The sequence below is a fragment of the Eupeodes corollae genome, chromosome 3, assembly GCF_945859685.1.
Source record: "Eupeodes corollae chromosome 3, idEupCoro1.1, whole genome shotgun sequence".
Taxonomy (NCBI): Eukaryota; Metazoa; Arthropoda; class Insecta; order Diptera; family Syrphidae; genus Eupeodes; species Eupeodes corollae.
In genome coordinates this window covers 98,089,000-98,340,510 of record NC_079149.1, presented here as the reverse complement: position 1 = coordinate 98,340,510, position 251,511 = coordinate 98,089,000, and the positions used below count along the sequence as shown (strand labels likewise).

At 34.2% G+C, this 251,511-nt stretch overlaps 4 protein-coding genes, 1 long non-coding RNA gene and 1 other non-coding gene across 20 annotated transcripts; 1 reads left to right on the top strand and 5 right to left on the bottom strand.

Annotated features, from left to right (window-relative positions):
• Positions 1 to 546: 546 nt before the first annotated feature.
• On the bottom strand, positions 547 to 6,733 carry LOC129952241 (E3 ubiquitin-protein ligase NRDP1). The gene is made up of 5 exons (XM_056064734.1): positions 6,051 to 6,733; positions 5,837 to 5,979; positions 5,328 to 5,772; positions 961 to 1,126; positions 547 to 889 (listed from the first exon to the last, which is right to left on the bottom strand). Exons 1-5 carry the CDS (start codon positions 6,138 to 6,140, stop codon positions 786 to 788), a joined length of 948 nt encoding a protein of 315 aa, XP_055920709.1. The 5' UTR covers positions 6,141 to 6,733; the 3' UTR covers positions 547 to 785.
• Positions 6,734 to 12,895: 6,162 nt separating this feature from the next.
• On the bottom strand, positions 12,896 to 38,022 carry LOC129949873 (peroxisomal acyl-coenzyme A oxidase 3). 9 transcript variants are annotated; one of them, XM_056061569.1, is made up of 7 exons: positions 37,914 to 38,022; positions 37,057 to 37,760; positions 16,154 to 16,295; positions 14,499 to 15,422; positions 14,315 to 14,440; positions 13,830 to 14,172; positions 12,896 to 13,768 (listed from the first exon to the last, which is right to left on the bottom strand). In XM_056061569.1, the coding sequence occupies exons 2-7, from the start codon at positions 37,071 to 37,073 to the stop codon at positions 13,218 to 13,220; spliced, it is 2,103 nt and encodes a 700-aa protein (XP_055917544.1). In that variant the 5' UTR covers positions 37,074 to 37,760; positions 37,914 to 38,022; the 3' UTR covers positions 12,896 to 13,217. The 9 variants fall into 9 exon arrangements, with proteins under 9 accessions (XP_055917544.1, XP_055917549.1, XP_055917543.1 ...); XM_056061574.1 differs by having other exon boundaries at positions 37,661 to 37,760; positions 37,914 to 38,021; XM_056061568.1 differs by having other exon boundaries at positions 37,850 to 38,011.
• Positions 38,023 to 56,200: 18,178 nt separating this feature from the next.
• Positions 56,201 to 195,815, bottom strand: LOC129951993 (paxillin). 6 transcript variants are annotated; one of them, XM_056064400.1, is made up of 10 exons: positions 128,248 to 128,377; positions 116,990 to 117,237; positions 112,695 to 112,834; positions 107,349 to 107,634; positions 107,123 to 107,282; positions 106,951 to 107,054; positions 106,744 to 106,889; positions 63,742 to 64,209; positions 63,450 to 63,680; positions 56,201 to 56,587 (listed from the first exon to the last, which is right to left on the bottom strand). In XM_056064400.1, exons 2-10 carry the CDS (start codon positions 117,066 to 117,068, stop codon positions 56,321 to 56,323), a joined length of 1,881 nt encoding a protein of 626 aa, XP_055920375.1. In that variant the 5' UTR covers positions 117,069 to 117,237; positions 128,248 to 128,377; the 3' UTR covers positions 56,201 to 56,320. The 6 variants fall into 6 exon arrangements, with proteins under 6 accessions (XP_055920375.1, XP_055920377.1, XP_055920374.1 ...); XM_056064402.1 differs by lacking the exons at positions 116,990 to 117,237; positions 128,248 to 128,377 and adding an exon at positions 195,327 to 195,815; XM_056064399.1 differs by lacking the exons at positions 116,990 to 117,237; positions 128,248 to 128,377 and adding an exon at positions 160,352 to 161,168.
• A 3,170-nt stretch (positions 195,816 to 198,985) lies between these two features.
• LOC129952306 (uncharacterized) lies at positions 198,986 to 199,457 on the bottom strand. Its single transcript, XR_008782292.1, has 3 exons — positions 199,334 to 199,457; positions 199,176 to 199,273; positions 198,986 to 199,125 (listed from the first exon to the last, which is right to left on the bottom strand). It is a non-coding gene; the product is annotated as an uncharacterized LOC129952306 (long non-coding RNA).
• A 10,935-nt stretch (positions 199,458 to 210,392) lies between these two features.
• LOC129949506 (CD63 antigen) lies at positions 210,393 to 250,595 on the bottom strand. Of its 2 annotated transcripts, XM_056061014.1 has the most exons (5): positions 250,326 to 250,595; positions 224,173 to 224,359; positions 223,745 to 224,104; positions 214,745 to 214,963; positions 210,393 to 214,673 (listed from the first exon to the last, which is right to left on the bottom strand). In XM_056061014.1, the coding sequence occupies exons 2-5, from the start codon at positions 224,233 to 224,235 to the stop codon at positions 214,608 to 214,610; spliced, it is 708 nt and encodes a 235-aa protein (XP_055916989.1). In that variant the 5' UTR covers positions 224,236 to 224,359; positions 250,326 to 250,595; the 3' UTR covers positions 210,393 to 214,607. The 2 variants fall into 2 exon arrangements, with proteins under 2 accessions (XP_055916989.1, XP_055916990.1); XM_056061015.1 differs by lacking the exon at positions 250,326 to 250,595 and having other exon boundaries at positions 224,173 to 224,455.
• Trnad-guc (transfer RNA aspartic acid (anticodon GUC)) lies at positions 221,305 to 221,376 on the top strand. The gene has a single exon. It is a non-coding gene; the product is annotated as a tRNA-Asp (tRNA).
• Positions 250,596 to 251,511: the final 916 nt, after the last annotated feature.

The window sequence follows — 251,511 nt, the reverse complement described above, 5'->3', positions numbered from 1 at the left end:
CTACATTTATACCAAATGTATTGAAATTATCTGCAACACTTCGGTTTCTGGCAGAGGGTGGATACCAAAGAGGAACCGGACAGGATTTCCTTGTTAGTATGGCACAACCAACTTTATCGGTGCTTGAAGGCACTCGTTCAAATAAAAATACGAATATCGTTTTTTTACGATTCTCGTATCTTGTAATCGCAATTTTACAAATACTCCGTATTAAAAACGATCATCGTTTTTCATAACAATCCCCCTGCTGTACACTTTTACGGACCGCGGCGATCTTCTATTCCTTGAACCTACGGTGTTGGCTGATTGTTTACTGAACCGATTGTCTTAAAATTGGCCACCAAACGTTGAAGAGTCAACTGTGATAACTATCCCGTCTACCGTGAAATGGGTGCAATGTGCGCAACGTTTGCTTTAATAGCTTTTTTTTTAGAGAAAGGTAAGAAGAGACGTGGAAATTGTTCACCACCCCTCCCTCGACCTCTCTGCCTCCTTCCTTCTTCTTCTCTCTCTGTCTTTCTTTTAAGTAAATTTACTTGTAAAAAATAATATTACTGACAATTTTATTAAATAAAACATACAGTTTAATTTTGTAGTTTGTTGTTTAGTTTAAAGGTTCTTGTTTGTTTGTTTGTTTGTTTTTTTTTTTGAGATCGTATACTACAAATAGCATTTAAACTAAAATATTCTTAAAATTTCTTTTTTTTTGTTTGTTTAAGTTTAAAACAGTGAAAATAATAATCAGAGCACATTTTTTTGTTTGTTTAATGATAAATTGATGAATCTTATTCTATTCCATGAGCAAAAATCATAACCAAACCAGGATCAACCATGACATCTTCTGACATGTGAGCATTATCGCAACTAAGTACTAAAACTGCTTGTTTACCTAAAAGAATAAAAATAGAAAAAAATAAAATTATAACTTAAAATAAAATTATAACAAAAAACTGTAAGTACCTGGAATCCTTCGGCAAATATAATTATCATATATTCTTCTATTATTTTGTCTGGTTTCTAAAGAACTAAGTCCTCGAGGCCATCGACGTTCATGACAGTTTTCCATTAAATTATCCAAAATATGTGGAGGGCATCCTGATTCTGATAATGCTCGTTTTATCATCATCTAATGGAATGAAATACAAAAAATAAAATATACAAAATTGTAAACATTTAAGGCGCATTTTGCTTGATATTGATTCTGTAAAATGTAATAAATTAATGAAAAATCGAAAGAAGAGGATTACAGGCAACCATACAGTTGCTGGACTAATTGCACTTACGCCCTTCTTTACAAGTTCATAGAAAATCTGATCAATGTTTAGCTTAAGAAACATTTTGACCGTAGTACTCGCGCCTCAATCAATGCCGATACTCACGACCACATCTTCTACCTTCCTGAGAAGACGAAATTAAGTGTTACCCTGAAATCAAGACGTAACTGGAATTTTATTTAAAAAAAAACTTTGATGCAAATCTTTTTAATGAAAAGAATTGCAGTGTACAGTCTTCAAGCACTAATTCTAGTGAGTGCGTACAAGAATAAGAAACTCAGGCTCTCACCTTCCCGTTGTGAATATCGGGTGACTAGTATCTCAACTGGAGATTAAGTTCCAAACCCAGTGGAAAGTTGTTGGGGTAGCAAACGAGAAAGAGGGAAAGGTGTTTCCACTAAGGCAACTCTGCCTGAAAAACTGCGATATTAACTTAGGCAAGATGTCTTGAGCTGTAGGTGCATCAATGAGCGCCTCAGTACCATACGCATCAAGGCTAAATTCGGCAACATTAGCCTGATATGCGGGCACGCCCTCACAGAAGAGAAGGATGACAACACCAGAGATATGTTCTTCAAGCTCTTAGAAAAAATATATAGCAGTGTCTACCTACGATATTAAAATTGTCCTGGGCTATTTTAATGCTAAGCTAGGAAGCGAAGGCATCTTTGGTGGAATAATCGGGAAAAACAGCCTGCACGACAACGGATTAGAGGTCATAGATTTTGCTGCTGGGTTTCAAGCAGCCACCAACAAGGAACCCCTGGTTTGATGAGGAATGTCGGCAGGCAAACGCTGCCAAGCAATAGGCACGCAAGGCGGCGCTGCATAAACGCACGAGAGCTGCTCATGAGCTCTATTAGCAGAGGAAGCGAGAGGAACACCGACTTCTCAGAAGGAAAGAGAACATGAAAAGCGTGCGGTCAAAGATGTTGAGAGGTTTAAAAGCAAGAATGAAGTTCGAAAGTTTTATGAACAGGTAAACGAAATTCACAAGGACGTAAACATCGAAACAAAGGCTGCAAAGTCGTAAGTGGAAACATCATAGTGGAACCGCAGTCAATGCTGAGGATATGGAAGAACCACTTCTGCAGACTGTATAACGGCGACGACGAACTGAATTCTGCTGTCAGGCAGGATGATCCATTCAACATAGACGACGAAAGCCAACAATCCCGTCCTCCCGACTTAGACGAAGTCGCCATATCTAAGCTGAAGTCTAATAAACCCGCTGGACTGGATAGCTTGAATGCAGAGCTCTTTAAAGCAGCTGGAGATAAGTTGGTTAGGAGCATGCACCAACTTATCTGTAAGATATGGTATTATTTGCCCGATCCTGAAAAAAGGAGACCTTCGAAATTGCACCAATTATAGAGGAATCAGTCTACTTAACATCGCCTATAAAATCTTCTCTGCCGTAATATGTGAACGTCTAAAGCCCATCGTCAATAACCTGATAGGTTCTTATCAGTGTGGTGGACCAGGAAAGTCCACAGTTTATCAAATGTTCACATTACGGAAGAGCCTTGAAAAACCCCAAGAACACCCAATCGATTTCAAGGCCGCATATGACAGTATCTACAGGGACGAGCTGTATAGAGCCATATCTAGTTTTGGCATCCCTGCCAAACTAGTCCGTTTGTGCAGGATGACCATGGAGAATTCACGCTGCTCCATAAAGGTTGGAAACAACTTAACAAAACCTTTCGATGTCAAAAAAGGTTTTAGACAAGGTGATGCTCTGTCATGTGATATTTTTAACCTCGTGCTTGAAAGAATAGTGCAGAGCTCACACGTCAACACCAGAGGCACTATCTTTCAAAAGTCTGTCCAATTACTAGCATACGCTGATGACATTGACATAATCGGAAGAACTCAACGTGATGTCAATGGGGCTTTTGTGAGTATTGATGCAGAGGCGGCAAAAATGGGTTTATCGGTTAATGAGGGCAAAACAAAGTACATGCTGTCGTCAAGAAAGGACATACAACACCGACGTCTTGGTCAAAACGTCACAATCGAAAAACGTAACTTTGAGGTACTCAAGGACTTCGTGTGCCTAGACTCCGCTATAAACTTAGAAAATAACACCAGCACTGGGATCAAACGAAGAATAACTCTTGCTAACCACTGTAACTGTTTCTTTGGGCTAAGAAAGCAATTTAGTGGCAAAGCCCTCTCTCGCATGGACTATGACAAAAGGGGATGAAAGCACCTTGGGTCGTTTCGAGAGAAGTTCTTCACGTTATATACGGTCCCGTATGCAAAGAAGTCGAGTGGAGAAGAATATGGAACAACGAGCTGTACAGCGACGTAGACTTAGCCAGGAGGGTAAAAGTCCACTGAGATGACTGGATCAAGTAGAGGGCATGGAAACCAATGCTCCGGCCCAGAAAGTCTTCGAATCTACACCCACAAGATAGTGCAGTAGGAGAAGACCGCGGATCAGGTGGCACGCACTAGTAGAAAATGCCCTCATCCAACTTGGAGTGAGTCGAAACTGGAGACATTTACCTAGGGACCGAGCAAGATGGAGAAGTTTGTTGGATGAGGCTCTTGTTCACACAGGAGTTTAGAACCACTAACCTTTACCTTTATCTTTAGTTCATGGTACAAAAATTTTTTCTTCCAAGTTGACAAATAACTCTTTTACATAAAACATTTAATAAAGCTGTGCAGTAATATATAAATCATAAAGTAATAAAGTTCAGCGTTAAGTTCAAGGAAGAGACATGATCAACTGACATTTTGACAGAAGTAGACTTGACTTGTAAGTTAGTGGTAATTTTCTTGACTAACTTTCCAGTCAGCTTTTCATAAAGTTAATTATAAGGTAATTTTTTGGCAGCTGGCCAATCAAATACAAGAAACTTAACTAAATTTCAAGTCCCTTATGGCTGAATCACAAACACACTTCAGCTTCGATTTCACCTGACGTTTACGAGTTCAGCCATAGGAATCCAATGCATGCTATCACAATGGAGCTTCGACTTCACGTTTCGTTTGCCAATCGTAAGGAGAAGAACGTACGAGTAATGTGACTCCAAACGGAAGCTCTCGTTCAATTATCTGAACATTTGCTTTGTCTGACAGCTCAACAACTGTAACAAAATGTCAACAAACATAATATTTGCTCTTTAGAGGAAGGAAATAATAGAAATATCATTCAAAGCAACCTCGAAGCAGGCCCACCGTAACGCAGACGAAGCCGAAGCTGAAGCGTGTTTGTGATTCAGGCATTATGTTATCTTAATCTGCCCATTGTCTGGAACTTTTTAAACACCAAAAACAAAAAGTTGAAAAGAGCACGATGACTATTTCAAAGTGCTTACAAAATTTTGATAGATGTCTCTTTTGATAGATGCTTTATTTTTCATATATAAGGCTTTACAAAAATTTGCGTAGTACGAAGCTTGCTCAGGGGTTTGATATTTAAAATATATCTTGCAAAAAAAACGACGAAGAGTTGTGGACTTGTTTTGTTCAGTCACAAAAATTTAACAATTATTAAAAAAAGTATATTTATTCTCTATTTGGAGCGCCCTCTCCTGCTACAAACTAACAAATTTGGCAGTTTAAAGCTGCATTTCAGCTAAAATTGTTAATAATGACAGTTTTGGTCAAGTTGGGAACATCTTTTCAAACAAAACTAAGCATAAATAAAGTGAAAGCTGTTAAAAAGACCAAATCCGAAAAACCACACGTCTAGAAAATCACCCATTACTTCATGCTAAACAACAGATCGACTTAAACCAACTTAATATATTTTTCTTGGCAAATTGCATTATCAGGTATAGGCATCTTAGCTCTAAGTGCCTAAAAGCTGGACACTGCACTTAAACTTTAAGTTTACCTCAAAAACGAAACGAAGATTCCACTTAGTAATTGTTTACTATAACAGTATCCAGATTCTGCCATTTTCTTAAATTATTTTTTTTTTAAGTTCTAAATGATGTTACGAGTTGGGAAGATTTTAAGATCCACTAAAACCCATCAACCCATAAAATCACATCAACAAAAATGATAAAATCAAATTAAAAAGAAAAAACCAACCTGCAAGGCATCGTCAGGTGTGGATATCATTCCACCCCAACGGGTAACTCTGGCTCTAGCCAAAGTGATGCTCCAACGTATGACTTCGTCTCGTTCCATTTGATCGGCAATTGCTCGCATCGCCGGATTAGAAACTCTCATTGCTCGCATAAAGTCCTTGAACAGTTGCAGTTCTCTTTTCAATTCGTTTATAGTCAAATTCTGATCGGTTATGTCGGTCTTGAATTCCGTTAGTTTTTGTTGTTGTGTATGAATTAGAGTGCGCAATTCTCTCACACAATTATGATCCTTCAATTCGTCCTTGGGTATAACAAAGCCACAGCCCTTCTCACACGGCAATGGTCTCTTGGGATTATGTTCACATTCTTCTAGATGCGAATTTAATGCATCCAGCTTAAGAACAAGATTGCAACCATAAGCCGCATTATCACACGTAATGGAAAGTCTAAAGGTACACAAAATTAAATAATTCAAATGCAATGCAACTATAAGGAAATATATCAACATACCGCGATAAGAGATTCCTCAGAATGCGAGGAACAGCCCGAAGATTGGCAGTGGTCAGAGCATTGCGATCCACTGGACAAGATGGCTGTCGTGAGAGCCACTCATTGATGCAAACCCTGCAGAAAGCATGTTCGCACATAGCAGCCTACAATTAAAATTATTAGTCTCTTCGTAAGACTACACTTCTTTTGTGTATATAAATAAACAAAAGCTTACCTGTAGGGGCTCCTCCAAGACCCCCGAGCAAATGGGACATGTTAGCTCTTCGTCGACTTCGCCTTGGAATCTATGTAGGTCATATCCCATTTTTATTGTGTTTGTTTTATGTTATGTTGCTATCTGCTTCTGATGCTGATGCTGAATGCTATCTACATATATTTCGCACACAGTTTCTCGTTTGGCAAGTTAATGGCACAATAAATTAATTAACTTTCCTACTCACATAACTACTTCAAAATTTATTTCATAATTAATTCAAAGTTGCTTTTGGTGAATTAGTTTTGTTTTATTTCTTTTAGTTTATAAATTATTTGTTTAAAAGCAGAGTTTGGTGGGGTTCTTGGGTTTATTGGCAGCTTGATTTTGTGATAAAGGAAAATGCAACAAATAGCGAAAAAATGCAACAAATTTGAGGACTAAGCAGTTCGGAGAGAAGAAGAACCTGGATTCTTTTTATTTGTTGGTTTTACTTCTTCCACGGTTCACAGAGGGTTTGTGGATCGTTTATTCTGGAGTTTAAAAATGATTGGATTGTCTCTTTTGAGTGTTGGGGGTTTACTTGTTGTTTAGTTTTTAATTAAATTCACAAACAAATAAAAAGAAATTATAGATGAAAATCATTGCAAGATTTTTCTTCTGACTACCACAACGAATTACGAATGTCGGATGAAGCGAAGGTGATAAAGTGAAAGAAAAACTTTTTTTGTTGTTGTCAAAATTGACATTTTTGCAAAGAACTGTTTGATTTTGTTAGGAGTGTTTATCGAACGAAAGAAACAAGTGTCTCTTAAGGTAGTGTTCACACGAGGGAAATGGAAATTGATATTATTAAGAGCGTTGCACATGAGAGCGAACAACGAATGAACGAATGGACGAACAAACGTGATTTTACACATTTCAAAAAGTCAATTTCAAACAAAAACACAATTAAATTATAAGAAACCAATTGACACTTATGTTAGGATAATAAAATTTGCATTTTGTTCTCTCAAACAAGACAATTTTGTAAAAACAATTTGTTAGCAACGAATTGCAATGTGGTTGCTACGAACTGTCAAACTCTATTCGCGTTCCACATACAATCCACACTGCAACGAATAAATTGTTTGCACTCAACTTAACCTCAAAATTATATCTCTCTTATTTTGTTTGTTGAAAAGGGTAATTATAAATTGACAGCTCGTCGCTGTCTGCGAATAGAAACAAAGCTCATGTGAAAGAAAAGTCAAAATATGCGAACATCCACAGTTCGCAGTTCGTAGCTCATGTGCAAGACACTTTAGATAGGCCCTATTACAATAATTCGGTCATAAAAATATAAAAGATTACAACGGTTTACTTAAGTTTATTAATAACTTTATATAAATATTGCGAGAAATTGTTTTTAAATGTCTAAAAAATTCATTCGCTAGACACCAAGAAGATTTGCGGAATCGTTTTCCAGACGGTTGTCTAGAACCAATCACTACCTTACAATTCTACTTAGGCTGCTGGGAGAGCTGATTGTCGATATCCGAACTCGAGAGCTTGTGTTCTCAACACAAGATGTCACTGCTAACGTCGCCACAGACATGTAAATCCGGACAGTTTCAATTTAAATACTAAAGCCATCTTAAAAGTGATTCAAACTCTTTAGCTATTCTTAAGCATCTTGCACATGAGCTACGAACTGCGAAAATACCTTGACTTTCACTTGAGCTTCATTTCTATTCGCAGACAGCGACGAATTGTTAGTTTATAATTAACCTTTTCAACAAACAAAACAAAAGTGGTATAATTTTGAGGTTGAGTTGAACGCGAACAATTTATTCGTTGCAATGTGGATGGTATGTGGAACGCGAATGGAGTTTGACAGTTCGTAGCAACCACACTGCAGTTCGTTACTACCAAATTGTTTTTACAAAATTGTCTTGTTTTAGAAAACAACATGCAAATTGTATTATCCTTACATAAGTGTAAATTGGTTTCTTACAATTTAAATGTGTTTTTGTTTGACATTTTTTTTTAAATGTGTAAAATCACGTTTGTTCGTCCATTCGTTGATTTGTTGTTCGCTCTCATGTGCAAGGTCGTTTACTCTGTTGTAGGTTTGGTAGAAAAAAATATAGTTAATTTTAAAACGTCACTTTTTTCAAACAACATGTTTTTATTTTAAAGAAACTAAGGACATCTGTTATAAACCGTATGTTTAAGAATTCCGTATATTGTAAAGTAAGAATTCGCTTAGTAAAAACGATCCCCAATAGTCTGGTTTTATATTTGACAGTTGATTAAATTCAACATTCGTCAGAATAATTTTTTACAAAATTAGATCTTATTTTGAATTAATAAAATATAACATACTTAAAGAAAACATCAAGAAAATTTTATGTTTGATTCGTTTTTCTATTATTTCCATTTTGTAAATAGAAGTTCAATGAAATAAGAACTGAAGGACAGGGGTTCGTTCGTAAACTATGGTCTAATTATGTGTAGATCTTCGAGAGTGCAGCAGATGGTGCTATATCTGTTGACACTAACTTTTTGTAAAATTAAAAATATTAAAGCTTATGTCTATTTCCCTATAATTAAGTTGAGCCAGATTGCAAGGAATTGACTGTATTTTTATTTAGTTTTTCAATTGATTATAAAAAAAACTAGCTGACCTGGTGAACTTCGTATCGTCTTCATTATTTTCTTACAACCTTTGATTTGCGATAACTTGTTGCACTTTCTATTATTTACAAACATTTTAAACATAACTGAATCGTAATTCCAAAAATTCAAAAATGCAGCTGTTCCCCTTGATGATAATTGTTGGTTCAATGACATTATACATGAGCATTTTCACAGCCAATCTTATTTCATTGCATAATCGAGTTTGTTTTATGTTACATAACACCATTCATTGTTGTAAACTGTGAGGTGGTAATTCAGGTAATTGTGGCGAATTAAGACTGATTTAGAGAAAAACTGTAGTTCAGGTATACAATTTTGGATGAACGTCATTGACGTCTCTGTTTTTCGCAAATGACGTTGGAGAATACTTTGGCTAGAGCTAGAATTACTTATGTATGTTGTAACGTATCTTAAAATCTTTATAACTCGTTATATTATTTCGGACTAATACAAAAGAATTTAAGACAGCGCCAGATCTCTTATAGTAAAACATTCCTAAGTGGAGTTTTTGCCTCCTTCTTCTCTTTATCCATGCACCTTCTACAAAAACATTTTGTGAAACTTCAAGTTGAAATGCAGTGTTTAACCATGCTTAATTTAGAGTAAGGAAGCCTTTAACCTAATATGGAATCAGCCGAGCGATATGAGTGAAGTTGGTGTTGTCCACGGTGTTGCTGTTTTTTTAGATGTCTGGTTTTCCGGATTTGAACCTTTTGACAGCTGTAATTTGATTTATGCCTTTTAACAATAGGCATGTTCCTGACCACGACCAAAAGAGCCAACAATTGTAGCTCAAATGCGGTTACACTTCACAAATTTGTTAGTTTGTGGCAGAAGAGATCGCCACGACTGACTAAACATCATCGTGCGTCGTCTCTGTTTTTCGCTACTAATATTGCTCTTTCGCTCAACCAATTATGGTTGTTAAATTTTTGCACTACTTCGGGATAAACACGCTAAAAAATCTTTTAAAGTTTTTTATAGCACCTCTTGCGGGCCGTCTTATATCCGTACATTTGTAAAAGCTGTTTTTAAATATGTTGCAAGGAAGTGCCTCGTTGATTTGCATGTTTAACGGTAATTTCAACGCAGAATATGCGGTTCTTAACCTCCCATATTTCTTTTTGAAATAACTCCTGAACCAAAGCACGTACAACAACGATACAAATTTTATACGAAAATAAAGATTAGACAAATCATTTATGAAATATTACATCCATTAAATGATGCCCGTTTTGGCTTACACAATCATTTACTCTTTTGACAAAATTTTCGAAGAAATTTCTAAACATTTCCGGCGTAGTCTCAGAAATTTCTTGTCAAATGCGCGCTTTTGACGTCGTAGACACGACCTTTCAAATATCCCCAGAGGAAAAAATCAGGAACCGTCATATCGGGAGAACGAGGCGGCCAAGCGAAATCTGTCGATCAAGAGAGTAAACGATTACAGAAACCTTTTTTTAACAGAGCGAGCGTTTCGCTGTTGGAATATTGTTCGACTCAAACGACTTCTACGGCGAAGTTCGCTTAACATGTTTCTGTACCGCTCTCCCTTTACCGTTCTTTCAAAAAAGTAGGGACCGACAATGCCCCACTCCGCTACCGCGCACCAAACCGTCACACGCTGGCTGTGTAACGGCTTTTCGTGTATCCAAACTGGGTTATCATCGGCCCAATACCTGAAGTTTTGCTTGTTTACTGCGCTAGAGAGCTCGAAATAAGCTTCATCGCTCATTAAAAGATTACCCAAAATGATCTTACCATCTGCCAATTTTAGAAGCATTGTCTGAGCGAAGAGTAAACGTTGTCTGTAGTCGGTACCTTTCAATTTATGTGTAATCATGAGCTTGTAGGGGTGAAAATTCAAATCTTTGGCCAAAATTTTACGCACTGATTCCCTTTTTAGGCCCAAAAAAGACGCGTGTCGTCGCACTGCACGCCGCGGACTAACCTGAACCGCCTCACGGACTCTCTCAATGTTTTCAGCCTCTTGGCGGATTCACGAAAATTTTGAACCCATTTGTTGACAGGTTTCCATGAAGGCACGCGTTTATGACGAGGATCTTTGAACTGACACCGGAATGCACGTCGTACTTTTACATACGAATTTTTGGCGAAAATATAACTCGACGCAAAATGCTCGTTCTTTATCGGTATAACCATCCATGACGACTGATAAAAAATGAAAACAAATTTGTCTGACCCGTACTTCAACTGGATCGCGCATTCGACACCATAGCAGTGTTACCACCGGAGCGAGACAAAAAGAAATATGGGCATCTTTGTGTGGTCACCCGTTATTTCGGATGAAGTCGACGCTAGGGCAAAATAATTTTGCGATCAGATCCTCGCCAAAAGCAATGATATCAAAAAAGTGTTTCTAGTTCTTCTGTGAGCTTCTAATTAATAAATTCCTTACAGCTTCGATCAAAGAGTAGTGAAAATAGGAATTTTGCCTGTCACTAGTGGGAATGTCAAGAGTTAAAAAACGCTGTCGAATGCCTTCGAGAGCTTCTATTCACGCTATGTCTATCGGAGGGTTAGAGATTGCTGGAATCGTACGATTTGCAGTGTCCCTGGGGAGGAGGTAACTCTCAAGGATCGCATAACCAACGACTACGGTTGGACATTCGAGTTCACTGCAAAAGAAACATGATGTCTGAACCTGAGGTCGTACAACTACTTGAGATTCCCTGCGGCCGAGCATCTCTGTGCCGAACAGTCTGGGCAGCCTTGCCGAATAGACGGCTCGATGAAATTGAACAACTAGCTTGGAATACACGATATTTCCGACGACGATTGGCCCAAATGGGTGTCATTACCTATGGTCATGAAGATTCTCCTGTTGTACCGATGCTCGTCTACCTTTTCTGCAAAATTGGAGCTGTAGTTCGTATACTTACTTTCCGTAAGGTAGCTGTTGTTGGAGTTGGGTATCCTGCCACTCAAATTATTGAAGCACGTATACGTTTTGCTTATCAGCGGCTCAAACTAAAGAGGAGCTTGATTATGCCTTACAAGTGATTGATGAAATAAGTGATTCAGTTGGCCTTAAGTATTCACGTAAGCCACGAGATCCTAACCCGATTACTTATTAAATTTAAAGGAATAAATAAATAATAATAAATAAAGGAATAAGGTCCTTTTATGGTTCGTTTAAGAAGAATGTCATTTATTTGAGTTATGAGAAGGTATAAGTATAAAGTTAGTTACTGAAGACCTATTATATTTCTATCTAAAAATAAATAAATTGGGTGGCGCAACAGTCCATGAAGAACCAGGGCCTAGTGACTTACAACTCTCAACCATTCCTGTGTGCGAGTAATGTTGTCAGGAATGGAGGGGACCTACATTTTATATGCCGATTCAGAACGGCTTATTTGAGAGAGCACTTTTTCATGACAAGAATTACTCTTGGAGAATCTGTCAATTCCTCGCAAGAGGCAATACCCGTGAAAAGACTTTAGATGGCATATGCAGGGATCGAACCCAAGACCTCTGGCATGACACTCCAACACACTAACCATCATGCCACGGGTACTAAAATTATATATTATACTTCTATCACTATCACTAAAAATAAATAAGTTAAGTAAAATTGAAAGATGTTTTATTTTTACTCAAAAAAGTTAACCACCGGAAGGAAACTAAATAAAGGAAAATTCGATATTCGCTGCTGTAAAAAATCGTTGGTTTTGGAAAGATTAGACAGCTCTCTATGACACCAAAACAATACAAAATGCAACGGTTTTTTTTATAACAATGCTGTCCACAAGGTTTTAATTCTGTCGCATTTTTGTTTTATTTAAGTTTGGTCGAGGTAAAGTATGAAATCTCAAAAAGTGCAGTAAGCAATAAGAGGTATACATTTTATTTCCGAGACTCTACCAAACGTCAAAATTGTATCCGCATTTGGATCCTGTTTCTTATTTTGTTTATTTGTATTTGTAACACGTGTAAACGCACCTATTGATTCTTATAAGAAACATATCAAGCTTTGTTAGATTGATAATCGATCACTTATCGTTAATGGCATACCTTTAACTTATACTTCATATGATGGTTAGGTTTGACAGATGTCAAATGGTAAAGCTATCGACTTGAATCCATAAGATACCCTTTAGTATACAACCATAATTTGAAGCCAGCCTAGATGTGTCTGAATAAAAGACATTTGAAAGCAATTTTTAATTAAATAGATTTAGGTAACATTTTATTAACAACAAAATTTTAAATGTATTTCAATGAATACTCATACATGACATACATAATATTGTATCTAATACGTATCGTTGGTAATTGTTCTGATTGATTTGATAGATTTCTTTTAACATACATTTATGTTTGAAATGACATATAAATGTAGTTACACTAAAACTAATAATACAACATATAAAATAGATGGGACAATTATGTTCATTTGCTTTAAGAAACAAAAATCTTAACAAATTACTATTTCTTTTTATATGAATTGAATACTTAAGAGAAGAAAAAGTTATTCTTGTTTTATAATTTCGATTTGACATTCGGAATTATGACATCTTTCCACCATGATGGCCTCTCAAATGCTCCGGGGTTAGTCATAAATTCACTTTGTAAATTTTCATACAAAAGTCCATCGGATTTTCCAATCACAGAATTTAAGGCAAAGTCTGGCGGTGCCAATGCATCAGCAACTGATACAGCTGAATCTTTTAACTGGCCACATTTAACCAGCAACTGTGTGCGTATAAGATCAGCCAAAGTGGACTTATTGGCAAATCCACCTTGATAAAAGTTCGTTAAATGTTTGTCAAGGCACGAAAGTGAATAGACTGCAAAAAGTAAACGAAGAACTTCCTTAAGGGGTGGTGTTACATCGGGACGTTGGCAGCGTTCATAGAATTTTCGTAGAGCAAAGTACTCAGCATAGGCTTTCCATAGATCTCGAGCCGCATAGACCTGGGAATTATTTCTGGCATCGAATCGATGTTTGCCAGATTTAACCTCATTCTTCATTTGTGTTGATGTTTTGTCCAATAAAAAACACAGAAGCCATTCGTATGAACAAAGAACAACTGAAAGTAATTTTTCTCTATTGAAGTAATAAAACTTGGCTAAGATCTTTTAATTACTCACACTCCATAGAATCAAAACTGTATTTTCTTGAAACGTCTTCAAAACTTTCCGAAAGAATACGTTCACGTTGCGTTATGAAATTTGCTGTTTTTTCGGGGCTTTCAACTTTATCCTCCCATTGACGAAGAAGCCAATTGGATGCCTGTTGACCCAAAACATTGTTGTCTCCCTCATAAGTGCAACTGGGGTCATGATCGTTCCGGAGATCTCCCAGTTTAGCAGCTTTAAGGTAGCCGTGACCTCCACAAGCTTCTCGAGCTTCTTGAATAGCATCTCTTGCAGTCCATGTTATCAGAGCTTTGGATGATGAAATCAATGCATGGATTTCTGACACTTTTTGGGTCTGAAATGATATAATAAAAAAGAATTAATTTAAAATTTCTAAGACATTATTAACATTGAATGATTCGTTTTGACAGATGATTTAAACCTGTCACTTTACTCGCATGGGAATTCCTTTAATACTCCTTAGAACTAAAACTCACCAATAGATCAAATCCATTCGAATCAGCTTGAGACCTCTGAATAACGTCCAAGTATGTGTTTGTAAGCTCAGCTGTTGCAACCTTAAGAACACAAGCTGCCGCCAAGTAAGGAAATATTCTCCATTGCTATCGAAAAATATGTTTGTTTGAATAAATTTCCTTTTTTTGATCCCATCTAACTTACATGTAATTGATATTCTATAATTGGAATTTCTGGGCCATCCTTTTCATATCCAAATTGTTTCCTCAGCGCTGCATATCTCACAGCTATCACAGCGGCATTTGAAAGAGTGTTAACCGATTCCTGCATAATTCCAATTCTGCCCGCAGAAAATGACTCCAATGCAGCTCCCAACACCTTACCAGGTTCACTGAACACACTCTCATAATTTCCCTCGTCTGTTATATCCCCAGTGCGATTCAACAGATTATCCCTCGGAATACGATAGTTAGTGAACATCATAAATCCATTGTCAATTCCGTTAAGGCCAATCTTTTCACCAATATCTCCCACCAGAACTCCCGGATATGCCTGCAGCGTTCTTGGATCTCGGACAGGAATTAAAAATCCATGCAATCCGTGATTGGTGCCATCGTTTGTGTACAAATTAGCAAATGTCATAGCATAGGTTGCTGTCTTTCCCAAATTTCCCACCCAACACTTGGCTGCTTCGAAATCAGGTGTATTTATGACAAATTCCTGTGTCGTTGGATCGTATGTAGCTGTCGTCCTAATACTCTTTGTATTGCTGCCGTGAGCAACTTCTGTAATCGCTAGACATGTCACAATCTCACGATTCCAAGCAGCATCATAATACTTCATGTGTTTTTCAGTGCCCATAGCTCGAATGGCATTGTTGAAGAGGCCCACACCCAGAGCAATCTTTACCGAAAGACTAGGCGAATAAGTGTGTAGGGCCTCGTTAACGCTCATCAGATATTTAGTTCGATCGGAAAAAGTTTGCTTTTCGATTTCCTTTGGTACAATATTCAGATGGGCCATTTTATTCATTTGCATTGCACAAAGACGTTTTTGTTCTTCGGTAGGCAGTGTGTGTGTAGATTTGGCGAAAAGTGGATCATTTTCAAGAATTTTCCACACTTTCAGCTGGAATTAAAAAGAACATTCAGAGTTTTAGAAACTTTTATCTACAACAGTTTAATTTTTCAAATTGTACAGGTTGACAACACTGTTCCTGGTTTTGACATCTATCCGATTTAAGATTTGGTTCACATTTGACTTCTGTCAGGTGACTCATGTTGATGTCACTTTATATTAATTTAACTAAAAAACAAATATAGGAGTAAAGCATCTTGCACATGATCTTCGAACTGCGAACTGTGGATGTTCGCATATTTTGTCTTTTCTTTCACATGATCTTTGTTTCTATTCGCAGTCAACGACGAATTGTCAATATAGTTTTACCCTTTTCAACAAACAAAACAAGAGTGGTATAGTTTTCATGTTAAGTTGAGCGCGAACAATTTATTCGTTGCAGTGTGGATGGTATGTGGAACGCGAATTGAGTTTGACATTTCGTAGGAACCACACTGCAGTTCGTTACTACTAAATAATTTTTACAAAATTGTCTTGTTTTAGAAAACAAAATGCAAATTTTATTATCCTTACATAAGTGTCAATTGATTTCTTTTAATTTAAATGTGTTTTTGTTTGAAATTGACTTTTTGACATGTGTAAATCACGTTTGTTCTTTTATTCGTTGTTTGCTCTCATGTGCAAGGCCCTTAAAGCAGTTCAAATATATTTTTGAAAAATGATTGGGATGCGAATACGGTCAAACAATTTTTTGAACAGAAAAATATAACCTAAAAACTCACCTTTATTCTTAAATTACTTTCAGATTCAAAAATTAACCGCAAACGCTTCCAGTCAAATTTGGAACGTTTTCTGTAAGCGCACAATGGACCTGCTGGCAGGTCTGGAATAAATGATGTGTCAGTATGAATTGCCATTTGAAATCTATAAATACAAACAATTTAATTTTATTTAAAATCCAATTTAAACATTTTTATTTTTAAAAATTATTATGATGAGGAATGTTTTGACAAAAATGTAACAAATTTTTCGAACCAAGTTTGTTCTCTTTTCCAGCAAAAAAGTTAAAACTGGAAGTGGAGAAATTCAAATTTCAGAAAATCCGTTCAAAAACACTACTAAAAAAGATCCGTTTCCGTTTCCATGGGTAAATTCGGAGATCCTTCAAAAATTGATTTTTGTTCGTTGCCCATGGAACAAGGTTAGAAGTGTTGTATTGTTTAAGTGCGGTAGAGCCGTCAAATTCCTAGCTAAACAACTTTTAAACCAAAAATAAATAAATCAATTTGTTTTGCCCCATGGAATGCAAAAACAGGGAAAATATATGGTTTGACACATCTAGGTCAAGAATAAATTGATTTATGTTACCTATGGAAACCACGATTAAATATTTGAGTTTCGTATTAGGAAACGGAATTTTCTCTGTAATGTTTTTGCATGTTTTACTTATGATCTATTTTTGTCCTTAGCGTAAGTTGTCACATAAATTTGAGTGTTGAAGAAAAGTATTTAATTTTCTTTTCTGCAAATGGGATCTTTACGAACATATGAACATGTATTTTTTTATTGAACCATTAGTTTCTAAAAAAATGTAATAGATTAACATAGAGAAAATGTAAAGTTAAAATGTACTATAAATAAAAACTCACTCATTATTTCGCAAATTTTTGTAATGTCAAAACTGACACTTACTGTACCCATGACCAAGAAAAAATTAAAACTATTTTAGGAATGTTAGTGTTTTTTTTTATCTTACTGATAAAATATTGTTTGTTTTTGATCAGTTGACAAAAATAAAAATTATCTGAATTTTTGGTATTTTCAATCATATCTCAGAAATAAAAAAATGGTAGGAAACACATGAGTCACTTAAAATTTTGAGTTTACGTAAACTAAAGTTTTGCTAATCAATACATATAGAAAGTGAAATCTTAATTTGTAATCAGAAATAAAAATGATAATATTAATGAATGAATGACATTTCACTATTTTTATAACTCCAGAATATGTTACGTCTAGGAGTACAAACAGGAGAAATATAATTTTTTGTTGACCAGTTCATATTCCTGAGATTTTTAGGAAATATTAACAAATTTTCGCATACAAACTTCTCGTTATTGCTGAAAGGACTCTGCTGAAAACAAAGCTTTCAGAATCGATGTTTAATAATTTTTTGATGGACAACGGTAAGAGTCCATCAAATTGATGTCACAAGGTATAGCTAATTAACTCTCACAAGAAAGTGTAATAGTCAATGAATATGACGTGTCTGTCATGTGAATAGAGCTACTCATGAAATTCTTGTAGCCGAAAAACCTTATGACTTTACCGACAAAACATGTTGGTACTTTTATTCCGACATATTACTGGTATCACTGTAGAAGCTCTAGAAAAAAACAAACCTTATTTCAATATCAAAAATGTAACAGTCACTTATATACTTAGATTAGACAACTTCACTCAGAATGAATATGACATTTCTGCAAATGATCTTTTAAGAGCAGTGGATGGAATAGTTCAGGCTGCAGTTGAGACTTTCAATTAATAGGTCCGTTTAATTTTGTGTGCTTTGTTTATTAACACTAACTGTCACTATTTAGATATGTTCGGATGCCAATTTTTGTTTAATAAAAGGGAATCAGGAATTTACTAGTTTGCAAAACGAAAAGTAATGTTTAAAATTTTGAAGTCGCTTAGTAAATTGCTAAATATTTAAAAAATCGCTGCATAGCAAACATAAGGTTTTTTAAAATTTTGTACAATTAATTTTCTATTAAGCTTTAATACAATCTAAGACGTGAATTTGTGTGCTTTTGTGCCAAGTTAAATACATAAATGTAAGACGTTAAACTTACAGAACTTGGGACTTAAAATCGCCGAAATCTAAAGAAGAAGAAATAAATTTAGTATACAAATTTTTGATTTGAATATAACTTATTTTTACTGTGTGGATATAATATTTTCTTGACAAATTTTGTATATATTTCACTTTTCATTAGAAATTATGTATTTCTCCTAAAATGTAAGCATATGGCACCACTGTGAATTGGTGATGACTCTTTTATTTCAAGATTGTATCTTATGGATTTCCGCATACGTTTATTTGTTTAACTAACTTATTAGATTTGATTATTATTTAACAAGTGTTTAGTGGTACTTAACTTTTGAGTACCTATTTTATTAGATATATAAACCTTTTCGGCTAGTTAGACATTTGGGATACATGATAAAGGTGTACTTAATGTGCAATAGTAGTTTTATCGATAATAAAAAGGTTGCATTTTATTACCCCATAAAAAAAATATTTGAATTAGAAAAGTACAAAGTTGCATTGGAAAACAATCAAAATATGTATTGTGTGCTCCGCATCGTTTTTACACAATGTTCGGCGGAGTTGGAAAAAAACGTCTACAAACAAATTGAATTACAACAACTTTAAAAATGTTGTTGAACAATTTCAATTACTAATTACATGTAATTGAAGAGCGTCAATTACTTGGAATTTAATTATATACATAAATGTAATTGAAAACAAACGTAATGATCTAAAAATTAGTAACAATTGTTTTTTTAAAGTAATTATTACAAACAAATGTAATTAAATATTATTTTCGTCAATCACGTAAAAGAATTTCTTAAAGTTTTAAATTTTTGTATGGTCGCTCTTTGGAATAAATAAACACATGTCTTATTTGTTATCATCAAGTTTATTAACTTCCCACAGAAAGCTACTGTAATGGGTCCGATTTGTCAAATTGAAAATTTTGACATTTCTCTACGTTTCAAGATCCCTAGAGTCGAAATAAAAGATTTTTAGAAAGATGTCTGTTCGTACGTCCGTACGTTCTCGACGTTTTTTGTCCATAGCTCATGAACCAGAAGAGATATCGATTTCAAATACATTTTTTTACCATAGCATTTTGAAAAAAGGTGAAAATTTTGGTTAACCCTAAATATCTTACAAACCAAAAAACGCTAGAGACTTCAATTAAATTTTATAAAATACATTATAACGTGATATCAAAGAAGTATATTTTTTGAAAAAAATCCATTCAACGGTTATTTTTATAAATCAAAAAAACTAAAAAAAAAATATGTCACCTCCAAAATTTTACAACTTAAATATGATTTCATTTCCAAAACAATTTTGTGCAACCGAGAATAATGTTTTGACATCTGATAAGATTTTGAAAAAAAATCGAATTGACAGTTTTTTTTACAAAAACTAAAAACCTAAACAAAAATTAATAAAAGTTGGTAAAAGTTGATTTTCGGCTTAAATATGTTTTCCAAAATTTGAAATATTGGCTTCAAACTAATTTTGTCTTATAAGAAATATTGTTTTCAACATTCGATAAAATTTTGAGAAAAATCGAATTGACCGTTTATTTAAAAAAAAACTAAAACTCTAAAAAAAAACAATACTAAAACTTGGTAAAAATGTACTTTCGACTCAAATAGCTTTTCAAAAATTAAAAATATTTTCTTCAAATTTATTTTATTTCTCAGAAAACATTGTTTTCGATATTCAGTAATTTTTATATAAAAATCGAACAGTCCATTTTTTCGTAAAAAATAAAATCTTAATTGTTTTAAAAAGATTAATTGTTTTATTAAAATAAATAATGTTTTAATGTATTAAAAGCAAACAATTACATCTACAAGAACTTGAACAAACGAATTTCAACTAAATATAATTAGTCAGTAAATTCTTTCAATTACAATTCCAAGTAATTGAAATGATTAATGATAGTTAAAAATTAATTGTAATTAAAAATAAGGTCAAGAACTTATTACTTATAATCGATTACGAAAATTAATAACTATTTCATAACTCTGATGTCCGCTATCTAATTTACGCCATCTTGTTTTTTGTTTTGGTTTGAATTTAGAATTCATAGGCGATAAGTTCCAATTTACGCCATCTTTATAATTTATAAGCTTTTAAGCTCAGCTTTAATCCACAACCAGGCTTGCCAGATGGAACTATAACTGTCGTAAATTGGACTAGTGAAAACACATTTTTTAATAAACCTTGAATAGTGATGTTAAAGTTTAAACAATTAGCTATTAAAAACTTTCCACCCCAATTTAAATTTTAATGATACTAATTTATGTACCATGTGATTGATATAACCAACATGAGAATGTAATTACTAAAATACCGATAAGAATGACAGGTTCACACGATATAAGAAAACGAAAGTTTTATAGTATCCAATTGGAAAGCTGTCAAAAATTGCTTTCCAATTAACGCAACTTTATTGGAAAGTAAAGTTGAAAGTTAGCCATGTTAGCCAACAAACACAACTTTATTGGAAATTTGACTCAAAATTAAGACACAAAAAATCTGTCAAAATTAAATTGGGTGGCGCGACAGTCCGTTGGGAACTAGGGCCTAGTGACTTACAACTCTCAACCATTCCTGTGTGCGAATACTGTTGTCAGGAATGGAGGGGACCTACTGTTTATATGCCGAATCCGGACGCCTAATTTGAGAAAGCACTTTTTTACGACAAGAATTACTCTTGAAGGATTTGTCAATTCCTCGCAAGAGGCAGTACCCGCGAAGATTAATTTTTTTAAATTAAGGTGACACAGGCAGGGATTGAACCCAAGACCCCTTGCATGATAGTCCAACGCACTTTTTTTTTTTAATTCGTTTTTATTAGTTCATTCTTAAACATATCTTAAAGCTAGACAAAAATTCATAAAACTAGCCTAGTTATCCATAACTTACAACTAACTTAATGGTCCCACACGGACACTCTTAGTTATAGTCCAACGCACTTACCATCATGATACGGGTACTGTCAGCTGATCAATGAATTGAAAGTAGAACTTCAGAACTCTGTGATTTATTTATTTAGTGCACAATTTTATTAAAAGTTTTGTGAAAAAGAGTTCGTCGTCAAAATGGATATGAATACAAACTTTTTTTTTTACATTAAAAATCACAACATTTCAAGGGCTTTTAACCCGTGTTAGGAGTTGTTTTTGTATATAAAAATGTTGTTGATATTTCGAACAATAAATGATAGTTAAAAAAAATTCCAAGTTTGAAATGCATGATATATGAAAGATTAATGGCTGAAACACAAACACACTTCAGCTTCGGCTTCGCCTGACGTTTACGAGTTCAGCCATAGGAATTCAATTCAAACATTTGCATTGTTTGACAGCTAAACAGCTGTAAAAAAATGTCAACAAACAAAATATTTGCTCTTTGGAGGGATGAAATAATAGAAATGTCATTCAAAGCAACCTCAAAGCAAAGCCACGGTAACGCAGACGAAGCCGAAGCTGAAGCGTGTTTGTGATTCAGCCATAAGTGCCTGACTTGGTCTTATTATACATTAAAAAAATGCAGTCGACTATAAATAAAGTCCTTTTTGTTGTCGGAACCTGCCCAACATCACAAAACTACTTTTTTTTTTAATAAAAATAAACTCTGATTGAAGCAAATAAAGTTAATATTTATGCTGCTTTTTCGGCTTCGGTTTCGGGCTATCGAGCTGCTTAACACCTGGTTGATTTTATTAGTCTTAAGCTAAGTATAAACCATTGAAAAATCTTCCACTATTGACCCAACTGTCAAAAGCCTTTCAATAGCATCAAATTAGGAGACAATTGCCAATTTTATATCAAGTGACAATGGTCTGTTTGAACCATTGGTTTATTTTATCCAAATATCAGACAATTTTTTGGTAAAAAATCGGTTGAAATTTGCTGACAAGTTTTTGTCTTCCAATTATTAAAAATTGTCTATTTACACGTTTGGAAGACTTTAGAAATTGAAGTCCGGACATTCGACAAGTGAAAGAATGAAAACAATAAAAGCAAGCAATAACGACCATCTTGTAAAATGTGTTCATACATTTCAATCATGTTCAACTTCCTTTTCGTAATTTTGCCAGTCGGCGCTCGTCTTCTTATTTCTTTGGATTTTCGTAGTCTTCAAGCTCTTTTAAAATCCTGTAAACTTTTATATTTGTTTGCTGTTCAAAAATTGTCTTCTAATTAAAAATTGGATGATGTTATTTGAAAAGAATATCATCCAATATCCTATTAATTATTTAAGAATACAAACAAAATTATGTGTACAAGTTCAAACAATTTTTGACAATTTGCTAACAATATATTTTCTGTCACTTTTGACAGATACATTTTTCTGTTACTTTTGACAGATAAAATTGAGTGTTTATATGGCTAAAAGACATTTTTACATTTTATCGTGTATAATAAGCTTTAGATTAAAAACTTTCAGGATTCAACACATTGTATTAAAAGACATCAACCTACTATATCCATTATAAGTCCTTCCATTTTTGGCAACAAAAAGTTTGTTAGCATTGAACGATAGCGATCGCCATTCACCGTAACGTTGCGTCCAACAGCATCTTTGAAAAAATACGGTCCAATGATTCCACCAGCGTACAAACCACACCAAATAGTGCATTTTTCGGGATGCATGGGCAGTTCTTGAACGGCTTCTGGTTGCTCTTCACTCCAAATGCGGCAATTTTGCTTATTTACGTAGCCATTCAACGAGAAATGAGCCTCATCGCTGAACAAAATTTGTCGATAAAAAAGCGCGAAACACATTTCGAACCAAACACTGATTTTGGTAATAAAATTCAATAATTTGCCAGCGTTGCTCGTTAGTAAGTCTATTCATGATGAAATGTCAAAGCATACTGAGCATCTTTCTCTTTGACACCATGTCTGAAATCCCGCGTGATCTGTCAAATACTAATGCATGAAAATCCTAACCTCAAAAAAATCACCCGATACAATTCCTTAAACAACGTCACGCATAGCTAAATATGTGTAAAACATCAGAACTAGAACTTTAATAGTAAAATGTTCTCGCTCAATAAAAACGAAATTAACTCAGTATTTCACCATAGTTTGTAATACATAGATATGAATTGACATGAAGAGAATCCACCAATCAAATCATCAACATATTCCTTCAATGCCATTCAAGTTTAACCGATGCAGTTAGATATATTAAATTGATATTAATTGGACTTTTAATATGATTATCATCAATATGGAAATGTTATGTTATTGTAAATAGGTAGGTACAGTAGTAAAATTTCGTATTTACAGTGTTAAATTTTGTTGACATTAAAATGAATGGATGACACAATTGTTTGGTAAATTTTCCATTACAAAATATTGTTTAATTAAAGATGACATTAATACAATGAAACTAATATCCAAAATAATGTCTAGCAATATTTCAAAATTAGTTCTGTTAGTTTCCATTTAATATTATCAAATCAAATCAAATGGGGTGGCGCAACAGTCCGTTGTGAACCAGGGCCTAGTGACTTACAACTCTCAACCATTCCTGTGTGCGAGTACTGTTGTCAGGAATGGAAGGGACCTACAATTTAAGGCCGAATCCGAACAGCTAGTTTGAGAAAGCACTTTTTCATGACAAGAATTACTCTTGAAGGAATTGTCAATTCCTCGCAAGAGGCAGTACCCGCGAAAATTATTTTTTTTTTAAATTATAGTGGCACAGGCAGGGATTGAACCCAAGACCTCTTGCATGACAGTCCAACGCACTAACCATCATGCTACGGGTACTACATTTAATATTATAATGGTTCAAATTAAGAACGCAAATAATTCACCAAATCACCAAACAATTTGACATCGCATTGACATTGGGCAGGTTTAGGCAACATAAGGGACTCCATTTGCAGTCAACTTCATTCTTTGAACGTACATTTTAACCAAGGCAACAGTTAGTTTTTCAACTGACATGAATTTCAAATTCAGAACTTTACTTCGCAACCCTCTACTTTAAGTTCATAGTACAAAAGTACCAAACAAATTACTGTCTACAAAACACTCCTCAGGCAAGCTTAAATTCCACCAAGATTTGTATTTTGTATTGTAAAGAAATATAAGTTATTTCTTTTCCAAATTGACAAGGAACCCTTGTACAGAAATCGTTAAATGAAGTTGTGCAGTAAATAAATAAATCATAGAGTAATAAAGTTCAGCTTTCAGTTGAATGAAAAAACATGATCAACTGTCATTATGATAGAAGTAGACTTGACTTAACAATTAAGGAGATTTTTCTTGACTAGTTTTCCAGACAACTTTCCAATAAATTTGCCTTAATTGGAAGGAAATTTTTTGACAACTGACCAGTCAAATACTAGCAACTTGCCTAAATTTCTAGTCGCTTATGTCGTCTGAACCTGCCCATTCCTTATCAGTGCGTTCTGTAAAGAAATGTCAAATATATTTATTCCAACAAATTTTCACGTGTACAAATACAAATTCGATTTGTTCGTTAAATTTAAATTGTTTTTTCTTTGCAACTAAATTGAATATTTTACATCTGACGTAACTTTGGTAACTCATTTTTTGTCCAAATTCGAAAAAAACCTACTGTTAGTTGAAGATAATTTCAATATTCAATGACCCTTTGTCTCAAAAATAGGAATTTTGCTTGTCACAACGTGGCCAAACTATGCGTGCTGATACGTCAAACAGCACGTGGTGAACTTTTTCTGAAAGTCAAGACAACTCTTTTCTCTTTGCTTTTGTGATTTACTGTGACAACACATAATCAGCAAACGAATTTAAAAAAATTCCAGTGTCCTTTTTTAAACAGCAAAATTTATTAATTTTGTGAAGAATTTAAGTTTTTTCGTGAACAAAATGAGCCGCAAAAACTGCAAAATATATTTTTCCGTTTTGACGCTTATCACTCGCGTTCATTTTCAAATCTACAACTTCAATTTGACCATCGTGTTCCATTTTAAACCGCTGACCTTAGTCGGGTTCTATTTTAAAAACAACATATTTTTCTATACAGGGTTTGGTGTTTCCAGGAATTTAATAGTTTAGGTGTAAAAGAACAACTGATTCCAGAAAGCTGGAAAGACCAACTTATTAAAACCAGGGTTGTATTTTAAGGAAGTGAATTCAAATGTTTATGTTTTTTGGAGAAAAATTTGGTTATTTATTAAAATAATTCATTACAATAACTTTTGAACTCGAGATTTCAATATGTATTGGCTTTTTGTGAACAATTGTTTTACTTTTTGACAGCTTCATATATCAATTTATGTTTTCAACTCGTTTAGTGAGATATCTTTAAATTCACTTTTATGCAGGATATAGCCACTGTATTGTTTATTTACAAACGTCAAAATGATTATATTCTACAATTGACATTGACTTATTTTTGTAATTTATTTTTGAATAAAAACGTTATTTTCATTTATAGAATATTCATGTCTGTGGTTCCATACTTGTCAAATTGATTTTAGTTTACATACGTCAATTTTACTGCCTGAAGATGAATGTTCATGTCAATGGCAGGATACAAATCCTGCAAAATTGACAGCTTTCACAAGGAAAGATGTCAGTTTACATAACTCAATTATGTTCCTTGGAGATGAATATTCATTTCTGTAGATAAAAAATTTGTCAAATTGACAGCTGTCACAAAGAAACATTTTAGTTTACATAAGTCAATTTTACTGCCTGAAGATGAATATTCATGTCTGTGGATACAAATCTTGTCAAATTGACAGCTGTCACAAAGAAAGATTTTAGTTTACATATGTTAATTTTACTGCCTGAAGATGAATATTCATGTCAATGGATACAAATCCTGCCAAATTGACAGCTTTCACAAAGAAAGATGTCAGTTTACATAACTCAATTTTGTTCCTTGGAGATGAATATTAATTTCTGTAGATAAAAAACTTGTCAAATTGACAGCTGTCACAAAGAAACATTTTAGTTTACATAAGTCAATTTTACTGCCTGAAGATGAATATTCATGTCTGTTGATACAAATCTTGTCAAATTGACAGCTGTCACAAAGAAAGATTTCAGTTTACATAAGTCACTTTTAATCCTTATTAATTTTCATGTCAATCGATACGAATCTTGCAAACTGACAGCTGTCACAAAGAAAGATGTCAGTTTATATAAGTCAATTTTATTGCCTGGAGATTAATTTTCATGTCTGTGGCTACAAATCTTGCCAAATTGACAGCTGTCACAAACAGATGTCAGTTTACATAAGTCAATTTTATTCCTTGGAGATTAATATTTATGTCTGTGGATACAAATCTTGTTAAATTGACATCTGTCACAAGGAGAGAATTGTCCATTGAATTGACAACATGCTGTTATCTTGTCTTCTTGGTCCAGGTGGTTGCTTTTCAGCAAGTGTACAAAGTGAATCATAACATTCGTCCTAATCACGATCTATAGAATAGAGCCACTTCTACCTGCGTAACGACATAACGCAGTGGCGGTCTGAGAACATCGGTTTTACCAGGTTTAATGTCGAAAACTTGGCAAATGCCATCATCGCCGAGCAAAACGGGACTAATACACTATTAGTCACGAAGATAGAGCTTCAGCACATCTTCGATTCATTAAAGAAAAAGAAGTCAGCAGGTGTCAATGGTTTATCCAACTTTGTACTACGACATTTACCTCAGGAAGCTGTGCACATTTATAGCACTCTGTTAAACAACGTTCTGAATAATGCATATTATCCGGTCCGTTGGAAAACAGCTGTGGTCCATCCTCTCCTGAAAAAAGAAAAGGACAACTCCAATCCGGTGAATCTCCGGTTGATAAGTCTGCTGCCAAGTATCAGTAAGGTATTCGAGAAGGTTATAAATAGAGCTCTGTCCAATTGGGCTGAGAACAACAAAATAATTCCGGATAATCAGTTCGACTTTAAGACAGGACATGACACTATTCTAAGCTTGTTTCTGATATCCAGTGGAACAAATCTGAAAGACAATGTGCTTGTCTGGTTGACTTTGAGAAGGCCTTCGACACCGTATAGTAAGATGGTCTGTGTCTAAAGTTAAACAGACTTGGCATAAGTAAACTACTGTTGTATATGCTTTATGACATGCTTAATGGTAGACGGTTTACTGTCGAAATTGGCAATGTAACATCTACCAAAATCTTTGATATTAAAAATGGTCTTCAACAGGGAGCGTTTAACTCGTCCATCTTACTCAGCATTTACACTAGTGATCTGATAGAAAGTCTGACTCAGGCAATAGCGTACGCCACCGACCTTGTTGTGTACAGAACGGCCACAAAAATTGAGGTTATCAAGACACTTTTGCAGGGCGACTTCGACAAGATTCAGCAATATTGCGATGACTGGAAGTTGAAAAGCAACTTTCAAAAATGCGAAATTATTCTGTTCAGGACTCCGCTATATGGAGCCTCAAGGGATACGAGAAAGATCTGGAAAAATGTAGTGATCGTTGGACCAAATCGACAGCCACTGGCGAATAAAAGTATAGTAAAGTACATTGGCATCTGGTTGGATCAGTACTTGTATTTCCACAGCCATATGAGTGCTGCTCTGGCCAGAGCTAGGGGAGCCTTTGCCCTGACAAAACGGTTGTTTTTTATCAGCCGTCTTGACAGCAGGGTGAAGGTGATTTGCTACATGGCCCTTATCCGGCCGATGATTGCCTATGGGTGCCCGGTATGGTTCAACGTTACCCCATTTAAAATGGAAAAGATTCGAGTGTTTGAAAGACAATGTCTGCGACGTTGCCTTGGACTACATTGAACACCAGGGTCGAAGTACTAACATTACTATTCCAAGCAGGTTCTATACAACAGAGCCAACATAAACAGAATAGATAATTTCTTGCTGAAGCTTGGTAGATCTCACATTACGAGAGCGATGTCGTTGCCTAACAGCCTAATTTTTGGGGGCTTACTACCCCAACAATGAGTACTACGAAAGTGCACGTTTAAGTGGCAACATTCCGTCCGAAGCTTTTCTCTATTTAGACAATGGAGGGCTGATACACGATAGGACAGTAGTTCCGCTAATCTACCACGTCAGTCCTAAAACTGTAGATAGGCGACTCCTTTACAGTCGAGAAGTACTCGCACTGGACGGAGCCGAGTGCTTTCGGTTCAGTAGGACTGTTTCCGATAGGAACCGAAGAGATAGGGTAAGGCAGGAGAACCAGTTTTGGTGGCTTTAAATTGAGAATGTTATTTAAAGTTGTCTAGGGCGTTTGGTCTTGTCTTTTTTAAGCTTTTGAAATTTACGCTAGTTTTTTTTAAGAATTTTTGTCTAGCTTTAAATCAGCTTTAAGATTTTGTTAAAAATAAAAAAATGGTTTTAAGCTACAATATAGAGTTTTAAAAAAAGTATTTGACAGCTGTCACTTTAGAAGATGTCATTATTTGACATTTGGCACTTACAATCTATGTCATTACTTAAAATGGAACGCTCCACGTTTCAACAACACTTTCGTGCGACATAGTCAAGCATTTCATTTTATTAAGGCCATAAAATAAACTCAACAGGATGTCTCGTGCTTGTCATCTATTTAGCCCATATTCTGGTCTTTTGAACTCTCAAAGGGGAAATCATTTTCAGTTTGTTTTTGTTTCGCGTGTTTTTTTTGGGTGGCTATGCTTTTTTTAGACCTTCCCTGTCAACCCTCGGTAACCCATGACCTTGATTAGGTACTTTATTTTTGTATACATATAAAAGGATACAATTTAATAAACCAACTGAAGGCTTCAGTGATTTCATGTGGTCAACTGGCTTTTATTTTCGTTTACATTAATTTGTTGAATAAATTTTATAGAATATTCGAGAACATTTTTTTTTTGTATTCTAATTCAGTTCAGAACATCGCGTGAGAAATTACATAAATCGATAAAAATATTGTAGGAAAGTTGCATTATTTTATTGATTCTTATCTCAAGAATGTATGTATAGTAATTTTTCAGGCATGCGGACGGTTAATTAATTCGTATGAATAAATTCTGGGAAATGATGTACAAACGGGTATGTGCTTAGGTACGTGATTTGGTTGAATTTACTTAAAGCTTTTATATTATGAACAGAAACTTATTGTATGAGCACAAAATGTTCGTAAATACATTAATTTAATTGTAACACTTTTTCTAGTCAATCATGATTGATGAATGATGAGTGATAACTTATTAACATACAAAATTATCGTGGAAACCAGCAAATCATATTATAGTAAATTTGTAGGTTATTTACAGGGGCGATTCCTCATAGTTAGCTGGTTTAGCGGCGCTAAACCAAGAATTTTAGAATAAATATAATTTTCTAATATGTATATTATTTGGTAATTGAATTACTCAACAGCTGAATATATAATGTTAAAAAATTCAGTTGTAGTTACATTATATGAAACTTTTCTACAAATCTTCATTTTATGAAATAAAACTCGCATACAATAATTTATCTCAAAGCATTGGGCTTTGGGCACCGCAAAAATTTGCGCTACCAAATTTCATACATTCCACACACACAGATTTATGCACACATTCGAAAAAAACCCTATAAAAATAAACAGAAGGGTGAGCGCAAATAAAAGCGATAACCCGGCGAAGTATACGACACATTAAAGGCACACAACTGACACAAGAGACAAGTTGCACGAGTCGCAACCATGAGTTTGATGTCTCCTTTCTCTATACATCGTATGGACTATGTGAGGAAAAACAAGACCGACGACAAATCGAACATGATCGTCGAAAATGCATATCATATCATATTCGTTTTTAAAAGAAGAAAATTGAAATTGAAAATTGAACTTGACCCAATACTACGACAGGAATATGTTCGTTGTTTAGCGCTCTTTTTAGAGATAATACTGATTTTTTGGAAGGAGAAAATGGAACACAGGTGGTGTTTGAGTTTAGAAGGCGGATTTTTTAAATGTTAAAGTATAATAAGTATAATAAAAATTGTATGAAGTTTAATTTGCAAATAACTATATTCTATACAAATTTCTATTTCACTTTGGAGCCATGGAATTGTATATCTTTGGCCATTTGAATCAAGTTTATCTTTAAACCTAGGCAACTATATTGAACTACTTAATTTACTGCAAATATATGATCCAATTCTATCTCAACACCTTGAAACATCAACAATTTTTAAAGGAACCTCAATGGCTATCCATAATGATTTAATCAAATCTGTTGCTGACCTTTTACGCGATCAAATTTCCGATAGAGTCAAACAGTCAGAGTTTCTTGCAATTATGCTTGATGAGACTTCTGACATTCAATTAAAGTCCTAATTATCCATTGTTTTCCGATATTACTTAAATACAAAATTCAAGAAACATTTGTTGGATTTATCAATGTAAGATTAGGGCGGACTGCAGAGGATTTATTTAAAATAGTCAAGACTCTTGAAAAAATATGAAATTCAAGATAAACTTGTTGCACAGACTTACGACGGAGCTTCCGTTATGAGTGGTCATTTGAATGGACTTCAAGTGAAGGTGAAGACTATTTGTACGAAAGCTACATTTGTTCATTGTTACGCCCACGTTTTAAATTTAGTTCTGTCTCAAGGATTAAGTAATATAAGAGAGTGTAGGATATTTTTTAGCACTCTGGATGGCATTGCAACGTTTGCATCACATTCAAGCAAAAGAACGTATGCTTTAAAAGAAGTTTTAAACGAAAAAATTCTAAGGTTAGCCACAACAAGATGGAGCTTTAGTTCTCGACTTGTAAATATATTCCACTCCTACAAAGAAAACGTTCAATAATATTTTGAAGGCATCCAAGATAATGTGACGAATATATGGGACAGTAATGATCGAATGGCTGCAACGGGTTATTCTAAATTTTTAAAAACCTTTGATACAGTCTTTCTGTTGAATGTGTTTTCAAAACTTTTTGCACTTTCAGATGTACTGCTTAATACCTTACAAAACCCAAACATAGACATTGTGTTTTGTACGAACCAAATTCAGAAAATGAAACAATTTCTTGAAGTGCAAAGGAACGAAGGGTTAGAAGATAGTTGGCAAGCAACGTTGCTCGCTATCCCATTAGACGATGAAAAAAGAAAATAAAGAAATGATAACATGCTCTCGAGTAAAATAAAATATACAATATTGTTTTTTGGAAATAATAAATAACTTACTTATGCAAATATTAGAAAGATTTTTATCATTGGAAAGTCTGAAGTATTTTGATTTACTTAATTTAAATAAATTAAGTAATTATTCCAACAAAACTAATTTTCCGGAACCATTAATACGCAATTTAATAGAAAACTATCTAATTAACTAATATATCTATAGAGTTCACGGTATTAAATAACGAATTAACTGTGTTTTATGAAAATATTCAATGTGTACAGCCAATGACCACCTCAGCTGGATCATCAAAGATGATAACCCCACTAGATGTCTTGCTCTGGATAGAAGAAAATGTAGCTCACAGTTTTGAGCAAGTTTACAAACTTTCAAAACTGATCTGCACCATACCAGCTTCAACGGCTTCTGTGGAGCGTTCCTTTTCAGCTTTGAAAAGAATAAAAACGTATTTTCGAAATACGCAAGGGCAAGAACGTTTAGTAATTTTAGCACTTATCTCTATTAAGAAAGTCATTTTAAGAGAACTTAAAGAAAACGTTAATTTTTATGATAAAGTCATAGACAATTTTATAAAAGTTGAAAGGATAATTGATTTTATTTACCGCTGAAAATGTTTCCTTTTTTTTAATGTAAGATTTTATATTTCGTACGGAGTTTATTTTTGTGTTATTATCTTTTGTTTGTGTTCCTCGTTATTATTTTTGAATTTATGTAAGGATTTATTGAACTATTATTCTTGAAAAAGTATTTTGATTTTCTAGAAGACCAGTAGCTAACCCTAAAATTATGACCAGGAATCGCCACTGGTTATTTAATCAGCTAGCGAAGTCATAGTTTTGATTAGATTGTCATGTGAGTTGCAAATGCAAACACACCCTAGATTTAAAAAAAGCTATGATCTGAGCTTACACTAAGATTTGTTATCTTTATTCTTTCATTGGTAACAAGACGTTTATTTTTGATTTCATGCTGTCAAATATTAAAAAAAGTCGATTTTTTATTTTTTGTTTTCCATTGGGCAAAACAAAAATTGATTTATTTTTGATTTTAAGTCAAATTTTCAAATCTTAAATTCTTAGAAAGATGTAAAAATACCAATACAGCGATTTCAAAGGAAATTTTTGAGACAACAAGTTAAGCCAATTTTGAATTCAAAATTTGACAGTAGCATAGTGTGACAGATCAAGTGAAAAATTAGGTGGTATGCTTTAAATGTTTAAGAACTAGTTCACATCAAATCTTGTGTGAAAAACTTGAGGCGGCTCAATTTGACAGAAGAAAGGTATGTATAGAAATGGCGATCTCAAGGCAACCTAGCCTGAGATCCAATTAGCGCTGTAGTTCGCCGTTTTGATACCAAAAACTCGTTTGACCTTTGATTGAAAGGGATAGATTGATAGAGAAGCTTCAAAGCGATTATGTAAGAGCCAATTTTGTCGCATTGAGAAAAAAGATTAGGTCTCTAATCTTTGTCTCAGATAGCTCATCAAGTTCTTGAAAGAATGCTTTTCCAAAGTATTTCATTCTAGTGTTTGGCAAAGCAGGACTTTTGCAGAGGAAATGGATTATAGTTTCACTATCTCTTTGCTCACTTCAGCTACGGCAAAAGGTTTTGTAAGAGATACCCAACTTCTCTGCATGAACTCCTATAGGCCAATGTCCGGTACAAACCGCAACAATCCTGGCTTTGTCTTGCCTTGGCCTGCATAGAAGATCGTTTGTACGGGTTTTGTTATAGGTGGGCCATATCTTCCTAGATATAATGCAATTGGGTAAATTGCTCCACCTTCGGCTTGATTCAGTTTGGTAGATAGAAAAGATTTTACTCTTCATAGCACCAAGAGGAATGTTAACCATTTCCGCAAGTGAGCTATGAAGGGCCGATCCTTGCCTGGCTAGCTCGTCAGCCCGTTCATTTCCCACGATACTACTATAGCCCAGAACCCAGATCAGGGTGACACCGAGGTTAATATTCAGGCTTGCAAGCTCATCGCGACATTGCTGGACCAATTTAGATGAGGATATGGCCGAGTTAATGGCTTTGACAGCTGCCTGACTGTCTGTAAAGATAGCCGCATTTCGGTTTTAGTTTGGGCTTTGTTTAAGTATCTTACATGCCTCCCTTATTGCCAGCAGTTCAGCCTGAAAAACGCTAGCAAAGTCAGGAAGCCTAAAGGATTTGGCTACATTTAGGGACTCAGAAAAAATCCCAGAACCAACTCCGCACTTTATCTTTGAGTCGTCAGTAAAGTGTCTACCGAGATAATATCTGAGGGAATCAATTTCGTTGTGTTGCTGTGACCATAAGGTTTTGACAACCAGCTATTTGATTCCTTCAGCCTAATAGCGCTGCAGGAAACTATGTATTTAATAAAAAGGTCAATTGGTAGAAGATCCAAAATAACGTTTAAGGCGTCCGTTGGGCAAGTACGCATGGCCCCTGTGGTGCCCACGCAAGCTGTTCTCTAAACCTTCTTTAGCTTATCAATATTATAGGCTTTGCTAAGAGCAGGCCACCACACAATCGACCCATATGTTAAGATTGGACGTACTACGGCTGTGTACGTCCATAAAATCATCTTCGACTGAAGTCCCCACTTTTTGCCGAAAGTTTGGCTGGAGGCGGAGAAGGCAACACAGGCCTTCTTCACCCGTACTTCAATATTTAGTTTCCAGTTTCGTTTCGGGTCGAGATAACTCCCAAATATTTTGCACTGGAAGACAATGATAGGATATGACCATTGAGTCGAGGTAGCGTGAAGGGCAGTACTTTAGTTTTGGTGGTAAAGAGCAACAGTTCAGTTTCACTTTGGTTAACTCCTAGTCCACAACTTGTGGCCCAACTGCTAACTTTCTTTAAAGCTGACTCAGTGATTTCACTAATCACAGAGGTGCACTTTCCTGACACCAATAGCACCAAATCATCCGCGTAGGCTACCGACTTCACTCCACATCTCTCTAATTTAAAGAGAATTGTATCCATGACCAGAAGCCATAGAAGAGGCGAAAGGACACCACCCTGGGGTGTTCCCCTACTCACGTGTTTTGTTGCGATTGTATTGACAGAAGAAAACTTTCCCTCTCTTTTATTTAACTGTCAAGCGGGAGAGAGATACAAACATATTTGTTAACTTAATGAATTCCTTGGGCTTTTTTAAAAGCAAAATTTAACCACCATTGAAAAATGCAATAAATGTTACATATGCGCCATTTCGGCGCACGTGGTTTTGACTTTTCAGAAGATTTAAAGTTCTTGTTGGAAATACAGAAGCAGCAGACTCTTTTGAAATCGTTCGCTTTTTTTCCTTTTTATTATAAAAAAAAAATTCAAGTGGTTTCAAAACATTTACTTTTTTAAAGTTCTCAAAAAAAAACCAATGTTTAAAAAGAAGTTAATTTATGCTTCAATAATTTTGACACATCAATTTGTGAGGAAACAGATTTAAATTCAAAATTTTCTAATAACAGTTTTGAATAACCAAGTATTTGCAGGGCTGCTGTCACTTTCAAAGTTGTCATCTTTTGACATATGTCAAGTAAGAACTAAGCCACTTAAATTGATAAAATTCACACTAGTTTCAGTTTGTATTTCTAAAATCTCAGAAATCTCCGCATTAATATATAAACACAATAGGTCCGTTCGCATACTTTCTGCACTAAAATTCGTGAAAAGAGGAATTTTAAAGACTGGGGGTAAAATTCTCTCACAAAAAATGCAAAAAAGTAAGCGAACGGGAAAACAACAAAATTTTTCACACAGTATTACTGTCTTGTTGCTGTTCTTTGAAAATTTATTTTTAAATTTTATAACTGAAAGCAAAAGCGAGCAATTTATTTGAATTTATATCAAATTTGACACTTTTCAAAAATCAGCCCAAATAAAATTTTTGGGCTAAAATTCGTAGGTTGGGGGAATATTTTACTCTATCTTAAGCACTCTCTTTTACGAAAAACTATGAAGTTATTGAGTTTGGTTAAATTTCGTAGTTTTTCGTAAAATTGGACTGTTTTAGGAGGGTACGCGAACGGACCTAATATCTCACTTTTGCTGTCAGAAACCTGAGAACAGAATTTTTATGATTTGATATCTCACGAATTCATCATTATACAATTTAAAAAGAATAAAAAGAAATTCGAATCTTATTTAATTGTTAGGTAAGAATAAATAATGAATTGTGTTTGTCATTCTTTGTCAATCCATATGAACAAATTCAAAGAAACTTTTAGAAATACAAGAAAAGTTTCCTGACCGTATTATTTCTCACAATTCGCTAGTACATAATTCTATTGACGTATGAATTCGTGAAGTTATCGATTTCTCTTAAAAACAATTTTTTTTTTAATATCGAAACGTTTGAAAGTATTTTTGACATTTGACAGCATTTGATCCATAACAAATTCTAATTACAGATGTAGTATTTTTGACGTTTGTAAACCTTAAGTTGTATACTTTAAGATATTTTTACATTTGACAGAATTTGATCCATAACAAATTCTAATTATAAAATAAATTGGGTGGCGCAACGTTCCGTTGTGAACCATTGCCTAGTGATTTACAACTCGCAACCATTCCTGTGTGCGAGTACTGTTGTCAGGAATGGAAGGGACCTACAATTTTAGGCCGAATCCGAATGGCTAATTTGAGATAGCACCTTTTCATGACAAGAATTACTCTTGAAGAAATTGTCAATTCCTCGCAAGAGGCAGTACCCGCGGCACAGGCAGGGATTGAACCCAAGACCTCTTGCATGACAGTCCAACGCACTAACCATCATGCCACGGGTACAATTCTAATTACAGATGTAGTATTTTTGACGTTTGTATACCTTCATCTTTCAAAGTTATTTTGACATTTGACAGAATTTGATCTATAACAAATTCTAATTACAGATGTAGTATTTTTGACGTTTGTGTACCTTCATCTAAAATTTCGCAAAAAATTGTAATTGCTTTCTTCTATGTATTTACTCGATTTAATTATTTTCTTTCCTTTGAATTGTAAACAACACCCTCTTTTTTCTTGTCAATACAAGGCTTCTTAAGTTAATTAACTTTAGCATGATCTTTGACAATAAAGATACAAATAAACAAAAAAAGCACTTTATATCCCTTTTTATGTCAAATACCATATCTATACACAATCACATGGGACTGGTCGTCAAAGACTACAAAATAATTTTCACAGCCTTAAATACCTATCCTATACCAAACCATTTTTGTTTTTCTTATCAAAAATCATATGACAGCACCTCCTTTCCCTCCCCCCCCCTTAGATCGTAAGCAATTCAGGAAATGAGACACCTACTTCACAAAAAGGCAACACAATACACACCATCATCGCCCATTTGTGCCCATCAATCTTCCCCTAGAAACCAACTATAAACATGTAACGCACCATCAATGAGTCTTTTATATCTAAGCACTATATAGCTCCTTTCCTTTTTCCCTTTAGCACGTCTTCCCATTATGTCAACTCATCAAAACAACTGTCAATTACATTTTACAATATTACGTCATTTTATGTGATTCTAGTTTTAAAAGTTTTTTAGTCGCTAAGCTAATGTCATTTGACACTTTATGTCAAATTATCCGCTAAGAAAAAAAGGCTGATGAGTAGTTTGCAAAAATAGTGTAAGTGTAACTAGCTTATAGCAGAGTACTCTCACTTATGGTTGGATAAAAATAGTCCCACTTGCTGCTACTAAGAATTTAAAATAAAATAAAAACTGACATTATCTGTTCTATTATACCGTTCGTTTCCCGCCATACGTCACACTCTTGTCAAATTACAATAAATAACGGTGATGATGATAGTTGGTTAGTTGTTGATAGTGTAATGTAATTATGTTGTTATTGTAACCTGTGTTAATTTGCTGCTACTTTACGGTAGTTATTTTTTCAGGATTATTCACAGTGATGATTATTTTTCTCAATAAAAATAAAACAAAAGTCACAATAGCTCAAATGTTGCACCAATTTACTGATTTAAATTTATTTTAAAACTTCTTCTTCTTATTTTTCAAGCCACTGACTGCTAAGAGTTTTGAAAATAAGGAACTCTTTTTACACACTCGACTCGATTAGGGGACAAGGCAAGTCACAATGCGTTACCTCTACCGGCTGAAATGAGGAGCACACTGAAGCTTAATTCATTTAGGGTCTCATTGACAACTTCAACATTTAAAAAAACCTCACCACCGACAGACAATGGAATATCTACTAAATTGAACTAACAAACTCGAGAAACTATCTATTAACCAGAATAGATAAAAAGATACAAATCAATAAAGAGCACTTAACTTTGAATGCCAAACTCGGACACGGTACAATTTAAAGCACAAAGCATTTACTTACTATATTATTAAATTTATAGATATTTTTTTAAGGGAGTTTCAGTAAGGTTCATACAATTAAAAATAATTTGCAACAAGTCTATCACTATCTGGTGCTTTATCTAGAACATTGAATTGAAGTTTGTTATTACAAAAATTATGATGACACAAAGAATTTCGAAAAATACATCGGAAAATTAAATTAAATTACACAAGGGCATCCGCAAAAAAAAATAGAGAAGACAAGATTTAAAATATTGAAAACGAAAACGAACCGAGACGAGACGAAAGGAACCAAATCAAGAATAATATTAAGCCCAAGCCCTCCAGAACCGGCAAAGTTTCTGTATCTACTGACTGCTGGGACTGCTTTACTGAACTAAAACTAACTGTGATGAAGCATGAGTAAGGCTAGCTGGATGGCAAAGGAGGGTAGAGTAGACTATACATAGGTGTAGAATGTAGAGAGTTTGACCGAGTGTCATTTGGCGTTTTGAAAGAGTACTTTCCTACTTTATTATCGTTAGTCATTTTCATAGCCTAGAGCCTATATTGCCTTTTGTCTACCATACAAACTAAACATTTATGTTAACCACATCAGTCACCGCTTTTGTTGTAATATTTACACCCGCCGCCGCACTGGCCGGCCGCCATCGCATTTATGGCTAAAGGTTTTGTATTGGTTCTTTAAAATAGTTCAAAAGAGGTTTTGCAATAAGAAGTTTCATTTTAGACAGTTGTCACTTTTGAAGCTGTCATGTTTTGACATTTGACAAGTAAAAACTACAACATATTCAAATTGATAAAATTTACTACAGAAATGGAATATTACAGCTCATAAAACGAAAGCACTTTTATACCGTCGTAAAGTATATTCTTGGCAGGCAAAAGTTATAACCTTTTCACATCAAAGCCAAAACCGAACATTTACACGTTTTCATTTGACATTTCAATTTATTTAATACCGGCTGTCAAATTTTGTATTGATTAAAAAATTTGTGAGTAAGAAGTTTTGTTCTTCTCAAATTATTTGTGAAAATAAATTAAATTTTAACCGGGTGGAATGGGCTCACGACATGCACCAACAAGAACTACAAGCTCGGAGGATAGCTATCCTCTTTGTTTACTTCAACTGGTCCGAACAATTCACTAAGGAGAAGCTAATTGTCTAGACTCTAGAAAATAAAGGGTGTCCCAAAATTAACGCAAGATTTGAATTAAATAGAAAACGCCGTTTTTAGTCTTTTGATAGTTATATTTTTATTGACTCGTAAAGTACATAGGATAGGGTTATGTATGGAATAACACATCGGACAAATGGCCTCCACGGCTTTGCATGCACATGCGCACTCTTTTGTTGAAAAAGAGTTTAAAGAAAAAGTCGACAATCACATGTGGGTTCTCCGAACCCCAAATAGGGCAATTTTGGCGATTGACAAAGCCATCAAGATGAAAATGTGCTTCATCGCTTAGGATGATTTTGCTCGAAAGATGAGGGTCCATTTGTTGATGTTCAATAATCCATTCAACCAACTCTTTTCACTGTCCATGGTCATTAGGCTTCAATTGTTGTGTTAATTGAATTTTGTAAGCATGAAGACACAGATCTTTGGTGAGTATACGCTGTAGAGAGGTTCTTGAAATTTGCAATTCTTGTCCACGACGTTGAATTGAGGTTCCTGGATTGTCAGCAACACTCTCACGCACTGCTTAAACATTCACATTTGAACGGCTTGTTTTTTGACGACCAGTGTGTTTGGCGTCTCCAACGGATCCAGTCTCCATGATTTTTTCAATTAATCTCTTCCTCGCTTAACGAAGAGCGTTTGAAACTCTGGAGGATCATACAAAAACCTCCAGTGCCGTAAATTAACACCGGGCTTTTATTCTCAACCTTTTTTTGTTGCTACTCAGCTCCTCCATAGTTTCCTTTTCTTTTCTCTTCCATATTCTGTAAATAAAAAAAAATATAAGTCTTATTTTGTAAGGACATTGCATAAATAATATACTTAGGTTAGGTTAGATTAAAGTGGCTATTGGTTGGGAAGTCCAACACACTTAGACCAAAGTATGGTCCGTTGTGATACCACATGGATCAGTTGATCAGCTTAACTCGTCGAACCAATTGGAGCTCCAAATGAAGCGTAGGAGACAACTCCTACAAAAATCATTTGCAGGGGCTCCAAGTCGGATAGCATGACTTCCTATTAAGCAGTGCCCAGTCAGGACACCTATAACATAGCTAATGTGCAATCTACTCAGAGAGATTAATTGTTTTAAGCGCCTGGGGCTGCTTACCACGACCAAATTTATTTTAAAATAAAATATTTGTTTTGACAGCAGCCATCAGCTCTTTTGTTTACATTAATTTGAGCGCTGAATGTTTCGAAAGGTATGTTTGTTTAGTTCAACTTTGAATTGGTACTACATAGTTTTCGAGAGGTTTTATATAAAACTTGTAGTTTACGAAAACTTGTGGTTTACCAAAAATTTATAGGAAAACTTAAGTTTTCGATTTAGGTTTTTGGCCAAAACCGATAATTTCGCTAAAACCGGGTTTTGGACTTGGTGTGAAAAGCCTATTAGATTGATGGACAGATTTAAGATATTGGGACAAGTTGTTGATGTGAAGAATCTTAAAACTAAGAGAATATTGCTGATGTGGCCCGTAAGGTTGATTAAAACTTATGTTTGACTTAAACGATCGTTCTAAAACGATTCTTAAATGATTAGAGATTACCCCAGTCGTTTTTTTTAATACCTAGACTTTAAGGTCTTCAAAGGACAGACGAACTCTAGTCAATCGATCCTAACCGATTAGGTCCTTAAAATTCAAACATTCAAGCCTATCCAACTTTAATATGCCACTATTTGATGCAGCTTTTAGACTGGAGGTGTGGTTGATAAGGCTTGTGAAACTGCCGAGATATGTTTAATGATGTTGTGTGTGACGTGTATTTTTGACAAGATGGTGCTAAGTGCCACTTAGTTTAAGAACAGTTTCCTGATGTGGTTATTTCTTGAAGAAGTGCTTACACCAAAATTTTCTATCGAGATCGTGTGGATTAACACTTTAAGAATTTTTGTTTTGGACCAAGCCGATTCAAGAGCTTGAAGTTGGAATTCGTTTAATGACAAGACTATTTAACTATTCTTCTCTATAACAAGCGGTTTTGTTGTCCAGAATTGACATCACACATTGTAACAAAAAAACATATAACATATATGAAGTTTTTAAAAACCTTGAATTATTCGCTCTCATAGTTTTGAAATATTTTAAAAGTTCCATTTTAGGGCTGATTCCGAACTCCGATTGTAGCCTTCTGCTCACATTTAAAAATACTCGTATTGAACATTATTTTTATAATTTTGTTTATATATTTTATAGCCTTGATGTGATAATCTTGTTTATACAGAGAATTCGTATTTACTATACATTTTTTCTGGTTAAAAATGTTTTAAGTCGAATGTTTTATCGTTTCTTCAAGGTTGTTTGTTTAAATAAAATATTAATGATAGCGATTATAGATGTCAAAAATCAACACGAGTATGTAATGCAAAAAAGAACTACTTTATAATTATCAATTGATTGCCAGACCTTGTCATCCAGTGTTAGTTATTTGAAGTGATTTTTATTTAAGATTTTAAAACATTACTTAATAACAATGCATGACATTGACGTCTGTCAGATTGACAAATGGTTACAAACATTCTAGTTAATTTTGAATCGTACGCAAATGTCAAAATGCATTTCGAACAGATTAAATACAAAACACAAGTCAGCAATCAAACTGCATTTAAATCAAATTAAGTCTAATTCTTTTTTAATTCATATTTCATCAATCATCTTCAAAACCATTCATTGGAATTTTTTGACAGGTTGGTTATGGCTTTGATTGAATTTTTATTTGACACAAATTTCCAGATTTCAGCCAATCATCAAAAGTTAGAGTTCACCATTGAAAGGAAAACTGACAGTCGGAAACGCAAAGAAAATAGAACACTTTTGGTGGAATGATTTTGTTTCGAATTATGAAATCAAAAATCAGCTGTTTATTGAAATCGACTTTAACATCGAAACATTAACTAAAAGAAAACTTTTGGATTGAATAAATTTTTTGTGTTTGTAAATAAATGAATCTATAGCTCATTATCTTTGTTTTGGTAGCAAATAAAAACAACTTTTCTGTTTAATTCTTGTAGCAAAATTTTCAATAAAGAAAATTAAAATGAAACAAAGGGACCATTAGAGAAAAATGTTTAATTGCGCAGCTATTTTTCGCTTAAAAAGCAATTCATGTTTTTATAACAGCTGATTCTCTTATGCCAAAAATTTAAACGAATCGTTGCACTAAAGCAGTATTCACATGAGCGTGACCAACAAACGACGAATAAATTACAAAATGTGAGTTTATATACGTTTGAAGACATATTTCCACACAAGAACGGTGAATTATATGGATGCACATGAAATATTTTTCTTGTTTTGTTTATTAACAATGATACCAATTACTTTTTTTTTAAACAAATAAAGCTTCGACCGCATTTTCTCAATCGTTTGTTTTTAAAACGAAACACAATAATGATAAACACAAAAAAAAGAGGCTGGGATGCGACCCACACTGATAACTTTCCAACCCGTCTGTCGATTTGTCTTGCTTTGTCTAGATTTAATTTTTTATGAAAAAACGGACTGTTGGATTTTTATATAAAAATTACTGAATATCGAAAACAATATTTTCTGTGAAATAAAATAAGTTTGAAGCCAATATTTTTAATTTTTGAAAAGATATTTGAGTCGAAAGTAAATTTTTACCAAGTTTTAGTATTGTTTTTTTTAGAGTTTTATTTTTTGTAAAAAAACTGTCAATTCGATTTTTTTTCAAAATTTTCTGTGAAATAAAATAAGTTTGAAGCCAATATTTCAAAGTTTTGAAAAGATATTTGAGTCGAAAATCAATTTTTAACAACTTTTGTTAATTTTTTTTTTGGTTTTTAATTTTTTGTATAAAAACTGTCAATTCGATTTTTTTCCAAATTTTACTGAATGTTAACAACAATATTTTTTAAAAGATAAAAGTAGTTTAAAGCCAATATCTACAACTTTTGAAAAGATATTTGAGTCGAAAATCAATTTTTACCAATTTTTATTAATTTATTTTTAGGTTTTTATTTTTTGGATAAAATCAATTCGATTTTTCTCAACATTTTTCAGAATGTTGAAAACAATATTTCTTATAAGATAAAATAAGTTTGAAGACTTAATTTCAAGTTTTTAAAAAAATATTTGAATCGATATTCAATTTTTACCAACTTTGAGTAATTTTTTTTTTTTTAATTTTGATTTTTTATAAAAAAAAAACTGTCAATTCGATTTTTCTCAAACGTTTATCAGATGTCAAAAACATTATTCTTCGTTGCACAAAATATATGGATTTTTTTTCAAAAAATATACTTCTTTGAAATCACGTTACAATATATTATATAAAATTGAATTCAAGTCTCTAGCGTCTAGGGTTAACCAAAATTTTCACCTTTTTTTCAAACTACCAGGGTAAAAAACCACCCACGCAATTTTGTTGAGAGCCCTTTCTGCATATTTCTGCCTTATTATCTGTGTAACAAAATGTATTTGAAGTCGATATCTCTTTTGGTATTGGAGCTATGAAAGACAAAAAAAAAACGTCGCGAACGTACGGACCTACGGACGTACGAACGTACGTACACACGCACGCACAGACATCTTTCTAAAAATCTTTTATTTCGACTCTAGGGACCTTGAAACGTCGAGAAATGTCAAAATTTTCATTTTGACAAATCGGAACCATTGCAATAACTTCCTATGAAAAGTTAACAATTGTCAAAGTCAAACTTGATTACGAATTAAAAACTCTCATGTGAAAGAAATGTCAAAATCGACAAATATTCGTTCATTGTGCTTAATTTGTGTTTCAATTTCACACAATTCCAATGACACATATATGCCAGAAAAAATTTACAGAGGAAAAAATTTCGATCAGGAAGTTTTGTTCAATGACCAAAATGTTCAATAATTGCTATAAACAGACTGTCTACATAATTCCAATGATTGGTTTCAATGGTAACTAAAACTTTCCCATAACTTGCACCTTACTTTGAAGTTTATATGATTTACTGAATTCTTCAACTTTAGTTTATGTACATATGTATTTACTTAACTTAAATAAAAATATATGAGCAAGAACTAAAAACCCCGTCGTATGACCTTAACTTTTCGCCAAAAAGTTGGAGAAAAAAAAGTGATGTGAAAGGTATAGAAAAAGATAAACATGGGTACATAAAAGAACTGGACGAGGTAATGTTTTTCGAGGGGGGGGCTAATATAGATAAAGAGGCTATAGGAACAAAAACTGAATTGTGTTACAAAACATTAACAAAACGTGTACAGTGAGTATAGAACTTAAAGAACAAAGTCATATGACTATATTCTCTAAAACAAATAACCGGTGTAAATTTTGCACATGACATCCACATAACAGGTTCTCCTGCACCATGTGCGCGTGAATTTGTTTTTATTTTCTTTTTGTGGTTTTTTGTTTTGATTCCATAGAAAAAAGATGAAAACAAAACAAATAAATTGACACACAATAACTTAATAAAGAAGCGAAAGAGAATTTTAAAATAAAAGTTTTATTGTGAATGAATCTTGATTGAGATTTGTCTAAGAAGATTATAAAATTTTGTCAGTTAAAAAAGTAAACATAAATAAATAAATACAAACAAAACATTTAATGGAATGGAAAGGTATTAAATAATAGAAGTTTTTAGGGAAAGAAAAGAAATTGCTGATGGGATTTTCCATTGGTTAAATAAATCAATTTATTTTTTATTGAAAACTGTCAATAAGTCGAGTTTTGGACAGATTGCGATAGCGATACAGTTAAATAGTTATTATTCCTAATATCTCAGAGGTTTCCGTATTCTCAGAAATATAAACAAATTTTTCTTCGTTTTGCTGTCAAAAATCTGAGAACAGAATTTTTGTGATTTAATTCTCAAAAATTTCTAAAAAGGAGCAAAATAAACTAAAGGCGGGTCGGTTTTAAAATTTGCTTGGAACAAGTTATATGCATTTTTGTTTCTAATAAGCGCACACTCAAAGGGATAATACTACCCTTATTATGTAGGCACAGTGTGAGCACTAGGAAAGGAAGAGAGGGGTTGATAGGAGATGTCGGTGAACATTGGTTTTGAATTCCTGAAAATCGCAACGGCTGGGAAAGACAGAGTTTAGCAAGGCATTCCACATTCGCATAGTACGGCTAAGGAACGAATCTTTGTGCTTGACAGTACGACCGAAGTTGGACTCGAGGGTATATTGATGAGCATATCTAGAAACGCGAGTATTATATCACCAATCAATCTAAATGCTCTACGTTCAATACTGTCCAAGATGCTTTAGTAAGTTGCTGGAGCACCAGCCCAGATATGAGAGCTGTACTCAAGCTTAGGACGTATATAAGTCTTGTAGATAACAGCCAGATCAGAGGGGGAGAAAAACTTCTTGCATCGCCTTAGAAAACCCAAACATCTTGCAGCATTTTTGGAGACATCGCGTATGTGATCGTTCCACAAAACGTGGTTGGTGAAACCCATACCGAGAATATCAATATAATCAGTCTCCTTGATGCAAATGCCATTTATGGATAATGGCAAGGGGGGTTTATTTCCCGTTAACGATACAAGACATCATTTGGTTTTGAAAGCATTAAATTCCACACGGTTTCTTATTCCCCATTGTACAATGCTCTTTAGGTCGGAATTTAATGAGCTTACCATATTTTGTCTTTGCAGTTCTACATCCGAAGAAGAAAGATGTGAATATGAAAACGTATGTTTGTATTGGATAAGATGTTGCAGACAGGAGATCATTAATAAAAATGAGAAAAAGTGTTGGAGATAAAACAGAGCCCTGGGGCACACCAGCATTTATTTTGTGGTTTTCAGACTTTATTCCATCCAATACTACTTGTATTGAACGATCCGAAAGGTAATTACTAATCCAATGACGCAGTAATTCATGAAAACCGAAAGCACGCATTTTCGATAAAAAAAGCCTGATGCCAAACCCTATCAAATGCTTTTGAAATATCAAGTGCAATAATGTTACTTTCTCCAAAACCATGTAAATATTTGTTCCACTGTTCGGTGAGATGATCCATGAGATCATCAATGGACCTATTGCTACGAAAGCCGTATTGTCATTAAGAAGCTTTCGATCTTCGAGATATATCTTGAACTGATAATTAATGAGCGTTTCCATGACTTTGGAAAGAAGGTACGTAAGTGCAATCGGTAGGTAAATAGACTGTGAAGAAGATTCGCCGTTTTTGGGAATAGGCTGTACAAATGCGGTTTTCCATTCGCTCGGAACGAGACCTGAGTCATAACACTCACTGGCAGCTTAGAATTGGCGGCGAACTGCCTAGCAAAGATATTAGCTTTCTCTAAAGAGCTAAAAAAAGGAGTGTCATTGACAACAAGCGTAGGAACTGATGAGGAGGAAGAATTCCTCATGATTTTTACAAATGGCCTAACATTTTTACTGCCTTTGGGACATTCCAGTATTTTTTGCCGTAATTTTTGGTCATGTAAAATTTGGTCCGTCGAATATGGGCGTTGCAGGCCTTCCAGGCTTCCTTGACCTTATTCCGGTTCTTCTCAGTTGGATTGGCTTTAAAATAACGGAAACTTACCTCCTTGACCATGCGTTTTCCTTAGATCTGATGCTTTTAACGCTATTCGGGATAAAAGTTCTCATTCTCAGGAGAATCAAACTTGTGATCATATCAGCGCTGGCGTCAACGTCACTATCGAGGAAGCATAGTGACCAGTTAAAGATCCTAAAATAATTATTGAGACCGTCCCAGTTGGCTTCCTCGTATTGCCAAACGGTTCTCTAAGGAGATCTTTCTTTAACTAGAGAGTTTTTACACGATAAATTCGCTGATATGACACAATGGTCAGATATGCCTAGAGGAGATAGAACACTAATAGTGTACTAACCAGGATCAGAGGTAAGAAACATAAGTCAAGAATGTTTTCGGCTCGACCTACCACGTCCGATATTGGAGTGGGCTCGTTGGCCAGCTGAGTTAGGTGGTTTAACTGAGCAAAGATTTCAGTACACACTCTTTCTGGTGTTGTCTGGCCCGAATGTTGAAGCCATAAAGAATTGTGCACATTGAATTGAATCCGACGAAACAATTCTTTGGATGGAATCAGATAAAGCATCAAATTGACGAGAGGTCGACACTCTGTCTAGATTGGGGCTTCGATAAAGGAAGCAATAGTGAAAGATTTGCTTATTCACGGAAAATTTAAACCACATAAAATTAAAAAAATGGCAAAAACTGATAAGCAACATCATTCCCAATGTATATGGCGAGAAAAGAATAATGGCACCAAGTTATACCCTTAAATAAAGAATTCAGTGGGATCGGAATCCTCTTCCACTTGGGTTTCACTTAGTGCCAATACAGCTGGCCTGTTTAAGGCAGTATGGGAGTACACAGAAAGAAAATTCGCTCTAAGTTCACGAATATTACAAAAATGATATATCAATCATGTTTTATCTTCATTTGAAAGCCCTATCAATGACATTATGTGTGAAATCCTGTACTCAAAAGTAAACGTAACTAAAACGCGTATGAAATATTTTTTTAAGGATATTTCTTTTTATAAAGTTTAAACGATGACATCATGTGTGAAACGCTAAATTATTTGAATAACTACCACGCGAATTGTTGCAAGCATCGATAATTTTGAGGTAATTTTCGAACACTTATTGACACATAATGGGCGGTATCTCAGCCATAATGACGAATGTTGTTTTTAATTGCTCAAGAGTTAAAGGTTCAGGGTTTATCTCATAAACACGGTCTTTTTCGTAGCCCCGCAAAAAAGTCCAGCATGATCTTAGTGGGCATTTGATATCGCTGCGACGAGAAATTGTGTGGCCACATGCCAGCGTCTTGTTGAAAATACATATTCTCCAAGTCGTATTCTTCAATAGAAGGCTTTTATCATATGCCCATAAAGGTCCAAATTGACGATGACAGTCGTTCCATCATTGTTTTCGAAGAAGTAAGGTCCAATCATACTTCCGGACCAAAGAACACCCCAAACAGTGACAGTCGATGTAATGGGCTCTCTTCAATTACTTGAAGATTATCAGACCCAAAATACAACTTTTTTTATTAACAAGTCCACCGAGTGAGAAATGTGGTTCGTCGCTGAAGAAAATTTTGTTCGAAAAGTCGCCGACCACCGCCTGTTGTTTAAGCACCCATTCGACGTATCTACAACGTTGTAAACAGGGGCGTCTTAAGACTTTTGGGGGCCAAAAAAAGTAGGTACAAAATTATTTTAAAATGAATGTGTTTGTTTTTTTTTTTAATATTTATACATTTTAAAAAGAATTAAAAAAAATGTAGGTATATAAAACAGATACATATTTATTTATACTTTTATTGAATTCTTTTAGTACGAGATGTAGACCTTCTACCTCAAGTTCTTCTGCATTGTCATTTCTATGGTATTTTTTTGAAAACTGTTCGCAAGAATTTTGCAACTCCACTCAAGTCAAATATTGTAATCGACAAAGAATGTAAAACAATTGGATCGAAATTGCAAGGTTATAGTGTCAATAATTCGAAAAAATGTCTTCCCAATTAGGTGGACGGATGGTGCAGGACCATCAATATGTAGCACGCGAACTTTGTACTATTTTTCGTTGCATCAAGTCTTTATAATTATCTTGCTGGTTTTATGAATTCTTTCTAATATTGTGCCCCAAATTTCTGTTAAAATGACGAACTCCAGTTTTGACATTTTCTTAGACAGGCTTAGCGCTTCGCATTTTGTGTATGGAGCTTTCTCTGGATCTCTAGAGATAAATGTCAAGGCTTGAGTAATTTGCCAATAACCATGATGGAGAGCGTTTACTCTATTACAAGCTCGTGCAGACTATCTTGTTTTAGAAAGGCTTTTAAGAACTCTATGTGAACATAGACATTTATTCAATTTATTCCACCGATGGGTAGAAGCAGAAAAAATGTTTTATGTATTTTGAACTACTTAAAAGAAACTTATTGCCTCCTGCACACAACCAGCTGCATTAAGGCCTACTAAGTTAAGAGAATGTGCTGCACAAGGTACAAATTTAGCAAATTTGCACTTGTATTTTACCGATATATTAGACTCATTATCATACCTTTGTCCTCTACAATCCTCTATTGAATTATCATGATTTTCCAGAAAGGTCAAGATTGTGTCAGCCAAATATTCAGATTTATGCTCTTGAATAGGTATACATTTTAAGAACCTTACGATGGGAGTACAATTTTTAACATACCGAATAACAAAAGTCAACTGGTCGATCTGAGAAAGGTCGGGTGTACTGTCAACACTTGTGCAGAACTGTACAGTAGGATAAAATAATGTTGAAAGCGTGTTCAATTTTATGATTAAGGATTCATGTTGCCAGAAATTTAGGATGTTGATGAGGAGAATTTCAACGGAACGGAGAGTAAAATGATACTTGTTTTTCTGTTACTGCCTACTAACCTTATTTTGTTTTCTATATAATTCTTGTGTAGATTCATTTTAAATTGGTGGGTTTGGGCCCGAATAGCCCTGGGCCCTGGCCCATCGGGGACTTGCCTAAAGACGCCACTTGTTGTAGATGGTCAGCTGGCTTCAGTTCTTGTGTGAGCTGAATTTTTATGAATGTAGGTGTAGATCCAAATGCAAAATAACACAATAACACAGTCTTAATTCCTGAGAACGGCGAGGAGTCAACGCATTCGGGTCTTCGGCAACACTTGCACTTACAGCAGCAATATTTTCAGTGGTACGAGCGAAACGATGATGCACAGGCCTTACAATATCTTTGACCAATCCATTCTCTTCACAATTTTGTCAAGTTAGACTCTTAAAGCACGATATGTAGCTTTGACACTGTCACTATTTTTGTAGTAGGTTTAAACAATTTCCCTGCGTTGTGCGTTAAGCGATCAATTTTCGTAAATGTTACACTTTCAAATGAAAACAAATTGTTTAACAACTCAGTTTGACAGATGTCGAATTCCAGACCTATACTTTTGAAACCGCAAAATGGATAAACCGCTATTTTTGAAAACCAATTTTTACTAATTTTAGTAGAATTCTTTCAGATTAGATTTTTTTAAGAACACAGAATCTTCATTTATTCACGAGATATTGAACAACAATTTTTACCAATTTATTGCGTACTTTAATGAGACCATCTCTCCGTTTTGAAACCATTTGTAAAAATTATTAAGTAAGTTGATTACCTATAGGTATGCCCGGTTTTAATAATAGTTAACTTATCTGTTTAGTAGTACCCGTGGCATGATGGTTAGTGCGGTCCGTTCTGCTTTTTAGCAAGTGTACAAGGTGAATGTTAGCATTCGCCCCCACCACGACCTGGAAAACAGAGTTCTACTTAATCATTCTTACCTTCGAAATGATATGACACAATGGCGATCTGAGAACCGCGGTTTCAAGCGGTTCGATGACGATTCCTTAGCAAATGCCATAATCGCCGAGCAAACGGGACAAAGTTCCTTGTTAGTAACGAAGGTTGAGCTTCAGCTCATCTTCAACTCAATAAAATACAAAAAGTCAGCTGGTTTCGATGGTATATCTAACGTTGTACTAAGACATTTAACGATGGAGGCAATTGACATTTACACCACACTCTTCAATACACTGAATGGTGCATATATGAAAAAGGGAAAGGACAACTCCAACCCGTCAAATCTTCGGTCGATAAGTCTTCTTCCGAGCATCAGCAAAGTTTTCGAAAAGATCATTAATAGGGCTCTGACTAAGTGGGCTGCGGACAACAAAATAATTCCGGATAAACAGTTCGGGTTCAAGGCGGGTCATGACACAATTCATGCCGCGTCTAAACTCGTTTCTGATATCCAATGGAATAAATCAAAACAACAATGCACAGGTGCCTTTGACACCGTATGGTTAGAGGTCTTAACCTTAAACTAAGCAGGCTTGGCATAAGCAAACCATTGTTGTTTATACTTTATAATATGCTTAACGGTAGAAAGTCTGTTGTCAAAAATGGCAATGTAACTTCTACCACAACATTCTCAATTAAAAATGGTCTTTAACAGGGAGCGGTGAATTCGCCGATTCTCTTCAGCATTTACACCAGCGAACTGATAGGTAGTCTTACAAAGGCAATTGCGTACGCCGACGATCTAATTGCGTACAGAACGGCCCAAAAGGTTGACGTTATTAGAAGTCGGAGACGATTCTGTTCCGGACTCTGTTGGCTAGGGCCACGAGGGATACGTGCAGGAATTGGCGCAAGATGGTCATCGCTGATCTTCATGGGCAGCCATTAGCGAGTAAAAGTGTAGTGAAGTACCTATCTGGTTAGGTCAGTATTTATATTTTGACAGACATATAAATGCTGCTCTGACCCGGGCCAGAGGAGCCTTCGCTATGACGATACGACTTTTAGCAGTCGGCTTGACCCCATAGTGAAGGTAATTAGCTACATGGCCCTCATATCGATGATCGTTTATGGTCGTCCTTATTGGTTCCACGTTGCACCTTGGCAGATAGAGAAGTTTCGGGTGTTCGAGCGGCAGTGTTTTCGACGCTGTACCGGCTTATATCTTCTTACGTGCATTACTATTCCAACGGGGTTCTATAAAACGGATCTCAAATCAACAGAATTGACAATTTCGTGATAAAACTAGTTCGAGGTCACATTGCAAGAGCTATGTCTTCGACCAACAATTTAATTTTCGGGGCGTTCTATCCGAACTTAAGAGGCTTTTTTCCACCAGAGACATTCCTCTTTTTAGATAGATGCAGTCTGATACAGGATAGATTGGCAGTTCCGTTAATCTACCACGTCAGACGAAGAACCGTGGATAGGCGACTCCTGTACAATCGGCGGAGCAGAGCTCCTTCGGTTTAGTAGGACTGTGTCCGAACGGGACCAAACTTATGGGGTGAAGCAGGAGAACCAGTTTTGGTGGCGTCAATCCGCGCTTGATAGTGGGTAGTCGGGATGGGGTTTTAAGCCTTGGCCGGCTTAACATCGCCTATAAAATCTTCTCTGCCGTAATATGTGAACGTCTAAAGCCCATCGTCAACAACCTGAAAGGTCCTTATCAGTGTGGTTTTAGACCAGGAAAGTCCACAGTTGATCAAATATTCACATTACGGCACATCCTGGAAAAAACCCAAGAACATCAAATCGACACCCACCATCTTTTCATCGATTTCAAGGCCGCATATGACAGCATCTACAGGGACGAGCTGTATAGAGCCATGTCTAGTTTTGGCATCCCTGCCAAACTCGTCCGTTTGTGCAGGATGACCAATGACCATGAAGAATTCACGCTGCTCCATAAAGGTTGGAAACAACTTAACAGAACCTTTCGATGTCAAATAAGGTTTTAGACAAGGTGATGCGCTGTCATGCGATTTTTTTAACATCGTGGTATAAATAGTGCAGAGCTCACACGTCAACACTAGATGCACTATCTTTCAAAAGTCTGTCCAATTACTGGCATATGCTGATGACATTGACATAATCGGAAGAACTCAACGTGATGTCAATGGGGCTTTTGTGAGTATTGAAGCAGAGGCGGCAAAAATGGGTTTAACGGTTAACGAGGGCAAAACAAAGTACATGCTGTCGTCTAGAAAGGACATACAACACCGACGTCTTGGTCAAAACGTCACAATCGACAGACGTAACTTTGAGGTAGTCAACGACTTCGTCTACCTAGGCTCCGCTGTAAACGCAGAAAACAACACCAGCGCTGAGATCAAACGCAGAATAACTCTTGCTAACCGCTGTTTCTTTGGACTAAGAAAGCAATTGAGTGGTAAAGTCATCTCTCGAGGGAACAAAGTGTTGCTATATAAGACCCTTATCATCCCTGTCATGCTATACGGTGCAGAAGCATGGACTACGATAAAAGCGGATGAAAGCCGCTTCGAAATAAAAGTTCTTCGTGTGATCTACGGTCCCGTATGCATCGAACGGAAGCGGAGGAGAAGATGCAACGACGAGCTGTACGGGCTTTACAGCGACGTAGACTTAGCCAGAAGGTTAAAAGTCCAACGACTAAGATGGCTGGGTCACGTAGAGCACATGGAAACCAATGCTCCGGCCCGGAAAGTCTTCGAATCCGCACCCACAGGACAGCGCAGTAGAAGAAGACCGCGGATCAGATGGCGCGCACAAGTGGAAGGTGACCTCACCCAACTTGGAGCGCGAAACTGGAGACATCTAGATAGGGACCGAGCTAGATGGAGAAGTTTGTTGGGTGAGGCGCTAGTTCACACAGGACTGTAGCGCCACCTTAAGTAAGTAAGTAAGATAATTTACATATTATCTTCATTTAAAAGTTTCACAATCGTAGCTCCTTCATGTTCCTCAAAGCTGTAGTTTCTTAATAAGGTAGTTTTGATCCCAAAGACACTGCCTCCACTTGCTCGTCCTTTAACATTAACTTTTATTGCAGCTTCCCAAACTAACTTAAATCCACTAACTAATCCCCCACCACGACCTGGAAACAGTGTCCCACTTAATCACTCTTACCTTCGAAATGATATGACACAATGGCTTTCTGAGAACCGCGGTTTCATGCGGTTCGATGACGATTCCTTAGCAAATGCCATAATCGCCGAACAAACGGTACCAAGTCCCTTGTTAGTAACGAAGGCTGAGCTTCAGCACATCTTCAACTCAATAACAAAGAAAAAGTCAACGTTGTACTAAGACATTTACCGATGGAAGCAATTGACATTTACACAACACTCTTCAACAATGCACTGAATAATGCATATTATAATGCATATTGACAATTCATGCTGCGTCTAAACTCGTTTCCGACATCCAATGGAATGAATCAAAACAACAATGCACAGGTGCTGTTCTAGTTGATTTGGAAAAGGCCTTTGACACCGTATGGTTAGAGGGTCTTTACCGTAAACTAAGCAGGCTTGGCATAAGCAAACCATTGTTGCTTATACTTTATGATATGCTTAACGGTAGAAAGTTTGTTGTCAAAAATGGCAATGCAACTTCTACCACAACATTCTCAATTAAAAATGGTCTTCAACAGGGAGCGGTGAATTCGCCGATTTTCTTCAGCATTTACACCAGCGAGCTGATAGGTAGTCTTACAAAGGCAATTGCGTACGCCGACGATATAATTGCGTACAGAACGGCCCGAAAGGTTGAGGTTATTAGAATTCTCTTACAGCGTGATTTCTACAAGATTCAGCGATATTGCGACGACTGGAAACTGAAACTGGCTAGGGCCACGAGGGATACGTGCAGGAATTGGCTTAAGATGGACATCGCTGATCTTCATGGGCAGCCATTAGCGAGCAAAAGTGTAGTGAAGTACCTATCTGGTTAGATCAGTACTCATATTTCGACAGAAATTTAAATGCTGCTCTGACCAGGGCCAGAGGAGCTTTCGCTCTGACGAAACGGCTGTTTTACAGCAGTCGGCTTGACCCCATAGTGAAGGTAATTAGCTACATGTCCCTTATATCGATGATCGTTTATGGTTGTCCTGTGTGGTTCAACGTTGGCCCTTCCTAGATGGAGTAGTTTCGGGTGTTCGAACGGCAGTGTTTACGACGCTGTACCGGCTTATATCGAACAGCCGAATCTTCTTACGTGCATTACTATTCCAACGAGGTCCTATACAACGGGGCTCGAATCAACAGAATTGTCAATGATAAAACTAGTTCGAGGTCACATTGCATGAGCTATGTATGTCTTCGACCAACAATGTTATTTTCGGGGCGTTCTTTTCGAACGACGAGTATTTTGAAAGTGCACGCTTAAGCGGCTTCATTCCACCAGAGGCATTCCTCTTGTTAGATAGATGCGGTCTGATACAGAATAGATTGGCAGTTCCGCTAATCTACCACTTCAGACGAAGAAGCGTGGATAGGCGACTCCTGCACAATCGGCGTAGCAGAGCTCCTTCGGTTTAGTAGGACTGTGTCCAAACGGGACCGAACTTATAGGGTGAAGCAGGAGAACCAGTTTTGGTGGCTTCAATCGGCACTTGATAGTGGCTAGTCGGGATTTGGTTTTAAGCCTTGGCCAGCTTACAAACTTGTTTTATAGTTCCAGGGTTTAGTTTTAAGTAGAAAAGGCATGGTGGCACAAAAAGAAAATAATTGCAACAAAAAATAAAAAAACATGGAATACGAAAAAAAAATATAAAACAAAAATGTTAGATTTGCTGCTGTGGTTGTTCTACTTTTAAGCAGTTTATAGGTAGTTTAAGTTAGTTTAAAGTTCTATGTAAAGACCTAATTTTAAGTAGTTTTAAGTAAAAATAAAGAGATATTGAAATGAATTACAGTAAAATAGATCTTAGGGCCGAAAGGCATTAATATTAAGTTTTACAGTTTAACTTAGAGAGTCCGTATGGGATCAGTAAGGTAGTTGTAAGGTAGTTATGGTTGGACTGTGATGCTAGAGGTCTTGGATTCGATTCCTGCAATGCCATCAAAAGTTTTTTTTTCATGGGTTCTGCTTCTTGTGTGGAATTGAAAAATTCTCCAATAGCAATTCTTGTCATGAGAAGTGCTTTCTTAAATTAACCATTCGAATTCGGCTTAAAACCCTAAAACCCTAGGACCCCTCCATCCCTGCCAACAGTACTCGCACACAGGAATAGTTGAGACTTGAGAGTTGTGAGTCACCAAGCCCTAGTTCTCAACGGACTGTTGTTTAATTTATTTAACTTATCTGTTTAGAATGTTTGTTTTAAATATTTTGGATGCACAAAAGTTAACTACAGATAGTTTTCAAGTTTTGACTTTTCTACAATTTACTTGAAAGAAAAATCGTTATTTTTATTTGTAAAAATATTATTTTTTTATTTTAATTGCAAATATTGATATAAATCATAAAATATTTTCATTTGTTTATCGTAAAAATAAAATCTTTAAATTTTGTTTTATTTAAATTAACAATTACAAAAAAGGAAACATTTTAATGAATAATCGTTGTAAATAAAAAAGCGAACAAACAATTTCCATACAAAATTTATAATTTAGTAAAACATTTTATTAGAAAATTGTATAGAATAAAAGAATCAATATGTATATGTGTATGTATGTATGTGCGTGTGTGTGTGTGTTAAGAACAAATTACATTAAAATGAGTAACAGGCAAAATTATATAAAATTTAATAAATTATTCTATAACACATCCTTCCTTAATTTGATTTATATCATTTTAATTTTACAAATTGCTTAATATTTTTTTTGTTTTTTTAATTTGTTTATAGTCACATCGTCATTAATTATTATTTTTTTATTTTGATTGGCACTAATCGGAAGTTTAGATATTAATTAATGTTTGTTTTATATAATTATTAAGTTCTATATGTTATACAAAAGAATAACTTGATACTTATTTAGTGTTTAAAAATAAAAATTAACAAGTAACATTGACATTTTGTTTATATTGTTCATTGTTGAACTTGAATTTTATATTGTTATAATTTTGTTTTTGTTTTTAATTTTAGTAATCAAGTTTAGTTTTTAATTTTTTACTTTTGTTTTTCAATTTCATTTGAAATTGGTTTGGTTTTCAACCGAATATTTTATCAAAACATGCATGGCAGTAGGGTTTATCGTTCTGTTCCTTAAAGGTTCCTTTGTTGAGTTGCTTCAAACAAAAAGCACACACGAAATGTTCAGGATGGAATTTCTTGAACATTGCTGTAATACAACGTCCAGTAATTGGTTTCGAGCAGCCAGCACATAAGGAACCACGTTTCGCATGGTAATGAGTCTCGCAATAGGGAAGACCTTCATGATCAAAGAATGAACCACCTTGAAAGGGTCGTCGACAATCCTGAAAAGAAAACGTATTTTGAGAATGTTTTTGAGAAAATTTAATTTAATTAAATTATTATAAATGTTTTTTAAATATTTTCTATTTTAAATTCAGATCAAAGTCAAGGAAATCAGAAAAAACAATTCACGTGAATTGAAGGAAATTGTTTTTAATTTCTTTTCTTTCTTTTTTTGACTTCTTGCCAAGTTAATAGAAAATGTTTAGCAAATTGTCATTTCGTTTTTGTCTATTTAGCAATAAACGACAAGAGAAAGTAATATGTATATATTTTGTTCCCAAAACAATTAGGAACATATTATTATATATTATTTTTCTAAATTATATTTTTTGAATAAATATGTAGGGTGGGTACATAGACGTCATTAAGTCTATTGAAATTTATACTTTTTGAAGTGTTTCCAAAATCAATAAGACTTTGAGGGAAACATACAAATACAAAAATTGAAAACATGTCTTTTAAAATAAATAAATTTAATATTTTCATTTCTATTTTGAATTTGTATAAACAAATAATTTACGAGACAAGTTTTTATTATTTCTTTTTAAATTTATTCTTCCGCATTTAAGTACGCTATAAGTTTATTTTAAAATAATTTAAGTTTTTAAGTTTTGTTTTTCTCTTTTTATTTGAATTATGATAAATTGACAGACTGATTTAGTTTGCACCTAATAAATAAACAAAATACATAGAATGTGAGTTGTAAAAAAAGGAACAACTTTTCTGTCTGTTAAAATAATAAATCAACGAACAGTTTCAAGCGACATAAGGGAAGTTTTTAGTATCTGATAGGCCAGCTGTCAAAAAATTACCAAGTCATGTCTGCTTATGTCAAGATGACAGCTAAACATGTTTTTTTTTTTTCATTCAAATGAAATCTGAACTTTATTACTATGCAATTTATTTATTTTCTGCATAATTCTATTTGATGTTTTATGGAAAAGGTAATATTTCTTTAGAGTACACAATACAAGTCGTGGTGGACTTATAGCTTATTTCAGAAGTGTTTTGTAGACAGTAATGTCTTTTGCAATTTTCGCACGATCAACAGAAGGTAGAGTTTAGTGATGGAAAGTTGTGAGTTTGAAATGTATGACACTTGAAAAAGGAACAAGTTGTCTTGTCAAAATGGGCAGGTTCAGGCAACATAAGGGACTTCATTTTCGCGGTCAACTTCATTCTTCGAATGTAAATTTTAACCAAGGCAATAAGTTAGTTTTCCAAGTGTCATGAATTTCAAATTCAGAACTTTACTTCACAAACCTCTACATTGAGTTCATAGTGCAAGACCTACCAAACGCATTATTGTCTACAAACCACTCCCCAGACAAGCTTCAAGTCCATTACGATTTGTCTTATGCATTGTAGAGAAATCTTACTTATTTTTATTTAAATTGACAAGGAGTCCTTTTACAGAGAACATTAAATGGAATTGTGCGGAAAATAAAGCAAAGCTCAGCTTTCACTTGAATGAAAAAACACGATCAGTTGTCATTTTGACATAAGTTGACTTTACTTGATAGTAAGGGAGATTTTTCTTGATTTACTTTCCAGACAACTTTCCAATAAACTTGCCTTAATTGGAAGGCATTTATTTTTTTGGCAGCTGGCCAATCAGATGCTAGAAACTTGCCTTACTTTGAAGTCCCTTATGTCGTCTGAACCTGTCCAATGTATGTACGTTCATAAAAAGCAGTTGACTGCAAATTAAGTCTCTTATGTAGTTTATATTAAGTGCATTAAAATGTCGGGAGAACTCTTTTATTAAACCTAAGACCTTAAGTTACTGTAATCAATAGAAATAGGTCAAACATTTAAGAAATTCGGGAAGTAATAACATTCTTTGCCCATTAACTCTTTTGCCAAAAAATTTTACTTTTGAGGAAACATACAAATGGGAATCACAAAATGAGAGATTTCTCGGTCCCTAGCTAGCTGTCTGCAGTTTCGTACGCCAAGTTGGTTCACCGACCTGAGTGCGCCACCTTAATCGCGGTCTTCCTCTACTGCGCCGTCCCTCGGGATTGGATTTGTAGACCTTCCGGGCTGGAGCGTTGATGTCCATTCGATCTAAATGACCCTGCCATCTAAGCCGTTGGACTTTTATTCAGCTAACTAGGTCAGTGTCGCTGAACAGCCCGTACAGTTTGTCGTTATATCTTCTTCTTCATTCTCCATCTATACGTACGGGACCCAAAATCACCCGAAGAGTTTTTCTCTCGTTTTCATCTTTTTTTGACAGAGACCAGGCCTCAGCGCCACGAAACCCATCTTCTTCGCTTCCGTCGCAATGCTCAAAAACGCTCCACTGACATCACGCTTTGATCTTCCAATTATGTGAATATCATCTGCGTATCCGAGTAATTGGATGGACCTTTGGAAGATTGTGCCTCTAGTGTAGACGGTTGAGTTTTGCACAATTCTTTCCAGAACGATGTTGAAGAAGTCGCATGACAGTGCATCGCCTTGTCTTAAACCTTTTTTGACATCAAATGCATCGGTAAGATCTTTTCCGACCTTGATAGAGCAGTGCATTCTCCATCGCCATTCTGCACAAACGGATAAGTTTGACAAGGATGCCAAAACTAGACATTGCTCGGTAGAGCTCTTCCCTATGGATGATGGGAAAAATAGCAGAAATTATCCCCGGCACCGACAAATGTGTTCGAACAGTTACAGTGTTTAGTAAAAAATAAACACTTTAAACGGCCCATCGCTAAACTGTGTCGAAACTTAAACAACTAGAAACACAAGTCTGACAAGTCAACTAATCAACGAATATAGCTTAGCCATTCTTTTGGCTATTCATACTATTCGAACTGCTGAGCTTGACTACTTATTTTAAAGAAGTGGGACAAGCCAGTTTAATTTCTAGCTCTTGGAAAATGATTTGTTTTTAATAATGAGTAATTATTGGAACCAGTACAAAACGTTCACAAAATTAATTAGCTCAATGGAATTATTTTGTGGATCAACAGATCAAATCAACGTTATGTTACAAGACGTTGATTCAATTCAAAGATCAACTTCTACAAATCAAACTCAACAACGAAATCCTTCTTCATGCTAATGAGAACTCGGCTAGAAGACAAAAACGGTCACCATTTGATTTCATTGGAACGGTGACCAACGAACTTTGGAATACTTGATCAAAGATTCGCTGACAAGTATGAGGAGACAATTGGACCGGTAAACGAAAATGAAAAACAGATAATAGACCTTATAAAAAATCAGACGATGATTATTGAGTCAACTGTTAATATTTTTAAAAAGGAACAATTAGAAAACCAGAGAGAAATCCAGCTATTAAGTACCATTGTTTCTAAACTTTCAAACGAAAAAAAAAGGTACAAAAACTTGAAATTGTTTTCCTCAGCAGTTCTAAATGCCACACTTATAATGATAAATTATAAGTCGACTCAAGACATACTACTCGAGATGTTGCTTTCAACACATACTGGAAAGATGCATCCACTTATCCTTGAAGTGCAACAATTTAAAAATGAACTAACGAAAATAGATGAAAATATCCCCCGGACATTGATGATTCCTGGAGAGGGCATCACGAATCAATCCTACCACTATATAAAACCTTAAGTAGCTATACAACGAAGAATAAGGTGCTCGCATTCCGAGCCTTCAACAATGGAAATTTCACTTGCATCGTTCCATCACCAGACTATTTGCTTGTAAGTTTAGAAAGAAACCACTACTATCCATTTAACAAAGAAGAATTTTCGCGTTGCAAGGTAAGGCCATTTGAAACTTACTGGTGTACTCTCCAACACCCGCTATACACAAGTGGATATTCAGACAGTTCATGTGAAGTGAAAATAATTCAAAACGACCGACAACCAATAGATTCATGTCTGGTAAAAGATATCCCACTAAAGACGTACTGGATTGAGATGCATCAACAGAACACTTGGATTCAAAGTGTTCCAAATTCTACAACAGTTAACATCAATTGCGACTTCGATTCAGTATCTTAAGAGGTAGTGGGATAGTGAAGCTACTATCAAACTGCTTGATACATGACCAGACTACAACAATTATTGGAAGACAAATGATGACAAGCAGATTGAAATCTTCAGTTTTGCCATCATTCAACCTCTCTGAGCAGTTAAGTTCGCTTAGTTTTAAAACGGAGCAACAACAACCGATCTTACGGCAGTCAAATATTTCTTTGGAAATATCAAGCTTGGAGCAGGCAATAGAGCTTCAATGAAGTCAAGAAAATATCTTGAAAGAAATCAGGACCCACCGAATTCATCAGAACTCACTATTTGGATCTACTGGGTTCCTAGTTATAATCTGCCTCATAACGGTGGTTATCAAAGTTCGAAGAAGACCTCAATTACCTAAGCAAACAAAAAGAACTGAAACAGTAGTGAAGGAACCACCAATAGCTGATGCTGCTTTTGAAGATATCGATTTCTCTATGTCTCCAGTCTGAGGGGCCCAGCACGTTGTGACTACAGTTCAAAGAATAAGAAGCGACGAAATCAGAAGAAGAATAACTAATATAACAGACACAATTTAATGAATAAAACAATTAAAATGGAGCTGGGCTGGGCAGGTCACATTTCAAGAACGCCAAATATACCCCTACAAATGAATCAAGGCCGAGATGAAGACCAAATAAAAGATGGATGGACGATGGCAAAAAAAAAATACTCGCTTGTAAGCAAATCATTCATTTTGAAAGTTCAACACTGTCAATGTGGAATGTTATGATGACTATTTGACACTTCATCAATGAGCTTAGAAACAATGTGATCTCGTCCTATTGTTAAAAATTGTAACAATCTTAACGTTTAATAACGACAATATTTAAAGATTGTTAACAATACTTACAAAAATAACAGACCTCTCTTCAACTAATTATAATTTTTTGGTTAACATATTAGTGTCGAAAATCCATTGAAATTAATGTAAGGCATTTTTGTCTTCAATTATGGACATTAGATGGAGTTCTATGCGTTTCATACCTTAGACTATCATACGCTTAAAATTTTTACAAAATTAATAAGAAAAAAGTCAATTTTGAAAATTTAAAAGTTCTACTTCGAATAGTAACCGGAAGTTGAAAATCTTTACGAACGTTAAAAACCGCTTAAATTTGAAATCTTTTTGAAAAACAAGCAACAAAAAAACAAAAACAATAAAAAGCCACTTTTCTAAGACATCTCAAGTTTTGCTTGAGCAGTTATCATAGATTAAAAACTTAAATGTTAATATTTGGCTACACTTGACCACAAACATAAATCAACATTTATTTAAATACTCGTTTATTTCTGGCATTTATCCAGCATCAAAAAATATTTTTTTGTCATAAAAATACTGCAACTGACCTTGACTTTAAACGGTAAATATAAACAAACGAACAAAAACTATGTACACACTTCAAAAACTTGCAAAACAAAAATATCAAGGCCAATGACCCCCCTTAACTAACCTACATTCAAGGTTCTATCCATCTCTCTAACACTGGCCTAAAATTAAAACAACGTGTCTGGCGGAGAAGCGTGTGAAGACGGGTGTGTCAATGTCAACTTCACACGACACCGCTTCAAGACCGTCAATGCCAATGACACCTGTAATTTTGTTTGTGTATTCCTAAGGACAATGTCATGCTGTTTAGACCCCTTTGCCGATGAGAAGATTTTCTATCTTGCGAATTTTAGTATTCGAAAGAAAGAAGAGCACACAACTTCCTCTCAAAACCAAAAATCCACAAGAACAAAAATCTAACCGTCAGATAGGTAGCCTAACAACTGACATTGAACTACCTCAATCTAACCTTTCTTAAGGAAACCTTTGAAGACGGAATCTTGTCAGAGATTCGTCCCAAAATATTCCTAAGCTAAATAAATTGTTTGTGGTTGTGTTTTTTTTTTGTTTTGGTTTTTTTGTTTTTTGTTGTTTGTTTTTTTTTTTATTTTTTTTTTAATTTATTATAAATAAATATATAAATTTACAAGTTAACAATAATAAAACCCTAATAGTTAATAATAATAATAATAATTCTTATAGCCTAACAATAAGTTTTAGTGCATTTTTTTTTAAATTTTTTTAATTTCAATTTTTGTAGTTTTTGGTTTAGTGTCAAATTGATTTTGGATTAAAATTACTAATTAAATAAAAATGATAATTAGATTTTTATCATTTCTTGCTGAAAAAGAAAATAGACAATTTCAAAAGGGGGCATTTAGGACAGAGACCATCATATTTGTTTTTCTTCTTGCCAAGGCACAGATATGCTTTTATTGACTCTTTTGTATTTTTTGTTTTCTTCTCGAGCTCACAAAATCGAGCTAATAGTTACATTCAGTTAGATTGATTCTGTATTCCTTTAGAGGGAGTGATTAAAAATCAAAACCTCACAAGGATACCAGAATTAAAACTGAACAAGAGTTTAAAAGCAATCGGCCAGGCCATGATCATGGTGAGGTTCTAACATTTAGGAACTGCTTGCTGGTAGGTAGTGCCGTAGAGAGAGAGAGAGGAGAGTGAGGAAGAGGAAGAAAATTGATTTCATTAAAATCTCGCGCGATAAGAAAATATATAAAATATATTAAAAATTAAGAAAACCAAATCGTATACAAATAATACGATTCACACCAAAGAGAAAAGAGCTGACTAAGTTTTTGCTTTGTGTTTTTCTAATGAAATTTAATCCTATTCCTCTTCATCTACACCCACACATGATGGGCAAACAGGTTTGCCTTCCATGGCGTAGAAAGACTTGCCTCGGACGGCTTTTTTGCAATCCTAGAAATTATTTTTAGAAAATAAAAAAAAAGATTGAAATTATATATAAATAAAAAAAGAATCCACTTGTGGATGGAAGATACTTACCCTGCAAACAAAGCAATCTGGATGCCATTGTGAGTTCAAGGCTGAGATATAATTCTCCATAATTGCACGATTGCATCCATTGCACTTGGGTGCAAACATTTCATAGTAATCAGTGCGACAATATGGTTTGCCATCACGCTCATGGAAACCATCCTCACCGAATTGCTGTCCACATTGGGCACAGAAGAAATGTTCTGTATGCCAGGTCTTGTCCAATGCTGTGACGCATTTCTAGAAAACAAAAATATAAAATTAATTAATTTTTCTAACATAAATATAGTATTTTTCTTACATCCAAAATAGCACCATTACAATAGGCACAACGTGGGCTAAACAAATTATGATAATCTGGCTCACAGTATGGGAAGCCTTCACGTTCAAAGAAATTGCGTGTACCCAATTCTTGGCTACAATGATTGCATGTAAAATGCTCTGGATGCCATGTTTTACCCAAAGCAGTAATTACTTGACCAACAATTGGTTTTTCACAGGCATTGCAGCAGCCTTTTTGAACAGTATTGACACCTTGACGAGACATATTTGCTTGTAAACTACCAAGCATAGAATCTAATTGATCGCCTCCAATAATATTAGCCGCAGAAGCTAGTGGTGGTGGTGGTAGTGGTGACGGTGGATGATGAATATCTTCTACAATTGTAGAAGTTTTAGTTATTTCAGTTTGAGTTAAATGGGATATGCCTTTGTTGGGTTTGGCGTAATCCGTAACAACAGCTTGATGATGATGGGAACCTGAATTGACCTGCAAGAAACATGATTAAAATTATTAATAAATGTTTTAAAAAATTTATTTTCAATAGAATCAATTAAAAATAGACAGGTTTTGAAGGGATTTTCGAAATTAAAATGAAAGAGAACTGAATTAGGAGAAAACTTTGAGTAGATATGAGAAAATAAAGCGAAAATTTGCTCCAGGAAAGGAATTTCGAAACTTAATATGAGTGGATATATATTTTGTAACCGCTTGGAGATTGTTTTTATGTTGAAAAGGACGTTTTTCTGTGGTCGATCGAAAGGAAAATAGGTCAAAATTACGATCTTTGGAGTTTAAAATTGAAAAAGTCAATTTGACATAAATTTTTATTAATCCGAATGCGAATAGCTCGATTTTTTGTGATCAACTTATGGTTTTAAAGCTGTATCCTTATGAAAGTCCTTTTTCCATTCGATGTTGTTGCTTTTTTCCAAGTTTGATATTCAAAGGTAGGATGTGCCTTGATGATTAGCAAACTCTCAAGCCCGAAAGACTTTCAAATCCTTTCCGAAAAGACCAGGACTGATATGACAAGAGTGAAAAAGCAGATCTTCCTTAAAAATGTCAATATAAGTCAACAATAGGATTAAGATTTTTGTTTGAGCAGTTGAGTTATATCCGAAAGTTTCAGGATTTCGAAAAAAGATCGCGAATTTTCACCGAAAGAATTTTCCAATTAAGTTAATCCAAAGGTAGAATCGTAGGAAAGGATTCCTTAAGGTTTCTTTTAAAAAGTTAGTCCCATTTTAATTGTGGTCGAATATTTTTTTAAAAAAATCTCTAACCGAACCGAAAAATATTGAAACGAACAAAATAATTTTTCTTCCTTCTTCTTACTTGGAATTTATATTTTTATTTTTGAATAAAGATTTAGAAGCACGATCCAAATCGTTTGATCGAAATGTTTAAACTGAAAACACTTTTATGTGCAATCCCAAAACTTTGGGGGCTAATTTTGAAAATGATGATGTTATAGTGTGTATAATGGCTATGGTTATATTCTGTTGCCTATGTGTTGTAGCGTGTGTTTATGTATAAGTGTGTGTGTGTGTGTTACCAAAATATAAAAATATTCATTTTTCGCGTCGACATCATCGGTAGACAGGCGCATACATATAATAACCCCCTTGCGACGTCGTCGTTCGTCCCTGTCCCTTCGAATCGATCTTCAAAAAAAGATTCCACTACCAAAAAAGTGTGATCTATAATTTTTGTGTTTCGCACTCTTTGATATAAACCAAAACCACAACTTTTCGATGTCTGAAAATCAGCCTCCTACACTTAAAAACACATTTTTGAAGCTATAGGGGTTTTGCCGGTCGGTGGTGCCGGGTGATTTTTTTGGATTGGATTGGATTTGATTTAATTTGTTCCGATTATGACACTTTTAAGCAGACATTGGAAGTTTCTAGGATGATCTTGATGGGTGGGGGATTCCAATATGCATTGTAGAACCGATGACATTGAGGGTCTTTTATGGAAATTTGCGTATTAACAAAACTGGGTCGTTTCTGAGTGTATTTTTGAATTTAAAAAAAAATGCACTTGCAGTCTCTACAAAGTCTTGAAGATATGACTGGTGGCGGTAGATGGCGGTGGTTGTGGTGGAACACGTGAAGATCATGGAGACGGAAAGTTTGTGTATCATTTCTTGTGAAAAAAACAAAAATGTATATTTTTGAAAGAAACAAGGTGTTTTGTTTTTGGTTTGAACAAATCATAACGCATGGAAACTACACCCAGGGTGGAGGTGAGGGTGACATACGGGAGGGAAGAGAGTGAGGAAATAGATCAGAGCACAAAAAAGTGTTTAAGTATGTATATTTATTTTTTTCTTTAAATCAAAATAAAAAAAAAACTATTATTAAATTATTAACAACAACAAAAATAAGAAGAATAAGAATTTTTTTTGTTTTGCGTTCATTTACTGAAGAAGCGGGAAAAATATTTAGAAGCCAAATGAGTTGCGGGCCGTGTGCAAATTTTTGTATATTTTACAAATAAACTTTCCCATGTCCATCCCTGTTTCGCTTTTTTGAAATGAAATGTCTCCTTGCGTCTAGAAGCTAAACCAATATAGACTTAGACTTTTAGTACATATTATAGTGTTGGATGAGTAGAAATTAATATTTAAGGTGGTGCTCAAGAGTTGAACTTGTTATTATTGTGGAGGAACAAGGGAAACGAACCAAAGCTTCAGCAATTGCTTTGATTTCGGATCTTATAAGGTATCAACTTGTCACCATTTAAAAAGAAGACATTTTTGGAATATCAGACAAACATAAGAAATACTTAATTATTTTTGTATACAAATGGGAGATGTCAATCAATTACCAGGCGTCGACTTTCTTCAGCTGACGCGACGTCAGGAAAGAAACAATAGCAATGTGATTAAACAAGAGTCATGCCAGTAAATAAATAAAATTAGAAAGAACAAATAATTACTTTGGCAAATTTTACAAACAAAGAATAACAAATAAAAATATTGATTTATAATTTTTTCACGGTCGTAAATTGGGTTTGTATGTTACTAGATAACATCAAAGAGTTTTTGAACATTTTGGTTTTTGGAACAGTTTAAGCAGAAATTACCAAAACAAATATTACAAAAAATAATTAGAACTCAAACGATAATTTTGATGTACAAAAAATAATTGTTTATGAATTTTAATCATCAAGATTTGTCTTAAGTAATAATCTTTTACGAACCATGTTTTACTTATATTTTGAAATATTTTAAGCGATCGTTGGAAATTAAGTGATTTAGAAAAATATTGGAACAAATGACATGAAAAGAAGAAGAGCGTAATTAGGCATTCCACATTCGAGTGGTTCGGTTAAAAACGAAACTCTATACTTTTTTGAAACCGAGTGTTTGCAAACAACAACGTACAGCCGATACTTTCTGAAGCGCCTGAATCTCCGAATCCACACCGCACCTCTTAGGAAAGATGAGATAGTTTTTTTTTTTAAACTTCAGAATTTCAGAAAGTAGTTAGCTTATAGCAAGCGTCAAACTACGATCATAGGATCATCATAAGTGCATGTGTAAGTTGTTAGCAAGATAATAATACAATTAAAGCCTAACACACGCACAAAATACAAAACATAATTAACATTTAACATGAATTAATACAGAACAGCAAAAATAAAATAAAGACGTTTACGATAGTGGAGCACTGGTTCTAAACAATGATTTTAATCCCACCTTATTTAAATCTATCGATGAACAGTTTAAATTATATAAAAAGCTCATTCGACTTAAAGCTTCATTTTTCCCATAGTTAGTTCTATGGAAGTCAATATGTGTACAATCAAAAGAACGTAGGTGATGAGTTCCGGCTCGGTAATTCAACTTTACACAGGATAGCAAATAAGGTGCATCAATTTCACAGTTAATAAGTTGAAGAAGAAATATTAAATCACTATTAACACGCCTTTGATGGAGAGATGGCAATTGAAGAAGCTGAATACGCTGTTCATAGGGGCGCAGATCATAAGGATCTTCCCAAGGAAGACCCTTTAGAGCAAAGGGAATGAAATTGTGTTGAATTGATTCAATTCGTTTTCTATGAATTTCGTAATAGGGAGTCCATTCCTGCGAAGCATATTCAAGATGAGGACGAGCATGTCAATTATACAAAGAAAGAGTAACATAGGGATCATTGAACTCCTTTGCACAGCGTTTTATAAAACCAAGCATAGAACTTGCCTTATTGACAATAAAATTAATGTGATGTGTAAATCTAAGTTGGAACAGAAATAAACACCTAAATCTTTAAATGTGGAGACGCGACAGAGTTTTTGCTGTGATATACAATAATCAAATGCACTGACGAATCGTTTTTTTTAGTAAAGTTATCGTCTGGCATCTTCCCACACTAAAATCAAACTATCAATGTCGGATTGTAAAAGGGTACGATCATTAATCTTAAATACTTTTATGTCATCAGCAAAAATGAGAACTTCACTTGAACGTAGACATGACGATACGTCATTAATAGACAGGATGAACAGAAAAGAGCCAAGATGGCTTCCCTGGGTAACACCAGATTGAGCAACAAAAGGTTCAGAATGACAATTTCTAAATTTTACCTCGTAGGATCTGTTTTCAAGGTATGACTTAATCCAAGCTAAGAAAAATGATGGAAAACCAAGAACCTTTAGTTTAAATAAAATAATTCCGTGGCTAAGTTGGTCAAAAGCTTTAGAAAGGTCAGTGTATACACAGTCAACTTCATAACCTTGTTCTAAAGCGTTTGAACATATGTTTGAGAATGTGAGGAGATTAGTAACGGTTGACCTTTTTTTCACAAAACCATGTTGAGATTTTTACTAAAAAATGCTACACTTTCACAAACAACTTGTTCAAACAATTTAGGAATTCTTTTTTGAAAATTGATGTTCTTCTTCTTCTTCCATATACTGGGAAATTTGCTTGTTTTTAGAGAAAGTTAAAATAAGAACGTAAGGGGTTCAACTAAAGCATTACTACACTTTATTAATACTATCGGGGGAATACCATCGGGACCGGCTAAGCAGTCATCATTCAAAGCAGATAAAAGATCAAGGACCGTACTTTATAGCACAGGGATGTGACAACAGCTAGTTTGCGAAAAGGAGTGAAGATTATGAAAATATACTTCATCAACTTCTTGAAGACTATTAACAAATGACTCACGGAAATTTGTGCGAGAGCGTTACAGATATTAACAGTTTTATCTAACAAAAGGTTCTTGTAAGTGAAGTTAACTGGGAAGCCATTTGATTTTTTCTTTAAGTTTACAAGTTTCCAAAATTTGTTAGGATTCTCTTTCAAAGAGGTGCCCATATCAGTAACATAACAAGCGTATACAAAATTAGAAAGAGACTTAAATTCACTAAAGAATTCAACGTAAACAGAGAAGTTGATTGGAGACAGAGTCTTGAGATTAGTTTTCCATGCCTTATTTCCTTTGTTACGAAGTAAACGCAATTCTTTCGTGTACCAAGGGTGGTTAAAGTTAGTATTTCTTGATTTCTTAAAAGGACGATTTTTTTTTAAACAATTATTAAGGATCTTACAAAAATTTGAAACTGCTTCGTCAATATTAGAAAATTCTCAAGTATCAGCAATTCCAGAAATGGTTAAATCCTTTGTATTACCAACATGACGATCATTTATGTAAACTTCGAACTCTTGGCTGAAAAGTTCTGTGTCGGAAAAGCTTGAATTAAGCCAAGTTTCTGTCAAAACGAATACGTCATTTGGAAATGATTGGGAGTTGAGACAAATCTCAGCAGTCTTACTACGAAGTCCCCTTACGTTTTGGTAGAAGAGGACAAGCCTGTTGAGTTTTTTGGCTTGGTTTTCAAAGACACACCTCTCTAAAGTCTAAAGTCTCTGCGGGACATATATTTCTATTGCAAATTGAATCGAAGAACGTGGGATTCGTTACTAATTTAAAAGAAGAAACAAAGCTATTTGGTTTATTGATCTTAGTACACCTAATCGTTGCCGCAATTAAAGCACTTAAAAACAACAAAGCGGTAGGACTTGATGCAATTCCCGCAGAGCTTCTACAAGCAGCGCCAAGGTCATCAAGCGAACTGCTTCATCTGCACATAAAAGAAAGCTTCCCCCAGGAGTGGAAGAAAGGAATAATTATCGTCAAGCTTCCAAAAAAAAGGAAATCTTACAAAGTTCGAAAACTGGAGAGGTTGCCTAAATAGTATCAAAAATTATACTGGAACGCAACAGAAAACACCTTGATGCCACACTCGATGCCGAACAAGCAGGATTCCGCACTGGATCCTCTTGAATTGATCATATTAACACCCTGCGGATCATTGAACATTGCGTTGAATATCGATCACTACTACACTCCTCTTCATCGACTTCGAGAAGGCCTTTGATAGCGTTAACAGGGAGTATATCTGGTTAGCTTTGCGGAGGAGATAAATCCCAGAAAAACTGATTGATATTATTAAAGCAACATATGATGGATCCAAGTGTCACGTTCTGCACGATGGTAGGTTGTCAGATGACTTTGAAATCCGAAGCGGAGTCAGACAGGGCTGTATTCTGTCGCCAATATTGTTTTTGTTGGTGATAAGCGATGGTAGCGGAGGGATCCAATGGACTTTGACATGTTTGCCTACTCTCTCATAGAATCATGGATCTCCATCAAATGACAACAAGTGTGGAGAGACAAGCAGAAGTTCTGGGACTGAAAATTAATTTCGGCAAAACAAAAACTATCAACCTAGGAACCCGACGTCCTCTCAAATAAATATTTTCTCGCAACCGGTGGAAAAAGTGGAGAGTTTTCAATACCTTCGTTTCTATCGAAGGCGGAACCGAACAAGACGTCATCTGCCGTATCGGCAAAGCAAAAGCGGCTTTCGGTATGCTGTCAAAAATTTGTAGGAGTAACTCTATCAGCTTAAGAACAAAGCTACAAATGTTTCGCACAAATGTCGAATCTGTGCTTCTTTATAGGTGCAGCACTTGGAAGGTTACTTCAGCCATAACAAGAAAGCTACAAACCTTCGTAAATAGATGTCTTCGTAACATCTTAAGGATTTTCTGGCCAAACCGTATTTCAAATGATGTCCTTCATAAGACAGGTCAGGAAACTATGGAATCTATAGTGCGAAGACGTAAGTGGAAATGGATTGGGCATACGCTTCGAAAAGGTAACAACTGCATTGCAGGCCAAGCAATGCAGTGGAATCCGCTCACACAAGAAGGAAGAACAGCTGGATGACCGAGAAGCACATGGTGCAGGGCAGTCGAGTCCTAATCAACGTCACTAGGGAAGAGTGGGAGGGTGCTGAAACACATCTCCGGAAACCGTACACAATGGCGCGTAGGCGTAGCAGAGGCCCTTGTCCCTTAAGGGGTTCCCAATGGATTTAACAGGTCTGAGGACCTAAGTTAGTAAGTATAGTTCTTTGTAGGATTGAAGTTGGAATCAAGGCTAAATTGATGGGCTTTTTTAGATCCGCAAGTATTACGGATAAATTATTTAAGGGGAGGAATGTATAGTCATAATTAACTGTGAGAAAAGGTAAGGCAAGTGACTTTTCGATGATATTCGAGTGACGTATTTAAGTTAATTAAGTTATTTTCAAAAAATCATTTAAAAGCTCTTTTTTAAATACTTTTCAAAGGGTTTAAGCAAGTTTTTGGGGCACTAGCTCAAAGATGGGAGTTATAGTCAAATGTTGATCATATATAGGTGTTCAGTTCAGAAGGAGAGTTCCACATCCGAAGAAGGGGGATGTCACTCGGAAAACAAATATGAAAAGCTAAATGTACTTTCGTCAGCGAAACAATGTATTGCATTAGAAGTTGCAAACAGGAGATCATTCATACAAATGAGAAAGAGTGTTGGAGACAATACAGAGCCCTGCGGCACACCAGCATTTATATTGTGGTTTTCAGACTTAAACCCATCAAATACTACTTGTATTGAAGGATTCGATAGGTAATTCAATTACTAACCTAATGAAGGAGGGATTCATTTAAACCGAAGGCATGAATTTCTGATTAAAGAGCCTTATGCCAGACCCTAGCAAATACCTTTCAAATATTGAGTGCAATAATATTACTTCCTCCAAAACGATGTAAAGATTTTCTCCATTGTTCGGCGAGATGACTCTTAAATCATTTTAGTCTTTGAGATATTTCTTGAGCTGATGAGTATTCAGCATTTCCATGGCCTTGGAAAGAAGGGACCTTAAGTTCAATAGGTCTAAAATGAGAGGGGAAGCAGGATTCGCCTTTTTTATGGACGTTACGAGACCTGAGGATGAGGACAGATGAAAAACCTTACGAAATGTTTTGCCAGCATTGAATTGGATTAGAAGTTACTGACAGGAGATCAATAATATGATCTGGGGCTTACCACAGTACAAATCAACTTGTTTTGAAAGTTGAAAAAAAAGTTGAAGTTAATGCTATCCGTCCTTAATTTCAGGGGAAAAAGAAGATTCACCTTTTTTTGGGATTAGGTGAACAAATGCTGTTTTCCAAGTACTCGAAACGAGTTATAAGGAAAGGGATAGTTGAAAAGTTTACGCAGGGGTTTTGCTATAGTGTGGAGAATACTTCATTATAATAATATCGGGAATAGCATCTGGACTAGTGGGATTATTTATTTTTAGATCTTTTAATAATCTTTTAATAGCTGTCTCAATAGAGCTAACTAAAGGAATGTCAATGTAATTGACAAGAAGCATAGGTAAGAATTTCTCATTTTTTTTTACAAATGACCAAAAATTTTTACTGCCTTTAGGACATTCACGTGTTTTCTGCCGTAACTTTGGGCCATGTACAAATTTGGACTTTTGAATATGACTTAAGTTTTACTGCAATGAAATATTAGACGTAAATATTGTGGGCTAAGAATGGTCAAATAATTTGTTTCAGAAAGCTGAATTTTCAAAATTCATTTTTAATATCCCACTATTCGAGCAGTTTTGCTGTCACTTTTGAAGCAATCTTTTGACATTTGACAAGAAACAAGAACAAGATTCATAAGTTTTATGTTGAGTATTTAAAAAAATCAATGGATTACCTTTTCGAAAAATGACAAAGTCAAAAAACTTGTCTTCCAAAACTACGAAGTGTAACAGTCTTATCATTTTTGAAGTGAATTTTGACAATTTCTATGATTTGTTGAAGCTAGCATCGTGGCGAATGGAATACGATTGGAATTTTTTTTGTCAATGTATTAGTGGGACTTTGTGTACGTTTAAACGAATGCGGTAGAGCTGTCAAATATCTACCTATGCATTTTTTTAAATAGCATTATTATTAGTGTAAGGAGGGGTAAATCTTCCGAGAAATTCAGATATCCATGATTGATCTTAGATCAAAAATAAATGAATTTATTTTGCCCAATGGAAAGCAAAAGCAGGGGTTATTTGTATTTTGACAGATCTAAATCAAGAATAAATTGATTGGCTTACCTATGGAAAATCGCATTTAATACTGTATTCCATATTTTTACAAACATAAATAATAAAGACGACTTGAGGACTTTTACGTTACTGTTATTTTAAGGAATTAGTTTTGACAGCATCAAATAACTAAGGAGCGTTTGTTTTTCTGACCTTTAAGGAAATGGAAACCTACAGTAGACAATTAGCTGCTTGCTTAAATAAAAAGTACTTAAAGTAAAATGCTAATATTGAACAAGCTAATTAAAGTATTGGAAACAAATTTCGGAATGAAAAGGCACTTTTTTTAAATTTTTTTTAGTTGCAGCTGTCAAAAATAAGATGCAATTGTTTTTGCAACTTATTTATTTAAAATAAATTATAAATCAAAACTTTTCATACACCGGAAACTTCAGAAGTTTGCCAATTTCGTATTGATGAATTAAAAAAGTTCTGTTCAAGTCAAATTTTTGATAAATGGAGACATTTGACGCATGTGGTTATTTATTTTAACTTAATTTAACCAATACATTGCTTTAGTATTTTGATGTTCAAAATTTAAGTGACAGCTTTTTTTAAATAGAACACAAATTTAATAAAAAAAACCGTTTGTTTTTGCGACCTAAATCTATAATGTTTTATGCTTTTTTAATGTTTCTGTTTTAATTTTTTTTGTATTGTTAATTTAACCTTCGATAAACACAATTAACCTAAATTTTCATTTTGAGTAGGTTAAAAAATACATATATCTTGGCTTGAACTCAAATTTCAACTATTTCTGGTTAGTTGATAAAATTCAAAAATTATTTGTTTCAACTTAGCTAACTTTTGATATGAAAGACTTAAATCGCTTTATAATTTTTTTTTAACTTATCCACCTTAAAGACAACAAATCTTTTCAGTCATTTTGGTTTTTTGGCGACAATAAAAAGAAACCTCTAAACAATAAATTATCTATGCGAAAAAACAAATAATTTAGACGGAAAGAAAATAATGGTTCCATTATGGCCAGATCCTTAAGTCAAATTTAACATTTATTGTATTTTTGATTTTGTTGTTGTTCTAATATCGGGCTATGTATGTATATATGTACACAATATTGTTTTTAAGAAATAAAACATTTTACAATTTATACAAATTTTATAGATGAAAGGTTGCGCAGTTTTTCTGCTACAGAAATTGCATTAAATCTTATTCTTAGAGGTAGGACGTTTTTCAAACGACGCGGGAAATATGATTGCGTTGGGTGCCAATTTTGCACTCTTGGATTCAGCTAATTTGTATTTCTTAATCTTTTCAGGGTGTTAGTTTTTTTTTTGTTTTAATTGTGATGCTTGACGAAAGCTTTGCACATGTTGTGCATTTGAAGTAATAAATAAAGAGATTCTACTTAATGATGTTTTCGGCAGTGAAACATTGTTGTTGTTTTTTTTTTAATTTTTCAAAATATATAGATATTGAGATTTATAAATATCCAAAAGTTGCTTTGGAAAAAAAGAAAACAAAACACAAAAAGAAATAATTCTCATTTTTATGACTTTTATTTCTTTTTGGATTTTCTCTTTTTTGGATTTTTCATTGGCAGAATAAATCAATTTATTTTTGATTTCAATCTGTCTAAATCAAAAATCCAATTTGACACTTTTTTGTTAATTAACTGAGAATAAATTGATTTACTTCTTATTGTACCCTGAAGGTAGGTAGGTAGAAATGGCGATCTCAAGGCACTTAGCTTGAGATCCAATTAGCGCTGTAGTGCGCCGTTTTGATACCAAAAACTCGTTTGACCTGTGATAGAAAGGGAAAGATTTATAGAGAAGCTTGATAGCGATTGTGTTAGAGCCATTTTGTCGCATTGAGAAAAAAGATTAGGTCTCTAATCTTTGTCTCAGATAGCTCATCGAGTTCTTGAAAGAATGCTTTTCCAAAGCATTTCATTCTGGTGTTTGCCAAAGCAGGACATTTGCAGAGGAAATGGATTATCGTTTCACTTTCTCTTTGGTCACTACATCTACGGCAAAAGGTATTGTAGGAGATACCCAACTTCTCCGTATGAACTCCTATAGGCCAATGTCCGGTACAAACCGCAACAATCCTGGCTATGTCTTGCCTTGGCCTGCATAGAAGATCGTTTGTACTGGTTTTGTTATAGGTGGGCAATATCTTCCTAGATATAATGCAGTTGGGTAAATTGCTCCACCTTCGGTTTATTCAGTTTGGTAGATAGAAAAGATCTTACTCTTCATAGCACCAAGAGGAATGTTAACCATTTCCGCAAGTGAGCAATGAAGGGCCGATCCTTGCCTGGCTAGCTCGTCAGCCCGTTAATTTCCCCCGATACCACTATGGCCCGGAACCCAGATCAGGGTGACACCGAGGGTAATATTCAGGCCCACAAGCTCATCGCGACATTGCTGGACCAATTAAGAATAGGATGTGGACGAATTAATGGCTTTGACAACTGCCTGACTGTCTGTAAAGATAGCCGCATTTCGGTCTTGGTTTGTTCTTTGTTTAAGTATCTTTCATGCCTCACTTATTGCCAGCAGTTCAGTCTGAAAAACGCTAGGAAAGTCAGGAAGCCTAAAGGATTCGGCTACATTTAGGGACTCAGAAAAGATCCCAGAACCAACTCCGCACTCCATCTTTGAGCCGTCAGTAAAGATGGTTGTGTCGAAACCTATCGACACGATGTCATCCTCCCAATTTTCTCTCGATGGAAAATAACCTTAAAACCCTTACTAAGGCTCAAAGTCGGAGTGCAATAGTCAGTGTCCACCGGGATAATATCTGAGGGAATTAATTTCGTAGTGTTGCTGTGACCAACGGTTTTGACAACCAGCTGTTTGATTCCTTCAGCCTAATAGCACTGCAGGAAACTATGTATTTAATAAAAAGGTCGATTGGTAGAAGATCCAAAATAACGTTTAAGGTGTCCGTTGGGCAAGTACGCATGGCCCCTATGGTGCTCACGCAAGCTGTTTTCTGAACCTTCTTTTGCTGCAGGCGTAGAAGGCAATACAGGCCTTCTTAACCCGTACTTCAATATTTAGTTTCCAGTTTAGTTTAGGGTCGAGATAACTCCCAAATACTAACTCCCAGTTGCTAACTTTCTTCAAAGCTGACTCCGTGATTTCACTAATCACAGAGGTGTACTTTCCTGACACCAATAGCACCAAATCATCCGCGTAGACTACCGCCTTCACTCCACATCTCTCTAATTTAACGAGAATTGTATCCATGACCAGAAGCCATAGAAAAGGCGAAAGGACACCACCCTGGGCTGTTCCCCTACTCACGTGTTTTGTTGCGATTGTATTGCCTAGAGTGGCTCGAATCTTCCTACCACTGAGCATGGAAATAATCCATTCTCGAATGAAGTCTTCTACACCGAACTTAACGAGCGATTCTTCTATGGATTCGGTTAGGACGTTGTTAAAAGCACCTTCTATGTCTAGGAAGGTGGCAAGAGTTAATTCTTCATAATGGATTGTTTGTTCTACAGTACGCACTACCTCATGGCGGGCAGTCTCCGTAGATTTGCCCTTAAGATAAGCATGCTGAGAGCTTTCGAGAGGTCGTCCAACTAGGATTTCTCTAATATGGTAATCAAGAATGCGCTCCGAGGTTTTAAGCACAAAAGATGTTAAGCTTTTTGGTCTGAAATCCTTCGCGGATTCGTAACCTCGCCTACCCACTTTCGGGATAAAAACTACTTTGACCTGTCTCCACGACATGGGCACATGTTTGAGAAGGAGACATCTTTTGAAAATTTGTTCCAGCCATGGAGCTGCCACATCATGCAACTTTTGAAGCATAACTGGCAGTATTCCATCCATGCCTGGGGATTTATATGGAGGAAAGGTATTGATGGCCTACAAAATACTTTCTCTGGTTATAACGGAATTGACTTGCTCCACATAAGCTGGTTTCAAGCGATTCGATGTTATCACTCTCGCAACCCGGATAGTGCGTCTTCATCAGTAGCTCAAGAGATTCGGCTGGAGAGGCTGTCCAGGTTCCATCAGGCTTTTTTAGAAATGAAATTGTACCCTGTACTTAACATCATATAATTGCACATGCAAATTCAAGTGACAATATGTCAAAATATGTAAATATTATTTTATAGGTATAATATTATGGCCGCCATCTATTTTTTTTTTCAACTGGTGCTTATTTCGTGAATGGTAACACTTAGCTCATGTCTGATTTGACAGATAATTAGTTTTATTCTTGCCGGACGAAATTGTCAATCTTTTCTTTATACTTTAAGTCGTTGATTGAATTAAATAAAGTTTCTGAATTTATTAAGCATAAAATGATATCAGTTATGAATGGAAATTCAAATTTTAAAAAAGGTAAACCCCTTTTCACACCAACGAATATAGAATTTTAATCTGTCAGTTTGACAGAAATGGTTTATCTTTTGTTGGATTATAAAAGTTATTTTTTTTCTAAACATTTTAGAGTTTAAAGTTAGAAAAGGATTCGTTCGGTTTAAAATGGGCAGGTTCAGGCGACAAAAGGGACTTGAAAGTAAGGCAAGTTTTTGATATCTGATTGGTCTGCTGCCGAAAATTTTTCTTCCAATTAAGTCAAATTTATTGGAAAAATGACTGGAAAGTAAGCCAAGAAAAATTCCAATAACCATCAAGTCAAGTTTAATTCTGTCAAAATGACAGATGATCATGTCTTTTCATAAAACTGAACGCGGATTTGTATCACTTTATGATTTATGTATTCCTGCAAAACTTCATTTAATGTTTTGTTGAAAAGGATTCCTTGACAATGTGGAAAAGAAATAAGTAGTATTTTCTTACAGTACAAAATACAAATCGTGATAGAATTGTAGCTTGAACCTGTTTTTGTTAGTTTTTGCACTATGAACTTAAAGTTAAGGTTTTTGAAGTAAAGTTCTGAATTTGAAACTCATTTCCATTAAAAAAAAACTAACTAGTTACCTTGGCCAAAATTCACGTTCAAAGACTGAAGTTCACTGCAAATGAAGTCCCTTATGTTGTCTGTCTAATAAAAGCACTGGGATTCAGCAACTGTCAAAATCAGTTGTCATTTGAAAGTGTCAGTATATTAGTTAAATTTTTGTCATTTTAGATAATAGATCATTTTTCTATCGAACGAACGGGTAACAATTACGTTTCTACTTTTTGTGTGTTAAGCGATAATTATGGTCACAATAACTGACTGGTTATACAAGTAATTAGTAAAATTTTGAAGTATTTTGAAGATATTCACCAATAGATGAGAAAACTATCCAAAAACATTAAAAACAAACTACCCAAGTTATGACCGAAATACCACCCGAAATTTGCGAAAAAGTGGTTTTAATAGACCTCAAAAGAATCGCAGGATTCGAATCTTTCCGAAGTTGCCATTTAATAAAATTAGGGACCAGTTATACTCATCATTGAAACATTTAGTTTCATTATTTAAAAGCGATTAAAAGAGTAAAATTTGTTATATTTTATGTCATTCCTGATTTCCTACGAAAATACATAGAATTTTTGTTTCAGTTAATTATTATTTTTAATGATGAAATCTTTTTCAATGAACAGCTGATTTGTGATGTCACAATTCGAAACACAATCATTCCATTCTAGGCGTTCCGTTTTCTTTGTATTCACATTTTTCAGTTTCGGTTTTAATGATGAACTCTTTCTTCTTTCAATCAGGAATTTTGTTTCAATGACAGACATTTTCAATGATAGGTACAACCGATCTGTCAAACGAATGAAAATTATTAACACTGAAAAATCAAATCTTAATTAACATTTGAACTCCATAAAAAAATTTTAAAATCAACCACAAAAACAAATTGTTTTTTTTTTAGCAGAATAAAATATTACCAACTTAGACCTCAATTAAACTTTAGTTAAACCATTGAAGACAGCAAATTAAATTACTAAGTTGAGATTAACATGAAATAACATAATTGACAGCTGTTTGAAAGCCTTTGACATTTAATCATTAAAATATAAAACCACTTGTCTTTGGCTTTCAACGTTGTATATTTAAAAAACTTGGTCCTTTTTCATAAGAACAAAATAGTCGATGTTTTCTTTTTTACAATTTCTCTACAAGTTTAATGTATTAGAAAAAAACACAGAATTCTAAATTTAGCAGAAAAGTCGTTAAAACCTCAAATCGCACTAAGAACTCAAAGTGCTTAACAACTATACAAATCAAACAGAACCACAAAATAAACAAACTTATTTTAGTTTTAAACAAACAAAACACTTTTAAATATAGTACATCTCTTTATAGATAAGTCATTTTTTAAATTTAACATTTGACTCATTGTGGCATCAATTAACAGTTGTTTATTCGAGTATATTACACTTTCAAGAAGAATTATTAATTCACGTGCTGGAGCAAAACAAAAAAAAGAAGAGAAACCAACTCGATAAAGTTGTTTCTATTTTTAAAATTAAAATTTTTGTTTTAATTCAATTTTAGATATATCACTCAGTCTACAGAAGTTTTTGAGTTATTTTGTTGCTCCTAGAGTAAATATTAGTGATGAAAATATTGCAATACAGCTTTATTAATCTGTTGTTTAAAATCAAGCAGACACTGATGTATGTATGTTTTAAAAAAATGAAAATATAGTTGATAAATCTCAGATTAATGACAACTCTGGTTAACAAAATATGACATTTCGATAACATCATAAAATGGCTGACAAATCTTTTGTAAGTCTTGCAACATCATTTAAAACATATTGTATGTTTTGTTTCTTATCTACTTTAAAATAAAATGATACATTAACAGAAAATAATATATATCTTTTCTTACTTTTAATTCAACGATGTATCTACATAAAATGCAATTGTTTAAACAAACACATCTTCTAATTCCAAATGTCAAAGGGTCTGTTTACAAATCATTAATGTCATGTCATGCAATTGACGTTGCAAATTCTTTTGTCGTGATGGTAAATTTCATCAATAAATCAAAATTGATAGATGACTCCACCGCCCGTGGTATGAAATCACACCATGAAACTATATTTTGTGGTTAAAGTACTGTTTTTGGATATACCCAAAGAGTTTTGAACATTGCATTATAATGTACATTTTGTTGGTTGACTTAACTCCTTGTTAATCTCTTTATTTTTGTCATCATGACAATTAATGAATGTGTGAACTTTGAAAGTTTAAGGTTGCGTTCATAACGAAAGATAGGAGTTGTCAAATTCCAATTGGAATAGTTATTATTTTGTTCTACAAATAAATAATTTCAAAAGCTAAAGAAATATTTTCAAAAACCGAAACAGAACAATTAACCGCGTGACATTCGAAATTAGAAAACAGATCGACACACACAATGTACTTTCTTGAATGACCAAATTATTTGTCAAATAAAATTAAATTACGACATAAATAATTGTATTATTGTTATTATTGCTTAAGTTGACGTAATTTCTTGCAATTGTTGTAATTTAACAATTGTGCGACTGAAAATTTCTTCTCAAATTAATATATTTCAACCAACCATTCAGTCAGCAGCCAGTAGTAATTAATTTTCGTACATTATTTAAGCGAAAAGATACTAAATAGAAAATGTTCAGATTTTTGAAAATGACGCAAATGAAATTTTGGTTGAAAAGTGTTTTTTTTTTGAAAATAAGAAAGATATAATATAATTATGTTTATTAACACAAATCGAAATTTATTGTCATTGTCAATGAACATTTTTTTTTTAGGGAACTTGCTTAAGACTTAAATATGACAACAACCGAGGGCTGCTCATTTTAATTCAGTTCTTAACATCTGTCAGATAACTTCTGCATTTCATTTACAATCTAAATTAAAACAAAATCAAGAATTGTGGACGGCGGCGAATTATTATTCCTTAAGATTGAGACAATTTGGATTGTTAAAAAACAATTAAAATTTAACACTTTGAAAATAAATTCACTCGTATTTTAAATTTGACGTCAGTAGACTTCTAGAAATTGGTCGCATTCGCAAAGCTAGTGGCTACGTAGCCAAGGGATTCTGATTGGCTAAATCTAACTACAAAAGTAGTTGAAGTCTCTCCTCCGACGCACGTAGTGTAAACAAATTCGGCTACAAAGTTAGTGGAGAATGTTTTTGACGTTTTAGAATCAGCTGTTAGGTAAAAACAAACGAATTCAAAATTAAATAAATCGTTCACTGTTGAAAACAAATGTTAATCATTCAAATTGTGTCTTAAATTCGCTTTTATTGAGTTTAAAAACACAAAAGATAAGTTAAAGTTATCAAATCGAAAATTTTTCTAATTTAATATATTTGCATTTGTCAAAAATATGACAGTTCCAGATTGACTAGCTTTGTGATGTAGTTTTGACTACGTAGCCACTACCTTTGTGAATGCGACCATTGGCTGTATGAAAATCGAAAAATGGCGGATGCAACTGTCATCTCGGAGTCTCTTGAGCAGCCATTTTTAATTTTTGATAATTTGCGTAGTACTTTGATCTATTTGTTTAAAACTTCATACTTTTTTGGAGGAAACACAATTAATTGTTTCGAAAATAAATGAAAAACAGAATGTTTGCTTTTCATGTCATAAACCTATAGGCTATGTTCGAAAATCAGTTTTAGTCTTATTAAACAATCATCGCTTATATGAAATTCATCTATTTATGATTTGTTGTATTGTCTGAAGTCTTAACGACTTAAGCATCTTGCACATGAGCTACGAACTGCGAACTGTGGATGTTCGCATAGATTGAACATGAGCTTTATTTCTATTTGGAGACAGCCACGAATTGTCAATTTATATAATTACCCTTTTCAACAAACAATACAACAAAAGAGTGGTGTAATTTTGAAGTTAAGTTGAGCGCGAACAGTTTATTCGTTGCAGTGTGGATGGTATGTGGAACGCGAATAGAGCTTGACAGTTCGTAGCAACCACATTGCAATTTGTTGCTACCAAATTGTTTTTACAAAACTGTCTTGTTTTATAGAACAAGATGCAAATTTTATTATCCTAACATAAGCGTCAATTAATTTCTTATAATTTAAATGTGTTTTTGTTTATAAACGACTTTTTGAAATGTGTAAAATCACGTATGTTCGTCCATTCGTTGTTCGCTCTCATGTACAATGCCCTTTACTGTTCCAATCCTTTCAACTGTCACAATTCAAATTCATTTTTGTTTTCGATTAAATTTTAAACGTTTTTAGATCCACGTTTGTTGAAAGGGTAAAGAGTGTTAAGAACTCCGCTTATTATTAACGATTTTAAGCATCTTGCTCATGAGCTACGAAATGCGAACTGTGGATGTTCGCATATTTTGACTTTTCTTTCACATGAGCTTTATTTCTTTTCGCAGACAGCGATGAATTGTCAATTTATAACTTAACTTTTCAACAAACAAAACAAGAATGGTATAATTTTGAGGTTAAGTTGAACCCGAACAATTTATTCGTTGCAGTGTGGATGGTATGTGGAACGCGAATAGAGTTTGACAGTTCGTAGCAACCACACTGCAATTCGTTACTACCAAATTGTTTTAGTAAAATTATCTTGTTTAGAGAACAAAATGCAAATTTTAATATCCTAACATTAGTGTCAATTGGTTTCTTATAATTTAAATGTGTCTTTGTTTGAAATTGACTTTTTGAAATGTGTAAAATCTCGTTTGTTCGTCCATTCGTTCATTCGTTGTTCACTCTGTCTAATTTTAAACTATTTATAAAACCTAATTTTTTTTGGAAATTGTATGCAAGAAGTTTGAAATATAGCTTTTAGTTTTTTTATTGTAAAATAAGAGAAAATTTAAGGAAATACATTGTGCGTCGTGGATTGCAATCTGATTGTAACGAACTGTCAAACTCAAATCGCGTTCCACATACAATTTGAACTTCAACGAATAAAATGTTTGCGAGCTTCTTAACCTTAAAATGTCAGTCTAGCCTTAGTTGCGCACCCGTTATAAAAAATACAAAACAATCCTTTTGAAAGATATGTCACAATGGACGAATATTCGTTACTTTGTTGGTCGTTGATCGATCTCATGTGAATAGTCCTTTAAATAGATTTTGGTGGAATTATGCTTAAATGCCCTATTTAAATCGAAAATGTGTTCCATTGAAGTTCTACTGAATTTTGTAAACGTCAAAAAATATGAACTCCCGTTATAATACAACTTTAATAGCTGCAGACAAATTTAGTCAAATATCTAAACAATAACAAATTTTTTAAAAAGTTTCAACAACCATCATAAAAAATCCTTTCTTCACATTAATTTCGATTTCATTATACATATAGATCATATAGATCAAAAACATTCATCCACCATAGCATAATAAACGCCTTGAACGTGAAAATGTATGGTTGAACGAAATTTTTTTATTGAACGTTAAGTAATCATATATGTATGTGGGAAGAAGAGTACAAAAAATAATTTAATGTGATTTTATAAACGAAAATACTCAACATACATCAACTGGATACAAGATTTTGTAAAAATAAGATAAAATAAAATTCTAAATTTAGATCAATTTTGTTTTGGTTTGACCTTGTTGACAGGCCGACAAATTAATTTGATTTTTATTAAGACACGTTTTTTTTGTTTTTAAATAGATGCATCTCACAAGCATAAGCATCATGTAGACATTTCAGTTATTTTTAATTTTGTAATAATAATCTATCTGATGAGGCGCGTGTTAAAATAAGTTCCTATAGATATTAATTTTTAATATAGGCAGATTTGACGGTCATATTTATTTTAAATTAAATAACAGTTTAATCTTGTTACTACTCAAAAAATTAACACGAACCTTTTGACAGCTTATATGTCACTAACTGTCAAACGTCATAGATAGATTGTTTAAGCTATGCACAATTGCAATGCGCTTTACAAGGTACATCACATATATAATAGACATACAATTTTTTTAATGGCGACTTTTGACAACTGACTGAACTATTACTGCTAACGCACCCTTAAACCCATGAACAAACTGTCATTGAAACTTTGTTGGGATTTCATATATAGAACAGTGATACCGGTTTATATATTTTACATTTCATACAATTGCGATTTTTGTAAGAATAATTTAAAACAAAATTGTACAAAATTTTGCAAATTTAAGACCAGAACAATTTCGAAGAGGATATGTTAAGAAAATATCAAGAATATTTTATAATTACATCGTTTTCATACTTTCCATTTTGTAAATTGAATTTGAATCAAATAAGAACTGAAGAAAAGGGATTCGTTCGTAGATTATGGTGTCACTGTTGGTAGATCTCTACGTGCAACAGATGGCGCTATACTTGTTGGCATTAACTTTTTGCAAAATAAAAGACAAATATTACAGCGTACGTATATTTCTGACATAACAACGTTTCATATTATGACACTTAACATAGTAAAAAAAATAGTTGCGAAGCACCAACAAGTCTCGGATACGGACGGATTTACTGTTGACAACCAACGCAAACGGATTAAGGACAACGAACTTTGGATTTTCACGTGGAATGTTAGGTCCCTTAACAGACCATGTGCGGTCGAAGAATTAGCGGAGGCCCTAGACCGCTATAAAGCAGACGTCATCGCCATTCAGGAAATACGTTTGGATGGGCCGGGCAAAAAGTGGATGAAAAACTGCGATATTTACTATGGTGACTGCTACCGAGAAAACCAACAGCGCTTATTTGGATGCTGCTTTTTCATTGGAGCCAGACTTAGGCAACAAATCTTGAGCTATGGGTGCATCAACGAGCGCCTGATGACCATCACATCAAGGCTTTATTCGGCAACGTTAGCCTGATATGCGCGCACACCCCCACAGAAGAGAAGGATGACACCAACAAAGACATGTTCTTCGAGCTCCTAGACAGAGCAGTGTCCTAGCTACGATATTAAAATAGTCCTGGGCGATTTTAATGCCAAGCTAGGAAGGGAAGACATCTTTGGTGAAATAATCGGGAACACTTCTGACAACGGATTCAGGCTCATAGATTTTTCGGCGGGGTGAAACGTCATGGTAGCCAGTACGCGTTTTTCACACCTCAACATCCACAAAGGAACTTGGACTTCTCCAGATCAATCTACCGTAAATCAGATTGACCATATTGCGATCGACGCCAGACACGCTTCCAGCATCATGGATGTACGAACTTTCCGAGGAGCTAACATCGACTTGGACCACTACCTCGTTGTAGCCAAGGTAGCATTTCGGATTTCCAGACCCAAGGCTAAACAGGGAGGTGCTGGGAGAAGGTACAACGTCGAACGGGTACAATCGCCAGATATCGCCAAATCCTTTTCCGACCGAGTTACAAGTAACCTCTCTCGAAGTTCTTTGCCGCCAACACAATGTATCGAAAACCAGTGGCAACATTGCCAAGATGCAATCGGAGAAGCTGCCTCTGATGTGCTGGGTTTCAAGCAGCCACCAACAAGGAACCCCTGGTTTGATGAGGAATGTCGGCACGCAAATGCGACCAAACAACAGGCACGCAAAGCGGCGCTATACAAAAGAACGAGAGCTGCACATGAGCTCTATGAAGAGACTCTATGAAGAGACGAGAGGAACGCCGACTACTCAGAAGGAAAAAGAGAGGGCATGAGAAGCGTGCGGTCGGAGATGTTGAGAGGTTTAAAAGCAGGAATGAAGTTCGAAAGTTTTATGAACAAGTGAAACGAAAGTCACAGGTACATAAACCTAGAACCGAAGGCTGCAAAGACGAATGTGGAAACATCATAGTGGAACCGCAGTCAATGCTGAGGATATGGAAGGACCACTTCTACAGACTGTATAACGGCGACGACGAACCGAATTCCGCTATCAGGCAGGATGATCCATTCAACATAGACGACGAAAGCCAACAATCCCGTCCTCCCGACTTAGATGAAGTAAGATTGCCATATCTAAGCTGCAGTCTAACAAAGCCGCTGGAGCGGGTGGCTTGAATGCCGAGCTCTTTGAAGCAGCTGGAGATAAATTGGTAAGGAACATGCACTAACTTATCTGTACGATATGGTCGAAAGAAAGCATGCCCGATGAATGGAACCTCAGTTTTGTTTGCCCGATCCTGAAAGAAGGAGACCCTCTAAACTGCACCAACTATAGAGGAACCAGCTGCTCCATAAAGGTTGGAAACAACTTAACAGAACCTTTCGATGTCAAAAAAGGTTTTAGAGGTGATGCGCTGTCATGTGATATTTTTAACATCGTGCTTGAAAGAATATTGCAGAGCTCACACTTCAACACTAGAGGCACTATCTTTCAAAAGTCTGTCCAATTACTGGCATATGCTGATGACATTGACATAATCGGAAGAACTCAGCGTGATGTCAATGGGGCTTTTGTGAGTATTGAGGCAAAGGCGGCAAAAATGGGTTTAACGGTTAATGAGGGTAAAACAAAGTACATGATGTCGTCTAGAAAGGACATACAACACCGACGTCTTGGTCAAAACGTCACAATCGACAGACGTAACTTTGAGGTAGTCAAGGACTTCGTCTACCTAGGCTCCGCTGTAAACTCTTGCTAACCGCTGTTTCTTAGGACTAAGAAAGCAATTGATTGGTAAAGTCCTCTCTCGAGGGACCAAAGTGTTGCTATATAAGACCCTTATCATCCCTGTCCTGCTATACGGTGCAGAAGCATGGACTACGATAAAAGCGGATGAAAGCCGCTTCGAAAGAAAAGTTTTTCGTGTGATCTACGGTCCTGTATGCATCGAAAGGAAGTGGAGGAGAAGATGGAACGACGAGCTGTACGGGCTGTACAGCGACGTAGGGAAGTTTGTTGGGTGAGGCCCTAGTTCACACAGGATTTTAGCGCCACCTTAAATAAGTAACTAACATAGTAAAAAATTCAGGCTTTTTTTATAACAATGCTGTTGACAGTTCTTGTTTCATGTTAGTTCTGTCGCAGATAAAACACAGTATTTTATAAAATTCAACAAACAGAAAAAGGCGTAAGCTCTCACTGAAAAATATAAAATGCTTAACACGTAAAACTGCTTATCATACTCTACGAACATGCCTTCCGAATATAATAGGGTTATTAATTGTACCAACATTTATATTCGAGACTCGAGCAAACGTCAAAATTGTATCCCACCCACTTCTACTTTTTGTGCAGTGAAGAGTTTGCATTTGTAATACGTGTTACGTTCGTAAGGATTTTCGTATTTCAAATAAAGAAACATCTGACGTGGAGACTTTTCAATAATGATTATTGGATTTTCTTTCTTCTAGTGACGTTTGTGGACTTCCTAAATTTAAGCATCTTTCAAGCAACTTTCTTTAGTTGTTAAGCAGGGCATACGGTTTTAATTTTTCATATCACAACAATTTCATAAAAGCTCAAAATTATCCACCAATTTGCCGAAAGTCACAATTTTTGTAGTAAATTTTAACAATCCTAATGCTTTGAATAACCGTGTATAGTGCAATTTAAAATAATGGCAAACGTCAAAAGATGACTGCTTCAAAAGTGACAGCTGCTCAAAAAGCTGATTATTCAAGTTTAACCTCTAATTGCGAAACTCTTTAGGTTCAGACGACATCAGGAACTTGAAATAATGCAAATTGTTAGTCACTGTCAAAAAATAGCCTTTCAATAAATTTTATTTGGAAAGTATAGACTGGAAAGGAAATGAAGAAAAACCTCAAATAAACTTATGTCAAAATACCAGCTGATTATTTTTTTTATTCAACTTAAAGCCAAACTTTATTAATGATATTGGGACTCTATATATATAGTCAACTAAAGGTAAATATACATATATTTACAAGGTGAAGTTCTTAGACTGAAATAAATGACATGTGTAAAATTAAACTAGTTGCCTTTGTCTTAATTAATATAAAAGAAATGTTAATGACTTCATTTGAAGTCTTCTATGTTTCTTGAACGTGTTAAACTGCAGCATTTCGAACAGATATCAATGGGAAGGTTCAGAAGACAAAGAACTTGAAAGTGAGACATGTTTTTAGCATCTTCCAATTAAGGCTACTTTTTTGGAATTTTGACTAGAAAGTTAGTGAAGAAAAATTTCCTAACCATCAAATCAATTGCACTTATGTCAAAATGACAGTTCAATTGAAAGCTGAACCTTATTACTCTGTGATTTATTTATTTTCTGCACAATTCCATTTGATGTTTTATGTAAAAGGATTAGTTGTCAAATATGGCAAAGGTATAAGTAATTCAATACAAAATACAAGCCTAGAGGAACTTGTAGCAATAATGTTTTTGATACTTTTGCAAGATTAACTGAAGGTAGAGGTTATTGAAGAATAACTCCGAGTTTGAAGTTTAGTCCCTCATTTAGTCTGAACCTATACATTTAGTTCAAGATTCTTCTTAGAGGAGCTGTCAAAGTAACCGATATAATCTAGCTGTCAAAATATTCAGCAAGTTCAATTCTTTTTCTGTCATTCTAAAAGCTGGTCACTCTGTACCTGACCTTGTATCGCCTAGCACAACGCGTTGGACGACGTAAATTCTTTCTTTTCGATAATATTTTACAGCTACAAAAACATAGCATCATCATGTAATCTGTATCAAAGGCAAATTCCCAATGTCAGTTTATGTCAAATTTTACGAAAACATTCGCTCACCTGTCGACAAGCAGAGAAATGCAATTTTAAAAAGGATGCATATTTCAAAACTTCAGGTGTGCGTGTGTATTTTCTTATAAGAAAATAAATGAAATTGAAAAACAAAAAAATTAAATGTATTTAACGTCAGCAGCTAATTTGGCAGCAAGCTTGTAAAATATTCAAGAATCATATAGAAACAAATATTATTTGAATTTAATTTTTGAAAAATGTCATAACAACTAATTTCAATTGACTTTTAAGTATGAAACCCAAAATCTACGTAGGAATATACAAAATTTGGCAGGAATTTTTATTTTTAATTATCAACACATTAAAGAGGAAATTATTGTGTTTTTGAAAATAAGAAAAACAAAAGAAACAAAGTTTTGAGTAGCATTTCGCGTGCCATATTTTAAATTTCCTCAGAACTTATCCTTATACAAATTTTTGAATGCAGAACTTTTGAAAAGACCTGAGATGCTTTTTGCATACTCGAAACACAAACATTTTCAGCATTTCACTTTCCAGAGGAAAATGAACGCCATACACAACACTTAGATCCACATGATGAAGACGTAAAATGATGAAGGTGGCTAATTTTATATTTTTATTTAAATTTAATTCTTTTATTTATTTTTGTTTTTAGATTTTTATTTGCTTTCTAAGAAAATTTTGAAAATAAAAAGTTTTCCTCTAGGTTTTTAAAAATAGACATTTTTGCACTCGTACAATCGAGGTTAGAGTCTTGAAGTCTTCAGAGACATCCAAATTAGCCTCCTCAGGCAAAAATATAAAATAAAATAAATTTAATTAAAAATTATAAAATATATATAAATATGTATTTTCACATTTGAATATGAGATTTATTTGAGTCTTGAGAAAAACTATCTTATCCTCCATGAAGAAGAAGAACTTCAAACTAGCCAAAGGTTTATGAAAGATAATTTTATTTTTATTTTATTCGAGATGTTTTATTGCCTGTTTTAGATTGGAGGAGGTGATGGCGCGGTGGCGGTGGTGGTATGTCCTTGAAATAAATTTTGGAAGATTGCCATTTAGGCGTTGTTTTATTCGTGTAAAATCATTGATTAATTAATTTTCCTTGCTTTCAATTAACTTTCTTGGAAACATGTTTTTTATACTCAAAGAGCAAAAGGAAAAAGTGTTTTTTAATGGATTGGACGTCGATGTATATAATCAAAATTATGTATTTAAATTATTTTTAAACAAACTTAAAAAGAGAAATTTGTCAGAGGTTTATAAATAAATGAAAATTGAAGAAAATTAGATTTATAATAAATTTGTTTCCAGGTGCTCATGAACGTGGTGAGTTTATAAAGAAGTGACAGTTGAAAGTCATATAATGACTTGAGTTCTGGAATCACCGGAATCATGCTAATGCACGAAAAATACCCCTTTAGCCGGTAATCTATTTTTCTAGATCTGACGTCTTTGTACACAAAATCTGTATTTGTATCCTGGAGCAGTTATTGTTTACGTTCGCGTTGGAAGTTTTGTATAGAAAGGTGAAGTTAAAAAACTGCACGATCTAATGTCTCCGTAGGTACAAGGTGTAACCACTTTATAATAAAGTGATTTTAGTACCATAGATTTTATATACGTGGTCCTGTACTGTTTGATGCCGAGTTTACACATCGAACCAAATTCCCAAATAATAGAGTTATTTTTTTTAAGGTACAGGTAATTAGAGACATAATTGTCAGGGAACGTTTAAATTCTTAATAATAAGGGTGCGTTCACAAATTAAATTTAAATTTACCAGGTCATTGTCATTTAAATACATACAATAGAAAATAGTTGGACTTCTTTTTTGAATTGATTTCTCAAATATGTTCATATTAAATACTTTAAGCCTAAAGCTCGAGCTTTAAGTATTTTGAAACTATGTAGTATTTAAAAAAATACTGTAGGTGTTGTTTTGGAAGTGTGGTTTTCAAGAAGAAGTAAAACGCATATAATAATTTATAGTTTTGCCCAAGAAAATATATAGCTTTATCATAGTTTTAGCTATTATGTTGTAAAAATGATTTATGGCAAGTTGCCCAATTTTCGACTACTTTTTGCAGCAATTTGGGCTGTATGTCAACAATAACGTGCCGAATGTTGTCTTTCAAAAGTTTCTTTCAATCAATTGATTGTTTCGTGCTGACCAAACCATCATTTTAATAAATTTGCACAATTTAAAAATGTTGATTATGTTGACAACCCAAACTGAGCATAAATCAAGTGACAGCTGTCAAATAGATAAAAGTATTGCCAGGTTAGAATCCACCATTAGTATGATTTTTACATAAAAGTTTAGAACTTCTCTTCTTTAATATTAAAAACTTCAATACATTTCAATTAAGAGCTGTCATTGTAATTTAGTAAACTCGAACAATTTAATAATGGTACACGAACCATTGCATATATACAGTGCGGTTCACATGGTTAGTAAATAAATTGTAGTTTTTCTGTTTGTTTTTCTCATGAACTACCAAACAATGCATTTATTTAAAAGGTTATTAAATTCCCTTGGAAAAAAACCTAAATTCAAGAATAGTGAGAGACACCTAACGGTTATTTTGATCTCTTTCTTCCCACAAGTTCAAAAAAAGCTCAAATAAATCGGTTCACTTGGTTAGAGCACCTGTTAAAAGTTTGAAAAAAAAAGAAGTTGATCGATTTATAATTTTTTTTTGCGTTTTTATTATTATTATATTATTTTTACAGTTTATGTACTTTGTACAACCTCCACGACTTGAAATGACATAAAAATTCTACTTTTAAGAGATTCATATAACTTTTTTTAATAATTTAATGAAATCTTAGACCAGGCATCTTTTATCGCGGCTGTAAGCTCCTCACAGCTTTCATACTGTTTGCCTCTTTCATAAATTTGACGGGTCAGCCATCATCAAACGTTTTCTATAATGTTTAGATCAGGTGAGTATGGTGGCCACGGCAACAATTCCACATTTTCACTAGCGAGAAATGCTTTTACTACGTGCTCGTTGTGGATCGGAGCATTGTCTTGTTGTAAAATCCACTGGATTGGTCCAAAAAGCTCTCTTATTGCTGGAAAAGCTGTTTCCAAAAGAGCTTTATAAGAAACTCCTGTCATTTTGTGAGAGACAAAAACCAACTCAAAGGCGCCGTAGTATGAAATGGCCCCCTATACCATTACACCTCTTTTCTTGGAATGATTTCGATTCAAAAAGCATACGTCTTTGCGGATGTCATGGAAATAAAAATTATACCCATCAGGACCATCTAGGTTGAACTTTTTCTAATCAGAAAACACCACATTTCTCCAATTTAGGACGCGCGAATTCTAACCGAAGTTCCTTTCTTGCAACGTTTGGTGGTGGTTTTTTTTTAGCTTTTTGAATTTCTAGTGTGGAGCACTAATTGTCTGATTTTCATTGTGGAGTGTGCTGAATTTGACCAATTCTTATTATTTTTCGCTTCTCGTTCGGCGTTAAAGGCTGTTTCTGTCCTTCCTTTATTATTTTTTCCGTAGCAGGGTAGCAGGGTTTAATAAAAAATTTCGAACTGCTTTTCGTCCTATTTTACTGGCAATTTTTCGCATAGAATACCCTTCTGAGTGGTAGGCCTCATTTTTTGCTTTTTCCGCCACCGTCAACATTTTTTTTTTAACCATTTTCACTTTAAATACTCGGAAAAACTTTTAAAACGTACACTCATTAACCAAATTTAATTTGCATTACCCAGCATTAAGAAAATAACTGAATAAATTCGTGCGTCTAACCAAGGGAACCGATTTATTTGAGCTACAAAAAAAAAAACTACAATTTATTGAGGAAAAAAATAGTGCGACTAACCATGTGAACCGCACTGTATTTGTTATAAAACTTATACTAAACTTCCATTTTAAGACTTTCCTCGAACTTTTCTATATCACATTTATTGTAGAAATAAATGTTCCATATTTCGATGGTTTGGCATTCGGAAACGAGATGCCAATTACGAAAATTTAAATTTCGGAATTGGCAATCCATAAGTATTAGATTTCATTCCGTTTTACAAATAGAGAGAATTAGATGTCGGAAATTTTCACTTTAGGAACGAAATACAGAGAAGGGCCCTTGAGTAGTAAAACACGATAACTTATTGCACACGTAGAAATAAAAAAAATTCTCCCCAACCACGACCTGCAAAACAGATCCCTACTTAATCACTTTTACCTTCGAAATGATATGACACAATGGCGATCTGAGAACCGCGGTTTCATGCGGTTCGATGACGATTTCTTGACAAATGCTATAATCGACGACCAAACGGGACCCTTATTAGTGACGAAAGTTGAGCTTCAGCTCATCTCCAACTCAATAAAAAAACAAAAAGTCAGCTGGTGTCGATGGTATATCCAACGTTGTACTAAGACTTTTAACGATGGAGGCAATTGACATTTACACCACACTCTTCAATAATGCACTGAATGATGCATATTATCCAGTGCATTGGAAGACCGCTGTGTTTCATCCTCTCCCGAAAAGGGGAAAGGACAACTCCAACCCGTCAAATCTTCGGTCGATAAGTCTTCTTCCGAGCATCAGCAAAGTTTTCGAAAAGATCATCAATAGGGCTGGGGACAACAAAATAATTCCAGATAAACAGTTCGGGTTCAAGGTGGGTCATGACACAATTTATGCTGCGTCTAAACTCATTTCTGATATCCAATGGGTTAAATCAAAACAACAATGCACAGGTGCTGTTCTAGTTGATTTGGAAAAGGCCTTTGGTTAGAGGGTCTTTAGCGTAAACTAAGCAGGCTTGGCATAAGCAAACCATTGTTGTTTATACTTTATGATATGCTTAACGGTAGAAAGTTTGTTGTCAAAAATGGCAATGTAACTTCTACCATAACATTTTTAATTAAAAATGGTCTGCAACAGGGAGCGGTGAATTCGCCGATTCCCTTCAGCATTTACACCAGCGATCTGATAAATAGTCTTACAAAGGAAAATGCGTACACTGATGATCTAATTTACAGAACGGCCGAAGGTTAAGGTTATTAGAATTTTCTTGCAGCGTGAGTTCGACAAGATTCAGCGATGTTGCGACAACTGGAAACTGAAAATAAATATGTACAGAAGTCGGAGACCATTCAGTTCACAGAGTAATGGCAATTTGCTACATGGCCCTCATACGGCCGATGATCGTTTATGGTTCTCCTGTGTGGTTCAAAGTTGCCCCTTCCCAGATGGAGAAGTTTCGGGTGTTCGAGCGGCAGTGTTTACGACGCTGTACCGGCTTATATCGAACAGCCGAATCTTCTTATGTGCATTAATATTCCAAAGAGGTCCTATACAACGGGCCCGAATCAACAGAATTGTCAATTTCGTGATGAAACTAGTTCAAGGTCACATTGCAAGAGCTATGTCTTCGACCAACAATTTAATTTTCGGGGCGTTCTATCCGAACGACGAGTATTTTGAAAGTGCGCGCTTGAGCGGCTTCATTCCACCAGAGGCATTCCTCTTTTTAGACAAATGCGGTCTGATACAGGATAGATTGGCAGTTCCGTTAATCTACTACGTCAGACGACGAACAGTGGATAGGCGAATCCTGTACAACCAGGACGTCATGGCAAAAGGCGCAGCAGAGCTCCTTCGGTTCAGTAGGGCTGTGTCTGAACGGGACTGAACTGATAGGGTGAAGCAGGAGAACCAGTTTTGGTGGCTTCAATCGTTACTTGATAGTGGCTAGTCGGGATGGGGTTTTAAGCCTTGGCCAGCTTACAAACTTGTTTTATAGTTTTAGGGTTTAGTTTTAAGTAGAATGCGCATCGTGGCTCAAATAAAAATAATTACGAAAAAAATAATAAAAAAATAAAAAAAGAAAATGGAATAAGGAATAAGGAAAAACAAAAAATGAAAACCAAAACCAAATGTTAGATAGTTAGATTTGTTGCGGTTGTTTTTTTTATTTTCCAATGAATATCAAAATAAATAGAATTGAATTGAAGTTAAATAGATCTTAGGGCCGAAAGGCATTAAAATTAAGTTTTATTATTTAACTTAGAGTGTGCGTATGGGACCAGTAAGTTAGTTGTAAGTTATGGTAAATTAGGCTAGTTTTATGAATTTTTGCCACTGCGAGAAATTGACAAATTCTCCAAGTGTAGGTCCCGTCCCTTCCATTCGTGACAACATTACTCGCATATAGGAATGGTTAAGAGTCACTTGGCCCTAGTTCTCAACGGACTGTTGCGCCACACAATTTTTAAAAATCTATTCTTTGTATTGAAAGTCAAATAAGTTGTCTGGAATGGTATTCGTATTCTAGAAGAAAATTTAACAGACTATGTGGAAATGAAATTTTATTACTACAGGATGGAGAACCTAAGCATACAGCTAAGATCTTGAAAAATTAGTTCGGTAAGCAAACTTCCAAAACGATGCAGTGGCTAGCGCAAATACCATAAATAAACCCTTTAACAAATGTATCGACTGTTTTTGAAAAAAAAGACTGGGACGAGGACTATGATGGCGTATTCAGACTGAGTGGGCCAATATTCCGCACCAATTAAAAAGCACGCCCGCACAAGTAAATATCGTGATCAAAGCCAAGGGACTATTTTTTGTTTCTTAAAAAAAAAGGTTTAAATAGAAAGAAAAATGTGCGATAGTTTTACTTTTGCGAGTTTTACAGCCACTTAAAAAAATAAGTTTTAAGCAACTGACTTGACAGCATTGTATACAACTGAATAGCTGTGCGTTAAGGTGCGTGTCCATTTGAGAGTACTTCTGCTAGTTAAATCTTGAGAGCAACTCTCGGGAGGCTGTCCATTTGAGAGCCAAATTTTAGAAGTTTTGCTATCTGCTAGAAAATTGAAAGTTTTCTTGCTGAGAGTACTCTCATAATAGTGTCCACTTGCTAGATTTCTTCTGCTAGCCTATTATCGGTGGGCTATGTATTCTATCCACACTGATAACTTCCCATCCCGTCTGTCAATTTGCCTTGCCTAATAGGTCTGTAGGTTTTCGTGTTTTGTTAAAAAAGTTGTCAGTTGAATTATTCTAAAAGATTTAAAAAATACCAACAGCATTTTGCATTTGATGACATAGTTTGATATCAAAATCTTTTTTTGTAAACGAGATTTTTAGTCGAAAAACAATTTTTATTTTATTTATTTTTTATTTTATTTCTTAAATAAATAACTACAAATTGGATGAATGAATCTAATTTAAAGTCAAAATCTTATATTGTTCACGATATATCGAGAACCGGACATCAATTTTTACCAAATTTGCGTACTATTTTTATGTAGATTTTATTTTTTTTATGAAAATATGGATTTTTATAAAAATTACTACAGAATATCGAAAACAATATTTTCTGTGAAATAAAAAAAGTTTGAAGACAATATTTTTAATTTTTAAAAAGCTATAAGAGTCGAAAGAAAATTTTTACGAAGTTTTAGTATTGTTTTTTTTTTAGGTTTTTATTTTTTGCAAAAATTCCATTTGTAACAACTTTGAGTAATGTTTTTTTAGGTATTTATTTTTTATAAAAAACTGTCAATACGATTTTTCTCAAAATTTGTTAAAAGAAATATGTTAAAAACGTTATTCTTCGTTGCATACAATTATTTTGGAGATATAATCATTTTTTATTCGTACAATTTTCAAAGTGACAAATTTTTTTATCAGTTTTTTTTTGATTATATATAGTTATGTCTTTAATTACCCGCTAAGGTAAAAAAAACCATTTATACTCCCGTCCACTCGGGAGTTTCAAATAATAAAAAAACACAACACGAAATTTTTTATTTAGTCTTTTAGACTTTTTATTTAAACTTTATAAATTTTTACGCGGAGACAATTATTTCTTAATTACAGTTTTAAAGATTAATTTATTGAAGCTTCTGGTCCCTTACCGTGGGTCGGGGGAAACCATAGGCTTATACGAAGTTATGAATGAAATAGACAACTCATCGACTGTTACAGGCTTATTTATAACCAACCGATCATCCCCATTCTAATATTCTGATATACGATCAATACATGATCTAACGGGAATGATGGTGACACAATCGATAAGATGTGCGAATCAGCACATTTATGTTTACAGCGAGTAATTGTTTATGTTACTCGCTGGGAAGAATTTTTATCTGTTTAAGATTTTTGTCACTGGTCATTGACGGAAGTTATTGTTTATATTGGACGGCGCCGATAGCTCGATGGCTATATCCGTCCATCACGTTAAGTGATATTGTAGGTATGGTGGTGGTGTATGTCTGTGACATAACTCCCCCCTCCTTAAGATTCTCCTCCGGAGAATAAGAGTTTTTAACTTCAATATTTACGTTTTTGTTAATTTTCCTTGTACGAAGGATGAAAATTATTATTAAAATTGCAAATGTTAATACAGCTATTGTGCTGAATGAAATATTTCTAGTAAGAGAATGAGAGTACCTCATTTCTTCAATGATTTGTCTATTTTTTATGTTTTTAAGATGCAACTCTGGCATAGAAATGTTAATTGAGATATTTCCTATGTTAATTTCGTTAAAATTCGGTATTACAAAATTTTCATTGATGGTTACAGTTTCATAACATATTTCATTAATTTTTATTTTACAATTTTCAAAAATTATTAGATTATGTCCCCTTAAATAATTTTCATATTGATTACAATTATGCTTAATTTTAGTTTTTTGTATATTTTTTACAATAATTACATTATTTGTTAATTGCTTTATTTCTTTTTCTTTATTGATTTTATAATTACATTCCGCATTTTCTGTTAGCAGTTTTGATATACAATTTTCTTTTATTCTTTTTAAATTTTTCTTTAACAATGTTATTTTTTCTTCGTATTCAAAGAATGAATTATTACTTAATATTACAGTGTAATATTTTGAATCTAATTCTAAATATTCTTTATTTGGTATTGGCTCAATAAAGGCCTTATAAAATATTTGCTTAGAATAGTTTGGAATTAATACAACAAATACTATTTTATTTTTATATAATAATGCTGAACTTTTAATCGACATTAAATCTTTAATAGTAATATTATCTTCGGCTGAGAAAATGTCTCTGCCTAAAATGTTTAATCTACATAACATCAGATTTTCTTTTACCCTCTTAATCTGCTCTCTTAACAGTTGGATGTCGTATTGAATTTGAAATACGTGTTGAATGTGTTCGATCTCATTTAAGTCTGATTCTACTTGTAGCGATATATTTGAAATTTGATCATTAATTAAGTTTTGTTGTCTATTTATGTGGTCTGTTATCGATTTCATTGCATTAGTTAGTTCGTCATTTATTTTTACCTGATCATTTAGATCTTTTATAGCATTTTTATTATTTGCTTCATTAACTTCTAATTTTTCTTTTATTTCTAACTCGTCGTCCGAGTCCATTGTTCCTGCAATCCATTTAAGTCCTTTCCCTACTATATTCAATAAACCTCTTCTCTTCCTATAATGTGGTATTAAGCTGTGAATTTCTTTTTCTAATGAATTAAAACTGTGTAACATTGTTGGAAAATGATCTGAGTAACTTAAGTTAAAAATGTTCTGTTTGATTATGACCAAATTCTCTTCCCAATTGTTGGTATCAATTATGTGTAATATTTTCCTATAATTTGTAATAACTTGTAATTCCTGGTCTCTAATTAAGATATATCCCTCTCCGTAGTTTAAGTCAATTACTTCTAGTCTTTGTCCAGTTTGTCCATAACTAAGTGTGTCAAGTCCTTGTCCTGATATTGTCCTTAACGTCAAAAAGAGTATAAGTGTTGTTTTAAGCACTTCCATCTTGTTCCTGAAATTTTCGAGGTCTTTTTATTTTACATTTATGGTATTGTTTATTATTAGTGGCGAAAACTGTTACTTTATTATTTCTCTGTGTATAATATTTTTTAAATCTTGGTTGTAGCTTTCTTGAGTACCTTATTTTATGATACAATCTGTCTTTTTCTTTGTATTCATTAGGATCATTTCTGTTTATATTTCGTTTTTCTATTACTTTATTTTTCTTTTCACATGTGTCTAAATAAGCTTTTTCTTCTAATGCTTCTGGTATTCTCCTATAAAATAATTCAAACGGTGTATATTTTGTTGCACTACAAATTGAGTTATTATATGCAAAAATTGCTCTTGGTAACGCTTCATCTGTTGTGATATTATTATGATTTTTTAATATTCTTAAATGTTCTAAAATTGTTGAATGGAATCTTTCTACTGGAGAATTTGAGTTTGAGTTACTTATTGTTGTGAAATGCAAATTTATTCTTTCATTTCTTAAAAATTCCTGAAAATCTATTGAAGTTGCTGCCTTTTCCTGATCTATAACTATTAGTTTTGGTTTGCCGAATGTACTTATGTATTTGAGGATAGCGTCTTTTAAATGTATTGAATTTCTAGATTGTAGTTCGTATGCTTGTGCAAATCTACTATATTTATCAATAATTGTTATTATGGGTTTACCTTTTTGCAAAAAGAAAATATCTACGTGAATGATATCTAAAGGATTTTTTGGTGATTCTGTGCTTTCAAATTTTGGTTTTGAAGGGTTTCTGTCATACTTTTCGACTTGGCATATTTCGCAATTATTTATGTATCTTGTTAGTTTTTCTTTTATATTTGGAAAGAAATATTCGCGTTTAATACGTTCAAAGGATTCTGTTATGCCTCTATGATTGTTTTCCTTATGTAAATTTACAATAATTTCATCTTGCTCTTGCTCATTTTCTACATCTTTTAAAATTCTTGTACACCTTAATATTTTAAATCTTTTTGATCTGTGGAAATGGTTTTTAAACACATTTTGTATTTGAAGGTATAATTGGAGATCTTCCACGTATATAGCATTGGTGCTTTTAGGGTTAAAATGATTTTTTATAATTTGAATGATATCTATTTCTGTAAAATTTTTATACTTTATTGTCTTCCTAATTTTGTTAAAAATATTTTTAGTCCTAATTTGATTAGCTCCACTTCTAAGTTTCTCTATGATAAATTGATTTTTGAATAAATTTAATGGAGATTCTGATATTGGGATGTACCCATGGTCATCTTCACTAGCACTATGAATTGTAGCGTCAGTTGTTATTATTTCATCATGATTTATTTCAAGGGGTATTCTACTTAAAGCATCTGCATTACTGTTTATTTTACCTGGTTTATAGTCTACTTGGTAATCAAATTCTTCCATTTGTAATTTCCACCTTACTAATTTACTGTTTGGCTCTTTTAAATTCATAAGCCATTTCAAAGGTTTATGGTCTGTTTGAATTTTAAATTTTGTACCGTAAAGGTATGGCCTGAAGTATTTTGTCGCCCAAACTATGGCTAATAGTTCTTTTTCTATTGTTGAATAATTTTTCTCGTGATCGTTCAATGTTCGACTTGCGTAACATAAAGGGTGTTCTAATCCTTCTTGAATTTGAGATAACACAGCTCCTATTGCATAATTAGATGCGTCTGTGGTTAACAAGAATTGTTTACTAAAATCTGGGTATGCTAGAATTGGTTCTGATGTTAGCATGTTTGTACAGTCTCTAAAGCATTTTGAATATCTTTCGTTATTTATATCAATTTTTTGACCTTTCTTTAACTTTTCTGTCATTGGTTTTGTTACTTTTGCAAAATCCTTAATAAACTTCCTATAATATCCGAGTAATCCTAAAAATTGTTTAATCTGTTTCTGTGTTTTTGGGATTGGGTAATTTTCAACCGCTTCTATTTTCCGTGGATTTGGCTTAATACCATCTCTAGTCACAACGTGACCAAGGAACTCTACTTCTTCTTTAAGAAATTTGCTTTTTTCTATTTGAATTTTTAAATTAGCATTTCTTAGTGCTTCAAAAACTTTTCGTAGATTTTGAGTATGCTCAATGAAATTTTGGGAGAATATTATAATATCATCCATATAAATAAAACATATGACATTTATTAAGTCCTTTAAAATTGCATCCATTACGCGTTGAAATGTCGCGGGCGCGTTTTTTAACCCAAATGGCATTCTCGTGTATTCGTAATGACCATTATTAACCGTGAAGGCTGTTTTCTTGATATCTCGCTTATCTACCTCAATCTGGTGGAATCCCGATGCTAAATCGAGTGTGGTGAAATGGGAACATTTGCCTAACATTTCCAATATTTCTTGTATGTTTGGTATTGGATACCTATCGTCTATAGTTTTTTCATTAACTTTCCTGAAATCTATGACTAATCGCCATTTCTTATTTCCTGATGAATCATCTTTCTTAGGCACTATCCAAACTGGTGAGGACCATGGTGAACTACTTGGTCTAATTATTCCTGATTCTAACATTTCCTTTATTTGTTTTTGAATTTCCTCCTTGTGAACATAGGGATGTCTATAATTTTTTACATATACAGGTCGTTCGTCCGTAGTTTTAATTTCATGTTTTACCTTATTCGTAAAAGTAAGGTTTTGCCCATCTCTCTTAAATACATCTGCATATTCCGTTAGAATATCTTCCAGTTGCTCTACTTCCTCACTATCTAAGTGATTTAATTCTACTTGTGACATTAGATCATTAATATTTTCTGATTGTGCATCTATTCTGCAATAATTTATTTCTTCCTTATTCTTATTTACTTTTTCATTAAGTATTTCTGTCTTTTCGTTATTTTCGTTATTTTCATAGTTTATTTGCGGCTTTTTGCCTGTCCTTTTGAACTTAGGTTTTTTACCTTTAATATTCTTCTTAGTTTTATCTGTCTGTTTGCCTATCTTTTTTGTTTCATTTTCTCTTTCTTTTCCTTTTACCTCATCATATTTATTTGGTTGCATATTAGGAAACTGGTCAACTGCTAAGTTGACATCTAGAGATTCTTCTGCTGCTAAGCAAATATCTTTCTCTGGACCGTAAAGCCGTTTGGCTTTTAAAGGTTGTCGAACTCTAAAAGTTAGAGGGTGGTTTGTTTTGTTTTTCAACGTTAACTTTGCCAACCATTTCTTAGAACAGTATACGTCGTCTAAGACTTCAACATTACCTAAGTTTCGTTCTAATATTTGTATGTTACCACGTTTTTTATCTACGGGGATTTCAACGCAAATAATCTGCCTTGGTTCTAACTCATATTCATATGTCCTTACTATTGGTTTAAATTCCATTTTTAATTTAAAATGTCCTCTTTTAAGTTCTCCTTTCCCATAATCTACAATTATTTTGTGTTCACTAAGTATATCGTTTCCGATTATCCCGTCGAAATAATCATGAAATTTATGCAAATAAAATGTTACTACTGGGTAATCTAACCCGAATTCTTCGAATAAAGTCATTTCAACTTTTTGATTAATTGTTGTGTTACCACTAAAAGATTTTGCTACTCTAGGTTCTATATCTATAATTTTTCTCTTATTTATACCTTCTGGACTAAGTATGGAACTTGAAGATCCAGTATCTACTAACATTTTTAAATTCTTATTTTCGTTTACTTTTACTTCTACATACGGTAACGTACTTAATCCGAGGCTTCTGGCCGAAAATTTTCCTGACAATAGACCTCATTTGGTCTAAAATTTCTATTATTCTGGTTTCTATTCAAACCCCTTTGAATAGTAGATGGGTTTGGATCAACATCCATTGGTTCGCCCCCGTTAACTGTTCTCTGTTGTCCAGAATTATTATTCCTATACCTAAAAGAATTATTTTCGAAATTGTTTCTATTATTAAAATTATTGTTGAAATTGTTATTTCTATTTGAATTATTATTGTTAAAATTATTATTTCTATTCGTGTTATTATTGTAATTATTGTTTCTGTTCATGTTATTATTGTCGTTGTTTCTATTCCAAAAATCATTATTGTTATTGTTTCGGTTTTGGTAATAATTATTTGAATTTCCATTGTTGTACCTATTTTGATAGTTATTATTATTGTTATTGTTATAATTATTTCTGTTGACCCGTTGTTGGTTATTATTAAAATTTATTGTAGACGATCTACTAGCTTCTGCTAAACTAAGTGTAATTTCGTACGCTTCTTCTAAAGTGTCCGGATCTCTGGACATAACTATTGTTCTAAAAGGATCCCTTAAGCCTTTTACGAAGGTTTCCAAACCTTCTTTAATATTTCTTCGTATCATTCTATTACGTATTTCTAAATTGTCTTCGTTTTGTCTGACTCGTGCGTTAAGCGTTGTGATGATATCTAAAATATCATCGTAAAACTTAGACAAGCTACTAGTTTGTCTTATCAAACTTAATTGATTATAGAGAGTTCTTTCATCCCTGTGATCTTGAAAATGTCTATAAAGTATGTCTTTAATTCCATCCCAGGTATCTGGATTGCCGTAGAGGCGTAATCTATCTGAAGCTTTACCTTTGATCTTGTTTCTAAGAACTTGCAACCACAATTGCAATGGTGCGTTTTCTATTGTGCTCAGTGCATTCCACACCAAATTCGCGGATCTCACGAATTCTTCCAATTCTGTTGGTTTACCAGTAAATTCTGGTAAAGTTTTGAGTAGATCTGGGGTTTTTAAGAAATTCATTTTGTTTTATTTTTTTTTGTAGGTAGGTATTCTTATTATTTATTTATCTTCTTTTCTTTTATACTAGACAAACACTGTGGTAAACTGATATACTTAATACGGATTATTGCATAAAAATAATATTATATAATTTTTTTTTTTTTTTTTTTTTTAATATGAACAAAAATTTGTATTTATCATAATTCTTACTTTACTTATTCATAACTGTCTGCTACTTTAAAGTTGATTGATTTACAGTTGATCTATAGCTGATTTAAAGTTGATTTTAGTTGATTTACAGTTGATTTACAGTTGATTTAAAGTTGATTTAAAGTTGGTCTATAGTTGATTAGATGATTTATAGTTGATTTACAGTTGATTTTTCACGTTACTGTCTTTTTTTTTTATTTTTTTTTTTTTTACTAGGTACTGTCAGTAGTTCTATTATTATTATTTTTTTTTTTTTTTTTATAATCTCTTATTTTTTCTTTCTTTTTTTTTTATTAGTTAGGTATTTATTATCACTAAAATTTTCCTTTCATTTTGTTTTGTCACTAACAATTTTCTTTCTTCTTTTTTTTTTTTCTAATTATTTTCACTGCTTATCGTAAAATTTCCTTTTTTTTTTTTTTTATTTTTACTTCTTTAATTTATTTATTTATTCCTTCAATTTTAATTTTTTTTTTAATGCACTATTATTTTATTAGTATAGTAGTAAAATTTATTTTACATTTTTACTTTTTAATTTTATTTTTCACTTTTCATTATTAATATTTCTTTTTTTTTGTATTTATTTTTATTTATTTTTTTTATTATTATTTCCCACTTTTTATGTTAGTTTTGGTCTATTCACTTTTATTTTCGGTTTATTCACTTTTCGTTTTTCCGTTCGGTTTTAAGGAGCCCGTTTCCGACTGCGCCAGTTATGTCTTTAATTACCCGCTAAGGTAAAAAAAACCATTTATACTCCCGTCCACTCGGGAGTTTCAAATAATAAAAAAACACAACACGAAATTTTTTATTTAGTCTTTTAGACTTTTTATTTAAACTTTATAAATTTTTACGCGGAGACAATTATTTCTTAATTACAGTTTTAAAGATTAATTTATTGAAGCTTCTGGTCCCTTACCGTGGGTCGGGGGAAACCATAGGCTTATACGAAGTTATGAATGAAATAGACAACTCATCGACTGTTACAGGCTTATTTATAACCAACCGATCATCCCCATTCTAATATTCTGATATACGATCAATACATGATCTAACGGGAATGATGGTGACACAATCGATAAGATGTGCGAATCAGCACATTTATGTTTACAGCGAGTAATTGTTTATGTTACTCGCTGGGAAGAATTTTTATCTGTTTAAGATTTTTGTCACTGGTCATTGACGGAAGTTATTGTTTATATTGGACGGCGCCGATAGCTCGATGGCTATATCCGTCCATCACGTTAAGTGATATTGTAGGTATGGTGGTGGTGTATGTCTGTGACATAACTATATACTTGTTTAGTATCACGTTACAATTTATAATATAAAATTTAATTCAAGTCTCAAGCGTTTTTGGTTCGTGAGATATTTAGGGTTAACCAACATGTTCACCTTTTTTTTAAAATGCTATGGTAAAAAAACCACCCACTAAATTTTCTTGAGATCCCTTTCCGCGACTTTCTGTAGACGATATCTTTACTAGTTTTTGAGCTATGGACGATGAAAAAACGTCGGACGTACGAACGAACGTACACACGTACGCACAGGCATCGTTCTTAAAATCTTTTATTTCGACTCTAGGGATCTTAAAACGTCGAGAAATGTCAAAATTTTCAATTTTACAAAACGCACCCATTACAATAACTTCCTTTAGGAAGTTAAAAATGTATATTCAAATTAAATTTATATGCAAAAAAATACAGTTTCCATTGCTTTGACATGTTTACTCTCGACAGCTACTCGCAGAATACGAACTGTGTTGGTATTCCGCGAGCTTATCTCGGATAGTGGTAAACACATGTGTCCACTTGCGAGTGACTTTCAAAAAGATCGAATGTCGAGAGTAGTTTGTCAACTCTCCACGAGCTACTCTCCAGATTATGTCCACTTGCGAGGTCGCTCTCGAGAGCAGCTTGAGAGCGACTCGCAGCACGTTTACTCTCAAATGGACACCCACCTTTAGTCTCGCTTAAACTTAGAAAGGCTTTGAAGGATTTGGATAATTGTTTTTTGTTATTTTCGTTATAGTTGAAGGTTGGTTTCGTTAAAAATAAAAAATTGGAAAAGTTAATAAATTGAAAACTAAAAACTTATCTACAAATAATTGAAGAAATTCCTAAACCTTAATCAAGAGCTGCAAGGGGAACATCAATATGATACCCAAGCACTAGCTGAAGTAGTTTGCACGATATTTCCAAAATTGAATCAACAAGAGAAAATTGCTCACGACTGGCTTGAAATTAAATTTAAACAACGAGACACCCACTTGCAATGTCGATTATTGTCAGCCTGCGGAATAGAAGGAGGAGCTTATTCAGCGTGTTTTTCCTGACGTAGCACACTAATTCACTAATATTGGTTGAGCGAAAGAGCCAAATGACCTCAAAATTCAATTTTATTTTCCCTTTTATACCTGAACCGTTATTTTCCTTTAAGTCAGTCTATACTGTTATTAATCAAGATAACAGGGTTAATTATCCTATGGGATTTCTTAATTCGTCGGAAACACCAGGATTACTACCTCACCATTTACAACTAAAAATTGGTTCCGTTATCATCATTTCGCATAATACTAATCAACATCGATTTACATTAGAAGGAGGTTAACTATGAAAAATCTCATGAATAATGCCATTAGAGCATCAACTATTAAAGGGAAGAACAAAGGAGAAAATGTTTAATTTTCACATATCCCAATGATTCCAACGGACTTGCAGTTTGCTTTAAAGCGACTATTGTTCCCAATACGCTTGGATATCACAAAGACCATACAAAAATCGTATGACCAAACGTTGGAAGTTTGCGGAATGTAGAATATCTGTGTCTTTCGCATGGTCAACTGTATGTGACGTGTTCGTGCCGCCGGCCGTCTCTATTTTTTATGCTCCAAAGAACGAAAATAAAAATATAGTTCACATGTATTGGTCCTATTGAAGACGCGGTATATTTAAAAAAATTGTTTATTCATTTGAAATTTAGTTATGTATGAAAGTTTATAACTAAGTATTTTAAGCATAAAAAGTGCAACCATTCAATACAAATCAAAGGTTATAAGAAAACGATGTAGGTGATACGATTCGTCAGGTCAGTTAGTTTATTTATAAAACTCATTCACTGCTAATTCCGAAAATTCTTATTCACAAAAATATTTGAGTATATATTGTTGTGGAAAGTAGATAACAACGTCAAAAATTAGTAGAAATTAAAAATTTAACGTAGGGCAATGTTAAAAAATGAAACAACTGCCCCCCAAGTTTACAAAAGGAATTAATTTTATAGGAATTTTTGTTTTTGTATTAAAACTAACACTCACCTTAAAGTCAGACAGAGAAGCCATAAGGTCATCCAATTCCTTGGTAGCTGAAGAAGCAAACACATTCGAGGCTGCATTTCCTGATGGTGTCTGAGGTGGTGCATAGGAGTCTTTTTTATGAATAATTTGTTCTTCTAGTGATGCAACTGCAAATAAAAATACAAATTCATAACCAATTACAACAAAAAAAAACAATTGTTAAAATACCTGGTACTCCCTCCGGCCCAGTTAATTTTTCAGTAGTTGTTTCCCTTACAGTAATCGTTACATGACGTCCAGGAGTTGGTGATTTTGCGTCAGCCGAAACAGAGCTAAAATACAAAGTTAATCAATATTAATACAAACAAAAACAATGGTAATTCAATAATTGTTATCTAACCCATTTGGAACTGCATAGATGGAGTTGGTAGATGCATTTGTTAATTCATCCAGCAAACTATCAACAGTTGGCCTTTTGGTTGTACTGTTGAGGGTACTATAATTGCTTCCTGGTTGTTGCTTAACCTGACTGATACCATATGCAACTGGCATAGCAGCTTCTGTAAATATAAACATTCAACTTTGTTAATAAAAATTCATGTGTTTGATGATTTTTTGAACTTTACCTTTTCTCTCCAAAGTGCTGTCATATCTTCCATTGCTCAGATCATGCAATAGATTATCCAGCTCGGATAAATTATTGGCATTAGCTGCTGGAGCAGTAGCACCTCGGTTAGCTGTTCCATAGAGACCATTATTGTGTGGCCTTGGTGTTGCACCTTGATGCTGATGACTTTGATATTGATACGAAGAATGATTTGGTGCAGGAGCTATTCCTCCACCATGGCCATTGAATGCTGGCGAGGTGGATTTTCGTGTTTCTGTCATTGTATAATGTTCCTGATAAATAGGCTATTGGAAGATAATTACAAACGAAAATAAAGAAACGGTTATTATTGCTGAAGAATATAATATTTTTAAATTTAAGTTTCAAACTTATTTTTGTCAAAGATTTAAATATTAATATGCAAAGACAACAATCGAATGTTTTCCAAAGCTTTAACTTTATTGGATATCAATGACGAACCATATGGAATTAGATTATAATTTCTAAGAAAATAAATTATTAGTGCGGATAGTTTTATGAATCAGACACATTTCTGAATGGTTATCAAATATTTAGTTATAAATATAATATTTTCCCAGGCCCGTGTGAGACCATCCAGTTTTGAGATATCGGGTTAATTTTTCATTTACGTTGTTTATGGATTTGATTTATTGAACTTAAGATTTTTGAGTTTTAAGTTTTAAATATCTTTGCAATATTCTCAAGGTTTGATACCTTTTCCTTGCTCATCTGTATTCCCACGCGCATCTTGATGGAACCATTATGATTTCCAGGATATTCGTACAAAAATTAAGGATGTTCTTTTGATCAATCCCAATTTTTGTGTTTCTTTTAATGACAAAAAAGATTTTCAAAATTGTCATAGGTTTCAAGTTGAAAACTTGCTAAACAAATGATTAAGTGCGAAAAGATTCACAATTTTCGTAATTTCATATTTTATATGGTTAGTAGTTGTAATTGTCTAAAATTTAATGGCTGAAACACAAACACGCTTCACCTCCGACTTTGGCTGACGTTTACGAATTCAGCCATAGGAATTCAATGCAGGCTATCACAATGAAGCTTTGACCTCACGTTTCGTTTGACAATCGTAAGGACAAGAACGTAATATCACTTAATGTGACTTCAAACGGAAGCTTTAGCTCAAATTTGCTGAACATTGGCTTTGTCTGACAGCTCAACAGCTGCAAAAAAGTCAGCAAACAAAATACATTTGCTTTTTGAGGGATAACCGTTGGTTATTAGAAAAAATTAAAAAGTAAGTTATTAAAATATACATAGAATAACTATCCAATTTTTTCCTGAAAAGGTTTCATATTTGTAGAACATAAAATGAGTTTCGGAGAACTCCACATAGATTGATCTCTCGGACCTACAGACGTCTCTCAGTCTGCGCTTCCTCTTGCTCCATGAGTTGAACATACCCACGATAGGCTATGTAAGCTATTTCCGCGATAAATTTATTTTTTCGATTTCAAATAGATCAAAACAAACATTTGAGAAAAAATAACAGCTGCTTATGACAGAAGTGTCATTTAAGAAATGTCATTCAAAGCAACCTCGAAGCAGGTTCATCGTAACGCACACAAGCCGAAGCTGAAGCGTGTTTGTGTTTCAGCCATAAAGCCAGCGTTTTATCAAAATATAATTCCTCGTTCTGTCAACTTAAATTGTCAAATTTGTCGTTCTGTCAAAATAAGAACGATTTAAGATTAGGCAAGTTGAAGCGGTAAATGGAAATTTAAAGTAAGGCAAGATTCCAGAATCTGGACGGTCTGCTGTTTTGTGTTTACAATGGACAGCTATCCAACTCGTTCGATGTGCGTCAAGGAGAGAGACAAGGAGATGTCTTGTCAACAATTCTGTTTTTGCTGGCGATTGACGATGTGATAACTGCCACGGTGGGTACAAATTAAAAACACGGTATCTAATGGAGTCTGTTTGACAAGCTTAGCCACATAGATTATGCTGATGATATATGTCTCATGGCAAACAACACGGCAGGCTTAAATCAGATGTGTCATTCGCTGCAATTAAATAGAGAGGTGGCTGACTTAAGGATTAATACAAATAAGACCAAAGTAATAACCACGGGCGAAACAAGAGGCATACAAAACAGGCGGCGCTGCACAAAAGGACTAGAGCTGTTCGCGAGCTCAACGAGCAGAAGAGGAGAGAGGAACACGGAAAAAAAGTGAGCATGAGAAGCGCGCGATCGAGGAGATAGAGGGATATCACAACAGGAATGAGGTTCGTAAATTTTACCAAAAGGTAAAAAAAACTCCCAAGGGTACCAGCCACGAACCGAAGCCTGTAAAGACGATCAGGGGAACATCGTAATAGAACCGCAGTCGATGCTGAGAATATGGAAAGATTACTTCTCCAAATTATATAACGGCGATGACGAACCGAACTCCGCTGTAAGGGAGATAGAACCACTCAGCCTCGGCGACGCAGATCAACAATTCCGCCTACCCGACCTTGTGAAATGAAGATAGCTATATCTAAATTTAAGTCAAACAAAGCTGCTGGAGCTGACGGCATCGCTGCTGAACTATTCAAAGCAGCAGGCGATGACTTGGTATGGAGCATGCACCAACTCATCTGCAAAATATGGTTGGAAGAAAGCATGCCCGATGAGACCTTCTAAACTGCGCCAACTACAGAGGCATCAGTCTCCTCTGTCGTATTATGTGAACGTCTGAAGCCATTCGTCAACAACCTGATTGGTCCATATCAGTGTGGCTTCAGACCAGGAAAGTCCACTATCGACCAAATATTCACACTACGGCAGATCTTGGAAAAAACCCAGGAGCTTCAAATCGATACCCACAATCTCTTTATCGATTTTAAAGCCACGTATGACAGCATCTATAGGGAAGAGCTCTACCGAGAAATGTCTAGTTTTGGCATCCCTGTCAAACTTATCCGTTTGTGCAGAATAACGATGGAGAATACACGCTGCTCTATCAAGGTCGGAAAAGATCTTACCGATGCATTTGACGTCAAAAAAGGTTTTAGACAAGGCGATGCACTGTCATGCGACTTTTTCAACATCGTTCTGCAAAGAATTGTGCAAAACTCAACCGTCAACACTAGAGGCACAATCTTCCCAAGGTCCATCCAATTACTTGGATTTGCAGATGATATTGACATAATTGGAAGATCAAAGCATCCCGGTTTTCATTTGTGGCGCTGAGGCCTAGATCCTGACAAAGAAAGATGAGAGCGTCTTTGGATGCTTCGAGAGAAAAATTCTTCGGGTGATTTTTGGTCCCGTACGCATAGATGGAGAATGGAGGAGAAGATATAACGACGAACTGTACGGGCTGTACAGCGACACTGACCTAGTTAGCAGAATTAAAGTATAAAGGCTTAGATGGCTAGGTCATGTAGAGCGGATGGACATCAACGCTCCATCCCGGAAGGTCTTCGAATCCAATCCCGAGGGACGACTCAGGTGGCGCACCCAGGTGGGAGAGGACCTCAACCAACTTGGCGTGCGAAACTGGAGACAGCTAGCTAGGGACCGAGCTGGCTGGAGACGCATATTGGTTGAGGCCCAAGTCCGCCCGGACTGTAGCGCCACCTTAAGTAAGTAAGTAAGTAATAACCACGGGCCAAAGCAAACACGTTATTCTAAGGCAGGCTACCATAGAGGAGGTCGATCAGTTTAATTATCTGGGAAGTTTTATAGCTCTCTATGGTGGAACGGATCTGGATGTTAACAGTAGAATAAACAAAGCCCGTAGTGTATTTGGAATCCTTTCTCCTGTGTGGAACTCTAGCAAAACATCGCTTCGCACTAAGTTGAAACTCTTCGAATCCAACGTCAAACATGCAAATGGTCTGCAAACATCTCGAGCTACAAGCTTTCGTTAACCGATGTCTGCGCTCTATACTGGAGATCCGGTGGCCGCAAACCATATCTAACGTTGAGCTGTGGAATAGGACCGGACAGAAAAAATTGGGAGTAGACATCATGCAACGGAAGTGGCGTTGGATAAGCCATACACTGGGGAAACCTGACGACAATATGAAACAACAATCCGTCCCATGGAATTCCCAGGGTAATAGACGCGTTGGAAGATCAAAGACAACTTGAAGGCCATCAGTTTTGAAGGAGGCTCGATCTCAAGGTGTTCAATTGTATCCATATCTGAGGTCAGTTGCGGTGAATCGGGATAGGTGAAAGGATCTTGTTGCCACCCTATGCTACAGGATAAGTTAAAGCACTGCTGTACTTGCAGCCGGACAACATGTAAATGCCTTTTAATTAAGACAACTTCATTGGAAAGCTGACTGGAAAGTGGACATGTTCAGTCGACATAAGGGACTTGAAAGTAAGACAAGTTTTTAGCTGCCAAAGAATTGTCTAAGTAGTACCCGTGGCATGATGGTTAGTGCGTTGGACTTGGGTTCAATCCCTGCCTGTGCCACCTTAATTTAAAAAAAAAAAATAATTTTCGCGGGTACTGCCTCTTGCGAGGAATTGACAAATCCTTCAAGAGTAATTCTTGTCATGAAAAAGTGTTTTCTCATATTAGCCGTTCGGATTAGGCTTAAAATTGTAGGTCCCTTCCATTCCTGACAACAGTACTCGCACACAGAAATGGTTGAGAGTTGTAAGTCACTAGGCCCAGGTTCACAACGGACTGTTGCGCCACCCAATTTATTTATTTTTAAAGTTGACTGGAAAGTTAGTCAAGAAAAATATCTTTTACTATCAAGCCAAGTCCACTTATGTCAAAATGACAGTTGATCAAGTTTTTTCATTCACCTGAAAGCTGAACTTTATTACTTTCAGATTTTTTTTTTCTTCAATCCATTCATTTAATTTTTTATGTAAAAGGGGTCCTTGCCAAATTGGAATAGTAACATTTATTAAAAATACAAGTCGAGTTGTAGCTTAGCTCAAAAAGAGTTTTGCAGACAATTATAGTTTTTGTTAGTTTTTGCAAGCTCAACTGAAAATAGAGGTTGGTGAAGTAAGGTTCCAAGTTTGAAGTTTATGACATTTGTGCTCAAAGAATGCAGTTGACTGCAAATGAAGTCCCTTATGTTGTCTTAACCTGTTAGTTTACTGCCTTTCAAAGAAGGCAACTGTTTTGAAAAGTTAGCTGATAACTGAACCTAAAGTTAGGACAGGTGAGTACTTAACTGTCATTTTGGAAAGTTGATTTGAAAGTTTGGAAAGTTGAACTGAAGCTAGCTTATACGATAGTGAATGAGATCAATATGAAGTCCTTCAAAGAATAAGAGACAAGAATCAATTTTTGTTGCCTACTGTCAAAATAAATGTTTTGACAGATTAAAAAAAAAAACTATATAACTTTTTACTTACAGAAACTGAGGTTTGTTTGGGTCGTACACTTCCATAACCAGGTGTACCTCCATAATTGTGCTGATAGTTTGTTGACGATACCGTTGATTGTTGTTTATTTTGGCCAGGTACGCTGTTTTGCAAATCAGCTAATAGAGCATCTAAAAATAAAAATAAAAAAAAAGATATTAAAACAAATAAATTAAAACATTTAAGTTATTACAAAAGGAGAAGAAGTTTATTGTTTCTTTTACCAAGATTATCATAATCTCCAGGACTTGTCATTGTGTTTTACTTCGTATCAATTATTCCTTTTTTTAAATTAACAAAAATAAAACTTCCTCTTAGGAAATACCTACGATCACGAATGACGCATACAAACATTTTTATTAAGAGTGACAAGCTTTTGCCGTAATGAATTGCATAGTCACACGAACACAGAAAGGTTATCGCTCTAGTCTTCTTATCAATTGAGAGACATTTCTATATTTCTAACCAAAGAAAGTTTATATCAGTTTGTATACCTTCAAGTCGGAATATACTCAGCGCCGTATTGCTTTGAAGGGAAATTCTGCAACTTTGTAAGGGGTATCATTTACATGGGGCCCTGAATTATTGTTGAGTGTAAATGATTTACAAATTGGTAGATTCTAAGCTGTCTAAAAAAACGTCGAGTTTTAGCTCTAATGTGAGCTATAGCAGTTTTTGTTTTATTAGGATCTGTCAAACTACAAAATGTCACAATGTTGGTCTTCCAATAGACACACAAAATTTAAAGATTTTGACTTTTGACACATTTATCGTTTCAAATATGTATATCTGCACTCAAAACATTGACAAATACGTCAGTTAGATAGATAAAAAAATTAAAAATTAAGTTCAAAATGGCAGTGGTTAAATTAAGATTTCCTTCAAAAATTCCTTTTTTTTTTCTCGTGGCGCATTAAATACTATTAGAACTTTGTTTTGTCATTGTTAAGTGTAAATTAATGTGTGTGTGAGCTGTGAAACGTCAAACTAAACAATTTTTGAAAATTGTGTTAGTTTTAGTGCAAAGTGTAAATCTGCCTTTAATCAAAAATAAATCAATTTATTTTGACCCATGGAATGCTTTTATGTTTTGAGTTTTGACAGATCTGTATCAAAAACCAAATTAATTTATTTTACCCATGAAAAACGATAAAAAAATAACAAGCAAATATGTCATTGTGGTAAGCACTACTGAACAGCATAATATATGAAGATCAATTCTGACAGGATGTGAAATTTTCATTCAGAAAAATTTTCGTCAAATTTTTATTTTTAAAAACATAGCACCTTCACGAACATTTTGTATGTCCCACCCTGTCAAACAAGATACGTCACTATAGCGAAATAGGAAAAGCTTATTGTTATCAAATTGACAGCTTTAAAAAAAATTGTAGGTTGTAATATTTTGGAGAATCAAGAAATATGTTACAAACTTGTTTTATAGTAAAATTATGACAGATAGATAAACCAACTGAGTAAATGTCTACACAAACAAAAACGAAAACCACTTGGGCACTTGACCACCTTCGATGTATTTTATTCGCACCGCATAATGTTTACAACTTGGCGGTTTTGCGGGGGTTTCTTTAATAGTGTGAGATTGATTCATAAAAATCTTGATCTAGAGATAATTTAGAGGAGGCGTTAATGACATTTTCCATTCGGGAAAAGTAATGATACAATAATTGCTGTTTTGAAAGACGGAAATGTTGTTAACTGTGTTAACCTTTCTTTCAAATTCTTGGAATAGATTGACATATTGGTTTCTAAATATAAAATTATATGTCATGCAACTGACAGCACTCAACAGCGCACCATTGCATTGATCCAATTAAAATGAACTGCAACAATAATAACGCATTCAATTAAACGACTAGTTAATCGTATCATACACGCAATTTAAGACTATTATACACATTATACTTAGTTTGCAGTTCAATGCAGTGTATCACAAAAAAAAATAATAAATTGATAAAATGCATTAACAATAGATTTAAATTGATTTTAATTAATGTTCAACAACAATTGTAATGGAGTATTGTATGCCTGCCGACATCAATATAATATAGGGTTTGATTACACCAGACTCAACTTGGAATTGTTGGAAACAAAATTCTTGTGCCAGTTTGTCGAATGAAGTTGCTCAAACAAAAATTCTAACTTATGTGGTTTTCCATGGGTAAATTCAGACTTTCGTCAAAAATTGATTTTTTTTCGTGGCGTATGGAACACGATTGGGATTGCTTTGTTTTTTCATTGTATTAGTGTAACTTCGGTATTAATGAGTGCGGTAGAGCTGTTAAATTTCCAGCTTAATTTTGTTTTATAATTGTATTTTGTAGATCTCATGATTTAATCTTAAATCAAAAATAAATCAATTTATTTTGCCCCATGGAATGCAAAAATAGGGGAAATTTGTGTATTTACAAATCTAGATAAAAAATAATGTGATTTATTTTACCTATGGAAAACCTCATAACGATGTTCAAGATAATTACTGACAGCTGTTAGTCTGAATAGATTTGTATTGACAAAAAGGAAAAACAAAAATTAATTTGACATTCATTCAAAACGCCTAGAAAAGAAATTGATTTTTAAATCATCATAACTGTTTTGACATTTATTTTTTCTGAAAAGTTTCGTAAATAATTAAGAAAGAAATTGTGTCAAACTTAAGTTTTCAGAGAATCAGTTATTTTTTAACATTTTGACATTTTATCAAATTGTGTAAGAAAGTTAGACCTTTAAAAAATGATTTTCAAAAGAGTCGAATGCGAACACAGCCTTTTATATATTTTAATGCTAATTTTGTGTTTATTATCTTTCAAAGTAAAAAATATTTTGAAAGTACCTAGATCACACAATTGGGTGAACTTCTGATTACAGTCGAATTCGTTGGAACAAAATAAAGGGCCTTGCACATGAGAGCAAACAACGAATGAACGAACAAACTTGATTTTACACATTTCAAAAAGTCAGTTTCAAGCGAAAACACATTTAAATTACAACAAACAAGACAATTTGGTAGTAACGAACTGCAGTGTGTTTGCTACGAACTGTCAAACTCTATTCGCGTTCCACATACCACCCACACTGCAACGAATAAATTGTTCGCGCTCAATTTAACCTCAAAATTATGCCACTTTTGTTTTGTTTGTTGAAAAGGGTAGTAATAAATTGACAATTCGTTGCTGTCTGCGAATAGAAACAAAGTTCATGTAAAAGAAAAGTCAAAATATGCGAACATCCACACTTCGCAATTCGTAGCTCATGAGCAAGATGCTTAAAATCGTTAATAATAAGTGGAGTTCTTAACACTATTTACCCTTTTAACAAATGTGGATCTAAAAATAGAATTTAATAGAAAACAAAAATGAATTTGAATTGTGACAGTTGAAGGGATTGGAACAGTAAAGGGCCTTGCACATGAGAGCGAACAACGAATGGACGAACGTACGTGATTGTACACATTTCAAAAAGTCGATTATAAACAAAAACACATTTAAATTATAAGAAACAATTTGGTAGAAACGAATTGCAGTGTGGTTTGCTACGAACTGTCAAACTCTATTCGCGTTCCACATACCATCCACACTGCAACGAACAAAATGTTCGTGCTACAAAGCCATGTGAAAGAAATGTCAAAATGGATGAACGTTAAGTCCTTAAAGCCCAACTATAATAGACTTAACCGAAAGTAAGCTAATGTCAAAGCCGAACGAAAAGTTATCAGAAGTCATCGTCTAAACAAAAAGTAAACATAATGGATAACTTAAGCAAATGTGTGTCAATTTTGACATTTGCTTAAGCTCGAGATATTTAAATCGCTCTTGCATAATTGCGTGAAAGTTAGCGAAATTGAACGAAACTGAGCAGAATATCTATTATGGTTAATGACATATAAGGCTGCGTATTGGTTCGTTCCCCTAACTTGGCTTAAGCTCGGTTACGTCTATTATAGTTGAGCCTTTAGTCGTTCTCATGTGAATAGTCCCTAAGAAAAAATGAAATTTGAAATGTCACTTTTTTTAAGGTGTGTACAAACTTCAAGAGTGGATGAATGCGTTCAGTGTTTCACTTAAAAGAAATAAAATTTTGATTTTTTGTTTGTGAAACCAATACTTTGGCTATAAGAAGTCTGGGATTCAATAGATCTTCATCATCATCTGCTGCGTCTGCTATGATGACGACAAAAAGTTTACATAGCGTAGGACGTGCGTTAAATAAAATATATAAATTCATATTGTCTCTCCCACTTGGTGATGTTTGTTGCGCTTCACACTTACCCAAACGTCTTTCGAATACACCAACTTGGAAATCATTGAGGGTACTTTTGAATGACGACGATACAAGTTTAGCTGACATATTTTCTTTTGTTGTTGTTTTTACTGCTGTTGTTGTTTTTGTTAGATCAAATTTGTTGATTAGTATTTATTATTTATTTCTTTTTTTTTTTAAGTTTAATTCTTAATGATTTTTTCGAAGTCACCAAGCTGCAAACGTATTTTTGCAACTTCTATACCACGCGTTCTAACTAAAGTTCAATGACAAGATTTTAGTTAATTATCATAAACAAAAGGCATAGGCATATAGGCATTGACAAATAGCCTCAAAATAGTATTGAAATCATCACATTTATTATCGACCTACCTAAACTAATTTTAAGGTTTTAACCTTAAACTTGAGTTAACCAATTTAAATTATGTTTATTAGTACCGGCGGCGGCGAAGAACGCTGGTGGTGGATAGGAACTTGATATAGAAGTCAAGCCAATTACGACAATATTCAGAAATTATAGGTGGGTGGGTGCTAGAATTTCGAGAAGGTGGGAACATTCTTTATAGAATTTGCTATATAATGATACATTTACGAGTATAAATTAAATATGGGTTCCGTTTTGAATTATATGGGAAATCCAAGTCATTAATAAACCTATGTTGCTTTTATGTGTAAGACTGTAAGCTCTATTTAAGGATAAATGAAGTAAAATCTGTCTTAATTGTTATTTATTATGTGGGGATTTAGAATTTGTAGACTTAAAAGGTGGGAGTAAATTATAGCTTCATATAGATTCTGTAGAAGTTGAATAAAACATTTAATTCAGCGAATTTATATTTCCATTTATTTTTTTCTCTATTTAATTTGAGTCTTTTTTAAATCAGAAGTTAGCAACTTAATTCCAGTGTTTTAACGGGCTTTCTAATACAGACTTGACAACTTTGAATTTAATTTGTGAACGCGCTCTTTCACGTATCATCCAACTTTCACTGTCAATGAATTCAGATCATGACAGTACAGGAACGAGCCACGTCTACAAAATATAAATTCCCGCCCTATTAGGCAATATGAAGTGATTTTACAGTGACAGTGAGACAATCGTTAATCGAAATGTCAAAATTGTTGCTGGCGTTCAGGCATTTGCTGAAAACAATTCAAATCAGTCAATTCTACGGCGTTCTCAGGACTGAGGAACTCAGAGCACACTATGACGTATTTTGCGCAAGGATCTTGGTTGAAGCCCATATAAGATCAAACTGAATTCAAGCCGATGAAACATTTGAAGTGACGTACTTTCTCCGATTCCGTAAGCTGTCCTTATTGGGAAAAGGTTTTTATAGATTTTGGTTTATATTTTACTACTTTAGAGAATTACAAGTCAAACTTGAAAGAAGCACCCTTTGGATCGGTTTATTAAATTAAATAAGCAAATCATTCACTACTGCTTCCTTTTCCGAAGCCTACATTTAGACAGAGTATCAACTTCTCGTGAATTCAATGCTTTGTCTGATTCCATCCAAAGAATTGTTTCGTCCTATCTTCGTTCTGAAATCGTTGTTACTCACGATTTCAATGTACACAATTCTTCATGGCTTTAACATTCAGGCCAGACAGATGGAGTTGAACCACCTAACTCAGCTTGTCAACGAGCCCACCCGAATATCGGACGTTAAAGGTCGAGCAGAAAACACTCTTGACTTGTTTCTTACCTCTGACCCTGATAAGTACACTGTTAGTGTTCTATCTCCTCTAGGCATATGTGACCATTGTGTCATATCAGCTAATTTCTCGTGTCAAAACTGTTCAGTTAAAGAAAGAGCACCTAAGAGAACCGTTTGGCAATACCAGAAAGCCAACTGGGACAGTCTCAATAATTACTTCAGGATCTTTAACTGGTCACTATGCTTCCTCGATAGTGACGTTGACGACAGCGCTGATATGATCACAAGTTTAATTCTCCTGGGAATGAGAACTTTTATTCCCAACAGGGTTAAAAGTGTCAGACCAAAGGAAAACGCTTGGTTTGATGCGAGCTGTAAAGAGGTTATTAGGGTCAAGAAGGTTGTTGTTTTAAAGCCAATCCAACTGAGGAAACCCGGAATAAGTTCAAGCAAGCCAGGAAGGCCTGCAACGCCCATATTCGACGGACCAAATTTTTACATGACCAAAAATTACGTCAAAAAATACTACAATGTCCCAAAGGCAGTAAAAATGTTAGGCCATTTGTAAAAATCATGAAGAATTCTTCCTCCTCATCGGTTCCTACGCTCGTTGTCAATGACACTTCATTTGTTAGCTCTTTAGAGAAAGCAAATCTCTTTCCTAGGCAGTTCGCCGCCAATTCTACGCTGCCAGTGAGTGTTATGAATCCGCTTGTACTTGAGCGAGTTAGTGATTCTATGGGACAAATCGTTTTTTGAACTCGTACTGTGGCAAGAGTCCTTAGAGATCTAAACACATATAAATCCGCTGGTCCGGATGGTATCCCCGCTATTGTTCTGAAGAGGTGTTCTTCAACGCTGACAAAACCACTGCGTAAGCTTTTTCATCTGTCCTACTCCTCAGGTCTCGTTCCGAGCGGATGGAAAACGGCATTTGTCCAGCCTATTCCCAAAAAAGGCGATCTTCCTCACCATCTAACTACCGACCGATTGCACTTACGTCCCGTCCCTTCTTTCCAAGGTCATGGAAACGCTGATTAATTATCAGCTAAAGAAATATCTTGAAGATCGAAAGCTTCTTAACGACCGGTTTTCGTCCACTGGTGATCTCATGGTTCATCTCACCGAACAGTGGAGCAAATCTATATATTTCAAAAGCATTTGATAAGGTTTGGTATCAGGCTCTCTTATCGAAAATGCGTGCTTTCGGTTTTCATGAATCCCTCCATCATTGGATTAGTAATTACCTTTCGGATCGTTCAATACAAGTAGTATTGGATGGATTCAAGTCTGAAAATCATAAAATAAATGCTGGTGTGCCCCAGGGCTCTGTTCTATCTCCAACACTCTTTTTTATTAATGATCTCCTGTCTGCAACATCTAATCCAATACATAGTTTCGCTGACGATAGTACTCTTAGCTTTCCATATTCGTTTTCAGACTCACATCCCTCTTCTTCGGATGTGAAACTGCAACGACAAAATATGATAAGCTCATTAAATTCCGACCTTAACAGCATTGTTCAATGGGGAATAAGAAACCGCATGGAATTTAATGCTTTCAAAACCCAATGCTGTCTTGTATCGTTAAAGCGAGATATACCCCCTTTGACATTATTGGTATTGTGTCACCAATCACCTCTTGGAAAGATCACATACACGATGTCGCCAAAAATGCCGCAAGGTGTTTGGGTTTCCTTAGGCGATGCAAGAAATATTTCACCCCTCCTGATCTGGCTGTTATCTACAAGACTTACATACGTCCAAAGCTTGAGTATAACTCCCATCTTTGGGCTGGTACTCCTGCAACTTGCTTAAGCTTCTTGGATAGTATTGAACGTAGAGCATTTAAATTGATAATATCATCATAAGTTCATTTACTTCGCTTGAACATTGTCGTAAGATCTCTTGTCTGACCCTTTTTTATCGTTATTTTAACGGCGTATGCTCTAGTGAAATAGCTAGTTGCATTCCTCCCTTTAAACAGTTCAACCGTAATACTTGCGCTTCTAGGAATGCTCATCAGTATACCCTCCAGTCCAACTTCGGCCGTACTGTCAAATACAGAAATTCTTCTTTAGCCGTACTACACGAATGTGGAATGCCTTACCACACTCTGTCTTTCCCTGTCATTGCAATATTCAGGAATTCAAAACCAATTTGCACCGACATCTCCTTTTAAACCCTCTCTCTTCCTAGTGCTCACAATGTGCCTCTGAATAATAAGGGTAAAAAAAAAATCAAACAATTGTTGAATCTCAGACCAACCTCTGATTTCAACGCATCCATTTCGGTTCAACTAGGGTTGAATCCTAGTTGAATTTAATTCGATTCATTTCCATTGTGTAAAAATCAAAACTTTAACAATCTCAGTTTAATAGTTGCTTCGTCATTAGGCAGTTTTAATTTAATAATATTGCTAGATTTATCAAGTTTCAATGAGTATCTTTAGTAAGGTCAATTAAATTTTTGAACCTTGGTTGAAAATCAGGAAAAGTATCAAAATCTGTCAAACTGAACCACAGATGAAAATATTGAACCAATATCAACTAATCTGGTTTTGGCTTCATAATTCGATAATTGATGAAATAACAGAGTCTCAACCTAAGTTCAATTTCTATTGATGTGCCAAAAAAAACAAGATCTGTTAATTTAGGTTCCTGAACATAGATCAAATTAAAAATGACATTTGTAAAACTAACTTCTATACTGACTAGAATTAAACAATACTAAGTTTATTTTACGAATCAATTAATTTACAGTAAAATGAAGATCAGTTGAAAACATGTTGAACATCAATTTATCCAAAGAATCGATCTGATTAAGATTTCCATCATTGAAAATATTGTTTGGAGATTTAAAAACGATTAAGAGAGTGTAATGTTTGGTGTCAAAAAGAAAAATAAATTATTTAACACAAAACACTTCTTTTAGTTAATTTTAAATGATGAAATCGTTTTCAATTAACGCTTTCCACTGAAAGCGTTCCATTTTCTTCAAATTCCCACCAGGAAATGCTTGATTTCAATCAGGAAATTTGACATCAATGACAGAAATTTCCAATGAAAGATATAATCAAACAGGTCAAAAAAATTCCATTGGTTGATTTCAAGGGAAATTCTTGTCATAAAAAAGTGTTTTCTTAAGTTAGCCTTTTGGATTCGGCATAAAGCTAAGCTTTCAGTGAAATGAAAAAATTGATCAGCTGTTATTTTGATACAAGTATTCTTCACTTGATAGTAAGGGAGATTTTTCGGAACTAACTTTCCAGTCAACTTTCTAAAAAAATTTAGTTGAATTTTATTTTTGGCAGCTGGTCAATCAAATACTAGAAACTTGTTTCATTTTCAAGTCCCTTTCTGAACCTGTCCAATTTATTATAACGTAGTTGTCGTCTATACAAACAATTTATCGTCAGGCTGCCAATTTGTATCTTTGTCTGACGTTTCTGACGTTTCTCTTGCAATTTATTGCTACGTATAAAGTCAATTATTTGAAAAATAATGTTTAGATTAATTTTGATAATACATTGTAAGAGTTTGAAAGATTTTCTATTAGCCGCATCAGTTCATTGGTAGTTAACTGTCAGAAATTGTTATGTCTGACAATAGTGTCAGATCTGCCAATCGTTTACATTTATCACAAATGTCAACCGTTAGTTTAATATTCATATACGTTATAATAAATTCTGAAACCACTGTTGAACCTCTATCAACAATTTTATTTGACAGTTTTAGTTGTCAATTTAAGAGGAAGATTTGTAATAACTCAATAGCTGTGTATTTCTGCCAGGTTTTCATTAAGCGTTTTTCTTTTAAAACTTAGAGCAAAGCACTGAGCAGTGCGTACGCTCTGAGCAAAGCTTGACGAGATTCCCCCGACTTATTTATGAAACACACTGGAAAATAGAACTGTCAACAATAGAATGTATCATTGTCCCTTTCATACCACAAGAAATAAATGATAAAATAAGCCACGCTCAGCACTCAGCAGTTTAATCCATTTGCTCATAGAGTGCGCTCCGAATAAGAAGTAAGAAACACAAACTGAGCTGTCTGATATCTTTGAGCGTAAAAAGAAACATCTTTTTTGACAGCTCAGTTCTCAGTGCTCTGAACTTTTAAACTAAAATTATATCGACATTTTTGTTTATGACTTTTATTGGATTAGAGACTTACTGTTGCAACTCTGGATTGTCAATTTTGACAGATGGTAGAAAAATCGATTTTCATAGTAGCTTCATTTCGGTTTTGTGGAAAATTCGATTCACTTTCGATACATTTTAGAAAACTTGGAGTTTATCCTCCAATTAGAAAACTGCGCCTTTGATTTAAAACAAAGTTTATTGAGTACAAAAAATCTGGAACTAAGACCGCGTAATTCAAGGTCGATAATTCGTATTTCAATTTAAAATACCTTAAGGGTATGTACAGGAATTCTAAGTATCCAAAAGAAAATTAGTCATACATCATATTTCAAAGGGAAAAAAGGTTTCTTATACCTGAATTGCTTTCAATTGTTATAGTTTTGCCACCTTATTAGACTCAACCTTCTATTCAACGTATTTAAAGAAGACAATAGCCTAGGTTTTTTTTTGTTTAAAAATAAAAACAATTGTAAAAATGACATGTACCATATTTTATTTAACAAAAACTAAGATACAGAATCTGGACACAGTCTGTTGGAAAAATCAACGACCGATGAAAATTGAATTATAATGTATGGAAGTCTATACATAGCTTTGCTATTTATAGGTTCTAATAGGTTCCTAACGTCATTATGCTTGATTCGTATATATATTTTCGTACACGAAAATACTGGGTCAGTGAACATTGAACATCAGGTAAAACGAGAAACAAAAAGAAAGATTTGTTTGTAAATTCGAGGGCAATTTAAATTTCCTGTCATAATCACGATGGGTATAATTTTAAACAATTGCTTTAGAAAAATAAATATCTACCTACTTGAGAAGATTGGATTTCACAAAATTAAGTTTAAAATAAGACGAAATAATGTTCATGATGTAGGAAGATATATTTTCTTCAATTGGAGTAAATGACTACCTAATGACAGTTCTCGTTGAGAATATTATCGGGTATTCTAATAGGGACTTGACATTTAAATTTAATTTGTGAACGCACCCTTTTACTAATCATCAAACTGTCACTGTCTATTTATTCAGTAAATTCAAAATTTTCATCATGTTATAAAGTACACAAACGAGAAACGTCAAAAAAATCTCTACTGAAACTTGGATTCGGTGACCGCAACTTTAAGAGCATTTAACTCTAGTCTTAGGTCGTTATTCGCAATTCGTAACAATTTTAGTGCAAAAATTTAAGTCTACGTGTTTGTTGTGTAATCTTGCCATGTTAATTAGACAACAAGTGAGTCAAAGTGTCAAGAAATCAGACAATTGTACTGCGCTTTTAAGATTAAAGTATCACTCAGACCATATAATTGCGTATTTTAAGTAAGGGTCTTAGTTTACACCGATACAAGATCAAACTCGTGAACTTAAGCCGATGTGTCATTTCAAGTGACGTATACGTTCTCCGAACTGACAATTAGTGCAGTAAAGTCTTAATTGAATAACCCTTTATTTTTACAAATATTAAGAAAATGGTTGAAAAATTTCAGTAATGACAATAACGTTGGTTGTTGGTGGAAGTGACCTCTTCCAAAGTGATGAGAATAATGATGACGGGCTTCAGGTCAATGAAAAAAAAAAACAATTATTTATATTGTCACGACGTTTCGTTCATGTCTATGAACATCATTAGGTGTGGCAATTAATACTTGTTACATGAATATTGCACTTAAGAATAAAATCATTTAATTCACAAAGATTTTTACAAAAACTAAAAAATTAGACCTAACTACACAAAGTTCAACTGACAAGTGTAAACTCAGCTTCGTTAATTTTTCGTTTACTTCCGCTAAATTAAACAAGAGCCAATAAAAAAGCTATGAACTTACGTGCATATTTAAATTCTTTTTAATTACTAGAAGAAATCATGATTTTATAAATCGCTCAAGTTCTGAAAAGTCAAAAATAAATGACAATGACAGTTCCACTTGAGCCTTGATTTTCTGTGTCAATGTAGCTGTCAAAATACTAAAATTTTACAAATATTATATCACAAAAAAAACATGGCTGGTGAATGCAGCGTTTAATCAAGCATTTCTCATTTTGATGTCAATTTAAATCGATGCAAATTTACTACACGGCTTTTCCATTGGGAAATAAATCAATTTAATTTAGATTTTTTCATTTTTAATGTTTAAGACAAAAATGTATTCAAAAATAATCTTTTTATGAAATGTATTAAACAAAAGTAGTACCCTAGGCGTACCGGTTAGTACGTAGGACTGTCATATCTGAATTTTCGGGTCGACTTAAAACTGTAGGTCCCCTCAATCGATAACATTACTCGCACACAGAAATGGTTTGGAGTTGTAAGTCACTAGATCCTACTTCTCAAGGGACTGTAGCGCCACCTATTTTTTTTTTATTTAATAAGAAGTTATATGTATTCAAATTTGATATTTGACAGCCGATATTGATTTTGCAATCAAGAAAAAACGTCAATTAAATGGCAACAAATGAAATATTTTGCACAGAAGATATACATTTTTTGATGTTTAATGGAAAATACGATCGAAACCAAGTTTAAACTCTTTTCAAACGCTTTAAAATAATATGAATTCAAAAGATGTCAGAGTTGTTGATTGAATGCTTCAAAACTGCAATCCAAAACAGTAATGGCTGAAACACATACACGCTTCAGCTTCGGCTTCGTCTGCGTTACGTTAGGCCTGCTTCGAGGTTGCTTTGAATGACATTTCATTATTTAATCCCTCCAAAGAGCAAATATTTTGTTTGTTGACATTTTTATACAGCTAGAGCTGAACTAGAGCTTCCGTTTGGAGTCACATTACGTTACATTACGTTCTTTTCCTTACGATTGTCAAACGAAACGTGAGGTAGAAGCTCCATTGTGATAGCATGCATTGAATTCCTATGGCTGAACTCGTAAAGGTCAGGCGAAGCCGAAGCTGAAGCTTGTTTGTGTTTCAGCCATAAAACATGGGACAAACGTCAGAAATCAATTTTGTTGGTAAAAATTATCTTTAAAACTTTGATTTTCAATGAATTTTTCAAAAAATTCCAAACAGTATTGACGATGGCAGATTAACAAAACATAAGAGACATAAAAAGTTACAAATATGAGTTTTAAACAAAGTTAAGATAGCGTGAATCTGCCATAATTTTTCAAAATGGAGTAAAATGTCATTATGTATAGTCTAAAACAAATCAAATTATTTTAGATTTTTATCTGTCAAAACCTCAATTTTCTTTATTTGAATATTTAAGACAAACATTTATTCAAAAATAATCTTTTTTATAAAATGTATTAAATAAAAGTAGTACCCTAGGCGTGACGGTGCGTAGTGCGTTGGACTGTCATATCTGAGGTTTTGAGTTCGGCTTAAAACTGTAGGTCCCTTCAATCGAAAACATTACTCTCATACAGAAATGGTTAAGATTTGTAAGTCACTAGATCCTACTTCTCAACGGAATGTTGCGCCACCTATTTATTTTTATTAAATAAAAAGTTATGTGTATTCAAATTTGACAGAAGACGATACTGGTTTTGCAAACAAGTAAAAACGTCAATTAAATAGCAACAAATGAAATATTTTTCACAGAAGATAAACATTTTTTAATGTTTAATGAAAAATACGATCGAAACCAAGTTTAAACTCTTTCCAAACTTTTTCCAATAGATGTTTCAAAACTGCAATCCAAAGCAGTTAAATATGAAACAAACGTCAGTAATCAATTTTGATGGTAAACTTGATCTTCAAAACTTTGATTTTCAATGAATTTTTCAAAGTTTTCCAAATAATATTGTCGATGGGAGATTGACAAAACATCGGAGACATAAAAAACAAGAAAATATTAATTTTTGGACAAAATTAAGATAGTGTGAATGTGCCATAATTTTTCAAAATGGAGTAAAATGTCATTATGTGTAGTATAAAATAAATCAAATTGTCTTAAATTTGTATCTGTCAAAACCTCAATTTTCTTTATTTGCATGTTTAAGACAAACATTTATTCAAAAATAAATTTTTTTTATGAAATGTATTAAACAAAAGTAATACCATAGGCGTACCGGTAAGGACGTAGGACTGTCATATCTGAGTTTTTCGGTTCGGTTTAAAAAAATTGTAAGTCGCTAGGCCGTAGTTCTCAACGGACTGTTGCGCCACCTAATTTGATTTAACTAAACAAAAAGTTATATGTATTAAAATTTGACAACCAAATTTGCTATCGAGAAAAACGTCAATTAAATGGCAACAAATGAAAAAATTTTGCAAACTAAAAATCTTTTTTTTTATTAAAGTGTAATAAAAAACTCACAAAGGATAAAAACCAACTTCTACAAACGCTATTCAAAGATTATAAAGTGTGAATTCTGTAGGTGTCAAAGTTGTTGATAGAAGGTTTCAATACTGTAAAGCGGTAAAACATAAAACAAACGTCATTTAATTTGCAAAATTTATCCTTAAAACTTTGATTTTCAATTAATTTTTCAAAGTTTTTTAAATAATATTGTCGATGGAAGACGGAGACACCCAAATTAAAAAAAATATGAATTTTGGACAAAATTAAGATAGTGTGAATATGTCATAATTTTTAAAATGGAGTAAAATGTCATTACGTTGTTTTGACATTTATTCGTTAAAACAGACATAATAATTTTGTAGGTTTATTTTTTATACAAATTATTAATATCTTTCTTTTTCGATTAATATTTTCATTCACTTTCAAAAAAACTTTCATGGTCCTCAAGAGAAATAGAAATGAAATTAAAAAAATAAAAGCAACCTAAATAAAAGTCGACGTTCAATGTCATAAATGTCACTCCCAAAAAAAATAAAAAAAAAAATACCACCAAACACCTAATAAAAGAAATACAAAATTCTAAAACCATACACAAAAAAGATTTTTGAAAATAACATAAAATTAAAAATAAAAATCAAAACAAACAAATCTTAAAAAGATCTCGAAGTCAAGGTACGTTTGTTTAGTTACAACGTCAAAGGGATAATAAATGCGATGATTTCGATGTTAATTCTATATTTATTTATTTATTTGATTGTTTTCAAGTTTTGTAATTAGCGGCGTGACCGAGACGCTGCTGGCTGACAACACAGTTCAATTTCACTATCACTAAATAATAAAAATAATTATTTTCTTTTGCACAACCATCAAAGGTTTCAATTGATAATAATTAAATTGGTTTATCTCTTTGTAAATTATTGAGAAATCACAACAAAAATATTGCAACACAATTTCAATATTTCTTTTTAGTTTCACTTTATTTTTTTTTTTTGTAAATTATTTGTAAACATTTTTCCAAAAGTAATTCAATATATTTATGAATTTTGAAAAATTCTCATTGTTTTGATTTCATAACCGTCATAATTTTATTTTTTAAATCCGCCATATGTGTATCATCATAAAATTTTTGTTGTTTTATTTTAATTTATTTCAAATTTAGGACGTTTAAAAAAAAATTAAAAAAACTATACCAATAAATTAAAAAAAAAACTAAATTCCCCGCAAATTTCGAATAAAAACTAAAAATTCAAACACAAAACATCATCGCCAGAAAGAAAAATCGCACGAATAAAATTTTTGTGTTCATACTCGTAAAACCTAAAGCACAACTAAATGCCCGCAATGTATTGTGATATTGAGTGCCAACTGTCGGTCGTCTCAGTTTGTGGCTGTGACTGCCACCAAGAGGCATGATCTCCTCCGACCAGCAGCCGCAGAAGCAGCCGTAGAAGCAGCAGCAACAGCAGCAGAGGCACCAGCCAGCAACAACATCAGAAGCGGAGGAGTCATCATATTATGCGTACATTTTGCTACCTACGAACTATACACGTTTAATGTATTTCCCTGCCGCATGGGGTTGCATGGGCGCCCTGCTGTTTTCCAAATGTTTACTACGCTCAGGTTGATTTTTTGAGAATGCGAGGGGGCGGACGACCGTGACGACGAACGACGACGACGATCAGCTATTTGGCTCAACTATGATTTTGTAGAGATGAATATTTTGTTTGAATGAGTGGCTATTTATTTTCTATTTGTATAAAATTTAGTTCTTGGTTTTCCTTGGAGTGAAGGGGAAAATATATGAAAAATTACAAATCACTTAACACAACAAACTTAATGGATTTCTTTTTTCTGGTTTCATAAATTTACGAAAACAATGTCAGTGATTTTTGACATTAAACAAAAAAAATTAAACTAAAAAATGTACTTTAATCGAAGAAAATAATAGTGTTTACTTCGTGCCAAGGCCACAGAGATTAGGCCACAAAAACATTTGCAAGTTTTGGTTTTTCTTCGAAGAGCATATTTTCCCAGAAAATCCTGAGCTTACTTAACCTAGGTGTCAGTGTGGAGTGCCTGCGGCATGGCAGATCTGGTAGTTGGTTCTTGCCTAAAACTTGGTTAAGGCCAGCAATGCAATTTTCTTGCCATGTCGAAGTTCTTGCTTTAACTCCTCGTGGTGGCCCCTGGCAATGATTTGTCAAAGCTAGGTTTCAGAGAGTGGTTATGGGAGACTTCAATGCTAAGGTTGGCAGTAACAACAACGGACTAAGGGATGTGATGGGTGCTCACGGAGTCAGCAATTGCAATGATAATGGTGAGAGGTTCATTGACTTCTGCAACGTCCGTGTGATTGGTGGCACTATGTTTGAGCACAAACTTTGTCATAAATTGGCTGGGTGTCGACGGACAGGCAAGCGTCTGCCAACGAAATTGACCAATTCGCGATTAGTCGACGCTTTAGAAGCAGTCTTTTGTATGTACGAAAAAGAAGAGGCGCCGATATGGGACTTGCCCGCGACCATCACTTAATGATAGCTACCCTAAGATTGCGTACAGCTCAAGTTCGAAGATCCAACGAAATAACACGAGCCCCCAAATTCAACATCGCAAGACTAAAGGATCCTATCAACAATTTAGGGACCACCTGTCACAAGAAATGAGAACAGTACATGAAGACATCGAACACCATTGGAATGCTGTGAAAAATGTTTTCATTTCAGGAGCTGACAAAATAGTCGGTCGTAAAAAAGTAAGCAACAACACTTGGCTTTCAGAAGAATCGTGGACAAGGATCAACAAACGCAAACAGTTAAGGGCTCGAAATTGCTGCACAAGAGGAACAAAGAAACGAGCTGGAGTCCTCGTATCGCATGAAAAAGAGAGAGATTCACCGCAGTCTTCGCTGCGACAAGCCCAACTACATCAACGCAATAGCGAAAGAAGCAGAAGATTCTGCAAACAGGTGCGACAGCAGGGCCGTTTACAGTATAACCAAAGAGCTGACCGGTACACTCAGCTCAAAGCAACACCTGGCGAAAGAAGTAGACGGTACTGTGATAAGTTCGGTGGATGAGGAAGTCAGAAGGTGGAAAGAACACTTTTCTTCGGTTTAAAACCGATTGTTTGCAAACAACGTGTAACCGATACCTTCTGAAGCGCCTGAAGAAACTGATCCCCCAATCCGCACTGCACCACCCAGTAAAGATGATATCGTTGCCGCAATTAAAGCACTTGGAAGGTTACTTCAGCCATAACAATAAAGCTGCAAATCTTTGTAAATAGATGTCTTCGTAACATCCTAAGGATTTTCTGGCCAAACCGTATTTCAAATGAGGTCCTTCATAGAAGGACAGTTCAGGAACCTATAGAATCTATAATACGAAGACGTAAGTGACAATGGACTTAATAGGCCTGAGGACCAAGTGAATAAGTAAGCAATACTTATATTTTAGTTTTTTTTTGCATGGTTTGTAATTGATAATAAATGAGAAGAGGGTTTAACAAGGCGACGAGCGACGACATGTAAACGTGCCTTAGGCCTACGATATATTAATGACATTTTTCACTGACGTTAATCAATAGTTATCAGTAGCCGCGGTATTTTGGTACCGTAAAGTTAGTGAACAGTAATTCAAGTACCAATAAACCTCTGTACTCACTAATAAAGGATTTTTCAATAGGATTGTGTTGCCCGAGTCGAAATTTTGGCCCTATTTTCGTACCCAAAATTCATGTTCTCTGGGGTTCAAAGAGATTGAAATGAGGATCACTTACTGTTAAAATGTTGCTCCTTATTTGAACATAATAGTGGAAGTTATCGGACAAAATACGATCAAATAAGAACGTCAGCAAAAAGCCTCAAATGTACCTTTTTGATCTTGACCGTAGCTTTTTTCTTTGTTCATTTACTCTCTCTCGTTCTTTCTCTTTCTCTGATACTTTATTTTACTCTCTTTCACTTTCTTTCTTATTTATTTTTTTCTATCTCTCTTACTTGCTTTTCCCTTTCTCGCTCAATCTCTTTCATTTTATTTATTAGAAATCTTTTTAAAATAAAATAATTTATATTTTGAATTTGTCCTTTTTTTTATTCATTAAACAAAACAGTTTTTATTATCATTAATGATTAATTTTAAAGTAATAATTCTTCGTTGAAATCGTCTTCTATGTCGTCTTTGTTGTCGTCGGAGTCGTGGATGTGGTCCATTTTGTTTTTGATAAATGGGCAGGATTTGGGACGACATCAAGCCACGTAAGATTCATGAGATGCCAATGCATCGAAATTAACTTTTTTTGTGTGGATTTCGGGCTAGAGGCGTTATCGGTCCGTACTTCTTCGAAAATGATGGGTAGGCCAACACCGTCCACCGTGATCGCTATGGATCGATGACCACTAATTTATTGTTGCCTGAATGGGATGATATGGACACAGAAGATATATGTCTTCAGCTCAAGACACAATCGATATTCTGCGCGAGCGGTTTTATGGTTATTATCCACCTAGCCGACGTGAATTGGGACCAAAAGATCGAGTGATTTGAATTCTCTGAATTTTTCTTGTGGGGTTTTTTCGGCCTGATTTTTGGGCCAAAGTTTTCAAAAACTTGACCTTTTGGGACCCGCGCCACATAATAATTTGTAATTTTAGAATCAACTCGCCTTTAATGAAAAAAAACCCTTTTAATTAATTATTTTTTATGTTTGGTATCACTGGCATTGTCAACTAACATATGCAACCTCAAATGTCAATTTTTGATTATTTTGCAGGGATGTGTTAAGAAGATTCGATTTAGTATGGAACTAAAACAGTCATTGAAACGCAGTATCGAATAATTGGTGCATCTTTATGGTCTTGTCTTTCTATTTAAGTATAAACATTTAACATCGAGTACGATGATTAACGTCATATACACATTATATGGCGTATATAAAGGGTGATTTTTTTGAGGTTAGGATTTTCATGCATTAGTATTTGACAGATCACGCGGGATTTCAGACATGGTGTCAAAGAGAAAGATGCTCAGTATGCTTTGACATTTCATCATGAATAGACTTACTAACGAGCAACGCTTGCAAATCATTGAATTTTATTACCAAAATCAGTGTTCGGTTCGAAATGTGTTTCGCGCTTTACCTCCGATTTATGGTCTACATAATCGACCAAGTGAGCAAACAAAAAAAAGTTGAATGGCTACGTAAATAAGCGAAATTGCCGCATTTGGAGTGAAGAGCAACCAGAAGCCGTTCAAGAACTGCCCATGCATCCCGAAAAATGCACTGTTTGGTGTGGTTTGTACGCTGGTGGAATCATTGGACCGTATTTTTTCAAAGATGCTGTTGGACGCAACGTTACGGTGAATGGCGATCGCTGTCGTTCAATGCTAACAAACTTTTTGTTGCCAAAAATGGAAGAACTGAACTTGGTTGACATGTGGTTTCAACAAGATGGCGCTACATGCCACACAGCTCGCGATTCTATGGCCATTTTGAGGGAAAACTTCGGACAACAATTCATCTCAAGGAATGGAACGGTAAGTTGGCCACCAAGATCATGCGATTTGACGCCTTTAGACTATTTTTTGTGGGGCTACGTCAAGTCTAAAGTCTACACAAATAAGCCAGCAATTATTCCAGCTTTGGAAGACAACATTTCCTAAGAAATTCGGGCTATTCCGGCCGAAATGCTCGAAAAAGTTACCCAAAATTGGACTTTCCGAATGGACCACCTAAGACGCAGCCGCGTTCAACATTTAAATGAAATTATCTTCAAAAAGTTAATGTCATGGACCAATTTAACGTTTCAAATAAAGAATTGATGAGATTTTGCAAATTTTATGCGTTTTTTTTTTTTAAAGTTTTCAAGCTCTTAAAAAATCACCGTTTATAACATTCAAGAAACAATCCAGTTTCAGTGACGTCGCGAGGGGCAAAGTCGTGGTTGCCATCATTGACAGGAGCGGTGATGATGGAACAATATAGGCTGATCGTTGGCAGTTGGGCAAGGTTAAGCTCTTGAGTGGCTTTTTGAGCATTTTGAGGGAGCTTCCACTTCCTCATCCATAAGCGATGAGGGTTGGCATCAAGGCCACGTCAAACTCATGGTTTGTGGCAATTTTTTGTTTTTTTATTTGTTACGTCTGCTACATAAATGAGGTAGTTAATATACTTACATGTAGTTAACGTAGTTAAATGTAGCAGACGTAGCGGTAGACGTCAAAACGTAGTGTAAAATGTCCATTTAACCACCAAATTGACAAATTGCATCGAAAAAGTCACAAAGTCAATGACCTTGCAGTAAACTTTTCAACCGGGCCATAGCCGCAAGACTAGCATCTCACTGGGACTCTTACAAAGAATCCCTAAGAATCTACAAGAAGGCACTAAGGAAATCTAAGCGATCTTCTTGGCGATCAAGCTGGTTCCATTGAGCTTAGGAGAAAGCCTAAAGATTCATGTGGTATCACATTGGGCCATTAAACTTGACTAAGTGTGTCCGTTTTCATCTTTGACAGCCACTATAACCTAACCTAACCCATATATAACATTATTTCAGTTTAGAACCAATATGTCAAATCGACGAAACAATAATCTTACCGAGGTAAACTGAACTGAGCTGAATGATGTTAAACAGCTGATTCTGAATGATATTTGTCATCGACGAAAAATCCCAACAAACTTTCAATTAGAATGAAGCATTTAGATTTAATTTGTTGGCCTTTTTGTATTTAATAAAAAAAAAACTTATTACGGAAAACTGAGATGTCACTGAATGACAATAATGACCATAATTAATAAAATATCGTATAGAATCTAAACATTTAGAAATGATCCACCATAATCAAAACTGTCAGATCTAGATCAAAAATAGATTTACCAATGGAAAACCATGAGGTTAATTTTTTTCAATATGTGATATAATATAATTTTTTCAATATGTGAATAATAAAAACTGAAAAATATGTATAATAAATTAAAATCAGAAATGAATTTAATAAAATAATTCCATGGTGACTTTTTGACTTACAAATTAAAAAGTTAAGCAATTGATCAGTTTTTTAAAGAGAACCATGAGAATATTCACAGATAATGCATTCAGGTTCAAGAATGTTGATTTTAATAATCACAATGGAACATGGGAGTAATTAAATTTCACTAATTTTGGTGGGTTAATTAAGATTCAACTTTGGGTCAAAATTCAAGTACTTATGTCAAACAGTGTTAATCACTGAACTTCCTTTTTATACCCCGAACACATCGATGAAGTTCCATTTGTTTAACTCTAGCTGTAAAGTATAGTTCCTATAACGATGTCAATTTTTTCCACCAAAATTCATTCTAAACGTCTGATACTATGTAGACTTACATATGTACATAGTGCACCCTCTTCAGTTTAATACGAAAAAAAGAATAAGAAACAAAAACAAATTATGAATGAATTGAAAAGAGCAAAGAGAAGATTCATTACAGTTAGTGTGTGGGTCATTTCATCTTAATAAAATCTGACATATAGAATGTGTATACACATTTAAAAATGAAGTGTGCATTTTATAGAGAGACGCACGCACCACACCGCACAATGCAGTTACAATAATAAATTCTTATTTATTTTATGAAAAACCGCTAACAAAAAATTTACAGTAAAATGAAGATTCAAGAAGGGTGACAAGGTTCAATCCAAAATAACAGAACACCCTTGAAAACGTAAAGAAGAGACGATGACAATTTTAGTCAAGAGGAAAGGAAATAAAGCACGGGAATGTGTACTAATGATAATGACATTATATGGAAATTTAAATGACAATACAAATTTTGATTGTTTCTGTTTTTCTGTAGTCTTGAACAGATATTTTCAAGATGATCTTGTTCATATGGAATGTTCATTTAACAGAGGTTGCCCTTTAATAAATCATTAAAAGATTTATATACATACCATGTTGCACCATAAGTAATTTCTTAATTTTATTTTTATTTCTTAAACTTTATGCACTGTGAAACTGGACCAAAGAATTTAGAGATATGATAGAATCTGTCAAAATTAAGAATTAGGTGTCATGTATTTTGACAGGAAATGTCAGAAAATTACAAAAGACAATCACAATTATGGTGTTTTCGATTACAAAATGACAGATAGAAGAGAATTTTTTGAAGACTTAAAATTATAATCGAACAGAAGTACAATATTAAGCAACTGAAATGTCAAATGTTGATTGTAATCAATTTTACTAAAACAAACATACTCAAACTTCAGAATCTATTAGAATTATTTTGAACCAATGCAAATGACATTATAAACGTCAAAATCTCAATATTCATGGAAAGACATCACTTACTTTTATTTATTTTATGAAGCAAAAGATGATTACATTGTCAACATTGTCATTCAACAAAAATCTGTTCAATGCATTTCTCTATTACATTGCATGGTCTTCACTTTCGTGAATTGACAGATCAAAGTGATAATTGTCACTTTTAGTGTTTAGAACTTTACTGAGCTTTATTTATCTATTCACAAATTTTATGTGAAATTTCATTTCTTTTTCTCATAAAGTAAACAAACAGAGCTATTGAGGATTCAAGATAACCCAGCGTAACTGTCATTTTCAATTTTTCTTCTGAAATATTACATGTATGTATGTATAGGTACTTCTGGAAAAGCATAATTACATTGAACATTCTCCCACCATAGACGAATAAGTCTCTAAAATAACTTTTAAAAAAACTAATAACACTCAAAACGTCATATCTTAAAACATCTTGGTATAACCGAGCCTTAGGTTTATGGAATGAAGATAAATAAAATTAGACTTAAGTGCAGTTCTAAATTGTTTTATTAAATGAAGACACTGGATGTGGAGGATGTATAGAGAACACATAAGTTCAAAGTACCTACCTTATGGACCGGAACATGACTTAAGTGCATAATGTCATTCATGGAAAATTAATGAACCTAACTATACTATGGGTGATCTTGGTCTTGGAGTGTCTACGTCTGTTTATTCGTTCGACATCACATATTCAAAAAGACAGTCAGACTCTTGAAAACTCTCCTTTTTCAAATTTAGAGATTGTCTTTTGTATAATTGGATTTTCATAAGAACCAAACGTTAATTTCGCAGAACATGAATTATATTTATTTTTAGACTGAAGGATATAAAGTATTAGGTATTATGAAACTGCCACTTGAAATTGAAACAGATAAATATGTCGGCGCTCACAGCGCCGTCCACAGCGCCCGTTGCTGGTGCTGGCTAGGGAAAACTTATTTTTGAGTTTTATAAATGTATGTGTATATGTGTCTGCTTTTAAGACACATCGTACATGAACATAACACAAGTGAAACAACCATAATTCCGATTTTAATTAATTTCACACCTGCATCAGCATCCAATGGAAAAAAGGCACATCACTCTGCTATACTTGATTTATGTGTCTGTCTACTGTGACTGAGCAAATTTTGATTTATTTTTAGGATTTTTGATCTATTTGAAAGACAAACGCTTTGATCTTGTGGCTGATCGTCGAGTAGAACTTGCTCTCAGGGAAAAAGTACAGTGAACAAAGTAACAAAGATAAAAATAGAACCGAAAATTATTAAACTTATTTTCAACTTCCTCTGAATTGATATCGAAAAATAGTGGAAGATCCACTTTAACATGTTACATATTACATTTTCTTGCCCTTGAAACGAAATAATTTAGGTTATATACAAACAGATGTAAGTTTTCATTTTAAAAATGGAATCTTTTAACCAGATGTGCCACACACAACATAATAGCCATTAAATATAGAAATTAGTTCAGTGGTCAAATTAATGATTTTTATGAAGTGTTTTTATGTCTTTAAATTTAACGAGAAAAACAGAAATCCTAAATGATTGTGCTATTTAAATAAAATCTTCAAAACCAAATTGTGACTTCTTCAAACATAAACTCTGAACGAACCCTTAAACCAATGCCAAACTGTCAATGTCAAAATTATTCACATTTATAACCAGAAATCTTTACGACTTTAAACACTGTGCGCAGATAATTCATATTTAACAATGTAAGTTATTTTATTATAATGTAAAATAGAATTATATTATGCAACTCGAATCACAATTTAGTGCAGACGTGACTCAGGATACTATTCAGTGACGTAAGCGTTTTTAATCTGAAAACTTGTTACGTTGTCATTTCAACGTTCATTCACAATAGAATTATAAAGTTGGAGTTAAAATATGTGTCAAAGTATATAATTGGCCGGTTTATAAAGAGTGTTTTTTTAGGAGGTTTTCAAAATTTAATAAAACTCATATAATTTAATGTTATGTCAGAATTTGTTGCTTCTTATAAATAAATATAAATTTAAAGAGAAATCCTAAATTTCAAAGTTTTAAAGTGATGTGTACACGTTCATAGTTCGCACTATTTTCAAATCAAATAAACTCTGTTAAGATTTGTTTTCTATAGCTTATAGCCACGTAAATATAACTCGAGAGTCTGTTACAATCAGCCCTTAAATTTCCGTTAAGGACAGGAATAATTTCAGCTTCATTTAGAGTTGCCTTTTCAAAATGTCTTATCCTGAATTCTCTTAGTACGGGACACCTGCCTAGGAAATGTTGTACATCTTCTTCTTCACTTATGTTGCACAGGCTACATAATGTTGATGCGTTGCCTCCACGCCTATTTTATTTCCGTTGAGTGAGATAAGATCGCATCTAGCTTTGAAAATGCATGACATTTGTAAGGCTCCAAGTCATCTGTTATGTATGTATTGCGGTCCTATTAAATAATCCAACATCTTAAAAATTCGTGTGCTGCTTCCCCTCGCTCTCTGCTCTGCTTCTTGATTTGCATGCGATTTCGATGATCAAGAATTTGTGAGTTGTTGACAATCAAATCTCTTTCATTTGTCATGTTCTCATCCCAGTGCAAGCCGAACCTGTTTCCGATCATAAAAACCTCCTTAACCCAAAAAATTTAATTGGGTTCCAACCCCAGTGGAAAGTTGTTTGGGGCAGCAAACGAGAGAGGTGGGCTTCTTATAGGGCTTCTTCGACATATTCGGAGCCCAGGCCTGTAAGGAGCGGTTTATCCGGCTCCCCTTCCTAGGAGTTATACTAAGGATCTGGCCTTCCAGGTTGGGGGTTGTGCCGTCGGGGTGACTTCCTGGCCACGTAAAAAATACCTTAAGTTTCGAAGCACCAACAAGCCTCGGATACGGACGGATTCACTGTTGACAACCCACGCAAACGAAATAAGGACAACGAACTTCAGATATGTACGTGGAATGTTAAGCCCTAAACTGCTGCAAGGCAGATATTAGTGCCATCCAAGAAGTGCGATGGGATGGACCCGGCAAACGAAAACTAAAAGACTGCGATATATACTACGGCGACTGCTACCGAGAACAATGACAGCGTCTATTTGGGTGTGGACTCAGGCAAAAAGTCTTGAGTTTCAACAGTGTGAGCAAGCGCATAATGACCACTACCTCGTTGTAGCCAAGGTACGTCTACGGATATCCCGATCCAAGCCAAAACAAGGCAGTACTGTCAGAAGATTCGGCGTTAGACGGCTACAATCGCAAGAGACTGCCAAGGCCTTTTCCGATCGAGTCTCTAATAACCTCTTAAGGAGTCCTATGCTTCCTGCATTAAGCATTGGAAACCAGTGGCAACAACCTTACAGCCATCAGATATGCCGCCTCTGAAGTTTTAGGTTTCACAAGGCCACCACAGCGAAACCCCTGGTTTGACGACGAATGCCGGCAAGCTCACGCAGCGAAACAAGAGGCTTACAAAACGGCGCTGAACAAAAGGACTAGAGCTGCTCGCGAGCTCTACGAGCAGAAGAGGAGAAAAGAACACCGGCTTCTTAGATGTAAAAAAAGAGAGCATGAGAAGCGCGCGATCGAGGAGATAGAGGGATGTCACAACAGAAATGAGGTTCGTAAATTTTACCAAAAGGTAAAAAAAACCTCCCAAGGGTACCAGCCACGAACTGAAGCCTGTAAAGACGATCAGGGGAACATCGTAGTAGAACCGCAGTCGATGCTGAGAATATGGAAAGTTCACTTCTCCAAATTATATAACGGCGATGATGAACCGAATTCCGCTGTACGAGAGATAGAACCACTCAACCTCGGCGATGCAGATCAACAATTCCGCCTACCCGACCTTGACGAAGTGAAGATAGCTATGTCTAAATTTAAGTCAAACAAAGCTGCTGGAGCTGACGGCATCGCTGCCGAACTATTCAAAGCAGCAGGCATTGACTTGGTAGGAAGCATGCACCAACTCATCTGTAAAATATGGTCCGAAGAAAGCATGCCCGATGAGTGGAATCTCAGCATAGTGTGCCCGATACATAAAAAAGGAGACTCTCTTAAAGGCGCCAACAACAGAGGCATCAGTCTCCTTAACATTGCGTATAAGATCCTCTCTGCCGTATTATGTGAACGTCTGAATCCATTCGTCAACAACCTGATTGGTCCTTATCAGTGTGGCTTTAGACCAGGAAAGTCAACTATCGACCAAATATTCACACTAAGGCAGATCTTGGAAAAAAAACCCAGGAACTTCAAATCGAAACCCACCATCTCTTTATCGATTTTAAAGCCGCGTATGACAGCATCTATAGGGAAGAGCTCTACCGAGCAATGTCTAGTTTTGGCATCCCTGTCAAACTTATTCGTTTGTGCAGAATGACGATGGAGAATGCACGCTGCTCTATCAAGGTCGGAAAAGATCTTACCGATTCATTTGATGTCAAAAAGGTTTTAGTCAAGGTGATGCACTGTCATGCGACTTCTTCAACATCGTTCTGGAAAGAATTGTGCAAAACTCAACCGTCAACACTAGAGGCACTTCCAAATCTTCTAAATCTTCCAAAGGTCCATCCAATTAGCATTGCGACGGAAGCGAAGAAGATGGGTTTAGTGGTCAATGAGGGCAAGACCAAGTATATGCTGTCATCAAAAAAGGGCACTGAACGACGACGTCTTGGACAAAACGTCACCGTGGACAGCTATAACTTTGAGGTAGTTAAGGACTTTGTCTACCTAGGCACCGCTATTAATACAGACAACGACACCAGCGCTGAAATCAAACGAAGAATAACTCTTGCAAATCGCTGCTTCTTTAGATTTAGAAGGCAATTGAGTAAAGTCCTCTCTCGAGCAAACAAAATCACCATCTATAAGACACCCATCATCCCGGTTTTCATTTATGACGCTGAGGCCTGGAACCTGTCAAAGAAAGATGAGAACGTCTTCGGGTGTTTTTTTGTCCCATACGCATAGATGGAGAATTGAGGAGAAGATATTACGACGAACTGTACGGGCCGTATAGCGACTCTGACCTAGTTAGCAGAATTAAAGTCCAACGGCTAAAATGGCTGGGTCATGTAGAGCGGATGGAAATCAACGCTTCAGCCCGGAAGGTCTTCGAATCCAATCCCGAGGGACGGCTCAGGTGACGCACCCAGGTGGGAGAGGACCTCAACCAACTTGGCGTGCGAAACTGGAGACAGCTAGCTAGGGACCGAGCTGGCTGGAGACGCATATTGGTTGAGGCCCAGGTCGCCCCGGACCGGGTAAAAGGATTTTGGTAAGTTGCTTAGGCAGTCTCGTGTCACTGAATTCAAATATAGTCTTTTGTACATATCTAAAGTGTAGGTCCAGTGTGTAGTAGTACCCGTCTTCAGCTGCGGTTTCAATCGGTAATGCATATTTTGGAGTGCATGATGGTAACTTTAAAACTCTTTTCAGAAAGTATCGTAGTAGCTTATCCACTTCATTAAAAGTTTCAAAAACCCACACTTGTGCACTATAAGTTTGAATAGCTCTGCATGCTGTCAAAAGAGTTTCCATTTTGAACTGAGGTTGATATTTTCCGTACTCATGCCATGTCGCGTTAAAACTGTTCTCTGCTGTTGCATTTCTTTTCTCTACATGCTCAAAAAAGTTCATCTTTGGAGTGAGCAGAACACCAAGATTTGTGTAATGAGGAATCCGAATTTCTTCTCCGTTGAAAATCCACTTTTCCCTATTTGATAGCCTGCCACCATTTCAGAAAAACATAATTTCCGATTTTGAGAGATTCCCTTCGAGATTCCAATTGGCACAGTACTCTTCAAATCGTTCTATCATGCGTTGCAAAACCTCCACATCCTCTGCTAAGATCACCATGTCGTCAGCATACAGCAAAAACCTTATATTTAAACTGTTGATATTAAGACCTCCTTCAATAATCGCATGTAGATCATTTATATATAAAGCAAAAAGTAAAGGTGATAAAAGGCATCCTTGTTTTAACCGGGTTTTCAAATTTAGTTGAGAGGTTGAGACTCCCATTTCACGTACCTTGAGCAATTGTTGGAATACATTTGCACAATTTGCAAATGTTGTTCAAGAGTTAGTATATTCGTTATGAATTGGCAAACCGAACTGAGCATCAAGTGACAGATGTCAAAAACTAGAACACCGAAAAAAGTATATAGCTAGATTGAAAATCATACATTCTTAGATGGATTAACAAAGCAGGATGAAATAGTTTTAAATTCATTCTCACTTTCAACCATTCCTGTGTGCGAGTAATGTTGTCAGGGATGGATGAGCCTTATAGTTTTAAGCCGAATCCGAACGATTTATTTGAGAAAGCACATTTCATGACAAGAATTACTCTTGGAGAATTTGTATAGGTAGCACAGGTTGGGATTGAACCCAAGACTTCTGGCATTACATTCCAACACACTAACCATCATGCCGTTATGATGGTACTCCTAATCAAATTAGCTTTTTGAATTGTGCGATAGAGAATTCTTAAAAAATACAAATTCTGTTTTTAGAATTTTGACAGCAAAAGTGATAAATTTAGTTTATATTTCTGAGAATACGGAAATATGTGAAATCTTTTCAGTATAAGCTGGCCAAACAAATATTGTAACTTTTAAAAACCCTACACAAAAAATAGCACAAAGTTAGAAATTGACAACTAAGGCTTTGAGTTGATGTCAAATAAACGCCAACTTTTCCACTTGAACTAAAGTCATGTTATCCATTGCATGTAACATTTTTAATTTCAGCAGAAAATTAACAGATATGTATGTACATATATGAATTCTTAGAGTCTCTGATTTGACAGCTGTCATAAAGTTTAGCACTGCATTATGGTTGAACAGATTCAATGTTAAACGTAAAATGTTTACGTTTGATGTTTAACCAAACTCTAGTGTCAGAGCAACGTATATTGAAACTTCCTAGAAAATATAATGTTAAATATTTTTACTTTTTTCAGCACTGTTTAATACCTGTCGTCAGTCACATAAGTAGATAAATTCAGACAATTTATTTTCGAACATCTGACTAATCACTTTAATCAATTTGAAGAACACTACATATGAATATATCTATTTTGTAGCATCACAAACATTATTTTTGAGATAAATGATGGGGAGATGAAGAGGGGCTAGAAAGGGTATATCCGTTTGTTCTAAATTCGAAAGCCAATATGTCAAGTTTAGTCGAGTCAGTCAACGCGGAGGCGATAGATAAAGAAAAATAATTACAAAAACACATTTTTGTTTTGCATCAGCGATGATACTTATTTATGCCGGACGCACATGCATATTCTACTATGTTTAATGTTTATTGTATTTTGCAATAATAAATGTGTATTTGTTTATAATGTGAGATTGTGGCTACTTTTCGTTTTCATTTCACTATGACAGACAAGGCTTTATTATTTTTCTTTGCAATTTTGAGTGAAAGTGGAATATAACTCCTAAAAGTATGCAATCAAATATTTGTATTGTACAACAGAACAGTAGGGCAACTATGAAGTGGACACATTTCTTAAAATTAAAATAAATACGGGTGAGTTTATAAACGTCAGAGTAACAAAGGCTTGTTCATAATGCTGCTGATAAACGTCAATCTGACGTCGTTTTTTGGGCAGCACTATTTGTTGAACTACAAAAAATGAATCCTTAAAATACATAAATAAACTGAAACAAAAATTAAAAAATGAAATCATTAAATAAAACCCTATGTAAGGCAGTATTCACATGAGCGGCCCCAGCGATAGACGAATGAATTACTAAATGTGAGTTTATATGTGTTTGAAGACATATTTCCACACAAATTCTTAACAAAATGATAGCAATATACTTTTACTTTTCAATATCATAATCATATTAATATATTAATAAATTAAAGAAAACAAATGTATTTGTCGGGAAAAAAATCTTAGTTGATACGAACTGTCAAACTTTATTCGCTTTCCACATTATCGACACTCGCAACGAATTAAATAATCGCGCGTACTTAACCTAAAAAAATCAATCTTGTTTTGGTTTCGGTGGTGAATGGTGTTCGGCTGTGGCTCCTTTTTCCGATTTGCATTAAATGGATGCACATGAATTCTTTTTCTTCTTTTGTTTATTAACAAGGACACCAATTACAAAACACAATAATGATAAACAAAAACAATTGTTAAAGTCAAACTTCATTCGCTACGAATGAAGAACTCTTATGTGAAAGAAATGTCAAAATCGACGAATATTCGTTCATTTCTTGATCGTTGGTCGTGCTCATGTGAATAGTGCTTAACAGTTTATTCACATGAGAGCGATTAACTACTTTTTGCTTTATTTGGTCATTAAGGATGCACAACAAAAACTAGAATTAAACCTGTCGGTCAACATTTTATTCGTTGAAATGTGGATCTTATGTGGAACGCGAATTGAATTTAAAAGTACGTTAAAGGCCTGAACATGAGAGTGAAAAACGAATGGACGAACTAACGTGATTTTACACATTTCATACAAAAACACATTTAAATTATAAGAAACCAATTGAAACTAATGTTAGGATAATAAAATTAGCACCTTGTTTTCTAAAACAAGACAATTTTGTAAAAACAATTTGAAAGTAACGAATTGCAGTGTGTTTGCTACGAACTGTCAAGCTCTATTCGCGTTCCACATACCATCCACACCGCAACGAATAAATTGTTCGCGTTCAATTTAACCTCAAAATTATACCATTCTTGTTTTGTTTGTTGAAAAGTTAAGTTATAAATTGACAATTTGTCGCTGGCTGCGAATAGAAATAAAGCGCATCTAAGGAAAAATCAAAATATGCGAAAATCAACAGTTCGCAGTTCGTAGCTCATGTGCAAGATGCTTTACAATGAGATTGGAAATCGCGACGAATTATATAAATAGTTTTTTTCTTTTTTTATATTATTCTAGAAATGCATGTTTCTTTGACGTTAAAGTTATTAACTCTTGAGATTTTGCTATAGAGGTATAACCACATTTATTATTTAAAACTTGGGCAGTAGATAAAGTAGTTAACACAAATATTGACACATGTTTTGATCACCTGACACAAGAAGAAGAATAAAAGTTTGACATATTTGTGCTTGAGTGTTCATTCAATGACATTTTAGTAAAACTCAAATAAATACCACGCTCAATAAAATTACAAAAAAAAAAAAACAATTCTCAAGTCCAGCACGATGTCCTATTTTTAAAAGCGAAGGTAACAGCATTTTTATTTGTATTTTATTTATTTCAAAAATCGCTTACAAGGTAGGTCTTCTATTTACATATTTATACATACTCGTATAAAGAAGAAGAAATTTAGCATCAATTATTTGCCAAATAGTTAAAAAGTAAAAATTTAAATGTACTTATGCTTCTTATACTTTTAACAGCGATGGGCAGAGAGTTCCAAAGGTGTACAATGTGAATAGTAAATTGACGCTCAGTATTTTGAAAATTGTATCGGGGTAATATTAAAGCAAAGGACCTTGTTGAATAAGGGAAATTCAGATTACCGTATAGATAATCAGGTTGTTGTGTTTGGATGATTTCATGCAGGTAACTCAGGGAGCAAAATGTTATTAAACTGTCTGGCTACAACCAGAAATCCGTACCGCAAAAATGGATATGTGGTCATAACGACGTAGATTATAAATATAGCGTGCAATATTGTTGTAAGCAATATTCAATTTGCGGCTAGTTTACAAAAGATTTTACACTCATATAGCACAATTGGTAGTATAAGGGCCTTAGCAAGTAGCAGTTTAGTTTTGATCGGGATACAATTTCAAGTGACTTGAAGAAGGCCGAGTCCTCCATAGACTTTACCAATGGCACTATTAAGGTGGTAAATACTACTCCTAGGTTTCTAGCAGTACTAACATATTCAATGGTTTCGTCGTCAAGTTTCAACAGGTTTAAACTCGATAGATCAAAGTTTTTGCGATAGATGGGGAGGGATGTTGATTTGACAGGGTTAAGGCGGAGATCGTTCTTTTTTAGCCACTGTGAAATGCTGAGAAGATCCTCGTTCATTAAAGCCACGCCATCATTTTTAGTCCCAAAAGGTCGAATTATCAGGAGCTGCACATCATGAGCTCATTTAGGTAAAGTGAAAAGAGGATTGGTCCAAGGATAGATCCCTGTGGCACTCCACTCAAAACATTGAGAAATGTGTATGAGTATCTGTTTGCTTTTTGGGTATGGGAATAATCTTAGCCTTCTTACATTCTAAAAAAAACGGAAGTAGTCAATAGGCTGTTAAATATGAAGGTTATATAGCGCAGTATATATGGAAGCAGTAGTCTCAGGAACTTAGGGTCCATTTGGTCCAGGCCAGTAGCATTAGATTTAATTGATATTTTTGCCTCTACAATATCTTCCTCTTGTATTCTTATAAAATTCAGAGAGATATTGATATCAGTAAGGGAATGAACGGGTGAAGCATTGTTTAAAAGCATGGACGTAAACTTTTTGTTGAATGCATCACAATCGACGTCACCAACAAGCTTTTTAGATTGTTTGCCAATACCGATTTCATGCAGGTTTTTCCTTAATTTTTTGCCAGAGGTTAAATAAACACGTTTGTTTTCATAATAAAGTCTTTTTCTGTTCTAACCATTACGACAACTTGATTACGCAGTAACAGTACATTTTTTCAAAGCCAAGGAAACACAATGGCGCTTCATTAAGATACAAAAGAGAAAAGAATATTATAAAAATAATAAAAATAAGTCAAATTTTCGGAGTTTTAAGGAACTATTTTTTTGAGATTTGCTCATTTGCTCATTTGCCCTTTTTGGCTCATTTCACATATAATAATGTTTTTTTTAGATCCCATCAAAATATACGGCAACACTGATCGCATTTGACGAATGAAAAATAAAACACTCCATTCCAACGCCAACGCAATACATGAGTCGTTTCACTCAATTCTATACAAAACGGCGCTGCACAAAAGGACTAGAGCTACTCGCGATAGAGGGATGTCACAACAGGAATGAGGTTCGTAAATTTTACCAAAAGGTAAAAAAACCTCCCAAGGGTACAAGCCACGAACCGAAGCCTGTAAAGACGATCAGGGGAACATCGTAGTAGAACCGCAGTCGATGCTGAGAATATGGAAAGATAACTTCTCCAAATTATATAATGGCGATGACGAACCGAATTCCGCTGTAAGGGAGATAGAACCACTCAACCTCGGTGACGCAGATCAACAGTTCCGCCTACCCGACCTTGACGAAGTGAAGATCGCTATATATAAACTTAAGTCAAACAAAGCTGCTGGAGCTGACGGCATCGCTGCCGAACTATTCAAAGCAGCAGGCGATGACTTGGTACGGAGCATGCACCAACTCATCTGCAAAATATGGTCGGAAGAAAGCATGCCCGATGAGTGGAATCTCAGCATAGTGTGCCCGATACATAAGAAAGGAGACCTTCTAAACTGCGCCAACTACAGAGGCGTCAGTCTCCTCTTATGTGAACGTCTGAAGCCATTCGTCAACAACCTGATTGGTCCTTATCAGTGTGGCTTTAGACCAGGAAAGTCCACTATCGACCAAATATTCACACTACGGCAGATCTTGGAAAAAACCCAGGAGCTTCAAATCGATACCCACCATCTCTTTATCGATTTTAAAGCCGCGTATGACAGCATCTACAGGGAAGAGCTCTACCGAGCAATGTCTAGTTTTGGCACCCCTGTCAAACTTATCCGTTTGTGCAGAATGACTATGGAGAATGCACAATGCTCTATCAAGGTCGGAAAAGATCTTACCGATGCATTTGATGTCAAAAAAGGTTTTAGACAAGGCGACGCACTTTCATGCGACTTCTTTAACGTCGTTCTGGAAAGAATTGTGCAAAACTCAACCGTCAACACTAGAGGCACAATCTTCCAAAGGTCCATCCAATTACTCGGATACGCAGATGATATTGACATAATTGGAAGATCAAAGCGTGATGTCAGTGGAGCGTTTTTGAGCATTGCGACGAAAGCGAAGAGGAGTGGTCAATGAGGGCAAGACCAAGTATATGCTGTCATCAAAAAAGGACACTGAACGACGACGTCTTGGACAAAACGTCACCATGGACAGCTATAACTTTGAGGTAGTTAGGGACTTTGTCTAACTAGGCACCGCTATTAATGCAGACAACGACATAAGCGCAGAAATCAAACGAAGAATCACTCTTGCAAATCGCTGCTTCTTTGGACTTAGTAAGCAATTGAGAAGTAAAGTCCTCTCTCGAGCATCTAAAATCACCATCTATAAGACACTCATCATCCCGGTTCTCATTTATGGCGCTGAGGCGTGGACCCTGTCAAAGAAAGATGAGAGCGTCTTAGGATGCTTCGAGAGAAAAATTCTTCGGGTGATTTTTGGTCCCGTACGCATAGATGGAGAATGGAGGAGAAGATATAACGACGAACTGTACGGGCTGTACAGCGACACTGACCTAGTTAGCAGAATTAAAGTCCAACGGCTTAGGTGGCTAGGTCATGTAGAGCGGATAGACATCAACGCTCCAGCCCGGAAGGTCTTCGAATCAAATCCCGAGGGACGGCGCAGTAGAGGAAGACCGCGACTCATGTGCTGCACCCAGGTGGGAGAGGACCTCAACCAACTTGGCGTGCGAAACTGGAGACAGCTAGCTAGGGACCGAGCTGGCTGGAGACGCATGTTGGTTGAGGCCCAGGTACGCCCCGGACTGTAGCGCCACCTTAAGTAAGTAAGTAAGTGGTGAATTCTTTCACCTGTTTGTCATATCGACTGACGTTTCTCGTAAAGTGTCATAATAACTCTCGCGGCACATCGGCGGTGTGCAATTTTGATTTTGTTTAATTGTAAATAATTTAAAAAAAAAAAGGAATTTAATTCGCGTTCGATCTTCGACAATATTGGATTCGAAAATCCAATATTGTTTAAAAATAATCGTAGTTATATTCAGCCCGTCGGGTCGGTATAAGGTGGAAAAATTTGCAACACAATGTTTGTTTTCAATGATGAAAACCAATGATAGCTTATAACTGGCGCCTTATACAATGTTTTGTAATTCTCGATTAAAGTTTTCGAGGGCTCCTATTTTTCGGTAAAATTGTTTTTAAGAAGTTCCTTAGCAGTTAGTAAGGCATTCCCCGTTTCTACCTTGAGCTAATTTCTTTTTTTATATTGTATAGGGCTACCATCTGAAAATTTTCTTTCTGCTGTTGCACTACTGAAAGGAGTAAAATACTACTATAGTATCAAGAACGACAGCCGTGGCTGTGAATATTAAATGTAAATGTTACACAATTTTTCCGCATAGCCCTCTTTGAGTTAGTGTTTTGTCCGTTAAAAGTGGAACCATCGTGAAGTTGGCTACTAGCAGTCCATACAGCAATGTATAACAAATGGGTTTTGAAGGGAAAAACCATATTCATAACCTGTCAAATGCAAACACATTTTGGGACTACACTGCTGACTGAGTAACGTCAATCGTGGAGTCATTTACTTGACAGGTGGTTGTTTGTTTTATTTATTTTTACTCATTTCGATCAATACGTTCTATCAACAATAGCTCCAAATTTAATGCAACACTGTTTCAATGTATTCTCAAACAATTTAAGAAAAGAAGAATCAAATGTAATCAAATTCAAATATGTATCTAGATAGACATTTGCCTTAAAATTTGATCATGATGCCATAGCTCTTAATTGATTGACACACATTGTGTGTGTAGCCTAATGTCTATAAAAGGAATCTATATTTGATTTAAATATTTATGCGTATATAATTCCTAAAGTGGTTTTATGCTTTCTTCAGTCATATCTGACTCATTAGTCAAATGACGTGAATTCAATAGACCAAGATAAAGATTAGATACTTTTAGCTACCTATAGACACAGACTTTTGACACTTCCGTTTAAGATAAAGCTTTATACGTAAGTAAACAAAAAATGTGGGAGTTGTCCGTGTTAGTATAAGTTTATTTTTCTTACCGATTTTCATGATGTCACCGAGTTGTTTGCCTTATAGATATAATTTTTTAATCCGTCAGATACAATTAGATTTTGTGTGTATTCAATCAGCTTTAGCTGGCGGCGGCGCACGCTTCACAGGGTAATGCGAATTAATTGAAATAAACGTTGTACACTTCACAGAGTCAGTATATTTGACAGAGAGGGAAAGAGATAGAAATAATGACAGAAAGAGAGAATTGCACTTCAACAATGACACTAACGATCGAACTCAAGAAAAAATGATTTCTTTATTCAACTTATTCGAGATTCCTGCACTCGACTGATCGTCTTAGAATCGAAAATAACACTAGGTACGTCTCTGGAATGAAAATCCGTACAAAGCAGCAATATTTTTCTGTCTGACTTTTCTGAGAAGAAATATAGAAAGAGTGAAGTTTTATGTATATACGTAAAGATACCCTACTTACGTATGATGCCCCAGACCTAGTCAGTCACAGCTGAGACCCCCCAAACGATTTGTATGTCTTGTCTATATAAAATCCCTGAGAAACGTATCAATTATTTATTTACATAAACAAACTTATATGTAAGTGCAAGATATCTATAGATGGTCTGGTGGGTGAAGTCTGAAGTGTATATCAGCAATTGAAGCATCTTACAGAGGAAAAACACTTATCTACCTATAAAAAGTATCTGAGAGATATAAACAAAAACAATATATAAATTCTCGTCCACCTCGAGTTCTGGAATAACTCCAAAATAGGAATGGATTGTTATTTTATTTTTATTTACGTAGCTTTTTATTGTGTTGATTTATTTAAATTAACGTGTTCGCGGGAAAAAGAAGGTGAACAAAATTGTGGGGTTAAAATAACAGATGAGGTTAAAAGTGTCTATTTTATTTGTTTTTATTTTTATCCTTTGCATTCAAGGTTTTTATCAATGTAAGACAATAAATTTGAAAATTTTAGTGCCTGGAATTTAGGAAGTTGAAAAATGTACAGTAGGATCTCCCATATAAGAAAGATCTTATAATGGCATTATTTTTTGTGGATGACTTTAATATAATTTGGCTTTTAAAACTGAGAATGAAACTACCTAAAGGCTTTTAAATAGGGACGGATTGATTTTGACAGCTCCACGCGGCCATATTGTTTCTTTTACTTTCTGTCAAAATTACTGCTATTGATCAGTCACTACAGAATGTTAAAACTTTATTATTGAAATGGGTGTCAATGGTAGCAAATGTGCTAACGTTGAGCTCTTTTTAAGCGCGACATGGTCGCACTTTCAAGTCTACTATTCAAAGTTTGTGACCAAAATTTGAGTCAACCGGCTTAGTGAATAATCGGAACTCAGGATCTGTCAAAAACGACAACGCTGTGAGTGAGTCTGGAGCAGTGCGTCGCTCAAAAGAACTTGGCATATCACAGACCCTAACATGGCGAATTTCCCATCGTGATTTTGGGCTGCACCCACACAAAATCCAACTGTTATAGGAGCTGCAACCAAACGCTAATTTGAATTTGGAGTAGTTGGAAGTTGATAGAATTTTTGGCCAAAAAATAATCGTGGAGATAAGGCTCTTTTTTGGATGAATAGGAAAGAACCATGAAGCCTATGCTCGGATGAATAGATACGTGAATAAGCAGAATTGTTGGGTTTAGAACGACAAAAATCTACTCAAGATTCACGAGGTTTCAATGCATCCAAATAAATTTCTTGTTTGGTTTGTATTTTGGGCTGGAAGAGTCATCGGTTCGTACTTTGAAAATGATTAAAGTAATTTCTTGATTTGTAAATGGACAATATTTGACTTTTTTCCAATTTTAAGCAGATGAATAATGGAATCATCGATTAGAGGAAGACAAAATATTAAGTAATATCCTGAGGGGCCGTAATATCATTTATTTTCATTTAAAAATAGATAATAAACCAATTACTTCGAAATTATAGGCTTTACAATAACTTTTGGTTAAAAAAAGCAAAAAAGATCATTTTGTTATGTACTGAAAATTGTTGAATCGAATATTCCACCTCCGCTCCGCAACGAACTAAGTCTTAAGAAATTGTGGAAGTTTATCTAGCCAAGAAAATTGTACATTAAATGCAGAAAGAATTGGAATTGTCTCCAACTATATTTACTTAGGAGTTTTACTTTCACCAAAGATGTCGTTTTCAAAGCACGTAGAAAAGAGAAACACTGCAGCCAAGAACAGCATAAACTCAAGGTGGCAATGTTTTCTAGCAAAAAGAAATATCAACTTAAAAACCAAATGGAAGCTATTTCAGGCTTTTTGTAGAGCTATACAAGCCTGCGGTGCTCAGATCTGGGGCTTTGGAATGTTCGAATGCTATTTTTTAAAACGAATTTTAAAATGGCCTACATCCAAACTACTCTTTGGCAATGGAAAATGGGGTGGAGGAAGGACATAACTATAAACTTGATCTTCACCTCAGATATACATATATCAAAAACAATATTCGAATACAGTGCAACAAGACTACCACATCAGCTAACAAAAATACTTTTGAGGGAAAAATTGTTCTGCGTAAAGGAATTGAACAATCTTGGATATTGTTTTTGATTGCGTTGGGATGAAAGATCTATTTCTCAAACTGATGGATCCAAAAAGGCAATGATCTATTGCGGCTGTTGAAATCAGAGGGTCAACAAGAAAACCTACGAAGGGCATCTGAGAGCAGCACGCACATCTACAAATATCTGGATCATTTAAGAGGACACATTTACGATGGTTTCGAACTGAACAAGATCACCTGGATTTTTAAGGCAAGATGTGATTTAATCAAGCTTATTGGAAGCTTTATGTACTGTGTGCAACTTAAGGGAGGAAGATGTCCGGGTTTAAGGATGGATTTCCTTGCGAAAGTTTCGTTAACAGAAGCGGAAATAATCCAGGTGCTCAATGGAGAAAATAGCACCAGTTTTGAAAGACTTGCGAATTTTATCACTACAGCCTTACCATAGGTTAGGTTAGGTTGGAGTGGCTGTCCAGATATCACTGACGCACGTAGACCTCAAGGGTCCATTTTGATACCACTAATGAGGTCACTCATGGGAGAGTAATGAATTTAAACAAACCATTTTGTAATTTTAATAAAGTTAGAGAGACGTTTTGTGTCAATTGTTGCCAATTCACTGGTGTTATCGAATTCTATGTCTAATTTTTGGCGAGCTCATCGGCTTTACAATTTCCCGGAATGTCTCTGTGGACCGGCACCCAAATGAGGTGAATGTTAAACTGTTCCGTTATCTCATTCAGAGATGATCGACAATCGTGGACTGTTTGAGAGTTTGTGGAGACAGACGCGAGAGATTTAAGAGCGGCTTGGTTATCTGAGAAGATTCGTATGTCCTTACAAGATATAACGTTTTCTTCGAGCCAGGATAGTGCTTCTTTAATCTCCATTACTTCTGCCTGGAATACACTACATTGATTGGGAAGTCTATAGGATAGACTGAGATTCAGTTGTTCTGAAAATCTACCACTTCCAACTCCGTGATCGGTCTTTGAACCGTCAGTATAGAAGTGTACCGCATCGTCTTCCAGGAGTCTCTCTTCTTCCCAGGAGGATCCTTAATACCATTTTGGGGTGGTATAGTCTAAGCGATCTGGGATAGATCTGAAATTGTCTAGAATAGTAGTATGTCCAGTATTGTTGCTGGTCCATTGAGAGGTGGCTCTAAGCCTTACACATGAGTTGGCAGCCACCTTTTTGGGGAAGATGTCAAGTGATGTTAGGTTTAAAAACACTTCCAGTGCTGCGGTTGGTGTTGAGCGAAGTGCTCCTGTGATGCACATACGTGCTGACCGCTGGACTTTGATGAGCTTATTTAGATTTACCATCTTGTCCAGTGCGGTCCACCATACGACAGCTCCATAAATGAGTATCGGTCTGATTACCGAAGTGTATAGCCAGTGGGTTATTTTTGGGGAGAAGCCCCATTTTGATCCTATGGCCTTTTTACAAGTAAAAAGCACTACAGTAGCCCTTTTTACTCTTTCATCAATATTTGCCTTCCAATTTAGTTTTTTGTCTAAAATGAGGCTCAAATATTTAGCTTGGTCGGAAAAGCTTAATGGTATTCCTCTAATCTTGGGTGGGCTAATCTTAGGAATTTTATATCGTCTGGAAAAGAGTATTAATTCTGTTTTGTGTGGGTTGACGTTCAATTCACATTGCTTAGCCCATTTAGTTAGCCTGTTGAAGGCATTTTGTGGGAGTTCCGAGAGCACTTGTGGGTGCTTCCCAGATACGGATATCGAAATGTCGTCAGCATAGGCAATCACCTTGAAACCCTCTGCTTCAAATGCTGTAAGTAGGTCGTTTACTACCATGTTCCATAAAAGAGGCGAAATAACTCCACCTTAGGGAGTGCCTCGATTCACCGATCTGGTGGTAGTAAAACTTCTCATGTTAGAAATTATTGTCCTGCTTATGAGCATCAGACTTATAAGATCTATGAGTGATTTCTCTAATTTCAGCTTATCCATTGCTGTTGTGATCGCCTGGTAACTGACGTTGTTGAAAGCTCCTTCAATATCTAGGAACGCTACTAAGTTATATTCTTTGCAGCCTTACCATACTGAAATGAACTATTGAGAGTTTTGAAACGAATAATTATAATAATATATACGTTAATTCAACTACCTGACAGACAACGTTTGTCAATGTCGTAAGTTTTGCATTTTTAACTTCAAAAGAAACTTAAAATCTTATTTGAAAATGTTAACTTTTAAGTTGGAAATAAAAAACATTTTACTACTATTACTATTCTAAATGAAATTCTTTTAAAAGCCAGTGTACCTGCTCCAGAAGGAAGCTGTGCTAATTTTATTTATTTAAAGACTAATATTTGCATTTATTAATGCCATTAATGGTTTCCGATATTTTAATAGTTTAGGTCATTACAGTCGGTACAATTGTTTTTGAGTTATAAGTTGTCAAATGATTCATTTGAACAATTAATTTTTGAAAAATAGTTACATCTTCATCATTTCCTCAAAAGAGAGATTTTACTGTTTACTGTGTAAGTACTTAACATTGAATGTACATTTTAAGAAACTTCAATTCACATATGTACGAGTATAAACTGACCAGACATTATCGCCCACACATTTATAATAAACTACACCAAATACAATAACAATCTATTAGCAAATTCCATTTTTGGGAGGGTTTGAATTAAAAAACGGTTGCACAGTAACGTCATTATTATAACCTTGAAAACGATGTACATATGATTGAATTTGGAGCAGAAAATTTCAAACAAAAATTCAAAATATAATGTAGCGACATCTATGATAGAGTAGCATAAGGTTTTTTGTTAGCAACAACAAAAAAAAACGAACTTTAAAGCACTTTCTTAGGCAAACTGAAGCTTTGTTGAGTTACTAAGTTTTCTTGGAAACATGTCGATAATAAAAGTAAAGCGGATGTAGAAGTTTATTAAAATTGAAATAAAAACATTAAACATTGATTTCAATGGTATTACACAAAAACACACAAGAACGGTAAGAGTTTAATTTTGTTTTTAAACTTTTTTCTGATGACTAAAGTTAAAATGTTCGATTGAAAGAAAAAACCCAAACGTAAAAAAACACAACTGACTGAATGTAGACCCACTATTATGACAACAAATGAAAGTTGTCAAACTGTCAACAAGTTCTTGTCAAAGTTTTATCATGCATCGAGCTAAATATTAACTTAACAAACAGTTAAAATTTTCCACTAGATGATTGCATGGAAAAGTTAGGTGTTTTGCAAATGTTAGAATAATTAAATTTAGTTCGTCTTTAGTTCTTTTTGGTCACGATCTGTTTCCTTCGTAAAATTTGTTGATTTTTTTGCAAAATTTCACAATCAAGACATATATTACTTTTCTATATGCATTTTTATAATGGGTGCCTTTTTTGCTATTTTCGTTTTAAAAACACTGATTTTGACAGCTGATGTTCAAATAGTAGACATGTGCACCCAAGAGAACGCAAGTTTCCATAGGTTTTTCTCAAAACCAACCTCTGTCTATCAACTCCAACTCTCACCTACCCGCAGTGAACATAGGGTGCCTAGTATCTCAACTGGAGATTGGGTTCTAACCAAAGTGGAAAGTTGTTGGGGGCAGCAAATGAGATAGGGCGGAGAGATGTTTCCACTAAGGCACCTCTCGTTATCCAGACGGCAGCGGACGAATTCCCGAGATGGAATCAACGGGGGCGTCTACATTTCCAGTAAGGTTGAACTATAAGGCTTCTACGACTTATTCGGAGCCCAGGCCTATGGAGCGGTTTATCCGGCTCCCCGTCCTTGGAGTTATACTAAGGATCCAGGTTAAGGGTTGTGCCGTCGGGTGACTTCCTGACCACGGAAAAAATACATTAGTTGCGAAGCACGAACAAGCTTCGAATACGGACGGTTTTACTGTAGGGAAGAGCTCTACAGAGCAATGTCCAGTTTTGGCATCCCTGTCAAACTTATCCGTTTGTGCAAAATGACGATGGAGAATGCTCTATCAAGGTCGGAAAAGATCTCACCCATGCATTTGATGTCAAAAAAGCTTTTAGACAAGGCGATGCACTGTCATGCGACTTCTTTAATATCGTTCTGGAAAGAATTTTCAAAACTCAACCGTCAACACTAGAGGCACTTCCAAATCTTCTAAATCTTCCAAAGGTCCATCCAATTACTCGGATACTCAGATGGTATTGACATAATTGGAAGATCAAAGCGTGATGTCAGTGGAGCGTTTTTGAGCATTGCGACGGAAGCGAAGAAGATGGGTTTAGTGGTCTATGAGGGCAAGACCAAATATATGCTCTCATCAAAAAAAGGTCATTGTACAACGATGTCTTGGACAAAACGTCACTATGGACAGCTATAACTTTGAGGTAGTTAAGGACTTTGTCCACCTAGGCACCGCTTGAAACACATCAGACAACGACACCAGCGCTGAAATCAAACGAAGAATAACTCTTGCAAATCGCTGCTTCTTTGGACTTAGAAGGCAATTGAGTAATAAAGTCCTCCCTCGAGGATCTAAAATCACCATCTATAAGACACTCATCATCCCCGTTCTCAATTATATGAAAGATGAGAGCGTCTTAGGATGCTTAGAGAGAAAAATTCTTCGAGTGATTTATGGTCCCGTACGCATAGATGGAGGTTCTTCGAATCCAATCCCAAGGGACTGCGCAGTAGAGGAAACTGAACTAGAGGCTAGGGACCGAGCTGGCAAGAGACGCATGTTGGTTGAGGCCCAGGTCCGCCCGGACTGTAGCGCCACCTTAAGTAAGTAAGTGAGATTTTGACAGCTCAGGTACTGTTTGTGTTTTGTGTTTGTGCGGTCTATAATTTAACCGATTTATAAACGAACAATGCAATTGTAAATTATTAGATTTTATTATCAGGATGCGTGCTTTGGTAAGAAAGTTCATAGCGCTCTTCTTCCATTTTATGTTCTGTTTAATCAACCTTTTGAGACGACTCTTTAGGCTATTTTTTTGTTACGACCAAAATTACACTTTTCGACATTAAACCAGATGTATAGGGCGGTTTATGTGATGGCCGTGAATTATTGATTCGGCACCGACACCAGCACCGGCACCGTTCGCAGCAATTAGGCCAGCTACTCCACAAGTGAAAAATTTTGCGGAAAGATTTAGGTGAGAACATTTCAAGAGCGAACAATCTGGAAAAAGTAACTTTTTCGGTGCAGATTATGGGCAAACGTAATCATTTCTGCCATATTTCTTCAAAGATGATGCGAATCGAAACGTTGGAAAGTTAATTTAACGTTTGGGGCTGGTCAATTGACCGCCTATATTCTGCGATTTAAGGGGCCCGTCTACCTTCGTGGTTTCAAAAAAACTGATTTTTTTGCGTACTTCTAATGTATAGTTAAGTTCATTTTTCTATGTTGTTTCAAGGTTCTGAAGCTGAGATATTGTGCCAGCCGTTCTACTCCATCGCACCGACAGTAGTGCATTCAACGGCTGGCGCGTCAAGGGCAAATTTTATTAAATAATCATTTTTTTTTGTTCAAGAATTGACTTATCAAGTTAAAAAAAATTTCAAGTATCATGAGTAGTTTTTTTGAAATCCATCCTTGAATAATAGGCCCGAAATTGGAGCGCGAGGGTAGACGACCCCCTTTACGCATTCACATCATTTACTGGGTGCCGAAATGTTAGAAAGCTAAACGGATAGACGCTTCCAACATTTGCATAAAATAATCTTTAAATACTTAATTTTATTGAACTTACTATGAATTCAATGAATATGAATTTAATTCTGAATTGTAATGTTTTTTTTTAATAAATTTCCGGTAGAATTATTAAATCAAACTCACTTGTTAGCTTTTGAGAATATACAAAAACAAAAATAATCTTACGTATTCAATTTAAGAAATAGAGAGGTCATCAAAAGTCATCATCTAGTAAAATTGTAAAACTCACCTGTAAAAAAAAGAAAAACAAATTATTAGTATTTATATTTTATTTTCAAATAAAAATAAAAGATTATTTAAATAATTTAAATTTGTACAGATAAAGAAATAGTTTGCAGATCAAAACTATTTTTCTTTCAGTTCTTTAAAAGCGCAGAAATTTAGTATCCGTACAAAACTTTTTTCAATATCTGTTCCGAAATTTACTTTGGCCGATAAAATGAACATTGTGTCAAAATATGACAAAAAGGAAACACTTAAACAAAGAGAAATTATTATAATTTTTCATTTTGAATATCTCGCTATTTGTCGCTTTTGAAACTGTCATCTTATGACATTTGACAAGTAAAAACTACGCCATGACTTAAAATAGAACGATACAACTTATTAAAATTCACTACGAAAATGTTTCAAATTTTGAAAAAGTTCGCCCATTTTCAATTTGGATGCTTAATGTTCGTAGGATAATTATTACATTTGGAACTCGGAAAATCCATGAATGATTATTGAAAAGCCTCACCATCTTCAGCGGAGTGGATGGTAATGTGTTTGGACCTTACTTATTTGAAAGTACGAAGATTTTTTGTACTAAACAACGACAAAATGAACATTTGAAGAGGAATATTATTCTTCAAGGATGGGATCACAATTTTTCACTCATATCTTCAGATTTAAAAAGTTTATTTTGTTTAAATAAATGGAATTCGTGAAGCTATTGGCCTTAGAAAATTTCATGAAAAGGATATGGTACAAAATATTGGTTCTTTTATTCAAATGTCAAACTGAATCAACTTCCCCAAATTTTCGAACTAAATTTTCTTCAGCGACGAAGCACATTTCTCACTCGGTGTGTATATTATTAAACAAAATTTTCGTTTTTGGGGTTTTGAGTATTCTCAAGTAATTGAAGAGAGGCCATTATATGCACAAAAAGTCACTGTGGTGGGCTCTTTGGTCTGGAGGTGTGATTGGACCTTACTTCTGCGAAAACGACACGATGGAACGACTTTAACCGCCGCGTCAATTTCGGAACGTAATGATCATATGATAACTTTTTTTTGCCCGCTATTGAAGAATAAGACTTAGAGAATATGTGGTTTCAACAAGACAGTGCCACATGCCACACAACTCGAGCGAATATAACTCTATTGCAAGAGACATTTTTTGGCAGCGTTATTTCTCGTAGTGACGACATCGACTGGCCACCAAGTTCATGCGATTCGACACCGCGGGACTTTTATTGTGGGGCTACGCGAAAGACCGTGGCTATGCATATAAACCTAAGCTTAAAAATCAACATTCGTCAAGTTATAGCTGAGATACCGTTCGAAGTGGTCGAAAATTACCTCAAAAGAATCGATACTTGCAACAATTCGAGTGGTGGTCATTTGAAGAATGTAGTGTTTCACTTATAATTTCAACGTTAACGCTTAATAATAAAAAAGAAATATCATGAAAAAAACATATTTCATATGTGTTTTATTTACGTTTAAATTTAAAAATGGGTAACCCTGGCACTCGGGACTTTATGCCCCGAGCAAACAATTTAAAATTTTATTTCTCCGTGTATTTACAGGATACACTGGAAAATTGCTTATTGTAAGAAACCTGACAGTTTAACTGTCGGATGATCGTCTGTCAATAGTTTGACCATGACATTTCGTCACTTAACAACATTGTACATTTCTAAAATTGAATAAACAAAATAAAATCTGGCAACATCACACAAAACATTGCTTAGAAATTCTATTCGTGGAACTAAGAGTTCAGATAATTGACATTGACAAAGACACCTGAAAGTTTAACTGTCAGAATGGTCGTCTGTCAATAGATTGACAGCGTCACACCAAATAGTTATACCCAGGTTGTATTCCTTTGCTTAAAGAAATTCTATTCCTGGAACTAAAAGCTCAGATAATTGAAGCTGTCAGATCATAACCAAAAATTTTTTATAAATATGTGTTTTATTTACGTTTACTTTTGAAACCTCAAAATGGGTAACGTCTGGAGTCGGGACTTTATGCCCCGAGGAAACTATTTTACAATTTTTCAGCATAAACTGGAAAATTGTTTAAAAAATCAATTCCTGCAACTGACAGTTCATATTATTGTAAGAAACCTGACAGTTTAACTGTCAGATGGTCGTATGTCAATAGTTTGACAATGACTTTTCATGACTTAACAACATTGTACATTTAAAAAATTGAATAAACAAACTCAAATCTTAAAACATCACACAAAACATTGCTAAGAAATTCTATTTCTTGAACTGACAGTTCAGATAATTGTAAATGTCAAACTATTAACAAACGACCATCTGACAGCATCACATCAAATACTTAAACCCAGGTTGTATTAATTTATTTAAAGAAATTCTATTAGTGGGACTAAGAGTTTAAATAATTGAAGATACCTGACAGTTAAACTGTCAGATGATCGTCTGTCAATAGTTTCACAAATTGACATTCTGTGATTTATCAACATTCTATACTTCAAAAATTTAATTTTAAAAAATCAAATCTTCCAACATTACACAAAATACTTACATCCAGGTTGTATTCCTTTGCTTAATATCGTCCTATATGGTTGCCTTGAACCAGGATCCATTTTTCCATACATTGTACGATCCATTTTATATTTTATATTTTATTTATTTTCTTCAAAACACTTTACAATTTTATTTGTTTATATTTTCTTATCGTGACATCAAAATTACAGCAAATGTTTATAAATAAAGAATGTGCTTTGCTATTATTACACACTTAAACACCCATTCACACTTGACTGATGTCATTATTCTTCATTCTTCTTGATTTTATTTTTGTTTCAACTATTTTTCCTTTAAGACTCTTTTGAAAACCTATTTTTATAATTATGTAGATTCTTTTTTAAACACTTAAAATGCATTATTCTTTCTTAATAGAATGCATATTTCATTTTATATAGTTTTTCTATTTTTGGGTAAGATAAGTAGGTGGGTGGGTACATTAAAAATTATTATTCTTCTTAAGTCGCACACACAATAAATAATTACCCGATGTTCACATCACTCCGAAAACTTGATTGATGATAACTAAATGTTAATTCGCTTTGGTTTTTAAGACTTCGAAGGAAAGTCGACAAGTTTTTAAGAACTATGAAGGAAAAATGTTGTTTTTTTGTATGTTTCAAAGAAAGAATCTTTTTTTAGCGCCACTACTTATGATAAATTGACAGTTTGACAATGGACTTGAATACCGCCGCCGCACATCTGAATGCCCGTGTAAAACTCGTGAAATATGAACGAATTTGATTTAATGTTATTATTTTATATTTCTTTTCAAGTTTTTCTCTTTCACAACGGAGGTAAATTTAGCGTCCGTGAATTTTAGTATGTTAAAAGAAGCTTAGAGCAGAAGATTCACTAACAATAAAAATTATATCAAATTTTATACAAGAACCAGATAGCGCACTTTTGATGCAAAAAATCAAGCGATAAGGTGAGAGAGATCCTGATAACAGTGTTTTCGGAGCACTTAATTTTTATTTTTCAAATTTATTTGCACTCAGTCGTGGGGTGTTGATTTTTATTTGAATTTATTTGTAAATATTAATTAAAATATTTTCCCGCTTTTTTTTATACATATGAACACCTACTTGATATCTGTCAGATTTTGAATTATTTTCCATAGAACAACAACAGAAAATAGAAAACATAAAACGAGGTAAATAAAATAAAAATAAATAAAAGAAAATGTTGGGAATAATTCCAAATCTATTCACGATATGGTGACTAATGTTTTTATACCCATTTACATATGTGGCGAGCGGTAGGTACAGAGCTTTAAATAAAATAAGCTAAAATAACCAGTGTGGGAGGATGAAATGAATTATTTTCTTACTTCTTTACAGGAAATGCAGCAGGTGAAAAAATGCAACGAATCAAACAGAACGCACCGATGATGGCGCTGCTGCTGTACCGTCAAACAGTTGATATCTTGAAAGCGTAATTTATTTGACAGGTTTTTATTAGTTTGACAGTTGGAATAGGTGAAAAAAGCTAAATTAAGATGTTTTCTTATTCGAATTTCAATTTATCGGTTGTAAGAGATTTAACAAAAGGGTGTAGGTATGGAATTTTAGTTTTTTTTTTATTATTTAATTATAGCTAAATTGTAACAATACAATTAATACAAAAAAAAACTAGGCACGCAAACTTCAAATCCCCGATTAGACCTCGAACTTTGGCCTTTCAATTTGATAGCGAACCCTTTTTAGATCATGTTATAGCTTTTATTGTTGGTTGGAATTATTTAACAAATATTTCATGCTTGGAATCAAGCATTTAAGGTTAGAGTTGATCATTAAAAAAAACAGCTGGGAATGCAAAGAAAATGAAACGCTTTATTATTGATACCTTAATAAGCAATGTGTTTATAGCTTAAGGAAAGTTATCACATCCATATAATTTGTACCGAGTTGTCAACTTCATTAATTGCCTTCTTCATTTTACTTCCTGTTTACGTCTTTCTCTTTGATTTAACATCTCTAACAGATAAGGGCGTCTTTTAATAAAGTTATCCTATAAAACAAAATAAATCGCTCGTTTCTTTTAACAGGTTATGGGCTCTGAATATTTCAAACAACCCATTTAATATCAAGGAGTTGGTATTTTTAATTTTTTAAATCAAGAATATTTTTTTGTTCGTTTTGTTTCATCGAGTCCACAAAACATAACCTCAACAATGAGCACGAATATTCATGGACGCATTCAACTCTTAAATGGAGAAAATTTAGCTTCTTGGAAGCCACAAATGGAAGCAATTCTTCATAAAGCTAGGCTTACTGGCTACGTTTATGGAGAAATCCCTAGACCGCAGGATGCAGGTCAGCAAACAAATTGGCGATGGAGCCAAATATCGTGTCGCTAGTAAAAGAGAAACGGCTATCCAAGGAAATTTGGGACTTCCTAGGTGAAACCTACGATCGCAAGGGACCCAGGCAGAAGTCGGAAGAGTTCAGGCGTCTCATTAACATGAAGATGGAAGTGAACCAGAGGATGGATGAATATATCCGTGAATTCAAAAAGACTGTCAGCAAACTGCAAGAAATGGATGCAACTCTCGATAAGGATTTATTGGTAGATGTTCTTCTGGATGGACTGTCCGAAGATTACCGAGATGTTCAAGCAGCGTTTGACACGCAAAGCAAGTACCCGGAGGTGGATATCGTGTGCACGAGACTTTTAGAGGTTAGCGATCGTAAAAAGGATGGAAATGGGCAACATCAGAGCACAGCACAGGGAAAAACCGATGTTAAGGTAGTATTCGAAGGGGATAAGGCTAAAATAAAGGGTGATTTTTTTGAGGTTAGGATTTTCATGCATTAGTATTTGACAGATCACGCGGGATTTCAGACATGGTGTCAAAGAGAAAGATGCTCAGTATGCTTTGACATTTCATCATGAATAGACTTACTAACGAGCAACGCTTGCAAATCATTGAATTTTATTACCAAAATCAGTGTTCGGTTCGAAATGTGTTTCGCGCTTTACGTCCGATTTATGGTCTACATAATCGATAATGTGACCAAGTATCGCACTCAGTTTACTTTATTGGACATTAAACCAACCACACGAATGCGTACAGTGCGTACAGAAGAGAATATTGCGTCTGTTTCTGAGAGTGTTGCTGAAGACCGTGAAATGTCGATTCGTCGCCGTTCGCAGCAATTGGGTTTGTGTTATTCGACCACATGGAAGATTTTACGCAAAGATCTTGGTGTAAAACCGTATAAAATACAGCTCGTGCAAGAACTGAAGCCGAACGATCTGCCACAACGTCGAATTTTCAGTGAATGGGCCCTAGAAAAGTTGGCAGAAAATCCGATTTTTTATCGACAAATTTTGTTCAGCGATGAGGCTCATTTCTGGTTGAATGGCTACGTAAATAAGCAAAATTGCCGCATTTGGAGTGAAGAACAACCAGAAGCCGTTCAAGAACTGCCCATGCATCCCGAAAAATGCACTGTTTGGTGTGGTTTGTACGCTGGTGGAATCATTGGACCGTATTTTTTCAAAGATGCTGTTGGACGCAACGTTACGGTGAATGGCGATCGCTATCGTTCAATGCTAACAAACTTTTTGTTGCCAAAAATGGAAGAACTGAACTTGGTTGACATGTGGTTTCAACAAGATGGCGCTACATGCCACACAGCTCGCGATTCTATGGCCATTTTGAGGGAAAACTTCGGAGAACAATTCATCTCAAGGAATGGACCGGTAAGTTGGCCACCAAGATCATGCGATTTGACGCCTTTAGACTATTTTTTGTGGGGCTACGTCAAGTCTAAAGTCTACACAAATAAGCCAGCAACTATTCCAGCTTTGGAAGACAACATTTCCGAAGACATTCGGGCTATTCCGGCCGAAATGCTCGAAAAAGTTACCCAAAATTGGACGCGGTCAACATTTAAATAAAATTATCTTCAAAAAGTAAATGTCATGGACCAATCTAACGTTTCAAATAAAGAATCGATGAGATTTTGCAAATTTTATGCGTTTTTTTTTTAAAAAAAGTTCTCAAGCTCTTAAAAAATCACCGTTTATATAGCAAAATTGGTACACTGTTGTTCACAGCTGATCAAAGTCGTAGTTTGTATATAGTGTCAAAAAATGATAGAGTCCTAAATATACACGAATACAATAACTCGAACTTGAACTTGTGGCACCGAAGAATGGGCCACTTAAACATTACCTCACTAAAACAACTTTAGTCAACTGGAATTGTGACTGGTCTACCAGTGTCTCATGTATTCGTGCTAAACAGTGCATAAAACCTTTTATAGTCAGTGAAAATAAAAGAACGGAAAGAAGACTTGAATTGGTCGAATCCGATGTGTGTGGTCCCATGCGAACTGAATCGTTGAGCAAAGCAGTATATTCCATAACATTCATTGATGATTATTTTCGAAGAATCAATTAAATCGATAAGAACTGATAATGGGACGGAATACACACATTCGAAGTTTGATGAATTTTTGGAACAAAACGGAATCAAGCATGGGTTTTCTGCCCCATATACACCACAACAAAATGGCATAGCAGAGAGGGCCAACCGGACCCTACTAGAAATGGCGAGGTGCTTAAATCTGGAGGCAAAACTAACTGATATGTTTTGGGCAGATCTAATCTGTTCGGCAGACTTTATTCGCAACAAATGTCCCACGAAAATGACCCGCGAAGTAGCTCCAGAGGAACTTTGGACTGGCACCAAACCGGACGTGTCGTCATTCAGGTGTATCGGTACAAGGACATATGTACTAGACAAAGAAAGTAATCTCGGTAAGTTTGAGTCAAAAAGCAATGAACTTGTAATTGTTGGATATGGCAGTGAACATGGTACATATCGGCTATGGAAACCTGGAACCCGTATAGTCATCAGGATGTTGATAGAGATGTACGATTCGTAGAAGAGGAGTCCAATCATACCGAAAATGGTGAAGGAGTTCTACCAAACTACTATGTTTTTGATATTAAACAACCTAAAAGTGATGTTCCGGATATTAAGGGCCTAAAACAACAATAACCTGATGAAGCGAGTCAAGAAGTCCTCCTGGAGGAATCACCTAAGGCGCAAACTGCAGCAAAGGTAACAAGTGATGGAGAAGTCTACAGCGTTGGAGTTGACCCTGTAAACGTTAAACAGCTGGAAAGCAATGAACATCAGGAGAAGTGGTACAGTGCCATGAAAGAAGAGCACGAATCGCTAATACGAAATGGAACCTGGGTGTTGGTAGACAGGCCAAATAACCGGCAGGTAATTAAGTCTAAATGGGTTTTTAAAACCAAATATTTTGCAGACGGTAAAGTAGAGCGAAGAAAAACCAGGCTGGTGGCCAAAGGATTTGACCGGATTCATTGGGTCGACTCTACGGACACGTATTCCCCGGTAGCCAACATCCACTCCATTCGGCTTACACTAGCAATTTCAGCAGAACACAATTTGAAGTTATACCATCTTGAAGTTTCTGCAGCATATTTGAATGGCGATATAGATTCCGTCATTTTCATGGAGCAGCCGGAAGTTTTCAACAACGATGCTGCAAACAAGTTTTGCATGTTAAAAAAGGCGATATACGGTCCTAAACAGTCCGGTCGCCAATGGAACTTTAAGTTGGATAAGACTTTAAAGAATCTCATATATCATAAAATGTTTAAGAAAATGATCACGATTATCACCGTATATGTTGATGATCTTCTTTTGGCAACAAACAACACCGAAGAATACTCACTAATTTATGTTGCACTATCAAAGGAGTTTGATATCCGTGGATTGGGTGAACCAAAATTATGAATGGGCCTTGAAATCACGAGGAACAAGGGAGAAATCAACATAAGGCAAATGGGATACATCAACACTCTAATACGGTCATATAATTTAAGTGAGGCAAAACCATCCCGCTTACCATCACAAGTCAAACTCATCATTCAAAAGGAACCGCCCATCAAAGGTGAAAGTGAGAAAGTGGATATAACAGCATATAACTAGTAGGACGATTGCTTTACCTGTCGAATTTCAGCAAACCAGTCATCTAATACATTGTGAATGTTCTTTCTCAACGCGTCGAGGACCCTAGGCGTCAACACTGGAACGCAGCAGTAAACGTCATAAAATACTTAAATGGCACCAAGACTGCAATAATAGTATACAGAAACACAAAACAACAAATCCAAGCGTATTCAGATTCTAATTGGGCTTAAAACTCATCAGCTTCATTTCAACTGTGCAGTAAGTAATGAAGTTTCACATGAAGGAAAAAACACGAACAGCTGAAATCTTGACAGCAGTGTTAGGATTGATGATAAGGAACAATAAGGAAATAAAAGTCCTTCTAAACACGTTGACACCAGTTCAAATTACACATTAACACTACTGATAATTTTGTCATTTTTGTGAGTTTATAAAAATCAAGATAATTTGTTCATGTGTCGTTCCTTTTTAAAAACAAATACAATTCCGAAGTAAAACTTGATCATTTGAACAGCCATTATTAATTTCTGACACTATAATCGAATTTGACAACCAGAGCAGTTGTTCACAGTTAAAATTTGTTGGTGTTGTCAAAGAATCACGGTCCTAACAAATATCTTAAACGATTAATTTTTGCATAACAAATGATGTTAGTGATTTAGAGATCTTTTTCATAAACGTCAAATCAACGTCACTTTAATAGTAACATAGAATTTACTAATGTCAAATACGAAATCAATCTTCACTCAATTTTATGGTATTGGGTCGCAAAAGATGTCATCAATTGACGTTTTGAAGATTTCGATTAAGAAAATCATATGAAAATGACATTTTCAAAATCAAACAGTTCTTTTACTTACACGATTTATTTAAACTTTTGAAATTCTTGATGTTCTAAAGATGCTATAAATTATTATTACAATCTGAATGAAATATTTTTTCTTCTAAAACCATTAATTTTAGATGTGATGGAGAATGCCACGTAGGTGGTGTTCCTTCATCACGAATCCCTGCCTACATAATTTAAATTAATTCTTTAGCTATTTCGTTTTTGGAGCGATGACAAATTTATAAGATATAATTTACCGTTAAATAAATTATCCTCCAGAAATGCCTTAAATGAAATTCCATTTCTTTTGAGGTTTTTCAAGTCTACATATATTTGAATAGATGCTACATCAACAGTAAATGCACGAAATATGTCCAAATATATGTTATTAACTAATTAGGAATTAGCAATTCAGTGACATTTACATGTCATGGATTATTTATGGTTTCGTTCAATAAATAACATGACAACGTGCCATCTACAATGTATCACTCTCTCCTATAAACATTTATATTGACTTGGCTTTGAGTTTATAAATACAAAAAATATATTTACACCATATCAAGTCGACGACGCAACGGACGTTTGTTGCAGTCTTCGAAGAAAATTTAAGTCTGTTTAAATAAATTCTTCTGCCCCCATAGTTTACACATTGCATTATATCTACGCAAAAGTCAAATATAAAGCCTGCGACAATTGACATTTGAATGGATCATTTGATTTGACTTCGTCGGTTGTCGCATATTCACATTGCCGAGTTACACGCCGCCGTTCTTCTTTTCGTATTCTTTTTTTTTAGACTGAAATAGAACGCAAACATTCTCGCTGAACTTCATCAGATCTTGTGCGATTTGCGGTTAGCGGTGATGGTCAAAGGCGCGCTTTTTTTCTGTTACACAAATAAAATGAAGCAAAACAAAAACGCCGCAACACATGTTTACCCCAATATAAATGTAGAATATACTGACTGATGCAACAGTAGCAATTGAAAATAAATATACACCACATGTGGAACTTGTTATCTAATCAGAATCGCAGATCTGGAGCAGAGATGTCAATTTACTTCAAATGAAGTAATAATATGCCCTACAAAATGACTTTTTTTTTGACATATCATGTGACAGTTGTTACCCCGAATTATGACTTAGTATTGACTCTTTTTAAAACGTTATTTTATACAATTTATTCTCACAACTGTCAATTAGTACTGTTTGCAAAATCACTCTGTGATTAAATGACTTTGATTAAGTGACATCTGTAATCTAGTTCTCTGATTTTAAGGATGTATTTTGTCTCAAGCTGTGATTTCATGATGTCTAGGTATTTCAGATTCTGATTTCCTTTTCGAGTGCGAGCTGTCAATTTTCGAACTACACTCTTTAAAAATTTTTTGATTATTGATGAAAAATCTGAATGTGGGTGTAAATCTGTCGAAAAATCCAGATCTGCATATTTTACCTAAATCAAAAATAAATCAATTTATTTTGTCCATGGAATGCAAAAAGAGGTGAAATTTGTGTTTTGACAGATCTAGATCAAGAGTAAGTTTATTTATCTTGCCACTAAAAACCCCATTCAAAAGTGCTATTTCTACCTTCATAACTGTCACTGAATGACATTTACATTTACAGATTTCGTTATTTGACGTTTGAAATCTAATTTGACGACATTTATAATTGTATGAACTGTGATTTATGAAAAGGCTTTATATTAAATTTTTTAAACAATGTTCTTACTGGGAGATTTCATCATTTCTATTTTTGATTGGAAGATTTTGAAATATAAACAAAAATATACATAATTGTGTTTATTTTATGGTTTTTAGGTTACAACTCATACGATTATAAATTATGATTGATTGCTGAAGTATTATTATTACAAACTGACATAAATACCATAAAACCGAACGGAAGACCTACACCAATTAATCAATAAAACAAATTAGATAAATTAACTGATTTAATGTTTGAAAAATAAAAGGGTGTGAACGTGAAGTTGCGTGACGTTTCACCATAACAAATCTACACTATTTTTATGTGCAAAATGAATTTGCGTGCGGGCCTAATGCGTCCGTGCGTTCATTTTTGATTTGGCTTAACAGCTCAACGAACAATCAAAAAGTATATTTTTATTTTAGGTTAAAGTATTTCTTACAAATACAATCTTACACAATTAATTTGTTGATTGATTTAAATTGAATTTGGCGGTAATGTTAATTTGCAGTCTTATGTTTAATTTGACAGCCAGCAGCAACAATAAGATGTCGTCATTTGAAAATCTAAAATCAAACTGACAAGTAGTATGCAGAAGTGACAATACACTTCAAAATAATCCATGAAAATTTACCACTTGAGGCTGCTGTCAGCTGTTTTTGGATTTAAGGCTGATTATTATTTGACATTTTAATGTGCAATGTGTTTTTAATTTGTTTGGTTTATCTTACAAAAAGACAAATAACCATATGGTAGTAAAAAGTTATGGAATTTTAAATTCATTCAATAGCCTTCAACATAAATTATGTTTATATTTTTTAGGTCATCGCGGCATACAAGTTGGTAGGGTTCTTCATTTTTATTTCATAAATTAGTTATAAAACTTATATGATGACAGTTGTTTGTATAAGTTTCAAGCAAAATGAATACAAAATATCAAAAGTAAACCAAGAAATTAATTAACAAAAGGATATTGACATTTCTTCAAAGTCAAAAACGATTTGACGTATGAAATATTTATATCGTTATTTATTAAAATGACAGTTCTTAGCAATTTACTAAACTTAAAAGATGATTTACCTTATTTTAAACGATTTTAACATCTAACTATTTCTCAACAATTTGCTGAAGTGCTTAATCGATATGACATCTGCAAAACCATTCTTATAAGAGCAGTGAATGGAATGGTTCAGTCAATAGTTGGGAATTCCAATTACAAGGTCCGTTTAAGAGTATTTGCTTTCTTTATCTTCACGAACTGTCACTTTTTAGACATGTTTAGATGCTTATTTAACATGTTGGACCCCGTAAGTAAATTTCTAAATATTTATCAAATTGCTAACTAGTACATTGTTAAACCCTTAACAAAAGGTTGTTTAAAATTTTGCGCCATTTCTTTTACACTGATTACAATTTGACGTTCATATGAACTGATTTTTTCAGCCAATGAAACATAATTGAAAATATATTTTTGTCTGTCATTATATTGGTGTTTTTTTTCTTGTCTATGTAATGGGGTTACCTATGGATGAAATAAATCAATTTATTTTTTTGTCTAGATCTGTCAAGACACAAATTCACCGTTTTTGCGTTCCACGGGGCAAAATAAATTGATTTATTTTTAATGTCAGATCAAATCTTCGAATATGGACTTTTCGACAGATTTTCCCATCTTTGCAACAAAACTAACACAATTGTCAGCTGTCAACTTAACACATAAAATTTTGTTTGTTTATTAACTTCCCATAGGAAGTTATTGTGATGGGTCCGATTTGTCAAATTGAAAATTTTGACATTTCTCGACGTTTCAAGGTCCCTAGAGTCGAAATAAAAGATTTTTAGAAAGATGTCTTAGCGTGCGTGTGTACGTACGTTCGCGACGTTTTTTTCGTCGTCCATAGCTCAAGAACCAGAAGAGATATCGACTTCAAATAAATTTTGTTGTACAGATAAAAAGGCAGAAAGACGCAGAAGGGGCTCTCAAGAAAATTGTGTGAGTGGTTTTTTCAGTTTGAAAAAAGGTGAAAATTTTGGTTAACCCTAAATATCTTACGAACCAAAAATGCTAGAGACTTGAATTAAATTGTATATAATATATTGTAACGTGATATCAAAGAAGTATATTTTTTGAAAAAAATCCATTTAACGGTTTTTTTTATAAATCAAAAAAACTAAAAAAAAAATTGTCACCTCCAAAATTTTACTATTAAAATATGATTTCGTCTTCAAAACAATTTTCTGCAACGAAGAATATTGTTTTTGACATCTGATAAGATTTTGAGAAAAATCGAAATGACAGTTTTTTTTATAAAAAATAAAAATCTAAAAAAAAACATTACTCAAAGTTCGTAAAAATTGAATATCGATTCAAATATCTTTTCAAAAACTTTAAATTAAGGCTTCAAGCTTATTTTATCTTATAAGAAATATTGTTTTCAACAATCTGCAAAATGTTGAGAAAAATCGGATCGACAGGTTTTTTACAAAAAATCAAAACATAAAGAATAAATTAATAAAAGTTGGTAAAAATTGATTTTCGACTCAAATATCTTTTCAAAACTTTAAGATATTTGCTTTAATTTACTTTTATTTTTAAAAAAATATTGTTGTCAACATTCAGTAAAATTTTGAAAAAAATCGTATTTACAGTTTTTTTATAAAAAATTAAAAACCGAAAAAGTTTAACAAAAGTTGGTAAAAAATGATTTTCGACTCAAATATCTTTTCAAAAATTGAAATATTGGCTTCCAACTAATTTTATCTTATAAGAAATATTGTTTTCAACAATCTGCAAAATGTTGAGAAAAATCGGATCGACAGGATTTTTACAAAAAATAAAAACCTAAAGAAAAAATTAATAAAAGTTGGTAAAAATTGATTTTCGACTCAAATATCTTTTCAAAACTTTTAGAAATTGGCTTTAATTTACTTTTATTTTTAAAAAAATATTGTTGTCAACATTCAGTAAAATTTTGAAAAAAATCGAATTGACAATTTTTTTACAAAAAAATTAAAAACCGAAAAAAAATTAACAAAAGTTGGTAAAAAATGATTTTCGACTCAAATATCTTTTTAAAAATTTGAGATAATAGCTTCTATTTAATTTTTACTTATAAGAAATATTGTTTTCAACATTAGCACAAATTTCGAACTGACAGTTTTTTTACAAAAAATAAAACCTAAAAAAAATGTATAAAAGTTGGTAAAAATTGATTTTCGACTCAAATATCTTTTCAAAAATTGTAGATATTGGCTTTCAAACTTATTTTATCTTATAAGAAATATTGTTTTCAACATTCTGAAAAATGTTGAGAAAAAATCGAAAAGACAGTTTTTTTACAAAAAATAAAAACCTAAAAAAAATTATTAAAAGTTGGTAAAAATTGATTTTCGACTCAAATTTCTTTTCAAAACTTTTAGATATTGGCTTTAATTTACTTTTATCTTTCAAAAAATATTGTTTCTTACATTCAGTAAAATTTTGAAAAAAATACAATTTACAGTTTTTTTTACAAAAAATAAAACTCTAAAAAAAAACAATACTAAAACTTGGTAAAAATTTACTTTCGACTCAAACAGCTTTTCAAAAATTAAAAATATTGGCTTCAAATTTATTTTATTTCACAGAAAATATTGTTTTCGATATTTAGTTATTTGTATTTAAAAATCCAACGGACCGTTTTTTCATAAAAAATAAAATCTACAAAAAATATTACGCAGATTTGGTAAAAATCGATACGAGTACAAGACAAATCGACAGACGGGATGGGAAGTTATCAATGTGGGTCGCATCCCAGCCTCTTTTTTATAAGTTATTTTGGTCGGAAAGATTTGCTACTAAACATATATTAAACAAAGAAATTAAACTACATACAGAAGCAGTTTTAAACAAATTAGAAGTTTCATTAACTACATCATCCGTTTTTGATTATAGGATTCTATTTCAAAAGGAATGTCCGTTAAAAACTAGGACCTAGTGACTTACAACTCTCAACGATTACTGTGTGAGAGTATTGTTGTCAGGAATGGAGGAGACCTACAGTTTTAAGCCCAATCCGAACAGCTATTTAGTTAAAAATCCAACAGGTCTACCGCACTTGCTAACATGCGAACACGAAGTTACACTAATAAAATTAGAAAAATAACAATTGCAATTGTGTTCCATGCGTCACGAAAAAAATCACTTTTTGACGGAAATATGAATTTACCAATTTTTAATGTTTTTAACACAATCCAATTTTAATTCCAAATTGATTTTGTTGGTGTGATTCGCTGCAAAAATGAAAGCGAGAAAAGGATATCGGTGATTTTTACAGGATGTATCCGGTTTTCTAATACTTGACAACTTTGAATTTAATTTGTGAACATATCCTTTCACTTGTCATCGAACTGTCATTGTGAATTTTTTGATTATTCAGTAAACTCATCAATTGTATCCTGGTCAAGTAAACGAATGAGTAACGTCTTGCCAAATTACGAGGGGCGTTCAATATTTTCTCGGTATCGGGGTGAAGCTGTGGTTATATGTATATATAAATTGACTTATTTATCAAGTAATACTATTATTTTAGTGCATTCATGTAAAATTTCATATAAATGTGATTATTATTTACCGTTAAATCTCTATTTAAACAGAATCATTGGCAACTGAGACGATGATGGTGAAAATTGAGCATCGCGCTGTAATTAAATTTCTCACTAACCAAGGAAAAAGTCAAAAAACTATTCATGAAGAAATGGTGGCAGCTTACCAGAGTTCCTCACCTTCATTATCAACTGTGCAAAAGTGGTCAAGTGAGTTCAAGAGAGGCAGAGAGAGCATTGAAGACGACCCCCGCTCCGGCGCCCCCACTAGTGCTTGTACGGGAGAAAGCATCAAAGAAGTCGAAAAACTTCTTGTTGAGGATGCCCGAATAAAGGTGAAAATGATGGCAGAGATCGCCAAGCTTTCGACTGGTACCATTCACACCATCCTTCATGACCATCTTAACCTTTCAAAGGTCAGTGCAAGGTGGGTGCCACGAATGCTCACAGCGCCTCAGAAAAAGTGAGAATCGCATGCTGTAGAGAGCTTTTCGAGATGTGTGGTGAGAACGCGGACGGTGTTATGCATCGGATTGTTACTGGGGACGAAACATGGGTTCACCACTATGATCCTGAAAGCAAACAAGAGTCCATGCAGTGGCATAAAAGAGGAACAGACCCCCCGAAGAAGTTCAAAGTCACTCCGTCTGCCGGGAAGCTCATGGCCACAGTTTTTTGGGACTCAAAGGGAATCTTACTCATTGAGTACAAAAAAAAGGTGAAACCATCAACGCCAAATCCTACGCTTCCACTTTGCATAATTTGCTGGAGGAAATTAAAAAGAAAAGACGGGGTAAACTCGCAGCGGGTGTGTTGCTTCTTCATGACAACGCTCCTGTTCACACGGCGCGAGTTTCCAAGGCTGCTGTGCGAGATTGTGGTTTTGAAGAAATTCAACATCTACCCTATAGTCCAGACCTTGCCCCTAGTGATTACTTCCTGTTTCCGGATTTGAAAAATGTGTTCATGGAAAAAGATTTTCGGATGATGAAGAACTCAAGTCGGCAATAAATGGGTATTTTGCAGGGAAAGAGGAAACTTATTTTTTTGAGGGTTTAAAAAGCTTATCTCAAGATGTAACAAATGCATTGATGTTAGGGGAGATTATATTGAAAAATAAAAACAATTTAAATTGAATTCGCATTTTCCTTCATATCGATACCGAAAATATATTGAACGCCCCTCGTATTTTCTAAAATTCCTAAAGTGACTGCAGCTTTAAGAGAGTTGAAGAACTATTTAAATGAGATTGGCCAACGACTGACAATTCTGAGCAAGTTTTAATAAAAAGGTCGAAATATAGCAAATTGTTCGTCTCGTACTGCAATCTGCTTGTAACGAACTGTCAAACTCAAAATGCGTTCCAAATGCTATCCATATATATATGCTATAAAATGTCATTCTAGTTTTGGTGTCCATCTGTAATGACGAATAAAATCAAAGTATGTGAATGAACTGTCATAATGGACGAATTGTTCACTCGTTTGTAGCTCTCATGCAAATATTTCTTAATTCCAATTGTTGGTCGTAGTTCTAGCCTTAATAGAGAAGCTATAACGACAAGTTTAGTGCTCAAATTTGAGAATACATGTTCGTTGTGTGATGTACCTTGTCAGTAAGACAACGGTTTTGTCGCAGTCAAAAATATCGCTGCCGTTCCCGTGTTCGTACCAAACAATCAAAATCTACGGCACAAGACGTGTGCAACGCTCACATCACATTATGCCATATTTTGCTTAGTTCAAGCTGGTACAAGAATCGAAGACGATAGCCTATTTGAAACGACGTACGTCTTACGATTAGGCAAGTTGTCATGTTCTTATTGGAAACCCCAATATTATAAAAAAAAATTGATTTATTTTACCGATGGAATACACTGCTTGTTGATTGTCAAAAGTTGTCAAAATTTTGCACTTATTAAGGTTAAAAAAGAGTAACTATATTCCTTCCTTGAAAACTTCAATTTAAATTTTTATAATAAACGTCATTTAAACAAAATAAACTCCATACATGTGTCATTAAAAAAAATTAAATCAGTCAATAGAAACAAAAAGAGAAAAGTCAAACATGGCTATAATTGTATATTCCAGTTAAAGCTCCACAATATGTGCAAATAATAATTAAATTGTGTTTTGTTTCATTTTATTGTCATTCTAGAAACAATAAAACCGGTCATTTAAATAATAATTTGTCTGAATCAAATGTCAATTGACATCATCGTTGTCGCGCATTTAAATTAGTTAACACACACATTTTGTTTTAATTTCTACTAAACTGATTTTTACTCACAACAACAACAAAAGCGAAGTAAAACAAAAATAAAAGAAATACAAGATTATTAACCTCAACAACCTCCCCCCGCTGAACAAAATGTAATTTCTATCTTTTATCAACGATTAGGTAATAAAACTATTAGTCAATGACCAGGCCAAGTTCAACAATGAATTTAATTTGTTTATCAACAAAAACGCATTTAGTAAACAAATATGAATTCTAAATAAGTCGGTGCTCAGAGAGTCAGAGGATTCAAAAAGATTCAAGCTTTAAAACGAACACACTTAATTTTTAAAAAAACACACAATAAAAATGCATCAGATAGCGATAGCCCGAAAAGAGTCGAGCCCACTTAAGTTGTTTGGTTACATGTGTTTCAATAGAAGAAAAAAAAAACCTCTCAACTTTCGAGTGCATCCGAACGACAATGATACGATTATGACAGAGGCACGGCTGCTGCGTTTGCCGGCACCGGTAAGCGAGATTTTCTATTTCAGAATAATAGTTCAAAATTCTACAACGACGCACGCGACGAACGACACGACGACGACGACTATGAAGACGAGCCGAAACCAAACAGACTTGTATCCCACGAGTGAAGAACTCTTAATGATTGTTATGCACCACGGAAAAGAATCCTGAACTATAATACATCTCTCTAGAGTCTAAAGTCTCGGGGGCTAGACAAGACACAATGAACAACCAACCCGCAGCTCCGCCGACTGCGACCGGCAATGTTGTTAGTTCGTCCGTCAACAGCAGAGCGTGAGCACCATTGATTTACATAATTAAATTGTTGTTTTGTATCAAACACTACAGTATTTTATTTTCTTCTAAGTTAGGGAGAATTTCACAAGGTAAATAGATGTTATTTGTTTTAATTAGTGTGTTATTTTTGTTTTCATTAAGATTCAAGATGGTCCAATAAAGAGGATCGAAGTCTTCCTTGAAATTCGAGAGTTAACCATTAGTCTTTTATGAAGACATAATTTCATTATCAAATAAGTTTGAAAGCAATAAAAAAAACGGTACCAAATTTACGAAAAAACTCCACCTAGACTAGAAGAGACAAACAGTCCTATTCTGTTATTCACGTGGATCGTATATTCGATTCCTTTTTACACTGCCTTGGCATTCTGCTATCCATCGGGTGAACTACATTATCCTAAACCAATTTGACATTCACGTAAACAGCTGTTCATGTGACAATTTTAAGAATGTTGGATAAATTGTTTTGATTCATACAAAAATTAAGTTTATTCAATCCAATTGTTTAATTTGTGTAATTTTTCGAAATGAACAGTATTGGACTTTTTATTCAAATGTAAACAAAGGAATAAGAGAATCCTCAAACGGAAAGTTTCGGAGAAATGTTAGAAAGTAAAAAAAACTCAGCTACGTCTTTCATTTCGTTACAGAAATTATTGCTGCAAATTTTTTCTTGTGTGTCGTTCTTCCCCTAAAAATGTTAATAATCTTTTATTTATAAAAAAAGATATTCTAAATTAAGCAATAAATTAGTTTTCATTTACATTTTGCCAACACCAATTAACAAACCATACATCAAATGAAAAATCTGCTACATTTCTTATGCGGATCTGAATTGTATAAATCCGTTCACGTGAATAGAAGAATAGAGCGCAATGTTACCGACGTTACCGACATACTACACAGATTCACTTTGAATGAATGAATAGCAGAATAGGGCTGAAGCATGAATTTCCACAGCATCAAGACCAAAGTTTTCAACTTGATAACTCAACTATTCATATAAACCATACAAATGTCAAAAACCTGCGCAGCATGACGTCAAAAGTAAAAGTTCACCCAACTTGCGTTTCAGCTTCGGCTTCAACTTCTAAGCGCTGTGTGTTATTTTAATACTTTTCAACTTTAAAGTACCATTAACTTCAGCTTCAGGTTCAACATTATGTTCAGCCAATTAATCTTATTTTACTTTAATTGTACTCTATAGTTGGCAATACAGCGTTAGGTGCTCGTGGGCTTCAAGTATTAGGTAATTCCGAAATCTAACTTGATCTCTAGCTTTCTGTCTATAATTTTGAATACCGAGAAGGCGTCTCGCTCCAACGGAGATGAGGGTTTACTTTACGAGCTAGACTTCATTATTCTTTCGCTCAACATGACCTAGCCATTTTTACCGTGATTGAATTAGCATCTTTTTGACCAATAGCAAGTCGCTGTACAGCTCGTACAGAGTTCAAAGTTGTATCGTCACCGCCAGGTGCTATTTTTCCATTGACCCAAATCGGTCGACATGTAGATCTTTGTGGAAATTCTTCTCGAAGATAACAAGGGAGCCTTCATCCGCCTGAGAGGAGGTCCATGCTTTAGTAGGTCATACAGTAGGACCGGGATTATGAGCGTTTTCGACAAAGTAAATTTGGTACTTAGCGCTAGGTCCTTATTTCTCAATTGCTAACTTAGTCCAAAAAAACAGTTATTAGCAAGCAAGAGTTATTCTACGATTGATTTTAGCACCGATGTCATTTGCCGTGTCCAAGTAGATGAATTCTTTGACAACCTCGAAGATAGTTACATTTTCATCAACTTTACGATGACAATTGATACTCTTCGATGACAGCGGATACTTTGTGATTTATTTTTTCGCTTCTGACTCGATACTAGAAAAAGCCGTAACTGTTCGTTTTGTTCCTCCCATAATGTCAAAGTCATCTACATATCCGAGATACTGTGTTGATTTTTGATAGAAGATGCCATTCGTTTTGGAAGTGGAGTTACATACCACGTTCGCTTCGCCTTATCATAATCCTCTGGTGATTTTGAAGGTATCTGTCAAGGTATGAGTTTGTTAACAATTTGACATAGCAGCATGCTCTTGGCTTGGTAGGGATACCAAATCTCGATATGGCAGTTTATAGCTGGTCCCTGTTGACACTGTTAGGCTGTCTTCAAATCGATAAGGAGGTGATCTTGAAGTGAGGGTTTGCTCGATGGTAGATTTCCCAGACCTAAAACCGCTCTAATAAGGGCCATTATATTTTTCTGTAAATGTCTTTAGGCGTTCACATAAAACACTTGACTTAAAAGTTTAATATCTCGTAATTGGTGCACCATTTTTATGGATCTGTGAAATAGTGTTTGTCGGGAATACTTTCTTCCGACCAAATTTGTACAAGTTGGTGTAGGCTCCTTACTCGATCATCTCCGGTGTACAAAACTACGCCCGTAACCCATCATCAACGGCAACATTGGTTGGATGATGAGTGTGTGGAACTCATCAACCAGATTGACTTCTCCAGCCTACTTTTAGAGGAAGTCCTGGACTACAACACCTTTAAGCAGATAGTCTTTCAGATTTTTAGTATCAGTTTTGTCTCCACTATGATATTTCCTTCATAATCTTTGCAGTCCTCAAGACGTACAAACAAGTTCCGCAACCTGTTTTCTGCTAAAACGTCTCTTGATCTTCTCGAATTCGCGCTTTTCATCGTTGTTTTTCTTTCTTCTGAGCAAACAGATTTCAGCGCTTTTGTTGTCGACGCAAAACGTAGAACTAGCGGGAAGCCTTTGCCCTTATTTTATGCCACAATCTGCAATGTTCTTAATCATGTGACACTTGTTACTCAACCATAAACCTGGATGGTGCGCATCCAAAAATATGCAGCACCAATATTTCGGACTGAGCGTGCATTAAAATGTCTTTACAATATCAGTTTTTGAGTGTTTGGACGTGACGTGAAATGTGTCTACGTTTCCAACACCACTTTGGTAATAAGTTTTAAAAATCGGATTTTTTGATTCAGTACGTTTTTTGACAAAAATATCAGCAGTGAAGTATGATCTTATACGTATTAAAAATACAAACTCTTTATTCGAGATAAAAGTATTAACATTTTGACGTTTTTAATTTTTCAGTGAGAGCTTTCGCCTTTTACTGTTGGCATACTTTTTGATATATTATGTTTCATCTGCAAGCCTACTAACGTAAAATGTGTAACAGAATTTAAAAACGCGGTCGCTGAATTTTTTTATCGTGTTTGATGTCATGGGAGTTTGCCATTTTTCAGTTATTGCTTTTGATTTCGATTTCGCCTTCGCTTTCTTCGTTTTGAAATAGTCTAATTAACAAATTCGAGGGCGAATTTGAAATGACATAGTGTTTGTTGGCGAGTTGAAATTCCACAGCTTTTTTTGGCGGATTCACAGGCCAAAGTGTTGTTGAATATAAAACACTGTTCGATGTCGTCGATTTTTTCTTGATTGTAATTATATAAAAATGGGAGCTAAATTTATTTTAATTTTCTTATAATTTATCCACAATACAATATTAAATTTTGAAATTCATTCAAGGAACGATAAAAACAAGCAAACAAATCGATATCAATTTTTGTCTCTCGTCGAGTTTATGAAGAAAAATAAGGGTATTGCTACGGGAGCACTCGTCTATCCTGAACATCGGACTAAAACAAGTTTAGTTAGTATTAAATATTTAATATTGTTTATTGAATATATCACCGCAAAATTGACAAATTCTCAAAAACAAAATTTGTGGAAAGCTGTCAAAACACTGGAATATTGGAAGAAAAAGTCAAACCAAAAGTGTCAAATCTCTGGGATATAGGATGTCGTTAATAAGGAAATACGACGCGAGTCGAATTGAAGATTATCCGCCACGAACCTCATAATCAGGCCCCATTGTTATATCGATAATATACAAAATCTGTAATATTTGTTTGTTTTTTGTGTGTCAAAAATGTTAGTGTCAACAAAAATAGTGTCATCTGTTGCACGAGAAGATTTACACACAGTTAAGGACTATTCACAAAGAGGCACCAACGACCAACGAATGGACTAATATTCGACCAATATGACATTTCTTTCATATTAATATTCATTACATATGTAAAAACCACAAAGACGCAAAAACATTTTATTCGTGATAATGTGGATCGTATGTGGAACGCAAACCAAATTTGACTATTCGTTACAATCAAAAAAATCGCGACAAACAAATTGTTTTCTTCAAAGCACTATTCACATGAGCACGACCAACGAATGAACAAATATTTGTCAATTTTGACATTTCTTTCACATGAGAGCTTTTAATTCGTCGCGAATGAAGTTTGACTTTGACAATTGTTTGTTTTTTGTGTTTATCATTATTGTGTTTTGTTTTAAAAACAAACGATTGAGAAAATGCGGTCGAAGCTATGTTTGTTTAAAAAAAAGTTATTGATGTTAATAAACAAATCGGAAAATTGAAGGAGAATATGTTTTCTTAATAAGACAGATGGAAAAATATCCAAAAAAGTTCTTTACATATTTTAGGATGTCAAAGGTATCATTTGACTACATTTTGAGCTTGGTAAGAAACAACTTGGAGCCACAACCGAACACCATTCATCACCGAACCCAAAACAAGAATGATTTTTTTAGGTTAAGTACGCGCGATTATTTGATTCGTTGCGAGTGTGGATAATGTGGAACGCGAATGAAGTTTGACAGTTCGTATCAATAAATTTGTTTTCTTAAATTTATTAATATATGATATTGAAAAGTAAAAGTATGCATCATAAATCAAATAGAAACTATATTGCTACCGTTTTGTTAAGAATTTGTGTGGAAATATGTCTTCAAACGTATATAAACTCAAATTTTGTAATGCATTCTTCGTTTGCTGTCGCGGTTATGTGAATACTGCTTAATTTTTCTTTTGTTGGGTAATGAAAAAGCTTATTTGATTACCTTAAGATTAAAAAAGTTATATATTTTTAACTTTTTGTTTACAATTGGCACAGAGTTTAGGTTTATAATTTTTTGTTTAAATCACATTTTTTCAATCATTCGTCAATCGTTGGTCGCTCTCATGTGAATAGTGCTTAAAGCATTTTGCACATGTGCGATTATACATGAAATATTTAAGAAAATAATAAAATTAATAATAGTAATAGAATTAATCAAATTTAAATAAAAGCAATGTAAATTCAACTTTAAAAACAGTATTGCCAACCTTTGTATGTAAAATTAAACTTATCGAAAAATTAAAAGAATTCAATGTCAAATTAAAGTTAACGCAAAGATATATGTTATAATTGGAGATTCTATTTTAACCCTTGTAATAAACTTATACTTAAATTAACCTTCAAACTTTGCGGTTTAACTAATTCAAATGCACTCTTTTTTTTCTTAATTTTTTTCAATAAAAAATTCTTGTTCAAAGTACACAGCACATAAGCTACGAACTACGAACGGCGAACTGTGGAACGCAAATAGAGTTTTGACAGTTCGTAGCAACCACACTTCAATTCGTTACCTCCAATTGTTTTTACAAAATTTTCTTGTTTTAGAGGACAAAATGCAAATTTTTTTTATCCCAACATAACTGCCAATTGGTTTCTTATAATTTAAATTTGTTTTTGTTCGAAATTGACTTTTTGAAATGAGTAAAATCACGTTTGTTCGTCCATTCGTTCATACGTTGTTCGCTCTCATGTGGAAGGCCCTTAAGACCATACTCTACGAACGAACCCCTTTCCTTGGTTTCTTATTTCATCCAGCTCTTATTTACAAAATGGAAAACATATCAAACTGAACACGAAATATAAATTATTTATGATATTTTCTCATATTTTTCAATTTTATGTATTGAGTTGAGATTTTCTAAATTATTTACAATTTTGTTTTTAATTGAATTCTGAAAATTGTTCAACTGTATCAATTATCAAATATTAAACACGGACTACATATACACGGCTTTTTTTCATACATCAAATGACAGTTGAGTTTGACAGATGACGTATACCAGTACTACCAACTTAAAACCACGAAATAAATGACAATATAGAATTTAAAAATAAAATCTTGTTAGCCTGGTGAAATTTTATCTAGCTTTACAACTTATAAGCACATTATAGGCAAATGATATATTTATGTAAGAATGTATAGAATGAAAACAACACTAACTAAATGACGACAATCGGAAACTATCTTTCTTAAAGACTTAGAATGAAAAGTGTCTTGTTAATGTCTGTTGACATTATCTATGACGTTTATACCAGGCTATATAGATGGCTTCCTTTAAATGATAGGTCTTGTTGGTAGGTCTGTATATATCTTTGTTTTTGTTTTAGTCAAATCGGAAGTGGGTGAATACGTTCATCTAAAAGTGGACATTTTTTTGTTGTTGTTGGTATTTTTATATTTTTACCGCAAATAACGTGTCTAATCAATAGCGATGGGTTGATGGTGGGATAAGTTATACGACTTACGACTTACGAGTGATGATTGTTCCCCACCTTTTATGTTATTGTGATGAACGAAGGTTGTTGGAATTTATTAAACTTCATCATCATCATAAGTTCATAGGATGACGACGATGGATAAATGAAATATATTTAAGGTGGAACTATATTTTAATTTTATTTATTTATATTTTTTGTTAAAAATATACTCGCATTATGAACTTTTCCCGTTGCGTGATGTTGCGGTCGGCACTTGGCAGCCTACAGCGATTTATTGGGAAGGAGTGTAGGTTGTTTTATGTTAAAAGGAGTTCACAGCACGAAAATAAAGTTGTAAATGGAGGCTAATAAACCAACAAAAATAAAGGAGGGCTTGGCGGTGTGGTTTGGTTTGGTTAACACGAATAAAAATCTTGTACGAAGTATGTTAAGGTGTAAAGATTAGAGAACTTCATCGTTAATGACCCAAGGGGCTTTGTATGTTCAATGTTCATCATGCTCCCAAAGGAGGTGTTAACTATTTTGCTAAACAAGTGCTTTTTATAACTTAAACAAAGTGTTACAGTTTTTGTTTTGGATTATATTTTTTTTTATTTTATGAATAAACGCGAAGTGAAATTGAAACAATCACCGAAGTAATCTTTTTACTGCATATCTGAAAATCGTTCAATTTTGTTTTATTCATTATTTTTCTACGGAATAGGAAATTAGTGATTTTGAAAATGTATTTTATAAACACAACACGCAATTTATGACTTAATGTGTCATAATAGGAAAACAAGGAAGACAGAACATCGGTGCTTAAAACGCACATTGCTTGAAAAAAGTAGAAGATTGAGAGCATCCACGTTTGTTTTGTATAGTGTTTTCCAGTGAGTTGTTTCATTTTGATATTAAAAGAGGAACTTAAAAGAGGATTCTTTCTTTCTTAAAGTTTTTGAAATTTCTAATAATAACACTTCAGAGCCCAGGCCTATAAGGAGCGGTTTACCTGGCTTCCCGCCCTTGGAGTTATACTATGGAGCTGGCCTTCCAGTTTAGGGGTTGTGCCATCGGGGTGACTTCCTGACCACGTAAAAAATACCTAAGTTACGAAGCACCAACAAGCCTCGGATACCGACGCACGGATTTACTGTTGACAACCCAAGCAAACGAAATAAGGACAATGAACATCGGATCTGTACGTGGAATGTTAGGTCCCTTTACAGACGTCGAGCAGCCAAACAATTAGGGGAAGCCCTAAACTGCTGCAAGGCAGATATTACCCCCCCCCCCCCAAGAAGTGCGATGGGATGGACCGGGCAAACGCAAACTTTAAGACTGCGATGTATACTACGGCGACTGTGTGTGGATTTATTGTTGGAACTAGACTCAGGCAGAAAGTCTTGAAATTTAACAGTGCGAGCAAGCGCATAATGACAATCCGCATCAAGGCTAAATTCGCCAACATAAGCCTAATATGCGCGCATGCTTTAAAAGAGGAGAAAAATGAAGACACCAAAGTCATATTCTTCGAGCTCTTGGACAAGATATATGAGCAGGGCCCTGGCTATGTCATTAAAATTTTCTTAGGAGATTTTAACGCCAAGCTAGGAAGAGAAGATATCTTTGGTGGCACAATCTTGAGATACAGCCTGCACGACACCACTTCCGACAACGGATTCAGGCTGATCGATTTCGCTGCGTGGCGAGAAGTTCTGGTAACTAGTACGCAGTTCACACATCTTAATATCCACAAGGGGATATGGAAATCTCCTGATCAATCAACTGTCAACCAGATTGACTACATTAAGATCGACGCACGTCACTTCTCCAGTATACAGGATGTTCTCCAGATCAATCTACCGTAAACCAGATTGACCATATTGCGATCGACGCCAGACACGCTTCCAGCATCATGGATGTACGAACTTTCCGAGGAGCTAACATCGAATCGGACCACTACCTAGTTGTAGCCATGGTAGCACTTCGGATTTCCAGACCCAAGGCAAAATAGGGAGGTGCTGGGAGAAGGTACAACTTCGAACGGCTACAATCGCCAGAGATCGCCAAATCCTTTTCCGACCGCGTTACAAGTAACCTCTCTCGAAGTTCTCTGCCGCCAACACAATGTATCGAAAACCAGTGGCAGCATTGCCAAGATGCAATCAGAGAAGCCGCCTCTGATGTGCTGGGTTTCAAACAGCCACCAACAAGGAACCCCTGGTTTGATGAGGAATGTCGGCAGGCAAATGCAGCCAAACAACAGGCACGCAAAAAGGCGCTGCAAAAAAGGACTAGAGCTGCTCGTGAGCTCTATGAGCAGAATAGGCGAGAGGAAGGAAAAAGAGAGGGCATGAGAAGCGTGCGGTCGAAGATGTTGAGAGGTATAAAAGCAGGAATGAGGTTCGAAAGTTTTATGAACAGGTGAAACGAAATTCACAGGTACATAAACCTAGAACCGAAGGCTGCAAAGACGAAAGTGGAAACATCATAGTGGAACCGCAGTCAATGCTGAGGATATGGAAGGAGCACTTCTGAAGACTGTATAACGGCGACGACGAACTGAATTCCGCAGTCAGGCAGGATGATCCATTCAACTTAGACGACGAAAGCCAACAATCCCGTCCTCCCGACTTAAACGGAGTATAGATTGCCATATCTAAGCTTAAGTCTAATAAAGCCGCTGGAGCGGGTGGCTTGATTGCCGAGCTCTTTAAAGCAGCTGGAGATAAGTTGGTTACAAGCATGCACCAACTTATCTGTAAGATATGGTCGGAAGAAAGCATGCCCGATGAATGGAACCTCAGTATTGTTTGCCCGATCCTGACAAAAGGAGACTCTCTAAACACCACCAACTATAGAGGAATAAGTCTACTTAACATCGCCTATAAAATCTTCTCTGCCGTAATATGTGAACGTCTAAAGCCCATCGTCAACAACCTGATAAGTCCTTATCAATGTGGTTTTAGACCAGGAAAGTCCACAGTTGATCAAATATTCCCATTACGGCAGATCCTGGAAAAAACTCAAGAACACCAAATCGACACCCACCATCTTTTCATCGATTTCAAGGCCGCATATGACAGCATCTACTGGGATGAGCTGTATAGAGCCATGTCTAGTTTTGGCATCCCTGCCAAACTCGTCCGTTTGTGCAGGATGACCATGGAGAATTCACGCTGCTCCATAAAGGTTGGAAACAACTTAACAGAACCTTTCGATGTCAAAAAAGGTTTTAGACAAGGTGATGCGCTGTCATGTGATTTTTTTAACATCGTGCTTGAAAGAATAGTGCAGAGCTCACACGTCAACAGTAGAGGCACTATCTTTCCAAAGTCTGTCCAATTACTGGCATATGCTGATGACATTGACATAATCAGAAGAACTCAGCGTGATGTCAATGGGGCTTTTGTGAGTATTGAGGCAGAGGCGGCAAAAATGTGTTTAACGGTTAATGAGGGCAAAACAAAGTACTTGCTGTCGTCAAGAAACGACCTACAACACCGACGTCTTGGGCAAAACGTCACAGAAGCATGGACTATGACAAAAGCGGATGAAAGGACCTTGGGTCGCTTCGAGAGAAGAGTTCTTCGTGTGATCTAAGGTCCCTTATACATCGAACAGAAGTGGAAGAGAAGATGGAACGACGAAGGGTAAAAGTCCAACGACTAAGATGGCTGGGTCACATAGAGCGCATGGAAACCAATGCTATGGCCCGGAAAGCTTTCGAATCCACACCCACGGGACAGCGCAGTACAGAAAGACCGCGGATCAGGTGGCGCGCACAAGTGGAAGGTGACCTCACCCAATTTGGAGCGCGAAATTGGATACATCTAGCTAGGGACCGAGCTAGATGGAGATTAGGTAAGTATTATTCCATCTGGTCCCGCAGATTTAAATGGTTTGAAGGTGTTGAAAGCCCATTGTAGCTTATCCCTTGTGATCAGACCTTGTGGATATGTTGTATTTGAACTTGAACGTATATAACTGTTGCAAGTTTCGGTAAGAAAACTACCAGGAAAGTGAGTGTCCAATAGTAAGTTCAGCGATTTATTACTTCTCTGCATTTTTCACGCAGCTTGACATAGCAGGACTAGTTGAAAGTACCGCGACCCATATTTTCCTTAGAATTAATTGTAATATTATTAAAATAATTTCAATTTACTGCCTAAAATGAACTTTTATTAAAATAAAAAAAAAACTTATTTAAAACTAATATTTTTGATACCAGTTAAATATTAAAGTTTGTGTTCGAATGTGTTTCTATTTTAATGTCCACCAAAAACACAGTCTTACCTAAGGAACGGTTCATCTAAAAACTATCAACAAGCAAAACAAAAAATAAAACCCATGTTATTTGAATAAGAAAGTCTAACTTTTTTTTTGATAACGGTTAAAAACTACTTATAATGCATATTGTTGTCTCTGTGTCTATTTTAATGGCCATGTCTGTACATTGTAAGCGCTACAAATTTGCAAAGAATTTTATTTTATTTTGCTGATCTATTCTTCCGACAACATAACGATTCACATTGTACCTTCATTTTATCATGACTCATTTATATAAAAAAAATGTATCATTAAAAACGATTCAATGAGTTTTTCTAATCTTTAACGTTTATCTTGTACTATCATTTGGCCTTAATCTTGTTTATATCATTTAAACCTTTTAAATAGAAATATTTTAATGGAAACATTATTGTTACGACTTTCTAGTTGAAGTTATGCTACAATTTGGAATTTGGATTTCTAGCAGCTCCAAACTACTTCATGGATCATTAACCTTATTGTATTTTTAACTGGTGCATTTTTAAATCAAATATGTAACAAATATTAGTCTTTTATCTTTATCTGCATCTATGTAAGTATTTGGGATCCAATAAAGATTAAAATGATGTTTGGTTCTTTTTAAGAATTCAACAATGCGATCGGCCAATAATTTATTGGTAAAAAATTAGCTGTCAGAGTATCCATATAGGTATAACTTAATTCAACTTATATACTACACATAAAACAGTTAAAGGGAAGACGAAACACAAAGATAGCAGGTATGAGAGCAGACACTAAAAGTGATTCATATTATCCACAGAAAAATGTGAATGTTACGTTTCCGATTGTTGACTAATGTACCTACATAATATAATCAAGAATTCAAAAAGGAAGACTACAACCGGCGATGACGCGACGGGGAAGTTACAACACCCACCTTCAAAATGATGTCCTTGTGCCAAAAGGTACAACAAAATGAATCATCCCAAGGTACAACATATCCTTTTGTACTTAAGATGACAAAGAAAATAAGACTCATCTTTAAGTTTCTTTTTTTATTTTCTCCAGCGATGATGTTATGACGGTGACAATTTCAAGTAGTAAAACTTCGTATTTTGAAGGTAGACATAGGAGACTATTTAACTCTAAAGTATCTACCAACTTCCCCCAAAAGAAAATATAAATCTACATTCCTGGAAGTAGGTAGGATATTTCATTCAATGAGACTTAAGACCAAAAAAAAAAAAACAACTTATGAACACCCGACACATAAAAATAATAATAATATAAAATAAAAAATGTTCTTCAGTTTGTGTCTTTTTTTTTTGCAAAGCTTTCTGTATTTTGTGGTGACTGCTTGAAATTGAAATAGTGACTCCAGAAGGCCACTTAACAACATCGCGACGAGAATAGCCTCATTTTTCACATTTTTAAATTGTTTAAATCTTGTCATTCGTCGTTGTAGTTGTTGTTGTTGTCGTCGTGTCGTGGTTATGCCTTGCTTACGCCAACAATCCAATCCAACGGTTGATGATGACTCGAGTTCACAGTACAGAAGCATAAGAGTATATGAAAGACAACAAGACAAGGTGATGTGCAAAAATAAATACACATATACAATATAAATTAATTGGTACAATTTATTGCTGGTCAAAGTTTATATCAATTAGAAGATGATTATGAATAAATTTGCCAAAAAACTTAAGAAGCTTTCAGTTCTTTTTCTTTTCATAAGGAAAGGTTTTAAGAAATCGAAAAATAAAGTACTGGCATTCGAGGAATAATTACATTTTTATCCTTTCAAATGCCACCAGTTAAGATATTAGCACTTATAATATTTCACCCAACTTGTGTGATGACACAAAGTCTTGTACCGTAAACATAATCGAGGAGCATCTAAATTTCGCATAACCATTACTGGCAACGCCTAATTTAAATTGTAGCTTATGTGAGGGTTCACTGAAAAGCTTAAGAGGGTTAAGAAACTCTACTGGATATGAAGTGTTCGGTTCTGAGTCCATGATTGAGTCTATCGACAATTACTCATATATCTTATAAAACGTCTTATCTCCTGGTACTTCATCTAATATGTTTGAATGTATTTTCAAAACAACATCGTTTCTTGGACCTGGAATTGAAATTGATCATGTTTGTTATTTTGAAAACTTGCAATAATTTCAGAATTACTATATACAACATAACAAATATCTTCCGTGGGCTTCACATAGCCCATCGGCATCGGTTCTTAACTGCCCATCTCCTATTTTTAATTGTGTTTCAGCAAACAATCGTGCTTTAATGACATTATAAGAAATATCTAATGATAGGAAACGATGAGAGGTCCAAAAACAGGCACCTAATGATATGCTACTAATAAATGGTCTTAAAATTATAAGTGTTGCAGGCGGATCTGCTGGAGTGAGCTGTGAGTGAGATATTTGTCCGCAGTAAAAATTGACTTAAGACACTTTCCAGGCTCTAAACTACTTTCACACACAAAATTATGTCATAATATGAATCTGTCGCGGCGTGAAGGACAGACAAACAAACAAACAAGCAAACTGATCTTCCCATTTATAATATTAATCTAGATTATAACTTCATGAACTTGGAACTTGGCGTTTTTTCAAATCTCATTACTTTTCAAGGCTGGCTTTAGATCGAATAATTGAATTTGGTAAGCCTACATACAGGTGTCTTTCGGCCAGTTTGAACATCATCGGTAAGAAGATCATGATATTACTTCTTATCGAAGTTAATTTAAGCAAGTCACATAGGCAATTAAGTCTTCTTATGATGCAAGAACTATATTATATAAAAGTTGAGAAGTGAAGGTGGTAGAGGACCTTCTTAAAGGTCAAAACAGAATGAAACCTCACATAAATGAAACTACTATTGTTGATGCAATGAGAAGCGTGAAAAATATCAATACATTTTTCTAGAACGCGACTTATTTGGGAATATTTGTGTTAAACTCACAACAATAATAAACGAGGTCGAATTCTCGTTTTTTTTGCACAAAATCCGTAACCGTCGCGGTCGGTAAGTTACGATTAAACTGAATATTAGATCAGAGTTTCAAAGCTCTAAGGAAAACTGTTGGCAGCTATTTTTATGTGAAGTGATTTTCAAGTCATCACCAAAACTTAAGATTGCATTGCAATAATTTATAAAGACGAATCTCAGAAAGAGATTGAAACTGTCGAAATTTTGATCACAAATGAAATAATTATAGATTTTGAAACTTATGCTGAAGATTCAATTTAATACGAATAAACTTCCGATTCTTTCTGAAAAGGATAAATATTTCGAGTTTGGCATTCAAAGTAAAACTTCTATTGAACAATTTCTACAAATAGAAAAGAGGAAGAAAGAAGTTTCATGACAAAAGGTGAATTTCTCATGATCGCACAAGAAGGTATGTCATGTTTACAGCTAAAATCATACTCTGAAGTTATAAAATCATTATCAGTGTAAATCGACTTCATGAGCAATGAAAGGAAGAAAAATTATAATCCCTGACAAAGACAAAGTTCGAGTTGTCTTCTTAAAAAAGGATTGACTGTTATTAACAAAATGGTTCACACGCTATTATCCATGGCTACAACAAAAAGATTTAACATCTTAGAATTTGATGACAAAACAGAAGCCGTATTGTTGACGATAGGTGTCTCTATTTTGTTTTTAAAGAAAGATAAGGACTTTAAACAAAGTTTTTTTTTATGTATGCTTATTTAAAAGAAACTCCATACTGAATTAAGCCCGATAAAATGTATGAGTATTTCAGTCACATACTATGTTTCATTGTCATTCGCTTGAGAAAGTACTGATCAAACCAATCATGAACCCGCAAACCTGACCCGAATGCTTACATGGGCCGCACTTTTTGCCTAGCGTAAGTCTATTAATCCGTGCCTAACATAAGAAATCCCGCTCGAACTACCAAAATATTTTGTGTAAAAATATGTTAAAATATTAACCAAAGTTATAAAAACTTGCTTTAAACATTTTGTACTTTATTTAGGTAAAAACAAGCAACTTTACAATTTGAGTTTTAGAAAAGAAGTGTCTTTGTTTTATTTTAACTTCGATATATGTACCTACCCTTAATAGAATTGGTAAAATAATAAATAAGTTTTTGTTCAGAAGTTAGTGAGTTCAAATTGAAATGTAACTTTTGCAACATCCAAGAATTGAAATTAAAAGAGTGTACTACGATAATGCAAACTTAAAGTTTCTATCTCATTTTCCTGATAACTTAAAGCCTTTCTTACTAAACAAAATCAATGGCTTAACTTTTCTTTACCTTAGAAATGGATATAAACACAAAAACAATATTAATCGCAATTTTAAGGCTTAATTTAAATATTTGTTTTTTTTTTAATTAACTCTCAAAGTTAACTTTTTCACATAAAACAAGATTTAAAATTCTTACTTGTGTTTAGTTTCAGTGAAGCCGTATATGATTTTGTTGGGGATTTATTTGAAAATTGTTCATGTTTCTATTTTTTTGTAGAAGTTATTCATAATTTTCAAGAAAATCTTAAAACAACTTAAACGAAATATGATTTAATGCTGTTTCCCTGCTTTATTTTAAGTCGCTCCTAAAACCTAGAATAGGGACAATGAAGTACGAAAAACTTCCTAAGACCAATTAAGCAAGTAAAATCTAGTTACAGTTGCTCCCAAAATTGAGCGCACACTCAATTAAGAGTTAGTTATTTGTTACTTTTCATATTTAAAATGCAATGTTTTTGGAAAATTCTTTTTAATTTCTATTTTGTATTATTTTTTGTCTTACGAATATATAAAAAATATTGCTTAAACAATAAACAAAAGGCAATATTAAAAAAAAAAACTTCATTATCTCAACATTACACTTTGTATTTATGGCAAGACGCTGTGAGGAGGGCTGGCACCAGGTGGAACAACATTACCATGTGTGAAGTCACAAAAACATCTGGCCAACACGGGATTTAAAACCTTCAAGGTGCTTGCACCTGGACACTGTGTAATGGGAAAGCACGCCACAAGACTAGACGTATTCTCAAATGACTTTTGCTAAAGCTGTATGGACGAGGAAGAAACAGTTCTTCATCTTCTCTGCACATGCTCTGCTCTGATTCGAAATATAATAATCAGCCTCTCATGTTTCGTAAAGGTACTCAAACTGGTTCCTTTGAGCTTATGAGGAAACCACAAGATTCATGTGGTATCACAATGGGCTATTAAACTGGCCTAAGTGGCTAAGTGTGTCCGTTTCCATATAGGACAGCCACTATAACCTAACCTAATCCAACCAAACCTTGTATTTATGGCTTTTTCAATCAAGTTTTCAAAAAAATGTACTGCTTTATTTACTTGTTTTTTTTTTATTGAATTTGAAACCAATGGTCGTCGCAGAAATTATTTTCGCTTTAATATTCACTGAACGATCAAATGAAGTTGACCGTCAACCCGGGATCTCTATATGTTCTTTTCTATAACAAAAGATAGATTCGATCCTGGTTGATGCGTTAACTAATTAACGGTAGCGAAATGAGCAAAATGTACGTTAATTCGAAGTGTACCAACTTGTATTTCACTTTTACTTTTTTACTATAAAATCGACTTAGAAATGGCCGATAAAAAACCATACAAAACGAGCGAAAATGACAAGTCTTTACAGCGAGCAAAGTTCAAAGAAAAGACAGTGATTTCCCATTAGGGTTTAATACAAGAAGAAACTTTAATTTCATTTATAAGCTTCTATTTATACACATATTTTTCTAGTAGTTTAAGAGAGAGAAGTTACGTTAATTTTACAAATACAATTTTAGGGCGAATTCAAATGTAAAAATTATGGCGATTGGTATAATTTAGGGGCTTAATTTGAATGAAAATAAAATCAAGTTTAATAGTAAATTGAATAGTTTAAGTACATACAAATTAAGATAGTTAGTAATAGTAATAGATTTTATGATGATTTGATTGGCTCCAACATTCACTTCCTCAGAAAAAATTAAACTTAATTTCAAAACTACATTTAAACAATAAATCTTTACGTGAAATTGGCGAAATCTTAGGCCAAACACATTCAAAGGTCCAAAAAATACTTAACAAATATCGGTATAAAGGTACGATCCTAAACAAACCTAAAAGAGAACGAAAAAAAATATTTTCTCGACAAGACGAGAGAGTAATTTTAAGAAAATTCAAGGTAAACCCCAAAACGAGTGTACCAAACTTGGCAGCCGAAATGACGACACTTATTGAAAGACCAGTTTCAACCGAAACGGGTTCATCTGAAGAATGATTTTAACGGCAAAGTTGCTCAGAAAAAAACTCTTATTTCCAAAATTAATAAGCGAAAACGTCTTGAGTGCGCTAAAAAGCTCCTCAACAAATCCCAAAGTTTCTGGAACGATGTTTTGTTGTCGGACGTAACTTATTTGATTCTGACGGAAAGCAAATTGTTTGCAGAAAGCCCAATACTCAGTTCAAGACTGAGAATTTGCTTGCCACTGTTAAGCATGGGGGGAAGATGTTATGTTATGGGGGCCAATTGTGGAAAATTGGAGTGGAAACTTTGAATTTATTGACACAATCATGGACAAGTGCAAAATTTTGGACGTTCTTAAAATAAATATTTGACAGTCTGCAGAAAAACTGAATTTTTCAGCAAACATTCACTTCCAAAAAGGTAACCATTTAAAACACACATCATTTATTGTAAAGGAATGGTTGCTGTATGATGCCAGAAACCAGTTTAAGACCCTACCTCAGTCACCGGACCTCAATCTCATCAAGAATTTGTGGGAAACAATAAAACATAGGTTGCAGAACTGCAACCCAACCAACAAAAGTCAGTTGAAAGCAAAGATCAAGGAATTTTGGAAAAATATACCATCTCCTTTTACTAAAAAATTGTTAAATTAATGCCGCGGCGACTATAAGCTGTTATTACGGCTAAAGGTGGCCCTACAAAATATTAAAATTTAAATTTGACCACTAATTAACATTTTTGTATATGCTTCGAATTCCAAGTGTACGCCTAATTTTTGCCATGCATTTGATGACTTTTAGTTTCTTTAATTTTTATTATTTTTTGTTAATTTTTTTGTTGTTTTTCTTCTTGTTTATTAAACATAAAACATTTAATAAAAGAACATTGAAAACAAAATACGAAAAACATAACATTTTAATAGTTTAAAACACCAAAACAGTATTTTTTTTGCTGATGTACGCTCAATTTCGAGAGTAACTGTATGTTCTTCGATAGGTACCTAACATAGATCGGGTATTATTGGAATGGTTACTGTAATTTGTTCTTGTTGGGTTTTTTCTGGTTGGAACGAGCCAAGAAATGTATAAATCCAAAGCATGTTGCATTCAACTTCCTTGAGATTCAATTCTAAGTTGATCATTTTTTAATGAAAATAAGTTTATTGGAACCTACGCGGTTTAGATAAAAACGAAATTCTTGGTGGGTTCCAACCAAAAATAATCCATCAAGACTGAGGTAGGCACTATAAACACTTCACCTTTTCTGGTAGCAATACGAGTAATACATATTTCTGTTTTCGAGATATCATGTCTCTCAAGTCTATTCCAGTATTTTTTAAATGTTGCAAGTATCTTAAACAACAATGTGTTGAGATTCATCAAAACATATTTCTTCAACAACTCTCAACCCCAATAAACACAAAAAATAAACGAGAACCAATAGGTTTTAGGTAGTTACTAAATTTATTCACACAGCACTGTGTAGAGATTTGTATTTATTGCTGCTCGACCAGAATGAAATCATGAGGAATCTGATTCATCATCATTCAACTTAAAAAAAAACGGCTTATCTTAACCAATTTTTAATCAAATATTTCAAAAATTTAAGTTTTTTTTTGTTTGACTCCTATCTACAGGGAGTGCTGGTTTATTTATCTTGATGTTGATTCTTCTTCAAATACCCTGCCCTTGTAATATAGATCCAATTGGAATCTTGACAAATAACTCTGCAGGCACGAAATTGCACAAGAATTTTGGGAGTTTTATGATTTAACTAAAGTAGGATAACTATAACACCCTTCAAAGCTACATATGTATATTTATCAGTTTATGATAAGTTAAGTTGAAGAAACGAAAGAAATAAAACTTACCCAAATCATCCATAGTTCCTAGAGAGTTTTTCTTCTGGTTTTCTGTGTGAAACTGAAACTGGGAAACGCTGATGTGTTTTTTTAGATCAAGCTGTGAAACTTTATTTTCTTACTGTTGCCGTAGCTGTAGCCGTTGCCAAAGATGTGGTAAATCACAAAACTCGTTTTAATTTTTGCACACTTTATTTTTGTTTTTCTGTGTAAATTGACTTAACTCCAGACTGTGTCGCGTCTACTTACTTTACTTTTTTACTTATATCTCCACTCGCGAAGCGAAGCACACTTTCGTTCGGCAAGAATCGAATCGGAATGTAAATGTGGAATTATTTTATTTTATATTTCGAGCACTGAGCTGGATAGAGTTCCGTTCCAGGAATGATATTCAGGGAATTTAGTCAAAAATTTTAACACTTATTTAAAATCGGTTAAGTTAGCAGTTCCAGCTCGAATGAAATTCGCGTCTTGTGGTTTGCGATTCAGTGACGTATCTGAAATTCCATTTAAAAGTATAAAACAGAGAAAAACAATACGAAAAATATGTTAACGCACAAGAAGAAACAAATGAAGGCGGACAGACGATTGACACATAAATTTGCCCAACATCAAAGAAAACCAACAACAAAAAATAACAAAAGAAAAGAATACGTAGAAGAGAAACAGAGAAAGAGAAGAAGATAGAAGAGGTTTGTTCAGATTTTGACAGTTGTGATAATGCTGAGTCGGTAGGGTAGTGTTTGAATAAATTAAATAACATGAAAATGTAGATGTCGCTTTTATATGACTTTTATTTCTTAGAACTTTAATTACGATAATTGGGGGTGATTGATTCAATATCGATTCACGACTGGTTGGCAATACTTTTTTAAAGGATTAAGTTGTTATGGTTAATTACTTGTAATCCTTATGGTAATTTTTCCCACATTTTTAATTCCACTCTAAATTTGAATATTCGTAGGGAATTTTGTCTTCTAGATACAGTTTAAATCATTTTAGTATATTTTACTGACATTCTGAGAATTCTCATTAGTCATGACGTCATGAGTCTTCATTTGATTTTATATTAAGTTTGAAAAATCTTGAAATTAACGTGTTATAGTAGTTTTAAAAAAAAAAGGTTTTTGAAATAAATTACATTTTTAGTGCTGATATCAAATCCAAATTTTGGGTTTAAACTTTCAGCTTGAGTTTTAAAATAGCCGTGTTTAATTTTTTTTTCCAAAATAAAGCTATAAAGCTCATGCAGTTTAGTTGCATAAGCAAAGATTTCATCAACTGATTTTTTTAAAAGTAGTTTGTTTTTCAAAAACAACTAAAATCTTTGTTATAATTTTTTTTATAACAAACGGGCAATCAAGGGGTTATTAATAGTTTAAAGTTTAAACACAGTGCGAGCTTTAGGAAAATAGAGAAGGATTTATTAGGAGATACCGATGCACATTGGTCTTAAAGTTTTGAATATCAAAATGATAGGGACAAACAGAGCTGGGTAAAGCATTCAACATTCTAGATGTGTGGTTAAAAAAAGAATCTCTTTACTTGACAGTACGCCCAAAATTGAGCTCAAGGTTAAACTGCGGTACATGACTGTTTACCTCCGCCGGTTTACCTCTGCCAGTTTACCACCGCCAGTTTACCTCTGCCAGTTTACCTCCGCCAGTTTACCTCTGCCAGTTTACCTCTGGACAGTTTACCACCGCCGGTTTACCTCTGGACGGTTTACCTCCAGAGCAGGTAAGGTAGTTTAAAATGTGGCTTATTTTGCTCACAGGGTGCTTCTTAATTAATGCAAAGGCCGATATTTCTGCCTTTTCGTGTTTTATTTTATAGTGTCATTCGGCCGTGAGTTTATTTATTTTTAAATACTCTTACTCATTAATGTTTTTATGGTTAGTTTGTCATTTTGTCTATTGAAGAAATAGAAATTTGAGCTTTGTTTGATTAAGTTGTTGAAGTTTTGAATGGTTGTTTTGATTGGTAACCCAGAGAAGAAGTACTATTGAGACTAGATGAACAAAATATATTACTGTGTATCTATAAATTTGTCCTATTCTTTGTCTTATGAAAGAAAAGAGTAGATATACTGTTCAAGGCAAACTTATGATATATTATTCTGCTCATCTGGAAGTATCCTACTAACCCCGTCACACTTTAAAGAATCATTCGACTGAAATGCACTAATACGTGCATACCAAAGAAACTATTTACTTGAATGTGGGTGCAGTTACGTGTATCATAGTAGGGACGTTTTTTATGGGTTTAAACAACTAATACACTTTCGAAATCAATGTATGAAAGAGAAAACTAGAGAAATTGTGATGTAAGGTGGTTCTTTTCTCTCAGAATTTTTGGTGAAAGCAAAACCTTGACTACATTTATCTCCCTAATATAATTGGTTGAGGCGATCGTCTAGTTTGTGTCAAAACACAAACTAAAAAGTTGCTCGAATGGGCGACAGAATGGTTTCTGCATTTGCGTGGACTCTCATATAAGTCTATAGTGCTCAGTTTAGAAACCACTGTTTCGTAGTGCGCGCTACGTGTTATCTTTTAACATGTAGTACAGCAACAACCTAAAAAATAGTTTTCATTATGACGGGTAGATGTGTTTCAAATAGTAAGACATTTTGTGAAATTTTTGGTACACAAATTATGTATGTCTTGCATCTACCACTTTTATTTCACAGCTAGTATCATCATGGAGCAATATTTCTTAGCTGCAATGTGTTGTTGCATTACTTAATACAAATATTAAGAAAAAAATAAAAGTTAAGATTTAAATACAAAGTTTTAGTCAAAAAGTCTGGAAAAGCTAATGTCGTCGTAGCCACTAGGTATTACTCCAGAAGAGTCTCCTGATACTAGTCTTATTGACTTATATTCAAAAGTGGTTAGAAGGGAAAACGCACCCTCATTTTGAACAAGCTTATATGACAAACTAGTAAGTATACACGTTAGAAGATAAATTAATAAATTCATATAATCCCCTAGGAAAATAAGCATGAATCTCTAAAAAATTACATCAAGAACTATTTCGACAGAAATAGGTATTGTATTTAGAGAATCATATCGTTTTTAGAATAGTTAAATTGTTAGTAGGGAGTAAAGATGATTTCGTCAAAAAAATACATGCACAACTTTTCTTAAAAATTAACAAAATATATTAAAATTAAAGAAGACACAATATTAGAAATATTTTCATCAAACTAAATTTGAAAATCGAATTGAATCGTAGTGGGTTGCATGTATTGAGTCACACTGTCCTGTTTTAAATGCTGAACACGTTTCAGAAACTACCTTATCTGACTGCTTGAATGGTTTCATTTTTCACTAATTATCATTATTGCACTGCCTTACCTTTTCAATATGTCAATGCTATTTGCTGTCATTGTTTTCACCATAGAGGAAATATAAGAGATGAAAATAAATTTCGTCTATAGCTTTCACATCGACGTATGTATATTTTAAATCAGCTTCAATAATGAAATCCGGATGGAATAAGTCCTGTTTTTTCGGCAAGTATGCAAGGATGTGGAACGTGCAGTATTTTGGCACAAGCGCGTAAGTTTCCTTTCATAAAGAACATCATTCCATTTGAATTAAGATTCCTAATCGTATTCTTCATAGAAACCGAGCGCAGTATCCGCAAAAAATCCATATCACCTGCCAGAGGAGAACCACGAAGTTCAAGGAACTATACAAACTATACAAACAATCAATAATTGTTACACCTGCAATATTACTTAATTTATTGTTTATTCCTTAAAATGGACTTGAATTACTTCATTATAAAGGTTTTTGTTCTAAAAAATATCAAATTATATTAAATATCGAAACAATTTAAAAAACTTACTCTTAAAATCCCAAACGAATTGTTTTATTTTGCAAAATTAAAAGCTTGGAACTTACTTTTTTAGAGGATACGCTGCATTTCCTATGAACATTTTTGTCCTGAAAATGATTGAATTCTGTTAAATATTCAAACAAAACAAAAAAAATACAAAAACTTACTTAAATATCATATTTTGCTTTGAAAAATTGCACTGTAAAAGTGTCATAATTCATTTCATAAAGAATGAAAGAAAATTAAAAATAACACGAAACTAAATGTCAAAAGTTTTCTATTAGAAGGTATAATAAATAATAATAATAATAAATAATAAACTACCTTACCTGCTTTGGAGGTAAACCGTCCAGAGGTAAACCGGCGGTGGTAAACTGTCCAGAGGTAAACTGGCAGAGGTAAACCGGCGGTGGTAAACTGGCAGAGGTAAACCGGCGGTGGTAAACTGGCAGAGGTAAACCGGTGGAGGTGAACAGTCCTGCTTCGGGTTAAACTGATGTGCATTCCTAGAAGTACGAGTATTACGGCTGAATTGTTTTAGGGGGGAATGCAACTTGCTAATTCGATAGAACACTGTTTATAAAAATATCGGTAGAACAACGAATGGCATGAAACATTGCGGCGGTGTTCAAGTAACGTAATTGTTTCGGTTATAGTTCTATAGTTTATCATTTTCAAATCTCTTTTTTGGATCCTGTTCAAAATACTTAAACTTGTTTTGGACGAATGAGGGTTTTGTAAATTACAGCCAGATCAGAAAAGGTGAAAAATGTCTTGCACCGTGGGAGAAATCCTAAGCACCTAGCAGCATCCCGTCCAACACTACTTGAATTGCACGGTCCGAAAGGTAATTTCTAACCCAACGAAGAAGGGATTCATCTATACCAAAAGCACGCATTTTGGATAAGAGAGCTTGGTGCCAAACTCTATCAAATGCTTTTGAAATAATCTTACTTTCTCCAAAACGATGTAAAGATTTGTTTCACTGTTCGGTGAAAAAAACCATGAGATCACCAGTGGACCTATTGCTACGAAAGCCATACTGCCGGTCATTAAGAAGCTTCTTCAAGATATTTCTTAAGCTGATAATTAATCAGCGTTTCCATGACCTTGGAAAGAAGGGACGTGAGTGCTATTGGACGATAGTTAGATGCTGAGGATGATTCGCCTTTTTTAGGGACAGGCTGTACAAATACTGTTTTCCATCCGCTCGGAAAGAGACCTGTAGAGTAGGAAAGATGGAAAAGCTTACGCAGTGGTTTTGCCACCGTTGAAGAAAACCTCTTCAGAACTATCCGGGCCAGCGGATTTGTCTATTTCAAGGTTGCTTATAGTACTCTTGCAACTGCACGAGTGCGAAAGAAGATTCGTCCCATAGAATCATTTACGCTCTCAAGAACAGGAGGACTAATGACACTCTCCGGTAGCGTCGAATTAACAGCAAACTTTGCTGGAAGCAAATTGGCTTTACCGATCGAGCTCACATAGGGAGTGTCATTGTGGACAAGCGTTGGAACCGAGGATGACGTGGTGTACGTTTTTTACAAATGACCTGAAATTTGTACTACCTTTGGGACATTGTAGTATATTTGCCTTAATTTCTGGTCATGCAAAAAATTGGTTCGTCGAATGTGGCCGTTACAAGTCTTTAAAGCTTGTTTGAACTTATTCCGGTTTTCCTCAGTGGGGTTGGCCTTATAAATCCGGAACCTTACATCTCTGATCCTAATTACCTCTTTACAACTCGAATTAAACCATGAGTTCTCTTTAGGTTTGATTAATTTTACCCTATTCGGGATAAAATATCTCATTCCATAAAGAATTAAATTTGTAACCATATCTGCGCTGGAATCTACGTCACTATAGAGGAAGCATAGTGACCAGTTAAAGAAGAATTCATTGAGATCGTTCCAGTTGGCTTTCTCATATTGCCAAACGGTTCTCATAATAGTTTTTTCTTTAATTGGGTTTTTTTACACATGAGAAATTTGCAAAAACTATACAATGGTCTGATGTGCCTAGAGGCAGTAATACGGAAGTAAGAAACAAGTCTAGGGTGTTGGCGGATTGGCCTGCAATGTCAGGGATTCGCGTTGGCCCATCGACAAGCTGAGTTAATTGATTCAACTCAGCAAAGACCTCAACATACCTTCCTTTCGGTGTTGACTGGCCAGAATACAGAAGCCAAGAAGAATTGTGTACATTGAAATCGCCCGCAATGACGATTTCAGTGTAAGGATAATGGGCAACAATTCTTTGGATGGAGTCGGACAGAACATCAAATTCGTTAAAAGTTGAATTTCTGTCCAGATTGGGACTTCGATATAAAAAACATGCGTGGATGATGTGCTTATGAACCGTAAATTTTTACCACATGAAGTTAAAGTTTGTGTTAGAGCACATCATTTCTTAATAACAATAATCTTTGTAATAATAAGTTTTCACAAAATTTTAAATGTTGATATCACTTTAGTACCTTATGTTTTGAATTATTTTCATAAGATCTTTTCTGTGAGAAAGAGCAATTATTTAAGTTTTCAAAAAATTATAATAAGAGAACGACAATTTTGTATTTTCTTAATATAAATTTAAGTTGCCTTTAAATTCCATCTTATTTTTAAAGAACAGAGTGTGAGGTTTTTTTTTTAAATTGACTATCTAGTTAATAGAAAAGCTCTACATAACACTGATCGACAAGGTTTTCTTCTGCCATTAAAATTGCACTTTTCCAATAAATTTTGGTAGCCTTAATTAAAATCTGACTTCAGAATTAATGTATCATGGCAGGTTTTTGATATTGTTGTTTAAAATTAAAAAAATTAAGTTTTTTGAGTAACCTAAAGTTCATCATCCTTCCATTTTTGAAAAAAAAAAATATTTTTGGTTGTTTTCAGAATTTTTAAAGGGACATATTGTAAAAACCTGATGTGATAGAAAAATTTAAAGTCGAGATGCTGATTTAGAACATCTTAATTCTTTAAACAAAGAAATGTTGCAATTGGAAAAAACGTAATTTTCTTGACCAGTATAAATTATTGAAATCTACTTTTTGAATTGAGATTAAAAACATGAATTTCAAGAATATACATAAATGTACCAAAAATAGCAAAAGTGACACTTTCATTAAAAAAATATTTTTAAAAGGTTCCCGCAGGACCGTATTATTTTAGGACTTTTCTTCTAGCATCAGTTCTAATCTACGAGTGAGAGACCAAAAATGATAATGATAATACACTCCCGGAAATTGTGTCAGAAGAAAATACGCCAAAAGTTCAGAACATATTCATTCTGATTTATTAAGCATTCTTTTTATTTATAGAAATGGAAAAATTACAACACATTTTCCAACATTTCTCCATTAAATGCGCCAAAAACTCTTCTATGTTGGCTCTTTAATAAGGCATATTTAAAAAACTGAATCATCTTGAAATGTTTTCATATGCAGTTACAAGTGCAAAAGCTTGTCTTTATGTTAAGTGTGCTACTACGCCAACCCCCCTTGTTAAAAGTCACGATCAGGAGTGTCATTCCGTAATTTCCGAAACGATAATCGTCAAAACGATTATCATTAACGATATCGTCAATAATTTGCTTCACGTAACTTTATCACTATCGTCTCGTTCAATCGTTTTCAGTAAGTTCGTTGAGTATATACCAAATGTCAAAATGAACTCAACGAAAGATAATGCTTGTTCAATAACTTGAAAATGTTATTAAACTTGGTTTTCCTCTATTGGAAATTTTGAAAATTTGGAAAAAACGTATTGTTAATAAACATCCCAATTATTTTGTGATGTTCGTTGTTATTGTTTGTTGTCAGTCACTTTTCGTGTTTTCATTTGTTGCCGCCGAGAATAAAACAATAATATGAAAATGTTTGTTCAATGTCTTATATTTTTGTAAATCAGCTGCAGTAATAAACCCAATTTGGTCCAAGGGAAGGAAGTGAAGACTTCATTTTATCCACAGGGAACATAACTTGGCTTCAAAAATATTTAATGTTTCCAAAACTAATTTGGATTAAATTAATTAAAAATGGTTGGCTGTCGAATATACCAATGTTCCTACGCCCCAAAGTTTCAATAGTTAGAACAAATTTTAATATTGAATGTACATACATTATGAATGTAGAACAACAACCGTCTGGCAAATTTATTGTTTATAATATCATTATAAAGTCCTCTTTTGCAAATCCAGAACTACAATTGTTTTATTTATTTAACAACAATTAAGAGAGATTACTAATGTTTTGTACATAAAAAAATGAGTAACCGAACTCATTGTATTTTTTCGAGTTTTTATTTTTATTTTATAACAAAACTAAACTACAACGAAACTTTTTTGCTTCAATTTGCTTAGTTGTCAATGGAAATTAATAGCAGACGATACCTACTTAGCTATCGTGCAAACGCTATCGTTTTGACGATATCACTTTGACGATTATCGTCCTACGTGAAGTGAGACTATCGTCGAAACAATATCGTCTAGCGATTATCGTTTTACGGAATGACCCCCCAGATCTTCTTCTGAGAATGCAGCTGAGCAGGTCAACACACAATTAGAGAATAATAATAAAGTGGAAATGTGTTAATACCTTTCTTTTAGTGTTCCCAAACTTGTGTAAAAAGTCTCATAAAATCGCGTCGATATTTATGAACAGTTAAAAGTCGCGAAAATAGTTATTTCACGATTATCTCCGTTTATATAGGTCCAATGGTGTTATAACACCTACAAAAATTGTCAAGTTTACAATTTCCTAAAATGTTTGGCTTAATCATTTTGTCATACGCTCAACCGTTTCTTATATAGAGACCAGAAAGTGAGCACCACTCAACATTTTGTTTGAAGCAAAGTACGTACACACACGAAAAACTTTCCGCGATTAATTAATCGGCCTCATCAAAATGGCAATAAAAAGGTTATTTTAGCCTCAATCGTAACTAAAATATTTACACCGAATTAAAAAAATTCTTATAAATCTTCTACCTTTCGAACTCAACTCAAGGAGAATGTAATTGTAAAATCAACTTTATTTATTTATTGAATTCGTTGAACAAACTAACGTTAGACATTTATTCTTAGATTAATAGATTTACAATGCTTTAAGCAATTCGCAAAAAAAAGCAAAACTCAAGTATTGAAAAAATGTAGGTACTTTAAATGTTTAAATTTTAAAATCATCGCTTACCGAATATACCAAAAAGTAATACTTGTTGTAAACTGAAATCAATTGGTTGAGGGGACTGTTTTAACCATAGTTCGATCTGCTTGATGTAGGACGTGAAGGAGCTTGTCTTGTAATACTTGAACGGCTATAAATAAAGGTTAATTGTTCCAAAATTGATGGTGATATGACTGACCCATTGATTAACTTTATAATAAAGCACAGCTGAATGTACTCTCTGTGTTTAGAAAGCGATGGAAGATTTATGAGCGTAAGTCTATGATTTCAGGGTGGAAGTTCGAGCCTATTGGACCATGGGAAGAAACGGAGGCAGAAACGCATGAATCTTCTTAGTACTCCTTCTATTCTGTTTATATGGTCAGAATAAAAGGGAGCCCATATTATGCAGCTATATTCCAATATTGGTCTTACAAATGTTATGTAAAGAAGTTTAGGAATATAAGGGTCGCGAAAATCATGTGAAAACCGTTTTATAAATCCGAGTGTCTTATTTGATCTTTTAATAATATCTATAGTCATGATTTGTAGAAGTAAATTTTGAGTCAAGAATAATACCTAGGACACAGAAAGTAGAGAGTTTAGTCAAATAAGAAGAGTCTAATTGGCAATAGAAAGTCAAAACATTTTGTTTGCGTGTAAAACACATTGATTTACATTTGTCTATGTTAAGTAAAAGCTTATTTATAAAACACCATTCGCGAAAACTACATATTTAGATGATCTTGTAGGAGTAAACAGTCGTCAAGTGAGTCAATAAGTTTGAAAATTTCAATGTCATCAGAAGCCCAGGATGCCTGGGGCATCACAAAAAAGGGCGCACAAAAGTTGATGGTTCTGATTCAGAAGAAGAAAAATCAATACCAAGTAAGTGTTAAGTCATTAATTTTCAGTGAACCTTCGAATAACGATAATTAAGGTATTCATGGAAATGTAGATGACGTTCCATCTGGTTCGGACAGTATAATAAACAATGGAAACTCGGGAATCGAAACGAATGAAATAAAAGAAGCAGATGGAGTAAGTTCTTCGCTGATGATATTGAATATTGGATCGTCTCTGGACCTAGCAAATGCAATCATCATGATGGCCCTTTTTTAAATCGCGAAGGATTTTGTATTCCATCTCAAAAGGAGAGTTGTTCTGCTTTTATTGTAAGCTATTTCCTGATCACAGTAGGCCAGGAATAACTTTTATTAATCGTGAAGGTTTTTCTGATTGAAACAATTCGTTTTTAATAGATAAATCATGAAAAATCGAGCTCTCATTAAGAAGCGATGATGGATTACATTACACGTAGATCTCACCGCGGAATTAAGACAGATTTTGAGTCATGTTCATACTAGAAACATGTACCTAAAAGGGCGGTTGCTGTTATTTGCACATTGTCTGAACGTGGTCTAGCATTTAGAGGATCTGAAGTAAAATTTGGTTCATTAAAAAGTGGCAATTTGTTTGATCCTTTCTTGTACACTCATATTTCAAAATTCGTACATCCTGGTTCAGAAACAACTTCATATCTATCTAAACCTATGTATGTATATATGAAGATTTGATTGAAATGATGGCTCAAAGAATTAGCGAGGAAATCAATAAACAAATAAATATTTCTGAGTATTTTAGAATTTTTATGTGATATGTTAAAGATGGCCAGCCTATTGAACGCTTCTTACCGTTTTTGGAGATGCATTCTCATACTGGATCCGGTATTGCTAATCAAGCATTAAATTATCTGAGTGAACATAACATATTAAATTTGAAATGCAGAAGGCAAACATACGACAATGCTCCAAATATGTCCGGTCAGTATAAAGGGATGCAACAGCAAATTCTTCTGACAAATCCATGTGCAGTCTATGTACCTGTGCACACACTCTTTAAATCCTGTTGGTCGCTGTGCTGTGGATTGCTGCTCTATCGCAGTTGATTGCTTTTCTGTCGTACAATCGCTTAACAATTTTTTTTTCTGCATCAGCTAGTAGATGTCAAACGTTAAAAATTGCTCTTCAAAATGATAATGTGATAAAATCACTTCTAGTTGGGAAGCTCATGGTGCAGCTACTTTTTCCATCATTAAATCATATAATAAATTATTACATACTTTAAACTACATTTCTGATGATAATACGTTACAAGGAGATGCTAGGAGGGAAGCTTGTGATCTACTAACAACATTTTATAAACTAGATTTTGCCTAAATGCTTGTGATTTGGAACTTTATTTTACAAATTTTTCAAAAAGTCAGTAAGGTTTTGCAAAGCGAAGACGTAACACTTCTGACATGCTCGAATTTGTACAGATCATTGTCCAATCAACAGGAGAAAATGCGTGATAATTTTTACACTATATTGAAATGCGCTCTAAGGAACTTCTACCTGATGGCAGCTACATGATTACACGAAAACGAATTCGCAAAAAAATGGCTAACGATGGTAATGCTCCCGATGTAGATTAAAGCCTATGTTTTAAAGGATATGTTTCGAATAAACGCTTTTTATTTTATTATCGATAAGTTAATACAATTCCATCGTTATGTGATGCAAAGAAATAGCAATAATTTTAAATTTTTCAATCAATCTAATTTATACATATAAGATTATGTGGGAAGATAAAATTACATCAGCGTTTCCGAAGCGGTGAAATATGATGACCGCTCTTTTCTAAAAACTACGCTGTATGATCTATTATATAAGTACAACGAAACCCAACTAACAAATTTATCGTTAAAGCCTTGGGATTTAAGTTTGGAAGCTAATGTTTTATGGCACAATTTATCAAAGGCCTTACTGAAGTCTGTAAAGACACAGTCAACTTGTTTCCGTTTTTCAAACGAATCCAAACAAAAAGAAATGAAATGAAAGAGGTTAGTAATACTGTTGACTTATTTCAAACGAAACTATGTTGACTGTCACAAATTATAGACTTACAATTAAACGATATGAATTTACAAATAATGGACACAAATAACTTAGGGATAACGGACAGTTTTTCATGTTTACTACCCTTTTTATGTTTCGGTGTTATATACGAACTCTTCCAAATTTCAGGAAAAATTGAAGATTTGAGTGATTCATTAAAAAGAATATGAAGAGGATAGGAAAAATAGGATGCGCATTCTTTCAAAATATAAGATGGTACACCATCTGGACCAGGGCTATAACAAACGTCAAGTTCTGAAGTTTTGCGAACGATTTTATCTTCAGAGATCCAAAGACTAATTGAATTCTGAGAGAAATTTTGTGAGAGGGCCAATGACTCAGGGGCCTGATTATGAGGTTCGAGGCGGATCGTTTTCAGTTCGACCTTTCAAATTCGACTCGCTTCGTATTTCCTTATTAACGAACTCGCGGCGAAGCGAAAGTAGTTCTTCCTATATTCCAGTGATTTGACACTTTGGTTTGACTTTTTCTCTCTATATTCCAGTGATTTGACACTTTTGGTTTGACAGCTTTCCACACATTTTTTTTTGTTTTGATTGAATTTGTGAAATTTGCGGTGATTTATTTAATAAACAATATTAAAATTAAAAAATGGAATCAATTATGGTGTATATTTATTCTGAAAGTGAGGAATTTGAGGAATCCTCAAGATAACGGGTGTCCAGGAGACTACTAAGGAGCAAATCCTCTCCCCTGGATCTCCCTTCAACTGAGTAAGTATTGTTTCCTTTTAGTTGAAATCAAATTAATCAATTAATTTACACACTTTGTCTTAATAGATTTATCAAACTATTTCGACTTTCGAAAGAAGCTTTTGTCTTCATTTTGCAAGAGATCAGTGAGGAATTCAAGGATCAGAACAGCAACGGCATTCCTTCAATTTTTAAGCTTGCCGCTACTATGATATTTCTTGCTGAGGGATCGTATTTTAAAATTTTATAATTTATTGTGGAGAAATTATAAGAAAATTAAAATAAAGCTAACTCACATTTTTAAATTAAAATAAAGAAATAATCCACGAAATCGAACACTGAATAATAATAAACACTCTTTCGCCTGTGAATCCACCAAAAAAAAGCTATCGGATTCAACTCGCCAACAAACATTATGACATTTCAAACTCGCCTTCGAATTCGTTAATTGCTCGAATTTAAAACGAAGAAGGCGAAAGCGAAAGCAATAATTGAAAAATGGCAAACTCGCTAGCAAAACGATTCGCCGCGAACTTCATAATCAGGCCCCAGGACATGTTGTAAGAGAAGTAAACGCCAAGATATTTGTATTGATTAGTTATCTTTATCTCACCATTGTTGAAATACCTAAAAATTACAATTTCAGACTTTTCTAAGTTGACAGCAAGGTTGCAATATCTGCCGAAGCTATCGATGATTGATTGTAGGGTACTAGGTCTGTCAGAAAGAAGAACTATGTCGTCCGCGTATAACAAAACTTTTATGTGCATACCACTCACAGTGAGACCAGTTGGAAGTTCTAAGTGTAGATCGTTTAGGAATAGTAAAAATAGAACGGCACTCAGTACGCATCTTCGTTTGACTCTTTGTAGAGACGTCTATCTTTGATAATTTGTAAAGCAAAGCTTCTCTGTTAATGTTGTCGAACGCTGCTGACAAATCTACAAAGAAAGCGTGAAGCTTTTTCCTCTGGCTAAGCTGAAGTTGGATTATACAAGAAAGGTTGTAGACTTGGTCAACTGTACTATATTGTTTTCTGTATGCAGCATAGTATTCGTCGAGTATGTTGTTCTCTTTAATCCAAAGAGTGAGCCTCCTAAGCAGAATTCTTGTAAATATTTTATAAAGCGTGTCCAGAAAGGAGAGCCCGCGGTAGGTGGAAACGATTACTGGCATCACCCTTTTTGTAGAGATGGACAATTATTGACTTTCTAAAGGAAGAAGGTATATTTCCTGTTTCAAAGATATCTCTTCAACCAATAAAATGCTTGCGTTTTTGTAGAACTCATTCGAAATACCATCTATACCGGGTGCTTTGTTTTCTTTTGTTGTTTCTATTGCTGAGGACACTTCAGATAGTTCTATTTGACTATCAAGCATTGGAATATGAATGGTTTCGAAAACTTTTATAGGTAACGTAATACTTGACGAAACAAGATTCAGTGTGCCATTGAAATGTTCCATGAACTCGTTAGCCGTTATTTGTATTTGTATATGCAAGTTGTCGAGAGATGTTTTGTAAATATTCATACTGTTTGGACTTACAGAGAGCCTTATATTTTTTGTTTGTCTGCGGTATAATTTTTTCTACCAGCTTACAGGTTATATTTCTTAAATACTCTCAGTGCTTTCAAGGATTCTTTTCTAGCAATGTGACACTGTAAATCATACCAAGGTTTCTTCCTTTCGAATTTTATAACGTTATTGTTAGATCGTCCATTGGCTTCGTACACACACTTTTTTACTGTCTCACACTTATTATTAATTTTCTTAACTCGATACTCTTCCGATTTCCTGCTCTTTTTGCATAATTAAAAGAAAACCGTTCGAGCAATTCATCAAGGAGTAGTTTATTGTAACGATGAAAGTTTACTTACAAGAGTAAAAACAGGCAAAGTCCAAGGATATTTTGAGGAAAATACGTTGTGTATGAATATGCATTTGAGGCATTACTTTGACTTTCGATTTTAGAATTGTCGATTTTGAAATTTTACTTGTTTTTTAGAATTTTCTGAGTCAAATAACAAATGTAGCAATAAAAGGTCTTAGAAGTAACTATAATATTAACACCGAATTTAAGACGCCACTTTATGTAAATTTTAAATGTAATTATGTACATTTTAAATGTAATTATGTAATTTTTAAAATGTACTTTATTTCGAAGTTTTTACTCATTTTGAACCAATCGCTTATCTTTAAAGGAATCCAAAATAATGATTTTCTTTTGAACTTCAAGTATGACACTTTTTTGTTACCATTTGTAGAACGCTTTTTTTCGAAGGGGGTCTTGGGTAAGTCAGAACACCACTCATGTTCAAGACTCATGACCCAGCGTCCTTTTATGTGGTTTTGGTTTGTTTTTCGTTTTTAACAATTAACAACACTAAAATGTAAAAAATAAAACAAAATAAAATAAAATTTAGAATTACTTGAATAATTTAAAATTTTATTTGTAAAATTCTTAGAGTGTACATAAATATATCAAAAGAATGAAATACACATAAAACATACATATTTTTGTTTTTGTTTTTATATATATAAAAAAAGTTACACTTTCTCTGTGGTGTTGCCACAAATATTTTATTAAATTTTATTTTTTTGAGAAATTCAATACAAATTGCACAAGAAAAATACACAAGTCTTTTGGGATATTTTTTGTTTTGTTTTTCTTTTTGTTTAAATATTATAAAAGAATAAAAAAAAAGAGGACATCAACCGTTGAACAATATTTGGTATAAAAGTTAACATTTTCCATTTTTGTTTGTTTTGTCTTTTTGCTTTTAGAGAGAACACTTTATTTGTAAAGTAAAGTGAGTCAATGCGAAAAAATCGCAATTATTTTAGTATATTTTAAAAAAGTTGATAACAATATTGTTGGGTTTATGATAAATTATTTCATGGGAATGCAGAAAATTTAAAATAATTAAATGTAAAACACTTGAATTAAGAACAAAAACTCTTCTTACTAACATTTGAACACCTGATGGGGAATGTTTAAATTGTTAATTTTATTTTTGTAGAATAAACAAAAAATGTAACATTTTTTAGTGCTTACTTTTCTGTTGTTTATTTATTTTAATTTGGACGCAAAAAATATCGAGTTACGTATATATGTATATCAATGTGATTTATTTTAAGATGAAAACAGTAGGATTAAAAACCAAAGAGTTGTGGTGCAGATTGGTTATGGTATTTGATGCATATTTAGTAAGTATGTATGTTATCTACTTGAGTTTATTAATTATGCATTGAAATTTTTGTTTTCATTCTTATTGTGTTTTTTTTGTTTATTTATAATTAATTTAATGAATATTTTAATTGATAAACTTATTTATTTTAAAACTTGTTCTTAGAATCTATTTTTTCAATCAAATACGTACGTACAATGTTCATAAATTTATTTTATAGTATATATTTAACAGATAAGTTTCATCTTTTTTGTCTATTAACAAACTATTGCATATCCGATTTATAGAGAAATTTATTAATAAATGATATAAAATAAAAAGTTCAAGTAAAACGTATTTTATTTTACCAACTATTGCATAATTTCATACAGAAGATGGATGCTTTAAAAAATCACTAGAACATACAAAATTAATACAAATCAGTTAAAAGGTATGTTTGGTTTCAAGGTAGTTTTATGAATCTGTCAAAGCTAGAAGTTTAATGAACAGAAAAATGTGCGTCAATAAATGTCGCCTTTTTCACGAACTTTGTCATTTGTTTTGAACGTATTTTTAAGTCTTTTGACTTTCAAAATGATTTGGACTTTTTAACAACAAAAGTTAAGTAATTTTTGAATGCCATGACTTGAATCATATTTGGAAACCCAATTGGCTTAAAGGCATTTTGACTGCAGTCTCTTTGACTTCATAGTGATTCAAAATTTAAATTCAGTAAGTCATTTCAACGCAGGCTTTTGAATATTTAAAGTCAATAACTAAGATAGAATAGATAAGGGTGATTGTTTTCAAATTCCTACATAAAATAGGTTTATAAATGTGAAATTGTGATATTTGTATTTGAATTGATCTTTTTAATTAATTTGTCTAAAAAATACACATATTTATATGATTTTTACCAACATCACATTCCTTATCTCAAAGCAAATGATTAACTCGTGCCTAGGTCCGAAGACACTCCATATAAAGATTAAAGACCGGAATCTTTCGTACTTTTTACCCTCCAACACCCATTTGTTTAAATAGTTGTATTTGTAATTTTGACATTACGTAAATTTTGTAATGTGAATCAGCAATTCGATGCAGTGTATTTACTTTTTTGACAGATGTTTTATATGGAGTGTCTTTGCTTAAGTCAAAAAAAACTGCATTCAAATGACTTACTGATTTTTAAAATTGACTTTTAAATGATTTCAAAGACTGTATGGAGATAAACAGACTGCAGTCAAATTGACTTTTAAACTGACTTCAAGTCAAAGTCATGAATGTGACTTTTAACTACATAGTAAAAAGTCAAAGTCAAACCACGAGTTTAAAATTTTAAGTAAATAAACTTTGACTTAACTGACTGCAGTTAGTAAAAGACTTTAGTCTTTACAACTCTGACGATTTCACTTTTATTTTGATATCCCCGTTTGGTAGAAACACTTATTTCAAGTTGAGTCCGAAAAAATTAAATTGAGATTTAATTTTTCATTAAAAGATTTACGCATGGAGGGTTTCTCAATTTTTAAACAGAGTCAAAGTCTAAAGAAAATCTGAAAGATGGTGCTCGTTGAAATTTTAACTTAGACCTCTACTACAGACTTGATAATACTAAGCCCTATCCTATTTGGTTTAGCTTCAATTTGTATCGATTTAATCCTTTAATAAATTGTTTCACGAATAAGAAATTGTTCAAAGAAAAACACATCTGAAATCAATAAACAAATCACAAAACTGTAAACTAAAAGTCATGTTGCACCTTAATATTTATGCATTATTTTTACTCATTTTCAACCGAATCATTTTTGATATCAATTACTTTTACGTAACTTTTTTCTTTATGTAAAATGTTGTTCACATCGACACGTCGTTCACAGACCACACGAAGTTTCGAGTGCGATTACATTTATTTTCTTCGTTAAAATTGGAATATTAAATTTAAAGAGTGCTGAAGACTGGCATTATCATTCTCGAAACGTTTTAAAGTATTTCAAAATTGTAATTTTACATGAAAAACAAAAAATCATAAAAAGGCATTTATTGTTTTTTAGTTCCAAATAACGTAATTTGTCAACAAAACAGTTAAGATTTGTTTCAAAAACATTCTTTATGAAGATTTAAAAACTACGTTTCGCCCTCCAAAACCCATTTGTTTACCTTCTATGTTGTATTTTTAAAATTGATGAATATTATGAGTTCTGACAATTCGTATGATGTAATTTACGCAGGCATAGAATCAACTTCTTCGTGAAACAAGCACAAATAGAAACAGCTCCTAAATCAGCTATTTTGTGTTCAATGAAAGGGATGAGAGGAAATAAAGAAATTGTATGTAAGTCACTAGGCCCTAGTTCTCTAAGAACTGTTGCCACCTAATTTTATAGCTAAACCACAACCTCGCGTTGGGTCGGTGAGTCTTTGACATTTGGGAATAAAAAATCAAGGAATCTTATGAGACAATCTGAAATTTTATCTCTAGCGTTACGACCGCTTTGTATATTAATATCGTAAACGTCAGACCAATATACCAGGCCAAAGCAAAAGTAAATCTACTTTCTATTCGGTTGCTTAAACACATAACGTCGATAAAACGCACAAACGCTCAAAAACGCTTACCTACCGAACGAAAGGTTATGATTCGACCATATTCGTTCTTATAAAAGTAATTTGAACACAAAAAGCTTTCTGAAGGGACTGTTAGAAGATTTATAGGTCTGACTAAAGAAATATTGCGTGAATAACTTTTGAGAATGGGTACAAAACATAAAACTGCGCTCTAGATCTAAAGATATTGATCGAGTATAATACACTACACATGCTCGTTACCTTAAAGTCCTGACTTGTATCCTATTGATCACTCATGGGAGCACCTTGATAAACGTATACGAAACCACGAGAAATGCCAAATAAATTGCGTATGTTATTGGGTCAAAAATCTATTAACTTCATTACTACATGAAGTCACTTATTTTTTCTTACTTGTTACTTGTTAGTGTTTTGCCTCTTAAATGTTTCTTATACTAATTTACAGCTCTCATAAACATGATAAATAATTTTGTTCCCTTTTTTATGCAATAATTTGTAGAATAAAATTTTCGTAATAACATTTTAATATTTGTATAAATTAATAGTTTTCTTGTAATTAACATTTTCTTCTCTTCAAAAAAATTTAAAAAAAAACTAGTTTAAATTATTATTTTTGAATGTTTAAAAACTCTTATTTAAAACGACAATGAAATTATGAATGTACCTATTTTATTATTTATTTTTTTGCTTACCGGCAGCCATTTTACTTTTTTCGACTCCCATTCTAATTTAAATATTGATATAAAAGTAAAAGTAAAATAAAAGTTTAAAATAATAAAAAGACAAATTAAGAAAAAACATATAAAATGACTTCAATTGCTCTTTGCACTTTGTATTGTTATTAAAAGTTATTTTGTTTTTTAATCTTCTCTTTAAACCGTTTCATAATTTCTACCAAATGAACGGAACAAGCAACAGGCAAACATTATCGTCAGGATCTGAAAAAAAAATAAAAATGTTACTTATTGTAATTATTGTGGTATATTTAATTATTTCTCTAATTATTAACCTGTATTCCAGCTACGCCTAATACAACTCCAGCCAAGGTTAACGTATTCGAATCGATTATGGATAATAATTTGTTGAAACATCCCTCGGTATGTGCGTGTTTTGTTGTGCAATCAGTTGCTTCTTCGGTAATAATTACTGAACAGCAGGATTTTGGTAAAGTGGTATTGTGTAGAATTCTTTCCCAATCAGCTGATTCGTATGTGCCGCAACATTTGAGCTAAGAATAAAAAAAACAAGGCAATTAAATAACGGTATGTAGTTAATATTAGAAAGACAAAAAAAACGATTGTTGATTTCTTTCTCTTTCAATCAATAGAAAATACAGGAGCTTTATTAGATTTATTACGGATATAAAAATATAATAGGTACAAAGGATGAAGTAAAACTAATTATGGTGATTATTACATTAATATTTTAAACATGTGGGACTTTTAAAAATTGAAAAGTTATAAGAGAACTAAATGCTTGAATGCTTGTCTTAGGCGCCAGTAATAGCTATTATTGAAATCGATCCGGACAGAGTATTGAATCGATATTTGACGGTGTTTAACTTTGATTAGAAATGAGAATTATAGACTGATCGATCGGAAAGAATTTTTTTTTGAGGAAAAAACGTGTAATTGCGCATTTCTTTTTCTCTAAAAATGTATTTTTCTATTTTCCGCTCGAAAATTCATTTTCCTGAACAGCTGATACTTTCATGTTCAAAAAAGAAACGAGTCGTTCCACTGATTTGTGTTTCAATTTCACACAATTCCAATGACAGATTTCTGTCAGTAAAAGTTTTTCGGTGGATTTCAATCAGGAAATTTTTTTCAATGACAAATTTTTTTAATGATTTTTATAAACGACTTGCCAACAAAATTTTAATGTTTGTTTTTAATAATGAAAACCAATGTCAATTATAGCTATCATTGGTTTTTATCAATGTCAATTATAGCTATCATTGGTTTTCATCATTGAAAATTTGGCAGGTCGTTAATAGCTATCATTCGAAATTTCTGTCATTGAAAAAAAAAATCCTGATTGAAATCGACTTTGAAACTGGAACACAAATCAGTGGAACGATTTGTTTTTCTTCTGAACACAAAACTATCAGCTGTTCCAGAAATAAATTTCCGTCCGGAAAATAGAAGCTAAGCTAAAAATAACTGGGCAGTTCAACTTTTGGCGTTTTTCTTTTTTAGTTCAAAGCACAGCTCGAACTGTCAAAAGAATAATTGTGTTTCTTTTTAAGCTCTGATCGTTCAGAGCTTCGAATTCGTGTTTCTTTTTTAGTTCTGAACATGTTCAGAGCACGCTTTGTGAGCTCAGTTTAAAATAACAGAGTAAACGGAGTAAAATGCTGAACACAAACAATCTAATATCTGAAAGCTAGTCGTTTTAGTGTAGAAGGAAAGATAATTTAGAAAAAAATAATTGCATATAGCATTTTTATGAATCAAATTTATTTCAGGAGTCAAATGGACCAACTCTTTGACTATTTTATTAATTAATTTGATTAAAGAAAATTTTGAACGCCTTCAAACAGACGACTTTTAAAATCATGACAGTTTAGTGCTCAAGTTGTTTCATAATTAAATCAGAGAGCTCTGAACAAACTCTACTCTACTCTGCTCGCTCAGACTCTGCTCAGAGCTCAGCTCTGAACTAAAAAAAAACGCCATTTTTTTCTCCAAATATATTCGTATATAATTTTCGTTTCTAATTAAAGGGAAACACTGTCAAATATCGATTCAAAAATGTGTTCGGATTGATTTCAATGATAGCCATAACTGGCCACTTACTCCTGAGAGCGTTGATAGTGCTATTGAGTTATTTATTTCTCTTTCAGTGATATTGATGTGGGTTTAAAATATATTAAGGAAAATAAAAAAGGAAGGGCGGATCAGGTGGGGGAGGGGGTGTTTCCTTCACTTAACAAATGACGAATTTTTAGGTACCGCTTAAAAATTTTCTTTAATATCTTTGTACGGGAAGCTCACAAAATTTAAATAATATAATGGGGGTCTTTATAGAGAATTACTAAAGCCGTGATTTCTTGATCTATAGTTTAAGGCCTATTGGTTAAATAAACACAGCTCTTATTCATAGTCAATTTAGTAGCGGTGTTTAGTAAAGCCGCAGGTTAAGGTTGTGCTCTATTACAACTATACTTCAAATGACAAAACAAACTATACTTCAAATGTCCATAAACTTAAGGCCTTAGGGTTTAACGACAAATTCTTGACGTGCATCGCGTCTTATCTCAAGAACAGAAGTTATAACGTTATATTCAGAAATGAATTCTCCGACCAATTTTACGTCAACTCTGGTGTTCCACAGGGTAGCCATTTAGGTCCTTTATTATTTATCTTATATATAAATGACATAACACCCGTTATAAAAAACTCCTCCGTTTTAATATACGCTGATGACATTAAAATTTTCAAATCTATTAGTTCAATTAATGACTGCTCACAGCTTCAAGAAGATTTCATAGTTTCAGGAAATGGTGCAATACAAACCGACTTTTATTGAATATTGACAAATGTAAAACTATGTGTTTTACACGCAAAAAAAAAACAATTATAGATTATAACTATTTATTAGATTCTTCCTCCCTTTGTAAGCTTTCCGTTTTCTCTGATTTAGGTGTTATTCTTGACAGTCAATTAACCTTCTGTGACCATTATAACTTTATAGTTAAAAAAGCTAACAAAATTCTAGGTTTTATTAAACGTTTTTCTCGTGACTTTCGTGACCCATACGTCTTAAAACTTCTTTATGTATCATTTGTAAGGCCAATACTTGAATACGGCTGTGTTATATGGGCACCATACTATTCAGTCCATATTGACAGACTTGAAAGTATCCAAAAAAGATTTAGCGTTTTTGTCTTCGTTTTCTTCCGTTTTCCCACATATTTACACCACCTCCTTATTCTCAGAGACTTTTGCTAATAAAGCTCCCTACACTTTCACAACATAGACAATATCTCCAATTTTGTTTTATTTTAAAATTAATTAATGGTTCTATTATATCCGCAACAGCTCTGAATCGTCTAAATTTTAGCTATAGCCAAACTAGCATAAGAAGACAGATACCTTTATGTCCGATCTTTAGCAGAACTAACTATGGTATGAATAGCCCTTTAAATCAATTGATTTCAGTCTTCAATAAATTTTATAATTTAATTTCATCTGTTAATGACAATGTTAAAAGTAAACAATTTAAAGAAATATTTTTTAATTTGTTATAGTATTTATTTATTTCTATATTAATTAAAATTTTAAATTAAAAATTATGTAAATAGCTATAAGTTTCTATTAACGTTAGATAATTAACGGATTAAATAAATAAAAAAAAAGAAAAATACTGTTATATTTTCAAACTTGTTATTTTGGGCTTTTATTTCTTAAATTGAATATCTATTTAATAAAAAAGCAACTAACAACGATTTATTATATTTTGGATCAACAGCAAAACGCGAACGGCAGAAAAACAGTCAGAGAAGCGATTCGCCGGCACATCAACATTGTCGACGATAAAGAAATGATGTTACGATGATAATAAAAAAAAGGATATTGGTTCGATATGAGGGCCGCTGGCTATAATAGATGCTGTTAAAACCTGTAGATTGCCAGATACGTTTTATCCTCTTTTACTTCGTAGTTAATTTAAGGAAATTTATAATGAATGTGACTGTTTCTACATCCAAACGATATCTATTGTAGAAATACTTGTTTCTTCCTTCAAACTTCTCTTACATTCTTTAATCGAAATTTTTATGAACAGCATATTTACGTTACATTTATTTGTTATGATTTACTTTTTCATTTATCAATTTACAATCAATAATCAAATATGACATCTGGCTGTGATAATAACTACTTAAACACAGCATTTCCTATGTTTATAGTTAGACCAAAGATTTAGCCCGAAACTTAGGTTTACATTTATTAATAAAAAGCCTAAACTCTTGACTTGCTTAGTAACAAGTTAGAAAGAGCTAAACAAACATCTGTGAATATGCTCCAATATGTTTACATCTTAACATTAGATATACATATTTCAAGTGCTAAAGTGATATAATTTTAGTTTTGATTTTTTTAGAACACTGTTGTCCAGCAAGACATAATCTTCCAGCAGTTTTCTAAATATTTTTAAGAGCTAACATACAGTAGTTTATAGGGTTTTTGGCTGCGTTTCAGGCATGTTAGAAATTGTGTTAAAATGTAGAATTTTTCCAAAGGAACCGTTTTTGTTTTACGCGATACGTAAAAGAATCATCAACTCAATTATGATACAAGTGTACTAATATGTGGGTTCAGAAGTATTTTCAGTGCTTCAAATAAAAAAAAACATACATTGCATCATATCGATGATGTCTTTGCTAGAGATTTTTGCAAAAGTTAGAAAAAAACATGACAAAATAATTTAATAAGTGTAACTGTTAATTTTCTATGCTTTAATTTTTGGAATATCATTACACGGTTTTAAATGATTTTCATATTCGCTAATTAATCTTTCATGTCTGTATTTTTACTATGACATTATTCCTCTATGAACCAAATGACTCAGGGGATGGTCAAAGCCCTCCCCGTTGGATTTTTTTTTACCAAATGACACAAAAATCACACCGAATCTACTCACAACTCATTCAACGGATTCTTTTATTGGCATACATGCAAAAAGTTGCAGAAAAGAAGTTTTTTAGCAATCACCAAAACCTGATCGTCCCTTTCAATTTTCATGATACTTGAAAAACACTATTTTCTTACAATGCTGTGGAAGTTGATAGTCAAAAAAAAGTTTAATTCTTATATACATAGATAAAAACACCATATGCATGGTAACTTTCCTTGTTTAGATATAAGTACATCTTTAAGACCATATCAGAACACACAATTCTGGTCTTTAGGATTGCATTGTTGTTGAAAACGCCCAAAAAACTGAAAATAACTTTATTGCCAGCCTGATCAATTTTGACTTTTTAAATAACTTGACTATTATCATAGGAAAATGTATTATGCCTCAAGTTATAAAGATCTTTAAGTATAGGTTAGGTTAAGAGAATCATCAATGCTTAACTATGAACATATGACATAGGTTCTAACTAACTTATTAGGTGCCTTTTATACTTTTCTTTTTATTGAAAATTATTTCTTCAAAACGTAAGAGACAACATATCGAAACATGCCTTTGAATCACAATGGCTCTTGTTGAAGGGACGCTTCACCATAGTTCAACCGTTTTCATGTGGACCACTTAAAAGAATCCTTCAAACTTTGAGACAACTATCAAAGAGTGCTTTAGAATTGCAACAGACGCCTTTAAGTCGACAAATGTGGAAGTCCTAAGAGTCAAAGCAGGTTACCTATTTTTTGAAGAGACAGCAGCAAAAGAAGGAAAATTAATCTCACGAGTTAGGCAATTGTTAACAGAATACATTATTATTTAAAAATTGTGGAAACAATTCTTACGCCAGACAAAAACGCGGCTCTTGGTGTCTGCGCTGAAAACATGGCTATATAATGCCCCAAATTAGTCTCTCCAAATATTAAAAAAATTAACACTTCTGAAAAAATGTACAAAAAGCTTCATGCAGAATTAATGGATGAAATTAAAGCGGACAGAATTTTTTACTCTGATAGTTCCCAAAAGGAAGAGCCCAACGCGCAAACTTCTACTATTCACACAAGCTCAGCTTCCGGAGTATGCAGACAGCTACACTGCTGAGCTCGCTGCAATTTTCAAAGCTATTTCGGTAGCTCAATAAAGTTCTGAAAGTTCGTGGATTTTAACAGATAACCTTTTTTAATAATTAAGGAATTATGTAATGTGACAAATATATGTATATCTCTGCTAAGTTTAAGCAATTACTTGTGCCACCATACAATATGTGGAATTGAAGGTAATGACGCCGCTAACCTCGCAGCGAAAAACGCTACTTGCTACCCTCTTGTCATCGAACAACCAAAACTGCACCATCTGTTAAAAAAGGCGTTTGCACATCTTCAAAGACAAAAAATTGACGTAAAATGGGAAAATTTAGAAACTTTTCTTCGTAAATATCAACCCGTAGCCAATCGTACCGCGTATAACCCATCATTAAGTAGAGAAGAATGTATAAAATTATTCAGTCGGGGTAGGAAAAACAAGTTATAGAAAATCGCTTACAATATGGCATATTTTTGTTGAGTTTTCTGTTTCCCGACAGGTAGGCTCATCTACAGAAACCCCAGCTGAAATTCTTCTTCTTAAATTGATTCTAAATACTTCAGATATTAATTTAATACGTCGAATTAAAGCAGCCACATCCGCCCAACAGAAATGAAGGAAAAAGTGGCTACTGACACTGAGATGCTTATTAATAATTTATAAATTTATTTTAATAAATAAAATAAATAAATACTTTTATATCAGTTTTCTTATGTACCTGAACAATAACAGAACACTTTGTGCCTCTACTATTCTAGATTATAAATTTGTATTAAAATGATTTTTTAATGTTAATATAGAAAAACTAATCTATGATTATTTTCGAAATATTTGTTCTCCATTTTGTTTTCAACATCCTCGATAGTATAGTGGTCAGTATCCCCGCCTGTCACGCGGGAGACCGGGGTTCAATTCCCCGTCGGGGAGATATAAAGGAGAATATTTTTTTTCGAGTTTATTAATTTAAAATGTGAATACGCAGTAAGAAAAAATTAAAATTGTGGACAATTATAAATTGTAAGTATCCTAATCACTCTTTTGTAAGTAAAAAAAAAATTAACAATGTATACAAATCCCGAAGAATGTTTACTGGAAAACGTTCAAAAATTCTCACTTTTCACTTATTTGACTCACTCCTTATTAATACATTCAACTGAGTATACTATCTAAACAATACAATTTATTAAAAAAGTAGGTACAAACGCAGGAACTGTAATAAAGATTTAATCTATAAAATAACAATTTAACCAACTTATTTTATTTTGAAATCTTAAATTTTAACTAAAAAAATGAAAAATTAGATTTTCCAATGCCACAGCTTATTTGGCCCACTGTGTTTAAGGAGCGACTGCTCAATCAAAAACATGGGAATAACGGTGTTAACTATGTCAGGCTCTAAGTTGTTATATTTCCAAATAAAATAAATTGGGAAAGGTAACAAAAATTTGAACAACGTGAAATTGTCCTGTTTCATCACAGGAATGGACTTTCTCGGAGGAAAATATCGAAAATTGTCAATATTCAGGCGGCACGGTCAAGGCCATAATCCACCGTCAGATAAAAGATACACTGTGCGCAAAGTGAAGCTAAACCCCAAGTTATCGGCACCAAAACTGACCAGTGAGGTACAAAACGAGCTCGGAAAGTCTCTCTCTCCCGAAACCATAAGGAACACATTAGAAAGAATGCTACCTTTTGGGAGCAAGTTATACATTTTCGGCTTTGACGGGCGATTTTATGTCTGGCTCAAACCAAATACAGAGCTCCAGGACAAAAATCTCAGAGCAACTGTGAAGCATGGAGGTATTCATGTCATTGTTTGGGCCGGAGCAGCCGGAGTTGGGAAGCTGGAGTTCATCGAGAGTAAAATAGATAAAATGGTGTACCTCAATATCCATACAAAAAAAATTGCTCCAAAGTGCAGAACATAAGGCGCTCGTTTCAGTTTTATCAAGACAACGACCCGAAACATACTTCATAAGACCTCCAGTCTCCAGATTTGAATGTTATAGAAAACCTGTGGTCCATTCGAAAAAGCCAAATTTCAAACAAAAATGACATCAAAACTGCATTGACTGAACAATGGACAAGAATTGGTGGATTCTTATAAAAATCGGCTTTACATTAATTTACATTAATAAACATTAATAATTGATTTAATTTTGTTTTGTTATCTTGTTGTGCAATTTTAATCTTAGTAAAATAAATGAAAAGATTTTGTTAACGTTATAAACCTACTGGACCTTTCTGCGTTTATATTTTTCTGATACATTTCTTTCGCTTTCTCTCATAAACTTGTTAAACTTTATAATATATGATGGGTCAAATAAGCTGTGAACCACTGTACAATGTACATGTCTAATAAACAAAGTTATTTTTTTTTACTTGTGCAGTCATATAATAACGTTATGATGGTTTTAAATTATAATAACAAGAAAGCGAGTTTGTTAAAATGTTTGAGAATTTTCTCAGACGGATTGCAGGAATATTTTGGTCTCAGATTTCGTAAAGCAAAAGTGGGAAATTTGGATGAGATTTTGTTTATATTTTTAAGAATACGGAAATCTCCGAGATCTAAGAAATATAAACTGTCCAAATGATATGAATTAATTAAACTACATGTTCTTCATCGAAAGTCCTAAGCTTTTAAGACAAAAACAGGCGTTATTCCTTTCATTTCTCTCTCTCTTTCCCTAGTGAATATGCGTAAACAGATCAAGACCAGAAAATTCCTAACTAATTCTTTTTATCATAAAAGCCTTAACGTATTTAAGTTGTAAATTGTTATGCTCTATATTTCTTCATGGGTGTAATCCACTTCTAAAAAGATTTAAAAAGACATAAAGAATTGTTGTGAAATTGCTCTTTTTTTTATTTAAAACAACAAGAAAAAAATAAGTTCAACACGCTAAAATCACTTTCTCTTTGAAAAAATATAAAAAACGGCACAAACTTAGATCGATAACCCAAATACTTAAATACTTTTCACTTTAAAAATCTATGTACTCATGTAATAACTACATGACTGAAATACGGTCGACAACGACGATGCGGATGACGACGGGTGGCGGGTAGGTACTCAATTCAACCCTTCAATGAAAGCAAAATAAAACAAAAACAAAAAACCTTGTAACAAAAAAAAAGACCGCCTCCCACTCTTTGTCATACAAAGACCACCGTCCTATACATTATGTGAACAATGTTTCCATCATCATCAGCATTGTCATGTGTAGTTGGTTGGCTTTCAATTCAATTAATATTTCATCATCCTTCCATACATATTATAACCACTTACCTCGGTTTGGACTAGAGACCAAGTGTCACGATAGTCTTTTCGCTCAGAATATTGTTCCATTGTCAAATTAAATTGTCCTTCCATAACATTTTGCAGACCAGAGTGTTTGACATAACCAGCAATGCCCAATCCAACTTCAGCAATGAATATGAGAACAGCCAGAATTGCAAATGACAAAATCATACAACTATTCTCTTTGACAGCTCCACAACATCCCAGGAAACATATAACTGCCACTACCAGACCAACAATCATTAAAATTATCGGAACGGTCCAAATGTTGTTTCCGACAAAATTTGAATAGTGATTGTATTTTAATTGAACTGTGAATCCAACAAGAAAGATTAACAATCCTGTGAGCTGTGAAAGGGAATAAAATTTAAGATGAAACGAGTGTAAAAATGTTGGACAAAAATAAGTAAACTTACTGCAAAAAGTAGATTACAAAAGAATGTAATGAACTTGACACACGTTAATCCTCCGTTAGCCATTATGATGATGATGATAAACTATATAATGTTTCGTTTTATTTTTGGACGAATTTTCTTGACGTTGCTTCGACTTCTGCTGCTGTGATTTATCAACAACGACTACGACGACGATGACGACAGAACTCTACAAAGAGAAAGAAACTTCTGTTAATTTGATAGATTGAAGAAAATATGAAACCAATTTCCCGGGAATAACATCGAGGAGGAAATGCATTGTGCAAACGACGAAGCTACTAAATGACGAGAAACGACGACGCACAATCGATCAATATAGTATTATACTTGGACATAAAGGAAGGCAATAAGTTATTCATATACTGGAAATGGTGTTAACTTAAAGAATACTTTTAAAATATTATAGGAGTCATGGATGGACACAGTATGATTTACTTATATTGCTTTGTTTCTACATAGACAATAGTTTTACCAACACATTAAAACAAGAAGAAATCGTGCACTCATTGACATAATCCCTATATCAATGGTGGTCAGTAAGAAGGTACAATGTATGCAGTAAGTAACTTAAATCGGTAGAGCATTAAAAATTAACTTAAAACAGTAGGGGTTGCAAGTTGGTATAGATTTACCAAATCATTATTATAGTGAGAGCGGTATTAAGAGGAGGAATATGATAGTAGCCGCAACATCAATCGTATCCTGTATCGGAAAGGAAAGACATTTTGTCTGTCAGATATTTCAACAATTAAAAGACTTGAAGGCAGTACAAAATGTTGGTAATGGAATTTGAAAATTCCGCCACTGAACTTGATTTGTGAATTACAAGAAGACGAGAGTGGGATCGACATCAGGTTGAAAAATGTTACTAATTCATCTGTCGAATACTGAAAAGAAAAAGAGAGAAACATCATCTTCGCTATTTAATAATTTCATGGGTCTTAGGAACCGGAGGCTCCAGCACTTAAAAATCAATATGCATTTTCACACATTAGAAAAAAGATATTGTGCCGCCTATAAAATAATCTTTCCACCAAAATTCAAGACATCGCAAGCTCAGGGATGCAACCAAGTAGCCATTGCCGACTTCAGCAAGTCTACACGTAGGCGATTGTATAGAACAGTCCCCGTCACTTTTTGGCAACCTCACGACAGTCCAGGGATTCAAAACTTTGACCTGCGAGGATGAAAGAACTCTAGAGCCACTCAAAGAGTTCTTCCGTGAAACCGTGGAAACTTAGCCAAATGCTGATCTCCGTCTTAAAGACATTAAAAAGATCAGTAATCTCAACCATCAAAAGGAAAAACTCCTGATAAAAGGGCCCACATTGCCAAAAGATCAGCTTGAGAGAAAGATTTTATCTCTCAAAACCGATCTGAAAAGCCCAGGCAGGAAGGTTATTAGAGTGAACATTTTTGAAAAGCTTAGTTTCCACCGCAGTCGTCTTTCTTTACATAAAATAACAATTTTCCTCTCTAACACGCCTACGAGGTTGGAAACCCTTTTAAGGTTTCTGTATTTAGGACAGACTATAGTAGGATGCTTTGGCATTGAGCAGCAATCCAATTATTTCTTGTTCTTGTCTTGTTGTTATGGGCTGTTACTATTGAACCAAGGTGTTTGACGGATTGCACTACTTAAAATTCATGCACCTTGATATTTTAACCAACTATTCTTCTCGTAGCCAACGCCACCTTTACTAATGTGCACCCTCAAGTTTTGTGCCGCTGGCTGAGTCGGTATAGATAAGGGCACCGTGTACAGTTTTTTTCGGTTTTAACGACGATTTCGGTATCCCCTGCGTAAGCCAGTATCTAGCTGAACCAGGTGACTACGCGATCACCTATTTTAAAACTTCAAGACAGCTAAATTGGAACTGTATAAAGCATGAAGAATAAATCCCGAATAAACTGCTATCGTGACTGATTAAAATCTATAAAAGATTCCAACAAGAGAGTCGGGAGGTCTGTCCTGCATCGTCTTTAAATGAATGTTGGAAACAGCAATCCGTGGAAATTGTCTGAACTAAAAGAACTTCTTGTGGTAATAGGATGTTTTTTTGAACTAGTGAAGTCAAGACAAGGGAAATAGAACACTCGAATATCTACCAGACTACAAAACTGATTCTAACTTTGATACTACATTCAAACCAAGGGTAAGGCATAAAATAATAATAAAAGTTTATTCTTGAACATGCAATAAAATTATTAAACATAAATTTTTTTCATGTATAACTTTTATAAGTAAGAGCAAACATTTCTATTATCACTCCGCTCCGAATTGATGCATTCCAAGGCTCCAATTTTCCAAGAGTTTGTTGATGATTTCGGTCTGTAACTCAGAAATTGTTTAGATGATATTGGGCTTAAAAACTTTATTATTTTCCGAATTGTTGTCTTATTATCGGTGTAATAGGTATTTTACAACTGTAAGTCCAATATGTATCGCCCCGGTTATTAGTTAGCTGATGCCCTACATTTATTAGACACAAGTCTTAGTCGTCTTTTGATGGGTTTTCGTCTTATTCTTGGGCCCCCGGAAATTAGTAACTCCGTTCCGAAGGGATAAAATCCCAGCTCAGAGGCAACCAATATATAATATTTTTTGAATTTGGTCCGAAAAAAATCAATACACTTGAATGTGTAGGCTTCTCGACAATGTGTGGGTTGTTGTTGTTTGTAACGTAGACCAGCGCCGAGGTGAACATTTTTCTTGTAGGAAAAGATGATTAAGCTCCTCAACGGTAACGAAGCGGATGGTTACACAAAATTCTCATCAGGCCAATGAAATAATCACTCTCATTCTCACGAACTATTTGTAAGTCATGTCGAGTTTAAAAATTGAGGTGGCTCCGGTGGTTTACGAGTTATTCGCATAGAATTGCGACTGAAGAAAACCTTACAAGAAAATTCACGTCGCCTCGGCAGGCGCAAGATAACCATGACATAAAACCGTTCGCGTAGAATATCAAAACCATATGTGGTCAGTCTCCATATCAATCAATTCAAGCCACAATAAGTTGATGATCATCGATCTATAGGAATCGCCTTTGACGGTAATGGGCTGCCCAGCTTGATTTTCGAAGAAGTAGGGAACGATGACGCCTCTAACCCAAAACAAACACCAAACAGTAACTTTATATGAATGCATTGGCACCTAGCTGGTCGTTTAGTTTCAGCTCAGTTAGATTTTGAAAGGGTGTAGGTTTAAAATCGCCATGTTCTCGTTTGTGACAGGCCAAGTTCTTGTGAGAATTAACTGCACACTTTCACGAAAATCGGCGATGTTTTTGGCAGATCTTGAGTTTCGTTGACGTAAGGGTTTTGGCTGATTGTTTACTGAGCCCGTGGAATTGAATCTGACCCCATAATTGACTTTTATCATTTGCACGTGTTGCTCGACGCTGTAACTTGCAATGGAGATTTGTTCTTAGTGTCTGATAAAAATAAAATATTTTGACACAAAGTAAAAAAACAATATGGCAGCCGCTAGCTGTCAAAATCAACCCATCCCTATTGAAAAACCCTTTACATATTCATCTTTAATTTTTGGCTCAGAACAATCCTTACGTCTAAGCAAGTCTGTAATTAAGCAGATGTGACCAATTGAACAGTTTTGTTTCCGCTAAATCCACAATTTTGGGTCATCTTCAATACTGGTTAGACCAGTATATTTTTTTTCTCTCGAACTTGGGTGATTCAAGGTTCCAACTTTTTAATGATACTACGAAGATCATCGCTATACCGAAACTTTTCCTTCTATGGTTTTTGATTGTTTTCTCCCCTTTTTTTAATGACTATTTAACTGAGCGTATTTATATCTTTTGAATACCCCTGAACCAGAAGCATTGTTCTTGAGATTCAGTGGTAAATTTTATTTCAACTTCAATTAAATTTGTCACAAAGCAAACAAACATTTAACACATACTGTTAATGTTATACACGACTCATAAAGAACTAAACAAAAACAGACAATAAGCAGACAGGCAGAAAATAAAGGTAAAACCATACCAAACTCGGTTAAGAGTTAATTGACCGATGGCTCACACATTATAACAGCATAATAATAGCAAATAGCAGTTTTATTTCAGTCTCTATCTACCAACCAAAGGTAAACACATGTGACAAACGAATATAATACTCCCCATCGATTGTTGTTGTTTAAGTTCCTTTTGAGAGTATTATAAACCGCATTTTGTACATTCAACACAAGCAACGTCACAATTTGTTGTTCACTGTCCGTCCAACTATACCTTTGTGTACTGCAAATACTAGTATCGTCGCTTCGTTCCATTACTTGGTTTTCTTCTACCTACCTACAACTTTGAATTGGGGTGTTTTGACCACGGAAACGAATTCCTTTCACTCGCCACCCCCAAGCTTTACAAACCTACCATCTATCTATCTATTTATCCACTATCCAAAAAGAATTAAGAATTAAGTTCTGCAAAAGAAGTGAAAAAAAACGAGGTTGACTGGAAGATATTGATTCGATGGCAAAAATTGCACCGAAGTTTTAACTTGAATTTAGGTCTGTGGAAAGAAGAGCTAACTACACATCGCCATACCATCATATCGCACCGGATCGATCGTCGTCGCTCGTCGAGTAGCTGGCAGGTGATTTTTCATTGGGACATCAATCGCAATCGTATATCAACCCTAATACTCTATAAATGAAAGACACACCAAACTAGACAGGTGACTTGATTCCCACTGCTCGCAACAAAAAAAGGAACGAACGCGGTCGTGGAAAACTCAATTATAATTACCCGTTCCATTTTGACGACGACGAAGCAATGTGTGTTTCATCAATAATTGACCATTTGCCCTACATACTCGTCCGCCGTCGTATACTTCGTAAAATGCCAAGATTTAAGCTTTGAAAAAAAAAACTTAACCAACCGAAGTAGCAAGAATCTACTTCTGTATGTGTTATGTCATATTATGAGCTTATTACTCAGAACAGAACTCCATACAATGCTCACAAATTTTCTCAGGAGGGAGGAGGGCACAAACAAAAAAGATGAAGTGGGATATCTATGCCGAACAGATGTGAAGTGTTGGACAAAAGGTTAATTAAATTAGTAAATTCTTGTTCTTTTTTAAGTACTTTTGAATAGCAAGTAAATTTATTTGAACCTGACGAAATTTAATTGATAATTGGGAGCTTTTTATGGTTAAGATAAGATCGAGATGAGTTTTTGCGATTTAAAATATTGTGTGAAAATGATGGAAGCATTTTTTTGGCGAGATGTCAGAACTTAAATTATCACATGGATGCCAATTGAAAAAAATTGATTCTTACTCAAACAATTAACATAAACAAAAAGTAAACATTTATTTGGTTGTCTTAAAGACAACCCTTGTTTAACTTAAAAGCCTTCCCACATAACGATAATTATCTTTTACAATAGACTCTAATGTCATTGTTTGTTGGAAAAGCACACACTTAAAACCTAATTCTAACTTCTGTAATAATACCTTGTTAGTTTATTAGCTTTATATTTTTGGGAAGGTATACCAGCAATTAATTTTCTTTTGTTATTATTTAAGTAGAAGTTAAAAGTGATAAGCTGAAGCAGATGTCGGTGACAGTTTGATACGATGAGGGCTTGATTGTCTAGGCTCCACTCAAAGTTCCTTTTTGTGTGTGTCTCCTTTTCGAAAGCGATTAAAATATCAAAATAATTAGAGGTATTTATTTATATTTTAAAGGTCACAAGCACAGGGTGATTCAAGATTTAAAGTTTTTGACTATTTTGCTGGGATTACATTTGTTTGAAACAACTCTACTTCTTATACTTTGATCCCTTTTTTATATTGTTTTTAACGTCGCATAGGAAGTTATTGTAATTGGTCCGATTTGTCGAATTGAATATTTTGTCATTTATCGACGTTTCAAGCTGCCTAGAGTCTAAAAGATTGTCTATGCTTGCGTGTGAAGTGTGTACGTACGTTCGGAAAGATTTTTTCGTCGTCCATATCTCAAGAACCAGTGGGGAAAACGACTTCAAACAAATTTTTTTATACAGATAATAATGCAGAAAGAGGCAGAAAGGACTTTCAAAAAAGTTAACCCAAAATATATTACAAATCAGTAACGCTAACGACTTGAATAAAATTTTATATCTTTTATTTTATAATTACCAAACTAGTTTAAAAACTGAAAAAAAATTCAATCAACGTTTGTTTTTATAAATCTAAAAAAAATGTCACCTCGAATATCTTACGACCAAAAATGATTTTATCTGCAAATTAATTTTATACAACGAAAAATAACGTTTTTGACATCTGGTAATTTTTTTTGAAAAGATCGAACTGACAGTTTCTTTTTTACAAAAAATAAAAAAAAAATATTAGAAATACAAATTAATGTTCGTTTCTCGATATCTCGTTAATAAATGAATTCTTTCTACGATATTTTTTTTTATGAAAAATCCAATCTGCTTTTGTTTATAAAAGAAATGGAAACGTTCAAGAAATTTTACTTCAATTTATAAAAATTGGTTTTCGAAAAAAAATCTCGTTATCAAAAAGTGATTTCTGAAGTCAAACAATTTCATTATATGCAAAATATTATTAGTAATTTGTATTTAATTTATTTTGTAGAATAATTCAAGTGACAACTGTTTTTACAAATCACGAAAACCTACAAACCTTTCAAGCAAGACTAATCGACAGACGGGATGAGAAAAGACGGGCTATAAAAGAAGTCTTATCCTGGCTTAGAGAAAACGTTATATCAACTAATGATATACGCATCTTCTCGGATAGCCAAGCAGCGTTTAAGTCCATAGACTCTGTCTTCACTAACTCACTAACAGCCCTAAATAGTCGATCACATCTCATGGAGATGGCTACAGAGTTCAACATTCACCTTTTCTGGGTGCCGGGCCATAGACATTCCAGGAAATTGCAAAGCTGGTGAACTTTCAAAAAGCGGAACAACTTTACCTCTGCTGGCTTACAATGCTAGCATAGGTATCCCCTTAGCTACATGTAAACTCATGCTAAAGCAAAGATACCATAGAAAAAACAAACTTCAGGTGGAATAACACCACCACCTGTTAAGCGACAAAACTAATTAATCTCTCTGAGTAGATTGCACCTTAGCTACGTTATAGGTGTCCTGACTGGGCACTGCTTAATAGAAAGGCATGCTATCCGACTTGCAAATGATTTTTGTAGGAGTTGCATGGACGAGGAGGAGACAATCTCTCATCTATGAGAGGTTATGAGTGTGGGTCGCATCCCAGCCTCTTTTTATATACAAATATTTTAGATTTTTATCCCGTCCGGTGGTTTCTCCACTTTTTTTTTACTCTTTTACATTATATTTTCTGCCGTAATATGTAAACGCCTAAAGCCCATCGCCAAAAAATGGATATATACTTATCGGTGTGGTCTTAGGCCAAGAAAGTCCCCAGACGATCAAATATCCACTGTGGATATCTGAAAAAAAAACTTAAGAACATCAAATCGACACAAACAATCTTTTCATCGATTTTAAGGTCGCATATGAGGGCTTCAGCAGGGAAAAACTGGGATGCCAGCACGTAACTTGATAAATCGAGCATTGTCGATCGTCGATCAACTCGAAACCAATTATTTCTGACAGCACGTAATTGGAACTCGTTTCCATTGTGACTTTTACTTAAAAAGTCATTGTGAAATACAAAATGAAATATCAAATGAGTTTTCTTTGAAATTATTTCATTGTACTTTCAATTTTAAGTTTTTTTTCGAAATGTTTTTCTTTGATTCGGAGAGTGTAAGTGAAGGCGAAGAAGTGTCTGTGCTAAAATCAAAAGAAGATATTTGAGAAATAATAGCAACCCATTCGAATTGAGTGAAAATGAGTAAATATTCAAAAAGTAAAGAAAGATCATGTAAAACATTTGTAAAACTATTTTTTTGTTTAGCTTTGTGCAGCAGTTTAGAGTCAACAAGGAATGTTTTCACACAATACTCAGCTAATTAGATCTTGCAGATGACAGAAAAAGAACAACAGTTGCACCAGTTCTACAGCTTTGTGCAATATTAAATCTCCTAGCCAGTGAGAGTTACCAAACCAATGTTGGAATAAATGTGTTGCTAAGTTTGGCACAGACAACAGTTACCATGTTCTTTCGCCGAACGTTGAGTCTCCTGGAAAATAATTTTTGTCCGCAATGGAATAATTTGATAGCTCTAAATTTGGAGACAGCAAGGAGTATTATTATAGGAAATAGTGGGCTGCGTTGATGGTACTCATAATCCTATTTTAAGACCAAAAGAAAAGGAGCACATCTATTTTAACCGTGCATATTGCTATTTTTAATTTTTTTTGCAGGTTTAAGAATTCCCTTGCTAAATAACTCCCACGTCAACACTAGATGCACTATCCTTCAATAGTCTATCCAATAACTCCCATAGAACTCAGTCCCATATTCATAAAATGATGAGTGGAGGAGAAGACCTAGACTTAGCCAGATGGATGGAAATTCCAACGCCTAAGATGGCTGGGGCAAGTAGAGCGGATGAAACCCAGCTTCGAAAAGTCTTCAAATCGCGTAGTTTTAAAGTCCACCCTATATAATTTCTGTAAGCACACCCTACTTTTCCGAAATAGTTGCCCAACGTTAAGTCTAATCATTCTGTCAGTTACCATTATTTAAAACTTTTTAATTTTGTGTTTCAAATCACTTTTAAATTGATCTTTTTTATGTCTCAAATTATATTAAAACTGTTATTATTTTTGTGTTTCAAATCATACCTCATGGCCTCATACCCCATGGCCTCATGCAACTTGGACTGCGCACCTGCAGACATCTAGCTAGAGATCGAGCTAGATCCAGAAGTTTGTAGGGTAAGGGCCTAGTTTACACATGGCTGTAGCGTCACCTTAAGTAAGTTAGCAAGTAAGACTTTTTGATGTTAAATTTTGTATTCGTCGTTTATTATCCTTTTTCGACCATACAAATTATACTCTTTTTATCTAACTTTCTTTACTAGAAACATGAATAGTAATTGGGAAGTATCAGCAAGCCACAGGAAGTTTTTTCCAATAAAATAATTGAGAACTTCCAATTAGATGAACTTTGCGCCACCTTAAGTTGTGTAAATTGACAAACGCATAACTGCAGAGATGATTTGCGATAATCCCTGTAGCACATTCATAACCGCGAATAATTGGGATCACTTAAAATGTCAATTGTTCATTATTGCAAAGTTCTATAAACTGTTGCGAACATATAAACAAAAAAAACATCAAGAATTTTCTTGATGAGTTGTTGATACCGACGCGATTTGTAGCAAAAATGGCGGAAAAAGACAATGAAAAGTATTTAATCAAATTCTAAATTGTTTATAAATTAATTAATTTGAGGAATTTCAGGGAATATTTTAATAGCGCAAAAATTAAACTATTAATTCAAACCAGATTAAAATATGAAGGTGAATTTATTGCCGGCAGAAAATCAAAGACAGTATTGTGGAGTAAAGTTCTAGAGGAGATAAATGTGTGGCTCCAGAGATGAGAAAAGTTTTGTCATTCAGTATCGCACAATGGGACCGTAGTAGGTCATAGGGTAAAACTTTGATGTTGTTATTATTGGCTCATATTTCCATATAGTATTTACAAATAGCCATGCCACCTGATTGCACAAAAAATCAATTAATCAAATCCACAAACAGAACTTTTCATTCTGTGCTTCCGAAGTGGGACATAGCAGACAAATATCGTTCTCATAGCAATTGCTCTTTTTGCAATAAGCTTTAAAGTCCTATATTGTTAAGATAAGTTTTTTTTATATTTGTTAGTAATAGATATTCAAACTGAAGGTATGTGCTATGTTTATAAAGTATGTTTTATTATTTTGATCACTTCATAACCAAGAGCAAGTTCCCACAAAGAATGCCTAAAATTTGTTTTTTTTGTCTTTTTTTTCCAATTCAACGAGACTTTTAATAACTAAGTCAAGAAGAGTCATGCTTGAATCATACACCAAAATATTCGTTTATATATGTAGCTCCAAAAACAACAGCATCTAGGTGCGTCTAGCTGCGATGGGTTGCGATTGACTATGCATTCTCCTTCTAACTGCAGCATATTTCATATATATTTTTTTAAAGGTGCTTATCTGAAGTGTTCTTTTAAACGTCTGGGGGTTCTGGATATGTGGCTTTCTTTGAACAATATTAAAAATGCGACTGAGAGGAATCGTAAGATGTAGGAGGCCTTGACGTTGTCCTTACCGGACGCTAAAAACATTCAAACTGATCACTTGCAAAATCGGATTTGTTTACTGTGCAAGCGGTTTAACATATATTGGAAGCAAGTAACTCGGTCGAAAACAAGACTGTACGAAAAATACAGCGACTGGTTAAGCGAAACCGAGGTATGAACTCAGACAAGTGCAGATCAACCATCTATGAAGCGAAAGCTGTTCAGAACGAAGTTCGAAGACTGTTTCATTGAAATCGGTGCAGTGGTTCAGATTCAATCAATCTATGACCGCCTCTCCATACAACTGTAACCACTGTGCATCGCATTGTAATCAGCTGAGCAACGATCAGCATCGCAAAAAAGCAGAGATGCCTAATCACTACCAAACAATTTGACGCATGTGACATTCTTTTGCTACTCACTATGCTAATAATCCCTTTTCGTAAGAAGACTTCAGATCCGTTACCGTCTAAATGCGTTTGTCGAGTTATCGACATAAACTCTATACACAAGCTATAGCTTCACTGAGTTCTTGAAGTGTCATAACAGCTGGACTCTATGGCATAGCAAATCTGTTTTAAAAAATCTACAGCAATTTCAAACACTGAACTTTGGAAAGACAATTTACAAATTAACTATACAGATTTCAGTTTAAAAACCTTATCAAGTTCGTTGTATATTTATGGCAATGGTGGCAAACAAACGGTACTATCCAGCAAATAAACAGCCAGCTTTTTTTATCTCAAAAAATGTGTTCATGTAATTGCAAAATTTAAGTGTGGAATAGTATTTGTGGTCGTTTTGTAGAGAATAGATATGACAACTAAAAAGGTTATAGTGTGGACTTATTGTTGTAAGTACTTGCATTTATGCATCCTACTCAAATTGAAGTAAAATGTGTGTACCTTTGGATATTTATTTCGATTATTGATACATAATTTATATATGTATGTATATGTAAATAAATATGTACATATATAAATAATCTAAAATGAAGTATGTAGGTATTTGCTGATACACCAATTGTAGGCGTCGCAAATAAACAATATGTAGGTACTTAATCCACAAAGTTATTGAACTCAAGTTGAAATGCATATAATGTACTCTACATCAATCATTATCAAACTTAATATATTGAGTTCATAATAAGAATAAAGAAAATAAAACAAAATAAATCCATTCCGCACCATTACTCATTATTTAAAGAAAAAAAGTTTAAAAAGTATATTTTATGATCAAATTAATCCCTATTTTAAAAAAATTATTTGAAATTGAATAAACAATTCATAATCGTTTTGAATTTTGTAAATTTGTAATTTTTGAGGTACAATATAATTTCTTATTGGGAAAATGTAGTTACACAACCATAATACACTCAAAATGTATAAATTTTTACTTTCGAGATTAAAACTCAATTAAAATAAGATTCAATAAGCGAAGAAAGAAATCTAAGTGACTCATTCACATGATAAATTCTTTTTTGTTTTCTTTTCTTCTCCCTGGAAAGCCTTTACTACAATCAACGTAGTTAAACACAAATTAAAGTGGTGCAATAATTCGTCTACTTTTGGCCAAAAGTAGCCGACGATATAGAATATAGATTAAAACCAACAGAATCTTCTATTGTCAATCATTATCCGCTATTAAGAGAAAATTCTTAGTTAGCCCCATTTATAATTGGAACCATACCGCTAAGCTGATAGAGCCACAAAAAAAGAAGGACAGCCTGGGTGGTTAGTATCACTAACCACCTCTTTCGGAATTTTTATTTTGAGTTTTACAGCTTCTAGCGACAATTTTTTAAAGTGTGGTTAATTTTCGAACCATGCTTGACAGGATTCGACAGATTTGCGGTAAATTGAATGCATAACTGTTATTTTGCGTTCGGTTCAATTTTGTGATAAAGTGATTTTATACGCGTGTTCGATAAGAAAATTGTGAATTGGAAAAGTATTTTCTCGTAAATATATTTTATACGTGTTTACATAGAAAAAATGTTACTTTTGTGTTTTCACTGTGTACTGATTAAGAAAAAATGGTGGTTACTAAACTAACCACCATGAATATTGTGTGTTCACAGTCCAAATGAAATTTATACATGGAAATATAATTCCGGCTACAAGGAAGAGAAACTTTCGAATATTTGTTGGAAGATATTCGTTCAGGAAACGACAGTTTTTGTAGTGACCAGGATGATGGAGAAGAAAGATACGATCAGCCAAGTCCACTTTTGTTAGGGGATTTGGTAGGAGAAGTTCCCAATTATAACTTTGATTCCGATGATGACCTCCCTTTATCAAACTTAGTTCAGCGAAATCCTAATGTTACAGAGTCCAACACCGTGAATGTAAATAGACCAATGACACTAGCTCAAGTGGAAGAAAAATTATAGAATGGACACATCTGGTGAGTTTTCGGAAAGTGTGGGAATATCTGATGAAATTCTGGGCATGGAGAATATTGCCCCTCTTTCACTATTTCGGGAATTTTGGACAGAACATTTACAAAATATTTTATGTTTTCAAATTAACCTTTAAGCAACTCAATCTGGAAAACCTTATACACCCACTACAACTGAAGAGCTTGACGTTTTCATTGAGTTGAAATTGGTGATGGGTATACAAAAAATGCCAAGCTACAAGGATTACTGGTCTTCAGCACCTGATTTTCATGACAGCTATGTCTCGAAGTTTATGAGCTTGAATAGATTCAGTTGGCTTCTGAATTGCCTGACAGAAACTGCCCAAATTTCGACAAACTGTATAAAATTAGACCTCTACTGGACATTTTACGAACTAATTTTCGAAACAATTAGAAGCCATCAGAAAGAATTGCTATTGATGAGAGTATGATAAAGTTCAAGGGAATGAACTTTTTGAAGCAATACATGCCAAAAAAACCGACAAAACGAGGGTACAAGGTATGGACGATGTGTACAGAGTTAGGTTGCTGCCTTGATTTCGATTTTTATACTGGCAAGCATGGAACTAACATTGGAATTGACTTAGGCGGTAAAGTTGTAACGAAATTTTGTGAAAATTTGAAAGGAAAAAATCAGTCTATTTTGATAATTATTTCAACAGTTACCCTTTACAAGTTAGATTACAAGAAGACAAAATTTTCGCCTGTGGAACGGTGAATTCAAATAGAAAGTTCTTGTCTAAGCTAAAAGAAGACAGGCATTTACGCAGAGGCGAACACGATTACCGCAGAAAAAAGTTAGTTTGTTGAAATAGAAAGACAAGAGATCAGTATTCATGTTGTCAAACTATCGTGATTCTAAGAACGTTTTTAAAGTTAACCGTAGAGAGAGCGATGGTACCTATAACGAGGTTTCCTGTCCAGAATCCGTTAAAGACTACAACGAGAACATGAATTTTGTCGATAAATTTGACCAGCTCAAAGGAAGTTATGCTGTTGATAGAAAATCACACAAGTGGTGGCACAGGATTTTTTTTCATTTCCTTGATTGTTGTGTGGTCAATGCCTTTTTAATTTATAAGGAATTCTTCTCGCACGGACCTAAACCCATTAACTCTGAAAGACTTCAGACAAAGCGTATACCAGGGTCTTCTGGCGCCGGGATATGTCAGACAGAAGCAAAGGCCTGGTTTAGAACACAGAAAACAAAGTTCCAGGTCCTCATCTCTTGGACCTGCATTTATCAAACGCCACAAGCCTGCAGTCGCAGAGAAAATTAGTCTAGAATGCAGTCAACATCAACCAGAAAGAAGTACTTCGAGAAGATGCTGCAAATGTAGAACTAAAGTAAATGCAGTGAGGTTACCCTTTGCATTCGCAAAGGAAAAACCTGTTTTGCAGATCTCGAAAACCTTAGTAATCAGATTTTTAGTATTTTCTGCTATATTTTAGTCGATTTAAATTTTAAAAGTAAAACAGAAATGATAAAATATTCTTAGTATACAATCGTGACTGAAAGAGTTAAGGACTTCGTTGGACAGGGTACGTAGCACGCATGAGCAAAGGAGAACCCGCCCGTAATAATGAATGAGGTTCAGTGAACAAAATTAAATTTTCGTAATAATTTTAATGATCACTGAAATTGTAAACAGAATTAAAAAGAAAAATTTGACATGAGTAAATTTGGCCCCTCTCCTGAAATTGTAACAAAAATCATTTTTTATTACCATTGATTGGTCACCAAAATTAAGTTTTTATCAGCCATAACATAGTTCTTCAAAAAAAATAATGATAATTTGGACCGCTATGATTTTTCGGTCAAAAACAGTTTCATCATAAATCTTGACAATGTTTTTTTTTTCCAGGATTTTAAGAAAGCGATTACTGATTTAGAAAATTATCACGAATTTTATTAAAATAAAAACACCTTAATGAATTTACATAGCCTCAAAAGCCATAATATATGGCCTTTTCAATTTTAAAAAGTTATATCTCAAAAACCTGAAGAAATAGATTGATTTTGAAGTCGAATTCGAACTGTGGCCATCAAAAACCATAGAAAATGTTTAAATTGATTGTCAGTTACAAAACCTTGTTGATCAGTGTAATTTAGTAGTGGCTTGAAGTTATTCACTGTTATCGAAAACATTATTTGTATGCGAAGGTTGCATTGGCGCTTTTACAAGGACATTTCGCGGCGAGTGTTCGTAAGACCAGCTTAAATTTTCCAAAGTAGGGAGGATATCTAAAGCTGTTTATAATGTGTTTCATGATGCATCTTGTGAACGGTAATTCTGTTCCAATTTTTCAGCTCCTTCGCTAGTTAAATAAGCTTATCGTTTTTGAACAAATTTTTGTCACTGCTAGCTTGATGCTATTTTTTGTTAATTTTTAACTCGACTGTTTTGAAAAGTGGAACCAAATCAGTCATCAGTTAGTACAATATTAGCAAAAATTAAAATAATATAATACGGGCAAAAACGAGCAAATGATTTAAGAATCCGAGACAAAATGAAAAAAATTGGTAATTTTAGAATGAACAATTTTTTTTTTGAACAACTATTTTTATATTTGGTCCAAAACCCTTTGTTTTGTATAACACTCCTTACTGTCTAAGATACGAGCATGTAAAATATTCCATTCCCTTAAGGTTTGTCGTAAGATGCCAAAAGCCTAATTCACTTAAGGGTTATCGTAAGATGCCAAATGACTCTTTTAAGTATGGCCTAATTCATGGTTTGAAAAGAGTGTTCTTCAAGCCAGCTCTGGAAAATCCTTGGAGAATGGTATGGATCATTATCTTTTTTAAAATCTCTTCAGTGGAATATGCCCTTTCATCAACAATTAAAATAAATAAATTAGGTGGTGCAACAGTCCGTAGAGCCTAATGACTTACAACTCTAAACTCTAAACCATTCCTGTGTGAGAGTAATGTTGTCAGGAATGGAAACAAACAAATGTCCCATGTAAAAACAAACAAAACTTTAGTTGACACAGGCGTAAGGCAGGGATCAAACCTAAGACATCTGGCATGAAATTCCAAGCACTAACCATCACGCAACCGGCAGTACTTCCGACGATATGCTGATAGAAAAAAGTGGAAAATAAACCAAGAAATAAAACAATTGATAAAACTTGCAAAATTGAGTACAATAGTGTTTTCCTTGAGATGCATTTCTTTAACGGTTAGGCTTGGAAAATGCTTATTTTTTGCGATAAAAAAACCAACAATTTTGGATGAATTCAAAAGCCAACATTCAAGACAATATAATATGTAAGTAGAATATTGTTGGACTGAGTCATCAAAAATAAGGCCAACCTCTTGAAGCAATTTTAACAAAGCCGAGGCGGCAATTTGAAGAACTTTCTATTTTAAACAAGAAAGTACCCAAAATAAACAATGATTTAGGTATCTGCATACTTATGAATATTTATGTGAAGTTATAGTATTTGTTTGCTCGAAGTGACTAAAATATGGTACTGCCTAAGTTTCTTTATTTAAATAAAGTTGTTCAAAGAAGCTTTGTAACTGATAAACTTAAAAATAGCTATAGCCATCTAATCTACATACACTTAAGAATCTTTATTAAATCCCCATAAGCAAAAAAAACAATGACAAATGTGAGTACGATACGCTATTTACTCGTACCTAACATATTACTTCGACAATTAGGTATCTAGGTAAAGTTCTTGGGCTAGTAATAAAAATGTGCTTATCTATTCGTCATTGGTAAATGCGAATAAAGTAAATTAAAATTAGCTGAGTTATTAAACAAAAACACTCCTGATAATTATTTTTTCCATACACAGTGTTGGCCAAAACTTAAGCAACAGTTTGCTTTAAAGAACGTCTTACGATGTAGTACGCTGTATTGATCATGAAATCTTAATTTTTATGTTGTTTCCAAAAGCAATTAGCAATAACGCAAGAAAAAAAATAGCAAATATCTCCACTTAGTTTTACTGTTGGCCAAAACTAAAGCTAATTTTTTGCTGCTTATCTTTGAACTTGTCACATGATATCAAGAGATGGACATTAAAAACGTAACAAAACATAAAATTTACAAAAATAGTCATTCACTGCATGGAAATTGTGGAGTTATAACCTGTGAAATAATTGTTGGTTTTTTTTTATTTTTAAATATCCAACAAACAATCAAAGCTTGCAAAAAAGTATAAAACATATAAGTAAATCAGTGATACCGCGCTTTACAATATCATTTAACAAGAGTAACACAGTGAAAACTATCCACAGAGGTGGTAGGCCAAGGGCAACGATGCTTAAAGTAGATAGACTCCTTGCCCGAGCAATACAAAAAAACCTATTATAAAGAAAACGTAAAATAGACCTAACGCCCCCGGAAGTGAGTGAAAGAACGGCCGGAAAGCGATGGATGGTGGCTTAAAATAGTTTAAGATAGTGCAAAAATCTATTATTTCGCTCAAAAACAAGAAGGAAAGATTGAAATTTGACAGAGCTTTTTAAGTGGACAATTTTCAAATGGAAGACAGTGCTATTTTCGGACGAATCAAAATTTAATTTTAAGATACCAGACGGTTGTCAACGGGTTCGTCGTCCAACTAACCAAGGACAAGACATTCGTTTACAAGAGGAACCTGGGAACATGGAGCAGGAAGCATCATGGTTTGAGATGCTTCTCTGGATAGGGAGTTGGGCCTATTTATAAAATAGTTGGGATAATGAATCGCTATGTATACAAAGAAATTTTGGGCAACATCATGCTCTCCTACGCAGAGGAGAATGTAACTCTTAAATCAACTTTTCAGCACGACAGCGATCCAACACACCGTCAAGGTAGAAAACGAATGGTGGTTTCGAATTCATAAAGTTGAGTTAAGGGAATGGCTAGCGCAGTCGCCGGCTCTCAACCCCATAGAGAATCTATGGGAGGTTACAAAAGGGAGAATTGTACGCGAAAGGTGTAAAACTCTAAAAGACCTCTTTGCCCAAGTCAATGATTCTTAGAATAGCATTCCTAGCACTTTTATCACGATTCTTATTATCACGAATGTTATTGAGAGTATGCCTAATAGATGCAGAGCAGTGGTCGAAAACAATGGTTTTGGCATAATGGCAGTGCCATTAATATTCGTTTTGTTTTTGATAAAACTACGTTTAGTCGCTTGGCCATATTTTTTATAATTTTTTGAAGGTATTCAATGCCTATTTAGCTCTATTCTTCTTGAAGCCGTTGCTTTAGTACACTTATTGACGAGACAGGTTTTTCGCAAACTCGATGGTCTAATTCATTCCACAAATTCCATGTTAATTGGGTTAAGGACTGGAGATTGTGGATGTGTTTTGATAACTTTTGGATGTTGTCCTTGTAAAATTTGAAATTCCTTAAAACCCACATTATCTCCGCATTTTGCCTTACATTTTTCGTTTAGGATCCTCAAATAGTATTGTTTATTTAATATACCGTCGGTGAATATTAAATTTCCCAATGTCTCTTGCCGAAATGCACCCCAAACCTTGATGTGCCCGCCTCCATGCTTCACTGCTGGCTTTGTGTTCCTGCTTTTAAGCTCTTTATTTGTCTTGGGCCACACCATAACTCTTCCATTCGATCCAAAGAGGTTGTACTTACTCTCGTCAGCAAATATTACATCATCCCACCAAGTTGCATCCTTATTTTTATGTTCCCTCGCAAATTTGATCCGAATTTGCCTGTTGCGCATATTGATGAATTGATTTTTTGGGCAACACGACCATTGTAGCCATTTACCTTTATGGTTCGGCGTACTATTGATGCAGATATTTAATTGCAAAATTTTTTGTGCAATTATGGTGAAAAATAACAAGGTTTCTTTTTTCAAGGCTTGCATTTTTTCCTTTTTAAGTAAAACCAACCGATTTTACACTAAATTGTTTTAAAAATGAATGGAAACGTCTAACAAACACTAATTATAAAGAAAAGGGGTTGCTATTATGTTTTAATAATGATATCTTTCAAATGGCTGCTGCGGCTGGCTCGAATAAATTTCAGCCGCGTCCCAATTTTTGACAACTTTTTGCAGAAAATGCAGTAAATTTTCTCGGGCTTAACTGCATTAACAAGCACACACATAACATCAAAAAATAATAGTCCAGATCCAGAGGTGTTAAATTGCCCATAACGCGAATTAATGCCCTCACCAAATATTAATACATACAGTACTGTGCAAAATTCTTTCTTTAGTTTTCTAAACTTTTTTGATATTACGTTGTAATTGTTGGAAAAAAATTGACACTCTTCACCTTAACAAAAAATAAATACCTTAATAGTTGAGAAAATTGCTGTGCAAAACATTTGCAACTTAGATATCACAACTAAATTTCAAACTTTTTTCTTACTTCAAGGATGGAAATGTTAATATTTATTTCCGTACTCATTGTTTTTTATAACGGTTGTATATCTTCTGGGCATCGAAGCTATAAGGTTACCGTTTGGAAGGTCATTCCACTGCCTCTGAGTTCCAGCGAATAGGTCACTTTTGTGCTTAAATATGTTGCGCCCAGTTCTTCTCTTCACATTTCTCACAGGTCCTCTATTGGGTTTAGGTCAGGGAATTGGGCTGGCCATGGTAAAATCTCAATCTTTTTTTCTGTAATCCACTTTGTAGCCAAGTTCAACTTGTGTTTGGGATCATTGTCGTGTTGGAACGTCCATTTCCCAATAGGCATGGCAGCAGGGTGTTACAAAGGATTATTACATAGTCATCAGGCTTCATTATGTCCTCCACTTGTCGAATTGACTTGATTCCTTGACCAGAGAAGTAGCCTAAGACCAAAATTTAACCACTCCATGTTTGACCATCCCTTTAGTGAATTTAGGATTTAGCCTCTCACCTCTTCGCCTCCTGACATGTTGTTTTCCACCCGATCAGTGCATTTTGAACTTTTATTCGTCAGAAAACTAGACCATTTCCCATTTATCGGGACTTCAATTGAGATGAGTTTTTGCATAAGCCAAACCAGCTTTCAAATTTGTTTTTAAATAAATGGCTCTTTTGATATCTGAAAACCTAACAATGTGGCCGGCTACGGTGCTTCGAGGCCTTCCTCATCTATGATGGCATAACACATTTCCATTTTTGATGATTCTACAAATAGTTGATTTCTTTTAAAATTCTTTTTGTGATGCTACTTTTTTGAAACCACACAAAATTCTGGATTTTATATATCCAATGATTATTTGTTTTCGCCATGAAATGATACACGAAAGTCTACATATGATCAAAATTAAAGTAACTATAAATTAAACAAATTCAATTTAATATTTTGTTGGACCACCTTGTGAGTCCTGGACAGCTTTGAGTCTTCGAAGCATAGACTGAAATAAATTTTCGGTGACGTCAGGGGTTATTGAAGACCAAGCATTCGCAAGAGTAGTTCTCAGTGAATTTTGATCTGTTATCCTAAATTTGAGAACCCTCCTTTCCAGTTCATCCCAGATGTGCTCTATGATATTGAGATCTGGAGACTGCGGTAGTGGATGAAGCTGTTTTGAAACCCTAAACATCAGCCACTCCTTTATAATCTTCGCCGTATGTTTGGGGTCGTTGACTTGGTGCAGGATTCAGCTGTTTCCGAACCCTAGTGCTTCAGCAGAAGCGTCCAAATTATTACGCAAAATGTCCAGATATTGAAAGCGATCCATAGTCCCATCAATAAAAACTAGCCTTCCTACACCAGAGGCTGCTACAGCCCCCCAAACCATTACATGTCCTCCTCCGTGGCTCACTGTAGCAACAAGATTTTTCATATTTATGTCTTGGTTCACCTTCCCCATATTTTTCCCCTGCCATCGGATCCAAAAATGTTGAATTTACTTTCATCAGTAAAAGTACCCTTTTCCAAAAACCGTGGTCCTCCGAAATGTACCGGTTCGCGAACTCTAGGCGTTTTTCTCGATTAGTGTTGCTGATAAATGGTTTTTTTCTTGGCAATCTCCCATTAAACTCTTTACATCTTAAAACTCTTCGCCAATTTAGGTGCACTTATTCTAGGATTGTGGTTAAATTTCCGAATAATGCTTCGGATATCGCGAGTACTTAATTTTTTCGGACGACCAGAACGGGGCTTATTTGCTACATATCCCCATTATTCCATTATTAATTATAATTTGTTATTATTGTTTGTACAGTTGAGGAACTTTTACCCACGATTTTTCCAATAGCACCATAACTTTTCCCTTCGATTCTATGCTTTATAATAAAATTTTTTTATTTCAATTGAGGTTTTACTCCTTTTAACAATATTAATCAAATATCACACATGAAATAAACAATATTATGAAAGATAACTGGTCACTAATGGTGATAAAATCCAATTTTGTAATTAAAAAATAGATTAAATGTACAGTGTATCAGAACGTTTCATATGTACACTTTCGTGACTTACAATTTTAACAGTTTTTTGATCTCTTTAAAATATTATGAAAAAAATACCGTTAATGTCTCAATTCATATCTTTTAAATAATATTCCAGTATTTAGTCTAAGCAAATATATTTGAGTTTTGGCTTGAATCATTGATATGTCATTTTTCATAGCTATATGCTGATTTTTGTCACTGACTGTATAAACTTACCAACTTCAAAATAAATGAGATTAACCGTTTTAAAAATGAGACGAAAAGGAAAATGGCCACTAGTTGCAAATATTTTGCACAGCAGAAATCATTATTGTTTTTTTAAAAAGCAATGAATTTGCAGAATTTGCTTGTGGATCAGTGGTTTAAGATTATGACAATTAAGGTGACACATAAAAATGTCTAAAGCAATACAAATTATGTGATTAGAACAATTTGTATATATTTACATACATTTTATTAGATTGTCACCATACGAAGACGTCTTTTATAAGCGAAGTTACCAGCCCGAAGTCCACGCAAGGTACCATTCTTGACGAAAAGGCATGTGGCAAAGAAAATGGAGTTTGTTAAAGCGCATAGAGATTGCGCAAAAGAGAAATAGAGGAATGTTCTGTGAAGCAATGAAAGCAAAGTCGTCCTTCTTGGGTCCAAGGGTCGTCGAGAATATGTGAGAAGACCCTAAAATGCAGCATACTATCCACCAGATTTGTAAAGACTGCAGTCTTTTGGGTAATGCATTCAATTAAGTCGCAGTTAATTAACTAATTTTTCGAATGTAAGTTAATACTGCGACTGGGAATTTAACTGCAAAAAAAAACAGTCAGCAGTCAGTACTTACTGCAGTTCTTTTAACTGGTTTTAGTCTTTTTAGTCAGTACAAATTCTTTTGTACTGGGGTATTAGAATTTTAAGTCAGTAAGTCTTTTAACTGCAGTTAATTAACTTTAAGTCAATTAACTTTTTTTTAGTCTTTTGACTTCTTTTAGTCTTTATAAGTCCAAACATTTTTTAGTAATGTGAAAAATTCACTATAATTCTGACATACGGTGCCAGAATTAACATGTAATCCATTATTCTTAAATGTAATATAACGAACTACCAAGTGTTTATTTTATAGGGAAAATATTTTTACCTCTTCAATAATTTTAAAATCTTGGTTACAAACCACAATAACATTCGACTCATTTTCGCTTTCCAAACTAGTAGAGCTTAACGGCTCTGCGGAATGTGAAGTGTCCGTTTTTGAAATGTTTTCCGAAGATGTCGAATCCAGTCATCTTTTTTTTTGCACGATCCCAGAAGTATTCGATGGATGACATTTTTTGGTGTTCTTGTTTATTTTTGCAGACGATGGACCTGCCATTGAATCATCCAAACAAAAATCCATGGTAATCGGTATACACATTTTTTTTACTTTAAACAATAAACCAAATAACTTGCACTTCTTATACACGACTAATAATGATGTTTAAACAATTTAGAAAAATAGAACAGCTTGATTTGGCTTTTGAGAGAATCTTAAGATTATGAACTGAGGTCTAAGTAATATGCAACACTGGGTGTCTTCCAGTTGAAGTTTCATTAGTGAGATATAATTAATAAATCGTTTCTTAAAAAAAAATTGTGAAAAATATTTATAAATACTTTCAATAATCAAGTTAAGTTTATTCTGTTTAAACAAAATAATAAGGAAAATGTAAAATGTAATTATTGGGTAAAATTCAAAAATCTTGTATGTTGAACATTGCAGATTGAATTGTTTTTTATGTATTGGTTAATTACATAAGTATCACACAAAAAATTATTTTTCTATTCTAAATTTTTGGTTGCTGAACACGAAAATGACGGTGAAAGAAGTGTTTTCCAGATCCAGTTTTAAAAATATATTATTAAATCTTCTAACAGAAATATTACCTTTTCCATATTACCAATATATTTTAACATTTGCACTATCAACGGAGTTCAATAAATATGTTATGTGATCGAAAAATCAAAAACACCCTGTTGGCATTCTCTAAGTTTTCTCATCACGGGACAATCACTGATAACGAGTGAGAACACATTTTTTTTAAGGTAACGCAGCAACCATGTGCACTGTCCAGAGTGAGTCAAGTGTCGTCAAAAATGTTAAAGTTAAGATCAACAGATCTTTCCGTTAACCTTATTTACAGCATTTTTATTTAACTCATATATTGTACTTTAAATTAAATTCACAACTCTGACTCGTGTAAGTACATTAGGGTATTGTTCTTATTTGTTTTTCACAAAGGTTTTAAGATTCATATAGTCGCTGTTGCCGTTTATTTAAAAAAAAATGTTTTATATTATAAAAGCACAGGCTAATTCGGTACACATGCAGATTGGGAATAGACCTTTTGAAAGGGGGTCCATTTACAATCTTTGGTGGGAAGGGCATTTTTTTAAGAATAAATATTTGATAATCAATTTTTCAAAAACTATTTGATTACAACTTAATTTTGAAACAAAATTAAAGAATTATGTCTTTATTTGGAGGTAATTTAGGCCCATTAAACACGAACTTCTTATAACAACCACCCGTTACATATCAATCAAGCAAGAAATAGAAGCATCTGCTCATGTTTTTTTCTTTCTAAGACTGAATTAGCATATTACCAAACCAAAATATTGTTTAATTATTCCAACAATATATTATACATACTATGTATACATGAATGTATGACAAATCTGAACACATCTTTAAAGCCGTTTTCAAAACGCATCAGTATTCAAAATTTTTGAAAAAAAAAAACAGAAATACAGATGTACATATTTTATTTTTATATTTATCTCTTTACTTTGTTTTTCGATTTACAATATACTTTCAAACGACGCGACGTACTCTTAATAATCTTTGGACTTGTAAAGACTAAAAGAAGTCAAAAGACTAAAAGAAAGTTAATTGACTTAAAGTTAATTAACTGCAGTTAAAAGACTTACTGACTAAAAATTCTACTAATACTGACTAAAAAGACTAAAACCAGTTAAAAGAACTGCAGTTAATTAACTTTTATCCAATTAACTGCCAAGTCAGAAAGTAAGTACTGAATGCTGACTGTTTTTTTGCAGTTAAAGTACTTTTGTAAGTTAAAAGACTAATGCAAAAAAGTATTATTATTAGTCCCAAAAAGACTGCAGTTTTTACAACTCTGCTATCCACGGTACACTATACAAACAGTGAAGCATGGTGAAGGAAAAATTATGATATGGGCTTGCTTTTCATATTACGGTTTCGGGCCTATTTATCCCATGGGGAGTATAAGGGATGCAACCGTGTATGTGAAAATTCTCGAGGAGGTTATGTTATCCTATGCTGAAGAGGAAATGCCGTTGGTTTGGGTATACCAGCAAACCTATTACCCAAAGCATGCGTCAAAAAAGGCAAAATCATGGTTTGCCTAGAAGAAGTTATCCCCGACCTTAACCCCATCGCAGATTTGTGGTTGGATAACAATGGTTATGCAACAAAGAACTAATTGTAAGCTAACATTATTTGTATACTTTTATATAGCTTATTACAGTTTTTCTTACTTCTTACATAATAGATCTAGTACTTTGTCATGCACTGCTATTTTTATGAACAGCCATATATTTAATAAACGATTTTTACTGCGACAAAGCTAACAGTAAAAAATCGATAATACTTATTTTCTGTAATTATGAATAAATATTTTAGTTTGTTATTAGAAGTTTAATGAAATATATTATAACGTTGATATTGAAGACCTTTATATTTTATTTATAGAGCACTGCTATTTTATGAACACAACTGTATATACGAATGTTCGTTTTTCTGATGGGCGGTGATAGTTGCAAAAGTTTTGCAAAGTACTGTAAATTGTTTGTTTTGTTGTGTGGCGCGAATGAAACCATTATTTTTGTAATACATTTTAACGATTTTCAAACGTTGTTCAAAAGTCTCTTCATTATTAAAGGGCAAACCAAACCTAGCAAAATTCAAGTGAAAGCTCTTAGAAAAAACAACTCTGAAAAAAAGTATTACTAGATTGAAAACCACACGTCAAAATAAACAACCGTTACATACATTCATTTTTTAATTTTTATAGCTGGTCCAGAAGTTTCCGATATTATACCAACCAATCTTCATACCTAAACCTATATGACATAGAAACAATTGATAACTCTACATTCACAACTGCAAACTGCAATGCGTCTCCTCTCGATGTCCAACTTCCAATCTTTAAAATAAACAAAACATTCAAATCCACTTCATTGTTCAGCACAATTCACTATCAAAATAAACAAAATGTCATTCGAAGTTAGGTATGCACATAGGGACCGACCAAACTATATACATACATAAATAGCTTTATCATCATATTTCAGAAAAGCAAGAGTAACATCACTGAGCTCTCTAACCAAACCACCATGCATCGGCCGCAGCATAAGCATAAGCAGCATGCCAATGGCCAAGAACAAGAAGGCAACAAAAAGTCTTCGCGCCACGAGAAAACATAACTAAACTATAGCTACTTTCAAGTTTATTTATATTTTCTTCATTTTTTTATAAATGCAATGCTAAGGTTTGATGTTATCATATATTTATCTACCGATCTACCCAACTCTACGTGTTATTACTCCCATTGCAGGGATTAACAGGAAAAGAATCATACATGCGCAATATTACTTTAAATTCCCAAATCCACATTTCATAATTCTTCCTGTGCTCCTGTCGCATAAGCATAATACTTTTTCTTCTTCTCTCTTAATAATAAATAAAAATAAAGCCTACATACAAATAAAACAAAAGTTAGATGAAAAATGTTTGCCATTCAAAACAAAAACAAAACTTTTATTTTTTCAATTCCTGATGAATTTCTAGATAAAAGGTGAAAAGTGGGTTCAAATTCCATAGGTTAGGTTGGCTTCTGGCGGCCTCTTCTGGGCGTAACTTTAAAGTTATTTAATCAACACTAACTCCAAAAGAACAAACAAATTAAAAGGAAACACAAATTGACCTCATTTCAAGAACTGTGCATGTCCCATTCCCATGGAACGTGGAAGATTAAAGTGTCTATAGTTTTCTTGTTTCAAGTGTAAAAAAAAAGTTTATTATAATAATTGGTATAAATAAATTAAGTCTTCTTACCTGTTTGTTTTTTACAGTTAAATGCTGTTTTCGTTTTTGAACACAGATTATAGTGGAGTTCAGACTTATTTTTTAATTAGGAATTTTTTAGTTAATTATTATTTTCAGTTACCGCCACAATAACCACACAAGACACAACAGACGGAGAGACAGAATAGAATCTGAATTCTGAACAAAATATTATAAATTTCCTTTTTCTTTTTTAATTCACATGAAAATCCCGATACAAAAAATTCTTACTCTGGCCGAACCGACGTTTTCAAGAAAAACAAATCAACTGTAAATGTAAAAGTGGAAGGAAAACCAAAAAACTTGTGTGGTATAGTGCTATCGCTCTTGACAACAACAATTGTGCTGCGTTGTGATATGTGACGTATTTATGCGTTGCATTTTTTATGTGAAGGAATTGGAACTTTCGGGTTGTATGACCTTCTCTTTTTTACTTATATGGATAGAAGGTAGTTGTTTATGTTCGAAAATTCGAAAAAGGGATAAGTATGCGAGAAAGTGATGGCGATAGCGAAACATATGATTATAAGTGTAGGTAAAAAAGAGAGAAAACTAATTTGTTTTGTCTGAGAGTGACAGCAAGATTAGTGAAAAGAAATGCAAAATATGAGAGATAAACTTTTGTTTTTTGTGATAAGAAATTTGAACTTTTAAATAAGCTAGTTACATGAAAACATAGATGTCACTGTTTATTATTATTAGTTTTTCTTTTAACTGTTTCCGGTTGAGTATATGTTAAAACGGGAGTGGTCATATTCATACTACCGTATGGTTAATATTCTGTATTTCAAAATACAATAATAATTTTGAATTACAGAATTTTGAGATACAGTACTTTGATCATTTTAATATGTTGTACATACAGTGGTGGACAAGAATTTAGCACACTTGTTAAAGAATATAAAAACCATTTTATTTTCTATTTGTTTTCTTATATTGAAATTAGTTATATATTATTAACTTCCCATAGGAAGTTATTGTAATGGTTGCGATTTGTCAAATTGAAAATTTTGACATTTCTCGAGGTTTCAAGAAGAAGATTTTGAGAAAGATGTCTGTGCTTGCGTGTGTACGTACGTTCGTATGTTCGCGACGTTTTCTTCGTCGTCCATTGCTCAAGAACCAGAAGAGATGTCGATTTCAAATAAATTTTGTTATACAGATAATAAGGCAGAAA

Bases quoted from the DNA above. Each gene is read 5' to 3' on its own strand.
- LOC129952241 (XM_056064734.1), bottom strand. From the start codon at position 6,140: ATGGGATATGACCTACATAGATTCCAAGGCGAAGTCGACGAAGAGCTA. The intron at 5,980-6,050 runs GTAAGCTTTTGT...TTTTAATTGTAG, and splicing joins TCTTGGAGGAGCCCCTACAG to GCTGCTATGTGCGAACATGC. The intron at 1,127-5,327 runs GTTGGTTTTTTC...TCATTCCATTAG, and splicing joins CACCTGACGATGCCTTGCAG to ATGATGATAAAACGAGCATT.
- LOC129949873 (XM_056061569.1), bottom strand. The intron at 15,423-16,153 runs GTGAGTTTTTAG...TTTTAATTCCAG, and splicing joins AAAGTAATTTAAGAATAAAG to CTGAAAGTGTGGAAAATTCT. The intron at 14,173-14,314 runs GTGAGTTTTAGT...ATATCATTTCAG, and splicing joins CGAATGGATTTGATCTATTG to ACCCAAAAAGTGTCAGAAAT.
- LOC129951993 (XM_056064399.1), bottom strand. From the start codon at position 160,436: ATGGATCGTACAATGTATGGAAAAATGGATCCTGGTTCAAGGCAACCA. The intron at 112,835-160,351 runs GTAAGTATTTTG...TTTTATTTTTAG, and splicing joins CAAAGGAATACAACCTGGAT to ATGCTCTATTAGCTGATTTG. The intron at 106,890-106,950 runs GTATTTTAACAA...TTTTATTTGCAG, and splicing joins TGGGCCGGAGGGAGTACCAG to TTGCATCACTAGAAGAACAA.
- LOC129949506 (XM_056061014.1), bottom strand. From the start codon at position 224,235: ATGGCTAACGGAGGATTAACGTGTGTCAAGTTCATTACATTCTTTTGT. The intron at 214,964-223,744 runs GTAAGTGGTTAT...TTTTATTCTTAG, and splicing joins GGTCTCTAGTCCAAACCGAG to CTCAAATGTTGCGGCACATA. The intron at 214,674-214,744 runs GTTAATAATTAG...TTTTTTTTTCAG, and splicing joins TAGGCGTAGCTGGAATACAG to ATCCTGACGATAATGTTTGC.